The 283,555-nt window shown below is 48.9% G+C and overlaps 7 protein-coding genes across 28 annotated transcripts; 2 read left to right on the top strand and 5 right to left on the bottom strand.

Annotated features, from left to right (window-relative positions):
• Nucleotides 1-1,342: 1,342 nt before the first annotated feature.
• On the bottom strand, nt 1,343-22,057 carry LOC122448612 (guanine nucleotide-binding protein G(s) subunit alpha isoforms short). Of its 5 annotated transcripts, none has more exons than XM_043480052.1 (13): nt 21,996-22,057; nt 15,755-15,827; nt 12,771-12,815; nt 8,489-8,546; nt 8,283-8,402; nt 6,421-6,518; nt 3,246-3,300; nt 3,041-3,114; nt 2,858-2,916; nt 2,629-2,749; nt 2,343-2,473; nt 2,060-2,127; nt 1,343-1,837 (listed from the first exon to the last, which is right to left on the bottom strand). In XM_043480052.1, the coding sequence occupies exons 2-13, from the start codon at nt 15,787-15,789 to the stop codon at nt 1,691-1,693; spliced, it is 1,011 nt and encodes a 336-aa protein (XP_043335987.1). In that variant the 5' UTR covers nt 15,790-15,827; nt 21,996-22,057; the 3' UTR covers nt 1,343-1,690. The 5 variants fall into 5 exon arrangements, with proteins under 5 accessions (XP_043335987.1, XP_043335984.1, XP_043335983.1 ...); XM_043480049.1 differs by lacking the exon at nt 21,996-22,057 and adding an exon at nt 19,507-19,665 and having other exon boundaries at nt 8,489-8,543; XM_043480048.1 differs by lacking the exon at nt 21,996-22,057 and adding an exon at nt 19,507-19,665.
• On the bottom strand, nt 8,517-68,276 carry LOC122448614 (neuroendocrine secretory protein 55). Of its 2 annotated transcripts, none has more exons than XM_043480060.1 (3): nt 67,152-68,276; nt 15,755-15,827; nt 8,517-8,543 (listed from the first exon to the last, which is right to left on the bottom strand). In XM_043480060.1, exon 1 carries the CDS (start codon nt 67,917-67,919, stop codon nt 67,194-67,196), a length of 726 nt encoding a protein of 241 aa, XP_043335995.1. In that variant the 5' UTR covers nt 67,920-68,276; the 3' UTR covers nt 8,517-8,543; nt 15,755-15,827; nt 67,152-67,193. The 2 variants fall into 2 exon arrangements, with proteins under 2 accessions (XP_043335995.1, XP_043335994.1); XM_043480059.1 differs by having other exon boundaries at nt 8,517-8,546.
• On the bottom strand, nt 51,660-55,119 carry LOC122448611 (guanine nucleotide-binding protein G(s) subunit alpha isoforms XLas-like). The gene is made up of 2 exons (XM_043480047.1): nt 52,939-55,119; nt 51,660-52,674 (listed from the first exon to the last, which is right to left on the bottom strand). Exons 1-2 carry the CDS (start codon nt 54,890-54,892, stop codon nt 52,589-52,591), a joined length of 2,040 nt encoding a protein of 679 aa, XP_043335982.1. The 5' UTR covers nt 54,893-55,119; the 3' UTR covers nt 51,660-52,588.
• On the top strand, nt 57,019-86,794 carry LOC122448613. Of its 7 annotated transcripts, XM_043480058.1 has the most exons (6): nt 57,019-57,653; nt 59,221-59,405; nt 65,785-65,866; nt 66,196-66,375; nt 84,123-84,215; nt 84,736-86,794. In XM_043480058.1, the coding sequence occupies exons 2-6, from the start codon at nt 59,335-59,337 to the stop codon at nt 84,757-84,759; spliced, it is 450 nt and encodes a 149-aa protein (XP_043335993.1). In that variant the 5' UTR covers nt 57,019-57,653; nt 59,221-59,334; the 3' UTR covers nt 84,760-86,794. The 7 variants fall into 7 exon arrangements, 4 of the variants coding, with proteins under 4 accessions (XP_043335993.1, XP_043335989.1, XP_043335988.1 ...); XR_006271688.1 differs by having other exon boundaries at nt 59,221-66,375; nt 84,123-85,639; nt 85,804-86,794; XR_006271690.1 differs by lacking the exons at nt 65,785-65,866; nt 66,196-66,375.
• Nucleotides 86,795-110,080: 23,286 nt separating this feature from the next.
• On the top strand, nt 110,081-198,627 carry LOC122448912 (piezo-type mechanosensitive ion channel component 2-like). The gene is made up of 48 exons (XM_043480568.1): nt 110,081-110,174; nt 111,821-111,916; nt 112,992-113,093; nt 115,417-115,459; nt 115,835-116,024; nt 117,228-117,426; nt 117,827-118,040; nt 118,905-119,067; nt 120,907-121,008; nt 125,484-125,604; nt 127,079-127,185; nt 129,762-130,025; nt 130,486-130,591; nt 131,140-131,312; nt 132,581-132,729; nt 135,133-135,294; nt 137,396-137,505; nt 138,902-139,065; nt 139,949-140,080; nt 140,253-140,387; nt 142,892-143,092; nt 144,557-144,761; nt 146,129-146,230; nt 147,157-147,322; nt 151,332-151,575; nt 152,839-152,935; nt 154,207-154,369; nt 155,526-155,572; nt 158,667-158,782; nt 159,925-160,045; nt 161,889-162,036; nt 165,660-165,921; nt 169,081-169,269; nt 169,859-170,075; nt 170,495-170,621; nt 171,748-171,895; nt 172,889-173,100; nt 174,024-174,182; nt 174,654-174,801; nt 175,258-175,446; nt 175,840-175,932; nt 176,178-176,347; nt 193,701-193,767; nt 195,455-195,666; nt 195,944-196,060; nt 196,678-196,757; nt 197,648-197,885; nt 198,279-198,627. The coding sequence occupies exons 1-48, from the start codon at nt 110,081-110,083 to the stop codon at nt 198,625-198,627; spliced, it is 7,413 nt and encodes a 2,470-aa protein (XP_043336503.1).
• A 1,051-nt stretch (nt 198,628-199,678) lies between these two features.
• NPEPL1 (aminopeptidase like 1) lies at nt 199,679-216,409 on the bottom strand. The gene is made up of 12 exons (XM_043479906.1): nt 215,979-216,409; nt 215,129-215,314; nt 214,398-214,568; nt 211,328-211,417; nt 210,800-210,881; nt 209,011-209,153; nt 204,868-204,945; nt 202,232-202,332; nt 201,880-202,003; nt 201,468-201,644; nt 200,951-201,061; nt 199,679-200,413 (listed from the first exon to the last, which is right to left on the bottom strand). Exons 1-12 carry the CDS (start codon nt 216,126-216,128, stop codon nt 200,255-200,257), a joined length of 1,572 nt encoding a protein of 523 aa, XP_043335841.1. The 5' UTR covers nt 216,129-216,409; the 3' UTR covers nt 199,679-200,254.
• Nucleotides 216,410-227,784: 11,375 nt separating this feature from the next.
• Nucleotides 227,785-253,216, bottom strand: STX16 (syntaxin 16). Of its 11 annotated transcripts, none has more exons than XM_043479171.1 (11): nt 252,985-253,123; nt 248,766-248,932; nt 245,140-245,151; nt 238,742-238,859; nt 238,515-238,622; nt 237,731-237,871; nt 236,464-236,629; nt 235,351-235,442; nt 234,660-234,803; nt 233,178-233,258; nt 227,785-230,721 (listed from the first exon to the last, which is right to left on the bottom strand). In XM_043479171.1, coding segments are annotated over exons 2-11 (969 nt in total). In that variant the 5' UTR covers nt 248,768-248,932; nt 252,985-253,123; the 3' UTR covers nt 227,785-230,616. The 11 variants fall into 11 exon arrangements, with proteins under 11 accessions (XP_043335106.1, XP_043335108.1, XP_043335107.1 ...); XM_043479173.1 differs by having other exon boundaries at nt 248,766-248,876; nt 252,985-253,073; XM_043479172.1 differs by having other exon boundaries at nt 252,934-253,072.
• Nucleotides 253,217-283,555: the final 30,339 nt, after the last annotated feature.

Raw genomic sequence — 283,555 nt, forward strand, 5'->3', positions numbered from 1 at the left:
TTGCAGCTTTTTAAAAATTAAAATTGCTTGTTCATGTATCTTGCCCATTTTTGTGATGGCTTGCTTATTAATTCTTAAGAGCTCTTTGCTAATTAGGATAATTAATTCTTTCTTACATATTGTTACACAGTTTCCACCCCTACCCCCACCCTGATTCATATTTTATGTACAGTCCTCTCCCATCTCCCCACTCCTGCTTTATATTTCTTAACCTTAGGTCATGCTTAGAGAGGTCTTCTATAAACTAAGATTTTAATTGTAAAAATCACTATTTTTAAAGTACATTTTTATATTTAAACATGTGTTTGACCCACTGAGTTCATCTGTGTATGAGATGAGGTAGAGGTAATTAGTTATTTGTAACTTCTTAAAAAGTAAAATTGCTTGTTCATGTACCTTGCCCATTTTTGTGATGGGCTTACTTATTAATGCTTAAGAGCTCTTTGCCTATTAGGGAAATGAATCCTTTCTTTCATATTTTTACCAAGTTCCCACCCGTGCCCCCATTCATATTTGATTTTAATTTTTTTACAGTCTTCCCCCCATTTAAATTTTTTTAATCTTAGGTCATGCTTAGAGAGGCCTTCTATAAACCAAGATTTTAATTGTAAAGATAGCCATTTTTAAAGTAACTTTCTGTATTTAAACATACATGTTTGCTGCACATTGAGTTCATTTATATATGGAATGAGATAGGGATCCAACCTAATTTTTCCCCAAATCACTATACCATTTGTTTGTAACTATTTGATAGCTTTGTACCAGCTTTATTCCTCCCCGGCCCCCTACCTCCCACCCCCCTCCCCCCACCATTTTTACTGAGTTATAATTGACAAATTTTAATATATTTAGTGTGTGCTGTGTGATGATTTAATATACATTGTACACTATTTCTTGAGTAAATCCACTTGATTTGAAACTGCATTACTAAATTCCTCCCACCCAATTGAGATGTTGGACGGACAGAGAGCTGAAAAGCAGACACCTATTTTGGGGAGAGTAGGTAAGTAGGCACACCATGAGACAGTATATAAAGGTATAAGTTGGTAGAATACTTGGATAGGGCAGCAATGATCAAAGTATAGAATTTTTTGATGGACCTTAGTGGTTTTCTTCTGGGAATGGGTTTGGGAGGAGGACAGGGTGGACATTTGGTATTGTCTGAAAATTGTTTTCAGAAACCCAAGATTAGGTCAACAAAAAGTGTGGCAAGATTTTACACCCACTTACAACCTTGGAGCCTTGTCACCTAAACATAGGGGCCTCCCAACTTTTGATGTAGTCCAAACCCTGAACAGTGCGTGTTTGCTCGAAACTGCAAATAATTCACAGGAGTCACATCTTTGCTTACATTTAATTTTTATTGATTTTTTTAATGCTGCACAACACGATATTTATTTCATTTGCTGCATTTATTTATTTCTGTTTGCTGCTATTAGTTACTTAAAGAGAGAAGGGAACATTTGTGGCCTTTTTTTCTTAACCTTAATCTATAGGCCGCCTTAAGCTTTCTAAATTTAGAATATTTAAGCAAGCTGTAGGGTAAAGGGGGTTTCGCAAAATCACTTGAGGGAAAGGAAAGGTTGCTTTGTTAATCATGCCCTATGGTGGGTGATCAACTGCGTGTACATTATATCTTACTTTTAATTAACTGTGCTTAAGGCCTTAACTAAATTTTGAGGTTCCCTTCTTAGAGCAGCTCATACTGACGGAGGTGCATGCGCTGGATGATGTCACGGCAGTCGTTGAACACACGGCGGATGTTCTCGGTGTCCACAGCGCAGGTGAAGTGAGGGTAGCAGTAGTGGCGCCCATCTCCACTAGCAGTGCTGATTCTCTGTGGGGACAGAGGGAATGGTGGTTAGTGCCACCTCGCCAGTAACTCACCAGTAGATGTCACCTACCACGTTCTGCCCACCAGTTATTGACATTATGTTGAAACAATCCCCAACAGAAGGGCACAAAGTCTAAGAGTCACGCTGGCTATCGGTGAAATAACATGGAGGAACTGGATGGTTTGATCCTCAGATTTAGAATTAAGTAAACAGTCTCTACTCACCAGAAATTCATCTCGAATGAAGTACTTGGCCCGGGTCACGCGTGGGTCCTCTCCGGGCTCGGGAGTCGCTGCAAAGAATATAAATATTTTGTTACTTAAGTAATTAGAATGAGATTCTTTTGCTCCCCCTACAGGCCCCTTATAGTATGGTGGTGGCGGCTGGGGAAGTGGAGTTCCATTCTTAGAGATCATTCATTTTTAAAATCAAGAACAGAAATCTTTAACATATGCAAGACCCTATGGGACCAATGGGTACTAATCAACTGCAGAAGGCCATACATACCATCCTCAGGAGTAGTGTAGCGAGCAAATTCTGGAAAGTAGTCCTCAATCTTCGATTTTCCAGCAAGGACTTTCTCAGCCAGCAGATCTTGCTTGTTGAGGAACAGAATCACAGAGATGGTGCGCAGCCATCTAAGAAAGAGGGAAGCGGGTTTATTGCCCAGGAAAAGAGAGTATTCTTTTTGCAAGTGGTTTGAGATGCTTGCACAAGAACTTGTACAAGATTCTCTTCTATTGACCTTGACATCAGTAGGGAGGAGATGGGAGGGGGCCGTCACTGCACAAACCTGTTGTTCCAGATGCTCTTGAAGAGGTTCAGAGCCTCCTGCAGGCGGTTGGTCTGGTTGTCCTCCCGAATGACCATGTTGTAGCTGCTGCTGGCAACCACGAAGATGATGGCAGTCACATCTTCAGCACAAGAAAGCACACATAAGGCATGTCATCAGAGAAAGTGATCCTTAACAATTAGAAAAGCACAATGTCCTTAAAGAGCAGAGAAGAACATGGCTTCCGTACCATTGAAGCATTGGATCCATTTGCGGCGTTCATCGCGCTGGCCACCCACGTCAAACATGCTGCAGGAGAGAAATGATACCTGGTCACTCAAAGGGCCAACAATGGTCCACTGCTCTCCCTACCAGAGGGAACGATAAAAAAAGATATCTTTTTTTTTTTTTTTAAAGGGAACCATTTACTTACTGGAAGTTGACTTTGTCCACCTGGAACTTGGTCTCAAAGATTCCAGAAGTCAGGACACGGCAGCGAAGCAGATCCTAAAACAGAATCTCAGGTCAAGGGGTCTCAGTGACACCAACTAAAACCCGTTAATAACTGCCAACCTGGAGTTGCCAGTTAGTGGGGACAGAGGGCTCTGAGTCCTCTGCGTGTGAGAACGTGTGCGTACCTGGTCGCTGGGCACGTAGTCATCCTGCTTGATGACATCAATCTTGTCCAGGAAGCTGGGAGAAAAAGAGGCACCAGGGTGACCACATGCTCATGCCACTTCGTCCACCCACTATTCCTGCCTCTCTGCAAAGACCAACTAATGGAAATGATCACCCCACAGTTCCATGGCGTTAAGTCAGTGGGAATTTTGTGTGTGTTCATGAAGCTTATGATTCCAAGCTTATGCTTTAGAGAGGTTAGAGCAAAGATAATATAAGATAAATGTACCTGGCTGAGCAGTAGTAGGTCTAGGAATCAGGAACTCGGAGTCGGCTCTCCTGGCCTTGTTTTAATTTTAAAAGGCTAGTTCTGTGCAAATCAATCAGCTGATTGATTTTGTGCCATTTGATAATGACTGAGTTAAAGTCAAATTGTTTGGCTTTGATTAAAATGGCAAGTAGTCTGAAAATTGTACCCTTCCTGTCATGCAGTGTTTTAAAAAATGAAAGAAGAAAAAAATGGCACATTTAAAAGCAGCAAGGATTTTTTTTCCCTCCCAAGGGACTAATGAAAATGAGATTGTTTGAGTTACTCAGAAAGGGTATCCCTTCCTTCTACTTGTAAGAAGGGGCTGGGCCCTTACCACACTGAACAGGAAACAGACACAAAGTTCCCTTCCGTTCTACTTGGTCTATGAAATAGCACAGTCCAGATATTAAACTTTAGCGTTTTCAAAAACCCTCACAGCCACCCAGCTTAGGGGCCCTTATTCAGGCTGGGAGCACTGCACAGTGGAGGGGTGGAGGTCTTAGGGGCCATTCTTAATGATGAGAAAGCTTTATCGGGAAAAGCAGTGTTTTCTACCCCCCTCTCCACAGCTATACACTGTCCCCAAAGCAAAAAGTACCTCGCTTGTGTTGCCAGACTAGATAACACTGTTAGGAAAAATAACTTCTAAAACACGAATTACTGTGTTAATGTTAAAACCAGCTCCCCGCCCCCTTGGGGGGAGGGGTCTGGAATTATTTTAAAGTGGGCTAATCAGAGGAAGAAAATCACAAAGAAAGAAAAGTCTATTTAAAGAAATTCTGTACCTTTTTTTCTTCTTTCCTCCTTCCTTTTTACCAGTTTAAAGTTAGTCTGGCTTAGAGGATATACTAACTTGCCCAATCAGTCTTACATTACAGTACCAGTCCAGAAATAGCTCCCCAGCCGCCCTGGCCTCCAGCATGTTGCCATGGCAACAGAACCACAGTTCTAAAAATAGACCATCAGCACCAAATCTTGTGAGAGAGACATCTGGAGTGGGGCCAGCCAAACCCCTGCTCAACAAATAAAAACAGGCACCTTAAGAAATGGGCAAGGTAGCAGTAGATCAACTTTTTAACATAAAGGCAGTGAAACCAGAAACACACTGGTCACTGCAGGGGCAGAGCTGCTTTTTAATCATTGGTCTGGGGAAGACATTTTATAAAATTTGAGCTGTGTTCTCTTTTTCTTAGAGTTTCCTTAAAACTTTCCATAAACTGCAAATGTTGCCTTTTTCAGATAAAGTTGCAGGAGTAATTGAGTGTTGCTTTAAAAAAAAAAAAAACACAACTTTTAAATGGTGTGAGATTTAAAAAAAAAAAGCTGGCTAAACTGTTAATTAATGAAGTTGTTACACCCTGCCCCCTCCCAGAGCACTCCAAACCGGGATGGTTAAATCCTTCTAATCTTGTACCTGTACTTCTGACTTGGATCCAAACTACAAAAGGCAAACAATTCCAGGATTTCCATTTGTTTTGCATTACTATAATTAGCACTTCCAGCTTTAAGCTCAAACTTTTGAGAAAATCAGAGACTTTGTTGAAGAGGGGGTGGGGGTGGGGGGGGATGTCACAGAGACTGGCCAAGATGGACTTTTTTTTTTTCTTACTCGTTGAAAAAATATACAGATTTGCTTGTATATGAAATCACAAAATAGCTATAGGTGTGACAACTGAAAATAATCAAATGCACTTCCAATGGGAAAGCAGGGCCAGGGAGAGAGAAATTGATAGGCTTCACAGCCCCTAACATAAGCTCTTGTGATGTGTAGATAACAGGAATCTGGGGCACTTGCTTTGCGTTTGCAGCTGGAGCACTGTCACCTCTTCCTCCCTCCTGTTTATTCAAGTGGTTTTCATAAGTTCCTCAGGCGTGGGGCTCCTAAGTAATGCAATTTTAGCTTTTTGTGAGCCAGCCGGGTACCGTGTTCCTGGTTACTTAATATTTTCAATAGCAAAATTGTGTGTGTTTCAGTTACTTACATAAGAGAGGCTGAAACATCACAAATATCTCTTGCCCTTCCCCTAGTCATAAAAGACAATCCAACCTGAGAATATATGATAACTGAGACTGCTGAGTACATTTGTGCAACATCAGCAAACAAACGATACCTTTAAAATATCTTTTATGGCTCTGAACATCACATATTTGCTATATTATGTACAGGATAAGGAAGGTCGTAAACTATTTAAAAGGCAACTTTCCAGCTGTGTTTACCCCATCACTGGAAGAGAGCCCATGAAGGGACACAGCAAGGACCCCATAGGGGGAGCATCCTTGAATTAAGCCCGGTGTGAATGAATCAATAAGGATAGGAAATGGAATTCAACACAATACCCAACTCTAGATGAACTAGACATATTGGACTCTGGCAGCTACCACAGTCACTTACCTGATAGTAGAAACAGCAAGCAACGGAATGGCCACGAAGGAGGGGGGAGGCCTATTTTTGCCACACTGTTCCTCTTTGTCATGTTTTTAAATTACAGCAATAAAATATGATAGTTCTACCTTATCCAAAGTGTGAAAGCTGTCCTATCTCCCCACATGCTTTGAGGTCAATTCAATTAATTACTTCAAGGTAATTAATTATGAACATCACTTTACTGCAGGTAATTATCATTTTGCTCTACCAGGCATTACCTGTTTGTTTAAAAATAATGTCACTGCACTAAAAAGTGCAATTAAGGGCTTTATAAAACCAGTGAATTGGACTAGAACTTTCAAACTGCAGGTGGGAATAACTGGCTGGCTTCTCTGAAAAGTAACTTGAACAGTGCGAGTTGTGGTTTTTAGGATGTTCTCCATGCGTTCGTGTGTGTGTGTGTGTGTGTGTGTGTGTGTGTGCATGCGTGTGCGCACTGATGTGGAGACAGTGTACTTACTACTGGGCGCAGTCAATCAGCTGGTACTCGTTGGAGCGCTCATAGCAGGCACGCACCCCTTCATCCTCCCAGAGAGCCTTGGCATGCTCGTAGAATTCCTGGAAGTGAACAGAGAGGGAATGTTCAGACACGGGGGCTGCTCCCACTAAGTGAGACCAGAATCCACCCTGCCACCAACCCTGGGTGCGATTATTCCGTTTCGAGGCAAACTAAGGAGTGAGTGTTCATAAAGAACTTCGACGAGCTACACGTATTTGGAAATTGAGACCAGCTGATCTCTTATTGTGGATTACTGGTCTTGGGTAGTTTTCACCCTATACTTTTTGGGAGTGGGATGAAGGGCCAAACTAAACTAGTGAATAAGTTTCTTTCTTCACACAATTGCTTACCTAGAAGGAATATAAGCTACTTAGGACTTTGCCAATAAATGATTTGATGTCATGGAGATGAGACACCTCATTTATGAAGATGTGGTGAGACCGCAGTTTTCCTTCCAGGGAAGTGTGAATTTTAGCAAGAAATATTATGATTGGGAGTCATTGGCAAATCTGACCTTGTCAGTCAATGCCTATCAATCAAAGGAGCAAATGACCTCTGCCTGGTTTTAAACTGCAATAGGTCACAGTTCATATGTCATCTGATGAAAAAAAAATTAAAAAAAAAATTTAATTATATGGGGGCAATCTTCCCTTACAAGGGAAGAAAAGGTTTTTCTGCAATGTGAATGCAGCAAGAAAAGGGTCAAAAGCTCAATGGGAGGACTCGTAAGAGTCACCATCCTGGTGCATTTTAAATGGGCTGCCTTTTTTCTCCTATTAGAGCTATAGAATCACAGAAGAGTCTGTGTTGGGCATTATGTATGCTGTGTTTACTGCTTGACTCTTCTATTTTTTCTTATTTAAGAGAATTCACCTAGCCATACTTATTAATACTGCTTCCTGGATAGGAGACATTTGCAGCCAAACCCATTTAAAATATACAAATACAAATTCCCACGAAATCCTGACAAAAGGCAACAATAAGTCATTGTTTTTGCCATAGACAAGTCTTTTCCTTCTGGACCTTATAAACTGGCCCATCTTTCCATCTTGTTTCCTGTTCCCCTCTTATAAACTATTCTTCCCCCACTAAGGGTCAAAACATATATGCTTAGGGCATGGGCGGTTCTCTGTTCCCTAAAAATAGTTCTTTATGGAGCTGACAAATCTGTGCAAAAAGTGTCCTGCACGCCAGCCAGGGAACAGAGAAGACAATCCCTGTGTTATGACATTTAGGTGAGGGCCTTTTGTAATTATTTTTATTAATAATAATGAGAAAAGACTTCATTTGCCCCAAGGCAAGGACTGATTTTAGAAAAAAATTTAATAACAGCTAAATGGCAAATTGTCTAAAATGAGAATATCTCCCATTTATAAAATTCAGAGCTGGCACTTCATTTCTTTATATCAGAATAGTTTCAGTCAGCTAGACAATTAGCATTTCTGTGCCATACTCAGCATACAGTACTTCGTCACAAGACGTGTATAAGGGAATAATTAAGGCTGCCACAACTCATGACTTATTCTTCTGTGAAAATTTACTGTCCAATGCAGTGGGAACAGTAGTACTGAACTGGGATGTTTACTTGTGGAGAGGAGTGGGTCAAGACTGACAAGGGGTGACAGAACTTTGCTCAATCGTGTTGAAAAAAGCCCTAAAGATTATTACTAGTTGTTGCTGTCCTTTAAAGATTCTTAATGGGTTAACTGTTTCCTAACAGTGTCAAAGAACTGGGTTTTGCTGGCAGTGTGCAAACTGGGTTTTGTGGAAGAGTAGTGGGGGAGTCCCTGGTGGTGTGGGGAGGGGGTGCAGGCTTGGCTTACGGGAGGGAAATCAAAGTCCGGCACGTTCATCACGCTCAGAATGTAATCCACTCTGAACTGGTTCTCAGGGTTGGCCAGCTCCACAGGGGGCACCAGGTTGCTCATGGCGGCCACGATGGTCTGAAAATGATGGAGCAAAGGTCAGGGGGAGAGCACTGTCTGAAAGGGAGGCCAAAAGAAATGACAGAAAAGGACTAGGCACGTACTTCAATGGCCTCTTTCAGGTTGTTTTTGATGTCCTGCACTTTGGTGGCCTTCTCACTACAGTGGGATTGAAAAGGAAAAAAAAAAATCATATTGCATCACGTTGACTCACAGTGTCGTTTCAATCACGACTTTCCAACTAAAATAGTATTCTGTTCTCGAAGGAGTGGGGGGTTCAGATCTGTGCTGAGGTTGGAGGTTCCTGAATAATGGTGGTTTCAAATGATAACCACACATTGTGTCTTGAGGACACGCCCAAGTGGGGCAGAACCCCAAGCATCTAGACAAGGATTGTAGCTACTGTACCATAAGTGTGGACTGGTTATTTACCATTCAGAGGGGCTTCTACCCTCTTGTGGCCCCCACTGCATACTAGCACTTCCTAAAAGGTTCCTACTGGTCTTTATTAGCATCCCTATTGGGGGTTCAGTTGCTCAGTTGTGTCTGACTCTTTGCAACCCATGGACTGCAGCAGGCCAGGCATCCCTGTCCTGAAGCTTTTGGCGGGGGTGGGGGTGTTATTGTAGGGTTAGGAAGGTGGGGAAAGGCCATGGTGTGCCTTGGGGCTTCGTCAGTCACTGGATTAGCGTAGGGACCAGCAGTGAATGAAATGTAGGTGGTAGTGTTAATTATAGACTTAAGGGCCCTGTTTTTATTTATTGTAAGCATTGTGTGTCCCTCTATGCGGCCAGCAGCAGTGGACAATATTTCTAGTTGATGATGTTAATATACATTGATCCCTTGATGTGAATAGGGTAAAATGGAATTCTGCCACCCCTCCCTGGAAGTCTAAGATCTGGGACTTGTGGGGGGAAGGGGAGGGAGGCAGTGTGGCCTATGCCCCATGGTTAAGTAGATGTTAGTGGCTTCACTTTTTAATTCTGATTTTAACTTGCACACCTGGGAGGGCAGGTGTGGTTTGTGTGGAACCAGCTACTTTCAGGATCCCTGGGGCCACAGGTAAAGGCCCTTTGACTCTGGGGAACCCCGATGTTGTGCTTGTCCCCATGTCTTCAGACACTGTCCATCATCAAACACAGCCAAGAAAGGTTCTTTGGGGTTGTGTTTTTAGGGGTTAGGGACCTCTTGCTCAGAGTATAAATCTTGCCACAGTATTGCCCAGAGTGGGTCACCTGTGGGCTAGGGGGTTGGTCCACATGCACGACACACCTACTGTGTATCAGGTCCTGGGAGGTGACAGTGGTGTCACAAAGATGTCACAGTGCTGTCCTCAGGGGATGGGACGGGACGGAGGGTCCCAGTGACAGAGGCAGAAGGGGACAGGGCTTATCTTTTTCTTGCTGGGGATTTTTAAAAGAAATCTCTGGAATCCAGTTGTTGATGTATTCACGGGGTTAATTCACCTAGAGTACTGGGATGGAGGTAGAAATTATTAAACTCATAGCCCCCCAGAGGTCAAGACACGACAGGACATCAGCGTAGAGGACACGCGGAGAGGGGCTGTTAACAGCAAGAGCAGCCGAGCCGGGAGGTCAGTGTGACGTGGGAAGCAAGAGGCGGCTCCTGGGTCGGGGGTGTGGCTATGTGATCGCCTGCAAAGCCCCGCCCACCGGAGAACCTGGCCTTTCCTTTCAAAATAAGCCTTTTGCATATTCGTTTGAGCGGTGGGCTCTCGTTTTCTGAATGATCTCATTTCATCCCTGCCCCAGGGTGCAACTGGCCACTGAGACACTGCCCGTCTCGTATCTGAATGGGGGGAGCTAGTTTAGAGGTACTGCCCTCATCAGGGGCTTTAGAGGTGTATGCTTTGTGGGTGCAGGGCTACAGATGGTACCAGGAACCCCCTCATGGCTCTTTAATAAAAGTGCTGCAAGGTGGGAAAACTCCAGGAGAGCTGTGCTGCCAACCAGGAGTGGGGGATTTGTGCCCCAAACCCATGACTCTTAATGCAACCAGCCTAGATTTAAAGGGATCTCATTCTGACCCCCTCTGTGAGTTTCTGAAATTACTAATAGTGTCCCGACTTGGCGCTACATGTGTTTGTCCCCAACCTGCATACAGGAATTCAAAGTTAAAACCCCACAGGACAGTCCCATTCCCATTCATTAGAAAGAAGCTCCATTTCCATAGTAATGAGAGCCTTGGAGGTTTGGTTTTAAGGTCCCACGATAGTTAAAATTATGTATGTCTGGGTATTAATGCCCAAATGAGCCCAAAGCAAGAGAAAAGTTATTTCCAGAAACCTGGTTCTTTCATTCAGTTTGATATTTTGGTCTACGTAGTAGTATGGTAATTGGAAAACTTCCAGTCTTAAATACGGATATTCTGAGAACGTGTTCAGTATTCATCTACGTATGTGAATAGGTGTGGGAGTATATCAAGTATAAAACAGCTAAAATAGAAATCTGAAATCTAATTCGGGTGTGTAATACTAAAACAAAAATTCCTCCATTGAAGCAATTACTATGTAGATGGAGATATTATACTGGGGGTTGGCAGGTCTATCATAATTTTTACTATCGCTTAATGAATTTAACATTGATTGTGACATTCTCAGAGAAAGTTCTTCATAGGTCTTTGAAGTACTGAAAGCCAAAAGGTATATCAACTACATACAGAATTCTGATGGATGAAAAGTGGGGGCTGGAAGTACTGTTTGGATTTTGTAACACCCCCTCCCCCCAACATGTATAAAGCCTAAGATCAGGGCTGCTTTATATGCTGGGTTCAAATTTTAAGAGATGGTCACCCCCCCCTCCCCCGCCCCACCCCGCCAAGTAGGGGAAGGCTATGTTGTATACTGACTCCTATACCTTTTATCTTTATGCTTTTCTTTTTATGGGGGGTGGGCAGACAGACAAAAGAAGGAAGACAGAAGACAGACGCAAGATACAGGGATTGCTGAGACATGCAGAGAATTTTTATTTATCACATTTGTTAATACTTAAGTTTTACTTGTAGAACAGAGTCACAGATAGAAGAGCAGGCCATTAGTAGTTATTAGTAGGGTTCAGTCAGGGATCTAGCATAGCATCTAGGAAGTACACAGGAGGTGGTTCAATAGGGAGATGGTTCAATAGAGAGGGGTCATAGCTCTCAAATGCCAACTTTTGGTACAGTAAGCTGTCAATCACTGTTTATGTAGATGCTTTGGGTGGTTGATACACTACATATTTATCAATTAGGGATTACTTTTTTTGTTGATTTTTGTTTTTTTTTTAATTTTTTTTTTTTTTTTTTTTTAGTTATCTTTAGCAGTTAGGTGTTGGGGCCCCATCCCCCCACCCCCCCACAACAGAATAGTATTCTTATTAGAAGTTCCTAAGACGGGCAATTCCAGCATGCAAAGTGTGATAGGACATAGCCGGGAAGATGAGAAATTGAAGCCATCATCTAGGGGTTATATAGTCTAAAAAAAACAGATGAACAAACATGTGTCAGTTACTTGGTCCCGACCCCCCAGTCTCCTTTGCCCCTCCCCTCCCAAGTCACAAGCTATTTTTGAGGTGCCCTAGGCTAGGTCAGTTGGCTCTGAATGTTCTCAGGACAAAGAGCTGCTCCCTCACTGCATGCTGAATACGCAGAGCAGTGCTTGGAGAGAGTTACCTGGCATGCGTGTATGTGTGAGTGTGATGGGCAGTGTGGATGCAGGAAGTGAAGGAAAAAAAAAATAATTTGATAATGAGTGGAAAAAGATGGAGGCCATCATTAATTTCCTGTCCACTCGATAAAATGTCAATTTTAAAAAGACCAGAGACTTTTCGAGATCATTCTCAACAATGACCTCCCTCCTCCTCAAGGTGCCAAGCATTTATCTCCCCCCGCCCAATTAAGGACGGTGCGGCACCATGTATTTTCATAGAGGTAAAAAGTTTTTTTTTTTCCCCAAAGAGGTCTGAAATTTTAACATCAGACCAGCCACAGGGTAGATAGAATTTAGTAGTTTTAAAAACAAGTAGCCAGTTTTTAAAATAAGTAGCCAATTCAAATGGAGAGCTGGGGGTGGGGAATAGAAACTATCGATTTTTGAAATCCTAAACTGACCGTCTTAATGCTTAAGTCTATAGCTTTCCCCCAGCTGGATCTAATTATACTTTAAAGATGGCCAAAAAAACAAAACAAAACAAAAAAAACCTGTTTTGCACTTCATTTGCTCTGAAATGACAAGAAATTGTGTTGTTTGCAAATGTATATACCAAGATGGCTGATGGCCCTTAAATGATTTTGGTTTTCTTCCCGGGTCTCTGTGTCCTGTTTCCCCGTATGATCTTTGTGTATCAGGTGTGTGTGTGTGAAAGTTTTTCTGTTTTTCAATGTGCCTACCCATCGCTGTTGCTCCTTGCAGCCTGCGGGTCCTCTTCGCCGCCCCTTTTAAAGAGAGATTGAAAGCTCACCTAATCTGCAAGGCACCGCAATTTCACAAAAACCCCACACAGCCTCCCTACATTCCTAAACAAACGGCCGCCATCCTCCCGTTAATTCTTAGGTCGCCTTCATGGCTAAATTGGCACGTCTACTGAGACTGCAGGCCATGGAGGGAAGAATTCCACACCTTCACTGCAGCATTAGCAGAACCCTCTGGAGACTTCCGTCAGGTACAGGAGGGACGGATAATTATTTTCTTGTGCTTTCACTAAATGTACATGCATCAGGGAGCTAACGCAGTGATTTATCTCACAGTTCTTTGGAGAATATAGCAGCGCGTAAGGCCCCTGATGGTCCCAAGACCTCATTCGCCGTGTTGTACTGAACACACAAAGGTCCATGATTTTGGGCCCGTGTTTTCCTAGTGCATTATTAATTCCCTCCCTTCTTGGACCTGGGCAGCTACCTATGTTTTTATTTCTATACAATTGTTCCCCACAAATTGTCATCAATTAAAAGTGTGCCTGAACTGTGAGGCACACAGCAAAAAAAAAAAAAAAGAATAAAACCCACTACCACCAAGCCCCTCCCTCCCCAAACCCAATCTTCGTGATTGGCAGGAACTCCTTCTTAGAGGTGGGAGGGGCAGGATGGCTTAAGCTGTATACCAGGTGTTGTAATTGATTAGCTTATTAGCTCATCCAGTGTTAATGGCACTCCCCTCACCCCCAAATGTAAGGAAGACAGTTAGCTAGCGTTGAGTTAGGAAAATCCGCATTTGACCTCTGTGTTTGTGAAGGTCAGATTAATATGCAGAGGTACTCGGCACAGCAGTCTGCGGACAGTTAAGGCAAATATAATAGCTCAGCCCAGCCCTGACAAAGCGCACGTTTACGGAGCAAGGAGGCAGAGACCCCGAGCCACCACACAGAAACCCCTTGGGTGGACGGATGTCCTCACTTGGCAGGGAATTCCTAGTGGAGAAGGAAACCGCCTTTGTTGCAATACCGCAGCGAGGAAAAAGAAAAAAGGAGGCTCATTTGTATGAGATAAAAATAAGGTTTCTAGGCTCACATAAAGAATTCCCCTGTATGTCACTTTCACAGGCTAAATTTAACATCCTCAGAGATTACCTATGGCTTCCTCTACAAACAGGCAAACTGGAATGTCTCTTCCTCTTTCGGGAAAAAAAAAAAAAAAAAACTCAGAAAAGAGAAGTGCTGGTTTAAATGCCTCGTCTGCATTACAGACAGGCTCACTTAGGGGGGAGAAACTTTTCTCTAAAAATTAAACAATTTTAGGGCAATCCACAGAGTAATAAAACTTTAAGTGAATTATTTCAAGGATGTCCTATCTTCTATTGGACCTGAGCTAAGGTAAACAGTGGCTGCTGCATCCTTTTAAAAATGCAGGCCACATCCAGTTTTAATCAAAATATTTATCTAGAGGGTACATGGTCAAATTATTTTTGCTTAACAAGCCTCCTGAAGCAGCGCTCCCCGGAAAGTTGCTGGAGGGAAAATTATGCAAGGTTTTTCTTTAAATTACAAAATCACAGCAAAAAGCCTATTTCAGGCTTTTTGTTTTAATTGACAGGCAGCAATCTCTGGTGGCAGGGCTTTACCGAAAGGTGTGTCAAATTAAGAATTTCAGAATTGGTTTGTGACATGTGAACGTGACTTAATCAACATGTACTTGAATACCGGTAACTCATTGGGAGAGTCATTCATAAAACTGGTAAAAGAGCTCATCCCTCTAAATTTTAAACTTAAAAAGCATCCTAAACTAAATGTCCATTTGTATGGATGATGTCATCCTTTTCTCTACCTTACCCCTCGGTGATTATTTGGTCTGAGAAATTCTAGAATTTTCCATAAAGAGCTGCCTCCCGCAGTTCTTTTACTTCTAATAGGTGATAAAATTCATCCCTGTTTTCCCCTGTGTAAGTGCATAGTAGGAGACAGTAACTGGTCTTTATTAGTTTGCTGGAGGGAGGGGTTGGTGCATAACTGAATTAAAACTATGCCCCTCTGACTCAACCTCCCCTTTGGAAACTTAAGGGGAATGCAATTTTAAATTGAGCCCAGGTTTAAGAAAAGGAATAGGACTGCTAACCAACTAGTTAACTGCAAACCAGTGCCTGCAAGTGACTGTAAGGTTAACTACCCTTACCAGCCCTCGGAAAGTACAGGTGGGTCTGGGGAGACCTATGCCCCTTATTTGCATTCTTCTCTATAGTTTACATCTTCATATATGCACTCTCTCTTTTCACCTTTATTCTCACTGCGGTATTGTCACATTGTCCTAAAGCAAGATGCCTTGAAGGACTTTTCAAAGGCAAAAGTGCCCCTAGGTCTGGCCGGAAGTACCTAACTCCCAGCCTTTCCATTATTTAAATATCTTTTTGTTTTATTTAGGCAAGATCATCGATTTTTAAAAAGGGAAATGATGATTTGCCCGTAATAATTCCAAAGGGGGGGGCGGGGGAATGAAGAATTACTAACAAGGGCTGACTCTTCCCACTTTGTTTTATGTGAGAATATTATTGAAACAATGTTTCCCTAATAGTGTAAAACATCCTGCACTGGTGCATTGCGCTGCAATGTGCTGGGGGTGGGGACCAGCTCTGCAGTGGTCAGCGTGGCCAGGCAAACGGATGGCCAGGGCTGCTGTCAGCCACGTTGGAGACCCACTGCACCAAAACCTACCGCAGACCTGTCATGGGGCCAACACAGGGGCTTTATTACTATTACTGCTTGTTGCTGCACCAGAGAGTAAAAACGGAGGAAAAGAGCCCCGAAAGAGCTCTTTCCTGGTAATGTGGGCTGAAAAAATTAAGCGGACATTGGCTGCCCAGTCCCTAAAAGCTACCTAAACTTCCTAAAGGTTAGTATAAAATGTGGTACTCTGAACCTTGCCCTTGGTACAGATTTGACACTTACTCTCCATTAAACCCATTAACATGCAGGATCCTCATTTGCTTCACAATGGTGCTTTTACCAGATTCTCCAGCACCTAGAAAATGAAAGTAAGTCTCAGGTTAAGAAAGAGGCATTTTACACACTTTGGGCAAGGAGGAGAGAGAGGGAGAGAGAGAGAGAGAGACACTACTGCTGTTTTCTTCATAGAAGCAACACGCAAAACAGAAGCAAAATAAGAGACGTGCAAATTTCCTTGACATTTCGACGCAGAAAAAATGAAATAAACATCCAACTTTGTGTGTACCTGCAGTATTTCACCATCGGAACAACAAACAAGAATTAAAGGTTTTGGTTTGTTTAGGTGTTTTCTTTCTTTTAGTTGTTTTAAAATTTGTGGGGTGGGCACAGAAAGAATGATGCAATTTTGTCATGGTGGGGGGAGGTAAGAAAATTACAGTTATAACTATGAAACTGGATCTTTGAACTACGAGCGTTCACTGGTAAAAACGTACACCTTAATGTATATGGGCACATAATTCATTGTTTGTCAGCTGTTTCATGGTTAAAATACCCCAGGGTTCACAGACAATGCCCAGACCCCTATGGTGCCCCCAGATCTAAACTGACGCAGCAGCTCTCCAACATTTTCTCAAAGTAGCTGTTTTGTCTGCAGGGTTCTTGTCCCCTGGGCTACTTAAAAACCACCCCCTTAGCCCCACAATATTCCATTTGATCCACTTCTCCACACCCCTCCCCCCTTTTCACTGCAAACTTTATTTTTCTAAAGCTAAACCCTCTCTGGACATAACAACCATTTGGGGGTGGGGGGGAGATGAAAGACCATCGATTTGCTGTCTTCTTGAAAAATATTTAAATATAGTGCTTGAGAACAACCCTATTAATAACATGTTAAAAAGGACAAGACTTTAATCATAAGGGAAAATATTCCTGAAAACGACTGAATTTTCAATGATTCCAAGCCCTTCACGACTAACAGAGCTAGAAAAAGGGCGTATGCCCCCATTTGAAATCACCTTAAATTTGTAAAAACATGTATTTTATGGAAAAAACATAGTTCCACCAAGCTAGGAGGAGGATTGCTAGTTTCTCGGCCTCTGTAAATGGATACTCTCTCCAACAAATAATCCTGAGTGGGCAATTTTTGCCCCCCTCCCACACAAACCTATTTGGTTTTTTAGCCCCTTTTCACTTTTTATTGTTTTGTTTTACTGCCCAGAGAGCAAAGCATTCCTCCTTCTCTTGCCTTTTCACAAGGCTGTAATCAATATCTATAAAAAGTTAAAATTAGTTTCCACAGAAACATTGATTTCAAAGCAAACATTCTATCTTAATGAGCCTAACTCTCACAAATTAAAATATTAACGGTACTATTGAAGAGAATACATAATATTAATCAGAATCTCCAATATTGTTTCGTGTTAAAATTCGTAGCACCTCTTTTACATGCACAGAGGTCCGTGCCTCAGTTTCCACATTTAGGAAATCGGAGAAACTGAAAAACTACTGCAAGATCTTCTGTGGCCCTGTAATTGAAATTTTATTTCATAAATTAAAAAAAGAGGATCCTGGGCATCATTATGTTTCCTCCTTTTTTGGGTAGGGGGCATCATTTGGTGAGAATCACCATTTACAGATGTAAAATGCGTGGCACTGACCCAGGCTGCAAAGCCCCATGCCAGAGGTTTTTTATGATAATAGGATTAGGACACCTGGGGCAGGTTAGCCTAGTGATGCCCGGTGCATTCAGAGTTAACAGTCTCAAATTAAGGGGAGACTATGATCACTGTGCAAAGGTGTTATAAATTTAAGGTACCATTCGCATCACTTATTTAAAATAAGTATTCAGATAGCAAGAGTGTTCCTAGGAAAGATTCTAGACTTTTCTAGGCTTATACTTTGAAATCAAGTTATACGCAATTAATATTCACACACCATAATTCCACCTTTAGAAGTTTTGACAACAGCTCAACATAGGTACCATTTAATTACTGTAATTGCAAATGCATAAACACCAAAGAGACTTATTTTCACTTAATAATTTTCTGCTTTACATAAATCTGGACCCAGGAGAACAAAGACATGACCCGTCCCCCAAAAGCAAAGGAGACGCCACCACAAAGGAAAAACAGCCCTTTACATTTTATTCTTTATAATCAAGCTCTTTTGTTGATATGTGACCCTGAACTAGGTCTTAACCTAGCAAATTCACTCAGATAGCCAAATTACTAAGGAAGTGGAAAACTTCCATGCTAATTAATGCTTGTGTAATTCTTCTGGTCATTTCAACAATTTCTTTTATGCTTCTTTTATTTTTCCAAATCAGCACCTTTAAAAAAAACGGGGGAAAGGCCATCTCCTTAGAGTTAACAGCCCCCACCCCATGCCTTTATTTATTTTTTTTTGCCAAAGATGAAAAACCGCAATCAAAAGAGAAAACCCCAAACCGAACAACCAAATGTCACTTGACAAACTACTAATTAATGTATTCTCCTCTCCTTCCACCTGGAAAAAAAGTCTTCTCCTTCAAGTGCGCTGGATTCCCTCCCCCCCCCCCACCTTGAAAAGGACAAAAAAAAAAAAAAAAAAACCACGCCATTTCCAGACCAAGAAGCCATTTACAGACAAATGTCATTTTCCAGTTTTGATTTGTGCATGTCTTTTTTTTTTTTTTTCCTCCTTTTTTCACAAAGCGCTCTCAATGTGGCCGACTAACAGGAAAATGTGTGTGCGCTAATGGTTTATGGGGGGGGGGGGGGGGGGGGGGGTGGGCGGCAGCTGCTACAATTAATTCTCTTCTTTGCTTTTCAAAAAGCCTGCATATCTGGAAGGGGAAAAAAAGGTCATACTGTAAAATGACGTGTCATTTGGCTTCACTGGGCACTTCAGCGTACTAACTCCATTTTTTTTTTTTTTTTTCGGCCTTATTTTATTCGATTCTCCTTCGCTTCCTTCCACGGCCCGACCCGGCCCGGGACACGTCTGCTCCGCGCACACAGAGTGTCCTGCCCCAAACGCACCAAGTCGCGCCCAGCGGCCGCCGCGCAGCCTCCTCCCGCCCCCCGCCCCCCCCTCGGCTCCGGCGCCACGACTCGCCCGCGCCCCCTCCCCCTCGCTGCACCACCTTTACCACCCGGAGCCCTTCCGAGGGGCTGATGTCACCCGCCCCCCCCCAACTCTCTACGGCCACTTCCCTCGCCGAACCTCCCCTCGACGAGGCCCCCTCCGCCACCGCGGCGTGCCCCCCACCCGGCTGGCTGGCTTTCTCCCTGTCCCTCTCCCGACAAATCACACACCCCACGGAGGCGGGTCCCCCTCCCGTGGCCCGCCACCCCATTTCCTGTCCCCGAAACCCTCTTTTTGTCGCAGTCTCCCGAGCCCTGTGGGACTCCCCCTCCCCCTCCCCAACACGCACCCGAAGCCCCGGCGCCGTGTAGGCCTCGCGGAGAGAGAGAGAGAGAGAGAGGAGGGCGCGGGGAAGACGGGAGAGAGACCGGGAGCGGGCGGCCAGGGCAGGGAGCCCCGCGCCCGCGTCGCCACGGCCCCCCGCCCTATTTCAGGCCCCCGCCCGGCCGAATGGCGCCCCGGGGTCCCCCTTCCGGCCTCGCCCCCCAGAGGCTGAGCCCGCGGGCGGGCGGCGGGCTCGGGAGCGCGCGCCCGGGGCGAGGGGCGGGCTCGGCGCGCGCGGCCTGCGGGGCGCCCTGAGGGGCCCCCCCGGGCCGGGCCGGGGCCGGCGCCCCCCGCCCCGCCCTTACCCAGCAGCAGCAGACGGTGCGTGGCCCGGTAGACCTGCTTGTCCTTCTGCAGCTGCTTCTCGATCTTCTTGTTGGCCTCGCGCTGCGCCTTCTCCTCGTTGCGCTGGTCCTCGGTCTTGCTGTTTCCGAGACAGCCCATGGCGGCGGCGGCGGCGGCGGCGGGGCCGGGCGCGGGCGGCCTCACGCGGGCCGAGAGGGCCGGGGCAGCACCGGGCGGGCGGGCCGGGCGCGGACTCGGCTCCTCGGGGAGGAGCGCGCGGGGAGGGCGGTGTCGCTGTGTTCGAGCAGAGCGCGCGGCTCCCAACCCCTCGAGCTTGAGCCCAGGGGTCTGATGGCCGCCGCGGAGCGAGGCGGACCTGAGACGGAGCTGCGGGCGCTGCTGCCGCCGCTGCCGCCGCCGCCGCTCTTATTGCCTCGGCCGGAGCCCCGCCGCCGCCCCGACCCAGAGCTCCGCGGCGGGCGGGGGGAGGCGGGGGGAGGCGGAGGCGGCGGCGGCGAGGGGGGTGGAAGGAGGAGGAGGAGGGATGAGGAGCGGCCGCGGCGGCGGGGAGGGCGGGAGCTGGCGGAGGGAGGCGCCCCCCCCGGGTACCCGGGGAGGGGGGTCCCTCCGCCCGCGTCCGGCCCGGGACGGGACAGGCCCGGGAGACGCCCCCTCGCCCCCCCTGGCTTGGGCCCCAAGCGGGCCCGGCCTCCGGGGGGAGAGGGGGCGTCTCCGAGCCGGTGACGACCCCTCGCACGACGCCAACGCTCCACCCCCCGGGCCGCGTCGCCCTGCGGCCCCCGAGGCCGAGCGCCCCCCTCCCCTCCCGCGGGCGCCGCCGAGGGGCCGGGGTGGGCGGAAGGGGAGGGAGTGCGAGCCAGAGCCCGGACTTAGGAAAATTTTCGAAAAGAAGTGAGAGACACAGAGAGAGCCAGAGAGCAGGGAAGTGTGGAAAAAGCGAGGCGAGCACGAACCAAAGGACAGAGCAACCGAAAAAGAAAATGTGTCCAAACACACATACACAAATACTCAATAAAACTCCACACTACACAGCGATGGTGGTGTCTGGGGGCGGGGGCGGGGGGTCTGACTTAGATGAGCCGCTCCTCGCGCCCCCGGCGACGGGCGCCAGGGCCGGACCCGAAGGCACTCGAGGCCCCAGAGTGCCCTCGGCCTCTGCGCTTGGCCGGGCCGCCCACGAAGGAAAAGAAGGCGCAGCCCAGGAACATTCGGAAGCAGCAGGTCGCCCCGAAAAAGAAGCCGCAGCCGCTGCCCTCGTCCGGGTTCGGGTGCATTAGAAAGTCCAGCACCCACGCGGGGTTGCGCGCAGAGAAGACCAGGAAGGTCAGCAGTGGCAGGTGGGCGCTCAGCGCGCTCATCTCCAGCCGCCCAGACCCCCACATGGCGCTCCTGAATCCTCGCAGGGCGTCGAACAAGTCGTCGTAGTCGTCGTCGACCTCGTCGTCGTCGTAGTCGTCGTCCTCGTCACTTGAGTCCGTGTCCCACTCAATCCAGATCCTACTCGTGGCCCCGGCGCCGGCGCCCACGCCGACCCCGGCGGCGCCCTCCGCGGCGCCCTCGACGGCGGCGGCGGCGCCGGCCGCGGCGGCGACCTCCGGGCCTCGGGCCGCCTCCTGGGCTTCTAGCCCCTTCTTCTTCATCTTCTTCTGCATCTTCTCCAACTTCTTCCTCTCCTTCTCCTTCTTCTTCTCCTCTTTTTTTCTCTGCTCCAGCAGCTTCTTCTCCATCTTCCGCCGCTCTTTTTCGGTCAGCAACTTCTCGCCGGGCGCCTCTTGCTCCGACTTCTTCGGGGGCTTCTCGGCGACCCCTTTCTTCCGCGACGCGCGCTGCTCGGCCAGCGCTGCAGCCACCGCCGCAGCTTCGGCAGCCACCTCGGCCGCAGCCAACGCTGTCTTCCTCTCGCTCTCCAACGCTCGAGCTTTGAGTTTCATGGCCATCTTCAGCATGATGGCTTGGCCACCTCGGGGTGCCTGGCTCTCGCCTGGCCCGGGCGCCCTGTTTGCCCCCGGCCTCGGGCTGGCCGGACCCCGTGCGCCCCGTGTCGGGGGAGTCTGTTGCGATCCCCGCGGCTCTGTCCCGGGGGGCCGCGGAGCGCGGCTGCCGGGCTTCGTCCGGGCTGCTGGGCTGGCTGCCTAAGAGTTAGCGCCAAAACGGATGAGCAAACGAAAAGGGGGCGAGAACAAACCAAAAAGCACCCAACAATACGAGAAATCAAAAAGCACCAAGAAATGTCAAACAACTCAAAAAAGAAAAAGTGCAGAAGGCGCGATGGCACGAGTTTGCTGTTACCCTCAGACGCTCCTTGGTTAGGCTCTTGGGCACGCCAATGGAGAAAAGAGAAGAGAAGAAAGAGAATTGGGGGGTGCCCCGCAGGCTCGGGCAGGGCGGTAGCGCCGGGGCGCCCCTGCCCTGTCCCGGCCCCGGTGGCTGTTGCCCCGCGCCGGGCGACTCGCACTTCCGCGGGAGGCCACGGTGCCCCCGGACTTACATGTGAGTGAGGTGCACTCACACGCAAGGCAGTGCCTGCCTGCCTGCCTGCCGGCCGCCCGCCGCCGCCCCGTGCCGGGAGGCTTCGCTCCAGCCGCGGCGCCGCCGCCGGGAGCCGGAGAGCCAGCGAGCGAGCAGCGCGCCGGGCCGGCCACCTGACGCAGCCCGCTCCGCGGTGCCGACGCGACTGAGCGTGCCGCCGGAGAGCAGCGCTCCTAAGCGGCCCGATGACGCCCCAGCCTCTTCAGAGGACGGACCCACCGTGGTGGCCCCTATAAACCGAAGGGGAAGCCGAAAAATCGGCCCGCCGAGGACGTGCCTAAACGGGCTGCCATGCACCCCGAGGGTGCGGGCGGGTGCGGGGGGCTACGCGGGTGTGTGCACGGGGCGTGGGGGATGCGGCGCTGGGGGTCTCGGGGGCGCCCAAGTCGGTGGGCGCCGGACCCCGCCTCCCAGACCTGCCTCCCAATTTTCGGTGAGTGGTGTAGCCCTGAGCGGCGTGCAAAGTGTGCGACGGCGGCGCTCGCCCGGCCACGCGCCTCCTTACCTCCCGCTTCCCGGTTAGCGTGCGCGGGGCCGGCCACCCAGCCCTCCCTCCCAGCGGCGCGCGCCCGCGGAGGTAGGTGTCGGCACTAATTAATCGCGGCACTCGATAGGTGATGTGCGGTGTGATATGAGTGCGGGACCGGCATCATCGCCAGGGGAAGCCGGCGACGCAAGAGCCAAGCGCTGGTGGCCAGGTCGCGGGGTCGGCGCCCTTGGAGTCCTCCAGAGTTGGCGAGGTGGTGGGCCAGGGTGTCCCAGTTATCCGTGGCTGGGCCTGCGGGCTGTGGTGGCTGGGGGTGTTCTGGAACAGATGGAAAAGTAGTTTATTGATCATGAATTTGTTTCAGAATTGTTTAAAAACTTTGAAGTGTTTCCCCCACCCCACCACAGCACTGTCCCATTTAAGGATATGGCAGACTGAGCGCAGTGGGTTAAGGGCAGTGACACCGAGTCAGTCCTCAAAGGCTCGGAGGCAGCTCGCTTTTCCTGGGACCTTGGTTGAGTCGTTTGAAGTCAAGCGGGTGTCTGCTTGGGTACAATTCATTCATTCATTCAATAAAAGTTTGGTCCCAACAGCCCACTTTGTGCCCAGGTGAGTCAAGAGTAGCCAGGACGTCAGTCTAAGACCTTGGCAACTGCCTTTGGTGGTTGACAGGCCACCTGCCAGTCAACCCAAATTCACAAGTATTCACGACTACTACTCTCTCTGTTCTTTAAGTTTCTTTCACTTTGAAACAGTCATTAAAACTTTGGATAAAAGTTGGAGTGATAAAAAGAAAACAGCCTATTTGTAAATGGAAACACAGCTAACATACCTAGGGGGTGGGGTGATTGATTGGTTGGGTCAGAGGCCTTGAGTAAATTGTCCCTATAGTTTTTCTTTGAAAATAGAAAGGCACTGTTAATCATTCAACGGGACTGTTGAAATTCCCCCCTTCCCCTAGTTTGCTCAACTCAAAATAAGAAAAGGTGTGACAGATGAAGGTGTCACCTATTATTTGTTGTTGACCCCATCAGGTACACCTCTGCACCCCCCTTCCCCATTTCTACAAGGCCTCACTTCATGAGAGATGGTGAGGGCAATTCAAAGTCAGCAGAGAACACTCGGAATTAAGAACAGGAAGCGAAATCTTCACGCCAGACTCTCATGGTCTATATCTGCTACCTCTCCTGACAGCAGGGTCCAGACATTCTCGGACTCTGCAGAAAAGTTGCTGTGTTTGCCCTTCCACCCCCATTCCCAAATCAGCCAGGTTCTGATCACGCTCTGGATATGTCCTCTCTTTCCACACAAAAATACACCTTCTGTCGACAGAAACCTCAAAGGAACTGCCATCCACCAAAACAAAACCGGATAAAAATATTCACCCTATAGACCGGAGTGTTCTCATAAATAAATTCCACAGTAAGGCTGTCTGAAACTATGACTTAATCATTCGCCAGCTAGATTAGAAACTACCTAAAGATTGAGTTTTGTATCTTTACCTATTAAATAAAAACCTCTTGCTTGAATTTGATTAATTGATCTACTGTCGTTTTTAAAAATTGGTGAAGGCTTATGAGGAGGAGGAACAGGCCAGATTTTTGTTAAGCTTCATTTGTTCCAAAACATCTTCCTTCCTGCTTCTAATGTGGCGAAGAGCAAATACATTGTATTTAAGAGGAACAAGGTAAATAGTAACCAATACAACCTTGATACTTATGCCAGTAGCTACACATTACTACAAAGAATATAATGAAGAGTCTCCTTATTTGGAAATCCCTGAGTTGGGTTACCATCTCCCCCTTTTAGATAAATATGAAGCCTGAACTTTGAAAGGAGTGAAGCTGTCCCATGTCATATGCTGACACATATTCCAGGCAAGTACAATCAGGACTATTGTCCTAGAATGTATAAAGCAAGGTCAGGCTTCAGCCATTTCAACTTCTAACCTGGCAGGTCATTCTTGGAAAAAATTTTTTTTTCTTTAAGTGTAGGTTTCACCTATATTTTATTATGACCAACCACTGATGAACAAATAAAGCATTTACTTTGTAAATATATGACAGCAGGTGGAATCAATGGTTTACAGGTAAGCAAAGGCCACTAAGAGCTCTGAAACACAAGCTCGTTTGTGGTCTGTTCGGCTTTCTGTTTTCACTCGACACAAAGTGAAAGATGAGATTTTACTTAATTGGCGTGGTGAGCTGACACTGTCTACAGTTTTCAGTCTGGCAGTTGACCTACCCAGGGCCTTAAAAGTTTTAATTTAAAAAAAAATTTTAAAAAGGGCTTTCAAGTTCAGAGGCCACCATGCGTGACCTTTTCATATGAATTAGTGATTTATTTTAATAGGTTGTTACTGTTTTAAGGGCCTGGTTTATGCTCTGAGAGTGAGCAATCCATTAGCATAATTCTTGGAACAGCCCAGACTGGTGAGTTTTCCAGTGGAAGGGGCCTCTTGTTTGGCTCAGGGACAGATGGAAGTCGTGGAAATTTCAAGCTCTGAAGAGGGGCGAAGGGCCAGAATGTCCCGGGTGTAAAGTGGCTGGTTCAGGTGACCTGCTCCCTGCCAAAGCCAGCAAGTGGGGATAACAACACACCCGTAACCCGAACACTAAGTCACCTCCCGCTATGACTTTGTGAAACAGGGGGGTCTCATGCTATACACAGGGCTGACGGATCAGCAGCTCCCTCCAGCAAAGCATACTTTGCAACAATAGATGGGTTGGCAAGTCGGGGTTTGTTTTTTTTTTTTAGTGGTCTTGTAAGCTTCATATTTATGGGTGGATGTGTTCCTTGGCTCTTTTGCATCTTCCTGTCTGAGAAAGAATGCCTCGTCTGCTGTTAGAAGCAATATACTCGCTATAGCTCAGAATCTTGAAAACGTTTTTTACACTTAATGGTGTAATTAAGTTTTTGGACAAGCATGTGTTCTTCTTGGACTTTCATTAGATGGGTCATTGTGAGGTTCCAGAGAAAATAAAATTATGATATTATTTTAATAGCCTAGCAAACAAATAGGTTTCCAGCGAAACAGAAACCTTAGCTGTAAGTTTTTAATAATAATGCTTAGTACTTCAATGGTGCTTTCTGTCTTTAAAGCACATTTTGTACTTTATTTAACTAGAATGACTTGAGACCTGTACTATACACATGATGAAGCAGGTATTGTAAAATGCCTTCCTAGTTAATCCCTGATGAGAAGGTTTTATTACTTAGTCCCATAAAGTTCTTAAAAATCTAATGTACTGCTTACCTAGGGCATTTTTTTCCTTGTCACATTTACTAGTTAACAGTGACAACCACAGTTACCCTAAACTTTCATTCAAAACTAAACATGGTGTTCAAGTGAGTGAAACTTCCTTTCCAAAGCTGACCTCCAGGAACTAACTACAGGGCCACATGACATTTCTCAATTTGATTCCTATTAATTAATTCTAAAATAATTTATTTTTAACTCAGAATATACTCTAACCAAAACAAAATATGGAGGCATGTTGGCCAATGTGTTTGGACCCAATTTCTTGAGCCAGCGGCTTTGGGATACCAATCAAACATTTGAAAAGCACGGTTCACAAAATGAGGGAAACTGGGTCTTTGGTGCCGTGACTGGGTCTTTCCTGACTCTGCTGGACAGACGTCATCAAAGAGAGGAATGTCCTGGTCTTTGTGATGCCCAGTTCCCAAGACCCTTAGTGCCTTTCTTATGACATTCCCAGGAGTGGACTTTTAACAAAGTCACCAAACACTGTAAAAGTGGGACACAATAGAGTCTACGCTGTTCCTTTTAAAAGCGGAAACCTTAATAACGATACACATGATAGCCCTGAAAAGATTCAAGATAGATAACTTGGATGACGGGCTTACTGACATCAACCACAGATCAAAGGACCCACTTACTGGAGGTCCTAATTGAGGGATAAGGTATGTAAAACTGTTACCACTTTATAGCAGAAGAGTTAATTTTCCTAAACCAAACTAACTTCAACATCTTAGTAAACAAGTACCAACAGGAAAAAACAAAAAGCAAGTTGGTGCAATCAAGAGAGCCCTAAAGTCCTAATAAGATATGTGGAGATAAAAGAAATCCTTTAATTGTTCTGATTTTAAAGATTTTGGGTTTTTTTTTCCCATTGCATTCAATTCTTCAAATTTAGCCCCATATAATTGTTTCAATCGTTAAATACTCTGGATGAATCAGGTAATAAACTTTCTTTCATTAAGTACTGTTTTGTGTATAAAGGAAATAATTGCTAAATACAACTTTTACCATCTTGGAGTTTTTACTGTATTTACCTACCAACCAAGTGTAGATGACTGTTTTCAAACAGGCCTGCAATTAGTTACTAGCCTCAGTTTGGGACAAATAAGATTCTGATGGGGCTGTGGGTGTTACTTGCCTTCGACCCCACCCCCCCAAACCCACTTCTATCTGTTGTTGGTAAACCCAGAATTAAGCAATTAATGGGACATAATTAGTCACACATTTATCTAAAACTGGGTACATTTTCATCTTTCTGTGCCCATACATGTTGAAAATGAAATAGAAAAATGTGTAATTATAGTTTAGCTCCACCTCCTTCCCTGGGTTTTTATTTTGAGGGGCAAAAATACTCGGTTCCCAGAGAAGCCCCGGCTTTGCCCCCTCTCCCCTCCATTTCCATTTAGCCTCTGTTTGGTCAAAACTCAGGACTTGCCCAGAGAATGTGACCTCGACTCTATCAGCAGTCCATGGAGGACTGGGCGCCGTGTACAGCCCTCTGCCTTGATGAGCCAGGAGCTACTCAACTCAGCAAAGCCCAGATGCTACAGCGGCTTCCTCAGGTCTTTGCCGACCTCTGGAAGTTATGAGGAAGAGAGAACTAGCCAGCTGAAACAACGGGCATTTGCAATCAGTCTGCGATCAGATGGAAAGATGTTTTCATGAGCTACAGACCTCAGCTGTGCCCACAGCCGCGTCCCAGGGTCTCTGCCTGCCGCCCAGAACTGGGAAGGCGGCCTCTGCCTGCTTTCTCGAACATTCCTGTTTCTTGGTCGCTGAAGTCTCTACTACCTTCTCAGATTACGGCTCCTTTTGTGCTAATTACACCGAAAAAATTGAAAGAATGTCGCTGACTTTACAAAGAACACAAAGCAGACTTGCTTAAAAAACTAAATATAGCCAATTTCTTTCAGAAGGCGGACCACTCAGCCTTCAAAATGATTTGCACTGTGTGGATTAACTGCAGATGGACAATTCATTTATGAAGACCCAGGTGACAGAATGGAGGATACATTTAAAACGTGGGTCGCTTTGGGGGGCCGTTCACATGAAATCTGAAGATCTGATTAATGATGAACTGCCCCCCTACACACCCCCCCACACACACACCCAGCGCTTAACTGTAAAATAAGACTTGCCAGTGATAGTAGGCTAATATAAGCTACCATAAAAAGAGGAAAGAAATGGAATGCCGCTGTGTAGAAAGCTATATACTATACAGGTAAAAATATAAATGAGAGGAAAAGAAAGTCTAACTTCTCACCCTGGAAGGCTGCGCCTGCCACAAAACAAGAAGATGCTGTTTTTGCAACTCCCTGTTCTCCATTATATAAGGAATGGTCTTTTAAAAGAGAATTGGGAAGCACATGTTGCTGGCCAAGAAAATTATGGATGGCGTCCCCATGCTCCTTCTATGAAATCCTCTAAGGGTTAATAGGTGAACAGTAGCCGCTTGAAATGATTTATTTTTCTAAGGAACATTAAATACTGAATTGCTCATGCTGAAATAATGCCACAGCTGTGACCCTTAGGGCTGCATTTTGGACACCGGTTCAAGTGACAGGTGTACTTGGTGTATGCCCAGCTTGGCTGAAATTGTGAGGCCTAACTCAAGTTTTCCCCCTCAACTCGTTGGTGGCAACTCTGGAGCCAGCCAGGAAAGGGCCTTTTGCCATAGAAGACCATGTGTGCTCAGCTGTCAACGAAAACCGCCAGCCTTGGATTGGGGAGGGGGAGGATGGGGGCCCCTGCTCCCTGAATAGAAAACAAGAAAATCAAGACAGACAGAAGACAGGGGGAAGAGGAAGTCGGAGCTGAGAAGTCTGATTTGAAATCCTTCTAGGTTTTAAAGCAAACAGATCTGTCCTTGGAGGATTTTAGCAAATGAAGCAAGCCTGGGATTCTAGGAAATGTGTCACCAAAATTGGTATTACTAGAGGAAGTGGCACAAAGCTGGAAATTCAGAGTCTAATCTGTAACATACTAACTACACCTATTTTTATCCCAGGGTTGCAGTGACCTAACACCAAGAAATGAAAACTCTACAGAAAACTAGCCCTTCATCGATAAAAGACATGAATACCTTGAGAGCGGGGGTGGCAGGGCAAAGGTTTCACTAGGTCCCTTAATCTGACCAAGGGTTAGACATCAGCAGTCACTCATGAAGGCAGCTGATTTTTGAGGAAAGCCAGTGAAGGCTCCAGACCAAACCTTGGGAGCCCTGGTGTGAAGTGAGCAACTCTGCAATGTCAAAAGTCTGGCCAGAGCAAAATGTCTATACGGTGTCCTAGTGGTTTGCAGAGGGCAAGAAGGCTGGGTAAGTCAAGAAGGAGCCCAGATGGAGCTTCCCTTCATCTATGCTACCAGCCACAAAGGCATGGGGTCCCTGTCTTTTGGCAAGATGGTGCCAGGTGGCTGATGAACAGAGAACCAGCTCCAGAAGTTGACAAATGTCCCACTTTGGGGCCTGGTTCCAATAAGGATGCTTCTCATGAAGATGATGGTTGAAGCTATTGCTCCCTTATTCTGAAAAGGCAAACCTCTACCTCCTGAGTACAGGATGCTTTCATAATTGGAATCCCTGGGAGCTGCTTCAAAAAGCTAGTGAAAGAATCTTTCAGAGGAAGCTGATATAAAACTTAGTTGGGATGCAAAGACATCTAATCTTCAAGCTAAATGGATGCTCTGTTTACTCATAACCATTCAAAGCATCCTAAAGTCTGGAAAGACCTAACTCAGTTCAGTTCAGTTGCTCAGTGGTGTCCGACTCTTCGCGATCCCATGGACTGCAGCACGCCAGGCCTTCTTGTCCATCACCAACTCTCTGAGTTTACTCAAGAGCCTAGGCACAAAGACCTAACTAGTTAGCTGCAAATTCCTATCATGGTGTTATTATTAACCCGAGCCTCAGGGGGGCGCTCCAGAGCAGGGGAACGGAAAGTCTTCCTCAGCCTTCAATTTCTTAAATAGTTTTGAGTAAAAATCAGTAATCAGCCTAAATACATTTCAGTGATCTGCCACAAGTTAGTTGAATGCAAAAGGGAAAAAAAAACCCAAATTGTGAACTAACTAGGGTGATCCCCAAGGACACTTAATGTTTTCATCTCAGATATAAGATAACTATATTTCATTTGCCTTGCACATTCTTAAGTGTGCTAAATAGATATGTATTCCTCACCTTGGCATAACTATATATCCTCTAGATTTACTGAGGGTACAGAAGGCAGAGAAGGGAACTTTGTAAAAAAAGAAGAGGAAAACTAAAGAATAGAATTCTACAACAAAAATTTAGTTTCTGAAATGGATGCCAAAGTAGAAGAGACTGAGAGAAAAATATATGCGTTTTCAGTAAAACTACAAACACACCAAAAAAGGTACTAACAACATGAAAACCCCAGGGAAACAAACAAAATCACTCTAATTTATAGTAATTGAACCCTTGGTGTACCTTCCCCCCAACACCTGATAGTTCTGTGAAATCACCCAGCTGTCACTCTTTTTCTCTTAGCAATGTGACACTGATCTGTCATTATTAGAATTCAGAGGTCTGCTTAATGAACTCTTAATAAATGAAAGTCATCAATTCTTGACCTTTTCCCCCTGAAATTCTCGGTATGTGGTTAAACTGCTAAAAAAGTATCTTCAAGGTTCTGTGACTATAACATAAAAATAAAAGATCAAGGCTGGGTGGCTTGGGAAGCCTGAGCAGATTTGGGTTCTGCCCTGCCTGCACCCCAGAGGGAAAATGAGTAAGAACGATTGGAAACAGCATCTAGGGGTAGTAGCAATGCTCTGCTTTGGCTGAGCTGTCTGCAAATAGAACTACTCTGCCTGAGACTGAAGTCCAGGAGGGAGGGGTGCCAAGGAGCCCTTCCCCCTTCCTCTACCCCCAACTAGCATCCCCTTCCTACCCCACCTGCCTGGCTGTTGAAAGAAACTGGAGCCCAAAGAGTCTGAATTAGCTAGCCAAATGAGAAAGAAAGAGAAGAGATTGATGATTGAGTCCTAGTTTTAGTGACTCTGAGAATAAAGGATGGGGGAGGGGGGCACTTTTTCAAGAAACTGAATCATGACCATTTTTTTTTTTTCCTATGAAAGCAAGACTCCTCGTCCGTATTTTTCACTAACTGCCCTGAGCTGGTGGTAACCTAAGACAAGATGAGGGCAGGTGGCTTCAAGCCTCCTATTCCTGCTAAGGTGGCCGCAGGCACCAGATAAATCTTGACCCTGACAATGGTGCTGCCAAGAGCCTAATCACAAAGACTGCCCTCTGTGTGCCTGCCTATAAAGACCGGTGACCCTCTGCCCCTCTGCAGCAGACTCCAGGTGGCCACTGCAGAGAAAGCATGAGGGTCTCACGTCTTATTCATGCCCCTTCTAGTTCCTCATTCCTCAGAGAGCAGGCTGACTTTCTAGGTCTGTCTCCTCTGATCCCTAAAAATAAGTTTACTTGTCAGGGGGAATGTCAGGGGAGGGGGTCAGATAAGCTGATCCTCAAATATTCCACAAACTGGCTGTCTGGGGACAAAACATCCAGATGCTTTTTCACAACTGGACTTTTGACCAAATTGATTGGATGCTTCAGTGTCAAGAACACAAAAAGTCAGAAGGGTCACCAGAAGAGGAAGTTTGTGGGCGACAAGAAAAAACATACTATAGTAGGAAGCATTACATTTTTCGAGCAAGGAAAATCTGAGTTTTCAGGTTGTGCTAAATGACTCAAAGTTTGCCAGAGTGAAGATGAGGCAGAAAGAATGGATTTTGTAAAAGGTTATATTGGTCCTATTTATTTGGCTCTGGTGCCCGCCCCCCCCTTAAGCACTCTGTAAAATGCAAATGGTCTAAATTAAGAAACCATCTAATCTCAACCAATATTAATTCTGACATGAAAAATGAGACCAATTCTTCAGACAGGATTATGATCACGGTCGCCTGACATTAACCGATCACCCCCGTTTCTCAAAGAACAGGATATTTTCCTTTTCCAAAGTGCCTATTTATTTCTGAGAGAGACCCCCAGTCCTCTCAGATGATCCTTATTCTGACACTGAAAAGATACAATCTCCTAACATGGTCTGCTCTGATCCTGTAGACTCTGTATCTTATTTGTCTGTTTTATTTTTCCCCCCCTCCAAACTAAAATCCCTCTAAAATACCTACAGACCCCCAACACAGCGGGAGGTCAGGATGCTGTCCCTCTATCTTTCTCCATGCAGACCCAAGTGCCGGCCCCGAATATTGTTTCCCAAGCAGAAAAGAGAAAACTGAGAAAAAGATTTGTTTTTCTGTCGTGTTTTCTCAACCGGTCCATTGAAATCAGCAGGATCACGGTTCCTCCATCTCTGCAGCAGGCAGTCGCGGAGCATCTAGATAAAGAATCTGTCTTTCGGCGGGGCTCAGATGGGGACACTGCAGTTGTTCTAGAAAAATGAGGCGTCTCTGCACCCTGAGACCACTGCCACCTCCCGTGAGATCCTGTGGGTGTTGCACTTGGCTTGTGAATTCTCTCGGCGAAGTGCAAGAAATAAAGTGGCTTCACTGGGAAATGCCCATTATTCTCCTGCCATAGAGCCCTAAGTCCCTGCTGTCTCACTACCCTCTGCCTGGTAATTGTCATCACAACCGGAAGGGTCTGTACCAGCCTGATGATTCAGTGAGGGGCAGAAGGGACCCTGGAAAAGTCATGGACTGTTTGGAAGAACCTGCTGGCGTAGAGAACCCCACCCCCAAGGGCTGGGGGAACTACGCCCCTAGGTGTTTACCGCAGCCTGCAGGGTGCTCTGCCTGCGGTGTGTAACAAACATTGGGTAATTCAACAGCACAAAGTCAGGGTCACATCACGTCTCCTGCTTTGTGTAGTTCTGTCCTAGAGGCTCTCCGGCAGCCGGTACCCGGTGTCTGCATGGCATGAAAAGGTTCTAAAACGGAGGAGGGGGCTGAAATAATGCCCCACCACCTCCCTCCATTCCTGGGCCCCGTGGGCAGCCTGGATCCATGTTGCTCTCTTCCTCACATTTCCAAGCCCAGGAGCTAAGGCTCTTTTCAGCTGAGAGTGAGTCTAGAATTCACTTTTCTTTTTCTCTAAATACTGCCAGTCTGAATCCCAGGGCCACCTTCAGGGGCTGGGGGGGTTGGGGGGCGGGAGGAGGAGTTCCTGAGAGCTCAAGGTTGAAGGTCAAGGCAGGGTGGGTGGAAGGGGAAATGGGCCTTTTCCCTGATTCTCGCTAGAGCTGAAAGAAACTGATTAACATCTGCTTTCCACCTCTCTTCCCATTGCTACAACTCGGGCCTCAGCCCTCAGACCTGCAGGGTTCTCTCTGGCCTCCTCTGCAGCTCCCAGGCCCTAGAACCTGACTTGAAAAAAAAAAAACAAAACCCCACCATTTTCAACAACGAGACGTGTGACCACTGAAAACCCCTCAGCTGCTTTCAAAGCCAATGGAGCAGAACACTAGGAGACTCCCCCAGCTCGAGGTTAAAGTCACAGCTCACTCCACAGAGGGGAAGGGAGAAGCCGGCATTCAGGAGGCACTGGCTAAGGCCTGTCCTGTGGGCTCTTCCCAGGCCAGGCTCAGCCCTGGCTACAAACAGCCGGCCTGACCAGCACAACTGGGGCAAGGACCCGGGACCATGGGCAGGGGGCTTCCCTCCCTCCTTCGGAGTATCCATCACTGTGTAGTAACAGTCGGCTTGGCACTCCCCTCATCTCTCTTTCCGAGCCCCCCTCCCTTCCCCCCAGCACAAGCCTTCTTGGTTTAAAAAAAAAAAAAAAAAAAACAACAACCAAAAACCATCTTGTTCTTTCATCATAATTAAAGTGCTGTCAGGGAAAATGGCATGGCTGATTTTTGCCGCAGTTGAAATGACCCTTAGCTTTCCTCTCCTCTCATTTGCTAAAGTGGTCCTTTCTCTGCCTGAAATCAGGCCCCTTTGGTGATGGAAATTTTAGCAGGAAGCAGAGAGTTCTAAGCAGAACCCTAACCTTGGGAGTGTGGGGAGAAAAATCGATGTTTTTGGAGCCGGCCTCTCTGCGGCAGCAGCCAAGGTGCTGTGAGGCCATCTTCCCCGGCAGCGAGGGTGCCCTCGGCTCCATCATGCCGGCTCCCTCCCTCCCAGACGTTGTCAGGGGGTCGTAATTTAGCCACACTTGGAGGTCGATTCTCCCTGTTGACTTATCTAAGGGGCAGAAGGAAGCTGCTTGGAAGGAAGATAAAATCCGAGCGCCCTCCTCGCTCAGAGGGAAAGCGTGACTGCATATTTAATATCCTCGCTGGCCTGCATGTTTGTGTTTGAAATAAAGCTATAACTTCCCCGCGTAATGAAATGCGCCCCCCTCCTCCTGCCCGCCGAGGGCTACAGAGCTCGGTGACACTCCTGCCTGTCACAGCCACCGCAGTGCCCAGGGCCCTCTCCGGCAATCTCAGCTCTTCTCATTTTGTAAAGACGTCACCAGCCTGTGAGCTATCAGAGAACTTTCTGAAAAGGACATTTCAGGTGAGCAATGCAGTAACATTTAAGGGGGGGAAGAAAAAGGAAAGAAAGGAGATTAAAAAGAAAAGAAAACAAAAGAAGGCAAAGGAAGCCAGGACCCTGAGTACTTCTGAGCTGCACCTTTGGAAACCATGTGTGGAAGCCATGACATATATTCAAACACGTATCACGTGAGGAATTCATAATATTCAATCCTAGCCTTCAACTACCTAGATGTTAAGGAAACATGTCAGGCACTTTCACAATTAGCTTAATTTCCTTTTCCTAAATATCAGGCATCTTGGAAAGGCCCCTTCTGCGTTTCACTGGGGAGCTTAATTGGCAGGTTCCGGGTTTCTAGAAGGGTATGCTAATATGTGGCAAGTCAAAATGGCAATCCAGGCATCCCTCGATTGAATCATTAGTTGTTAATGCACCTCTGAGTAACTCCAAGCTCAGGTGTGAAACCAGCCCGTGTCACTAAAGCACCGCTTCTTCCCTGGGCTGCAGCAAAGGATGGTGGGGCTGTTTATGTAACACACCAGCAATAAGCTTGTTTTTGCGGCATGCATCATTATTTGCCGGCCTAGTCTCCTGCCTCCTTGCTCCTTTCTCCCTCCCCACCCCGACTCTTTTTTTTCTTTTTAAGAGAAAGCCAAACAGCTGTATAGTACTCGAATCTTTTATTTCCTGACTATTCTGTGTGTCAGAGAAGTGGACGCTGGAGAAAAACATGGGGCTTGTTATTACCGGCCTGAGCCGGAATGAGTCAGGCACCTGAAGCTTCGATGTGGACCTGACTCTGCCACTCGGATGAGGCCCCCTCCTACATCCGCTGAGCTGTACCTGGAGAACTGAGGCGGTGGGGGTGGGGGGAAGCAAGCCCTGGGGGTCATGGGGCAGTGGGGGCAGGGAGCCAATTTGCTGAATTCACTGCTTGGGGGTGCACAGAGCTGGGGGTGGGGGTTCCGGTGTCAACGGCCCAAATGTTCCCTCCCCAGTCTTCCTCCACCGCCTCTTGTTAGAATTCTATTTCACTATTAAAAACGTGACTCTTTCAGCTCTCTGGCCTCAGAGAGCTCTTTATTAAAATGCAAATGTCCCTTAAGGGTAGCCCCATAAGCCTTTGCTAGCTAATGGGATTAACTGAACAGAACACAGTCACCTGCAGGGAGGTAAGGAGACCTGGGGCCAGAAGCCCCCTTCTTCAATTTGCCACAGGCTCATCCCTGAGCAGGGAGGAAGCAAAATCCAGTCTTCCCAGTCTCAGATGTCCAGATTTCTTTGAAAGGGGACTCTGCAGCCGGGGCCCCGAGTCCCAGCAGTGGGACCATTTGCTCACTGCAGTTCTTGGCGCCTTGGTGGCCCCATCTCTTAACAATCAGTTCTCTCAGGATGGACAAGGTATCCTAGCAGAGTGGTCTGGATTCAAGAGAGCATCAGGCTGCGGTGGGGAAGTAATTGCACATAACTAATTCATTTACAGAGGCAGCCACTTGTAATAAAGGACGTTTTCAAAGTGACTTGGCAAACTGATTTTTTTTCCCCCCTGAGCTGGTAAACAAGCTTCACATTATGCCCTGAAAATGGGTTTTCACTCACATTGATTTCGAAGTGTGCCTCTCAGGTGAAGAGTATGAAAATGTCACAAACAAGGAGAAGCCCAAACTTATTAATTCTGTAAATCTGAATTTGACTCATGAAATAAAACCAGTCCCTGTTGTCTGGGGAGTTCCTTCAGTTCAATCGCCTTCACAAAAGCACTTTCCTCCTCTTATATCTAAAATAAGAATTCTCTATTTACCTATCTGTATATATACACACGTAATTTTATAAAACCGCATATCCTATGCTGAGTATTACAAGAGCCCTATAGATAAAACAACTCTTCCAAGGCTCTGAAGCGATGACTGAAAAGTATTTATGAGACAAAAGCTGGAAATTAAATTCTGCAATTAACTCTGCACTTTTCTTTCCGCAAAGACTGGGGGTTAATTATACTAACCTGAATAGTGAGTATCTCTATTTCCATTAGGAAAACAGGAAAAAGAGTCCCAGAGCCCAGAAGCTAAAATGGAAGACAGAACCTAAGATGGAGGGCAGGCCAGGATCTAAGATGGCGGACTGGAGCCAAAATGGAGGGCAGTTGAAGATCTAAAATGGAGGACTGACTAAAACAAAAATGGAGAGCAGCCCAGAAGCTAAGATGGAGGACCCAAGCTAAGATGAAAACACTTCACAGTACCTCAGGATTTCTGGATGCAAACTGTGAATGCTTTTTCACCCCAACCCTCAGAACACAAATCCTAGACATAAACAGAAGATTCTAAGCTTAGGTGGAAGAATTTAAGGCTATCCCCTAAGAGGATTTTCAGTCCCAGAAGATCCTGAAAGGCTTAGGCTCCAGACAAATCAGAGAAGAGAGAAGGAGCTGGCTAAAGGAGCTGGATGAAGAAGGAGCTTCACCATCCCAGGGTCAGGCCTCTGGAATCCCTTCTGAAAGCAAGTCCACCCCTCGGTTTGCTGGGCAAACCCCCAGCAACACCTCCTGAAGAAAGGCCAGGTTTGGTAGCTTCTCTGAGACCCACACTGGGCCTGGAGAAGGTCCCACCCTTGCTGTTTACCTATAACTCTTTAGCCCTGGACTGATGTGGAAATCTGAACCGTATGCCTGTTGAATATCTACACATGGACATCTGTTTTGATCCTTCTGGGTTTTCCACAGTCTCATTATCAGGACTCAACAATCATTTTATGTGACCATTGATTTGCTTTGCTCAACTAGGTTGGAGAAGGGTTGGAAGGCCACTGACATCTGTGTTTTTAAACAACCTTTCTATCTTTTCTTACCTGCCATGTCTATTTCCTATTTAATCACCCAGCAGCAATGGTTTACGGTTAACTTCCTGGGATTGTTTTGACTGTAAGACCAAAGAGAGCAGCAACGCCTTATACCTTTGTCTTCCCCGTGGGGAAGGGCACATTTTAAGTGTATATTGAGTGAATGAATGAATAGATAAACAAAAATGCCCAAATGAAGGCAAACTCACCGACCCAGCAAGGATTTCATGCTTCTGAGAGGCCTGGCAGACACACGCGTGGCTACTGCAACTTAAGAGATGCTACTAGAAAGGCAAAAAGGAAACAGCCATTTCGACATCTCATTGAACCCAATTCGGCAGTGACCTATCAGTGAGAGAAAATGGGAGCATTTGCACTGAGAACTGGGCAGTATTCCATGCCCTTTGCCAAGTTGGACACAGTCTACATATGAGGTAAACCTCAGATCTGCCAATGGTCAAAAATTAATTCGTGACAACTGTTTTCACTTGGAACCACGATTTCCTTCAATTAGGTGTGTCATTTTATGCTAAATTCCCATTAAACACTTCCCAACAAGCTTTTCTTTTTTTTTTGAAGAACAGCCATGATGACCCTTTTCCCCTCAAGGATTCTTTTCTCTCCGGGCACCCCCCCTCCCCCGACTCGGGCTCAAGGATTCTTAAAGGTCACAGAAGGCCCATTCGATAAGCATACTGGTGGTGAGGCTGCTTTCTGGGCTATTAGGCTAGCAATTACATTTCCCCCCTCTGGCCCCTTAATCAGCCATTCTGCTGGGTTTCAAAGCAATGCAAATTTAGCTCCAATCAATTAGTAACACGTTTCTAACTTGGGGGCTTGGGAAAGGGGTGAACTTTTCCTGGTAGAGGGAAGTTAAAACCTTGAGAACAAACGAATCCTGTTCAACATAGCAAAAGTCTTCTGCCTCTGTGGACTACGTTTTTTGTTGTTGTTTTTTGCTTTAGGCCCAACCTGGGGAGAATGGGGTTCTACTACAACAAATTAGGACAAGATTTTTATTTTTTTTTGGCTTGAGCTAATGAATCAAGCACAGGACACAGAGGCAGCTGACGGAATATTTTCCCCACTAATGCCAGGAAGCTAAAATCAGCTTTTGTGTTGTTGTTTTTTTTTTTTAAACAGCCTGAGAGATTTGCATCTGGGTGTGATATGCTTGAGGGCCCCCCCAGCTCAAAGCAATCAATCTTGTCTCCTCTTGCAGAAGCCCCCTCCCCCTTCCTTACGGAATAGAATTGTCCCCTCTCTCTAATGAACATACCCAGGAGAATAAAACTTGTTTTTCAAAAGTGTGGGGAAGGAAGAAAGGAAGGAAGGGAGGAAGGAAGGAAAAAAAAAGCACACAATGCCTATACTGGGTCTGGCAGGAGCCAAGTTCTGGAGGACACTAACCTATAAACTTCTGAGGATTTCCTCAACGTCTGAGAGGTATACGTAATATACAGGGTGTTCACTTTCAACTTGAAGATTTACTTTGCTTTGTTTTGAGTAACTATCAAATCAAAGAACTCATAAAGATTGGCTTTTTTTTTTTTTTTTAAAGGTCAAAAAGGTCCAATGGGTGCCAGATTTCTTAAAAATCAAACCACTCAGTGGGGTAAGGCTTGTGAAAACACTCAGAAAATCAGGCTGTGCCAGAAGGGGGCTTATTACTAATTAAGGAAAAAAAATTGAGGAATCATTTTAGGGTCAGGAGAATAATGTTCTGGCAAGTGAAAAGGGGCCAACTGTGGTAGAAAGAGTGGAGGTCACAGCTCAGGGGGTGGTGGGGAAGGGAGGTAGGGGCCTTGGTCTTGGCATTCAGCACCAGCCCCCAGTCCCTGTCCTACTGGGGTGGGGTCCTGAGGGGTGATGGAATGGGGAGGGAGCGAGGTGTTGTGTCGTTCTCCCGCCCCCCTTCAGATTCCTGGGCCTGCACCCCAGGCCTTCAGTCAAGGGCAGCCTGGCCCCTCAGCTGTGCTGGCCATTCAGCCGGAACTGACAGCGCTCCATCCTCTACCTAGTGCAGCTTCCAATCCTTGTAACCAGACCCCCCCCGCCCCCCTTCTCCCAGACTATAAGTTCCTAGAGGGCAGGGACTATGGCTCCTGTCTAGAGCTACATTTAGCAAGGGTACTTTTTCTTTCTCTCTCCCCTCTTCCCTCCTCTTTCAAACTTTTAATTTCATCTCTATATTGCTATATCTCTCTCTTTCCTTTTGTACCTTCTTTCTCTCTCTTTCCTCAAGAAAGAACTGGCTTGGAGGGGAGCTGGTTTTTCCACTTCTGAGTTCACAAAAGTTCAGAAAAGAAAGGAATTCAGATTCCTTCCCCCCTTGTCCCACCCCAGGGGAAAGCGCTGAGCAAGTAAAAGAACCCTGAAAAGACACAATGGAGAATGTGGGAAACGCGCTCAGGAAGTCAGCGAGTGTTGGGTGGGGGGGTGAGTTAAAGGTGAAGTTGTTTGCGCACCGCGATCCGTACCCTCTTTAGAAACATCCATATGTCTGGGTAGAGAACAGGAGGAGATAAGGAGATATAAAACCCTGACAGGATAAGGGCAGGGCGGGGGGTGGATTTCCTGTAATATTATAATGTCATTTTAACAATAAGTACAACTTCTGGAAGAAAAAGGGAAAGGGGTCAGGGAAAGTGTGGGGTGTGGATTCCCAGTCCTGTGGGCAGCGAAAGTGGGCAGCTTGGCCCGATGTAGGAGACTGGGTTCTAAGAGGACATGGCCCCCCAGAAGGTAAAGATGTGTGTGCTGTCCAGGGGGGAAAACTGGTAGAGAAACCCACCAAATGAAGGGACCTAAGCTCCCTGTCTCCCTAAAGTACAGAATGGCAGCACTGGTGTTAAAACTAAACTCCCAGGGACCCAGAACAGGATGAGACCCTAATCTGAGATACCCACCTCCCAAAACCTGGGGCTTTTTTCCGTAGGGCTTGCTACATTTCATCTAGAAAATTCTAAGTGATCCCACTTCCTGTGAGCATCCCAGTCATTCTGAGCTCTCTGCTGACCTCTGGTGGGGGAGAATTCTACTGGCCCGGAAAAGGTGTCTTTAAGAGGGCAGCCCACCTGCCCTGCTTTCCCAGGGACCCCACATCCAGAGGAACCCCCACCTGGGGGAAGGGGAGAGCTTTGTTAAGCTCCCTTGTCCAAGGTTCAGGGCTATGGGTTGGAAGGTGCAGGGAGGAAAAAGTTAAGAAAAACTTTAAAGGAGCCCCAGGAAATTAGGAGTTTAAGAGAAATCTGTTGGCATAAAGTCTATTTTATTCAGTTTCATTGATTTTTTTCAGCTATAAAAGAGGAAGGGGAGAGAGCATATTTAAGGATGCTGTGTGGGGGGTAGGTTTTGTTGGACAGGAATGAACTCCTGTGACAGGATTTGGTAGGTCCTGGCATGGGAGGAAGTTCACATGGCCCTTCTCAAATAGATGACCTCATGATTTTACAGCTGCTGCAGGGAGGGGAGAAGAGAAATGGAAGGGGTGCCTGTTCTCTTTGGAACCAAAGAACTTGGCCCCGGACACCATTGGATCTCACTGTCCCTCCACTGGACTTGGCTTCATCATGACAGATGTGACCTTCCTTTAAGCCCAGGGTTGGGCCTGAGATGGAGGTCCTCAGCTGGGGAAAACTCTTCTTAGTAAGAAGGGCCCTGAACGCTCAACAGGCTTGTAGCCCTGAGATGGAGAGAAAGGTCATAAAGGGGAGAAAAGAAAAATTAGCCCTGAAATCTCAGAGACCCTCAAAATCCCCAACCATTTTCTCATGAATGGAAAAAACTGTAAGGATTCACCCTCAGCCAGTATGTTTTCTGTAAGACAGCACTGAGTATCTACTCCAAAGTCTACCCCCTCATCTCCCAGCATCTTCCCATATTGTCTCAAATGCTAACTCCTCCAGGAAGCTTCCCAGGGTTTCTCTGTTGGACAAAAGGACCTCTGCCACCTCTGAATTTCTTTTCTAGCCCTTGATTGGGGTGAGAAAGAATCCCACCCTCTTGAGCATCCTGAAGAGGTTCTCCCAATGACGGGTACCCAGAAATTATTAATTATGTACCAAAGGGCAAAAGACAGGCCTAACATTTCCTGTACGAGCTGCTATTTTGTAAAGGATGCTTTAAGAGAAAAGAGAGAAAGACATTGTGTGTGTGTGTGTGTGTGTGTGTGTGTGTGTGTGTGTGTGTGTAAGTGTAGTGGGACAGGATGGTTGTTTGGCGTACCTGTCCTATTAAAACTTTTAAGAAGAGAGTTAAAGAAGTTTAAAGTGAAAGGACAGCCCTCTTCACTTTTCAGATGAGAAAAACTGGGACCCAGAAGATAAGCAATTTGCCCAAGGTCTCAGAACTGGTTTCCGGAAGACCCAGGGCATGCACAAGGGCTGGGAGGTTAGAGGTTACCGTGATAGTGTGTTTTTCTGCATGGGCCATGGTCTAACAGAACCACAAGTTAAAAGGGATATCTGTCCTTAGAGATCCATTGTTCCACTGGAAAACCTTAAAAAAAAAAGAAAATAATCCCTGGGCCTTGGGGGGCGGGGACTATGACCCCGGGAAAGAGGATTAGGGGAGGGGGCTGCGGAATTCTGTCTTGTTGGGAGCAAGCTCCCTGTGAATTCTGGAAAGCCAGGCTCTCAATTGTAAAAGCCGAGCGCCATCTGCCAGCCAGATCTGAACAGCCTTGCTTTATTTTATTGTCTCCACTTCCCAACCCTAAATGGTTGGTGTTTTGGTCCCTTTCCCTAAAAAATAAAGGTATTTCTTGCTCAGAAACCTCCCTAAAATAATAATCTTTTTTTTTTTTTTCCTAAAAATCTCAAAAGAGAGGAAGAGAAAACGAGAAAGCAAAGAAAAAATGAGGGAATCTCTTAAGCGGCTGATTTCTGACCCCACGTTTGAGCTCGGCAGACCTCCGGGGAGAATGGGACAGCTCCCCCCTCCCCTCGCCCTTCTCCAATGAAGCAGTCCTGGTGGCCTTTCCCCTGATCCTTTCTTCTTGGCAGAATGCAAGGTCAGCGCACAGCTTGGAGCCTGCCTTAATATGGGAAGTCAAACCCTATCTCTGGGGAATCAAGGTTTTAGGGTCAGAAAGAATAAAAAGCGAGACCTCTGCCACCTGTCAACTTAAATCTCAGGGTAAGACGTCTACAAGGGATTTGGCTTTGTCCCTTGGGTCTTTACCTCTTTCTGCATAAAGCTAAACACTGAGAGCCACACCTCCTGGCTCTCTAGGACCGCCCACCAAGTTTAAGCATCCCCCTTGACCATGGCCGAGTCTTCAGGACAAGAAGCCTTGTCGGTACCTTAAGAATCAAGTTTCAGCCTTTCCTGGCTATCACTTGGAAAATTCATGGAATCCTTGAATAGAGCAGTGGAATCAACCAAGGTTCTGGAAATGAGAGCCTGCTCATGTTCACCCAGTGCACTCTTTCCATGATCCTGGGACCCTCCAGAGAAGCCAGGCCTTCTCTGCCCACCCCCCTCCACAATCCGGGTAACTTGGGAGCATGGCAAAGGATGAACATCACAAGTCCACCCCGGACCAAACCTCCCAAGGATAAAGATCCCGAGAGCCCTCTGAAATCAGGAAACCCTCCAGCTGGAAAAGAGAACCCTCTGTCAAGTGTCCATCTTAAAACCAGCCATTTGTTTGCAAAACAAAATGATCTTACTGTGCTTCCCTTTTAGCAGCTAAAAAGGAAGAAATGAAATCACCTAACTGTGGAATTATAAACAGCTATTAGTTTTATGACAATCCAACTTTAAAAATTTTTCCCCTAACGTCTGGCATTTGTTTTGGGTTCTGCCCGGAGCCTTCTAAGCATTTCCTTGGAAAGATGTTGCACTTGGTCCCAGGCAAAAAGTCAAAATCAACATTCAGAAAAAAAAAAAACCATGCCTTGGGTAGTTTCGAGGATTCTGCAATAAGCAGATCTTAGTTAGAGGGCACTTTGCTTAACTAAACTTGGAACCTATTAAAAAAAAAAAAAATGCCCAGTAGGTAATTTATTAAACTACCAACCAGTTTTCACCCTTTATCCTAAAGTAATCTTAATAGTAAAAGCAAAAATCTAAGTTCTCATAGGTGTGTAGAATGGAGAGGAGGCTTTTTCTTTTTCCTTCTAGACTTTGCAATTAACTTAAGGGCCCCAAATTCCAAGTTTGCTAAGGAAAATGAAAAAAAAAATTCTTAAAAAATAATAAATCTCAAATAAATCTGTAATAGCTGTATTGGAAGACCAGAAGGGGGCAAACATCTAAGTGTTTTAGGCTCAAAATATAATAAAGAAGCAAAAAGTCTCCTTCTGTAAGGGTTACTTGGGCGGTTAGGTGCAAGCTGGGAGGTGCTAGACCACTATTTAAAAATAAAATGACTTACTCAACTATACTTGAGTAAAAAAATAATCTGTAAAAAATTTTAAAAATTACTTAGTCCTGTTATGACTATTCCAAGATATTGGTTATAGAATCTGCCCTAGCACTGGGGGTATGGACGGGTGGGTGCATCCACCATCTTACCAAAAACCAAGTGCAACTCTTGAACAGGAAACGTCCTTGGGTTCTCACTTCTGTTGGCACAAGTATGTCTTATTTCTAAAAGATCTTATTTTACCTTCATCAGTAACAGTCATTCAGAGGCATTTCTTCCATTGTCCCCTACCACCCCTACAACTTCCTGTCTTGAAATCTCAAGTCCTAACAGTTAGGGGTCACCCCCATGCAGTGGGCTGGTTCCCCATGGGGCTAGGACTACAATGACCCAGCTAGCAGGGTCTGCACCCTATGGTTGCAATGCACACATTACCAATCACAGGCTCCGTTTGTGTGTTTTTTTGTGGGACACACACAGGTGGGGCGCCAGCCACCTAGAGCTGTTGTGTGACCAGCAGCCATCTGAGTGCCAGTCCTTACTATCCTGACCATACTCCTCTCTGATGCAGAGTGAACCAATTTATGCACATCAGATAGGGAGAATCCCCTCCCCTGCCTGCTTCAGACAGAAGCCCCTAAAGAACCCCTAAGTGGTAGAAGAGATCACTGAAGGGTTAAAACCTATTTACGCCCTGATCTACTATTGATTAGTAATTACTAAGATTGTGTAATCAGCAATCTTAGACCAATTCATTATTTCCTTCCCTGGAATAATTTCCTTTTCTCTTCCATTTAGGGTCATCTAGTGAAACTCTGGAGGTCACCTTCTTCTCAGAGATTTTGGAAATCAGTTCTACCCAAGAATGTAGGATCACCAAGGCTGGAATTAACATTTCTGAGTGGTTACTAGTAACTGAAGTTAGCAACTTTTTCTCTGATGATAATAGTTTTCTTTTTAAGGTGGTCAGGTTATGATCTGTATGAGCCTGGCCTTTCCTAGGATTTGATGTTGCTGTGAGGGCAGTGGCTCTCAGCTGGGGGTGATTTCTGCTCCCCTCCTTCCAGGGGACACTTGGCAATGACTGGAGGCAGTTCTAGTTGTCAAACTGTGTGTATGTGGTGGTGGTGGTGGGTGGGGTGTGTGTGTGTGCATGTATGTGTCTGTGTATGTGTGTTTGTGTCTGTAAAAGTGTATATGTATGTATGTGTGCATGTTTGTGTATATGTGTGTATGCATGTATGTATGTTTGTGTGTATCTGTGTACACTTGTGTGCATGTATATTGTGTGTGTATATTTGTGTTTTGTGTATATGTATGCAAGTGTATGTGTACATGTTTGTATGTGTGCACGTTTGTGTATATGTGTTTGTGTGTATGTGTATATGCATGTTATGTATATGTTTGTGTGTATGTGTGTACATTTGTGTGTCTGTATGTGTATGTGTGCATGTGTATTGTGTGTGTGTACACGTATGTGTATTTTTGTGTATGTGTATTGTGTGTATGTGTGTGTTACTGGCATCCAGTAGGCAGAGGTTAGAGATGCTCCCACACATCCTACATTGCACAGGTTGGTCTCCATGGCAACATGTCAGTGGTCTGCCTATGGAGGAACCCTCTGTTATACGAAGCCCCCTGAGAATGCTAAAATCCCAGCAGAGAGACAGCAGGGAGAAGTCACAGTTTAAGAATAAGAGACTAGGTTTGACCAAAGCTCCAGGGCCTTACCAACCATAGGGGTTTTGACCAAAACCTGGGCTTGGTCCTGGAGTAGGGCTGCAGGGGAGAGGGACCCTCCTCTGTCTTGGCTGGCTCTCCCCTTCTCCTCTCACTGTCAGTACAGATGTGACACCTTTCTTTTGCCTGTACCGCCTCACCATCTAGTGGTCACCTGAAATATCAACTCACTCTCACCATCTCTTGGCCCTTTTAGATTCAGTCAGTAAAAAAATAATTCATACTTAGGGGTGGGCAGTGGGTGGAAGGACCCCTGAATGACATATATGATTTTATGAATAAGTTAATGAAGTAGACTGTGGGCCTCCTGGACCTCTCCAGAGAACAGTGATTGAGAATTAACACCGACACTTTCTATAACTTCAGAAACTACAAAGGCCAAAAAAACTTAGGAGCTTCCTTAAGGAACCACAGATAAACAAGCAGCATCTATTTAAAAGGGAGTGTCCATGTGCCCCAGCAATTTCAGTAGCCGTGTACCTCATAAGTGACACGGCCTATTTCAACAGGGTGGTTTGTTTTCTTTTTCAGATGGACCAGTTAGCTACTTGTATGGCTAAAGGGACTGAGGCCCAGGCCCGTGGTCCCCCAGGTCAGTGGGGCCTGGACGCAGACTTGCTCAGACGCAGGACCTGCTTCCTGTACCCTTCAGCAGAGCCCTGGCAAGCAGCCTTTCTTGGCCGTGGACTACATTACAGTGTCTGCTTTTAGTCTGTGTGCCTCATCACAGGAATTACTGTTTCTTTTAAAAACCCCCACAGCTATAACCTTACCTGAATGGAGGTTCCCTGTAAAAATATATATCTCATCACAGTCATTTGCAAATTAGCAGTTTGCGGCAAGGCAAAACAGCTCAGAGAGGAAAGAGAAGTGAGGTGCTCTGGTCTTTTGATCGAAGGAGGGAGGTGAGAGCTGGATAAATCGAGTTCTTTTTCCCTTGGAAGAACTGGCTCTGTGTGCTGATATGGAGGTTGGGAAAGCTTGTCTGTGCCACGCCTTCAAAAGTGGGTACAAGATTTCCCTTCCCATTATCAACTCATTAAGGGAAGTTTAAGGTACTCATTCTGTCCTACACACCGAGTGTGTGTGACAACTTCAGAAACATTGACTGACTCATAATAAATTTGGAATCCGATAACAATTTATGCCTTTATACCTCCCTCCTCGCCCCAATTTGAATCATTAAGAAACGTTCAGTAACATCTCATGTTCAAGTTCTGTGGGCAGAACTCCACGAGTCAAAAGGCTTGAGAATTCTCCTGAGGTTTAACAAATTACCCTGCAGCGCATTCTTCCTCTAAGGCAGGATGGCAGCACATGCTCCCTCAACATTCACTGCTCTGTCAGAGATCAATCACCTACTGTCCTCTGTTACAGCCCCCAGTTGCTGCCTGGGTGAAACTACTCCAGGAATTCTGATTGGAGGGGGCTGCACCTCTCAAGGGTTTGCTGTCTGTCAGAGACCAGAGCGTCTCATGTCTCAACTGAGCATGTCATCAACAACCAGGAAAAGTCAAATGTGTTGTTCCCTACCTCATTCTTGGAGGGTCTTCTCATCTTCCATTCCCAGTGGCTGGCCTTCTTCTCCATCTGGCTGTCGGAAGGAAAACTAGAGACAATCTTTTTTTTTTTGGTGTGTGTAATAAGCACAGAGCAATCAGTGCTCAGGACCCCGGGCTCAACCACAGTATTGATTTGATTTATAGATAAGGGCTAATAAAGAGGAGGAGGTGGCGGGTGGGGGGGCGGGCAGCGAGGGATCCGAGAGGGGGGTAGGTAACGCTTTTTCAGGACAGGTGAAAAACAAGCTCCCACCTCATCTTGTCACTCACCTACCAGTGACTCCACACCATCATAAATGTGGCAATGTGTCGGTCTACTGCTTGGGTTGACTCTTGTTTATAAAACCTGTATAAAGAGTGTATTCGGAAATGTTGAGATGGAAAGACAGGATGGGTGCCTAGGATTTTTAGAATTTGTAAGTCTCACAGGGAATACTGTAAACAAAGAAAACAACCAGTGACTTCCCTGGTGGTTCAGTGGTTAAGACTCTGGGTTGCCAATGCAAGGGGTGTGGATTCGATCCCTGGTAGGGGAACTAAGATCCCACATGCCAAGAAAATAGGAAACAAACAAGCAAATAAAAACCCTCACTTGGACCAAGGAGAGAAAAATCCAGGAAGACAAGTAGACTCCTAAAAATAATGGCTGCCATTTATTGGACACTTAATACGTGCCAAACCCTTAGTTAAAGGCTCCTCTCAGTTTTTAGTATCTGATGCCCATTTTAGACAATGAAGGAAAAGGACACATCCTTCTCTGATTCTTCTGGAAACACCCCTCCCCTCCCTTTTCAGAGGCTCCTTGGCCTATGCCAACAGTCAGTTTGTATCTGGGGCTTCCCGTTAGCCTTCCTCAGTTTTATAAAGACCACTTGGACTAGTTGACCCTTTAGAGGAATCCCAAAGAGAGAGACCCCGGCCCGACTTTCACCACCTTATGCCCCGTGTGACCAAGGGCCAGAACAGGAATCTGATGGAACAAAGACCCTTTCAGTGTAATTCAATGAAACCTGTTGAGGTTGGTGTTAACAGGGTCAGAGTCCGAGTCCCTCTTCCTGGGGGGCCACGAGGGCTGGAGAGTGTTAATTAGGCTGACCCGTGCTAGCAGTTTCCTCCTCAACTAACTTTTTTCATTGTTAGTGGGGACTCTGTCACATCAATTGGCCCTGCCCTTTCTATTTTGAAAATCCCTACACTTTCAGTGGAATCAGATTTTGAAATGGACAATGGGCATGTTAATTTCACATTCCATTAGGAACGCCAAGAGGCACAAGGTGAGCTGGGATGAACCCCACCTCTGACACAGGTTAAAGAACCCAAGAAGTGTAGAGAACAGATTGCCTTTGCAATCTATTCGTCTCCCCAAAATCACTTCATGGGGAGGGATTTGGAGGGTCACAGTTCTGCTGGGGGTGAGAGGTACGTTTCATATGGTAGGGAAATTGACTCTAAAAAGATGCATGGTTGATATGAAGAATTTAAAATCTAGTCAATTAGGCTACCTTCTCTAAAAAAGATTTCTAAAAAAAAAAAAAAAAAAGATTTTTTTTCTTTTTTGCTTTATATCAACCTTCCTCCATAAAATTCAAAGTTGATTTCTAAGATTATGCACTGACTCTCACTAAGAAGGAATTAACCCTGACTAAAAGGAAGGAATACTTTTTAAAAAATAATCACTATGAAGAATATTGAGCAAGAGTTATTTTAATAGGGTCATTAGATCCAGGCCAGGAGATTCTAAACAAGTCTATTACACTGGAACACTAAAAATGGAGGGGTCTAGGTATAAAAGCAACTATTTTTAAATGATGATGATGGTGTATTTTTTGGTGTGTGTTTTTTTTTTAGTAGAAACCTGAGTAAAGAGAAAAACTTTAGACCTCACTAACGAATACTTCTGGGGGATTTTTAAAAGACTTTAAGGAAAACCTGCTTTTAAAAAAAGAAGTCCAACAAACAAACTAAGGCTGTGGTGTTGGCAGATGGGTTACAACAAATGTGGAAACAAAATACCACCAGAACAGTGACAGGTATTCCAGAAATGGGGAGGCTCACGTTTCACGGACACACAGTGGACATTTATAAGCAGGGATCTGTCTGGTTCTGGCTATAATTCAGGAAGCAGAAGACTGTCGGACACCTGTCATCTGACAAGGGATTAGGGAACACACAGCACACTTACAAAATGATGCCTTATAGCCTATCACCGCATTTTGGGGACAAGCAGGGAATTAGAAACTTATGACTCCCTCACTTACCTTGCAGAGTTGAGCAAAAGTACCTGACATTTAATCACTAGGCTTTTGGTTTATTTGCCTGTGAAATGGGGTCCCATCACATTTTTATTGCCCAAGGCTGTTGCAAAGGACAAATGTGACTGGATTAAAGGCTTTTAAAAATACAGTAAGAATGTGCTATCATTATGTGTAATCATTACTATTACAGGTTACTAATAACTCTGAAGGCAGTGAGGCTGTTCCTTTCAAGCTGGGGGTGGGGAAGGTAAGGAGGTGGGAGGAATAAACAAAAAAGTGACAAACCTTATTTATTTTTTTTGCTTAATACCAGTTTTCCATGGTATTTGTAATGTAGGCAAATGATAAAAATTAACATAGCTATATGGAAAAACAGTTTTATTTGAAGGAAAATCTGTAGGAAATTGGATTTTAAAAGGCAAGGAAGAGATTTTTGGCTTGATAAGCCATGACTTTCCCACTGCAGCAAATGACTCAGTGGAAGCATTTTGAAAAAAGGAAAAAAGGGCTGAATTGAAAAAGAAAAAAGGAAAGGGGTACTGTAGCAGGATGAGATGAAGCCCTCACTGTTGTACTTGGTGGCATAAATGATCTTACAATTAATTGAGATGCACTGTATAAATAAAGTGTCATGGCAGAATAGTCATTATTATATATAGCATTTTCCTGCACAATTTTAATAAATGTAGCAGCTACTAAGAAATTCTAACCTAGCAGTCCCTTCAATTCTTAAAGGAAAATGAGGGAATCACCCAAATTAGGTTTCCAAAATACATGTTTAAGCCACTGAAATTACTCAGAAAGGCAACAGAAACATGGAAATAAATCTATCATTGGATAGTTTTGAGTAAGAAATGGGCTTCACTTTTTTAAGCTATTATAGAACTTCAGTCATGTTATCGATGATCTAACTATTCATCTATCTTTTTAAGATTCTCTGTGATGTGGTTAAGCTGTTTGGGCAATAAAAATGGAGAAGGTATATACACAGAAATGCACAAGTGTTGTTAAAGCAACAGTTGAATCTGTATGTCACAAATTATCAAAAGATGGTCATTTGGTCTGCATTTTCAGGGGTGGGCATGTATGGCTGTCTTGTTTTATGTGTTAGGATTTAAATGTTAGTGAAAATGTTTGTCCTAGATGTACATGGGTCTTCACCCTGCCTTCTTTCCCCCTCCCCAATCAGTCATTCAGATCTAGTGGGGTACCTCTCTTGTCACTTTGGTAAAAAACAAAACAAAAACAAAAACGAAATCTTATCAGATTGCAGCCTGGCTCAACGAGCCACACTGACACAGCAGGCAACCTGGCTTTTTGAATTCAGGTTTTCCTGAAAGACAGGGCCCAAGGCTCACTGGACTACACTGCATGCAAAGGTGCTTGACCTGGGTGCAGGACCAGGGTGATGCAGGGTGACCCCAGCTAATCTTCTTTATAAGGTGAATTTTCCCCCCTGCATCAAAACAAGGGTAAGCAAGGGAAACTTGTAATGTTCTTAAGGCTCAGCCCCAGACATGGACTGTTTGCTGCAGGGTAGATGTTTGTATAACCTATGGCAAAAGCCTCCAGTCTTGATTTAAGTGGATGGTGCTCCCCACCCTAAAGCCCTAGAATAGGGGATTCTGGGCATGGAGCAAAGGAGAATTTAGTAAAGATCTGCTTGCAAGATTTTTACAAATAAGGCAACTGAGGCTGCAGCATGTGAAGGACACTGCCAATTAGGTGTCAGATGCACACTGTACCTTGGCTCACCTGTCTGCCCCATCACAGGTGTGCCACCCAGTGGTATGTTTGGAATGTTGAAATGGAGCTGTTGTGGCAAAATCAGGTGTCCGCAGGAGAAGAACTCATTGTCATTTGAGGCTCTGGGCCTTTAGTGCAGTTGGGGCATCTGAAGTGTAAAACTACCTCCCTCCTGGATGTTTTTGAGGGCAATGATGCTGTCCTTATTTCCCTAGGTGGGCACGAATAAAATGACCATCACATTTAAAACTGTGACTCGTGAAAAGCACACATCACAATAGCACACAGTTATATGGCACATTACAAAATATTTCACAAATGTAGCACAGCCTGAAAAATTGTAATCTTGAAATTCCTCGAGAGGGCTTAGAGAATAAGCAAAAAAAAAAAAAAGAAATTAGGATTGTGGAGTTTCACTTTTGAAATCTTCCTTTAAGCCACACATTCAGATCTTTGCTAATTTGCTGCTCTGATTAACTGTGGCACAGGAATCAAGACCCAGATTTGAGGTAAGGAAAATCTAGGGGAGGGTGCAGGAGGGAGGGGGCCTGGGTGGGGCCAGGGAAGGACTGGGGAGATGCGGCAGAGGGTCTTGTTGTTGGGGGGAGGAATAGGCTGTTGGAAAGGGGAGGGACCCCTGAAGGTGGCATAGGTGAGGGGAGGAGGGGGGGGGAGGCCAGGGCCATCAACGGTATCCTCCCAATGGGATTATTAACAGATCTTTCAATGTTTTTGTATCCCAAGCCCATATGCAGAGGGTCTTACCTTTGAGCCTCTCTGCCCCCAGCTAAAGCTGCTTGAAAAAAATTCACATGTAAACATTTACATGTCTCACAGTTTTTTCACATTTTATCCATACACTTAAAATACACTGGAAGCATTTTTTAAAAAGTTTTATTTGAATTGCATTTCAAACACAAGATGGGCATTCCACTCCCAACGCATAACCCCTCTCTTAGAACCAAGCCCCTCCTACTGTATCCGGAAAAAGGGTAAAGGATTGGCTTACCTCAGGCTCTTCCCTAGATTAAAAAAAAAATGATTTCATAGTTTTTAAACATAGCCACGCCCAGCCCCTGGAACCAGCCCCGGTGTGGTTCGGGATCCGAACTCGCCTGCAGAAGGTTAAGTACGACTTTTTTGCCCCTCCTCCCTTCATCCCCCACCAGGTAAGCCGAATGTGTGCAGAATACCAAATTTTTGCGCACAGTCCCGGACGCCCCAGATACCTGCGTGTCTGGTTTTTCAACCGTAAAGGCGGGAGGGTTTGGCGAACGAATAAGAAGTGAGGAAACGCTTAGCGCAAAGGGGAAAAAAGAGAGAAAGACAGACAGAAAATAGGTTATGGAGGCCGCCCGGAGGCGGCCCCCGCCCCCAGCTCAGCTAGCGGCCCCATATCCCCCCGGGCATCTCCCGCTACTTTCTCAGGCTTTTCGCGCCGCCAGTTTCGCGCCGCCCGCTGCAGAGCGCCAGCGCCAGCACACAGGTACCGCCGGAGTGTGTGTACACGGAAAGTTTTTGCCCGCGCAATGGCTCAAAACACAAGACAGCCCATTCCCCACTACACAGTCGGCGGGTAATATGGGGGGTGTCAGGGATGGGGGTTGGAGAACACTTGAGGATACCATGCACAGGCGGACACAATGTGGACACCGATGCACACCCACAACAAGCTGTCCGACAAGGGAAAGCCGTGCCGGGCGAGGCAGGGACGCACGTTCTCCATCAACCCCCAACCCACCAACGGCCCCAGCCAGCTAGCATGAGCGACCCCCGAGCGCCCTCCCACCCCACCCCCCCGCCCCGCAGTTCCTGGCTCACCTGAAGCCCCCGCCTTTCTTGCCGTCCCCCACCCCACGACTCGGCGACGTGGTCTTACGATCGCTGGCGCTGGTTTGTCCAGCTGGAAACGACCCTCAAGTGTTGTATCGCGCCATGTTTATCCCCCAAAGGGCACATACTTCCCCACCCAAGCCCACCCAAGATCCCTCCCGCTCCCAGGGCAAAGTTAGGGCCCCATGCTGGAACTTTCTGGCAGGTTCTTCCCGCCTCGGCCGAGACACCCCCCTCCCGCCGCCAGGCCCGGAGGCCCATCGGGCAGCCCTGCCACCCGCTCCCGGGGTTCCTGGGTGGCCCTGCTCCCCACGGGCAAAGTCCGCCGCATTACCTAGAAACAGCATGCGGTGCGTATGCGAGTTGTCCATCTTCTTGTTCTGGAGTTGCTTGTTGGTGAGCTGGCTGTGTCTCTTCTCGGACCACTTCTGGCCACGCTTCCCCGCGTTTTCCTTGCGGTCTTGTCTGCGCTTCTCCGCCAAGGCAACCTTCTTGACCTTGGGGCTGAAGGAGCCTCTGAACTGGGGGCTCTCGGATCCAAAGACGCAGCCTCCGAAGACCCGGACGAGGAAGTTGTGGAGCAAGTTGCGCCGGGGCTTTCGGCGGCGGCGGTTTCGCTTGGACGAAAACCAGCGGCGGCATCCGAAGGTCCCATCGTCGGATTCGTCTCCGCTGTCGCTGCTGACCGATATCTGGTCGTTGTAGAGGTAACAGCAGCTGGGCTCTGACCTGCCCCGCCAGGCAGATGCGCGCGGAGGCTGCGGAACAGGCGGATCGGCAGCCTGGATCTCTGGGCTTGGGGGTCTAAGGAAACTGATCTCGGGTCGGGCTCCCGAGGCGGGGTTTGCCCAGGTGATAGGAATGGCCCGGGGAACGGAGGCTGCCCGGGGGACAGTGGCTGCCCGGGGGACAGTGGCTGCCCGGGGGACAGGAGCCGCTCGGCCAACAGGGGCTCCCCTGGTGACAAGAGCGGCCGGGGCTGCCCCAGCGACAGAAGCGGCTGGGGCGGCAGGAGCGGCTGGGGCGGCTGGGGCGGCAGGAGCGGCAGGGGCTGCTCCAGCGGCTGGGGGGTCTGGAGCAGCCGAGGCTGCCTCGGCGGCTGGAGCGGCCAGTGCTGCCTCGGTGGCGGCGGCAGGGGCTCCGTCCCCGGGATCGGGGACCTTGCCTCCCTCCGCGGCAGTGGTGGCTGAGCCTCCCTCCATCTCGGCTGCTTCTCCCTCAGCTGGGGGTCTCTCTCCCTCTGCTTGCTCTCTCTCAACGGGCGCTCTGGAGACCTCGATGCGCAGATCGTCAAGCGCGACTGGGGGGCTGTCCATGTCGCCGGGAGCGTCATCGACCCCAACGGGGGCGCTGCCAACCTCGCGCGGGGGTCTGGAGACCTCCATCGGGGGGCTGTCTCCCGCGAAGTGTGGAGGAGGTCTGACAGCCTCTCGAGATGGGCTGCCGATGATGCCGGGGACCCAGAGGGGGGGCTCGTTCGCGGCGGGAGCGAGGAGGATCGCACTCGAGACCGCGACTGTCGTGATCTGGCTGCCCCCACCGCCGTCGATCTGTGGGATAGCTCGGGGGAGCCCAGGGGGTGGGCTGTCGTCCCCCAAGGCTGCTCCATCAAACTCGAATGGCAGATCCTCCTCGTGGGGAGGGCTGCATCCTCCTCTGATGCCTGCGTTTGCAGGTCTGATGGCTCTGGGCTCCTCGGGAGGAGCCCTGAAGACCACCGAACCTGGGCCTCCTGGAGCAAGGTCTGAGACCTGCAAGGGAGGTTGGTTGTCTCCCTGGTCAGGCTGCTCAAACTCAAAAGGCATAGCTTCTTCTGGTGGAGGGCTGTAGCTTCCCAGGCTTGGAATGGCCTCATGGGAGGCTCCGGGCTCCATGACCGGTGGGCTGAAGGCCTCAAGGCCTGCACTGGTCCCAGTGGTGTCTCCAGGATGCTCCAGGGTAGGCCAGAAGCTTCCCAAGCTGGCCTGCTCGACCTCGAAGGGCATGGCTTCCTCGGGAGGTGGGCTGTACCCTCCATGGGCCCCGGCTTCCTTGATGGCCTGGCTGAGGTCCTGGAAGTTGGGTCTGGAGATCTCTGGGGGTCCACAGGCTTCGCCTTCAGTCTCGATGGGGATGGGCTCGCTGTGAGGCGGTGGGGTCTCCATCTCTTCGGCTGGGCCAGGCCCAGCACCGGGGGCAGCTGCCCCTGGGGCCTCCAAAGGTGGTTGCTCGGGCTGTTCCCCGAGTTCAAGGGGGTTATTGCGTTGTCCTGACATATTATTGCCGTCGAGGCAGTTGCGCACGCCCATAACACGGTGGCGGCTTCTTAAAATAAACTTGGGGCCCCGTGAGACGGAGCACCCAACCGAACTAGGGTGAAAAAAATTATTTTCAAAAAAAATAAATCAAAGTACCAGCTGGAAAGTTCTCCTACCTCACTTTCCAACCCTAGTGAGGTCTAGGGGTTCAAGGGTTCAAGGCCTCGAACCCCAGACCATGGCAAAAACAAGTCTACTTTTGCTTGTTGAGTCTTGGCTCCTTTCTGGTCACTTTTTATGCCCTCAGGCTGCCCCTGGCCCCCTCCCCTCCCTTTGGCCTTACTTGTCCCCTCCTCTCTCTTTTGCTCAGTCCCAGGCCAGCCCCGCCTGCTTGGATCAGAGGAGCGCGCCGATTCGGTCCGAAAATCGCTCGTAGTGCTCTTTTTCTGCCACCAGAGGACGCAGGTCCAGTGTAGAGATGGCTCCGGGAGCCGGCGCCAGGCTCCGGGAGCCCCAGACTTTGGGTAAGGGGGCTGATGCGCGCAGGCCTCGCAGGGATGTTTTGGCTCCTTCCAGTCCTCTCCCTGACTGATTTGGAGTGTTTCTCCTCTCTTCTCCCCTGGTCAGAGAGAGCGCTCTTCTGCGTTGCAGGACACGTGACGCAAGACGTGGGCCCCGGGCTGCGGGAGCGCAGGAGCTGAACCCCTCCCTCCCAGACCCAACAGACTCTCCTCGGGGGGAGGGGGGACTGCAGGAGTGTTTCGTAACCCCAAATTACCCCTGAACCCCTGAGCCGCAGCCCCCAGCCCTGAGCAGCCTCAGATCCTAAGTCCCGAGTCTGGAGAGCAAGGCTTCGGGCGCGTGCGAAGGGGGTGCAGGAGCGCGCGGGGATGCGACAGGTGGTCGTGAGCCCACCGGCGGAGCAGACAGGTGGTGAGGGGAAAGGGGCTGAGGAGTGTGAGCACGCAATTTGTTTTTAAAATGTGTTGGGGGTACTTTACATCGCTCCTGCGGCTTTTGTTTGCGGGTTGCCGAGGCTGGCTCCTATAAAGCACATCAGTGTCCCCCATCCCCACCACATTCTGGGGTCTCTGCAGTGGCCCAGGGTGACGCAGGCAGGGTTCTTCCCCGTTCATGGGGACGACGACAAATACAAGGGAGGCAAGAGGGTCTTGGGTATCTACTACCAAGACCCTCCAAGCGGTAGCTGCCGCGGCACGGAACTGGGGGTTGCGGGACGCACACAGGGACCCCACAGACTGAAAGCCCGAGTTCCTGCTGTTCTGGGAAAGGGCTAAATGGAATTTCAGTTGAGATTTATGGCCGGTTTAAGGTGGTCTCGGAGACGGAAAAACCCCGTGCGCACCGAATCCCAAAGATACACACCGTGCCGTGCGGGCATCTGCGACCGCGGTGCGCTGTTGCCCGCTTTGGGCACCGGCCGCGGGGTTGGTCAGTCAGCTCCTCTAGCCCCTCTCCAGCCCCCTTCAAGTTCTTCTCGTCTCGCTACGGGTCCCCCAGAGCAGCTGCTTTACTTTTCCAATGCCTGAGCCCGCTGAGGCGGCACTGAGTCCGGCCACAAAACCGGCAGTCGCCCGGCTTGAGCTCCCATCGCAATCGCTGTAGCGCGTGGTGGGCTCAGAGCTCGCAGGGATAAGTGCCAACACCACCTGGGTGGGCTTGACATGTGATTGCACACAGATCAAGATTTGGGGGGTTGCGTAGAGATTTGAGCCCCAGGAAAAATTTGCTGCGTGTGGATCACGTAAGACCCGGGACTCAGGCATCGTATCTGTCTCGCCAGTGGGTGACATGGACCCATAAGCCACTTTTAGGTGGAAGGTAGCTGGGCAAGAAGGAGGTGATCACTTGGCCTTAGGGCGTGGGGACGGATGGCTGGGTACGTGCAAGGTGGGCTGCGGCAAGTGGGGCGCATCACTTAGATCGCATCGCCTGGATCGCTGTATCTACGAGCCGCAGGCAGGCGAACCACGTACGCACACACACTCCCACCTCGTTAAACCTAACACATCCCTCTTAGAGCGAGGGGGTCAGAGCCACTGCGCATCACTACCCCCGTAAACCACCACTCATGCGGATGAGCTGCGCCGAGGAAAACGGACAAAGTCGGACCCCGGGTAACGTTTGGAGCCCCCCCAAGGGCGTATCATCTCAGCTCTTCGGGTCAACACACTTCCAAGTACCAACACCGAACTTTGGTTCAAACTTTGGACAACTACCCCCACGCGTAACGGCTCAACCTCTTGGGCATCCACGGAATGTGCCAACTGGGTCGCAACAGTCAACTCACTCCCCTCCGACCCCAGCGCTGGGTCAGCCATTGGGCTGGGGTCACGCCAATCAAGGCTGCCTAGCGAATGAACGGGGGGCGCCAGACCGGAAACCGGATATGAGTGGGAGGTCCAATAGGGGGCGCCGCGTTGGAACGCCCTAAGAGGTTGTGCCGCTGGGGTGGTTTGGAGCGCTTGGTGGGCGGGCGTATGGCGGTCAGGCCTGGGCCGCCACGAGGCCGGCTGGCACTGTGGGGTCACTTTCTGACGCCCCAGGTCACCGAAGCTGAAAGGGGAGGTGGGATCTCTCAGGGAGCAGCCCTCGTTCTCACTGATGGCGGTGGGTAAACCCCTAAGAGGGATCCGCTGCCAGGGCGAGGTGAGGAGGAGGCGAAAGGGCCTGCAGGTAGAGGGCCAAGACCCTGAGGAGAGAGGGGGCTCACTGCCCCGATGCAGAGGATCAGCCCCAGATGGATAAGGAGTTGAGGTCGCGGGGATGCTGAGCCCTGCCGAAGTGGAAGGTCAGTAGGCGTCGCGGTTTGGAGCCTCAAGGAGGCCGCGATGGGGCCCCTAAAGGGACGGTTTACACTCGCCAGGCCTCGCGCGCAGCCCACGTCACCGAGGCTCTTTTCCACAGCACCATTCAACAAGGAATGGGTGCAGAGAGTCTGTTCTACATCCCCAGGAGCGTCTAGCACCTGGATTATTTGCCAGGAGAGCACACGCACCGATGGGATGAAGATCGGGCCGACAGCATCCTCCCTCCTAGAGGCTAAGCAACATAAAAATTAAAGAAAAGACCCCTCAACTGGGGCAGGGTGGGGGACCTTGTTGGAGAAAATGGAGTTACAGATGGGCCTCCACGGAGGGATGGATGTCTAGGCTGTGAGCAAAAGTGGGGGGATGGGAGATGTCGGCCTACCACGAACAAAGATCGAATAGTAAGAAACATGGCACATGGCTGGGTAAAGAGATCAGGTGACACGGCTGGGCCTGGGGGGAGCAGTGGGAGAGAAAGGCAGGGAATACTGGATAGTGTTTCTCTGAGGATGCCATGGAATAGCAGGGCAAGCAGTTTGGAGGCTTCTTTGGTAGGAAATGGAACAGATATTGAACTTTTTAAAAAAAATCCTGCAAGTGAGGATTTGAGCCTAGTTTTAGGGCAGGATTGAGGCAGTGTGGAGGATGGCCCTGATGAAGAGAACAGAGGAGGACCTGGCTGGTCCTGACCTTTTAGGAAGAGAGAAACAGGCACAGTGAAGGAAGCAAGAAGGCTGGAGGGAGGGACTCAGAGGGATCCCAGAGGACCCTCCAGAAACTCCCTGGTGCAACATGCAAGGGGCAGGGGAGCCCAAGTCTGGCACCTAGGATGGAGAAGTCAGGGAGGACCTGGAGAAAAGCTGGCATGGTGCCTAGCCAGTCTGGTTTTGGACCTGACAGAGGGGGGAAGGAGGTACAGTCTGGGTGGAGATTTCTTTCAGCCTGTTATTTAGGAGGACAGGACCAAAGTCAAGACAAGACCCCAAGTTCAAAGTGACAGTAATCCTTATTAGGATATGAAATCACTCGATCAGATAAAATCTTCAAGGGGAGAAATAAATTTGATGATAGGCTCTCAAACACTTGGAGCACTGGAGAGAAAAAGGGGGGGACATTACAGGAAAGAGTGGTGGGCCTAGGAAGGGCTCCCGCGTGGGAGCACGGCAGAGGGAAGAATTTAAGAATTGGTTCGCATCGCTCATCTAGATGGTCGTTTCTCTGCCTCTGTGCTGGTTACCTTCTGGGGCCAGGGAGCTCTGTGCTGTGGGGACTGGCCTGGGCGCTGGAGGACATCTAGGAGCATCCCTGGCCTCAACCCACTAGATACCAGCAGCATCCCCTTTGTTGTAGCAACTAAAAATGTCTCTAAATGTTGCCAAGCCTCCTCTGGGAGGCAAAACCGCCCCCCTGCCATGGGCTGAGAAAGGACCCTCAGACTCAAGTAGCAGTTGCCTTAATTTAAAGATAAATGAGGATCAGGAAGAAGAGATTGCGGCATTTAACTCCAGTGTCCCCCCTTTTGTCCTCTCTTTGTTTATTTCACTGTAGTGACTGGCTACCAGGATCTGAAAACCCCAAATCTCTTGGATGAGTGGGGATCAGAGCTGAAGCTTCACCACAAATCAGAAGTGGGACTTGAGAGACTGGCAGAAGGGTAGCCAGATGTTGGAAGAGGTGGCTAACCTGAAAGGCAGCTGGGGAGCCTTGCCACAGGGGCCCAAGAAACCAGTATGGTAAGAGCTGGGGGTGATCAGCTGGGGGGCTAACTGGGGGCCACTCTGATTGGTGGGACTGTCGGGCGAGCCCATTCAGGGCTGGTGATCTTGTTGGCCAAGACAGAAACGTGGCCTTGACCTGGATGGAGGTGGCCAGAGGGCCCAGTTTTTTTTTTTGTTTTTTTTTTAGTTCTACCAGTTTATTGCTACCAGCCCATCTCCCTCCACCCTCGTGCACACATGCTCAGCCATGTAATCCCATGGACTTCAGCCCGCCTGACTCCTCTGTCCATGGATTTTTCCAGGCAAGAATACTGGAGTGGGTTGCCATTTCCTTCTCCAAGGGGGCCCAGTTTTTAAGATCTGCCATTATGATTTATAATCGCAAAGTATTACCTTAGGCATCGATTTCCAATTCTGGATGGATTTCTATCAGGGAAGAGGTAAATATTTTCTAGAAATGAGCACGAAGTGGGAAGGAACATTAGTTAATGGGTTCATGTGACCCAGAAGAGGAAGGCAGAGACTAGGCAGGGTGCCTGAAGAAAGACTGAGCTGGGGTGAAGCTGCAGGCTGGGGTTTGGTGCCCACCCAGCAGGGCTTGTCCTAGGGTCTGCAGTGAAATGGTACTCTGAGAGGAGAAAAGGCTGGGCTGTCAGAAGCCAGGTGGAGGTTTCTTGAAAATTGTGTATCCTCAACTACTTAAAAAGAACAGGGTTTCTACACTTCATGCATTGAGAAAGGATGGGAAATACTACGCATGTTTCAGTTAAACATTGCACTTCTAAGGAAGTCAGTGTGTTCAGACCTGACAGGCCAGGTGCCACAGGGAGTGATCAGCTGGCTTTTTGTAAAGAAATAACCCCAAATGGAAAGACAGTATTTTTTCACTGTTGACTCTAAACAGCACCAGTGTTACCTGCAGGGACGTGGCCCCCTTCCTTGGCGGCCCCACATGACTCCCTGCCAACCCCCCCACCCCCCGCCCCAACTCCGTCTTCTGCTCTATTGACGCCTCCATGGCAGCACACGTCATAATCAGTGAACGACTGTCAGTGTACTTACGTCTGGAGGTTCTTACTCATTGCTAAAGGCACATGGCCTATCCAGACTGTAAGTAGCTGCCTATCAGCTTTCTGTTTTAGTTCATCCCTGTATCCAATAAAGAGAAAGCAAAGTGGAAGAGGGTCCCTTGAGAGGGAGGGGAGGTAGGCAAAAGAGAAGAGAGCACAAACTAGGACAAAAAACGATCGCTTTTCCCCTGGTGGTTGCATTTCCTCCCGGAAGGTGGGGGGATGGTTGGCAGGGGGGCAGTTTGCAGAGCCTTCTCTGCAGCCCCCATGTGTCATTAGCTGGCAGTGGGTTACTGTCAGGTGAGGAAAAGGAGAATCTTTTCACCAGTTGTGAGGAAAAGGCAAAAGCAGAAATGAGAGGACAAAGGGAAGAGAATTCAGGCGACGATTACGTTTCTCAGCCTCCCAGTGACAAATGTTTTCTGAGTGCTGAGTGAGTAGCAATAAGACTTTGATGCTGTTCAATTAATTACTGTTCAATTAGGACTCACTGCGCCCATCCTTTTACCTCCCAGCATCTCCTCTGCCAGCCTCAGCCGGTGGAGGCAGCAGCAGCCTACTGCTGTCTGCAGAAGGGTCTGCGTGACCAGGCTATTTCAGCAAATGCCAAGTGCAGGGAAAATGCCTCCAATGGATGAGGCTTAGGAGCAGGTACAGAGCTGACATTACAGACAGTGGCAGCCATAGATGTGAAAAGACTTGATCTCAGATTAAAAAGCCCCAGGGGCCAAGGGTTCCCACCAAGAATCCAGACCTCTTCGTTCAGCTAGTCCCTTCGTTCAGCTCACTAGGTGTCCTTGGTGGCCCTCATCTTGGAATGGCCACCCCATTCTGCAGCCAGACACGAGGCTGGCACCTGACCACCTTGCACTTGTAGGGTGGGTCCAGACATTCTCTACAGCCACCTGGACGGAGCTGTGGATTCCTCCTCTAGGCTGGCTGATGGTGCAGCTGAGAATTCCAGGGGAGGAAGTGGCTATTCCAGATTAGAGGAACACCACCACCCTGGGAAGAGGACTAAGAGGGGGCAAAAGTTGGGGGCAGAGATGGTGGGAGGAAATCCCAGAAGAGAAATTTGGCTTTAGTGGAAGCTCTATTTGAAATTTCGGTAATTCTTGGTGGAAATTCCAGGCCCCCAGGGGCTTCTTGGCTGCATGACTTATTCCCCTTGACTTTGTAAGGGGAATGGTATATTTCACCTTTGTGCACAATCTCAATTACCCAGAGCAAAGTCTCCTAATGAAATCTAATTGAGACAGCAACATAAGCCAGGGCACTCAGAAGCCGGCTCTCGCCTGGGGGAGGAAAAATTTGTCTTCTTCAGCGTGGGGGTGGGTGGGGGCAGTCTTGGACTCTGTGATCCTCATACCCCTCAAGTTTGAGATTTGGGGACTCTCCCTGAACCAGAATCTAGGACTTAGGATTTAAACCATATAAAGCAAGGTTTCCTAGGTTGTAAATCTTCCCATTTGATTGAAGCAATTGAGGTATATATATATGACAGCTCGACTGCACCTATGAAATTGAAATTTCTGGGCCAGGCCTGTAAGAGACTCTCAGGGGGACAGTGACTGTAGGGTGACTAATCCACTGTCACCCTCATCTGTGAAAAATGCTCTTCCTGATACTAAACTGATGTTGAAGACTGCCATGGAGGCGCCTCTAAACCTTTTCCTCCCCAAATCTCTTGCTTCAGCCTGTTCTTTCCAGCCCTAACACAGGTTTTGTGACCCCCCATCTCCAAACCTTAGCCTCCTTTCTTCTCAGGTGTCTCATCTCCCTCCATCTTTCCTTTTTCCTGTGATTTCCCCCACACTTTCCTTTTGTAGTCCTCAAATCCCCCACTGAATTACAGCACTGCATGCCCTGGAATGGGGAGGTGGGGGTGCCGCAGTGCCAGCTCCTCTCAGATGTCCTGCCTTTACTGGCTGAGTGTTGTCAACAGGTGACAGTGGCCCCGCACTGCACACTCTTGGCCTTGGGAGAACTAAGTCACTAGGCTGCTTACTCGGGCTTCTCTGCCATGTGAATTCACTAGCACCAGTATCGGGGATCTTGGGGGGAAAAACACAAGATTTAAAGAAAACAAACATCAGTAAAATTCATCTTATATATAGCCTTGTAATATGTAGCCCCCCAAAGGTTAAAATACAGAACAAAAATGGGATGTTAAATCACTTAACTTGACACACATTAGTTTTTCTTAAACACTTAAAAAAAAAAAAATCTCATGCATTTGCAAGAGAGGTAAGATTGGTTTGGGGGGGAGTGCAAAAAAACCTTAGCTATTCCGAGAGCCCACAGTAGAGAGGCAGATACACGGTGTGTCTCTGAATCTGTGGTATTCACATTTCATGAGTCAGGACTAATTCAGAAAGAAATATCTGAAAAAGCTCCTGGGAGGAAGCGATAATGAAGGGGGGAAAAGGTTGAAAGAAAACTGGTTTATCCTAACTAGCTGCAGCCTCTGAGCCAGTTTTTCGGGTCAGTCCTCATCAGGGCACTTGTAAGTGTTACTAGAACATATACTCAGCACTTGAGGTCAGTTTGACGGTGGGAGCATTTGTCTGCTCTCTCCCCAAACGGCGGGCATCTCCAGGCTGCCTGCCCCCACCCTGAAGAGCCTATCTTCTGACCCTGTGATGAAGGAGGGCAGATGAGAAAACAGCACACCTAAAACAAACAGTAACTCTTAAGTGTAACAGCTGCTCTTCAGAAGGCCGTTCACCCCCCATCCTTGTTAGTAAGAGGTTGTGGTGGGGTTAGGAATTCCCTAACCTGTCTGCCTCAGTTCTCTAAATCCTGTGTATGAATTTTTTTTTTGACTTGCTTCTACACCATTTTTGCCCCCAACGCAAAACCAGATTTGAGAAAATCAAATTAGACAAACACAAAACAGAAAGATTTCTTCACAACTGGTGTTTTTATTTTATCAACCTTTCTTTCTTTTTTTTTTTTTTTGGCGGGGGAGGCTCTTTTAACATTAAAATCATTGATCTGAGTCAAATTGGGCAACTCTGGGCAACTCTGTAGGTACTGGGAGCAGAAAGGGATGCTAGGACCTGCTCTTCACCTCCCTCATGTTCCACATGAAGAAACTGAGGCAGACACCGCTGGGCCTGACCCCAGGCAGGGCTGGGTGATGAGCCTGAGGTCTTTGACCCAGCTGTCCAGCTCTGGGGCATCAGAATTTAGAAAACAGCGTCATTAATGGCAAACCCGAAGAACAGGATGAGGGATTCCAGCCCTCATTCTGAAACGGGATTATAGATGTAATTTGAGAATCTCATTGCCTCTTTGCTGGACAATTTTTAAGGGAAGGGCAGTCCTTGAGTTGGCATATGACATCACTCTGGAAGCTTGATTTGATTCTAATGATTTGTTTGTAATTGGTCACCTTTCTGTTAAGAGACATACTTTCCTAGCCACCAAGATTTTTGCTCAGTTTCCTCTCTGTAGCCTCCCTTTACATGAAGCGCAGTGATAATATAGAAAAACTGAGTAAAATCTATGCATTTTTTTAAAAACTTATTTCTTAACAACACTGAAGTTTCAGCTTTCTTCCTCATTAAACCTTCTATCACAGCTGCTAAAACTGAGGCTAAAGAGTAAAGGGGTGATAGCAGTTCCAGGGGAAAAGTTTCTAGTGCGTTAAACAGACATTATCTTAAAACAATTCCAAATTTTAAAATTCCCAATTCCCGAATTCTGAAATGTTTTGTTTGCCAAACCTTAGAAGTAAACCTACATCAGATTGTTGACACCACACAGTATTTGAACACTGATGCATAATTTCCCAACTCAAGTTCAGCTAAAAGAACGCTTTTGTCCAAGAAAAAGCACATTTTTATTAAGCAAATGATTAATGTAGCAAAAGAAAAAATCCTGAATATTGGAGAAGACCATTTAACCAGCTTTATTTGACTAGTTTTCCCCTCCTCTTCCTCTTTTCCTCTCCAATGGAAACCGTGTAACTGGCTGGTAATTCACCCCTGTGGTCAACTCTAAGGGCTGCTTTTGGGGAGCCAATTTCCTAAATTGCAAGGGCAAATAAGGCCATTCAAATGCTAATGCCTCGATGCAGCAGGGCAAGACAAAGGGCTAGTTGGGAGACTAGAGAGTGGGGAATGCTTGGAGAACTTGCCAGAAACGCTTCTAGGAGAGAAAGGCAGCTAAACACCAGTGCCTTAGGTAGAAAGAGGGCTTTTTAAATTGTGTGTATAGCAAAAGCCCCTCTCCGTGGGGTGGGGGTCCTCATCACAGGGCTTTGGTAAGTTCCTCAGGTGTTCCGATTGTTCCTAATGACTCTTCCACCCTGGAATCAGGATGGAAGGAGGGAGGGGGTGGGGGAAGGGAACTGAGTGGGGGAGGGTAACAGGTTTTCTCAATCAGGTAGTTCATGGAGGAGTGTCTGAAAGAGGTGCGTTCCTGGAAGGGGGGACCCTGCCTCCGCCCCCCAGCTAACCTGGCATAATGCCTACAATTAAGAAAGCCACCCTCTCCCGCACAGGCTTCTGTTTAAAAAACAGCCCGAGACTGGGGTGACAGGTGTGGGCGTTGCACTGAGGACTTTTTTTTCAACTTGTATATGCTAAAGCAACATGCTAGTTTCTCTAATGCAAAACCCAGCTCTGCAGGAAAACAGTCCCCCTAGACTCTCCAACCTGGGAGGGCAGCCCCCACACTGAAAAGCCACGGCATCCTGACCGCAGTCGCCTATTCACCAGAGACCTTTTACTGGGTGAGCTCAGGCTGCCAAGACATCACCAGAGAAAAAGCCAGCACTTTCAATGCTTCGGATAGGAACACTGCGCCGCCGTTTTTACACTAAGTAGAAATGTCAGCTTTGGGGAGCCCCATTTCACTTAGGCAGTTTAACGCTTTCAAGCCAAAGACAGGGCACGCGGGACCCGCCTCCAAGTCCTTGGCAGCCTCCAGACTTCTGGACACTTCCCCCGCTGCCCAGGGTAGCCCCCTCGCCGCTATTTACTAGTTAAGACCAGAACAGCATCCAAGAGCCATTAGTCAGCGCCGCAGCCCACCAGAGCTGTTTTGGTGCGGCGCGATGCCTTCCCCCGGGCGGAGACCTGGAAGGAAGACCCCTTAAAATATGTTCTGAATATAGACCGAAACCTTATTTTAGGAGTCTAAGAACCCGACCCGCCTTTTCAAGTCTCCAAGCTACTCACTTTCCCCCCAAATCCTTCTCATCAGAATAGCTCAAACCGGCACCAAACGAGACGCCCGCGCAACAAGAAAAGATCAGTTTCCAAATCGGGGGAGGTTTTGTAAATACATTTTCACTAACCAGTCTTTCCCCCCAGGATTGGCGAGAGAGGCACACTTTACGCACCGAAGATGCGTTACCGGATTGCGGCTGTTTCTGTGCTCCAGCTTTGCCTTCAGGTTACAGATTCCAAACTTAGCCCCATCCGAGCCAAAAATGGCCGGTGCGCGCCGCCTGCCCTCCCCTCCCCGAGGCTGCCGGAGCCTCAGGCCCCTTCCTTCTCTCAACTAATCGCCCGGGGATTTGCGGCGGCTCCTACACCTTTCCCCAGCTCGGCGGGTGCTGCGCTCTGTCGGAATGCGCTCTTTGGCTATGCGCTCTTTGGGGGTGCGTTGTGGGGTTCCCTGATGATAGGCGCGACTCCGTCTCCAGCCTGTTTCTTGTTCCGCTTTACCTTTTCGCTCGCGACCACCTCGCTGACCTTTTAGCTACTATCTAACATCCCCAGGCAGCTGCGCAAAAAGCCCGGGACCTCTCCAGCCAAGATGTACCCAGCGTCACCATCAGACCAGCTGCACCAAAAGGTTGGCGATGCCGCGACACGACCACGTCTGCGCCCCCAACCCTGGTAGTCCGTCGGGCACCTCCCGAAACTCCCGTACCTCCTCTGCCTGCCCTCCAAGCACAGGTGATTCGTGGGGAACCGCCGGCTGGCTCGGGGAGGTCGGCTACGAGGCGCGCAGGCAGGTGCGCACGCTCTTTGCAGCGGTCTCTGGCCCCGCGAGCGCCCGGGGACGGGCAGTGGCGGCCAGGACTGGCGCACAGCCGCGAGGGGCACTGGTGCCGAGGTCCCGCGGCTCCAAATTGGCAGCGACGGGTCCTGGGCTCCAGGCTCCAAGTGCCTTAAGGGCCGCGCGCGCGCGAGACTTTCTGGGAGCGGGCAAGTCTCCGGAGTTCTCACCCAATCCCAGCCTGGTTACTTTTCGCACATTGCAACAGTGTCGCTACAGCGCGGCGGCTCAGCTTTCCGAAAGTTGGCGCGAGCACTTCCGAACCACGTTTTTGGCACCCGCCAAGGCCAACTGGCTTGAGACTAGTTCCTTAGGAGGGAAAAAAGCACGTAAAATAAGTGACTTACCCGTGCCTTCTGGTTGTGCAGCTTGGAACCTGGGGTGCGCCCGGGATTCAGTCGCGCGTCCTGGACACCAACTTGGAGACCTCTGGCTGTTTCCAGAGGGGCGCAAAGACGCCCCACTGTCCAACAAGCGTTTGGCCACCTGGGCGCCCTGGGGGAGATCTGGGGAGCCCTTCCCAGTTGGACCCTGTGCCCTTGGCCCTCCCAGGCTGGCTCACCGAACCCGCTCTCTTCCCGCTTTCCCTCTAACCTGCCCCTCTCCTCCCTGCTTTCCTCCCGCCGGTCCTGCACCGACCCCAGACTCCCCAGTTTAGCGGTGGGCAACTAACCTGGGTCAAAGAACACAAGGAGAATCTGGGGCGCGTCTTCCATTAGTGACGCCGGATGGGGATGGGCCCCCTTTTGGAAGGGGACTCCGGGGATGGGTCGCGGCGGGTGGGCTTCTTCGGCTTGCAGCGGCGCTGCTGCTGCTTCTCCTCCTCCTTTGGCTCCTCAGACTCTTCGGGGTCCCTCGGATCCTTGTCCTCGGGCTCCTCCCCTTGTCGGGGGCTCTCAGACTCTTGAGTGCTGGGCGGCGCACGAGCCGGGGAGGCGTCGGGGCTCCGCAGCCTCAGGGCGCTGAGGCGCTCGGTGAGAGATTGGTGGAAGGTGGGGCGCCTGGGCACCACGGGGCCCGGCTCGTCCTCGGGCTCGGTCTCCGGCTCAGTGGTGGGGGCGGTGTCAGACTCGGTCTCGAATTCGGTCTCGGACTCGATTTCAGACTCGGACTCGGTCTCGGATTCGTAGTCGAACTCTTCTTCCTGGTACTCTGGGCACTCGGGGAGGGAGGGCTCGAGGTCTATGTCCTCGTGGTCAGATTCAGGGGGCTCGGGAAATACCTGGGCGGGAGTGCGGTGGTGGGCGTTTAGGAAGCTCCGGCGCTGGGCAGCCGCGCGCTGCTGGGCGCGGGTGCTGGAGGTGGCAAGGGCGCGGAGGAGCGCGATGGAGCAGGAGAGCCAGAGGAGCGCGGTGGCTGCCCGGCGGCCTATGGGTGGGCACAGATCGTTGTAATTGTGGCGAGCTCGGCGCCCTGGCTGAAGTCGGGATCTACGATCCATCCTCACGCACACTCGGCGAATCCGACCCACCCTCTGGCTCTGCAGAGAGCAGCTCCGAAGCGCATCAGCCGCTAGAGCCGAAAAAGGTGCTCCTTGCGAGGGAAGAAGCTGGGTCCAGTGGTCCCAGCCCCACCTCGACTCGAGGGGAAAAAGGGAAGCACCTACCTTCCTGACCACTCAACTTTCTAAAGCTCCGCGCCTCTGCTTGCCTCTCTGGGCAGAAAGAAGGGATGGGAAAAAAGAGTGGCAAAGTCCGTCTCCTCTGGGGCCCCTCTCTCTAAGTCTTAGACTCTGCAGCCTAAGACTCCGGAGAGGTGCCTCCGCTGGTCCTCTCGCCTGGGAGAGGAAAGAGGAGACTGAGGCGAAGACAGACGGGGCTGAGAGGTTCTGCAAAGTTGCGCGCCCGGACTTCTGCCGGGCATGTGCAGTAGGGAGGCGGGGGCGGCTCCTCGCGCGCTGCGCGGTGGCGCGGAGCCGAGGCTCAGACCCTAGTGGACCGGCAGGTGGCAGGAGGGAACCTTGTTTGAAAGGTTTTGGACGTCTCGAGCGGCTGGGGGACCAGGCGGGTGCCATGGAGCAAGCGAGCGAGCCAGCCAGCGAGCCACAGGTTAGAGTGTTTGCGCAGCGGGGCATGGGTTCTCCATGGGGTCCGGACCCCTCCCCAGCTTCTCTCGGGTTATTGATAAATTCAACAAAGCCTGAAGCAGCTAAAAAATTTGCAGGTATTCTGGAGGAATGAGCGTTTGTACGACACTATTAACTATCCAGGGCATTTTCCAAGGGCTTAATATTATAGTTGGAAAAGGGTAATCTCAGGCAATCATTAATCGTGAGACAACTTTGACAGATCTGGTCTAGAAACTGTAATTAGACGTTTCCAGTCCCCTCCCCAATGCGATCTGAAGCGACTAATTAATTACGGAATGGTTAGATAAGCATCTTCTCTAAGAAGGACGCTCACAGACAGACGAGGTGATGCTTTACACTTCCCCAAACCCATTGGTGGGCCACCCTGAGCTCTAGATGAGGTCGCGAGCTTAAAGTGTCTCTTTGCCCAGAACATCCCTCAGGGAAGATCTGTGCTGATGTTCAGTACGTGCAAACCAGTTCGCCGTCCCTGGAGGGCGCTGCAGGGCGTCCGGCTAGCAAGGAAACCGCCGGGTACCGTTCACAGCTCTTTTCACACGTTTTCAACAAAAAAGTGCGGTCATTCAACAAATATTGAATGCCTAGCTCTTGCCAGCCTCTGTTCTAGGTGCTGAGGGTGGTAGAGTAAGAAGAGGAGGAAAGGAAAGGCAATCTTATATTAAGGAGAGAATCTTTAGGACTAACCTTAGGTTAATTAGAGCATTAAACCACTCAGGACCCACTCCTTACCCATCAGCATTGTTTAATCCAGTGTGCATTCTATGTGAGAAAATTTATTAGGTCAACCAGAGTATTAAGGCTAGAGGACAGCTAGACCCCCTAGGCCATATCATTGAACCCCAAAGGAGATGAGACCATCTCTTGGCCCTGGAAAATCAAAAGAGCTCCATGTTCTCCTGGAGTGGTCCTTGCTCAGGAAAGGGTGGTACTTTGGAAGCTCGGGGGTTCCAGTTGCAACCTGACTGCTGCTTCTGCCCACCTTGTTCAAATATGGAGCATCCCTTTTGCCCTAGTGACAGGTCCACCAGCGGTACGACTCAGCAAAACCATCTTCCTCAAGTCTGTGCAAGTACCAACAAGCTTCCAGGTGGCACAGGTGGCTTTTCTTGTCTTTGAGTCAATGTGGCGGAGACTTGAAGAGTCCATGAGGTGATTCTTTTTCTTTCCTTTCTTTCTTTATGGCTCTGCTGGGTCTTTATTCCTGCACTTGGACTTTCTCTGGTTGTGGGAAGCAGGGGCTTCTCGTCGCGGTAGCTTCTATTGTTCAGTAGTTGTGGCACATGGGCTTAGTTCCTCCATGCCACGTGGGATCTTCCCGAACCAGGGACTGAACCCACATCCCCTACATTGGCAGGCGGATTCTTAACCATGGGACCCTCAGGTGAGGGTGATTCTGTGAGGTGATTCTGCTTTACCTTCTGCGGTAGTCCACAGTAGAGTGCCCTGCATCCACAGCGGTTCCTCAGCATGGTGGGGCACACCCTCACCCCTGTCCTTCCACGTTCGCCTTAGAGCTGTCAAGCCCAGAGTTAAGACCTTAGTGAGATCCTAGCCACTGTTTTAGTGAGATCCTAGCCACTGTTTTGGACATGTGGAGGTTTTATATCTGCGTCTTGGCTGTGAATGGTCTTGAATGTTCCTGACCTGGCTTCTCGGCAGTGCCTGTCTTGTGTCTTGAGTTCATTGAGTTCGTTTGTAGCATTAAAATACTGATTGGTCTAATAAAGTGGAATCGATTTGCAAAACCTCGTCAAAGGGCACATGTCTGCATTCTTGTTGGGCCCTCCTCCTCCTCAGTCCAGAGCGACCGAAAGGGTTTTACTGTCATAGATGTCTGGATGGCACCAATCACATATGGAGTTATTACAGGACAGGGGACAGGGTCCTTTGGAGCTCTAGATCTCAAATCCTGGTCTCTCAGCCCCGCCCGGAGACATTTCCAGAGGTTCTGCTCACACTGACCCGTCTGCTTGCTTGCTTTCAACCAGTGCAGCACCCCCTGACAGTGAGTGGGACATAAAGACATCATTTGAGTGGTTCTCAGGGCACACTGGAAAAAAATCAGGCAGATGTGGTGCTGCTGAATGCCCTTTCAATGGAGACAAATGCCAGCTGTCAGCAATGAGGGGGATTATGATTCTTTAGTGGACATAAGAAAGTACTTCATTTTGCAGAAGGAGTGCTTTCTGCCTGTAATGGAGATGGCAGCTCAGAGCTGATCCACTAATACAGATACACGAGATTGCCTGCATTATTAAAAAATGTGCATTACATAATAGGTAGTTTTGGACTACAGTCTGCATTAGAAATGCACTTTCTTTGCAAGATGCATTTTAATCAACAAACGAACATTTAACAAAGCACTGCCTTTAGAGCCCCAGTCATGTATAGCTACAGGTACATTTCTGGCGTTCATTTGACACGGGCTCCGAGAGCAGGGGGACCACACTAAAATACTGTTCCATCTCACGCTTAGTGCTGAGGCCAAGCAAATGGCTCCGTGCAGAAAACGCTCTTTAAAATGCATTACGTGTATGACTTTAAAAGTGCTTGCTGCAGAGTGAATTTCAAAAAGGAGCAAGTGGTGATGAACGACCTCGGGTTGTTACCAGGCTGAGGAGCGAGGGGCTGTCTGTCTGCGGTAAATAAAGTGCTGATGTATATCACCTGCAGGGCTCGGCCGGAGGGTGGCCCCTGAGCCCATAGGTTAGGGAAGTACAGTTCCCAGTTCATCGTGAAGAATATTGTCTCCAGCCCTTTACAGGATCATCCTGGGGAAGAGGCACTAAGATGTCTTTTATGTGGCTTGGGAGGGTAGAATTAGAACCTATGGGACACAGTTCCAACAGGCTGAGATGTCAGCTCAGCCCAAGGAAGAGTATTCGAACAGTTAGGACTGTGAAATGGAATGGCTTTCAGGAGGTGGTTGGCTCTTTGTCAGGAGCAGCATTAAATCAAAGGACAGAGGACCACATATTGGAGATGTTTTCCCCAGGACTTCTGAGCGGGGTGGAGTTAGAACCCCATGCTCACTGAGTTCTTTTCAAGTCAGAATCTGATTTCATGAAAGGGGCCTGGAGGCCCTGGGAGAGGAGCTGGGGGCTCTATCAATGGACGTGTTCTTCCAGCTCGGCTTCTATTTCAGAGGCATTTGAAAGTGCAAGTGGCTTAATGGCAGGAAGGAATGTCTGGGTGGCAGTTTCAGGACACAAGCAAACAGGTGTTAACTGGGGAGACTTGGCCAGTGGTGGGGGGTACCTTTGGGAATCAAGGTGGGACTCTCTGGCTCTCTGCTCCACAACTCACTGGCAGAGAAATCAGCCGTCTATCCATTCATTATATTGGGCCTCTTTGCCTCCCTGCCCTGAGCTGTCTCAGAAATTAAAAATGAAACTAGCTGTATAGCAGTTGCACATTGAGTCACTTCTGTGACCAGGACAGTCTTCCAGGCTTCGTGGGGAGATGAAGGTGATTGAGAGGGGACCATCCCTGCCATTCGACAACATGCACGTCAGTGGGAAATGCCCCCGATTAGAGAGTGGATTGCCAACAGGTGGCAAGTCCTCAATCCTTCCCAGATGGGCAAACCAGGGAGGGAGGCCAGCGGAAGGTGGTAATGTCAGGGAGTGTCCACCTGGTGGGTTTCTGCAGGAGGTGGGCTCTTTCCTTGTCCGACTTTGAGGCTTGCTTTTCTTTTCTCTTGTTTTGAAGCCCATTAGAAGGCTTTCAAGCCACGTGCCTACTGTGTGCAAAGCCCTGCTCTGGTCCCTCTGGGGAGACAGATGACTCACAGGAATTCTCAGAAGGCTTGCCGGGCCATTGTCACAGGTCCCCTCGACACCAGCTCATTTTCCAAGATGAGACAGAAGATAAAAGATTGGTTCTGCTCCTCCAGGCGAGTGGGTACAATCACTCTTGAACATATTTTTTGGACAATCATTCGAAAAGGTTATTTTTGAAGATGGAGAGCTTTTCAAACTTTCCTTTGGGTAGAAATGAATTCAGGGAGTTTGAAGTGCTCCCCACCCCTGACTGTGGCAATCAGCCAGACGGCTCAACCCCTCCAGCCCTGGAAATTTGGCTTCAGCCCTCTTGCCTGCCCCCTACAGAGGTCTGGGTTTGTCTCGCTTCTCTGGGCACCATGTCACTTACTCAAGTGGTGCTGGCATCGATTGGCTCTCATCAGTAGAAAGGGCCACAGGTCCGGGCCCCTGGTTTTGGGATTTGGGGAGCACTCCCATCCAGAGCAGAAGCAGAGAACAGGAGGAAATCATCATTTTTTTGACCTGGCTGGCTTCTGTTGTTGGGATTACGATTCTCTATTCTGTGTCCCCATGCAGCGCTGCTGGCGTTGTCCTCTCACGAGTGGCCTTCTTTCGCCTTGGCTTTGTGCTCTCTCGAGGTTCTTCCACCAACCCTACATCCACCTGCCTGCCCACCTGCTCCTGTCACAGGCAGAGCAATTTCTAGGCTCCTGATCCAACAGGAAGTGCCTAGAAGGCCCCTCCCCGAGGCAAGGTGTAAGCTTGGGTGGCCAGGGCCTCCTGGGGCGTGATGCCTCCCTTTCTCTGCCTTGACTCTGGCTCTCAGCTTTCATGTGATGTGGTCCCAGGTTCACATTGGACTCTGGCTCTCTGCCTGCTCTGTCCTAGAGAAATGAGGGCTGGGCTCGGTCATCTGCCCTGCCCCAGTCTGCCTGGTGCTTTTCCGTGGCCAGCACTGCCCACAGCCCAGGTGATGCAGTGTGAGCTGCACCCTCTGCCCTGCGTGCCAGCCCCTCATGGAGATGGTGGGCGGTGGGTGAAAGCACTGCTGATGGCAGAGAACACTCAGCCGTCAGGAGCGTCCTCAGCACGCTGTTTTGCTTTTTTGTTCAGCTCACCCTGACTCCCACCTTGTCCCCCGGCCACTGGCATTAACAGAGAGCCTCCAAGTTGTTTTTCTCTCCTCTGATGAGGATCTGACTCACCCCTCCAGACTTGGTCCTGGCTGGGGGGTGGGATGAGGCAGTGGCAGGCCGGAGGGAGAGAGTCTGCTGGTGTCATGGTTCAGGCTGGCGCTCGGAGCTGTCCTTTGAGCCCGAGCTCTTCAAGATGTGATTAGACCAATTTTACACGCCTAGTCACTGAGGCTCGGGTAGATTGGGACTGTTTCTATATGGGCAAAGTGAAGTGGAGAATTGAGGCAATTATCTTCAGGCAAATGATGCTGGGCTTTGTAATCAGTCTGTTCTGATAACTAGGGAATCAGCCTCATTCATGGTGGTGGTGCTTGAGTTGAGGAGGATTCTAAGGTATTTGTTTGTTATTTGCACTTGGCTTTGTTTTTCCCCAAGGCAGTCAGGGGAGGGCCATCCTACCCACACAGATGCGAGGGGCTGTAGGCTGTGGGACCTGTCAGCCAGGCAGGGGCGGGAGGTGCTCCAGACCAGCTCCCTGTGAGCAGGTCCATGGCCTGCTGGGGTCCGACCTCTGCTTCCTACTTCTGGCAGAGGCCTACCTCCCGTTCTTCTCTCGTGCATGCTCGTCCTGAGATGTTGGGCCAGAGGATGAACAAGGTCACTTCCGGGGCCAGGATTATACAGGTCTCAGCAGGCCCACAGTTAGACACAAACTGCTGGAGAGAATGAAAATGTCACAGAACTAGAAGAATGAGAGAACAGGTCCTCTTAGATCGGAAGTGAAAACTCACTCTTGGCTGGTGATGACTTCTGGACCCTCTCACTTCCATCTGTTTTTTGTTTGGGTTTTTTTTTTGAGGGGGAGGCCTAAAAGTCATTGTAAATTGGGAAGTTTTCCCTTTGCTGGTCTAGAAATTTCTTCCTGAAAGAGCCGACACTTCCCTCCCAGCTCTTCACTGGTGAGAGAAGGAAAAACAAGACTTGTTTTCCAAATGGCTGAGTCTGATTGGTTTGTGGCAATTGAGGACTTGGAGAATTCCTGATTGCTTTCTGGAACAATCTGTGTAGTTGGGAAGTCGAGGGCTGCGTGGGCCCTGCTAGATGCCAGGCAGGTGGGCCAGGGCCCCTGACTAAAGAACTCAGAAAATTCTCTGGTGCCCGCTGCCAGCACCTCCGCCACCCCATCCTCACACTCACAATTAGAGAACAAGATGAATCTAATGAATTTCAAATTGTGATTTGGACAGCCTAGGAATGAGGAGGTAGGGCTTGAGATGACCCCAGGGAAACACACAGGAATTCAAGAGGTTTTTTTTTAGATTGCCAAGAAATCTTCATCTTTGTCACTTTGAAATTTTCTGGTATTGCTTGGTTTGGTTTAGTCGTAAGTCGTGTCCGACTCTTGCGACCCCATGGACTGTAGCCTGCCAGGCTCCTCTGTCCATGGGATTCTCCAGGCAAGAATACTTAGAAACTCTAAAATGTCCTGTTCCAAATTGAGACAAGAAGGTTTTGAAAACTATCACTCTGTCTTCAGACTATGGGGACAGTAGTGGTGCCTGTGTATTTTTCTATTGGTAGCGAATTTGTTTCTGCTGTATTAAGTTGTGGTCTCTTTGCCTAGTGTTTTAGTTGGTTTATAGCCTTACGGATCATCATTTCATACTGTAGTTTAAGATCTGCTGGGGCAAGAATCTTCTGTGTGTTCTCAGAATCCTCTGATGGTTTTGCCCATTGATTTTTCTATAGAATTTAGGAATCATTCTTACCAAATTCTGTAATGACCTTGGTGATGCCTTGACTGGAATTTGAGTCAATCTATAAATTAAGTTGGGAAATAGCGTTGTTAAGCCTGCAGCCAGAAGTTTGGTCTCTTCTTCGTTTGAGTTTCTATTTCTCACGTTAAGGATTTATATTTTCTTTATATAATTCTAATATATCCTTTGTGGAGTTTGATACATGAATATGTATCAAGTATTTCCCAAGTGTTTGATGTTTGTTGTTATTGTGAGCAGAATCTGCTTTATTGTTATGTTCAGGCTGTTGATTATTGTTTATAGAAATGGTATTGATTTTTGTGCATCTTTCTCTTGTTTTGCTCCCTTTAGAATTGGTTGGTTTATGAGGCTTCCAGGAGCTGCTCCAGCAAGCGCTGAGAGATGGCTGTGGGAAGGTTTGTAGAGGAGAAAAAGAGTCCCACTAAGTCACTGGTTGCCAGATGCCAGTGCACAGTGGAGGGAGAGAAATAAAGACGATGTCGTGGGGTTTCCGTCAGGTTAAATGTATTCCGAGAAGGGACTGTCCTTGAGATGGAGGCTACAGAAGCTTCCTACCTTTTGGTATTTCAGTGTCATTTCTTTTTGGATGACAATTGATAGGGCTTTTTATTGGAAGATATTAGAGGACTTTTTAGAAGTTTATTTAAAATTTGGTTTTTATTTAGTTTTTTAAATGATAGCATATTAAAAAAAACATGTTGACAACCTAGGTTGGCATTCCATATTAATTTGAACATTTTAGCATTTTCTGAAATGTCAAAATCAGGAACTTCCAACTCATGTTCTTTTGGACTTCACAGTTCTGTGTTATTTGGTAATTCTGGGCTTTTTTTAAAATTATTAATTTGAAAGTAAGTTTTGGTTTATCCTTTTATCTTCTAGTTAGTCTTGTCATGTAGTTAGATTTGTGTTTTTATTTCTTCCTTCTTTTCCTGGCTTCTTCACCCTTCCTTTTTGTGTTGCCATGTTCCTGAGACTATGTGAAAGACAGGAGTCATTGCTCCTCTTCTAGAGGAGATGGGTGCAGTGGGGCATCCTCACTGTGCTTCTTTGTTTAAAGGGATTTTCTCAGTGTCTCTTCTCTGAAACTACTTAGGTGGGACTTCCCTGGTGGTCTAGCGGTTAAGACTGAGCTTCCAATGCATCCCTGTTCAGGGGATTAAGAGCCCACATGCCATGTGGCATGACCAAAAGTGTACAAAAATAATAATAAAATAAAAATAAAAGGAAATAAGATGGTATTCTGTGAGAGGAACTCAACAGAAAGGCTAGGATGAGAGACAAGAAGCCGGATTGGGAACAGCTGGGGCTGGAGATACATCTTGCCTCCTGCTTCATAGCTAACCAGTGGCACTACCTGTCCCGTCTTCTGCCTCCACAGTGGCAAAATAAGGTCCTTCTAGGGTCCAAAGTGCCTTCCAGGGTTGTGAAGGTGATCAAATGAGGAAAGGAATTAGCAAGCGAACTGGTATTGAGTATTGAGCTGCTGAATTGATAGCTTAATTGATGGTAGCAGTTGGTGGTGGTGGTGGTGGTAAAGGCCGAGAAGCAGGAAGGCAGTGGTGCTCCTCCCAGAGAGGCAGGAAGAACCTAATGGAAAGTTGGGGCAGCCAATCAAGTTGGGTCTGTGTCTTGGTGGCCTCTTACGTACCATATCTTTATCCATTCATCTCTTGAAGGAAACTTAGATTGCTTCCATGTCTTGGCTATTGGAAATAGTGGAATCTTTCCAAATTAGAGTTTTTGTCTTTTCCTGATATATGGCCAGGAGTGGGATGCTGGGTCATATGGTAACTCTGTTTTCAGTGTTTTGAGGACACTCCATACTGTTATCCATAGTGGCTGCACCAATGTACATTCCCACCAACAGTGCAGTGGGAGGGTTCCCTTTTCTCCACATCCTCTCCAGCATTTGTTATTTGTAGACTCTCTGGTGTGAGATGATACTTCATTGTAGTTTTGTTTTGCACTTTCCTAATAATTAGTGATGTTGGGTATCTTTTCATGTGCCTCAAGAGATGAAGTCTTAGCTCCTTGGCTATACAGGTGGAGAAACTTGAGGCTCAGAGGTGGGACCTGCTAGGAATGGCAAAGCCATCTCTTAGATGAGAACTTTTGTGATTCAGGTTCAGTGCCTTGTTCATTCCGACAAGTGAGGCATCTTCACTGAGGCGTAGACCGTGAGCTGAGGGCTCGGATGTCAGCCCCTTGTTATCAGATCTACTTTTTGTGAGCATCCAAATGGTCAGTTCCCAGCTTCACATTCTTTTCTTGATCACTTTAGAGCTGACATTCTGCCGGCTCCTTGTTAAAGAAAGAGCAGAGCTGGAACTGACCAGAAGTAGTTTGGAAGCTAGAAATAGAACTATACCTGCCCTTAGTAATCAAGCCTGGCAGAGTCCACCCAGCAGCCAGGAAAGGCTTGGGCAAGGTTAAAGCGAAGATGATTTGGTGACACTTATTTCTGCCGGTTGTTCAAAAATTCACCCAACTCCAAAAGCACCTGTTACTACTTAAAGCTTGTCCCCCAAACATGGAAGTTAGGTACAAGAAAGACAAGTCCGTTTTCTCAAGATGTCTGCTCCATGATACCTGTGACATAGCAGCAGCTTTTCCCTGGCATTACTTTAAAAAATTTGATGTTTAATTACATGTGGAATATATGAACTAGTACATTACATAAGAAGTTTCAAATACTAACTAGAGCTAAAGGCCAAAGTCTGTCTTAATAACCCTCAACTTGTGACGTCTCCATATGCTACCTCTCGAATGCCCCTGAGGTTACCAACTTCACATACTGGCCAGTTTCCACAGCAAAATTGCTTTGAAAAAAACAATAGAAGTAATGTCTGTGCCACTTTGTGGCTTTTCACTTGGCCCTGTATCTTGGAGACCCTTGGCTGGTTCACAGAAGCTGCCTGGCTCTTAGATTGTCAGTCATCGTCTCTGTCTGAATCGAAGATGCTGATAGTTCCCCCCACCCCCACCCCATGCGCTTGGTCCCTGTTAGAAGACCCCTGTCCTTTCACCTGCTTCTGTGTACGTATTCACAGGGGCTTCTCTAGGGTTGATCTCAGGCAGTGAGGCTGCTGAGGTAGATCTAACTGTCTCTCTGGGTCACAGGTAGACACGGGGCCTTGGCTCAGCTGCCCTTCAATACAAGGCCACCAGTTTGATCCCCAGCAGCACATGTGACTCCACTGTCCACACCACCCTGTTCTTCTGGCTTGGAGAGCCCAGACCGCCCCAGGGTGGGAGTGAGGGCTTGGGGCTGGGTCTGTGGGGTCATGACCTGGCCTTCATTATTCTTGTCTCTAATGGGTCAAGAAAAAACACTGAACTTCAGTGAAGTTTATTTCAGAGTCTGCCATGAAGACAAAGGGTGGGAAAACCTCAGTAAAAGATCTGAAAAAGAGAGAGGCCGTGTATGCTGGGGGCAGGGCCACTTTTAGTTCTTGAAAGTAACTGAACTCCTGTAGAAATAGCACTGTTCATACTGCTACCATGGGGCAGCTGATCATTTTGAACCCAAGAAGTAGACCTCTTTTCCTAGTCCTGGATCTGGACAGTTTAAATTCGGAATGGCCACAATTTAAAGAATGCTCTTCGGCCTTTTGAATCTCTGTCCTCCCCCTTCTCCTACCCGGCCACTCATTGCAGGCATAGACAAGTTCGTCATGGTGCACCACTAGGGTGACTGTGTCATCTGTCATCCAAGTGGGACATGCTTGAGTGTGAAAGGCAGTGCTAATGAGGAGGGTGCTAAGATGATAGGTAAACCCTGGCTTTCCCTTAATACTAGTATTAATAATGTGGCACTAAAATACATAAGTAAAGGAGGTAATACAATTAATAATATAATTATTTTTAATGATGTTTAAAAGAAGTCATTCCCATCTCAAAGTATTTTTCAAATAGGCTTGTGTGTGATGAGAGAGGGTCTGCGGTTGAGAGCACTTGTGGAGTTGGTGAACTGCCTGCATGGAGTAATGTGTTTGTTCGTTTTTTTCTGAAGTCACTATGGAAACTTGGGGCAAAGATCAAACTCAGGAGAGAAAAACAGGAACTTTTTGAGAGGTTCCTTGGGGTTCCTGACCAAGAGCTGAGCCCTGTTATTGGGGGCTTCCTTCAGCAGCAGCTTTGGGGGGCGGGCAGCTCTGGGCTGGCAGAGCTGTGGAAATGCTCCAAAGCACAGGACCTGGACCAGGGAGGCTCAGTCTAACCAGGGTGACTGCCTACTGTGTGCAATGGCCACTTCTAGGCAGAGAACATAGTCAGAACTTTCTGAGCTCAATAGCAGCTTAGAAATTAGAGAAGATTTTGCAGTCTCTTAGAAGTGTCAGGATCATTTGTGCTCAAACTCTTTGCTCTTGTAGGTGCACGATTTTGCCCTATTGCCATACTCTAGCCACGGAATGGTTTTCTTTAGGTTCACTTGCTTTCTTTACATAAATGAGTTTGGTTTTAAAGCACAGTTATACCACCATCACTTAGCTCCTGGCTGAGTGTTTCTTAAATACACGCCAAGATCAATGCATAGCTCTTAAAACAGATAGCGGTGGTCCTCGTCCCTGGAAATCGGCCCAGATACTGCCTACATCCAGTCCAGCACCCTCTTGTCCCTGATAGACACTCGTGTGGAACCCAGAGGGGTTGTGAAGACAGGTGGTCTTCCTGTATCCCTCCCCATCAAAGGGGACAGCTTAGATTTGACCCCAGGACCAGAGAAGGCCTCTCCTGGTGGACATGCGGAGAGAAGAGTTCTCTTCCCATGCTGCAGCGCCCTGTGGAGTCTCACCAGGACCCAGTGGCTGGGGCGGGTCTGCTTTCAACGACACTTGCCTCCTAATAATACATCGACAGACGCAGTTGTCTTGCTCTGCTTTTACCATGACATTTGCCATCACTTCACATACTTCAGTTCTGTTTGCAGACACAGCCAAGAACGAGGCTTAATGGGGGGCTTCACCCCATGCCCTTGGCCTCAGCAGAGCTGCCTCATAGGCAGCGCCCCCGGGCCCAGGAGGGCTGCAGCTGCCCTCCTCACTCAGGAGTTTGGTGGAGGAGGGGGTCTTCCATCGCACTCTCTGTTTTTGACTGACTGCCAGAAAATACCAGGAAAGAGAGCCTGTGCCTGAAAGGCCGTATTCAGACATAGTGAAGTTCAAAAGCAAGCGGTCTCTGCATGATGAAGGCCAAGTGCTGTTCATGAGCAGCACACGGTCAGCCCAGATCAACTCGTGTGACGTCTTTGCTGCCTCCATGAGAAGGTGGGCAGGGGAGCAGGGGGTCCAGTAGATCAGGTTACCTGTGCTTTCTTGGGTTGGCTGGAGGGTTTACAAGGCTCATTGTGGTATTTTTAAACACTGAATTTAAAAGGTATGCATCAGTGGAATGGGACATCTGACACCAATCTGGGGCACGCGAGGAGGGGACCCGATGTTCCGTCACCTGCCAGGCCCCACTCCCTTCTCTGCCAGAGAGTACCAGCGCACACTAGGCCCTCAGCAAACTTCTGCTGAATGCTTTTTTGAGATGTATATTTTTAAGCTTGTTATGGAAGTTGCCAAGCGCCCCGAGGCAGAGAGGGGGCCAGGGCCCCAGCACGTCTGCATGGCCATCAGCCCGGGTGCCCTGCTTCCCTCGGTTGCCTCTACCTTTTCTCTGGACGGACTTTAAAGGATCTCAATTCCAGAAATCATCTCATTTCACCCCTACTCTTTCTGAGTTCTTTTGGAGGCTGTTGAGGCCACCCTCTTCCTCCATTCCCCAGGGGTGAGCATGTCAGGTCAGGAACCTGCTTTCCCTTCTTCCCCACAAGATGTGTAATCACAGCACAGACCGAGGGGACCTGGCCTGGGAAGCAGACCTCACTCCCGCGAGCCCGAGTCTCCCAAAGCCACCACCCGACATCTGGGTTCCCTCTTAAGGGCCCCCAGTTGCTCATTGGAAATGTCTTCAGTTTCCCCAGCGAAGTGGACACATTTCCACTGAGCAGGCAGGTTGCAGCTGTGGTCTTTCCAAAAGAATGCACACATGGAGCCTATGGGGCCCAAGTCAGCGTGATGTCAGTTGTCACCGTCCGTGTGGAAAGATTTTGCCCCCGCCAGCTGCCGGGCCCCCTTGTGCTCTATTAATCCCAGGGCTGTGGGCCCGTCGGGGTCGGCAGCCAGGCAGAGGGACAGCTGTGGTGGATACCGCACCACGCTCCGGGCATGTGCTCTGTGTCCTGGACACACAGATGGCGCAGAGGCCCCAGCCCGCGCCTGTCTTCTCCTTGTAGGGTCGGGAATGGGCTGGGCTGACAATACCCTTGACACAGGAGCCAAGTTAAGAGCTCTGAGATGAGATGGAGGGCTTGGCCGCCGCGTTCCAGGTCAGCTGACGCGTTTTTTGGAAGCGGTGGCATGTGCCGGCCAGTGAGGCCCTATATTCCAACAGCTGGGGGCACTGGGCTTTTATGTGCCAAGGCTGCACAGATATTTTTAATTTCCCAGGACACATGGAAGCCCAGTCGTGGCAGGGTAGAGGGGCAGGGGGGTTTGGAGGCCGCCGCCTCGCCATGGCCAGATATGGTCAGGAGAGCGGGGCGGGATTAGGTCTGGGAAGCAGCCCAGCATGTGAAGAGGTAGCAGGAAGGTCATGTGAGTGAGCTAAAGGCCTTGGCAAGCAGGGGGGGGGCAGGTGAGGACTCTGAGCGGGTGCTGGGGACAGGGGACCCGCCGGTGAGGGACAGGTCTGGAGGTGGGAGGTCAGCAGGACCCAACCCCCAGCTCAGAGGGGAGGGGGGATACAGCTTTGGTTCAGGCCCTGGTTTTGGCTGTAGAACAGACCTGAGCACCCACCTTAGTGCCCACCCAGTGCCCCCTGGGCAACTGTTCCTCTGCCTAGGACCTTTCTCCCTTCCCGCACAGGCCCCTAAGTGCCACCGCTGTTAACAGCAGAAATTCATCTGTGCACGCCCGCCACCCCAGAGGGGAGCTAGACGCTGCCCCCAGGCCTGAACCCACGCAGGATGTGTTTCATCCCCACAGATTTTTTAAAGTCTGAGCTCTGTTAGCCGCGAACATTTCGATCATAGATTTTCCCAAAAGCTTTGGAGATTTGACTTTTCTGCGCTTAAGGGAGCCTTTGGGTATCTAGGGCCTGCTGTCCACAGGCCCCGAAGCTGAGGGGCGGCCGCCCCCTGTCGGCGAGCCATAGACCCGCCACCACCTGGCCCCGTCAGTCAAGGCTGAGCAGGCCTGGCCTCTGTAGGCATCTGCACTTGCCTCCTGCAGTAAAGTGGAGCTATTATTATCTCAGGAGGAATGAGGGCCATCAGAATTAGCCTCTGAGCAGCTGCCCAGGGCCTCCTTGACTTTGCCTTGACATTGGGCCGGGAGACCTGGGCTTATGGACCTGCCTGGGGTGGCCTGGTCTGGCGAGGAGGCAGTGGAGGAAGGGGGCTGTGACCCCTCCCTGGGCCTTCGCCGAGCCCACGGGGCCAGTGAGCTGGCCTGGTTTTCTCCGGCGGCTGCTTAGCAGTCTGAACAGACTCCACAAGGTCAGGGTAGTGACCACAGCTAGCCCAACATCTGTGCAGCTCTGGGCCTCTCAGCTGTGGTTAGGAAGGCACCAAGGAGGCTGGGGCAAGGCTGAAGCCTGGGTGTGGCTCAAGACTCAGGGGAGGGAGAGGAGGAGGGGGCTGCGCTGGGGGGGTCTCTTGGGACTTTCGGGGCCTTGGCTGTGGACAGCCCTCAAGTAATTCCAATTCCTGTACAGAATTTCCTCCTGGTCCTCTGTGGTTCTGACTTCACTATTGTTTGTCCCGGCTCCTGGGAGGAGCCGCGGCAGCTGTGACTACTGCTAGGCCTTCAGAGCCACCTTCCTGGGGGCTTGGGAGGTCCTCTTTCCTTGAGGAGCTTGGCCTAGAGAAGCTCTCCTCCTGCCTTGTTTGTTCCTCTTTATTTGATGAGTCTTTTCCCTGATGGCTCAGTGGGTATAAGAATCTGCCTGCAATGCAGGAGACGCAAGTTCAACCCCTGAGTCAGGAAGATTACCTGGAGGAGCAAATGGCTACCCACTCCAGTATTCTTACCTGAAAAATCCCATGGCCAGAGGAGCCTGGCAGGCTCCAGTCCATGGGGGTCACAGAGTTGGACACAAGTGAGCACACACAAGAAGTGGTGCCTGCTGTCTCCCAGAATACATTCACTCACTCAGTCTTGACAGTAATCTCACAGGGAAGCTGAGGCACAGAGGTCAAATAACTTGCCTGAGGCCACACAGCTGGAAAGTGGGGGAGCCCAGATTCGAACTCAGGTGGTGGGTCAGGCTGGAGCGGGGGTGGCTTCCAGAGGCCAGTGTCTGGGAGGCTTTCCCTCTGAGACCTTCTATGGACTGTGTAGTACAGGGTCTCTGCTGCTTCTGGGCCCTTCCTCTGCTCTTGGGGCTCAGTCTGTCCTCAGAGCTGGTTCCTTGGGGCCGGGAGCCCACGGGGTGGGGAGGGGGTCCCCACTGACCTTACAGACCCCAGCAGTGCCTCCCCTCCTCTGGCCCCCTTTGAGGAGGCCGCTCATCCTCACCTTCCAGACAGGGTGATACAGGTTTTCCCGGGTTTTCTGACCAGGGAGGAAAGTGATCCTAGAGAGAGGTCAGTACGAGAGCCACATCTCTAGTCCCGATGGGAACAGCAGGTACCTGGGGGTCAGCTGGGGCGGGGGGTGGGGGTGCCTGGTGCAATGTGTCCATTATGATGGGGGCTCCTGGACACCTCCATGATCTCGCTAGAGCCTCACCCATAGTACTGCTCTCTGGGTGATTGACCTTGCCGGGACTGGAGCCTTGGCACAAAGTGCCCCAGGCCCCCACCAACAGGTGGTGCCCCTTTCTTAGGAGACTCTCCAGGGTAGCTTCCTATGCCTACCCGCCCCCCCAACCCTGGACACTTCTTGGACCTGCTCTGGACCTGTGGCCCTGTGGTCTCAGGTAGGTGGTGTGACCCATGTGGGTTTCCTTGTCTTGCATGGTGGTTGGGTGAGGCATCACGGGTTCCACCAGCTTTTTTCCTCCCATCGTGAAGGAGGCCTTGCCATACAGCTCCCCACCCCACCCCTGCTCTCCAGCATCAGCAGGGCCTCGCGACTCCGACTCCTTCTTCTGGCCAAGTAGAAGGGCTAAGGCCCGCAGGAGTTAACTTCACACAGGTGATCTGTCTGAGATCATGTTGGAGGCCTGGGAGAGCGCCACTCGGCCCATTTCATTACAGCCTGCTCGCATTCACCTGAGAAGGGGCCCATTCTCAAAATCATGGCTACTTCTCTAAGTCAGCAGACAACAGCCTGAAGATCACCCGAAAATGTCCCCTGCACTGAGGGCTGTTTTAGCTAATGGAAGGACACCAAGTTGAAGATCCATCCGGGTGTGACCTTGGGGGTTGTGGGCATGTTGTGTGTGAGGGAGGTTTATCCTGTTATCCCTTTGCCCCCTTTTCTCTCTCTCCCCTAAGGCTTTCTTCTTTCAGTGTCCTTGAAGCCATCAGCAGTTGTGTCCCCCCCAAAGCCCTAACACTGTTCTGTGTGGTACCACTGAGCCTCCTTAATGTCCCTCCTTGCTGCAAAATCTTAGTGCTTCAGCCTCTTCTTGGTGGGCATCTCACCTTGCCCTTGAAGGAGAGCTTTGCTGGGAGGTAAGGTGTGGTCTTCACCCTCCAATAGAACCCACCTATCCTTAAGGGTCTCCGTGTTGCAGGGTCTGCAGATATCAGTTAGACTGGGGTCTTATCTGGCCCAGCGATGGGCCTTTTAGAAATACCTCATCACAGCTGACCTTAGGTTCACGACTGGGCTTCTCAGAGAGGCCTGATTAATTCATGGTGCCCCGCTCCCCGCCACCCATAGCCACCCGAGACAAGAGGATTTACTGTACCAGTTTATTGCCAAGCTGTATCGGTTGATAAGCAGGAAACTCCAGACCATCTGTTTAAAAATAAAAAATGAACAGCAGCACAGCCCTAGAGCTAACACTTTGTACTGCTGCATAGTAAACGAGCCCACTGGATGCAGTGACCTCGGCTGAGGTGGCGACGGGCTTGTCCTCCATCCCTCTCATCCGGGGCACCAGATTTGTGGAAGGCAGAGCACCACCACTCCCCCACCCCAACAGCCAGCATCACTCTCCTCCTAGCTGCTCCCAGGCCCCTCGTCCACGTCTGGCTGCATTCGAGGGTTTCTAACTCTTCTTTAGACCCCAAAGACTGTTCCCAGCAGGATGTCCATCCCATCAGCTGAGAGTCCTCGTGGTCAGCCTCATGGACCTGTTGTGGAGGCCAACCCGCAGGACAGGACACGGGAGCACGGGCTGAAGAGGCCTTCCTGTGGCCGCTAAGGACAAGCCTTTTGCTTGGCGCCTGGGTGAGCTGCCAGCCCCATTTTGATTTGCAGCTTTTGTTGGGTCCAGGGCAGGCTCTCCGTCCGTCACCATGGCCCTGGGTTGTTGGGTGGGGGTTGGGCATGGTCACGGCCCTCTCTCTGGGGCCCCTGTGCAGGACGACATCGTTAGCACCACCGTCTTTCAGATCAAGGCAGTGACAGAACCTTCCCAGAGAAGCCTTTGGAAGTGAAATGTTGAGGCCACGGCAGAGCAACGGTCAAGTTCTTCTGTTTCCCATGGTGCCCTGAGCCTGCTGCCAAGCCCACGTTCAAAGGCTGTTTCTTCAAAGTTAATGGTGCCGCCTTTGAGCTGGGAGGGGAAGCGGGCAGTTGGGAGGCCCGTTTCAATGTGCATGTTTGAAGGGGAGGCAGGGGTTCTTTGGTTTATGGTCGTGTGAGAACTTGGGGTGGGGAGAGGGGTCCATGTCCACCTGGGTGCTACCTGGGCCCCAGGTGGGCGGGGCTGGGAGGGGGCGTCAGGCATCGCCTTGTGGAAAGTGACCATGAAGGACCCTTCCGGAGGGCCCCCCCCAATCCTGTTGTGTTTGGTTCAGAGGGTTGGGCGGAGGCTTTCCTGAAGGGTCTGAGAGAGCAGCACCCACAGGCTGTGTACTCAGGAGCTAGGACGTGGGGGTTGGATGAGGAGAAGGCCAGCCCGGCCTGGCTGTGTGTCTGCCTGCCTCCCTGATGGAGGCCTGACCTGGTCAGCCGCCCTGTAGTGGCCAGTGAGCATCGAGATGAAAACCCAGGAGCACAGGCCCCCGACCCCAGCCTCAGCCTTGAGCACCTGGGGCTCCCCGTCGGCCCTCACACTCTTTAGCCCACAGCTGTCGGCCAGTCTGCACCTGCCTGTGTGCCCCCTTTTGGGGTCTTTCTCCCTCACCCCAGCTGCACACCTGGCCTGGCTAGCCCTCCCCACCCTTGGGAAGCCTCTCTGACCGTCCAGCCCTCCTTGGACATCACAGCCCTTTCGTCTGGTCTCTCTGCCGAAGCCTGTTTGCTGCCCATGGCTTCTAGTTCTTCTGGATGAGCACCCAGGGGATGGCCAGAGCTGCCGTGGCGACTGCATGGTCCTCCAGCTTCTTTCTCCACACGTGGCACTCAGTAGGTGCCTAATAAACCTGTTTAGAACGAGTAGATGGGTCTCTTTCCTCTTTGTTCGTTCTGCATGGAGTGTAGCTCCACACATGGCAGCCCTCCGAGCCCGTGTGCACACACATCCTTGTCTGCCCTCCCGCGGGCGCTCCTAACTCGTGAAGCCTAACTACACCCGAAAGCACACTCAGCGCGGAGTAGGCATTGAGGCGATGGTTGGATGAGGGGATGGGTGGGCAGACAAATGGATGCACAGACTCAGACCCTCGAGGATGTGCAAAAGGCAGTGAAGTTGAAGACCATGTCAAGTGCAGAGTGGCCTCCCGACAGTTGATGGGACGCTCTGGGCAGGGGCGGGAGGGGTGGGGGCGACAGGTGGCCCAGGATGTAGCGATCTGAGCAGAGGCAAGAAGAGGACACCCTGTTTCCAGTATAGCAGATTCATTCCTCTGAGAAACTGACCGCTCCCCCCTCACCCAATCACAGCAGCAATTGGAGTTGATGTACAATTCCTGGGGCCCTGATGCCCATTCACTAACCTTGCTGGGTGTGGCCTGGCTCCACAGGCTGGGAAGGGGAGCTGAGGGGGAACTGCAGGAACAGTGCCAGGCCTCCAGTCACCTCATGTTGGGGTTCGCCTGGGAGATGGCTGTCCCTCTTCTGCTCCAGGAGTTAACACCAACCAGGCTCAGGTGCCCCCACAGCAGGGTGCAAGGCAGAAAGGGCCTTGGGTGGACAGGACAGGGAGGCCGGGGGTTCTGGGGAAGGTCAAGAGTAAGACTGAAGGTAAGCCTCAGTAGAAACTGATAAATTCTGCAGAAAAGTGAAGCAGCCTAAGAGAAACAAGAAAACAAGGTATGCAGAAACAAAAGACAACCTACAGTCCAAGACCAAATATTTGCAAATGAGGCAACTGACAAGAGCTTAAATTCCAAATATACAGCTCAGGCAACTCAATATCATAAAAACAAACAACCCAATCAAAAAACGGGCAAAAGCCCTAAGTCAACATTTCTTCCAAATGTCTATATGGAGCACTTATTCCTTGCAGATGGTCAATAGGCACATGAAAAAATGCTCCACATTGCTAATTATTGGAGAAATGCAAATCACAACTACAATGAAGTAACACCTCTCACGGGTCAAAATGGCCACCATCGAAGTCTACAAACAATGAATGCTGGAGAGTGTGGAGGAAAGGGGAATGTTCTCCTGTTGGTGGGAATGTAGATTGGTGCAGCCACTATGGAGAATAGAATGGAAGTTCCTTAGAAAACCAGAAATAGAGCTACCATGTGACCCTGCGGTCCCACACGTGAGCGTGTATCCAGAGGAAAACATGATCCAAGAGGATACACGCACCCCAATGTTTGTAGCAGCACCACTTACAATAACCAAGACACGGGAGTTCCCTAAATGTCCACTAACAGATGAACAGATGAGGAAGATGTGGTACATGTGTATAATGGAGTATTAGCCATAAAAAGGAATGAAATCATACCATTTACAGCAACATGGATGGACCTAGCGATGATCATATTAAGTGAAGTCAGAAAAAGACAAATGTTATCACTTATATGTGGAATTAAAAAAAAAAATGATACAAATGGAGTTATTTACAAACCAGAAACAGACTCAAAGATGTAGAAAAAAACATTTATGGTTACCAAAGGGGATGGGTGGGGGGAGGGACAAAAGGAGGTTGGGATTAATATATACACTATTGGTAAAGAATCCACCCAAAATGCAGGAGCTGTAGGTTCGATCACTGGGTTGAGATCTCCAGGAGGAAGGCATGGCTACCCACTCCAGTATTGCCTGGAGAATCCCAGGGACAGGAGCCTGGTGGGCTACAGTTCACGGGGTCGCAAAGAGTTGGACATGACTGAAGTGACTTAGCACGCATGCATATATAAAACAGATAATCAACAAGGACCTACTGTATAGCACAGGGAACTCTACTCAACACTATGAAATCTATATGAGAAAAGAATCCGAAAAAAGGATATATGTATAACTGAATCACTTTGCTGTACCCATGAAACTAAAACAACATTTTAAATCAACTATACTACAATATAAAATGTCAGACATGACTGAAGTAACTTAGCATGCAGGTGTATATAAAATAGATAATCAACCAGGACCTATGGTATAGCACAGGGAGCTCTACTCTGAAATAACCTATATGAGAAAAGAATCTGAAAGAGAATGGGTATATGTATAACTGAATCACTCTGTTGTACACCTGAAACTAAAACAACACTGTAAATCAACTATGTTGTTGTGGTTCAGCTGCCCAGTCATGTCCAACTCTTCTGCAACCCCAGGAACTGTAGCCTTTCAGGCTCCTCTCTCCGTGGGATTTCCCAGGCAAGAATAGTGGAGTGGGTTACCATTTCCTGCTCCAAAATAAACTATGAAAGTGAAAGTGTTAGTCACTCAGTCATGTCTGGCTCTTTGCAACCCCATGGACTGTAGCCTGCCAGGCTCCTCTGTCCATGGGATTCTCCAGGCATGCATACTGAGTGGGTTGCCATGCCCTCCTCCAGAGGAACATTCTGATCCAGGGATCAAACCCGGGTCTCCTGCATTGCAGGCTGATTCTTTAGCATCTAAGCCATCAGGGAATTCCAAAATAAACTATACTACAATATAAATTTTTTTTAAGTAAAAAAAAAACACAAAAAACAAAAAACCCATGCACTCCAATGTTCATAGCAGCATAATTTACAATAGCTAAGACATGGAAGCAACCTAAATGTCCACTGACAGATGAATGGATATAGAAGAAATGTTACATATTTTTATATATATATATATATTATGAAACACTTTTTAACCATAAAAAATGAAATAATGTTACTTGCAGTAACATGGATGGACCTAGAGATTATCATATTAAATGAAAAAAGTCAGAAAGACGACTATCATATGATATCATACATGGAATCTAAAAAAATGATTGAAATGAAATCATTTACAGAGCAGAAATAGACTCACAGACATAGAAAACAAACTGACAGTTAACAAAGGGGATAGCAGGGCTGGAGGTGGCGGGTAAACAGGAGTTTAGAATTAACATATGCAAACTTTTGTTGTTCAGTTGCTCAGTAATGTCCCACTCTTTTCAAACCCATGGACGGCAGCATGCCGGGCTTCTCTGTCCTTCAACGTCACCCGGAGCTTGCTCAAACTCTGTCCGTCGAAATCAGTGATGCCATCCAACCATCTCATCCTCTGTCATCCCCTTCTCCTCCTGTCTTCAATCTTTCCCAGCATTAGGGTCTTTTCCAGTGACTTGACCCTTTGCATCAGGTAGCCAAAGTATTGGAGCTTCAGTTTCAGCGTCAATCCTTTCAATGAATATTCAGGGTTGATTTCCTTTAGGATTGACTGGTTTGATCTCCTTTCTGGCCAAGGAACTTTCAGGAGTCTTCTCCAGGACCACAATTCAAAAGCATCGATTCTTTGGCGGTCAGCCTTCTTTATGGTCCAACTCTCACATCCATACATGAATACTGGAAAAACCATAGCTTTGACTACACACACTACTATATAAAAATAGGTAAACAGCAAGAACCCACTGTGGACCATAGGGAACTATGTTCAATATCTTATAATAACCTATAAGGGAAAAGAGTCTGAAAAAATGTATATGTATAATTGATTTACAATATAGTGCTAGGTTCAAGTATATAGCAAAGTGATTTATATATATATATGAATTAAAAATTTTTTTTTAAGTTTTTTAAAATATAAAAAACAAGCCAATGAAAAAAATGGGCAGAAGGCCTAAAACATGAAAAGATGCTTCACATTGTTAATTATTAGAGAAATGCAAATCAAAACTACAATGAGGTATCACCTCACACTGGTCAGAAAGGCCATCATCAAAAAGTCTACGAACAATAAATGCTGGAGAGTGTGGAGAAAAGAGAAGCCTCTACACTGTTGGTAGGAATGTAAATTGGTGTAGCCGCTCTGGAAAACTGTATGGAGTTTGCTTAAGAAACTAAAAATGGAGCTACTGTATAATCCAGCATTCCCCCTCATGGGTATATATCCAAAAGGAGAAAACACTAGTTTGAAGAGATACATGCACCCCACTGTTCACAGCAGCATTGTTTACAATAGCCAAGAAAAGGAAGCAACCTAAGTGGCCATCACCAGATGAATGGATAAAGAAGACGTGGTATATATACATATATATGTGTATATGTAGGTAATGGAATATTAGTCATAAAACTGAATGAATTCTTGCCACTAGCTGCAACATGGGTGGACCGAAAGAAGTTAGAGAAAGAAAAATATTATGTATCACAAATATGTGGAATCTAAAAAAGTAATATAATCAACTTATTTACAAATCAGAAACTCACCTACAGACATAGAAAATGACTTTATGGGTGAAAAGGGGGAGAGAGATAAATTATGAGTTTAGGATGAACAGCTACACAGCACTATATATAAAACAGAGAGCTCTCGGCCTTAGCATCATCTTCTGAGAAACCTCCACACCAAGAGAGCGAAGTGGAGGAAGAAGAGGATGTGCAGGCTGAGTGCAAAAGAAGAAAGATGAGGCAGAGGTCCAAGTAAACTGATACACCCATGGAAGTCACAGAAGCAGAAACAAGGGAAGTCAGAGGCAAGAGACACGGTACAAACTGTTGGACTGCATGCCTACTACCTAGAACTTGTCTCAATGGGTCTGGAACATTTATGGCCATTCTGATCACCTCAACCACCTCTGAGAGATCCACCTGGCTTTGCCCTGGACCTGTGACAGTCTCGTTCTTGACTAGTTCTCTTCTCAGTTGTGGTTGAATGTATATATATTACATGTATATAATAAATCATCTCTCTTTGCTGTCTTAGTTAAAGAAAAAAATAGATAAACAATAAGGATTTACTGTATAGCACAGGGAACTATATTCAATATCTTGTATTAACCTATAATGGAAAAGAATCTGAAAAAGAATATATATGTATAATTAATTTACAATGTAGCATTATTTTCAAGTGTACAGCAAAATGATTCATGTATCTATGTGAATAAAAATTTTTTTAATGTTTTAAAAAATATCATAAAGACAGCCCAATCAAAAAATGGGCAGAAGACCTAAATAGACATTTCTCCAAAGAAGACATGCAGATGGCCAATAGGCACATGAAAAGATGCTCAGCATCACTAATTATTAGAGGCATGGAAATCAAAACTACAGTGAAGGGACTTCCCTAGTGGTCTAACAGTTAAGACAGTGCTCCAGTGCAGAGGGCCCAGGTTTGACCTGGGTCAGGGAACTAGGTCCTGCGTGCTGCAACTAAGACCTGGCGCAAATAAATAAATGAACAAAACAAAACTACAATGAGGTATCCCTGAACACTAGTCAGAATGCCCATTATTAAAAAGTACAAATAAAAAGTGCTGGAGAGGGTTTGGAGAAAAAAGAACCCTTCTACACTGTTGGTGGGAATGTAAACTTGTGCAACCACTGTGGAGAACAGTATGGAAGTTCCTTAAGAAACTAAAAATAGAACCACCCTATGATCCTACAGCCCCATTCCTGGGCATATATCTGGAGAACAACTAGCAGTATTATGTACAATTGCCAAGACATGGGAGTAACCTAAATGTCCACTAACAGATGAATAGATAAGGAAGATGTGGTGCATGTACACAATGAGGTATTAGTCATAAAAAGGAATGAAATAATACCATTTACAGCAACGTGGATGGACCTAGAGATGACCATTCTAAGTGAAGTCAGAGGAAGACAAATGATATCACTTACATCGGAATCTAAAAAGAAATGATACAAATGGATTTATTTACAAACCAGAAAAAGACTCACAGACTTAGAAAAGAAATTTATGGCTACCAAAGGGGATAGATATTTTTTGGGGGGGACAAATGAAGAGGTTGGGATTAGCATATTTGTTGTTGTTTAGTTGCTAAGTCACGTCAGACTCCTTTGCAACCCCATGCACTGTATTCGCAGGCAGATTCTTTACCACGGAACCATCAGGGAACCCCTGGGATTAACATATATGCACTATGACATGTAAATAGATAATCAATAAGGACCTATTGTATAGCCCAGGGGACTCTACTCAATACTCTGAAATAACCTATATGGGAAAAGACTCTGAAAAAAATGGATATATGTATATGTATAACTGAATCACTTTGCTGTACAGTTTGTATGTGCTCAGTCATGTCATCAACTCTTGCAACCTCATGGACTGTAGCCCAACAGGCTCCTGTAATCCACGGGATTCTCCAGGCAAGAATACTGGGGTGGGTTGCCATTTCCTTCTCCAGGGGATCTTCCCGACCCAGGGCTCTCGAGTCTGCTGCATTGGCAGTCAGGTTCTTTATCACGAGTGCCACCTGGGAAGCCTGTACTCCTGAAACTAAAACAACTTTGTGAACCAATTATACTATAATATAAAATAATTGTTTAAAAAAAGCAAAAACAAAAATGCACTTCAATGTTCATGGAAGTGAAAGTGCCATTCACTCAGTCATGTGTGACTCTTTGTCACCCCCATGGACTGTAACCTGCCAGGCTCTTCTGAATACGGAATTCTCCAGGCAAGAATACTGGAGTGGGTAGCCATTCCCTTCTCCAGGGGATCTTCTGGATCCAGGGATCGAACCCAGGTCTTCTGCATTACAAGCAGATTCTTTACCAATAGCAGCATAATTTACAATAGCTAAGACATGGAAGCAACCTAAATGTCAATTGACAGATGAAAGAAGAAAGAAGATGTGGTACATATATACAATGGAATATTTTCGAGCCATAAAAATTGAAATAATGCCATTTTCAATAACGTGGATGGACCTAGAGATTATTATATTAAGTGAAGAAAGTCAGAAAGACAACTATTACTATCATATCATATGTGGAATATAAAAAATGATTGAAATGAAATTATTAACAGAAATAGGCTCACAGACATAGAAAACAAACTTATGATTACCAAAGGGGATGGGATGGGGTGGGAGATAGATAGGACTTTGGAATTAACACAGACATGCTACTATATAAAAGTAGGTAAAGAGCAAGGGCCTACTACACTAGGTATCTTGTAATAACATACAAGGGAAAAGAACCTGAGAAATGTATGTGTATAAGTTATTTACAATGTTGGGCTAGTTTCAAGTGTATAGCAAAGTGATTCATACATATACATATTAAAATTTTTTTTAAGTTTAAAAAAATCATAAAAAACAAACAACCCAATTGAAAGATGGGCATAAGACCTAACTTGACATTTCTTCCAAATGTGGTTTGTATGGACCACATAGTTCATACAGATGGTCAATAGGCACATGAAAAGATGCTCCACATTGCTAATTACTGGAGAATGCAAATCACAACTACAATGAGGTTATCACCTCACACCGGTCAGAAGGGCCATCATCAAAAAGTCTACGAACAATAAATGCTGGAGAGTGTGGAGAAAAGGGAACTCTCCTACAGTGTTGGTGGGTATGTAAATTGGTACAGCCACTACAGAAAATAGTATGGAATTTCCTTAAGAAACTAAAAATAGAGCTACCATATGATCCAGCAGTCCCACTCCTGCTGCTGCTGCTGCTAAGTCGCTTCAGTCGTGTCTGACTCTGTGCAGCCCCATAGACGGCAGCCCACCAGGCTCCTCCGTCCCTGGGATTCTCCAGGCAAGAACACTGGAGTGGGTTGCCATTTCCTTCTCCAGTCCATGACAATGAAAACTGAAAGTGAAGTCACTCAGTCGTGTCCGACTCTTAGAGACGCCATGGACTGCAGCCTACCAGGCTCCTCTATCCATGGGATTTTCCAGGCAAGAGTACTAGAGTGGGTTGCCATTGCCTTCTCCATCCCACTCCTGGGTATATACCCAAAAGAAGAAAACATGAGTTTGAAAAGATACAGGCACTCCAATGTTCATCAGTTCAGTTGCTCAATCGTGTCCAATTCTTTGTGACCCCATGGACTGCAGCATGCCAGGCTTGCCTATCCATCACCAACTCCTGGAGTTTACTCAAACTCATGTCCATTGAGTCGGTGATACCATCCAACCATCTCATCCTCTGTTGTCCCCTTCCCCTCCCGCCTTCAATCTTCCCTAGCATCAGGGTCTTTTCCAATGACTCAGCTCTTCACACTGTTTACAATAGCCGAGACATGGAAACAACCCAAGTGTCCATCAACAGATGAACAGATAAAGAGGATGTGGGCTATTACTCAGTCGTAAAAAAGAATGAGTTCTTGCTAATTGCAGCAACACAGATGGACCTAGTGAAGTAAGTTAAAGACAAATATTATGTATTATGTATATGTGGAATCTTAAAAAAACAATACAATCAACTTATTCACAAATCAGAAACATACCTATAGACATAGAAAATGGACTTATGGGAGGGGGAATGGGAGAGGGATAAATTAGGAATTTGGAATAAACATATACACACCATCATATATAACTAAACAATAAGGATTTACTGTGTAGTACAGGGTAGTATATTCAATATCCTGTAATAACCTATAAAGAAATATAATCTGAAGCTGTAAACTTGAAGCTAATGTAATAAATTAACTGTAGTTGAATTTTTAAAAATTAAAATATAAAAATAAAAAGTATAATAGATGAGAAAATATAATGCATCACTTCTACAAATTTAAGTATTATTTCATGAGAAGACAGAAAACAGATTATGACTTTAAATGGGGGCCCCCCAAGTGTTCCTCCCCACTTGCCTCTTTGCGCCCTGAGGCTTCTCCACCTTCCACAGTATGGAGACTTGGGGCTGGATCATCCTCTATGGTGGGGGCTGAGCACGGTGGGATGTTAAGCAGCATTCCCAACCTGCATCCCTGGGATGCCACCCTCACCAGCTATCACAACCACAAATGTCTCCAGATACTGCCCCATGTCCTCCTGGGGGCTATTCATGCCTGGCTGAGAACTACTGGTGCACAAGCAGCTTGAACAAATTTTACCTTGTCCTGCTTGGCAGAGAAAAAAAATTTTTTTAGGACATCAGCTGTTTAAACCTGATCTGGCAACTGTAAGTTCGTTCTCTATGTCTGTGAGTCTCTTCTTGTTTTGTAGGTACATTCATTTGTATCATTCTTCTTAGATTCTACATATAAGGGATGTCATACAATATTTCTCCTTCTCTGTCTGACTTACTTCGCTCAGTATGACACTCTCTGGGTCCATCTATGTTGCTGTAAATGGCATTATTTCATTCTTTTTAATGCCTGAGTAATATTCCACTGTATATATGCACCACATCTTCTTTATCCATTCCTATCAATAGACATTTAGGTTGCTTCTAACCTGACCTAGCCTCTAATGCCCCAGGGCAGCTAAGTTGTAAAGAAAATGCCCTTCAAACCCTCCTACATTGTTGGTGGAAATGTAAATTGGTGCAGCCACTATGGAGAATCGTATGGAGGTTCCGTAAAAAACTAAAAATAGAGCCACCAAATGATCCTCCAATCCCATTTCTTGTCACATATCGAGATAAAAACATGATCTGAAAGGACACATGCACCTCATTGTTCATTGCAGCACTGTTTACAACAGCCAAGACACTGAAGCAACCTAAATGTCTATTGACAGGAATGGATAAAGAAAATGTGGTGCATATATACAGTGAAATATTACTTAGGCATTAAAAAGAATGAAATAATGCCATTTGCAGCAACATAGATGGACCCAGAGATTGTCATACCGAGTGAAGTAAGTCAGACAGAGGAGGAGAAATATTGTATGACATCCCTTATATGTAGAATCTAAAAAGAATGATACAAATGAATGTACTTACAAAACAAGAAGAGACTCACAGACATAGAGAACGAACTTATGGTTGCCTGGGGAAAGGAATAGTTATGGAGTCTGAGACGGACATGTACACACTGCTATATTTAAAATGGATAATGAACAAGGACCTAGGGTAGAGCACAGAGAACTCTGCTCAATGTTCTTTGGCAGCCTGGATGAGAGGGGAATTTGGGTGAGCACGGGTACATGTGTATGTATGGCTGAATCCCTTCACTGTCCACCTGAAACTACCACAACACTCTTAATTGGCTAATTAACCCCAATACAAAATAAAAAGTTGAAAAAAATGCCCTTCAAAGGTCCTGATGATTTGAGGATGTTTAGCTGAATGTAGCAGAGAAGGCAATGGCACCCCACTCCAGTCCTCTTGCCTGGAAAATCTCATGGACGGAGGAGCCTGGTGGGCTGCAGTCCATGGGGTCACTAAGAGTCAGACACGACTGAGCAACTTCACTTTCACTTTTCACTTTCACGCATTGGAGAAGGAAATGGCAACCCACTCCAGTGTTCTTGCCTGGAGAATCCCAGGGACGGGGGAGCCTGGTGGGCTGCCATCTAAGGGGTCGCACAGAGTCGGATACGACAGAAGTGACTTAGCAGCAGCAGCAGCAGCAGCAGCTGATGAATGTAGAGACTGATGGATGAAGAGATGGTCCCAGAGCAGTGTGTCTGCAGAGGCTGGTGTGTCAACACAAGCTAGTGTACAAACACAGGTTTCCTAGCTCTATCCAGGACTCTGAGAAGTAATGACACCAAGTAGCAACAACCACACCCTACGCTCAGATTTTGGTTTCTAATACCATTTTCCAATAAAAGAAACCAGGCTCCTTCCAAAAAAGAGCTTATTCCTGGGCTGGGACCAGGACTGCAGGACAAGTGTGGAACCCAGACTAGGACCATCTGACTAGCCAAGTAGTATTGAGTCATAACCCAGTGTATAAAACCAACATCTATAAGGCCACACAGATGTTAGTAACTCCAGAGAATTCATGCAGGTGCCCCTTCAACTCCCCAGCCCTGAAGTCTGGGCAGGATGAGGGGACTTGCTCCCAGAGTCCATTGTAGAAAGGAGGGGGAGGACTGTCACTATCCAAGCTGAGTCCCCTCATCAGTAGCAGGGTCGCATTGAGAGCCTGGAACTGAAGGGATATGATGAGAAGGCCTCCCCCAAACCCATGTCCCAAATGTCAGGGGTACCCTATAAAACACCTGCCAGCACCCCTGAAAAAGGTCATCAAGAACTAGGAAAATGTGAGACACTGTCTCAGTCACGAGGAACCTAAAGAGACGTGACAGCTGAGTGTCATGCAGGGTCCCCCAGGAGATTCTGGAGCAGCAAAGGGGAATGAGTGAAAAACCAGTGAGATCAGAATAATGGGTGGAGTTCAGTTAATAATAATGTACCAGTACTGGCTCATGGTGTGTGTGTGTCTGTGTGCTCACTCACTTCAGTTATGTCCGACTCTTCGTGACCCCACGGACTGTAGTCCTTCAGGCTCCTCTCTCCATAGGACTCTCCAGGGAAGAATACTGGAGTGGGATGCCGTGCCCTCCTCCAGGGGATCTTCTCGACCCAGGGATCGAACCTGCATCTTTCATGTCTCCTGCAATGGCAGGCGGGTTCTTTACCACTAGTGCCACTGGGGAAGCCCCACTGGCTCATTAGTTGTGATGAGTTACTAGTACCTTGGCAGGTGACAGTGGCGGAGCACGCGGCAGTTTCTCTTTGAGTCTAAAACTTCTAAAATACAAAGTTTACCTAAAATATAGGTGTACAGGGAGCTCCCTCGTGGTCTGGTGATTAGGATTCTGGCCTTTCACTGCCATGGTCCTGGGTCAATCTCTGGTCAGGGAACTGAGATTCTGCAAACTGCACAGTGCAGCCAAGTAAAATAAAATAACATAAAATACAAGTGTACAGAAAACTATTAAACATTGAATAGATAAATAATAAGGTCCTACCATATAGTACAGGGAACTATATCCAATATCCTGTGATAAACCATAAAGGAAAAGAACATGGAAAATAATATATATACACATACATTCTTTTTCATATTCTTTTCCATTATATATCTATATCTGAATAGCTTTGTCATATGACAGAAACTAACACAACATTGTATATCAACTATACGTCAATAAGAAAAAAAAGAAATATAGAGAGGCATGGATAAAGAAGACGTGGTGAATATATACAATATATACTATGCTATAGCCTTTGACTATGTGGACCACAACAAACTGTGGAAAACTCTTAAAGAGATGGGAATACCAGACCACCTTACCTGCCTCCTGAGAAACCTGTATGCAGTTCCAAGAAGCAACAGTTAGAACCGGACATGGAACAACAGACTGGTTCCAAATTGGGAAAGAAGACATCAAGGCTGTATATTTGTCACCATATTTGTTTACCTTATACGCAGAGTACATCATGCAAAATGCTGGGCTGGATGAATCACAAGCTGGAATCAAGACTGCAGGGAGAAATATCAGTAACCTCAGATATGCTGATGATACCATCCTAATGGCAGAAAGCAAAGAGGAACTAAACAGCCTCTTGATGAAAGTGAAAGAGGAGAGTGAAAAGAGTGAAAAAAGTTGGCTTAAAACTCAACATTCAAAAAACTAAGACCATGGTATCTGGTCCCACCACTTCATGGCAAGTAGATGAGGAAAAAGTGGAAAGAATGACAGATTTCATTTTCTTGGGCTCCAAAATCACTGTGGACAGTGACTGTGGCCATGAAATTAAAAGACACTTGTTCCTTGGAAGAAAAGCTATGACAAACCTAGATAGTATATTAAAAAGCAGAGACATCACTTTGCTAACAAAGGTCTGTAAAGTCAAAGCTATGGTTTTTCCAAGTCATGTACAGATGTAGATGAAGAAGGCTGAGCTCTGAAGAAGTGATGTTTTCAAATTATGGTGTTGGAGAAGACTCTTGAGAGTCCTTTTGACAGCAAGGAGATGAAACCAATCAATCATAAAGGAAATCAACCCTGAATATATTCATTGAAAGGACTGATGCTGAAGCTGAAGCTCCAACACTTTGGCCACCTGATACAAAGAGCTGACTTGCTAGAGAAGACCCTGATGTTGGGAAAGATTGGGGGCAGGAGGAGAAGTGGACAACAGAGGACAAGATGGTTGGATGGTGTAACGGACTCAATGGATATGAGTTTGAGCAGACTCCGGGAGCTGGTGATGGACAGGGAAGCCTGGCGTGCTGCAGTCCATGGGGTCACAAAGAGTCAGATATGACTTAGTGATTAAATAAACAGCAACAAATATATACACCGAGGAATACTACTTGGCCATAAAAAGAACGAAATAATGCCGTTTGCAGCAACATGAATGAACCTAGAGATGATCATATTAAGGGAAGTAAGCCAGACAGAGAAATGCAAATAGCATATGATATCACTCATATGTGGAATCTAATTTTTAAAAAATGATGCAAATGAACTTATTGACAAAGCTCAAACGGACTGATAGGTATCGAAAACAAACTTTCCCAAAGGCAGAGGGACAAATCAGGAGCTTGGGATGAACACACACACACATGCTACTATATATAAGGTAGAAAAGCAACAAGGACCTACTGTGGAGCACGGAGAACTCTACTTACTATTCTGTGATAACCTACATGAGAAAAGAATCTGCAAAAGAATGAATATATGTATACATCTAACTGAATCACTTTGCTATGCACCTGGAACTAACACAACGTTGTAAATCAGTTATACTGCAATAAACTTTTAAGAAAAGATAAAGGCACTTCAAAATGTAAAAAAAAAAAAGAAAGAAAAGCAATACAGAAATAAAGTTAGATGACACCATAATATACATACATACATATATATGTATATACATATGGAGATTAGCTTTGGGCCCAGCCTCATGAGAAAGAGTGACAAAGGACCAGCCCTTCCTGGACGGAGCCAGGCGCTGCCGAGAGAACCACCCGAGGCCCTCACCCCACCCCCACTCCAGTCGGCTCCTGCTGCTCTCTCTGCATCACACTTCAAAGTTCGCCCGTTTACAGGGCTTGGGGGTCCTTCGCCAGGATGCAGGCTGCACAGCGGGGCTCAGCCCTGCTCTGCCCAAGTCCCAGGCACTGGCACCCAGCAGGTGCATAGTCGACATCCAGGTAGAAGAGGTGAGGGAGACAGTCCTGTACGAGGGGGTTTCTGTGGGTGGGAGTGAGGAAGTCAGGGGACAGGAGGCACCCGGGGCTTCAGCACCAAAGACAGGCAGTGGGCAAATGAGGGGTGGTCGTTGGTTCTGTGTTTAAGGCACAGGACAGGTGTGCGGGATTTTGCACCCTGGAAGCTTCCAGGTGCCCCCAACATGCCCACCAGGACATCCTGGGGGAAAGGTCACAGCCTCCCTGGGCCAGAACCACTAGTTGCAGAGCCTTCCTGGTCAGCCTCCTGGCAAAGCCTTGCCCCACAGCTGAGGCCCCATCAGGCCAGGCTTCCTGGCAGCTGGTCGGAGTTTCCACAAGATGAACAAAACTCAGAGGCACACGCTTGGAGAAGGAAATTAGGGGAGGCCCTGCCTGCCTCCAATCTCCCCCCTCCCTGAAATTTCCCCTTTCTCAACAGGCAGGATGTTCTCATCACTGACAGGACTGATGGCATCCTGATAAAAAGAGGACGCGCCCCTGTCCTGGGCACTTGCACCCACCTGTGAAAGCAGTCATCTGTGACCCACTCCTTCACTTCTAAGTGGGAAGTAAGGAAGGCTGGGAGGAAGGGTGTGGTTTGCTGCCAGGTGGAGGGGCTGTGATGGCGGGGCAGGGGGTGTGAATGTGAGCAAAAGCACCCCTCCACTTTCCTGAGGACCAGCTCCCTTCTGGGCAGAAGAAGAGGAGTGGGGCTGCCCAGCTCCATCATCAGCTCTCTGTGGCCAGTCACTACCCACCTTTCCCTGCAGACAGTGTGAAAAGACATAGCACACCCACTGCAAGCCAGGCTCTGACTTGGGCCCCAGGGACACAGGGGAGGATAAGTTGGACACCAGCCTGTCCTCATGGAGTGTAGAGCCCAGGTCTGACACAGACCCTGGCCATGGGAATAGCAGGGTCTTGGCCAGGAGAAAGCAAGGAGGGCTTCTTGAAGGAGGTGGCATGTACCTGAGATAAGGAGGTAGCCAGATGACTAGGTAGAAGGGAGGTGTGCCCATGGGGGAGGGGGCAGGGAGTGGGAAGGCCTTGACCTTGCAAAGCCCCTCCCCCTCCAAGTTCTACCTCCAGCTTGGATTAGACTGAGGGGGCAGGGAAGAAAGAACTACTGAAGTGCTTCAGACAAGTGACAACCCATTTGCATTTTGGAAAGTTCCTTCTAGAAGGCCATTTCAGGCCAGAGGGGAAGCCGGGACACAAGTGGGGGGAGGAGCTGTTGGAGCTGCCCCTTGAGAGGTGGCAGCATTGAGCCAGGAGGAGGGGAGAGGAGGGCAGAGACAGCACTGGGTGCAGGCAGCCCTGGCGGTGGGCACTGCTGAGAGGGACCACCCAGGAGACAGCCGGGATGGGCGAGGCCGGGAAGGGTGTTTTGGGGCCAGACATCTGATGAGTCTGGGGTCTCCCTCTGGTCTTCGAGTCCTCACCTGTCAAATAGGGAGCTGGAAAGGCTACTGGCCACGTCCCCTCCGAGTCCAGGAGCCCGGGGATGATGCTGATGTGAGACTGTGGTCACCGAAAGGGGCTCGAGTCCCCACCCCCACCCTCCCCCCAAACTTTAGGTACCAGGCAGCACAGTCTCTCCTCCCTCTGATTAAACATCCAGCCGTCCTCACCCGCAGCCCACGTCCACAGCCGCCGGTGCCCTTTCTGCATGGGTGACTCACCAAAATTAATGTTCATTTGATTTTTACTATAAATTACGCCTCACATAATTTCTCCATTACTGGCTAGGACGGCTCCCCGGGAAGGCGGGCGGCGGCGTGGACACCCGAGCCGGGAAGCGCTGAGTCATCGCTCCGCCCACGCGCCGGCTGGCGGCCGCCGGCCCTCGCAGGTGGCTTAATGGATGCGGCTCCCCATCACTAATGGGAGATGCTCACCTCGGGCCCAGGCCCGGGAGCCCAGGGGGATGGTGAGAGCTTATGTTCCAAGTCCCACTTGAATGTGAAAGAGTGAGATGTTGAGGGTAAAAAAGAAAAATCTCTCTTTCAAAGATGCGAGGGTCACTTTCCCTCCTTCCAACTGTATTTACTCACTGTGCCCTGGATCGTGTGAAACGCTGGTGATGCCATAGAGAACAAAACTAGACGGGATTTCAGCACTCCCCACCCTCCCCGGGCGGGGGTGGTGCTTGTGTCCGAACCAGAGACAGACTGGTTGATGGCAGAAGCACCTGCCAAAATGCTGCACATGAGGGGGCATGCCAGGATGGTCCCCCAGACCTCTACCCCACAAGGTGATTCGAGGCTGAGAGCCGGGATGCTCTGCCTGCAGACCTGTGTGACAGCAGGTGCAAGGCCCCTTGAGGGAGAACCCGGGGGCAGGCAGGGCTCACGGAAAGCCAGGTGAGCTGGCAGAACAGCGGGCAGGGCTCCGAGTTCAGGGCCCTGGGACCCCTGGAGAGGATGAGCTTAGTGTTCTGAAGGTAGAGGGAGGGGGTGGGCCACAATCATGTCTGTCTGCAGGATCATTTTATGGACAAGGGAGGTAACAGAAGAACCTGCCTTGTCCATAAAATGATCCAATGCAGGAGACGTAAGAGATACAGGCTTGATCCCTGGGTCGGGAAGATCCCCTGGAGGAGGGCATGGCATCCCACTATAGTGTTCTTGCCTGGAGAATCTCATGGACAGTGGAGCCTAGTGAGCTATAGTCCTTAGGGTCGCAAGGAGTTGGACACGACTGAAGTGACTTAGCACAACCATAGACCAGAGCGAGCAGAGGCCCAGCCGAGACCACTTGGGGTCGTGAAAGGAGAGTCCCGAAGGGCCCATGGGCTCAGGGCCTGATTCCCCAACCCATAGGAGGCTGCAGGCCTCATCTTCCTCATCAGCATGTAAACCATGCACTTCTTGGTAGGAATCCGACAAGCCTAGGATAGTGACTCATCCAGCCCAATTCCCCCGGCAGTGAAATAAACCAATTTGCTTAAACCTCCACTGATCTAGTACATTTGTCTTTTTTTTTTTTTTTTAATATCTGAAGCTCAAAAGAAACCAAAGTTTACACGAAAAGAAAAAAACCTAGCCTACTAGATTGAAGCAGACGTGTGCTTATCTGTTTTCCAAAAGAATTGAATTAAAAAACAAAGCCCACAAACAGAACCTCACGACGCCGTCTGCACCAGGCCCCTCACTGCTCCCCTCGCCTAGGTGCCTGCAATAAATCACCCTTCAGCCTGCCTGCCCCTCCTGGCCAGGGGCCAGCCTCCTTCTGGTCCTGGGGTCCCTGCGGCAGGACGTGCAGGGAGAGGCATACACGGGACCAATATGGGCGAGGCCTGGATGGGCCCCTCGGGATCACTCCTGGCACAATGTCCTATCCCTGTCCCAGTCTGCAGACCGGAAACTGAGGCTCAGAGAAGCCAACTAATTTCCTAGAGCTCTTACCTCGTAAATACCAGAGCTGGACTTTGATGCCCAATTCTGACGCTAACGCCAAAGGACACGGAAGTCAAAAACCTCACCATTTTCTCTCTCCCAGCATTGTGTGTATGCGGAGCACTGGGCATAGTATTCCACTGATTTCCATGGTTTTCGACTCAGGGCAGTCTGGCTCCCTCTTGCCCCCTGGGACATTCAACAATGTCCAGGGACAGTTCTGAGCTTCCCTGGTGGCTCAGACGGTAGAAAATCTGCCTACAATGTGGAAGACCTCGGTTCCATTCCTGGATTGGGAAGAGCCCATGGAGAAGGGCATGGCAGCCCACTCTAGTATTCTTGCCTGGAGAATTCCATGGACAGAGGAGCCTGGCAGGCTACAGTCCATGGGGTGGAAAAGAATCAGACACAACTGAGTGACTAACACTTTCACTTTCAGGGACAGGTTTGGTTGTCACTGCTCAGGGGTGGGGAGATGCCACTAGCATCTGGTGGCCAGGGATGTTGTTAAACATCCTACGATGCACAGGACACCTCACTGCAGAGAGTTATCCAGCCCAGAATGTCAGCAGCATCCAGGTGGGGAAACCCTGATGTGGGTAAAACAGTAAAAATGTACGCATACGCTCAGGCTCAGAGAAAGAGCTGGAAAGATAAGCACTAGAATGTCTACATTTGTTTATCTCTTGGTGAACAGGTTTGGGTAATTTTTTATTTTCTTCCTCGTGTTTTTGGTACTGTCTGAATTTTGTAAGGAACAAGGTACATGTATCATTTTAATAATCCAAGAAGAAGAACTGTTTTCATTTTGTGAAAAAAAAAAAAAAAGGAAAAAGGGATCCAGGACTTATCGATTCTGATCCGGTTGCCTCACTAACTAGCTGTCAGGAACAGCTCTCTGGAAAATATGTCTATCTGGAAACTGAGAAGAACAATCCTTCCCGAGCGATATTGTAGGAATATAAAGTAACAGTGTCCTGGAAAGAGGCTCTCTGAGCCCAGAGGAGAAGAATTGTTGAGAGTGTTGAGTTATTGCTTTTCCCATGTATCCATCCTCCCTCTGATGTGATGTGTACATTTTTGCAGCCTAGAAATTCAGGAGACTGGCATTCAGGGAGGGTCTTCTATGTGCCCAGGACTGGGAAATAGAGCAGGGTCCACAATCTCTTATGCTCAGGGTGGGCAGAACTGGGACTCCCACCTTCTCAAGGTAGCATTTAGCACCCAGATCATTTTGATTTCATCTCAAGGCCAGGCTAAGAGCTGGGTTTCTCCACTGGGGCACTGTTGACATTCAGGTGGGATAACTCTCTGCTCTGAGGATGGAGGGGGGAGGCAGAGACACTGTGGGGTGTCTAGCAGCACCCGCAACCCCAGACTCCACCTACGATATACTAATAGCACCCACCCCTCCTTCCCCCAAGTCCATGACAACTAGAAATATCTCTGGCCAAGGCCAAATGGTGCAGTGGGGGAGGGTGACGATCACGCTGGTGCAGAGCCACTGGGCTGGCCAGGCATGCTTGGTGTTTTAACGAGAAGGCCTCAGAGCAGTGGTACAGGCTCCTGGCTCGGGAGGCTCATCTGCTGCATTTCTGAGTCACTGCTTGTGTTTTCCATCTTCAAAAGTCTTCCCTTTGTGGTTCTCCAATCTGAGACACAGCCCCTCACCCAAGCAGGGAACCCCCGGTGGTCTGCGAGCCCTGGAGTCCCCTGAATGAGCCTCACCAGGAGGTGGTGAGGCCTGGGGCTCTGGTTTCTCCAAATATAATGACAGGCGGGCAGGCTATACTCCAGCTGAGAGACCACAGGGCAACCGGTGTTTGCTGGCCCTGCACAAAGCCGGGACACACGCCTCTGTGGCCACTTGGCACGCCAGCACCTACACAAGAATCAGGAGATGAACTTTAAATTGAGTAAGATAAAACCAGTTTGGAAATTCAATATCTCACCTCCCTTTCTGTCTTTTTAAAAATCCATAATTCATGGAGAACCCAGTCAGGGGGTATGCAGCTCAAATTGAATTATCCTTTCTTTTTTTTTTCCTCCAAAGACCTTGGCTGGGAGAGACAATTTCTTGAAATGGAGAAAATAAAAAGCAACTCTTGGGCCCTCATGTCCCCTGGTCTTGACCTCCCTGGCCCAGGTCTCCGTCCTGCAGGGACGGAACATTACAAACACCTGCAAAACAGCGTTCTGAAACACATGCTAATTGCACTGCCAGGAATTTGTTCTGCCGCTGTCCTCTCGAGCGGGCTGGCGATGATGAATAAACAGGTTTATTCATTGAGGATCGGTTGGTAATAGCAACAGACTGGAAACCACGTAGATGCCCGCCATAGAGAACCAGTTAAATAATCCCATTCCTCCCCTGCCCATGGAATTACCATGTTGCGCTAAAAACAGACCCGGAGACGCATTGCACAGTGAGAGGAGATGCGTCATCACGGTCACATTGTTGAGGCCCGGTGGGGAACAATGTTTATAGTGTGCTACCATCTGTGTTTATAAAGAAAGGAAAAAATATGCACGTGTGCGTTGGCTTGTATACACCTAGTCTGTATAGACCAGTGAACCGGGCTGGCTGGGTCCCAGGAGGGGAAGGGGGAGGCCAGGAGGAGAGAGAGCCCACAGGACGTGCTACCCGCACACCCTTTTCTATGTTTTGATTTTTTTGAACCAGAAATAAGTGCTCAGAAATAAATACATAAAATTAAGTTTCCTTTAAAAAGAGAAAACAACCACACACCATGCTAATTTGTTCTGAAAAACATATCACGCGGAAAGGATGATGAATTCCTAGGAAACCAACTCCAGTGTATCGCCTTGGGCAAACCTGGGCCCCTCTCCGGATCTTGGAGTTTTTCATTTTGCAGTTGTTTTCTAAGACGCTTTGCTTTGCTAATACGCCGTGATCTTTGGATGTCTTCAAATTACAACGTGTTGATGACAGCCTCTAGTCGTGGGTGGTGACTTGTTCTAGAACTCTTAACCCCCTTAACCCGCCTCTGGCTGATACGTTATGGCTAGGTTATTAGGCTGATATCTGGCTAGGTTATTAGGCTGATAAGCATGGACTTGTTTTTATGGATATTTCCCATGTGTGGCAAGTGGTATAGATTTTTCCATCCACTGTGGGAGTGTCAAAGTTCCCTTTCAAATAATTTAAGTAACGCAAGAGCAGAACAATATTGAGTAAACAATAGCACAGCTAAGCCTGCAGATAAGCACAAACCACAGAGCTAGATCCCTGGGCACTGAAGTCGGGGACACACAGCTCTGTACAACACGGCCCCTTCTCCTCTGCAAATCTGTTTGACGTTTGATGACCTGGTCTCCTGGACTCTCATGCAATAGGATCGAGAAAAGAGGAAATAAACAGGCCTTTGTAGTGAGATTTTAATTACTGTGCTGAGGAGAATATCCAGGTGTCCTGTGCTTAGGTGGGTGGGGCAGGCTCCCCAGAGTACACTGTGCTCTTTGGCTGGGTCTGTCCACCTCTGTTCAGAGATGATGACCCTCACTTTCTATTCTGTTTTAGAAGGCACTTTCTGTTCTGTCCTAGAACGTATTGTCCGCTCTCTGATGTCTAAGTGCGGCAAATCTCCAGCTGATAAGGGAAGTCTATTGAACTCCAGCATTTGGCTGGATCAACACTTGCCTGCAGCTCATTCTCAGAGAGAGTGCAGACAGCTAGGGCCAGACATGGGTCCTGGGATAAAGCTCCCCTCAGAAGATCTAAAAACTGGTTAACCAGTGAGATGGCAATACTGTTTTATAAGATTCTTAAATGCAGGTGAGTTCTAAATCATACCGTGGAAACACATGGAGGGCTCCAGGGGAGAAGGTCCTGAGGGTTTTTCCCTATTGGAATTTCAACCGGGTGGACTGAGAGTGCCAAGTGGAGTCACTGCTACACAGAAGTCCTCTGTCTACCTTCAGAATACCTCAAGTGCCCACTCACTTGGAGTTTGGTTACAGCCTGGTCCTTGTGCATGAGCTCATGGTCATCTCCTCATTGGTTGGTTATTTTCTTCTATTTAAAGCCTAGTTAATCCAACTGTGGTGCCAGAGGACTCTTGAGAGTCCCTTGGACTGCAAGGAGATCAAACCAGTCCATCCTGAAGGAAATAAACCCTGAATATTCATTGGAAGGACTGATGCTGAAGCTGAAGCTCCAGTCCTTTGGCCACCTGATACGAAGAGTGGACTTATTGGAAGAGACTCTGGTGCTGGGAAAGATTGAGGGCCTAAGGAGAAGGGGGTAACGGAAGATGAGATGGTTGGATGGCATCACTGATTCAATGCACATAAGTTTGAGCAAGCTCTGAGAGATAGTGAAGGACAATGAAGCCTGGTGTGCTGCAGTCCATGGGGTCACAAAGAGCCAGACACAACTTAGAGACTGAATTACAAAGAAAACAACTTTGATTTAGGTTTGAATTTAGGAAAGTCAGGTTCCTGGGGAGCTAGATTATCTGGCTGGTTTGTGGAGAAGTTTCTGGTAGGTCTTTGAGGTTTTAGATAGTGTTGGAGGCTACTGGGCATAGACAGACACAAGTAGAGTGTGTCCAGGGGCCTCCAGCTCATCCCTGGAAACAGAGAATAAGCCCAGCTGGCACCATGGTGAGTGTGGACCACCGATGTGCACACATCACCCCACTGGATCTCACGAGGAAGGTGCGGGAATGATCCTCTTTCACAGACAGGCAGACAGAGGCTCAGAGAAGGTGGGCAGCTTGCTTCTGGCCACACAGACCAAGATCATGGGGACAGGACTCAAATCCAGGTCTGACTCCAGAGTCAGAGGAGCAGGGACCACCCCGAGAGGCAAGACAAGGGAAAGGGGCCAGGCCAGGCTCGGTTGTCCTGAGAGGGCTCCTGAGAAGAGCCAAGGCTGGGGACCAGTGGGCTGGTAGCTGGCCTCATGGGTCAAAAACTACTGAATACTGTAAGCCGCATATGTCATCACAGACTAGACAGGTTTCCTTGATTCCCTGCTGAAGTCCAGTCATTAGAACAGTGCCCACCACAAAGTAGGTGTTCAATAAATTCTGGTGAGTGAGTGTATACAGGTGGCTGTTTCAGCATCCAGAACACTGACCCCTGGGCTGTCGGCCCCAGAGGCAGACCCCTCCAGATTCTGAAGATGCTCTGGCTGCCTCTTGGGGCTGGGGGAGCAGCTGCCCGTAACTATGGAATGTTCCCACACCCGTTCCCAGGCCCAGGAACACAGCAGCTCTCAACCCAGCACAATGCCCAGGTCACGGGGCCCTTTCCGGGGGCATCAGAGGAGGCGTCCAGGGTGGGTGTGCAAGGCGCCTGGGGCCAGATGCCTGCCCTGTGTGGTGGGGGAGTGGGCATGAGGTGGAGGGTGGGCAGACAGAGCCATGCACCTAGGTGGTTGTGTTTGTGTCCAGAGATGACTGTTCTATGCCCCAGGATCTAGTGAAGGTTGCAGGTGAGTATGGGTAGAACTAATGAAAAAATAATTACCCAAGCCAGGAAGTCGCCCAGGCCCTGGAGGCTGTGACGCCAGTGCTAATGGAGACGGGGCCACTCTTGGACGTTTCTGAACTCAAGGCTTCTGGTTCCCGAAAGTTCTCCAGTGGGGAGAGGAGGGAGAGGCTGGCCGGGAGCATCTATCTTGGCCCGTCTCAGAACCAGGCCCCTCCTCCACTCTGAAGGAGGGCAGAGTGGAGGGCAGCGAGGCTGGGAGTCAACGTGGAGCCTTTAGACTCCGTGGGGGTTGGGGGCAGAGGGGAGAAGGCAGAAGGATCGATTCTTTCCACTGACTGAGCACTTTAGGGTCAGGGTGATCTCCACCCTTTCCCAGACTCCCCTCCTCTGGCTTAAAACGGGCTGGGTCGGGCAGGGTGCCGAGGAGAGGATGCGCAGGAAGCCCTGCAAAGATGCAGCCGTCGCAGGGCGGCCCGGAGCCCATGGCCTCAGAGGTGATGTCCAGGCTTCTCTTCCGGGTCCTGCTGCCGTGTTCCCTGCTCTCAGGTAAGATGGCTTGGTTGTTTCTGTGGCAGGAAGGGACATCCCACTGGCTAATGTCTGCCGCCCTGAGCTCCCGGTTGCTCAAGCCGCCTCGGTGGTCCTCCTCCCTTGATTCTCACAACCTGGCTGTTCATTTTGGCAAAGCTGCAGGGGGGAGATAAGGCTGAGCTTGACCCCCAAGGGGGCCTGGGCTGGGAACTCCACCACCATGTGCCACCAGCCCTCTCCCCATCTCCTGGAAGGCAGGACAATGATGGCGTACCGACCCAGTGTGGTTAGGGAGCCGCACAGGCTGCAGACATAAGTTGTTTCCACAGTCCACCCCCTCCCCCCTCCCATTTCTTGGAGATGTAAATTGCAACTGAGTTTGCACTGTGAGAGGGGAAAATCCATCTTCTCAGCCTTCAGCTTCAGCCTTGGGTCTACGGATTGCCCTTGGAAGGCAGCAGACAAGCGAGCTTGTCTAACTGAGCATTTTTTCTAGCTCTCGCTGTCTGTGTGACTGCAGAGGCAGGAAGGGGTTATCGACCACTCTGCCAGGTGGATCTTTAGAAATACATGTTTCCAGGCCCCACCCCAGACCTGCCAGTTCTGAGTTTCCAGGCATGGGGTTCAGCACCTGGATTCTGATTAACCTCCCCTCACTTCCCCACCAAGCCAGCCTTGGAAACCCTGATCTAAAGATAATTCCAAAATGGATTCTTCATTGCAGAAGGATTCAGGGGAGAGTTGAGATTGAGTGGTGAGCAACCAGCTTGATTTGCATGAGGGTAGGGAGGCCAGATAAGTTTCCCTCTACCTAGAGACTTGCTCTCTGAACAACTTGAGGCTGTAATTATACATGCAAAGTGAGGCTAAAATTTCAGAGAAGTATCTGGAGAATTCAAGTCAGAAAAAGCAGGTTCGTCTGAAATACCTAGATAATTAAAGAAAAAAATATATTCATTGTATAAATCACTCATTAATTCACCCCTCCATGGGGGCACACAGTTTAAAAGCTGGTGCTTTGATTAATCCAAGCTATATTAAATCCTCAAGATGTTTTTTTTCTCCTGGTGCCTGGATCTTCATATTTCCTTCCTCTGAAAAAAAAAAATCATAAATAAAGTTGTCCGTTTGCAAAAATGCATTTCAGATTTGGCTTGGCAGAAAAAGCACCATAGTTGGTAGAATCAATTTGGGTGCTCTTTTTCTTTTTTTTAAGCACACATTTTGAAATCAGATGCATTCTTTCCAGTTCACTGGAAATGCTAATTTTTTTTCCATCACATTTCAAAGTTACATTGTGTGTGGCTGAGCGAATCGCGCCTGGCACAATAGCACTTCAGAAAGACTGAGGGGGGACAAGATCCCAATCAGAAGGAGAGCCAGAGAAATGGTTAATTTCAAAGGCAGGCAACTGATTGGGGAGAAGAATCTATAGAATTATTTATTTTCTTAAAAAAAAAAACAAAAAAACAAAAAACCCAAGAATTCAAAAAACCACTTGGAAAGAACAAGCATCTAATCCTGACAGGTTGATTTTCAAGACCCTCTTAATGAGATTTCAGCACATCTGTTCCCTGCTCACTCTCCTGTTTGTCTTCATTTCCACTGCGGGGCTCTCAGGGTACCTTAGACCCAGCTCACTTTCCCCCCCTGTCCTTCAGCTGTTTTATCCAGGTACAATGTCTTCTCAGTGGTCTACCTGGTGTTTCTTCTGCTCAGCCCACTGCTGGGGGCACCTTCGGCTGGTTGCATGAGAGGTAGGCCGACTCCGACGGCAAGCAGGTGGATTGGGAAGGGGAGGTGAACAAAATCACATGCCATACTTGTGGACTCTGTCATCCAGCCTTTAAAAAAAATAGCCTTTTAATGTGTCTTGGCTGCAGCCAGAGAATTTCCTCAGTATCTTCCCAGGGATCAATATCAAACACTCTTCGATGCCTTGTTTTACAAAGCTGGCGGAGGGATCGAGGCATCTGTGTCAGAAAGGCCTTTGGAGCTGATGGGAGCAACGGATGAATACAGAATATTCCTAGGGCCCTAGGGATCCTCTTTCCCAGTAAACGAACACACTGGGAGCTTGTTCTTACTCTTCACTTAAAGCAACAATCCCCAGATTTTGGATTTTATAGTCCTGTTTAAAAAAAAAAATTTAGAGGGGAGAGTGCCATTTTTTTTATTTCATCAGGAGAGGCCATTAGGAAGCAGTTACCTTCTCAGGCCACTTCTCGTAAAAGAAAGAGCATTTGGGCTCCCTGAGGGCGACCTGAACAAGAAGGACTGAATCTCAGGCCTGATTAAATAATGTATTCTCTCGACCAGTGTTCTCCGGGTGCCTCCCAGGTGCTCAGGACGCAGGGCAAACCAGGTCCTGCTGCCTGCAAAGACCACCCTTTGAACCGAGGACAGCTAACCTCTGGAAAAGCTCACTGTTGCCGCTGGGCTCAATGTCCCCGAGGAGCGGGACTGACCTTGGGAGAGGCTTTGCTGTGCTCACCTTCCCCTCAACACCCGCACAGGGAAGTCACGTGTCTCTAGATGGTGATGTGCATGTCTCAAATCCAATATGGCCCCATGCTGGGGTCCAATGGGGTTGGGCTAGATGCAGAGCAGCCGTGAGTCCTACAGCTCAGGAGACGGGGTGATAGGAAAGAGGAGGGGTGGCCCACTTCGTTTCTCAACACCCCAGTTAAGCCACCACCTGGTTGGGGACGCATCACCAGGGATCCAGTGAGAGCTGAGGGCAGAGCCCGGCATCAGAAAGAGAGTTGCATGGGCCTTCCCAGGCTGCCTGGCACCCTCACCCTGTATTCCCCCACTCCTCTTCTCTTCCAGGGAGCACCAAGCTCTTCCTGCGAGCCGTGTGGGCCACCAGTGTCCTCTTCCTACTGCTGCAGGGTGCTCTACAGGTTGCCTTTGTCTCCCTGGGACCCGAAGGTAAAGACCACTTTCCCATTTGCTCCCCAGCAGCTTGGTTGCAAGGACCCCGAGGCTGTGGGCCCACGAGTGATTTAATCATTAGGAAGATCACACTGGTACCAACTCTTATTCCTTCCATGACAACTGTCTCTCTAAAAGCCCTCCCTGCAACTTCTGAAGACCTTGGGCTTCATGGGGGCACCACGCATGCCCTCTCCATTCAGGGGGCACCAGGGCTGCAGCAGGACATGGAGGGCATGGGAGATAAGGAGGGAGTCAGCTGGGGGCTCTAGACTCAGGGTGGGCAAACCATGGCCCCGGGGTCAAGTCCCAAGAATGATTTTTACATGTTTAAATGGTTGGGAAGAAAGCAAAAAAAGAAAATCCACATCAAAAGGAGAATATTTTTCTTGACCCATGGAAATTATTTACGGGAACTGAAATTTGAAATTCCCATAAAGTTTTATCGGTTCGTGGCCACACCCGGCAGGGTACACGTATTGTCCGTCGCTGCTTTTGTTGAAGATTTTTACTATCGGGTGCTTTTATAGAATAAGTTTCCTGAGTCCTGGTCCAAACCAATGGATGGGTTTGCACAGGGTTCTGTCAACTCCCTGGAATTGTTTGCAAAGTGGAGGCTGGGTATTTGTTGAGAGGAAGGCGCACAGTTTCCATCACGTCCTCCCAGAGCCCAGGTTCCCAAGTCACAGGGTCACCGGAGTTAGAACATGTAAACACAGGACACCCAGTTACATCAGAATTTCAGATAAACAAGAAAGACACTTTTATATGAGGATGTCCCAAATATTTCCTGGGACAGACACGTACTGAAACTTCTCCATTGTTCGTCTGAAATTCCAGCGTGATTCGGTGGGACATGTGGATCACCACCGGGATGGGAAGAGACAGGGGACCGGCCCCCTAAGCATCTGGTTCTCACAGCCCCTCCCTCCCCACCAAGCTGGTGCCTCCGTCTCTCCCGTTTCCTCCCACCCACCCACCCCCAGTGCTTCCTGAGGCACGTGGAGGTTTAGTCAAAATAAGACGTTACATTTATTTCCCCTGAGTTGATTTTTATAAATCTTTATGGCATAAACTCTGTTCTGATTCTACAGAAATGCACACTTACTGTAAAACATTTAAACCCTGGATGAAGTGGATAAGAAATGAAGGGAACGCGTCCATGATCTGGCCGCTCGGGTACCACCTGGTCCTCTTGAGCTGTGTGGGTCAGACCCTCCGTGTTTTCCCACGCTTGTGCCTAGGCGTGATGTCACCAAGTCCATCAGCCTCTGGGAAGTGAGGCACTGGGGACAACTTTTCAGTTCGGTAGATCCGATTTACCTCAGATAAAGAAAACCCACGTCAAAAGGAGAATATTTTTCTCAATCCACGGAAATTATTTACGAGAACTGAAATTTGAAATTCCCATAAAGTTTTATCGGTTCGTGGCCACACCCGGCAGGGTACACGTATTGTCCGTCGCTGCTTTTGTTGAAGATTTTTACTATCGGGTGCTTTTATAGAATAAGTTTCCTGAGTCCTGGTCCAAACCAATGGATGGGTTTGCACAGGATTCTGTCAATTCCCTGGAATTGACTGCCTATTACGCTCAACTGATGGTCTCACCAGCCTGTTAAGTAATGACCCTCAGATGTACTTGATTTGACTTGCTTGCATATCTCAGCATCTCAGAACCTCTTACTCCCATCACGTGAATCCAGGAAGTCTAGCACAGCTCTAGCTCTTTCTTTTTATCAAAGTAATGCACATGCATAATTGAAAAGCCGAAGAGTTCCATTCACTCCTGACGAAAGAGATGGTCCTTTATCCCACCCTTCAGTCCCTAATCTGTGCTTTTAGCCCCTTCTTCCTACATTTCTAACGAGCATGCTTCTGGGGCCATTTCTGACTTCCTGTCTGGGACAGCATCCATGGGGATGACACTTGGCTTCTGGGACCCCACCACTTCCCAGGTGATTCCCCACCCTTCTCCTCAGGATTTAGTCTGGAGGTGCCCCTGCCTGTCCCCACTTCAGACCCCTCCTGACTCGCCCTCCTGAGTCCCCTTCTGGCCCTGGGTGATGCCTGACTCTGTGCTTGACTGTCAGCAAGAACCAGCCAGTCGTGGGCAGAGATGAGGGCATGATGCTCCCCTACCTGCCTGTAGCGCCAAGAGGAAATGTGGACGAGGTGGTCCCCATCCTCCTGTGGAGGGCCGAGGTCCCTAAGTGTCCCGAGGTGGCCAGGGGAGAGGCCAGCTTTGCCTAGGCTGCCCAGTGTCCCTGCAGCCCCCAGAGCGCCTTGGAGGCTGGAGCCTGAGCCACTGTGTCTTCCACAGGTGCTGTTTGGGAGGAGGCCATCCAGCATCTGGGGGTTGTCAGGTGAGGTGGACTCGGGCACAAGGGTGGGCTGCAGGGGGAAAACTCAGACCCCTGACCCTTGTTGATTGAGAAGCGTCTAGATGCCCAGACCCAAGCAAGCATTTGGAGACAGACAGCAGAGCATGGCAGGTTTCTTCCCCAGAGGACCTGAGTCCTGGGGGGAAGTGGGCCCCATACCTGGGGAAGATAACCCAGTGACAGGGAGGTCCAGAAAGGGCTGGGGGTTGGTGAGAGGTGAAGGGAAGCCTCCTAGGATGGGTGGGACACAGTCACCCTTCTTGGAAGAGGGGCAAGACTGTGATGGGTGGGGGTTGGGGGTGGAAGAGGGCAGGGAACCAGGCTAGACACTCTCTCGGCCCCCCACCCCCAACTCAGGTTCAGCCGGGTGGATGCGATGGACATTGTGCGCCTCCTGGCCCCGGACATTGGGATGGCACTTGTGGGCCTGGTCACCGCCAGGCTGGGCCGTGAGCTGGCGAGGCCTCCTGGGACCACAGCACCTTCCCCTTTCGATACCACGGACCACGAGGAGGACGAGACGGCGGGAGAGAGAGACAGCATGGAGGTAGGTAGGAGAAGGGGTTGCCAGGAGGTGGCTGGGACCACGTGCCCCACAAGATGCTGAGTGGTCTTCACGACAGACAATGCTGAGTTCCTCAAAAAGGGTCAGCCCAGCAGGCCTTATCAGCACTTCCCACAAAAAAGGAGAAATGCAGAGTTCCTCAAAGTTAAAAACAGTCCACCCTGCAGGCCTCGTCAGCACTTCTGAGGCAGATAGGCACCCTGACCCTCCCGGGAGGATGTGGCCCCCCAGGCGGCAGCTTGTCCACTGAACTATGTCCCAGCACCTGGGCAAAGCAGGCCTGGACCAGCTGCCCAGTAAGTAGTGAAGGAGGAGCAGCATCCACTGGAAATGAGGCTAGAACTGGCAGCAGGGAACCGGCCTGGGGGGCTCCCTTGCCACCCGAAATGCTTGCTTTATGGGGCACGGTCCTTAGGGTGGGGGCTGTGAGGGACACCTCCTGAGCTGCTAAAGTTCCCTGACTCTCCCCACACCACTGAAGTTCCACTGTTAGGGATTCATTCTTTCAGCTGAAATATGTGTGCACACACACAGGCAATTTAAGGGTAGATATCCCTGGAAGTGGTGCTAGCGGTGAAGAACCTGCCTGCCAATGCTGGAGACACAAGAGATGTGGGTTCAATGCCTGGGTTGGGAAGATCCCCTGGAGAAGAAAAATGGCAACCCACTCCAGTATTCTTGCCTGGAAAATCCCATGGACTGAGGAGCCTGGTGGGCTGGGGTCACAGAGTTGGACATGACTGAGAGGCTGAGCACACATTTCTGGAAGGACCGGGAGACTTTTTGGCTTTTGTTCCTCACTTTGGGGTAGTAACAGAGGCCCAGGTGGAGGATGGACTTGGGTGAGGTCATGACACCTCTTGAGAGCCTCCAAGGCCACCCTCAGGTTTAGGAATTTGCTAGAAGTCCTCTCAGCAAGGCTTTGTCCTCACATCAGGTTATCACCATGAGAGGGCGAAGAGGAAGGCGAAGAGCAGAGTGCAGGCCGTGCTGAGACTGGCTCCCAGAAGCATGGCTTGCATCCCAGTGTGAACCTGCTGTGTGACCATCAGCAAGTCACTCCCCCTCTCTGGGCCCCTTGCACTGCAGATGCTTGATCCAAACCCTTCCAGGTCAGAGAGCCGCTCATCTGTCAGGCAGGGAAGGACCCATGGTTCTTTCTGGCTTCCCCTTTGACTTTTCCAGCATTATGAGAGCGATATTGAGGGCGATGTCCCTTGCTGGTGCTCTGAGCTCAGTGACGAGAAGGCTACGGAGGCCGAGGGGACAAGAGAGGAGTGGGTCCTAAAAGTTGCTGCCTTCACTTCAGGCTTGAAAGCTGTCTTGGAGCCCTTTTTCCCTGCTGCATGGAAGGTCCTGGTGACCCTTCTGCTGGGTGCAGCAGGTACCAGGAGGTCCCCGTGGTGGGGGGACAGACCCTGGGGAGGTTGGGGTGGGCTGGGGGCACTCAGGGAATGGGGCCACAGCTGTTGAGAGAAAGGGGACACAGAGGCCCAGCTGAGGACTGGACTGTGTGTCTCCAGGGCAGAAGAGAGACAGAGAGCCACAGCCCCAGGCTCCGTGGAATCTCCATGGGGGCGTGGCCTATCAACTCCCACTGCTGATCAGATACAAGAGCTTGGGCCACCCCAAAGAAACCCAAACTTGGGTGTCTACAGCATCCCCCCCTTCTCTCTGGGGCTTGCGGTTGTGGTGGCCAGTCTAGGCCTCGGTCGTGGATCACATAGTTGGTACTCCAGGCTAGGCGGGGCTGCCCATCATGTGGGTGGGGGTTGTCTCCCCAGGGATGATCTCCCCTTCCATGACCTCGGCCGTGTACTTTGGGGCCTTCCTGGGCCTGGGCTCCTGGTGGGCGTGCGGCCAGGCTCTGAGCACCGTGGCCTTCAGCACCCTGTGTGTCTTCATGGCCATCTTCACCACCGGCCACCTGGGGGGCCTGTACCTTTACCAGCTACCCTTCTTCCAGAACTGCGTGCCTCCCGACGACATTTACGCCAGGTACTGACCAGACTGTCCCCACCATGCATGCCAGAGGGTCCAGCCTCCCTTGGAGGGGTGGGTACTGCCCTTTTGATGGCCATGGTTGCATTTTCCTTTTCCTAAAAAGGGCTGGCTTTGGGTGAGCAAAACCTTCCCCCACTGGTATCTTCTTGACCACATGAGAGAGAGTGTGCACAGGAGGTGTCCGTTAGCTTCCTTGTCCTGAAGGCTGATGCTAAGACCGTGGCCAGCTCGGGAGGAAGCCACACCTGGGTGGGAATCTAAGGTCTGTGCCCACAATCGCCTCTGTTCAGAAGGAGAGCAGCCCCACCTACCTCCATTTTGGCTGCCTGCTGTCAATCATTCATTCCACAAGCCTCATCAAGTCCTATAGCATTCCAGGTGCCGGCCCGGGTGATATAGAGACAAACAAGGGAGATGTGGCCTTGCGGAGGTTTTTCACCTACAGACAGGCTTCTAGTGCCCTCCAGAAGGATGAAGACTGACAACTGGGGGGTTAGCGAAGCCCTAGGGCCAACAAGCAAGGCAGATGGCTCTCCCCATCTGATGGGGGAGGCAGATGAGCAGCTGACAACATGACAAGCCCCACAGCTGGGGAGGGGGCTGAGGGAACACACAGAGGGGACTCCTGGTTTGGCCCTGGGGGCACAGTGGGGAGGAAAGGCCATCTAAGCAGGTTTGCTGTAAGGCAGCCAGGGCCCCACGAATGCCCTATCTCACCCTCCACCCTGAGTCTGACCATCCCCCCACCCCCAGGGAAAGGGCTCCACAGGGCAGAGAAGGCTAAGGTGCAGGTGCTTCCCAGGAGGGGTGCCCAACCTGAGGGGTCCATGGCAGCACCTGGTGGCTCTGTGCATGCAGGCTGCTGGGGATGACCGCGCTCATCAGGACCAACCACACAGAGGTCTGGAAGCTGCACCTCCATCCCGGTCTCAGCTGGCCAGAAATGGTAAACCCCCTGATCCTCTTGCTGTCCTACTACACACTGGTTCTCCTGCTGCAACAGCAGGCCCTGCAGTCTGGGGTAAGTTATCCCCAGAGTACTGGGGCCATTTGTTCACCTACCAGACATACAGAGGGAAGCAATCAGATGAGCAAATTCTCACTAGAGTGTGAATGACTGATAGCTGCTCACGGGTTTCTCCTCCCTGGTCCTAAACAGACAAGCTGTGACAGCTTAAAGTTGGAGATGAGAAGATTAAGGAGATGTGATAGTTGCCTTAGAAGGTTTAAAGGGCTATTGTGCAGCTGAGACAACTTGGCTCCACTCAGCTCCAGGGAACAGAAGGAAGGTGGGAGGGTGTAAGCTATAAAGAGGCATCTTTCAGTTTAATGAGCAAAATGACTGCAAAAAGTTACAGCTGCTCATCAATGGAGGCACGGGTCCCTGAGAATCACCTGTACGAGCCCTGTCTTTCTTTCTGAAAAAATATTTATTTATTTGTCTGCACCAGGTCTTAGTTGCTACACTTGAGATTTTTGACTTTTGGGCAGAATGTGGGATCTTTCATTGTGGATGACTTCTCTAGTTGTAGCGCTAAAGTTAGTTGCTCTGCAGTATACGGGATAGTAGTTCCTTGACCAGGGATCAAACTCACGTCGTCTCCATTGTCTGACAGATTCTTAACCACAGGACCACCAGGGAGGTCCCAAGCCCTCCTATCTTATGACTTGTTCACAGAAATTCTTGGAGACCTTGCTGGCCCTGACTAGAAGGGGGCAGGAGCCCTGGGGAAGTAGGGGAGGGGTGGATGGCTTTACTAGGAGGCAGGGCTGGAGCAGGATGCATGGGTGTCCCACAAATATCACTACTCCGAGCCTGGCCTGTGAACCTGGCCAGGAGCTTGTCAGTGATGGGGACTCTCGGCACCCACCCCCCACCTGCCTGTCGGGGTCTGCATCTTCCCTGGGACCCCCAGGGCTTGATCTAGAGTAGGACTGTCCAGTAAACAGAGCTTTCTATGATGATGGAGAGAACTTTCTCCATCAGCACCGTCCAGCCCACCAGCTGCCACCAGCCACGTGTGGCTTCTGAGCACTTCAATCATGGCTCCTGCGACCGGGTAAGCAGATGTTTCATTTTGCTTAATTAAAATGAAAATTTAAAAACTAACACTCGACTCGGTTATTGGGAAACTTAAAATTTGTTTGGAACAACTTGAGTGCGTGGATCTGTGTTTCCCACTTTACATTTTATGAAATCTAAATACAGATCGAGTACTTCTGATGAAAATTTAACATCCAAATTGCAATATGCTGGAAGAGCAAAACATGCATCAGATTGGGAAAAAACTTGCTGTGGCAAAAAGAGTGTCAGCTCTCGCTCCTTACCACTCCCCTGTGGAGAGAGTAGTGTCTGCGTGTTTCAAACAGCACCTGGCTCATGCCCACCCCCCCATGGTGGAGAGCAGCCCCTGCCCCAAGCATTTAGTAGAGCGGGGGGGATCGTGGGAAGAGTTCTTTGGTGGCTCAGATGGTAAAGAATCTGCCTGCAATGTGGGAGACGTGGGTTCAATTCCTGGGTCGGGAAGATTCCCTGGAGAAGGGAATGGCAACCCACTCCAGTATTCTTGCCTGAAGAATTCCATGGACAGAGGAGCCTGATGGGCTACAGTCCATGGGGGTGGAAAGAGTCAGACATGATTGAGCAACCAACACTTCACTTCCTACCCAATGGTCTTAGAGACCTCAGGAAGAGGGAAAGTCTGGGGAAAGTCTCAGTTTTGAACAACCCCCGCACCTTCCCATCCGTGTCTAGTGAGACCTCTTCTTCCTGTGGGGGGAGGGCATCTTAGGTATTCAGCAGTCTCATAGATGGGATTTAGCTGATGGCTGGGGATTTGAAAGCTGTGTTTTCTTCCAGAAGCCAGAAGAGAGGGAGGCAGTCCCTACGAGGTCGCCAAGCCGAGGTGAGCACCAGGAGCTGCGCTCTGTACTGTGGACCTCAGGCAGTGAGGAGGAACAGGTAAGACCCTTCCCCACCCCATTCCGGGGCACCCACTGTGGCAGCCTCATCACATGGTGTCAAGATAACAGTAACAGCTACAGTAAGAAGGGACGTTATTAGGGTTTCCTCCGTGTCTAGTGCCATTTCTTTCTTTTTAAATGTAATTTTATTTTTTTGGCTGCACAGACTCTTTCTTGTAATGTGCTGGCTTCTCTAGAGGGCTTAGTTGTCCTGTGGCACATGAGTTCTTCGTTTCCTGACCAGGGATTGAACCCTCATCCCCTCCGTTGGAAGGCAAATTCTCAACTGCTGGGTCACCAGGGCCGTCCCTCTGGTGCCATTTCAAGTGCTTTGCATTGTCCTCATCCACATGCTATAGACAGGGAAACTGAGGCAGAGAGGGTGTCACTCCCTATGCCCATATTAGGTGGTAAAACTGGAATTCGAACCAGACAGTGCAACACCAGACCTTCTGTCTTAATGTAAAAAGGTGACAAAGTTGAGTTAAACTGCCAGGAAAATCCCAAGCTCAGCAAACCAAGATGGTGCCAGTGGGCAGCCCAGCCAGAAATCCTGCCTTGGCCTGCAAACACCGAGTGGTGAGTGTTACTTGCCCAGGGGAGCTGAGCAACGGGCTAGCCCATCTGCACCAGGCGAAGTCTGACACCCATGCGTCATTCGTCGCTTCCCGTAACAGACGTGGGTAGGAATACTGCAGTAGCAAGCGTCTCTCGTCTGCAGATAGGGTGCAGGGTGAGGGATCCCAGAAGCAAATAACTTGCCCACGGTCACCAACCCAGCCTCCTCATCCCCAGAAGCTGTCTGTCTTCGCAGAAGTACTCTGTATGAATAATTGCCCGCACCACTTGCTTCAGGGAGATTAGACTTGCGCTCACCTTGGCGGGATGGGCTCATCCTTTATCTCAGTTCTGTGTCTGTGTGCAGTCCCGTGACAACTCTGAGTTCCCTGGGGCCCAGGGGGACCCTGGGGACAGATTTGTAATTCAGGAAAAAAGAAACCTGCGAACAGCCAGCTGTAGTCCCTGAAGCGAGAGCAAATCTCCCGACTCTGCCTCGTCACTTGTGGACCGAGCTCCTTCCTGAGTTCATCTTCTCGGGTCGAGCCTGTCACTTTGGACTTGGGGCTGTGTAGCTTCATAGCAGCACATGTGTACAGACCCCCCGACACCCTTCCTCCTCTCCCCACCATGCCTAACCCAGTGTTCCAGATGCAGGGCGTGGTGGATAACAGATGCTCCTAGCTCGCACTGGTTTAGTCTCTCAGAGCTCCAGCAGGTGGGGAAACTGAAGGATGATATTAATATCCCATAGATGAACTCTTATTCCCCACTCCTGCACTAAGCTTGGCTAGGTTAAAACTAGCTTGAAGTGTGAAAGTGTTAGTCGGTCAGTCATGTCCGATTCTTTGTGACTCCCATGGACTGTAGCCCACCAGGCTCCTCTGTCCATGGGATTCTCCAGGCAAGCATACTGGGGTAGGTTGCCATCCCCTCCTCCAGAGGATCTTCCTGACCCAGGGATTGAACCCTGGTCTTCCCATAGTACAGGCAGATTCTTTATCATCTAAGCCACCAGGAAAGACCCATCTCATAACACTGTCTTGGATGGGAAAGTTCAAACACAGACTCTAGTCAAAAGGTAAAAAACCAAAAAGCAATCACAATCATTTGTCCATGCTTTGAGGCAGTCTCCCAGAAGTTCCTCTTTGCATAGGAGTCTGAAGCTGAGACCCTGCCTCCTCCCATGGTGGGTGAGGGGACCCCACCACCACCACTGCGACTCCTTTCATGATTCATCCAAAATGAGAGCCTCATTGTGTGATGCTCAGACGAACTAGGAACCTTGCTTCCATGTCCAACAGGCTCTCCCTCCACAGGGCTCCACAGGTGATATATGTACACACTTTATTTACCACAGACAGACAGAGCCCCTCGCTCCTTAACCTGGTAGCAAGCCAAGGCCATTCATCACCCACTTGCTCCTTTTTGAAATTCACCGAGCAACGGGCATCTCTTTAAACCCCTGCACGTAATGCATTTTAAAGAGTGTTTTCTACACGGAGGCATTTGCTCGACCTTGGCTCTGCACACAGGATGGAATGGCACCCTAGGAAGCACCTCCTGCAGCCTGTTTGGAACGCACTCCCTGAGATGGCTCTGTGACTGTCTTCCGCCAAGCCTGCAAGGGGAGGCTGGGGATAGCGCCAGGCTGGACCCCAGGCATGGGGGTGTGGAGGCGATGGAGACCACAAGGCTGGGTTTCTATCCTCCAGAACCTACCACCCAGGAAGGGTGCTGAGGCATGCATGTGACTAGCTGGAAAGCAGGGCGAGGAGAAGCAAGCTTGGAACCGTCTCTGGAGAGGGAGGTGATACTTGTTGGCCGTGGTCTTGGAAGATGGTAGCTGGGCCTCCCTGGGACTTCGACATAGCCTCAACCAGGGGCTGGGGTATGAGCCAGAAGAGCTTAGCTGGAAATGTGGGTCGGGTCTCTATAGAGGGAGGTGGTGATAAGTTCATTTCTGGTTAGGGGACTATCCCAGGTGAAGCCTATATATTTTGGTGGGAAAAAAGTATCAATTATGATGAAAAGATACTTGCTCCTTGGAAGAAAAGCTATGGCAAACCTAGACTGCATTTTAAAAAGCAGAGACATCACTTTGCTGACAAAGGTCCATATAGTCAAAGCTATGGTTTTTCCAGTAATCATGTATGCATGGGAGAGTTAGACCATAAAGAAGGCTGAGTGCCAAAGAATTGATGCTTTCAAACTGTGGTGTTGGAGAAGACTCTTGAGAATCCCTTGGACAGTAAGGAGGCTAAACCAGTCAATCCCAAAGGAATTCAACCCTGAATATCCATTGGAAGATCTGATGCTGAAGCTGAAGATCCAATATTTTGGTGACCTGATGCAGAGAGCCTACTTATTGGAAAAGACCCTGATGTTGGGAAGGATTGAAAGCGAGAGGAGAAGGGGGTGACAGAGGATGAGATGGTTTGATGGCATCACTGACTCAGTGGACATGAGTGAAGGACACTCATGTCCATTGAGTGTGACTTAGTGATGGTGAGGGACAGGGAAACCTGGCATATGCAATCCATGGGGTTGCAAAGAGTTGGACGCAACTGAGCAACTAAACACCAAAAGTATGACTAGCTCTCTGATTGAGAAGAGCTTGGGCTAAAAGGGAGGAGAATGTCCTCAAAGCCCTCAAACCTTGCCTGTCCCAAACAAGGCTCAGGTCACCACCTTGCCTGATCTGGTCTCCTTTGGGAACATCCTGCTTTGAAGAACAGTACTTCCATCCATCTAAATTTTGCAAGCAAGTCTTTTCCCTACTCTCAACCCATATTGAATGCATCAAAAAGATGCTTTTGCATTGTCCTAAGTTACTCCAAACTCATTCATTTCCTACTTCAGATCAGCTCACCGCACCAGTGCATTGTCCCCTGATCTCCCCAGACCCTGGCAGTGGCCCCCTGGGTCTGCCATGTGCGCCTGTCCCCTCTAGTCTGTTCACTGCATGGCAGCTGGAGATATTCTTTCCAGTGAATCTAATCTTCTGCCCTGCCAGCCCCTGTAGCCCTCAGTGTCTCCCCAGTGCTCTTGCAATAAACACCAAGGCATTTGGCCAGGCCTTGGGGATCCTGTGTGACCTCTCAGGTCTTCCAGCTTTCTGGGCTCCAGCCCCCCAGGATCCTTCTTCAAGACCACCCTCCTCTCCACACGGTTCATTTTGGCTCATTCATGAGCTCATGTTCAGGCTCATTTTGGCTGCCATCCCCCCAGATCAGTGGTCCCCTTGTTCCTTCCTTCCTCCGAAGCCATCCGGGCTGCTCTGACCTCTGTTCACCTCTGCTTTAACCAGACACAGCTGTCGTTTTACATGTGAGGGTCTCTGCTGTCTCTACCATCACACTGGACAAAGTGTGGGTGCAGGAATGGGGGAGTTTTGCTCACTGTGCCTGCGATGCATCACGGATTCTGGAAAGGATGGACGCATGAGGCCTGGCAGTGGCCCAGAGTTTAAACAGTGCCACGCAGACATGGGGTGGGGGGTGAGTGGTGGGCTGGGGGCCATTGGCGCCAAGGGTGGGCTTGCCAGGGAGTGTTGAAGTAAAGCAGACACTCGCAGGTGAGGCCAGAGACCAGGTCAGGGGCGTTGAGAGCAGTGAACAGGTCGCTGCCATTCTTCAGGTCAGATCAAGTTCAGGAGTCCGAGGGAAGGTGAGGAGAAGGTTCCGGGTCTGAAATGGGCTTTCAGAAACCCCGACTCTGACTCGAGTGCGATACCCACGTGCCTCGGAGTCTCACCTGGCTTTTATACAAGTCATTGCCAGAAAGTTAACTGAAAACTGGCCTTCACGCTGTCTCCTCTGGGCTCACCTGGGGCCTTCAGAGATTGCCGGGGTGCCTGTGACCTCCAGCCTTCCATCCAGGAATGCCCCCCAAGCAGCCCTCCCTCTTTGCCAGGTGACGCCCCTCCCAGGTGGGAGCTGGCAGGACCTCCCCCTTCTGCATGGAGCCCCAGGACAATGCCTGGACCTGGACCCACCAGCATCCTTTGTGTCGGAAAAGAGTCAGACAAGCTCAGGTAAGAGACCCACAGCCCGGACGAGGGCCTGCCGACACCCCCAGCACCCCAGTTCCTAGACACATCACAGCAAAGCCCATCATCTCCAAGACAGCATAGAAACAGGAGGCCTCCTCAGGGGGGCGGTCAGAGGGGAGCCTTCACCCTGGAGATGGATTGCTCACCCACCTGGGTTACAAACCATTGAGTTCAGACGAGATGCAGGAGACGCCACGTCACACCTCACACTTGCTTAGGGAATGTTCTTTGGGCAGAAAAAACTGGGCAGAATGGACCTAAAAACTGCTGGACTTGAACAGAAACAAGGTCCATCATCATGACGAGAACGGCAACTTTTTTGATGTGTGAGCCGTGCCCCGGGCCCTGGATGCTCAGCCCCTCTTTCCGTCCTTGCTGGATGGAAGGGGCCTCACAAACTGGTGTTACTGTCCAGCTCATTTTACCGAGAAGGAAACAGGGGATCATAGTGCTTAAGTCCCTGGCCCACAGGAAACCATGTCCGGCTGACTTAAAACGCCTGCTCTTAACCTAATCCTAACTTAATCCCGGCGAGAGCCGGTTCTCCACCTCAGCACCAGCAACATTTCGGGTGGGATTCTTCTTTGCAGAAGGCTGTTCTGTCCATGTGGGATGTTGAGCAGCCTCCCTGGCCTCCACCCACTAGACACCAGCATCACCCCCTCTCCCCACATGCCAGCATGTCTCTAGACCCTGCCAAGTGTCCCCTGGGGGGGACAGGGGCAAAGCCACCCTTGGTTGAGAACTCTAGAGTGTCCTTCACAAGGCCGTGATGACCTGAGTCATGAGTGCAGGTAGGTTCCCATCTCCTGTCCTCACCTCCTTTTGGAAAAGAGGTCCCCAGCAGCACAGACACACTCGCTACCAAGAGCCATCTCCCCTGGTCCTCCAGTGAGTTCCCAGGACCTTCTGTTCAACTAGATTTTAACTCCTTGGAGGATGGGGCTGATGCTGCTTAGCCTATGCTGGGCATACAGAAGGCACCTAATAATAGCTTCCTGAGTGATGGCATACCGTGGACCACTTAGAGAGACTCCTTAAACCTGCACTGGGCTGAACGAGACATCCATCTTGTTCACTTATTCTGGAAATATCCACTGAGAACCAACCGACTGCCAGGTCCTCAGGGGCTCTAGCAGTAGGAGCTCACGTCTGCCACGTTGGCTTCAGGGTGTTGGCAAAGATGCCACCGGGCTCATGGATAGGTTCAGACAGAACTCAAAGGGTGTGCTCTCCATTTGGAGGGAAGGTGTGGGTGGGTGGTGGGGCTGATGCTGGCCAGGCTGCTCTTGTGTGGGCACAGGAGCTGTGGGGTGATCTGACTCCTCCCTGTGCCGAGGACAGACCCTTTGACAGCTCCCCTGCAGATTACAGGCTTGGGTGTGTCTATCTTGCCACAGCCCCACCGCCCCCCCCTCCCCGCCACCTGAAGCCTATCGGTGCCCTTTGCTTACAGGACATGCTGCCTCCGCCACTCCTACAGAGTCGGGGCTCAGCTGCGCCTCGGTCTTGGGCTACCTCGCCATAAGGCATAGCCATGTCCCCGCACTGATCACCATGATGGTGAGTCCTGGGGAGGGAGGCTGAGCATGCATGCACACACCAACTGATAATTTATAATGTTGTGTTAGTTTCAGATGTATGGCAAAGGGATTCAGTGATACACATATATATTTCAGATTATTTTCCATTATAGGTTATTATAAGATATTGATTATTGTTCCTTGTGTTATATAGTATATCCTTGTTGCTTATCTGTTTTATATATAGTAGTTTGAATCTGTTAATCCCAAACTCCTAATGTATCCTTTTCCTGCTTCCCTTTCCTCTTTGGTAACCATATTTGTTTTCTATGTCTGTAAGTCTATTTCTGTCTTGTATATAGATTCACCTGTATCATTCTTTCTAGATTCCACATGTAAGTGATATCATATTATACTTGTTTTGCTTTGTCTGACTTACTTCACTTAGTATGATAATCTCTAGGTCTGTCCCTGTTGCTGCAAACAGCATTATTTCATTCTTTGCTATGGATGAGAAATATTCCATTATACATACATATATATATATATATAGAGAGAGAGAGAGAGAGAGACCTTCCCTGGTGGCTCAATGGCAGAGAATCCACCTGCAGTGCAGGAGCCGCAGGAGACGTGGGTTTGATCCCTAGGTTGGCAAGATCCCTGGAGGAGGGCATGGCAACCCACTCCGGTATTCTTGGGTGGAGAATCCCATGGACAGAGGAGTTTGGTGGGCTACAGTGCATGGGGTTGCAAAGTGTCAGACACAACTGAAGTGGCTAAGCGCATATATATATATACACACACACCACATATTCTTTATCCATTCATCTGTTGATGAACATTTAGGTTGCTCCCATGTCTTGGCTGTTGAAAATAGTGCTGCTGTGAGCATTGGGGTACATGCATGTTTCTGAATTAGGCTTTTCATCTTTTCCAGATATATGTCCATAAGTGGGGTGACAGGATCAAACGCTAGTTCTATTGTTAGTTATTTAGGGAACCTCCATATTGTTCTCCATAGTGACTGCACTAATTTACATTCCTACCAGTGTAGGAGGGTTACCTTTTCTCCACACCCTCTCTAGCATTTCTTATTTGTAGACATTTTGGTGATGGGCATTCTGACCACTGTGAAGTGATACCTCATTATAGTTTTGATTTGCATTCTCTAATAATTAGTGATGCTGAGCATCGTTTCATGTGCCTGTTGGCCATCTGTGTGTTCTTTGGAGAAATGTCTTCTGCCCTTTTTTTGATTGAGTTGTTTTTTTTGATATTGAGCTGCATGAGCTGTGTATTTTGGAAATTTAGCCCTTGTTGGCTGCGTCATTTGCAAATATTTTCTCCCGTTCTGTAGGTTGTTTTTGTTTTGTTGATGGTCTCCTTTGCTGTGCAAAAGCTTTTAAGTTTGATTAGGTCCCATTTGTTTGTCTTTGCTCTTATTTCTTTTGCCTTGGGAGACTGATCTAAGAAAATGTTGCTACGATTTATGTCTGAAAATGTTTTGCCTGTGTTTCTTCTGGGAGTTTTACGGTGTCGTGTTTTACATTTAGGTCTTTAAACCGTTTTGAGTTTTTGTATATGGTGTGAGGGAGTGTTCTAATTTCATTGATTTACATGAGGCTGTCCAGCTTTCCCAACACCATTTACTGAAGGGACTATCTTTTCTCCATCGTATATTTTTGGGTCCTGGCACTTGCAATGAAGCTCAGAGAGCTGGAAAGCACTTGGCATACTTGATGAAAGATCCCATGTGAGCTGGGGGTGTCCTGACCGGGGCCTGAGTGCAGGAGGAGTTGGGCTGGAGGCCCATGTGTCCTTCTCAGAGAGGCTTTTTTTTTGTGGTAAAATGCTTCTGCTTGTCCTTACCACTGGGATGGCCAAGCTTGCATCACCTTTACAAGGGAAGGAAAAACCTCTTGTAAGGGACAAGTCTCCTGGTTATAAGAGGATCTCTGGGGAGGGCTGGGCTGTACCAGCCATCCCCTCTTGCTAGGATGTAACTCCCCACAGTGGCTCTGAGATGGGGAGTAGGGCTGGAAACCCCGAGTCCCCCACTACCCTGCTCAAAAGGGAGCTTTGGCTGTTGATCAAATGCATTTATTCAAAGTTTTATATCCAAAGTGGATTTGAGAGAGGGACCATACTGCTTATCTGCCCAAATAATGGGGGCTCCTGCTGGGTGTAGGGGGAGTTGCTGGATTTGGAAACTAAGTTTTTTTTTTTTTTAAAGATTTATCTGTTTATTTAATTTTGGCTGTGGTTGTTGTTGTTGTTGTTGTTTTGCATCCAGGCTTTCTCTAGTTGCAGCACACAGGGTCTACTTTCCTGTGGAGAGCACGGGCTCTAGGTGACCAGGCTTCAGTGGTTGGAGCACGTGGGCTCAGTAGTTGCAGCTCTCCGGCTCTAGAGCACTGGCTCAGTAGTTATGGCACATGGGCTTAGCTGCTCCTCAGCATGTGGGGTCTTCCCAGACCAGGGATCGAACCTGTGGCCCTGGCATTGCAAGGCGGATTCTTAACCACTGGACCACCAGGGAAGACCTAGAAATGAAGTTTTAAGGCTCAGAGCCCCTGGTCCTTGAGACGTGCTCTGAGAGGGGCTGCCCCTCTGCAGGTGTGGAGCATCTGCTTCACAGGCTGGCCAGGCTGCTTGTTGCTGCTCTGGGCCTGTGTCATCTGGATGGCCCGGGATCCCTGCCGCCTGGCCCTGAGAAGTGCACCCTTCCTGGTCGGCTACGCCAACATCCTGATCGTCCTCAGTTTCGTGGCGGGCCTCCGTGTGTCCCGAGAGGAGCTGTTCCCCGGGGCCCCGGGCTGGCTCCTCGCTGACCTGGACCTGAAACCCTACCTGCAGCCATGTCTCCACCTGGGTGCCAAGGTGGGCTCTGCGGATGGGGATGGGGCCAGGGGATTTAACATTTCAGAAAAGTCCGCAGCTGAGGGCTGGAGACAGTGGGCCATGGGGGCAGAGGAGGAGGCAGGGCCGGGGGGGGTCCACCTTGGCTCAGCTCCCAGCTCTGGGAGACCCTCTGTGCCTTTGTCTTCACGCTGCAAGATGCAGGGGGAACATCATGAGCACCTCCAGTCTGACCCCCATTGTCTCCGAGGGGCATGGGTGATGTGAGCCCGGGGTGCACCAGGCTGTGGCGGGGACACGTTCCAGCCGGCCCCCGACGCCCCCTTCCACGGAGCTGCTGCGGCTCTTGCACCCTAGACGACAGGGCTCTGAGAGACAGAAGCCTGTTTCCAGCCCCAGCCCCTGTGGCGGGAGGGAGACCATGACTTGCTTTCCGGGAGGTCCAGGGTGAGCCGTAAAGGAAGCCATGTTTCCACTGCAGAGTCTCTGTGCGTCTGTGTTCTGGCTGCTGCTGCGGCTGCAGGTCTCCAAGAGTCGGAGGCCGGCGGAGGAGGAGGCCTGGAGGGGGGACCTCGGGGACGTGAGCGGTGAGGACCCTGGATGGACTGGCTCCTGCCCTTTCTCAGGCTATTTATGTGCATGTTTGAAGTTAACCATTTCCCCCAGGAATCCCAGAATCTTAGGGTCAAAGGAGCCTCCAGGCCCTTGTTTCTGGTCTGCCTTCAGCTGGTTCCCTGCTGGCTCTCAAAGGACACACAGCTAGTGGTCCCAGGCGACCTGGCTCATGCCCGGAAACTCAGAGCGGGATGCAAGGGCAGCCTATGGTCCGGGAGGTGCCCAGCAACAGGGCTTTGCTCTTCAAGAGTTCAGATCTAGAACTTTCTGGCCCCAGATGGGATATGAGCCACAAGCCCCTTCCTGAGCAGAGTGATGCCCCTGGATGGGAGGGGGCTTTGGGGGAGGCTCTCTGGGCCCTCATGGTTCAGAGTCCAGTGTCCCAGCCCTGGAGACACCACCTCTCCAACCTGTCTCTCAGTGGAGTTGGACCTGAAGGCTCCTGTCGGAAGGGGACAGGGAAACACTCTGGCTGGAGTCCCAGAAATCTGAGTACTCCCCTGCCTCTTCCCCTGCACAGGGCCTGGCAGCGTCCTGCTGAGCGTTCCTGCCACCATCCTCAAGAGTCTCCTAGTCGAGTACTGGGTCTGCCTTGGTGCCGCCCTGCTCTTTGCTGTCAGCTTTGCCGGCAAAGTGGTGGTGTACAGGGTTGTCTACATCCTCCTCTTCCTGTTCTGGGTGGCCTGGTACCAGGTGAACCCCGGTGGGACCCCGAGCCCCCAGCCCCTGCCCTGCTTCTCTGCCCCAGGCTGCTTCTGCCTTCTGCTTTCTGACTTCTGGCCCTGCCGTGCGGGATTGCCTCGGGGCTGGGACTCTCCTCGTGGAAGGGGGACCACGAAGCTCACAGGCTTCACACGCACAGCTGCTCGGCCAAGCCTCTGACCCGGGTGCCCATTCACACTTATCAATAAGGCCACACAGCCTGCTCCATGACCAGACGCACCAACCCTGCCTCCAGATACGTGAGCAGTTCCAACACATGGGTGGAGAGAGAGTGCGTGGAACACGGGAGCCACAGACAGAGGGAGAGATCAATTTCCAGTACCACCTGGACTGCTCAATATACAGATCTCCCAATGCCACAGCTTCCTGGCTGTCCAGGGGGTGGGTGGTGGGGCAGGGGGTTACACTTCCTAGTGCTGAGGCTTGCTTTTCTGCAGGAAACTTAACTGAAGGCCTGGACCCCTGACTTCACTGTGTGTGTCTCATTAAAATTTATCTAGACCCTCATACAAGAATAAGCTTGGGGACTTCCCTGGTGGTCCATTGTAAGACTCCACGGTCACAGTGCAGGGGGGCTGGGTTCGATCCCTGGTTAGGGAACTAAATCCTGCATGCCACAACTGAAGATCCCACACATCACAACCAGGACCCGATGCAGCCAAATAAATGTATATATATATGTGTGTGTGTGTGTGTATATATATTTGTGTGTGTGTGTGTATATATGTGTGTGCATATACATGTGTGTGTATATATACATACGTATATATATATATATATATATATGAAAGTGAAAATGTTAGTTGTGCAATCTTATCCAAATCTTTGCAACCCTATGGACTGCAGCCTGCCGGGCTCCTCTGTCCTTGGAATTCTCCAGGCAAGAATACTGGAGTGAGTAAATATTCCTTTCTCCAGGGGATCTTCCTGACCCAGGGATCAAACCTGGGTCTCCTGCATTGCAGGCAGATTCTTTACCATCTGAGTCACCAGGAAAGCCCATATATGTATGTGTATGTGTACGTGTACGTGTGTGTGTATGTGCATGTGCATGTGTATATATAAGGAATGAGCTTGGGCTCCAAGCAGCAAAGATTTCTGTTGGAAGGAACAGTTTTGCAGAGGGAGCTGGTCCCTGTACCCTCCTCCCCTGTGGCCCTTCTGGTCACGGCCGCCCCTGCCCTGTCCACCTCTCTAAACCCTGCCTGGCCTTTATCAGGACTATGTCTGAATTGCAGATACACACTAATTCCTGGAGAAGGAGCTCCAAGTGCTTCTGGATGCTCGTGGTCTCTTACTCCGTGGTGGTCCTTTTCGCTGTCTACACTTTCCAGTTTCAAGCTGTTTCTGGATTTTTCAATGAAACCCTAGGACTGTCTGAAGAGGGGTAAGAATGTCTTAGGCCCTGGGCTGATGTATGGGGAGGTGGCTTTTCTAGTTGGTTCTGTGCTCTCTGGGCATCTCTGTAAAGCTCCCGAGCTCCTCCGGAAGTAGGGAGATGCCTCTGGCAGCTCCAAATTTCAAGATCAGAGCCCAGGAAGAGGACCCCCTGGAGATTTTGCTGCCAGGTCCCTCCTGTTCTACTGGGGTCTCAGGACCCATGGACTTGAAACCCCAGGGTGTTCCCACCTTGGGATCTCACCAGACTCAGGCAAACCCCGTCCTCAGCTCGCAGTCTGGATTTTAGCTGCGAGTCTGTTTATGCCGAGAGCACATGTGCCAGAGGTTCCCGTGAGGTCGCTGGGCTTCCCCAGGTCATGTGAGCCCACCTGCCACAGAACTGTGGCCCAGAGCCGGATTCTAGGGCTAGCACCCTGTTTTCTCCCTACTGAATCCCCCCAGGGTGCATCTTGGAGTGGGGGTGGGGAGGGTGGCTGTTGTGACTGGAGCTTGATGACCCCAGCATCCTGTGTTTCCTGGCGTGGCAAGTGAGTTCTTTGTCTACAGCGCCTCCTCTCGGTCATAAATGCAACCAACGTCTGGGAGGCATTTCATGACCAATTTTGTCCCAGGTCCCTGGGAAGTCTCCTTCCTAGATCAGACAAAGATTCTGTGGATAGGCCACGCGATGTTTTCATTTTAGGATTCACAGGCCCTGCTGATAATCTAAAATTCTCTGGATCACCTGTCTTACAAGTCTATCATAATCCAGGAGAAGTTTTGTCCTATTGCTTCTCCCCATACTCAGAGTCGCACTATTACAATTATTCCATGTGGGGTTATACATATGGCCAACTGCCTCAGGACTTTAGCCATCATTAACTCTCCTGGGAGACAGTGAAGGACAGGGGAGCCTGGTGAGCTGCAGTCCATGGGGTCGCAAAGAGCTGGACACGACTTAGTGGACTGAACAACAACAGCAAGGCTCTCCAGGACCCTCACAAATATCACTTGCTTATCAAGACCCTGCTTCTTGAACTTATACACAGAGTACATCATGAGAAACGCTGGGCTGGATGAAGCACAAGCTGGAATCAAGATTGCCGGGAGAAATATCAATAACCTCAGATAGGCAGATGACACCACCCTTATGGCAGAAAGCGAAGAAGAACTAAAGAGCCTCTTGATGAAAGTGAAAGAGGAGAGTGAAAATGTTGGCTTAAAACTCAACATTCAGAAAACTAAGATCATGGCATCCAGTCCCATCACTTCATGTCAAATAGATGGTGAAACAATGGGAATGGTGAGAGACTATTTTTTTGGGCTCCAAAATCACTGCAGATGATGACTGAAGCCATGAAATTAAAAGATAATTGCTCTTTGGAAGAAAAACTATGACCAACCTAGACAGCATATTAAAAAGCAGACATTGCCAACAAAGTCTGTCTAGTCAAAGTTATGGTTTCTCCAGTGGTCATGTATGGATGTGAGACTTGGACCTTAAAGAAAGCTGAGTGCAGAAGAATTGATGCTTTTGAACTGTGGTGTTGGAGAAAACTCTTGAGAGTCCCTTGGACTGCAAGGAGATCAAACCAGTCAATCCTTTAGGAACTCAGTCCTGAATATTCCTTGAAGGACTGATGCTGAAGCTGAAGCTCCAATACTTTGGCCACCTGATGTGAAGAACTGACTCATTAGAAAAAATCCCGATGCTGGGAAAGATTGAAGGCAGGAGGTGAAGGGGATGACAGAGGATGAGATGGTTGGATGGCATGAGTTTGAGCAAGCTCTAGGAGTTGCTGATGGACAGGGAAGCCTGGTGTGCTTCAGTCCATGGGGTCACAAAGAGTTGGACACTACTGAGCAACTGAACTGAACTGATCAAGACAAAGAGCAGTGGAGGGACTTTGCTGGTGGTCCAGTGGCTAAGACTCCACGCTCCCTATGTAGGAACTCTGGGTTCGATCCCTGATCAGGGAACCATGTCCCACATGGCACAAATAAGATCCTGCATGCCACAGTTAAGACTCAGTGCAGCCAAGTAAATCAATAGAAAGAAGTAGAAAGAGTTAGTCTCTCAGTCATGTCTGACTCTTTGCAATCCCATGGACTGTATAGCTCACGAGGCTCCTCTGTCCATGGAATTCTCCAGGCAAGAATACAGGAGTGGGTAGCCATTTCCTTCTCCAGGGGATCTTCCCGACCTAGGGATGAAACCCAGGTCTATCGCATTGCAGGCAGATTCCTTACTGTCTGAGTCACTAGGGAAGCCCCCCCCCCCCGCCCCAAGTAAATAAATATGTCTTTTAAAAGAGAGAGAGAGAGAAAGGGCAGTTGGGCCCCTCAAGGAAGGCGTCTTTGTCAGGCAGGACCCAGGGAACAGCAGCCTCTCGACCTCGATCCGTTCCAGGCTCCGAGACCTGGGCCTGCAGCGGTTCCACGTGGCCATGCTGTTTGCTGAGCTCCTGTTGCCCGCCGCGCTGCTCCTGGCAGGCATCCTCCACTGTCGTTGTTGTAATGAAGACCTCAGGAAGACCACCGGCTCCGTTACCTGGGAGGGCTCATCTGACAGGTACCACTGTCCCCGGGGCAGCCTTTGGAGATTGTGCGAGTGGCAGGCTCAGCGTCAGGCGGTGCGCTGAGTCATCCATCTGTAGGTGTTCTGTAGACGTTGGTGGGGAAAGTTAGACCCTGTGTGTCTCTGGAGGGTCTACGGACCAGGCCAGGGGCTTCTGGGCTGGAATGTGCACTTGGCTTTCGCTGCGACTCTCTGGGTCAGCGCTGTCTGCCTGTCGGATGGTCTGCAGGCCTGAGGGTCTATTTTATTTTCGTTTTCACCGTTTTGACCTCTAACTAAATTAAGACATTGGCTGTGAAACTTGGCTTTTAGAGGTTTTCTAAAATTTGAGTCACTAATAGGATAGGATATTTTGCAGAATTCTTATTTTAGAAGGTGGTGCGTCGCCAGAGCAATTTGCTTTCTTACTCAAAAGTTAGGCGGGAGGCTGTGGCCTTCTCAAGGCCTCAAGGCCTGCATCTGTTTTTCGGATCAAACTCTGCCACACTCCTAACACGTTTTGTGAAAAAGTACACAAAATACCATGGCTTGATTCTTTTTCTCCCCGGGGGTTGTCAAATACTCTTTTCTGTCAACATCGTGCAGTTTGATTTTGGTTTTTACTCAGCTTTGTTCGTATCCAAGGTGGGATGTGAAAGCTTTATAGAAAAGGAAGGGTGCTGGGAGCCTGTTGGTCCCTGGGTGGGGTTGGGAGGCCCTGCCTGTGAGCAGGGCCCTCTTTCCTCCGTTGCACCCTGCCCTCCATCCCCGAAATTATGTGTAGTTCGAAAGGATGCCTGCTTTGGAGACAGGAGAACTTTCGGGGAGAAAGGTTCTCTTTTGAGGCCCCCAGGCCTCCCTGGGTCAACTGGGATGGTGTGAAGGGGTGAGGGTTTTCAGAGGTGGCTGATGATGTTTGCGGACTGGGTTGTCATGGCAACATAATACGCATTCGAGCCCCCCTGTACTTCCAACCTAAGCCCCCTGTGATCTGTCTCCCCCGGCAACAGGAAGGAAACCGACGTGCATCTCCTGCCAGACGTATGAGTGCCTCTCTTTAAAATTCCTCCTGCAAGGCATGCTCTCCCCAGGGAGCATGCCCTGCGTCGGGCGCACCAGACGTGCTGCTCCTGGCTCAGCTGCCCTGTTCACTGAGCATTCAGGTGTTGATCTCATTCTTTACAAAAATTCCAGCAGAGAATCAATGCCCATCCCTAGGGGACTGACTAAGCAAATGACGGTGTGTCTCAGAATCTAGGATGCTCTGAGAGGAGGAGGAGGAGGAGGCAGCCCCGTGTGTGCTGATCTGGAGTGAGGCTGAAGCTAGATGGGCAAGCGGCAAAAGCAAGGGGCAGAACACTGTGTATAGGATGTGACCCCATTAGTCCAAGGAAAAGATACCTGCACACACAGACCTATACTGAATGTATGAAGTATGTGTCTTTTGAAGAATGCACGAGAGATCTGTCATGGTGCTTGCCTTGGGGAGGGAGACAGAGGTGTGAAGGAGAGTTGCTTTTCACTGTGTACCCTTTGTGCCCTTTGAATTACTTTTTAAACTACTGACTCAATGAACATGAATCTGAGCAAACTCCAGGAGATAGTGAAGGACAGGGAATCCCTGCGTGCTTTGGTCCATGGGGTCTCAGAGTCAGACACAACTTAGCAACTAAACAACAGCAACAGTGCTTTGTCCAGTCAATATAACAAATGAGTAAACTCTTAAAGATTTGTTAGAGTTTGCTGTTTAAATAAATCCAATAAGAAAGGAATACTTTTATAAATAGAGCTCTGTGTGTGTGTCTCTTTCAGGCTTAAGGTTATACCTGGGAAACTTCAGAAGAGGTAAGAACTAAAGAGTCAGAGAAAATGCATTCTTTTCCAGAAATTGATTTCTGAAGTCAATTGTGCCCTGAGCAAAGCATAAATGTGATTCCTGATGGTGCAGGTCAAACACAACTTTCCTCCTATGGCCAAGTCCTTGATTCTGTCCCCTACGCGTGTCTGCTCATGGCATGGACCCATTGCGTTTATGGGCTTTGATAACACAGGCTAATGAGTTGGTACCCAGTCCCGCTGCTTGAAAGTCCCTCAGTTCCTTGCCTTTGGTTTTCAGATTAAGACGCAGCGGGGAAGAGGACGCCACTCAGAACTGTGCCGACAAAGCCAGCAGTTCCGAATGGAAGGCGGAGGAGTCTGGAAGGCTGGGGAGGAAGGTGCCAGCAGGTGGGAGACGCCGCTTTCCCTTCGAAGCCCTGCATGACGCAGCCCAGGGGCTCTTCTCCAGAGCTGCCAAGAATTCTGGGCACCCAGGCAAACAGTTGACTCATCAAAACAAAAAAATAATCCACCCAGATTGTTGACCTGGTTCCCTGATTCGACATGGTCTCAGCATACTGTCTTCACATTTTATTTTGGGGGCAGGCCAAGTGTCTCAGGTGTGAGGTGGGGCTGGGATGTTATGGCCTTGCGCCATCCGCCTGCCTCCTCCTGCCCATGTTCATTCCCATGCCCGATGGGGAGCCCATTCACATCAGTTGGACCTGCAGACTCTGACAGCAGCTGGGCAGACGGCTGACATTTTATTTTCAATTAAAACACAGTATTTGAGTTACAAGTGACTGAGGTTCCCAGGGTCTGTTTTGCTTACCTGGGGAGCCACTGCTTACAAGGGATTGGGGGCCATGCTTGTTGTTGATTCCGCTTGTGGTTTGGGCAGAAACAAGAAACGGGGTGGGAGGGAATTTAGCATGGCACCTGACATATTCTGAGCGCTCAACACATGCTACTGTCTTTCATGTTGTCAAAGTACATGCTTTAACACCCCTTGGGCAGTTTGTTTTTTATTCATTTATGCTCCATGGCATTTGGTAGGGGGATGGGGGGGTGCTTTGTGTACCAGGCAAGGTGCTGAGCATTGAAGAGACAGAGGGGACATAAATGGTGCCCCTCCCCTTAAGGAACTCTCAGCCTGAAGCCCGTCAGCAAACTGTGGCCCCAGGGCCAAATCTGCCCCTCCTGACTTTGCAGATAAGTCTACACCCATCTACATACGGCCTGTAGGTGCTCTAGCGCTGTAAGAGTGTGTGACCCAGACACTGTGACCTGAGTCTGGAATATTTACGATATGGGGTTTCCCAGGTAGCTCAGTGGTAAAGAATTCACTTGCCAACGCAGGAGCCACAGGAGAAGGAAATGGCAACCTATTCCACTCTTCTTGCCTGGGAAATTTCATGGACAGAGATGCCTGGCAGGCTACAGTCTATGGACTGCAAAGAGTCGGACATGACTGAGCACACGCGTGCACTAATGTTTATAGAAACAGCCCTGATGCAGAGGGGACACGAGTGTTCACCAGCGCCTGGGATGTGGACAGAGGGCCAAACAGACAGCTTCAGCAGCAGAGAGGGAAGCTAGTGTGGGGACGCAGGGCCTGGTCACAGGCACTCAGTATTATTGGAAAACAGCTTTCTTTAGAAAAAAAAAGCACTGTTTTCCTAGTTTTCTCTGCTTTGTTCTGGCTTCCTTTGAGATGCAGGCTTCTTCCCACCGTTTTCAACAACAAAGCCAGACCCCACGGCATCACCAGGGACATCTGGTCAAAGCCTTTCTCTTCCCCCAGAGGAGGAAACGAGTGATTGGGACTTGGCAGTTGACAAGCTGACTGCTGGCTTTCAGAAGTTTCTAGAAATGGTGACTGAAACTCAAGCATTCTTGAGGCGTGTGCTGGAAACACATAGCATTAAGCTTGTGGCCCCCGTGGTCGTCTGGCTCACCTTGCAAGAGGTCAGTGGTTTTCAGGAGGACCATTGCCTTCAGGTTCTAAGACCCTTCTCTTTCTTCTGCATGGTGTTGACCTCTTATGGAAGGTCAGTGGGTGTATTTTTAACTCCCATTTCCCCCTAACTTGAGCTGCTCTGATCACAGGCAGGGAATAAGAGCCAAGCCAAGGTACTCACAGACTTCAACACTTTCCTTGTAGGTTTCCTTGATGAACTCCGTGTTTTACATCCTCTGGGTGTTGTCCCTGCCCTATTCCACATTACGCCCCTTCGTGTCCCGTGTTTCCACAGTCTGGGCATGTGTGATAGTGGTCTGCAAAGTGATGTACCAACTGAAGTGGGTCGTACCCTCTGCCTATGCTTCAAACTGCACACAGGTGAGCTCCGTTGGAGCCGCAGCTTCTTCCTGGCCAGACAGGAGGGCTCCAGGCAAAGGCAGGGTCTGAATTCTCACCTCTCCAGTATCTGCCTTCCTCTCTCTAAGGAGAGTTGTCAGAGGAGCCATCAAAATACAATGCTGTTGTGTCTGGGAAAAGCCAGCTAGTGCAATCTCGGCCATCTCAAGAAGACAGTTGAGGCCCATTTGGGAAGGTTGTGAACGACTCACCTAAGAGCTGTACTATGTCCATTTAATCATTCAACACACACTGATGGCAAGCCTGCTCTGCACCTGGGCACTGTGCTTGGGGCGAGTGCTCGGAAGATGCTGCAGATGAGATTCCGAAGGGACAGACGAACACATGCAAGGACACAGACACCCTGGGGCTGGAGGTGGCGGGAGGAGGGTGGAAAGGACACTGCTAAGTCTGAGAAGGAAGGGTGGGGGTGGGGCAGACACGGAGGGGACGGGGCAGGTCGGAGAGCCCCCACCACCACCCCGTGCCCAGCCTGTGGACAATGTGTCAAGAGGTACGGTGAGAAACCACCTGCCTGGGGGCCAGGACCTCTGGGCCAAGAGGGAGCTGATGCCCAGCCACCCCGCTGTATTTGGGGAGTGTGAGGGGGAACGCCCACTGAAGGTGCCAGAAGGGCTGTCTGGTCCATCTGGCTCTTTTACAGATGGGGAAACTGAGGCACAGGGCCTTGCTTGGGGTCTTTCAGCTGAAGTCCTTCCCAGGCAACCCTGTAGCTGAGTTGCTCCTGGGGTCCACACCACCCAGTGCCCCGTCATCATTTCTGCATCCCCCCAAGGTGTGGCGAGCAAATGGAACGAGCCCACCAGCGCTGCTCGCCGGAGGACTGATGGTCTCACTGCAGCCCGTGGACCCGGCAGAGTGGCTCGGAGCATTAACGAAGTGTGATGGCAGAGCCCTGCCTTGTCTGAAGGTAGGGATGACATCACAGCCCGTGATTAGCAGGTGCAGACAAACAGGGATGTCAGAGCAGCGTGAACCTCCGGGGTCTGAGCACCAGGGTGGACGGGATGAGATGGAGAAGCTGGCCAGACCAGGCATGCAGTGGGCACCCTCTCCATAAACTCAGCGTCCCCTTCCTTCCCAGGGAACATTACATTAAGTAATTGCTTTGGTGGCCAAGTTATATATTACCGCGATGAACCTGGCTCCGACTTATCATTCTCTTTTACTGTTTTGCCTAGAGAGGTTTCCGTGGCAGCTCGGAAAGCCAGGAATGAATAAGGACAGAGGTGACATTAAAGGCAGGCTGTTAGCAGAAGTGAAAATTAAACAACTCAGCCAAAATCGAAGTCTGGTCGCGCCTTGCCTGTGTAGGTGGGGAGATTAATTGCTCCCCTTCTGGGGCCTCTTCCAACGTGCTGGGAGTTTGCAAGGGATTCGCTTGTGATCCTCACTCTTTCAGCTCAGCCTGTGACTTGAGGGTGGGGGGCCCTACTTCCAATGACTCTGAGGCTCAGAGAGGCTGAAGCACTTGTCTGAGGTCACAAAGAGCAGCAACAGTGGGGCAGAAATGAGAGCCAGCTCAGGGTCACCTGCTGGCCGGAACAGGCCATCCTACAGGGTCACATCTGAGAAGCAGGAAGTGGGGGTGTCTCCCCAAAGCAGTAGGAGACCAGGTAGCAACGGCAGGTGTGTGGAGGGAGGTGGGCACACACGCCCCCTCTCTTCGGCTGGTCAGGGGTTCCCAGACCTCAGTCTAGAACAAAGAGGACTCAGGTAGCGAATGAAAGGAGGTTGCTGTCCTAGCAGGTAGGGACCCAAAGTGCTGGAGTGTCTCTAGTGCAGAAGTTGGGGTGCTGACGGTAACCAGCTGAGCCCGGGGCCCTGTCCCTGGCACCCTCCCAGGACACCCTGTGTCTGCTTCTGGAATCTGCCCCTTGCCCTCCACCAAGGGCACTTCTCAGAGGAGGCCTGGAATCCAGAGGGCTCAGGTCACCCCTCCAGCCCTCCAGAAGGAGGAAGCCATGTTGGCCCAGCTTTAGAGCTTGTTCCCAGAAGGAGACCACAGGCGAGGGGCCCCGTGACCCGGCTGCACCCCACGCAGCAGGGGAGGCCGCCCTCGCTCCTCAAAGAGGAAGGCATGGCATTAAGTGCACACTGTTAGCAAGGCAGGGAAGAGCAGAACCGGTTTATTTTAACAAGTTACCCGAGAAGATTGACAACAAGGCTCTGCTGTCCTCCAAGTCACCGCAGGCAGCCCCCCTGCCCTCATCCATTTCCTGGGAACGCAGGGAGCAGAGGTTCATTGTCAGACACTTTATTTTAAGACGTGTCAGCCTCCGTTGGTTACCACGCAACTCCAGACATCACCCCCAGAAGCTCCTGGAAAAGGACCAGCCAGCCGTCCAAGCCGTCAAACAGAAGTCCTATTTAGTCCCCATCTCCTAATTTGCACTGGGGTCTCCGCATAGCCACAGGAGGCTGCTTGGAACAGAGAATCTCTATGAAGGGCATGAAAGGCGGCGAGGAGGCCGGCCACATCTGCATAGGAACCAGGACACACTTGGACCGTCTGGGGCGCCGAACAGACCTCTCTTCATTTGGAATAATTGGTCAGTCTCTCGCAAGTGGCCTCATGTTACAGCACACAGGGCATACTTATGGCTAAATATGATCTAATAAGGTAATCCTTTTCACTTCCGTGTCACATGATCGATAGGGAAAATACAGCATATTTATAACCAACAATTAGGCTTTCACTGCATCTTCCCCCCATCGCTCATCAACAAACACCCTCTTATAAACCCCGCATCTAAGTGGTTCTTCCTCCATCCATCAAGTCATCCTGGGTGCAGGAAAGATTCCTTAGAATGGCCATCGCATTGGAAAAAAAAAAAAAAAAGATGCAGCCAGCTAAGGAAGATCTTTAAATTCACACCTCATGCCACAAGATGAATTTCAACACAAACCAGCAACGTTGTGAAGCTACGAGAGGGAGTTGTCCTTGGAAGGGGGTGTTGGTGTACGCCTTGTGTTATAAAGTAATACAATCAACCAAAGTAAATGAACTCATTATGATCGGCTTTTTATTCCCAGCTTGTCAAGAGTCATAACTGTATGAAGCTTTCTCCACCTCGATCAATTGGAAAATCAATACCTCTGTATTTGCAGAGAGCATCTCTGATGGGGAAAAATGAGAGGAAATGCTTGGGAGACAGGGAGGGGATGTTATCTACTCCCTCTGACAGGTTGAGTGAAGAAGCAGGCCCCCCTCCCTTCATAAGAGTTGGTGCTGAAACTGTTTCCTGTTGGGAGGGGGCAGCCTGGTGGGCTGATCACCCAAACCACAATGCTTCTGGAGAGTGGCAGGTGGAGGATCTGGGTGTCCAGCAAAGTGGTCTGCCTAGTGGGCAGCCCCGGGAAACTGGGCTTCTGCCCCAGACGGCACTGATGTGGGTTTTCTGTGCTTGGCAGAACCAGCTGGCTGTCCTGGCCCTGACGACTCTGGAGGTGATAGTGAGCCAGCGCCAGAGCATCCACCGACTTCGGGAAGGACTGCCGGGGCCCCTTGCCAGCGCCACCTCGGACACCGTCACCCGGGCGCACCTGGACGATGGGCTGCTGAGTGCCTTGCAGTATTTCATCCACTTTGGATTTTACAAGTTTGGGCTTGAGGTGACCTCTCTGCTTTTGCTTCCGTTTGTCAATTCCTTGTTTTTTATTTCTTTAAACAAGAGAAACATCTGACATATACAAAAGTAGAGAGAGCCATATCATCAGCTGCCATGCATCCTTCAGCGTCTTTAGCAATGATCAACTCTCGGCTCACCTCGTACCCTTCTGTTCCCTCTCCGGGGTGTGTGTGTCTTAGTCACTCAGTTGTGTCCAGCTCCTTGCAACCCCATGGACTATAGCCCGCCAAGCTCCTTTGTCCATGGGATTTCTCAGGCTAGAATACTGGAGTGGGTAGTCATTTCCTTCTCCAGGGGATCTTGCTGACCTAGGGATCGATCCCAGGTCTCCTGCATTGCCGGTGGATTCTTTACCAGCTGAGCCACCAGGGAAGCCTCTCCCGGGACCCAGGCATTATTTTGAAGAAAAGGCCATGCTTCATGAATACTTCCGTCTTTATCTCTCAAAGATGCAAATTCTCCAAAATACAAAAACAAGACTGTTACCTGCCCGTGAAAAATGAAACATTTCTCAAAATTAAACATCGAATCTGTGTCCAGATTTTCCAGATTGGCTCATAACTTGAAAATTTGTCCCAGTCAGGATCCAAATATACCACACACAGTGTGACTGGTCACTTGGTTGATACATCCTTTGAGCTCTTCACCTAGAGATTCTCTTTCTATCCCTGCAATTTGTGTAATCAAGGAAATTGATCAAAGGCTGTGGGGTTTTTCAACGTCTGGACTTTGCTGATTGCGTCCCCATGGTTTCCTGTGAGACGGGGGTGTTTTGGGTCCATCATGAGCTCCTTGTTTCTTAACTAAAGACTTCTCTGAAGACAGACATTCTCTCCCCAGCGATTCGATTTTCCTGAGATACAGTTCTTTTTTTTTTTTTAAGTCAAGAACAATGCTAAAATTTTTCAAATGTGGGAGTTGGTTTTGTAGGACCCTTCCAAGAAGCCAATGAGTTTCCAGCATTTTAATCCATTGTTACTGTTGCCCCAGTAGTGCTCAGATTGCCCCATCTCTGGCCAGTGGGAATGTCCGGCTTTCGTGACTAGGGGTCTTTATAAGGGGCCCTGCCCTCTGCCTTGCTGTCTTGTTAAACCTCTGACCCACCAAGGGCCCTATGGAGCCACAGTGCTGACCACAGATTATCCCCCATTCTCCATAGCCTCTCACAGTTGAGACTCCGCTCTTTTTTCTTTCTGGACCATCTTGAACAAACTGATCTTGTAATTTGTCCAATTTGCTAACGCATCAAATGATTGTGATGAGTTTCTGGGCTGTGGGGGCACTTTGTAAAAGCAATAAAGCAAAAACAAGTAAATGAGCCCAGCTCCCCACCATCCCCAAATCTCAACCACCATCTCATCCTGGAGTGGTGGGGGGAGACAGCCCTTCCTGCCCCTGCTGTTAGCTTGTTCATGGCCTTATCTGCATCTCTCGCCCTGCATTCCAGCTGTGTTTCGTAGCAGCCCTCCACACCGTGGGGCAGCGCATGGATTTCTACGCCCTCATCCACATCATCTGGCTGGTTTATCTGCTGAACCTTCGGCGGAGAAAAGCCATCGCTGAGGTCTGGCCCAGATACTGTGGTTTCCTCGTCTGTCTGATCATCTTCCAGTATTTTCTGTGTCTGGGGCTGCCTCCTGCTCTCTGCAAAGGTAAACCAACCTGCCTGCCATGGGACTCTTCCATGGAAACACTGAGTCCTGGCAAATGCTGACTTTGCCCTGGACGTATCAGGTCCTCAGGTGGAGGAACTAGGGTTCTGTGCCTTTTGTGGGGAGATTGCTGTGCCGAGGAATCATGGGGCCTCAGAGATGGTTTGGGCCAATATCTGGGCCCTGTGGTTCTAGAGGATCAACAGCCACCATGGTGTGGTCCCAGCACAGTCAGACCCACCAAGCTAACCCAGAGTTGCCACAAGCGGAAGGGTTTGTCCAACTCTGCCCAAAAAAGCAAATTCAAATGAAAAGAGCAGGAAACGGGAGGAATGATGCCCTTCCATCTCGTACACCCTTCACTTTGCCCTGCTCTTCCCCACAGCAGTCCTGTCAGGTCATGCCAGCCAGACGTCCGCATCCCCACTGAACAGATGAGGGAGCTGGGCTGGATGAGAAGGGAGTACCAGCTGCTGTCACCTCTTCACTGGGGAAAATGGTTCTTGGGGGCCCAGGACCAAGGAGAATCCTGTTTGCAGACTTTGGTCTGGGTCATCTTTTCTATCTCCATACAGTAAAGAGTCAAAAACCTTGTCCTGAGTTGAATTGACAGTCTCTGCTCTCTTCTTGGGTACCGTTTTCTTGGCTCACACAAGTGTGGTCTGCTAGTGACCCTCTCTAAGGACATGTCCATCGTCTCCATCCTATTCTCCCTGCAGAGCTCCCTTCTCCCCTCTCCCTCTCCCCCTCCCCCTCTCCTCCTCCCCCGTCTCTTCCTGCTCCTCCTCGACTCTTCCCAACATGAGATTCTTCTTCCTTATGTCCTCTCTTCTCCTCCTGTCTCTTCTTCTTGCCCTCACTCTCTGCCCTCCCTCTCTTTTTCTCTGTCTCATTCCCCCCTACGCTCCCTGTTCCTTACCTTCCTATCTTCGCACAGTCTCATCACCCTCCCTCCTGCCTTTGCCCCCCTTTTCTCCCAGATCAAGGCTGAAGATTTTAGCCTGATCACACCTTCCCCTCACCCCATAGCCTTGCTCAGCCCCTGCCTCTCAATCCTCAGCAGGACTGGGGAGTCTGCCCGGGTCTGCCCCCTGCAGATGGAGCCTGAGTGGGCAGCTGTCTCCAGGAAGGACCCTCAGCACCACAAGGTAGACCCCTTCGGGGTCCCCAAGCAAGTCAGCCAATGGGAGTCAGAGGCTGAAGCAGTTTCTAGCACCCTCTGAACTTAAAGTCCTTCTCTTGACCCAAAATCACATCCGACACCTTAGTCATTCCACATAATTTGAAAGAAGCATTACTAGAACACAGACTTGATGATCTTTAGAAAAATAATGAAGATGAAAAGACAATTCCTCCTTCCTCTACAGATTACCCGTGGAGAACCACAAGTACAGAAATACATTCAAATCTCATTAAGTGGTTATATCTCCCCGATTATGCCAAGAAGCCAGATGCCAATCTGTTATTCCGTGAGTACTGAGGGGGTCTGAGTACCTGTACACTTGGACAGGTGCTGGAGAACTTGGGACAACCTTCCTTCCAATATTTCTCCATTTCATCTTCTTATAATCACCCAGACCGTACTCAGCGAATATATATAGTTACCAGGTTCCAAGGTCTCAATCTAATTAAAAAATGCTTGCATTGGAGAGAATTTTAATTCATAAGCATTATTCTGATGGGGCTGGGGGTGGGGTAGGACTTTTCAATAGATGATTTAAAATCCAGAGATTCAATTAGACCCTAAATACAAAGTGGATGGCTGATTTGCAAATCAGATTTCCAGGGGTTACCTCAAAGAAAGTCCTTCCAAAACATGGATGTTGTCAGCTCCTACTCATCCCCGAGTGAGCACTCCATGTTCTTTTCAGGATTTGTCCATCTCAGTCTAGAAAACAGCCATCTTCTTGAACATAGGCTGAGTCTTACAGAGAAGATGTAACTGGAAGCTGTGGAGATGGCCTATGTTTTTATTTTCTTCATCCACCTCTCACCTTTTTGTTGAATTCGATCCTGTGCAAAATTCATTTTTTCATTCACCATCCATCCATCAAATGCTGATAGACCCAGACTGTGTGCCCCTCCCCCACCTTGGAATCCGGTGGTCCCCTGGGGCCGTGGTTCTCTCTCTGCCTGTGGCTTGAATTCACACTTTGAGGGGAGTGAACTTTGAGGGCTCCTAGTGACCTCTGGAAACTCTCACAGTGTTCCTGTCCTATGTGCCCCACCAAAGGCGATGGGGGCAACGAAGCTCCCATGTGATGCTGGAGGAGGATCAGGCCACCCAAACACTCAGCCATCCTAGCCCCAGGTGGCTTGCTGTGCTGTGGACGTCCAGACCGTGGGCAGGGCAGCCCCTCCTGAGGACCACAACGCCTTCCTCCTGTCTTTGCAGTTGACTTCCTGCTCCTCCTTGCGGCCTCCCTGCAGTGGCAGGTGTTTGTGGATGAGAACACGGCATCCATGAGGCTGCGGGCGGGCGACAACGTGGAGATAAGCCGTGAGCTCAGGCCGGCCGACCTTGCCCAACTCAGCCCGGTTCTCAACTTCATCTTCTGCCGGTGAGAACTGGGTGCCTGGTGGGTGGGCAGTCTCCACTCCTGCCTAGCATCCTGGGCTCAAGAATTCCTTACTTTGGAGAGAAAGTTACTATGATTTTCTTTTTTAATTAAAAAAATTGAATTGATGTCTAATTTCCATACAGTGAAACATCCAGATCAGAACTGTAAGATTCACTCAGCTCTGGCAGGTGTGTATCAGGGCACAAACCCTCCATCCACCCAGAAACACCCCCTTCTCCTCTTCCTAGGGAGTTATTTCCTCAGACCACCACTGACTCGATTTTTGCATTGCAGCTTAATTTTACCTGTTGTAGGATTTCATCGGAATGGAATTGTGTGGGATGTGCTTTTTTGTGTCTGGCTACCTTTACTCATCGTAGTATATTTTAGATCCATCCATTTTTTAGCGTGTTTCAGTAAATCATTCCTTTTTATGGCTGAATAGCATTCCCTTGTATGAATATTCCACATTTTTATTACCCATGAGAACATCAGCTGGTTGTTTCCAGCTCAGAGCTAATATAAATAAATCTTCTGAGAACATTCCTGCACAGGATTTCTATGGACATATGTCTTATTTCTCTGGATAAATATTTAGGGGTCGGATAGCTGGATTACGGGGGAAATGCATATTATTGGTTTAAGAAACTGCTAAGTAGTTTTCCCTAGTAGTTGTATGACCTTCTATGAATTTCTGAGTGCCCCACTTCTAGAAACATACCATAAGTTGACTGGGCCCCTGGCCCTGTGCTATCCACTCATTCTCGCATTTGAAATTATTTATTGAACACCTATTATGTGCCAGGCACTGTTTAAAGCTCTAGGAATTCAGCAGGAAGAAAGATCCTTGCTTTTACCCAGCAGGCACTTTCTTTTTTTTTAAAAGAAATCAATAGGGACTTCCCTGGTTGTCCACTGGCCAAGACTCCATGCTCCCAATGCAGGACCCAGCATGTCACAACTAAGACCTGCTGCAGCCATAAATAAACAAATATACTTTTTTTAAAAAGAAATGGATAAATTTATATAGACAAGCAAAGGACCTAGGATATCCAAAACAATTACGAAAAAAGAACAAAGCTGGAATACTAATACCACTTGATTTGAAGACTTTAAAGTCCAGTCACCAAGACTGTACTATTGGTAAAAGTCTAGACACCTAGATCAATGGAGCAGATGGTTCAGAAGGGATAATCTTCTTATCGAAGGTCCTGGAACATTTTTGGATAAGTCCATACCCAGAGCCCCTCCCCAATGCACAAAGACACTCTTTATCTGTATTTTGCATCATATGCAAAAATCAACTTGAAATGGATTGTGGGCCCAAATATAGAACCCAAAACATTTACTTAAAAAAAATATGAGAACTTCCTTGTGACCTTGAGTTGAAGAAAGATTTCTTAAATAGGACACAAAATGCACAAGCCATCATAGGGAAAAATTGATAAATTGCACTACATCAAAATAAAAAATATTCTGCTCTTCAAAAGACACTGTTAAGATCATGAAAAGATAAGCCAATGACAGAGAGGAAAGATTTGTGAAACACATGTCTGATAAGGACTTGTATCCAGAACATATAAAGCATGTCTATAGCTCAATATGAAGGAAACAATGCAATTTTTAAAACAGGCAGAAGATTTGAACAGGCACTTAATCCAAACAGATAAGAGAATAAACATATTTTGAAATAATGCTCAACATCATTAGTCACTAGGGAAATTAAAATTCAAATTAAAGAGAGATTGTACTAACATACTTATCAGAATGACTAAGATTTTTAAAAACCCCAAACACAGAAAATCTGACAATACCAAGTTCTGGGAAGAATTTAGACAGCAGAAATGTTCATGCAAAGCTAGGGGGAAGGCGGCATGAAGAGCCACTTTGGAAGATAGTTGGGCAGTTAATTTTTTTTTTTTTAGCGATAACATTCAACTTTCATTCTGCTCTTACTTGCTTTAATTTGTAAAAGTAATGACACTTACTTGCTATAAGTTGTAAAAATAAGAAAATTATAAAGATTTCCTTCCCATTTGGGTCACTGCAGAGCACTAAGTAGAGTTTCCTGAGCTACAGTAGGTTCCCATTTGTTATCTATTCTATACACAGTATCAATAGTGTATACATGTTGATCCCATTCTCCCAATTCATCCCATCTCCCCTTTCCCCGCTTGGGGTCCCTATGTTTGTTCTCTACCTCTGTGCCTATTTCTGCTTTGGAAATAAGATAATCTATACCGTTTTTCTGGATTCCACATATACAAGTTACCATATGATATTTGTTTTTCTCTTTCTGACTTCACTCTGTGTGACAGTCTCTCTGTTCATCCACATCTTTACAAATGACCCAAGGAAATCCAAAAAAGTGGGGATGGTGTATACATATAGCTGATTCACTTGCTGTTCAGTAGAAACTAACATAACATTTTAAAGTAACTACAATAAAAGCCAATAAAATGATAAGCCAATAAAAATCTAAAAAAGAAAATCATAAAGAAACAGAAAAAAAGATGATTGTAATTTCAGACAGAATCTGTGAAAATCTTAGCATATTTCCTTTCAGTCTCTTAAAATAATTTTTCTACAGTAGAGTTCACGTCCTGTGAGCAATTTTGTATTCTAATTTTTTGCTAATAACAGCCACCACAGATAGATCATTTACCATTGACTTGTAAGCATTTACTCATGACTTCAAAATGCTTTGTAATCATAATTGTAAAGGCTACTTTATATTCCATCATTTGAATATGTCCTAATTTGCTTAATCAGAAATTACCTTGACATGTAATTATTTAGACTGTTTTGACTATTATAAAGTATGTGTGTATATATAAATATATATATAATACTATATATATATAATATATAGTTGAAGTATAGTTGATTTACAATGATGTGTTAGTTTCAGGTGTAAAACAAATGATTCAAATATATATACTGTATATATACACACATTTGTATATATATTCTTTTTCTATTGAAGTGTAGTTGATTTACAATGTTGTATTAATTACTGCTGTTTAGCAAAGTGATTCAGTTATACACATATATACCTTTTAAAAATATTCTTTTCCATTATGATTTATCAAAGGATATATAATTCTCTGTGCCCTACAGTAGGACCTTGTTTATCTATTCTATATATAAAAGCTTATATCTGCTAACCCCAACCTCTTACTCCATCTCTCCCCAAACCCTCCCCCTTGGCAACCAATAAATTCCTTTTTAGAAGTTATTAAATATAGTTCCCTGTGCTATTCACCAGGACCTTATTTTCTGGCAGGTTTCTTCTCATGTGAAATGTACGTTGGCTGTGTAACCCAGCCACTGCACTCACAGGTATTTACCCAAGTGAAATGGAAACTTAGTTCCACACAAAAACCTGCCCATGAATGTTTATAGCAGCTTTACTCATAATCACCGAAAACTGGAAACAACCCAAATGTCCATTAACTGGTGAGTGGCTAAATTGTGGCGCATCCATACCACGAACCACCACTCAGCAGTAAAAAGGGACAACTTACTGACACGCTTGGCAACCCAGTGGGACTCACGCACACAAAAGGTGACACGCTGCCTGGGGCTGTGTGCGTGCTGTTTTGGAAAAGACAAGACTACAGGGACAGAAAACATTGCTGGTTGCCTGGAGGTTGGGGGAGAGGATTGGCTACAACGGGCACAGGGAAATTCGAGGCTGATGGAAATATTCTGTATCTTGATCAGGATGGTGGTTACAAGACGGTATTCATTTGTCAAACCTCAAAGAACTATACCCTTGAATGCAGTCTGCACCTTGATAAGCCTGACACTGCCAAAGACCCTAGGCTCAAGGATGTTCCCATCTCATGGGTGTGGCCATGGGTCTCTGAGGGTCTCCTGCTCGCTGCATTTCTCTCTCTGTCTGTTTTCTGTGTTTCCTTCTATTTTAAGATGACCTGGGGGAGGTACCTTTGTGTCTGTTAAATGACATCATCTTTCCTTTTCACTGGCCTCTTCAATCTTCCAGCTCCTATCTGGACATGGTCAAGGTCGCTGTTTTTCGCTATCACTTCTGGTTTGTGCTTTGCCTGGTGTTTCTTGCGGGAATGACACGGATCCACATCCTGAATGTTGGGTACCTGGCGGCCTTTGGATATTTCATGCTGCAAGGGAGCCATCTCCTCCTGCAGCCGGCAAAGACCATCCTCCAGCCGTGGGACTGCCTGGTCGCCTACTCGGCGCTGGTGGTTGCTGTGAAGACTTTCCTTTCGGTATGGGATAGTCCCTCTCTCAAGGCTGCTCTTTGTTTTCCTAGCCTGACTGTCTTAATACCCTAAAAAAGGTACTGCCAAAACCAACAGTCATCTTAAAAGGCCTTTTTCAAAGATATGTTTACCAAAGGTGGAAAGAGGTAAAACGATCCGCCGTGTGTCACGCACGATGCTGCCGTGCTTTGGGGAGTAGCTTTTGATGTTGAAGAGCTCTGAACCCAAGGAAATCAAGAAGGGAAGGGGAGGACACGCAACAGAAAACATGCTTTATGGTCTAGCTAATCACCTTAGACGATGCTCCAGAGAACCTGTGTTCATTGCGCGGGACCGTGCTCACATTTCAAAGGGAGAAGTGCAATAACACAGAACGGCGAAGATTAATGCAGCAGTGTGAGGGCTAGGAAAGTCATAGGTCTGAAACTGGAAGGGGCCTCCCTCCCTGCCTCCATCTTGGGTTGGTAGAACTTAAGGCTTCCACACAAGAGATGCAGACAGAGAAGTACCAGAAGAGGCCAGTCCAGTACCACCCCCTGGTCTAGCAGACCCTGGGAGCCCTGTCTCCAGATCCCAGTGCTGGTTGTTTGTCTGACTGGCTGTGCCTCGGGCACAACTCGCAACCCAGGGACACATTAGGACTTTGCTCAGCAGAATGGAGTCATTCTTTGGAGGTCTACAAGCCTCAGGTCATCCTTAAGAATATTGGTCCTCATTGGCTTGAAAAGTTCCAAGTGATTGCCTATGAAACAAACCAGCTTTTACTGGAATGGTGATAATCATCACCTCAGTTTATCTTATTGCATCTCCATGGCCACAGTGGGGATACCACCGTGTCCTTTCCTGTCATACATCTTAGGACTTCATCCTCCTAATGGCTCGTAGGTCTTCCTTATAAAATCACAGGTTGTGAGAGTGGGAAGGAGTCTCCAGAGATGACATGGTGACTTTGCAGATGAGAACATGGGGAATCATGGGAGGGAAGGGCAGTGATCCACTCGGGGCCACGCCGTTGCTCATGGCCGCTGGACTGCTGTCGCTGGGTTCCTATTGACATGGAAGAAGCTTCCATGGCCTCTGGGCTAACCCCTCCTTGTGTTCTTGGGAAGAATCATGATTAGACCTCCCAGGCTGGATGGCCAAATGCTGCTCTTCTCGGGGACCAGCGCATTGGATGTTACAACTAGGGAGACAAATGGTAGATGACACTGAACAGCAAATCCACGCTGGGAATGGAGCAGGCAGCATGTCTTTCCTCCTCTCTCGCAGGTCGGCGCGTGCGTGTACCTGGAGGCCTTACTCAAATCACACTGCTGGCTGGTCCACACTTTTGGCCTATCCTGCACGGTCCCAGGTTACCAGTTAGGTAAGTGCCGCCAACCCCCTCCCACCCCCAGTCCAGCACAGCCCATGCAGAGCCCACGTGTGTCATCAGAACAGGAAGATGGAAGGCACAGAAGAGTGGAGAGAATTGCACAATGGCCACCCACCCCTGCCCGAGATCTAACAGTGCCTTCTGCCATCTTTGGCCTACCTGTGTGTGGGTGTATGTACATTTCTTTTGTGAAATTGCCAGAAGGAATGGGGGCATACACCAAGACGTTCTCCTGCAGAACCAGGTTCTCATCAGCTCATCCTGAGAAAACCAGCTCCTGTCCCCCAGTCACCTAATGCCCAGCCTACGTGCCAATGACCCCAGTCACTCCTTACTGGGTCCTGACAGCTATTTATTATTATTATTGTGTTATCTGGACTCCAGATCCAGTCCAGGTTCAGGGCTGTGATTGACTGCTTTGCCAGACCACTCTCTGATGGGAGATGGAGGAGACCCCAGTAGAAATTAGGAGACCTCCATTCTCTCGGAGAAAAGCCAGGCGCCAGATGAAAAGCAGGGAGAGAGAGCAGGGTGGTTCTGCCTTGCACCCTCAAGCTGAGTTAAGGGCACGGTGCCCTCCGGTCTGTGGCCCTGGGCTTTGGGGGCGATTCCAGGTCTGTGCCAACAGCACTTCCGTGGGGTTTGCGAAACCCCAGCCACGGTGCTGACTCCTGGGCTTCGGGCCTGTTTGGAGAGGGAGGAGACCTGGGTTCTGCCCGACTGGAGCTGTCACCGGTCTCCTTTTATGAATGGAGGGGAAGGAGAAATGTGTTTGTTTTAACTGTTGCCTCTGAGTGACATCCTGGCCTCGGCTCTCCCTCTGTCTCTCTCAGTTGGTCAAAAAAAAACATGTGAGATCACATTTCTCATCTTTCATGAACAAGCTTTGAGCTTCAGGTCTTAGTGCCATGGCCATGGGGAGTAGGTTTCTGGAGGTCCCAGCAAGGCTGAGATGGGGGCGCGGTTGGCTCTCAAGTCCTGTGGATTACCGGTCCCCCTCACTGTCAGCTCCGCTGCTCACCTTGGGCTCTGCCTGGGTCGCCTCAGGGAATAGGGAAAGGAGGGCCTGAGGCTCCAGGGAGGGGCTGGTGCAGATGGAGGGCCTCACCTCCTGGCTTCCTGAGAAAATCACCAGTGGGGGCAGGAAGGGGAGGAAAGGACAGAAGAAGTCACCGGGAAGCAGAGCAGGCTTTGCCCACAGGCTGATGCCCGGGCTCCTCCCCTGGCCATCAGACTCCTGGTTTCTCCTGTCTTCCATGCAGCCATCCCCGAGGACGAAGCCTGTGAACCCCCAGAAAAGGAGGCGGGGATCCTGTGGGACGCCGTGTGTCTCACCTTCCTGCTTATCCAGCGACGGATCTTCCTGAGTTATTACCACCTTTACGTGGTGGCTGATCTGGAAGCTGCTCAAGCCTTAGCATCCAGGTACCAGGAAAGCCAGGAGGAAGACCTCAGCTGTCAGGGGCTCAACCAGACACAAAGGAAGCTTTAGCTGAAGGATCGCCACCCTTTAGAACTCACAGAACCCTCAGACCATCTCATCTCACCCCTCCCCTCAGCAGAGGAAGAGCTGACACTCAGAGTGGGTCCCCTGCCTGGTGATGCAGTCCCTCCAACACATGCTCCTTCCTGCCAAGTCTGGGGTTCGATCCTGGTCAAATTATGCAGGGCCATGAGGTCTTAGGAGGTCTCTTACTGACTTGTAAACACAGAGGCGGGACAAGGGCAAAGGACCAGCTCTCTTTGCCAACAGTAACCCCAAGTCTGTAAGGGACCAAGTTCAGCTCAGGGTCGAAGGAGGAGGTTGGTGGACTTCTGTGAAGAACCAGCCCTGCCCTGCAGAGGTTCAGGGCTTCCAGAACTTCTCTGGGCAGCCCTGCCACCCCAGTCTCAGGCTCCTGCCCTGGTTTACATGTCTGTTTGGCCAGCTTGCCTGACAGCCCCTTCTAGTGTGGGTTCCTCATCTGATACAAACTGATCATCCACCAGCCCTAGGATGCTCGCCTGCAATGATGGGAGCCTTACCTGTGCCACTCCCAGGGAAGAGACAGACTCAATTCCAAGGGGTCCCCCACTGTTTCCAGGGTACAGGCCTGAATTCAGATGTACCTTGAGCACGCTCTCCTCTCAAACTCCACTTAGCCTCTCATCCTGAAATCCCGTTAGAGCATGGCCCATCCTCAGGCAAGTTGCAAGCATCCACTCCCATACAAAACCTCCATGGTTTGTTGGGGGTTCTGTCCTCAATCTGTTGAGCTGAATTTGGTCTTGATGCTCTGGAGGTTTATGCTCTTTGGGGAGAAAGGAGAAAAAAAAACCCTTTTGCACAGCTGGCTGGACACATCTTGTTTTATGAATTGACATATGGTTGACACATTTCACCTCGAATTTTAGTGCAAAACCTGACATTGATAGTGACGTTTTACCAACAGAATCTACAAAGATTCTCTATAAGACACTAATAAGATTATATCTATCTTATATATATATATATCCTTTATCTTATGTATCTTGGAAGATACATAAGATACTTAAAATACATACAAGATGATTTCTTAAATGTATTTCTTTGCCCACACAGGGGTGCTGAGCTCTTGGCACTGTCCTTGAGGGAGGCGTTGGAGCACAGTGAGGAAGACAAGAAAAAATGCCTATGGGTCATCACGAGGCAGTTATGCTGGCTTTTCTTTCTTCATCCTGGAAGCATGGCCCTTCCAAAGGAGATGCCATCTTATCGCTTATTTCTTTCTTTGTTACAGACTTCTTTCTCTTTCTTTCTTTCCCTTATTTTTGAATTTCTCCAAGAAAAAAAGCTTAAGACCTGAGATGCGCCATTGTTCAGCTTATGGGGCACTAACGAGCCGTGAATGTGGGTCAATCAGTGGATGGAGGTGGCAGAAATTGCAGGCTGATTCTTCCAACCTGAAAACAAAGGCAGGGCTCTTGAGTGTGATGAGAACATGAGTTTCTCTTGGAAAGATCCATCACTTAATGTAATTTTTAGATGAGGAAGAGACACTTTGAACTCTTGATAGCTCAGACTTTCTGCTTTGGCTAAAGTCATTGTTCCCCAAAAAGGTCATTTGCTTTCTTTGCTCTGAGCCTTGATTCAAACTGTCCCTGGCTAAGAGGGGCCACCTGCTACTCTGCTTAAGCCATCCATCTTCCAGTGCTCTACAATGCACACACCCCAGGTGGTACCCAGGAAGATTTTGGTGGTCATTCATGTATGTATTTTTCATTTAAAGGCTACATCATTTATTTTGATGCACTTTGGAAGCGGAGAGGGGAACATCTAGACCACTCGTTGAGTGACTTTAAGGATTGCTTAGGGTAATGTCAAGTTGTAAAAGTGACTTCACTATAATCAACTTTAAAAATTATATAATATTGGAGAAGTCATGACATGCGCATGATGAAGTTGGCAGAGTTCTTTCTGTTTTGTTGCCTGCTTAAGTCTGAATTCTCAGGCTATCTGAGTCCACCAAGACCCCCCAGCCCCAGTCCCTCAGCTGCCTAGCTGTTGTCTGGGGCTAGCAAACCCCGCTTGAGATGCTGCCCTGTTTTCTGGAGTGGAGAGCAGTCAGCCCCTGTGCATCCCACTGTGGATCCCAGGCAGCACTGGGAGCAGGATCCCATCCATCTGGGTGCCCAAGATGCTGGCTGTTGGGTGGGGCGGGGCTGTCGCCTCTTAAGTCGGGAAAGATGGGAGGGGACATCTAGGCAGTTCTTCCTCTGTCTCAGGCTTAGGGGCAAAGCCAAGCAAAATGGCAAAAATGTTTTGACCGCAGGAGAAGAAAACGGCCTTCTCTGTGTATCTTCAATTGCCAGGATTGAGAAGATCAAAGCAAAGCAAAGGAAAGTTGCTGCTTTGCAGCGAGGCAGCAGGAGGCCTGCTTCCCCGGTGGTTAGTGTGAGCTGTTTGCCCCGGGAGGTCGCTGCCACAGGGCTTAGCGCTCCAGGTGAGCTCCGGACATGACCTGCCTCCCCCCACCCCCAGCTTGAAACAGGGATGTTACACTGAGCCCTCTGCCATCAGCGCCACCAACTCTCCCGCCCCCTCCTGCTCCAAGCCAGCAAGAAAACGGGTCTTTCCCTTCGGACCTGAGGTGTTAGAGTTGCCTTTTTGTCTGATGCATCTGAAGAGTTTAGAATCAGAACGGTGCTCTGAGGTGAAATTCTGAACTCCGACTGAAGTCCCAGAAAGGATCCCTCTCTGTTTGCAGAGTGAAAACACATCTGACAGGCCCTGACTCCCTGGATATCCATGGATTACTTACTTAAACAGTATTTTCTTCTTTTCAGTTTTGAGATTTTTTTTTTTCCCCTTCAGAAAACGAGTTCCTCAAAGGGCCAGTGGCTAAAGACAAAAGTCGTTTCATTTTTTACTGGTCAGGAAATAAATAAAATATCCTTCAAAAAGTTGTTCTTTTTCAATTGGACTGGATTTGCTCTTCCTTTCAGCTGAACAAGTTGAAGGGAACAGTGTCATCGCCTGGCTACCAACCTCTGAGATGACTGGGTTTTATCTGGCAATTCATATGCAGGGTGTCATCTATGGGTCAACCTTCCTAATTGGGGGACACACTGTCTGAATTAGTGACAAAACTGAATTACAGTGCTTTTAAGAAAAGAGATTCCATTTTAGTGCTTTCGAGTTCCTGAAACCGTTAGAACTGGTCTCCTCAAGGACCTTCCAGCACAGACCTCCATGGGAATCTCCTTGAAGCAGAGGAAAGAAGAGGTTGTCAGCTTATGTGCTAGGCAATCTTGAAAACACGTATTACCTCCAGTCTCTTATATGTTTCCTTCTCAGATTTTATTTGCACCAAATGATTTGTTCATAGGAATCATTTTGTAAGGATGGGGGAGGGCAGTCAGCAAACACTCAGTAAGGTGATGTTGATTTCTTCCGTAGACATTTCAGCCCGGGACCTTTTTGGAATGACCACAATGTGTTCCAGGGTGGGAACGGCTGATGGATTTGGGTTTCTTTCATCTTTATTTAGATGGTCTTAGTACGACAGAAAATGAAGAGGAGAAAAAATGGTGGCAGCCTTGGACGAAGCATCCTTCCCGTAAGCTGGGACTGTTAACAGCTGCCTGGAGCATGACCCTTCAGGACTCTGAGAAGTGGGGATGGGGGGGCCACTAGGTTCGAGGGTTCCCTGAAACAGGTCCATTCCCTAGGACAAGTCTGTCATTTGAGGCAACAAGGTTGTGGCGAGGAGGCAGGCAGATGGCTCACGCCGTCTGCCCCATAAGGACACGAGAGGTCGTGTGCTTGTGTCTTTGGGGATAGTGGAGGAGCAGGGTCCTCTCCATCTACCAGGGTGGCAGGTGAGCTGGCCATGGATGATATGGGACAAGACTCATGGAGTGTGTGCAGCTGAGGAAGATGGGAGATTGCAGATTCCGTGGCTAACAAGGGAGATTGATGGTGAGGGGAGACAGAAATCCACAGGCGTCTAATGTGAAATGTCAATACTAATACATAATTTAAATTCAGTTAGGGAATGAGATATATCTGTTTTGACAGCCTTCCCTTCTGTGGTAGAATGTGCCAGAAGGGAGGAAACCCCACACGTAAAATAACCCGGTGCCCATCAGGTCATTGAGATGCCCAGCATGTCTCAGGCTGGGCCGGGCTTATAGTGAGGTCTGCGGGCAATGGGGCAGGAGGGCGTGTCTTCCAGAGTCTTTTTGTGGACATGCTTTGCAGTGCTCCAGGATGGCAGCTACACCTTCTTTGAGACTGACAGCGAGGAAGAGGAGCCGCAAGAAGGAAGCAAGGCAGAAATAACAGATCGTCAGCCAAAGCCCAGAACAGCTTTCCAGGTAAGTTTTCTTTGCCTTGGACTAAAGCTAATGCTGGTGAAGTAGACACATTCTGTGGGCTGAGTGGTCCTCACTGAGGATGCTCTTGCTTTAGAAGCCTCCATGGGTGCCCATGGCATGGCTGGACCTGCATGTGGTGGAGCAGACTATGCAGAACAACGACCTGAGCTTAGCTTGAGCCCAAGTTCATTTGGATCCCTCTGGGAGATGTCCCATTATAAAAAGAACAACAGGTACCTCAGAGGCCCATGGCTCTGGATGCTGGGTGCTTGTTTACATGTGATGAGGCAGTGACTCTGAGGGTCTCTATTTCCCTGTAGGGGCTCCCTGCTGACTACTGGGGAAAAGTGGTGGGCTCATGGGGAAGCCAGTCAACTAGTCCTTCTGTATCAAATTGCTGAACTAGTCCTCTTGGTATAAATTACTCCTGTTATGGGCACATGCAAAACCAAGTGAAGAACAGGGGTGCTCATTTGGAGATGTCAACCAATATTTGGGGGTATTTCAGGAAAAGGGATAAGTTATTTGAAGACATGTCTTAATTTTCTTTACCATGCCTACACATGTGTGTCTCTGTTGCAGCCTATTGTTTAGAGTTTTTCCTTAAGCGTGCATTTTAGTTGAAAGTTACTTGGAAAAACATTGAAGGGAGAGCAAAGAATTCCATATATTACTTACTCTTTGCTCCTGTCTTAAGGAATCCATTTTTCAATTTTTTTGTAAAACTAGAACTACTTAAAGCAGACACAAGAAAGGCTGTCACCCACTTTAGCCTTTATACCAAGCAGCACTGACTTTTCCAGGAACAAGGAAGGAGATCATCCAGCAAAATTCCGTTTGGGTTTGACTTTGATGTTCTGATGTCTAGATGCAACTTTAAACATCTTTTAAATTCACAAACTGCTCCTAAGAGCCTTTCCTCTTCTAAGAGGAAATTACTTGGAACAAATATGACATTGATTTTCCATCTCCCTTGATTAGTCTCATTTGGTCTGATTTTTATTATTTAAGGCTTACCGACAACGAGAATATACAGTTAGTGATGGTTCTAATTAGATTTTGTGACCTTTAAAGAAGAAAAGGAGGGTCTGGGCCTGGAACTGCTGGAGCACACAGCCAGGTTTACGACTGTCTCCCTGCAGCTCGCCTACAAAGCCTGGACTGACGGTGCCGTGTGCGCTCTCCGGATGAGGATGGAGGATGAATGGGGGATGGGAAACCCCGAGTGGGATGAAGAGGGGCTCCGGCGGCGCCACAGTGGAGGTACTACTGTCGACGGCAAAGCAGGGTTTGTGTGGTAACTTGGATCAACAGATGGTCGACTAGGAAACACTGGCGTCAAACAGTTCTGGCTGGTGACTGGGTCCATTGACAGCAAGTGGAGTGTGGAGGGAAGATGAGGTCATGGGTGCATATAGGAGCCTAGGGGAACTTTTATACATGCTGATGATGAAGCGAGTGCCTTATGGAGGTGTCCACACCGCTTGGACAATGGTATATTTGCTGACGGGCCAACTGGTTATTCTGAGATATGGGGGGGGGGCGGGGGTGGTGGTGGAGAATCTGCATTTTTCCAAGTGTGTTTTCCATAATGGCTTGAGATTTGGAACGCATCAATCAGACCCAGGGAGAGAGAAATATGTGGTCTGTCCGGTGTCCAATCTTTCCTAAGTGAGGCATTCACTGGCGGTAAGCCCTGGACCCTAACAAGTAGTGGTCAGCAGCCAATACAAATTTGAAAGGCCTTCCTCTCTAGGTGGACCTGCTTTGCTGAGCGTCTGCAAATGAAGACCAGCTGATTTGACATTAGGGCCTGTAGAGTCCCACTGACCCCAGTAAAGGGCCCACGAGTGATGCGTGTTTCAGGAGGACTATAATTTCCACACTCCCATCATCATGTCCACCTTAGACACACAGACACCCCCATGGGGATGTAACAAACATTTACAAAAAAACATCAATCGAAAACAGACAGGACAATCCAGGCTATTTTTTTTTTTTTTTTGGTGACTCAGGAGGTGAGAGACTGGCAACTCATGAGACTGAAGCTGAAGCCAGAGCAGAAAATTCAGATGAATCTGGTAGGTATGGTTGTCCTGCCGTATTCAAAACAGAAAGAAAAAAAAAACTATAGGAGGGGAAACCATGTCATGGATCAGGGTTGATATCAGACAGCCTCACTCAGAGATGAAAGGCCAGTTAAAGAGGGTGATGAAGTGCTTAAATGCCTTGCTCAAGGGCCCTGAGCTGGATCGGGGCTGGGACCACCTCAGCACAAAGCCAGCTCCTCCACCTCCCGTCAAGGGATGTTCTTGTCTTTCAGCTCATCCCATGGGCAGGACATCCTTTCCATTCCTCCCTATCCCTTGTCTCTAATGGCCATTCCTTCAAAGCAAGTCTGGGTGGCCTGCAATCAGACCCACTCCCACCCCATGCGCTCAGATTCCCTCCCACCCACCTCCCCTTCACTTCTCTGGTCCTCGGTTTCTCTGTGAAAGGAAGACAGTAAGAGACCATGAGCAAGAGGGATGCTGTAGGATTGAAGGGCTGAACCATAAGATCACATCAGTTCCTGGTACACAGTAAGTGCCTAACTCGTGCTAGCTATTCAGAATGCTGGGTAAAGACCCTGATGCTGGGAAAGATTGAGGGCAGGAGGAGATGGGGACAACAAAGGATGAGATGGCTGGATGGCATCACTGAATCAATGGACATAAGTCTGAGCAAACTCTGAGAGATAGGGAAGGACAGGGAAGTCTGGTGTGCTGCAGTCCATGACTCGCAAAGAGTCGGACATGACTTACTGACTGAACATTCAGAATGCAAACGATAACAGTGTGGTCCTGTCCTCTGAGGGTGCTCAGAGACAGTCACTCTCAGGCCCCCCCTGGTGCCCGTCTGCTTAACCCGGGGCCCCCACTTTGGACGAGAATCCATGACGTCTAGGGAAATTCTTCCCATGAGGCAGCCCCCTCAAGGTTTAGTTGATGGACTGGATGGAGTTTATTGTCTTGTCGCTCCGAGGCAAGTTGGCAAAAAGAAACATCGATGGTCTCCGTGGGGTTTCACGGGCAGTGTGTGTGTGATTCCTGCTCTCTCTCCACAGGAAGCCTGGCCCGGAGGCTCGTCACTGTGGCCCAGTTGTGCGGGGTCCTGGGACAGGTGTTGTTGGACGATGTCACCGAAGCCCTGCGTGCGCTGGGCGGGGACAGTGCCCGGGTGTCCGGGGCCCTGCGGGTGTTGCGTCACGGCTGGTGGCGAGCTGTCACTCAGGCAAGCTTGGCACCTCTCGCCGTATCAATTGCCTTTAATTATTCCTCGAGGACAAGCCCCTCCATCGCTGACTCATGATTTATGCCTCGCATTAGCTCCTGCCACCCACCCTCCCTGCTGGTTTGGACCGCTGTGGCGGCCGGTGGGGGGAGGGACGCGGTGCTCTGCAACCTGTGTTCAGAACTCCCAGAGGGGCTTTAGGGCCCCTTGGTGGTCCCGGCTCCAGTCCTGAGATGCAGACTGTGAGGAACTGTGTTCCATCCCTTTCCTGTCACGCAAAGTACACCCACTAGCTCCCTCCCGGACTTCCCCCTCCTTATCCACATCTGCTTCCCTCTCTTTTTTCCTTTTCTTTTTGGCTGCTTCTCACATCATGTAGAATCTTAGTTTTCCTGATGTAAGTCATGCCCCCTGTATTATAAGCAGGGAGTCTTAACCAGCGAACTGCCAGGGAAGTCCCTCTTTTTTTCCTTTGTATGACGAAACTCTGACATTTCTCTGTAGGGGAAGAAAGCCACCACAGAGGACATTCTGAGAGGCTGTCATGCCCACTTGCAAGAGTCCCTGTGCGCAGCCCCAGCCAGGAGGGAAGAGAGGCCGGAGGGGCATCCAGAAGGCAAAGGCTTATCTGAGTCTCGCCCGGAAGACGCCCGATCGCCTCGAGAAATGAAACAGGGCCCGGCCCCAGAGGATCCTCTCAGAAACACCTGCAGGTCCAGGCAAGACCCCCCCGAGGAGGCATTGGAAGACCCCCTGAGGCAGGGAGCAGGTTGCCCTCAGCCCCGAGGAGCTGCCCTGCCCCAGGACGACCCCAGGTGCCAGGGGCCCCCAGTGAAACCTCGGTCTCCCCAAAAGTCAAGACCTTGTGTTTGGAGGGCTATAAAGGGATCATTTTCGCTAATGCCACAAAATTATACTCTGTGTCCAAACTACAGAGGCCCATGGCAGGTAGAGAAGTAATTTTCCTCAAATGCGAAGTGTGGCTTTCAGAGGGGCCCAGTGGATGTGGACAGGCCGCCTTATTCTGGGCATGTTCAGTGGGCCATGTGGGAGCTGTGATCTTGTGGACGTGTCCCTTTAAAAATGTCACCTGGGAGGCCTGGGTGGAGCAGGTGCCACCTGCACATCTGACGGGAGGGGGCAGCGTTGGGGGGGATGCTCACCGAGGAACCTGAGGAAGCTCATCCCCTGACCATCTCAGCTGTGTCCCAGACACCAGGGGACAGACAAGGACAGAGGCATGGTGATGGCTGCGTGGGCGGGGACAATGGCCATTCCCTGCACTGACCCCTTTGCTGGGCTGGTCCTGAGTCATTTTGCTTCAGTTAACCCCCTTAGCCAAGAGCCCAGGGAGAAAGGTAAGAGTATTCTCCCCATTTGACACAAGGTGGAACTGAGGCTGGACAGAGCCCATGGCTCAAGATCACATGTGGCCGTGTTCTACCATCTCACCTGGACGTCCAGGTGCTGTGGATGCAGCCCTGACTGGCCCACCATCCCAGAAGGAACACCTCATCTTCCCTTCCCCCATCTTTCTCCACACACCCTCACCACTGTCCCAGGAGTCGGGGCTTCTCTCCCATCCTAGGCTCTCGCCCATCTGCTCCACTTTCTCCATGGGTTCTGTTCCCAGTTCCTTCCCCTCCACTCCCTTCAGCAACCCAGCAGCCTGCTGCAGGCTGCAGAAATCATACCCCTGCCCCTCGTCTCTTCACCACCAGACATCTTGAAAGGGCGGAGGGGCAGATGAGCCTTGTCCTTCCTCTCCGTCCCCTGTGTTTTTAACAGGACCCTCTGACTCCTGCAGCCTCCACTCTGTGGGCTTCTGCCCCACTGTCCCCTTCCTGTCCCTTCCTCAGCATGTGTCCTGAGCTCTAGTCCTGGGGTCCTACCTGCTTAGGAGCCATCTCTGACCTTGTAGAACTCAAGTTCATTACTTCCTTTCTCCACGGACTGGTGCCCCTCCAGCTCCCAGCAAAGTCTCTGTTGGCAAAAGCCCTACTTGAAATCTCTGGCAAAACCTTCACAATCATCCAGCCTCTAGTGAAGCGTCCCAGGAGGACATGCCAGCGTCATTCTTCTTCTTATTCATCATGTCCAGTAGGGGATGCGGCGCCCAAGGCTCTGTTTTGAAAATATCTCTCTGGATTCCACCTACAGCCCCTACTGTGTCCACTGTTCTGCTCTGACCATCATTGCTTCTAGCCTGCCCTACCAGCCTATCCTGCCCGCCACCAGCTCCTCCATCTGATGCACCCTTCACACCAACCTCAACTCCCCCTAGCCTGCCCTTGACACCTCCTTCTTCACCCTTCCAGGGCTTTCCTGTCTCCTGCAGAATGAAATCCAGACTCTCAGCCTGGTTTGCAAGGCCCCTCGTGATCTGATGGCTCTAGTCCCCGGGCTCTGTTTTCTGAATTGCAAAGGATCTAATGCGTACATGGAATGTCCATTCTCCCTGCCTCTCTGCCTGGAGGGTTTGCCTCTTGTCCTTCAAGAGCCATCCCAGCCACCCCTCTGGGAAGCCTCCTGGCTCCCTGTCCTCCTCTGGACTTCCTCAACTCGTCAGAAGTGGCTCTCACCCAGACCTCCGGCCCCAGACCCATGCCCCTGGCTACATGAGCCCCATGAGGATAGGGGTCTGCCTTGTCCATCTCTGTGCCCCTGTGGCCCAACTCAAGGTCTACAACAATGGCCTTCCAGGGCCTGCTTGTTCAACCAAGCAATGCAGCCTTCATAAAAGATGCAGGAATAAATCTCAGACCATCCCCAGTGATTGCAAATTCCAGATGAAAGGAGTCTGGAATCCAAATTCATGAGGCCTTTAAAAAATTTTAGAATGTCCTTTGAAGCAAAAGCCCGATCAATTAGTCATCAAAAGTTTTTTTAAAATGATGTCTTTAGGGCCTACAGAGGTCACAGAGATGGTAAGGCACAGTAGCTAGGGGTCAGTCGGGAGGGAGGAAGGGTTGAGCAGGACCTCACCACTGGCAGGATGTCCCTCAAAGACAGTGGGCTGGCAAGTCCAAGACCTGCCACGCCCCCCTCCCACCTGCCATCACCACCAACCATCCTGTTCTATCCCAGTCATTCAGAGACTCAAACAGACCAGCAGCTCCAGCAGAAAGTTCCTTTTAGGATGTTTCCAGCTAATGATCTGTAACTTAAAAGGCAAGAATTATCTGTAAATTGAGTCAGAGCCAAGCACATTTTTCTTGCTCAATGTGGCCGCCCAAATTGCTGTTCTTGGGTCAGAAGGTGTTGCCCTCCACAGGCTAGGAAGCAAAGCAAGTGGTTCTTTGAACTTGATTACTTGCTTGAAAAGACTACTCAATAGAGAAATTGTGAGCAATCGAGGTTTTTTGTTTTTTTTTTTTCCCCCAAATCACATATTTTCTTTAATGCATCTGGGGAGTGCGTGTTCAATAGAAAACTTTGTGGCTGAGCACTCTGGGAAAGTGGAAAATTGCTCCCAGTGTAGAGTTTGGGGAAACGCAGTTATCTTTTACCTACTGGATTTTCTCAAGACCCAGACATGCCTGCCCATCCAGGGCTGTGGGCCTATCTTTCCTGGACTTACAGCAAGGTACCTCCCTCCCTCTAGGCTGCCCCCGGAGGAGGACGAGCTAGAGCAGTCGGACAGGTTTTACCGGAGCCTGCCTCGCCTGGTGAAGCTAACGTTCGCCTTGCACCAGGCTGCTGTGGCCAAGTCTGAGACTCTGTGCTATCTCGTGATCATTCTCAACCACACGCTCTCGGCCTCCATCCTCTCCATGGTTCTCCCCATCCTGTCTTTCCTGTGGGCCATGATTTCTGTCCCCAGGCCCTCCAAACGATTCTGGATGGCAGCAATCTATTACACAGAGGTAGGTGCCAAGGGGGCCCCCTGGCAGACCCAGCCCCTGCCAACGGATGGACACCCCACCTGCTGCCATTGTCACCAACGCATGTGTCTTTTTTAAAAATTTGAGTGTATTTATTTGGCTGCTCTGAGCTTTAGTTGCACATGTGGGATCTAGTTCCCTGACCAGGGATCGAACCCAGGCTGCCTGCATTGGGAGCACAGAGTCTTAGCCATTGGATAACCAGGGAAGTCCCCATCTCACACACTTCTGATGCAGCCTTGGGGGCAACACATCGAGTGCCGGTGTCAAGTGAGTGAGGGGGCTGGGGGAACCCAGAGAACAAATGGAACCCCTAATGTTCTGCTCCGGCACTCACACCAGCCCCAAAGAGCACCATAGCTTTTGAGAGTCAGATGCGGCTATGAATAGTGTTTCCATGCGCCGTCCATGTAATAGGTACACAATAAGCACGTGTGGATTTATCCCATCAGGCTCCGGCAATGCATGTTTACATTATTTTAATTTCTTGACATCTTGGATATAATTTACCACCAGCCTTGCTCTCTGCTGCACTTTTTGACTCAGATGCAACATTTGTAAACTTGAACACTGCCTGTCTGTGAAATTAATTAGTGCAAAAGTTAAGTACCTGTCATTAGGTTGTTTCTCCCATCACATAATTTTTATCAGCCTAGGAGGGGTGTGAATGATGGCTCCCTTGCCTCCCAGAGTCCCGGACAGGGAGGGAAGAGAGCCTCCTGGCTCTGGGTTCCCCCTACAGAGTCACTGAAAACACCCCCAGGGGAGGCGGCCACCAGCCCAGGTTCTGTCTGCTAGGGACCCTTAAGCTCTGCCATCCTAACATTTCTGAGCTAGGCAGAAAGCTTTTGGTTTTTTTTTTTAAAAAAAAAAAAACCAATAAACACTCTTATAAAGAATATTTTAATCCCCTGGAAGGAATACGCTTTTAAAAGTCCATGGTACATTTTGTGTATATAAGAAGATCCTCCTAATTACAAATGAAGTTGATCTCTTTGGATTTACTGCTTGTAACTGAGTCCAATAAAATTTAATCTCCCTAAAAGTCTTCTGACAATTCTGACTTTCAGTTAATACCATCTTGCACTTGAAGGGCTTAGTCTGGATAATCTACATGTTCCACTGGGGCCTCTCAGTTGGGTGTTTGGAAGGCAAGCCAGGCCTCATCTCTGATTGTAGAGAGAGGAGCCTCCAGGCAGCGGATGACAGGCCTGAGGTCACTGACCGTCCCCCCTCCTGCCTTCACGCTCCTGGGCGTCTGCTCTCTAGCAGGAAAGGACCACACTCTTTAGTGTGCATGCGCCCTTTTCCTAATCCATCTGGGTAGGGCAATCTCCCCCGTGACTCCCTGTTACTGCCCCAGATTTACCTTTACCTCCTAGGAATCTGACGTGGTGCTCAGGGTGCAACCCACTCATTCGTGCCGTGGGTCTTTGAAGCACCAGCTCTTACCTGCAGGGCAGAGCCTCTGATGGCATTTCAACACAGGGTACTTGACAGAAAGATAGTCAATGGACACCAGCATCTGATCCTGACCCTACAATGAACTGTCCAAGGGTTTCATCAGCCTAGAATTGGCTGTGGATGCTACATGGGCGCCCTTACCCACAGGACTGATTCTGCCTCCCTCTTCAGATGGACTGACAAAAAAATGTGTTCCTACTTAAGGAACTACTGAGGGCCAAACTAGAAAGTGCCTAAAAGATGCTCTGAGTTAGCAGTTCAGTTCAGTCACTCAGTCGTGTCTGACTCTTTGCGACCCCATGAACCGCAGCATGCCAGGCCTCCCTGTCCATCACCAACTCCCGGAGTCCACCCAAACCCACGTCCATCCAGTCGATGACGCCATCCAGCCATCTCATCCTCTGTCATCCCCTTTTCCTCCTGCCCCCAATCTTTTCTACCATCAGGGTCTTTTCCAATGAGTCAGCTCTTTGCATCAGGTAGCCAAAGTATTGGAGTTTCAGCTTCAACACCAGTCCTTCCAATGAACACCCAGGACTGATCTCCTTTAGGATGGACTGGTTGGATCTCCTTGTAGTCCCCGGGACTCTCAAGAGTCTTCTCCAACACCACAGTTCAAAAGCATCAGTTCTTCGGCACTCAGTCTTCTTTATAGTCCAACTCTCACATCCATACATGTGATGCTCTAGACTGGCTCTTTAATTTTACAGATGAGGAAACCAAGAGGGCATTGGGTCCCAGGCAACATATTGGACCACCTTTTCTACACTGAGTGTGGTGGTGGGGGTCCTTCATCCATGGTTCTGCCACTGGCTGCCAGCAATCCTGGGACGGAAGAACAGCGGCCACCCCCTGCCCATCCCCTAGGGACAGAAGGTGCCTCTCCACTTCCTCCCATTTCCAAACAGAAACATCACCGCTCAACCCTTGAGGAGGCCCTTGGAGGCCCAAGACTGTTTCCCTGGCCGAAAAGACTGACTTTTAGAAGTTTGTGAAACAGAAGCATTGGAGAGATTCTGCATGCAAAGTGACCTTTGAGCACTTGCAGCATAAAAAGACAATCTCTTAAAATCCTCTGCTACTGGCCTGTGAGAAGAGGCAGGCTGGGAGAGCCATCTCAATCTGCCTGCATGCCTACGTGCTAAGTCGCTTAGTCATGTCCGACTCTTTGCAACCCCATGGACTGTAGCCCACCAGGCTCCTCTGGGAGCCAGGATTCTCCAGGCAAGAATACTGGAGAGGGTTATCATGCCCTTCTGCAGCGGATCTTCCTGACTGAGGGATCGACCCCGCATCTCCTGCACTGCAGGCGAATTCTTTACTTCTGAGCCACCAGGAAGCCCCTTACTCTGCCTACCATGCATCAGAATGGTTTAACAGTCAACAAATATCAGGAGAAATTAGAAAGGGAGTAATAACTCAAAGAAATTAAAAAAGGCTGACCAGGCTTCAGCAGGGGCACATGGGGCCACCTTATGTATTCGTGGCAGTTTCTGCTTTTTTATTTCCTTTTAATCTCAAGCCTCTGCTGATGACCAGCCAGTTCCTTACATTTGTGAAGCCTGGTAGCTTTCCTGGGTATTCACTGGTTTTATTGGTTGTTTGTGTGAATGGTGTGTGTGTCTGTGTGTGTTTTCAGGTCAGTCGCAATGACCTCTCTCTTCTTCCCTTCTTTAGGCTACTGTTGTGGTCAAATACTTTTCGCAGTTTGGACTCTTTCCATGGACCACAAAGCGCTACGCTGGCATCAACAGGGAAAAGCCGTTTTCTCTGCCCAACATCCTCGGGGTTGAGAAGCGAGACGGCTCTGAGTTGGGCGACCTCGTGCAGCTGCTGGCCCTGTTTTTCCATCGCTCTACCCTGCAGGTGCGTCCACCTCCTTCTCCCAGGGGCTGTGACCTTTGGCTCCACTCCCCACGAGTCTTCACTTGCTAGTCACGACCATGAGAGGTGGACTGGCTGAGATCAGGGTACCCATTCCCCTCTCCAGACCAAGAAAGGGAGCCCCCCTGGCCCGGACATCTCAGCTGCAGAGACTGATAATTAAATTTTGAATGCCCAGCTCAGCCTCCAGACGTACTGCTGCTCTGTTCCCCGCTGGAGGGTGTTTTCTTTTTCGTGACGTTTAAATCATTTGATTTGAGATTTTCCTGTTCGCAGTAACCCTCCCCCACCAGGAGCTGATTCTGCACCCTGGCTGCACCCTCAGGCCCTTCTCCCCTTGCCCCCACCCCCTGCACCCTCAGAGCCCCTTGCCCCTTCCCATTCTCTCCCCATCTGGCCCCACACTGCAGAGACTTTTCCCTGACACCTTCCTGGCCTTCCTTAGAAACCTCCTTCTGCACCCTTGTCATTCCCCTGGCCTCCCCCTGGTTTGGGTGTATGAGTGTGTGTGTGTGTGTGTAGCGGTGGTGGTGCGAACTCCTCATGCCCATGTCCTCCTCATGTCCTCCAGGGCTTGGGGCTGTGGGATCAGCCGCCATGTGACCAGGCTCATTGCAAGGGGGAGAGAAAGAGCAGGAGGCGGAGAAGAAATGCCAGTGGAGAGGCTCCAGGCGGTGGGCACCTCCGGAGACGGGCCGACCTGGACCTCTCCTCCCAGGAGCTGCCATTGTCCCCACCAGCCCCCAAATGGGCCTTCTGGAGGCGTTGGTGGGCCACGGGACACAGAGGTAGGCTGCACCCCACTTGCCCTGGGCCCCAAGCCCTCCAAGGTCTGGCCCAAGGAGGTACCCTCATTGGTCTCAACACAGCTGCAGAGCCTGGGAAAGTGTAGGCTACTGGGGTCCCCAAATCTGGGCCAGGAAAGGGTCTGGGGTTACTTCTTCCTCACCCAGTGCCCAGGCCGCCCTGCCAGCTTCCTCACCCCACCAGGGTTTCCTTTCTGCAGCCTGGGGTCCAGACCAAGTCCCCCAGGATCAGGGAGGCAACAGTGCAAGCCCACGCCCTGGACTCAAAGGCTGGCGGCAACCACGTGGCACCTGGTTCCTTCCCTCCCAGCCCTGGGGTGGTGGGGGGCAGGGTGGTCCCAGCCAAAGCAGCTTCTGGAGGAAAAGCTGAGGGGAAGGCCTATGTTTCTGTGTTTTGCCAGGGGGTCCCCAAGACCCAGGATCCAGGAAGACATGGAGCCTCCTTAGGAAGCAGTCACTCAGACAAAAGCAACTCAACAGAAGCTTGTTGGAGACGCTGGAGGAAACCAGGAAGCTGGGTGTTAGGAGGTGATCAGGGGAGCTCTTCTGGGAGCTGGGGGCCAGCTGAGTCCTAGGAGCTCCTGTCATCCCCCCCTCCCCACAATGAAAGCTTCCCTGCAGGCAGATCTGCCATGAAGACCTCATGGTTATTGTGGAGCCTGGTGCCTCTGGGTGAGGACCAGGGCCTGCATCTTCCCAGACCAGGAAAAACACCACGTGGGAGTCAGATCCCAGACTTGCATCTGGGAAAGTTGCAGCCTACTTTCCCACTTGCTGGTCTGTCTGTAGGACTACAGTGAAACTGTGACCATCCTTCCTTTTTGTCCAGGCATTTCTCAGTTCACACTTTGGTCTCTCCTTCTATCTGTCCCATTATCCATCAATTTACCCATCTTTCCACCTTTCTTCCTTCCATCGACCTATTGTCTCTGAATGCGAACATTCTTCCTTTCTCCTTTCCATTCATTCAACCATCTCTCCATTTGCCCATCTGTTGACCCATCCACCTGCCTCCCGCTTACCCATCCATCCCTCCATCCATCCACCTATCCATCCATCCACCCACTCATCCATCCACTCATTCATGTATCCATCTATCCTCTTACCCAGAGTCACCTGGCTGCCCTCCTTTTACTTGTCTGTAGGACCCCTGTAGGACCCCTGTACATGACAGGTAATCACACATGGACACTGTACTCTCTCTCATTTTCAGAACCATTTCACACCGACTCCAACATTTTCCCCCTACAGCCACCCCATGGCATAGTTGGGCCGGGGCTTGTCATCCCCACTTGGCTGGTAAGGAGCCTGGAACTCAGCAGCAGAGCCACTTGCCTCATGTCACAGAGGGAGGACTTGGCGGGGAGAGGGTCCACCACCCCAAGCTCTTCTCCAGGCTGCATCTGGCTGGATTCTGGGCGAGACCCCTCGAGAGCCTATGATTGGGTTAGTGATGAGGTTGGACCTCAAGCGACCAGACTTCATGGAATTGGAGGAATTGGAGATGAAGAGAATACAGGTGTTGGGAAAATGAACCCGTGCGTGGTCCCCACCTCTGCATCTCCCAGCCACAACTTCCTCCCAGAACTTTCCGGCCAGTCCTGAGTGCGGTCAACCAGGAAGGCAGGCTTCAGCATCACCCTGTCTCCTGCAGGTCCCTCCGGATCTATCACTCCATCCGCCGGTTCTTCTCCAACCTCCGCCAGCCCCCGGCAAGCCCTGTGCGCGACGTGTATACCCTGGCTTTCCTGGTGGAGGTGCTCAACTTGGTCATCGTCCTTTTTGGCTACTGGGCCTTTGGGGTGAGCCTGCGAGTCCCAGGCCCATACAGGCTTCCAGACTGCCCCACTGAGCACTTGGCTTTCCTGGGAGCCTCTGCCTAGACCCCTGGGTTCTTGGGGCTGCAGTGTCCCTCCACAGTTGTGGGGGAGGTGGGGTGGGGGGAGTGGGTGGCCATTAGTTCCTTAATAACCGGGCAGATGACTGGCTTTCTTAATAGCAGAGGTGGTCTGTCTCCCTCTCCGCGACTCTCTCCTTCTCCCCTCCCTCTATTTAGAATAGCAACTCTACCAACCCCATTACTGAAATCTCTTGTCTTCCGTGGCTTGTCCAGCTTGTTGTTGTTTTATTGCCTCTCTGAAAAGCTTGTACTAAGTAAGGGGGAAGCTGGATACTGATGGGGCAGGGGCTTCAGTGGGAACACAGGGCCTCCCCCATGTTGATGGCTCCCTTCTCTGGTCCAGAGCCTCTGTCCCCTTTGCCCATCCCCAGAATTCATCAAGGCCCAGACCTTCATGCCTGGAACTGGGGCCCCTTGCCAGTGGGAGCAGGGCTGGAGGGAGGCCTCACCTGCCCGGAGCTCCCTCAGCTCTGGCCTGTGCTCCACGGTCCAAGGGGAGAGGGGAGGTGATGTCCCATCCCCAAGCAGTGCACTTGGGGATGGGAAGGGAGGGGGGCGGAGCTCAGGAGGGTTTCTGGAGTTTGGAGGCATCGGAACGAGCCTCAAAGGGCATCAGGAGAAACAGAGAGAGAAGGGCATCAGAGTCCAGGGGTTTCCAGGGACCAAGGGAGGGACCCAAGAGCAAGGACTCCAGGAGAGTGAAGCCTCTACAAGAGAGGACTTGCAGGCTGGTCCCCAGGTTGAAAGGTGGAGAGGCCCCGAGATCCAGGCTCAGAAGGGAGATGCCTTCTGAAGCGTCTGAGGAGCAAGGCTGGTGGGGACACAACCAGGATGGGCTCTCTGCCACGCATCACCCCGCTGGCCGCTTCCTAAGACACCTTTCTGGCTCCCATAGAAACACTCGGCCGCTGACCTGGCGGAGTCGCTGTCGGAGGAGACGGTGCCCGGGGCCTTCCTGGTGATGGTGCTTGTCCAGTTCGGCACGATGCTGGTGGACCGCGCGCTGTACCTGAGGAAGGCCGTGCTGGGCAAGTGCGCCTTCCAGCTCCTTCTCGTCCTCGGCACTCACCTCTGGCTCTTCTTCATCCTGCCCGGCGTCACCACGAGGTATCTTGGCCACCTTGCTGGCTCTCCTTTCTCCCTGCCCTCCCCACCCTCCGCCCCACCCCCCTAAGAGAAAAAGGCAACAGACCACCTGCTGAGGGAGCATCTTGTGATTCCCGGGGAATGAGAAGCAGAGGGCTGAACCACCGAGGGAGCCCCCAAGCAGCTTTGTAAATAAGCCCGAGGAATGTTTATCAGGCCTTGTGAACCTCCCCCAGGGGCCTCCTTGGCTCCACCCAGTTTACATTCACTCCCCAAACCCCAACATAAAGGCCAACACTCGGCCTCCTGGGGAGACTTGGAGACTTGGTCCCAGCTGAGAAGTGGTGGGATGCAGGGTGGTTCTGGGCCTGGGGCTCCAAGCCCAGGTTTGGAGCAGCAGAGACCTGAAACCTCCCCGGGACCCCAGGGCCTGGCTCTAAACTTTTCTCTGAAAGAGACATTCGTGGCAGCCTTGCTGGGGCTCATTTCTCCCTGTTCTGCCAAGAAGCACATCAGGAACTTGCTGAGGCACCCTCTGATTAGATTGTCTCTGTTGGTCCCATGAGAGGATTTAAGGATTATCTTAATGATAAGCCAGCGGCAGCCATCCCGGGAAGGGCATGGCTCTGACAGGGCAGCTGAGGCCCCGGCTCTTCTGTCAAGAGGTGATGAAGGGGGAAATAGAAACTCACCTTTTCCAGGAAAAGTACGGGGAGCCCAAGTGTCCCCAGGGGCCACCTGCAAACCAAATTGTTGGAGGAAAAACAGTTTTCACTTTTTCTTCCTTTCTCCCCCAACTGACAATTATTCTTGAAATAATAGCCCCAGATCTCCTCTTGGCTTTGATGAGTCCAGGGCACAGTGTGGGTCCCTGAGGGTCCAAGGCTGCTGAGCAGAGAGGCCCATGCACAGCCAGGATAACCTGCTTTTCTGGACGTTTGCAGGCGGTTTAACCTCAACCACGTGGCTCAGACCTGGTACCTGGTGAAGTGCATCTACTTTGGCCTGTCTGCCTACCAGATCAGGCATGGCTACCCAAACTGGATCCTCGGCAACTGCCTGACCAAAAACTTCAGTCTCGTCAACCTCATCTTGTTCAAAGGGTGAGCGAGACATTTCAGATGCACCCGGCGGGGGCCCACAGGGGACTCTTAGGACCGACCCAGGACAAATTCTGGGCCCACATCTGGGAGGACCGGGTCTCTCCAATCTGGCCACGTGCCGAGGAGGGTCCCGGGACCCGCATGCGGCCTGAACCAGGGCAAGAGGGAACCGGCTGTGTTTATCTCTCTTGTTCACCCACATAACCTAGATACTTAGCGTGAGGCTGGGTAGCATGTAAGATTATTTGCTGAAGGGATGGAGAATACATGGGGTGGCTGGGATGGAGTGGGATGAGATGGGAGGACACAGGAAAGGATGGATGAGACGGTAGATGGCACTGAACGGATGGATGGGGTAGGGGAAAGGACAGGGATTAGACAGCATCACACAGACAAGTGTGATGGATGGATGGGCAGGACCGCTAGGTGGACCAGCACCCTCCAGCTTCCCGTGGTCTCCCCTGCTCCCAGGTTCCGTGTAGTACCTTTCCTCCTAGAGCTAAGGGCTGTCATAGACTGGATGTGGACTAACACTTCCCTCAGCCTGTCCAACTGGACTTGCCTGGAGGACCTGTACGCCAACATCTTCATCATGAAATGCCACCAGGAGTCTGAGAAGGTGGGCATGCAGCAAGTTTCCTGCTCTTAACCCTATCTCCCTGGAGGGTCCTGCTCTGCCCAGCAGGCAAGGTACTCACCTCACAGTATAGCCCTGGCCCAGCTTCACTTGGGACTCAGGAGTTTGTAGTTAAGTCCTCAAGGAAATGGCAGACCTTGTGCTAAGCTCTCCTACCATCACCTCATGAGTGCTCCATTCCTTGATGGAGCAGGTACCATTTTATTCCCATTTCACAGAGAGGCAGGCTGTTCAGAATGCCTTTTTGCTCAAGGTGATACAGCTGGGAAAATGTGGGGTCTGCACTTGGGTCCAACTCTCTCTGATCCCAGCACTGTGGACCACTGGACATTCCCTGAATTGACCACCTTCCCCCAGCTTTCAGGGGGATCATTCACCAACCTGCCTCCCTTGAGTCCGCATCTGCCTGCCCTGACCTGCCGCCCTCCACTTCTGCAGAAATACCCCCAGCCTCCTGGGCGGCCGCAGAAGAGGGCCGTGAAGTATGGGCTCGGAGGCATCGCCACATTTGCTTTGGTCTTCCTCATGTGGTTCCCCCTGGTTTTCATGTCCCTAGTGAAGACGGTGGGCGGCGTGACCAACCAGCCCCTGCAAGTGTCAGTCAAGATCGCCATCAATGGTTACGAGGTGTCTGGAGGGGAGGGAAGGTAGAGGGTGCCTGTCTTGGATGGAGGAATGGGCTGGCACCTGCTTTCTTGTTCTCCAAGCTGTGGTCCTGGGTGTGGGTTCAGAGCTCAGACCCCAGCTCCCGAGCCTTCGTCCTTGTTCTTTTCCCCCATGTGTACCCTTCCCGTCTCCTCCTCCTGCTGCTTTCACAAGAGAAGAGATCTGAATCTCTTCCCCAAGTCTGACCTCTTGGCACCTTAGCTCATTGCACCTCATGTGCTTAATTCCGACACCCATCTCCCCAGGGAGGACAGAGGTTCTTTGAGCACAGCTTGGCAGTTTTGCCCCTATTTCTGTCACTAGCACGGCCAGCTTTCTGAAGCCCACCTACTTCACCCTCCTCCTCTCTGCCAGACCCTGTTCTCCATGAGCGCTCAGCGGCACAACCTGGTCCCTTTCTCGGACACAGACTACGACAGGCTGACCCAGCAATACGCTCTCCATCCCGTGAGTGTCTCACGAGTCCAGAGGAGCCCCCAGCCCCCCAGGCCCCACCCGTGCATTTCCTTCTCTCACATCCCAACCAGATATGGATACTTCATGACGCTCCAGCTATTAAAATGGAACAGACCTGGTGGGGGAAAGAGGAGGCAAATCAGCTCAACAAGCACACAGAGATGAACCCAAATGACGGATGACCCTAGAGGCACGTTGCCTTCTGATGCACGCTTCCCTTCTCCCTCTGCCCCCAGTCTGCCATGCAGTTTTTAGCGGACTACAGACCCGAGGACATCGTTCTCGCCAAGATCAAAAGTCATGCCAGCCTGCTGTGGGGCGTCAGCCCCACTGACCGATCAGCCATGGTCCAGGAGCTTGCCAACACCACCGCCATCTGCATCACCACCTCCTGGGCTGTTCAGAGGTAACCTGGCACCACGCAGACCCAGGGCCCTGTCTTAATTCTCCTCCCCAGCTGTTTGTGAGATCTTGCAGATAAACCTTAGGAAAGTAATAGTCGTAACGACTGACATTGAATGAGGACCATCAAATGTCAGGCACGATGTCCATCCTTCTTTCCTGTCTCTCTTCTCTCTTTCAAAAAAAAAAAAACCAACTTCTACTTTGAATTTATTCATCATTGGCCAGTCTTTCACTATGGTTAACTTTTAAGGGTTAATTTATTTCTGTTTTTAATTTTATGCAAGTACAATTGAGAAACACTGAGAAAAGTGGATGTACATGAGCATATACGATAAGCACAAAGTTTCATGAATTGTTACACCATGAATACATATGTGTAATCAGCACCCAGATCAAGAAACAGAATCTCGCTACCCCTTAGGAAGCCCTCCTTGTGTTTTCCTCAGTTGTACCCTCTCCCAAGGGAAGCTACCATCCTGACTTCTAACAATACAGATTAGGTTTGCTTGGCAAAAAAAAAAAAAAAAAAATCAGTCACTGTATTTTGCTTTTATTTTGTGATACAGAACACCAGAATAAAACAAAAACTATTTGTTTTATTTTTAATTATATGGTTAGAAAGACATGTTTTTATTTTTTTTTAACATTGTGTTTCCTTTTCCTTTTAGCAAGTTAGCATCTCTTTATTTTATTTCTTTTGGCCGCATGGTATGGCTTGTGGAACCTTAGTTTCTCAATCAGAGAGGGAAGCAGTGCCCCTGCATTAGGAGCACAGAGTCTTAACCACTGGACCACCAGAACCCAAGAACGTGGTTTTAAAATGGACTTTCTAAGGGACAAACAATATGTTACTTGTCCCCTAAATATTTTGACATTGTGTTAATAGACTGTTTATTATTGTTTGGCTTTATGGTCTCTTTTGTGTTTCGTTGTAGGTTTTTTGAGGAAGGAATTTGGAAATTTTGGGGGTATAACAACATATGACAAGGCTGAACAACAATGTATATTCATGACAACTGTTTCACTGAGGCAAAAATTACATACAGTAAATTCACAGATAGGAGTACAATTTGATGAGTTTTGAGTAACCAAATGCCATGTCACCACCACCCCAGTCAGAAAATAGCATCTCTACTGGCCCCGAAAGTTCCCTCATGGCTCTTCTAGTCCATGCACACTGCAAACACTGCTCTAGTTTCTATCACTGTTAGATGAGTTTTCCCTGTTCATGAACTCCATATACACATAATCATAGAATATGTGCTCGTTTGTACAACAGAATGCTTTTGAGATTCATCTATTTCGCTGCATGTATCAGCTGTTTATTCTTCTTTCACATGCTGAGTAATGCCTCACTGTATGCATATATACAACAATCTAATTACTTATTCTTCTATTAGCAGACATTTGGGTTGTATCCACTTTTATAGACATATGTTCTCTTTTCTCCTGAATGAATACTCAGGGGAGGGGAGTTGTTTTATGATGGGATGGGCTTAACCTTTAAAAAACTTAGAACAGTTTCCAAAAAGAGTTAGACCGTCTTATACTCCCACCAGCAATGCAAGTGAGTTCTCACTGCTCCACATCCTTACCAACCACAGAGCGCATCAAGCTTTCGAATCTGACGGTTCTGACAAATGTAAGTGATAGCTCATTGTGCTTCCCATTTGTGTTTCCCTGATGACCAATGATATTGAGTAATTTTACATGCTCTTATTGTCCATTTGCGTACCTTCTTTGTGTTTACTCAGTCTTGTTCTTTTTGTTTGATTTTTGAATTGTAGAGAATTCTTTAAATATTCTGGATATAACCCCTTTGTCAGATACACGTATTTCAAATATTTTCTCTCCATCTGTGATTTGCCTTTCTGTATTCTCAGTGTGGAGTTTTGATAAACAGAGGTTTTCGGTTTTGAAGTCCAATTTGTCAATGTTTCCTTTTGTGGTTGTGCTTTTGTGAGTCCTTTCTAAGAAATCTTTGCTGGTCTCAAGTTCATGAAGATATTCTTATACTGTGTATTCTGCCAGGAACTTTATAGTTGTAGTTTCTTGTGTCTAGATCTCCTGTAAGTAAAGGATAAGGGTCATTTTTTTTTTTCCTGTACTTTTTCCTAGTTTTTCCAGCCCATTTGCTGAAAAGATGTTTCTTTCTCATTGAAGGTGCCATTGCCTTGATACCTTTGTAAAAAATCAATTGACTGAACATGGATAGATCTATCTCTGGATTTTTCATTATGATCCATTGATCTATTTCTCTGGGATACCATCTTGATTACTGTAGCTTTTGACACACTTTGAAATCAAGGTGTGTGAGTTCTCCCACTAGGCTGTTTATTTTGAAAACTGGCTATTTTAGCTACTCTGTATTTCTGTTTAAATCTTAGAAACAACTTGTCAGTTCTGAAAAAAAAAAAAAGTCTTGTTGATATTTGGGTTGGAATTGTGTTGAAACTATAAACATTCATAGTTCAATCTGGAGATAATTTGCTTTGTAACAATATTTAGTCTCCAAGCCATGAACATCATTTATTTATTCATTTAGCTCTTTAATTTCTCTTCACGTTACTTTCTACTTTCTATTCATTTATTTTTGGCAATGAGTGTTTAAAAACATTTAATTTCATATTGGGTTATAACCAATTAACAAACAATCTTGTGGTAGTTTCAGGTGACCAGTGAAGGGATTCAGCCATACATAGACATGTACCCATTCTCCCCCAAACTCCCCTCCCATCCAGGCTGCCACATAACATCAAGCAGAGCTCCATGTGCTAGGCAGCAGGTCCTTGTTGGTTACGCATTTTAAATATATCCGTGAACTTACTTGCAAAAACAGACTCACAGACTTAGAGAACAAACTTATGGTTGCCAGGGGGAAGGATGAGGGAAAGGGATAGTTAGGAAGTTTGGGATGAACACGTACATTCTACTTTTTAACATACAGGTCTTGCACACCTTTAGTTATCTTTAAATATTTTATGTCTTTTATACTATTACAATGAAATTATTTAGAAATTAATTTCCAACTACTTGCCGCCAGAATTGATTTTACATATTGACTTTGTGTCTTATGATCTTATTAAAGGTATTTATGAGTCCCAGTAGTTATTTTCATATATTATTTAAAAATCTTCACATAAATAATCATCGACTCTTTGAGATCCCATGAACTATACAGTCCATGGAATTCTCCAGGCCAGAATACTGGAGTGGTAGCCCTTCCCTCTCCATGGGATCTTCCCAACCCAGGGATCGAACCCAGGTGTCCCACATTGCAGGCGGATTCTTTACCAGCTGAGCTGCAAGGGAAGCCCTTACATAAATAATCATGGCATCTGTAAGTTTAGGGAGTCTCATTCTTCCTTTCCAATCTATGCAACTTTTTCTTTTCCTTGCTATACTATACTAGCCAGGAATTTTAGTACAATAGTGAGGAAGAAAGGTGAAAGCAGACATTCTTGCCTAGTTCGCAGTCTCAGGAGAAAAACCTTCAATGTTTCAGCAATAAATATGATGTTAACTAGCATTTTCACTTTTCTCTTCTCAGATTAAAAAGGTGCTCTTCTCATTCAAGTTTGCTGGCAGTTTTGGTCACAAATGGGCACTGAGTTTTGTCAGATCTTTTGAGATGATCATATTATTTTACCCATTTATTTTGTCAATATGGTCAATTATATTGGCTGATTCTTAAATGTTATACCATCTTTTCATTCCTTGGGAAAACTCTACTTAATTATGATGTATTATCATTTTATATATCACTGGATTTCATTTGTTAGTATTATATTAGGGATTTTTGCATCTGTTTCATGAGGAATATTGGTCTGTACTTTTTTTTTTTTACAATGTTTCTGTCAGGTTTTGGTATCAGGATTATGCTGACTTCCTAAGATGATTTGAGAAACATTTTCTTCTCAGTTTTTGGAAAGAGTTTGTGTAAGAGTTGTATTATTTCTTCTTCATGTGTTTAATAAAACCTCCCCCCTGCAGAAAAGCACTCTGGGCCTGGAAATTCTTTTCATGGAAACAATAACCAACTCAGTTGTGTTAATAGATATTGGACCATTCAGAGCATCTATTTCAAGCTGTATCAGTTTTGATAAGTTTCTTTTTCAAGGAATTTGTTCACCTCATGTATGTAGCTGAGTTTATTGGTGTAGAGTCTCATAAAATTTCCTTGTTTTTTGGTGTCTGTAGGATCTGTAACAATATCCTCTCTTTTATTTCTGATCCTGGTTATCTGTGAGTTTCCTCTTTTCTCTCACTAAGCTCTGCTAGGGATTTTACAAGGTTTATTGAGGTATAATGGACATAATAAAATGAACAAATTTAAAGTATATGATTGGATGAGTGCTGACATTCATGTACATCTGTGAAATGAAAAGCACAATCAAGGGTGGGAGGAATAGGGAGACCGGGATTGACACATATACACTATTGATACTATGTATAAAATGGGTAACTAATGAGAACCTACTGTATAGTACAGAGAACTCTGCGTAGTGAAATATGGTGACCTGAATAGGAAGGAAGTCCAAAAGGGGAGGACACATGTTTATGTAAAGTTGATTCATTTTGCCGTACAGTAGAAACCAGCACAATATTGTAGAGCAACTATTCTCCAATAAAAATCAACTTAAAAGACTCTCCCAATCAAGATAATGAGCACTTCCATTGCCCACAAAAGTCTACTCATGACTCAGCGCAACTCCTCTCTCCCTCCACTCCCATCTCCAGGCAACCATTGATTTGCTGTCTGTAACTAGGGATTAGTTTGCATTTTCTAGGAGTATCTATGTTTTCATACACGAGCTTTAAGAGTTCCTTCTGCATTTTGGAGAACAATCCTTCATCAAATATGCCTTTTGCATATATTTTCTCTCAGTCTGTGGCTTGACTTTTTAATTCTCTTGACGGTGTCTTTCACAGAACAAAAATTTTTTAATTTTAATGACATACAGCCTGTCAGTTCTTTCTAGTAGATTGTGCCTTCAGCGAGCTTTGCACATGCTCTGAGTTCCCCCTGACTCCTTAAGGGGGCCAGGATGGCTGTTGTGGACTGGGGTTGGATATTTCTTGTCTCCCAGGTCAGTTAGGCTCTGGTAAAAGCCCAGCAGGTTAAGCTCTGATTAACTAGTTTCTTCGGAGGTTGTTGTTGTTAGTTACTAGGTCCAGTCCTACTCTTCTGTGACCCCATGGACTGTAGCCATCTAGGCTGCTCCATCCATGGGATCTCCCAGGCAAGAATACTGGAGTGGGTTGCCATTTCCTCCTCCAGGGGATCTCCCAATCCAGGGATCAAACCCGCGTCTCCTGCATTGACAGATGGATTCTTTGCCATCTGAGCCACCTGGGAAGCCCCAGCAAACTGACCCCTCTCTTACAAGCAGCATGCTCTTTCATATTTCAGCACAATTCCTCTTCCCCTCTTCCTGCCAAGAGTACAAGATGGGGTTTTGCCCATTTGCTGTGAGGACCTGGTCGACCTCGAGGAGGCAAAAGCCACAGAAGTGTGGATCCCCTTGGCATTTCTATCCCTGAGATTTGTCCCCACTGAGCCTTCCATGGTTCGTCATTTACAGCCCAGCTTTCCTTGCCTTATCACTGGTTCCTACCAGGTTTATGCTTGTGGGTTTCGACTCTAGTAAGCTGCAGTTCTCTGTATTTGCCTCTTCGTCTTTGCAGTTTGGGGGGCCATAGTTTGCCCTGTGACCTTACCTCTCTGACAGGTCTAAGATGACTTATTGGTTTTTCAGTATGTTCATCTTTGTACTTGTTTAAGTACAAAGAGCAGCCAGTTCCAGCTTCTCACATGCTAGACTGGAAACTGGAAATCCACATTGTGTTTCAAATGTTGGTTCCCTATGTTCATTGCTGGCATATACAGATGTGGTCAAAGTTTGCATGCCGATCTTGCAACATTGCTAAATTCATTTATGACCACTAAGAGGGTTACTTGAAGATGCCTTTGGATTTTATATGTAGACAATCATGTCATGTGAAAACGCAGTTTTATTTCATTTGTTTCATTCTTTCTAATCCCAGTGCTTTTTCTTTTCCTTCTTGATTTTTATGTTTTTGCCTTGCTTTTCGTTTTTGGCTTGTAGGATCTTAGTTCCCCAACCATGGACTGAACTTGGGCCCTTGGCAGTGAAAGAGCAAAGTCCTAACCACTGGGCCACCAGGGAATTCCCTTTTTCTTGTCTTATTAAAGTAGCTAGAACTTTCAGTTCTATGGTAACGGTGGTGAGTTGAACATTCTTGCTTTGCTCTCAGTCTTAAAAAGAAAGCATCCCTTCCCATGAATTATGTTAGCTAACGATTTTTTGAAACGTTTATTAAAGGTTTAATATCTCTTCTATTCCTAGTTTGCTGAGAGTTTTTATTGCGAATGGATATTGAATTTTGTTAAAGGCCTCTCCTACACCTGGTGAGACGATCCTGTTTCTTCTCTTCTATGGTCTGCAGACAGGAATTACATTGATTTATTTTCCAATGTTAAACCAGTCTTAGTTCCAGGATAAACCCCCACTTCATTATGAGTATTAGTATTATATATATGCATATATATCATTGGATGCAACTGGGAAGTGTTCTGTCAAGGAATTTTGGTTTTGTGCTTATGAGGGACACTGTGCCATAGCTTTCCGTTCCTACGTTAATCTGGTTTTAGTCTCAAAGTAATGCTGGTTTCATAAAATGAGGTTGGAAGTGCACCCTCCGGTTTTCTGGAATTTTGCATAGAATTGGTATTATTTCTTCCTTAAATATTTCGTAGAAGTCACCAGCACAGCCATTTTGGCCTGGAGTTGTCTTTGCAAGTTTTATCTCACTTGAATTTATTGACAAATCGTTATATTCACTTAATATCCTTTTCTTGCCTATAGGCTCTTTAATGATGTCTCTAATTCTGCTGTGGTAATTTATATCTTCTTTCTATTCCCCCCTGATAAATCTGACCAGGAGTTTATAAATTTTATTGACATTTTTAATAAGTTTTTGCTTTTATTGATTTTACTATATTGTTTTTCAGTTTTCTCTTATACTTTGGGCTTATTTTACCTTCATTTATTTATTTTTGATTTTTATGGTGGAACTTTAGATCTTTTGAGTTTTTCCCTACTTTTCTAATACAAGCATTTAATGCTTGAGATTTCCCTTAAAGCATTAACTGCATCCCACAAATTTTAAGTCATGTTCTAATTTTGATTCAATTCAAATATTTTGTTATTTCTATTTGGATTTCTCCTTTAACCCATGGGTTATTTAAAAGTATGCACCTTAGTTTCAAAATCTATAATTTTTCAGATATTCCGATACTGATTTCTAACTTAATTCCATTGTGGTGAAAGAATATTATTTGAATTTTTAATCTTTTTAAATTTATTGAGTTATTTTAGGGTCCATAATATGACCTATCTTAATGAATGTTTCATGTGTCCTTGGTAAGAATTGTGTTCTGCCACTGTTCTTGATAGTATTGTTAATTCTTCTCTATCTTTACTGATTTTCCATCTACCTATTTTATCAATTATTAAGAGAAGGCCATCAAAAACTGTAATTAACTCTGGATTTGTCTGTTTCTCCTTTGAAATCTGTCCGTTTTTGCTTCATGTATTTTGAAGTTCTATTACTTGGTGAATAAATACTTAGTACGACTAGGTCATTTTGATGAACTGTCCCCTTTATTGTTATGAAATGATTCTCTTTATTTTTTAAAAAAACTTTCAATTCTGTATTGTTAAAAAAGTGAAAGTGTTAGTTGCTCAGTCGTGTCCAACACTTTGCAGCCCCACGGACTCCTCCGTCCATGGGATTCTCCAGGCAAGCATACTGGAGTGGGTTGCCATGCCCTCCTCCAGGGGATCTTTCCAACCCAGGAATTGAACCCAAGTCTCCTGCATTGCAGGCAGATTCTTTACCATCTGAGCCACCAGGGAAGTCCAAGGAGTATAGCCAATTAACAGACTTCACACATACACATAGCCAATGAACAATTTTGTGATAGTTTCAGGTGGATAGCAAAGGGATTCAGACATATATATACATGTATCCATTCTCCTCCCAATCTCCCCTCCCGTCCAGGCTGCCCATAACTTTGAGCAGAGTTGCCTGTGCTATACAATAGGTCCTTGTTGGATATGAAATGGTCCTCTTTAACCTTGTAATTGTCATTGTTCTTAAATCCACTTTGACCTAGTCAATATAGCAGCTCCAGCTGCTTTCTTCTGGTTAGTGTTAGTAATGTATCTTTTCCCATCCTTGTATAAGTTTAGAAGTGGGTTTACAGACAGCACAGAGTTGGTTATTGTTTTTATATCCAATGTTACAGTCACTTCCTTGGTGCATCTAGACTATTTGCAGTTAGTGTGATCATTGACATGGTTGAGTTTGAATTTTCTTGTTGCATTTGTTAATATGTGCCATTTGTTTTCCATTTCCCTTTCCCTCTTTTTCTTTGTGGTTGGAAAGAGTTTCAAGGCCACAGCACAGGAAGTGGAACTGCAAATAAAGTCTAATGGTCCCCATGAGTTGAGCAAAGTTTGGGGTCTCTGGAGGCCATGATGGTGAGAGTTTGCAAGTCAGAGTAGGGAGGAGAGAATCCTGAAGACAGAAAAAATATTGGACATCTGTGGAGGGTTCCTCTGAGTCTGTAGCTGAGTGTGGATTAAGGAAGCCATCAAGGTAGTAAGCAAAAAACACTGGAAAGCAACGGGGAGAATAATATCTGGAGCTCCAAATGGCCAGAAATAATTTATAATCCTGTGACCCATAGTGGAAAGATTTCATAGAACATGGGTATAGAGTATGGCCCCTGAGCAGGGACCACTGTCTAAGGTGTTGCTTGTTCTTTATTAAATTTCTTATTTCCTTTATTCTCTTACTTGGGCTTAATTTGCTCTTCTTTTTCCAGCTTTTTAAATGGTAAATTATATCATTGATTTTAAACCTTTGTCTCTTTTCCAAAATGAATTAAAATCTATAAATATCTCTCTAAGCACTGCTTCAACTGCGTCTGACAGTTCTTGTTGAATTTTCATTGTCATTCAGTTGAACTATTTAAAAATGTTTCTTTGTGATTCCATCTCTGGGTCATGGGTTATTTAAACATGTGTTGCTTAATTTACAAATATTTGGGAGCTTTCCTATATGTCTTTTTTGATTTCTAATTTAATTCTATTCTGTTTGTGCATGCTCAGTCACTTCAGTTGTGTCTGATTCTTTGTGACCCAGTGATCTGTAGCTGGTCTGGCTCTTCTGTTCGTTGGATTTTTCAGGCAAGAATACTGGAGTGGGTTGCCATGCCCTCCTTCAGGGGATCTTCCTGACCCAGGGATCAAACCTGCATCTCCTGCATTGAAGGCGGATTCTTTACTGCTGAGCCACTATTCTGTTCTTAGGGGAAAAGAAACCTCTGTAATTTTCAGTCTTTTGAAGTGTATTGAGACATTTTATGACCCAGCACATGGTCTATCTGGGTACGTATTACATGTTTACATGAAAGAATCTATATTCTGTAGCTGCTGGGTATGGTGTACTGGCTATGTCATAAGGAAAAATAGTCGATAATGTTGAAATCTTTCGTATGTTTAATTTTGAGGGTCCCCAGTTTTACTATCGATTTCAGAGAGTGTTAAAATCCATCTATGATTATGGAATTTTCTATCCCTTTGATTCTATCAAGTTTTTATGTCATGCATTTTGAAACTTCAGCTTTAAGATACATATACATTTATGGTTGTCATGTTTTCTTGATGGACTGTGAAATATTTTCATTGTTGTTATGAAATGTTTTATCATTATGAAATCTTCCTTTTTATATCTGGTAATATGTTTCTTGTAGGTAAGAAACCTTTACCTTGTCATTTTGCTATTTGTTTTTAATCTTTTTTTCTTCTGTTTTTTGCCTTCTCTTGGATTAACAGAAATTCTTTTTTGTATTTTTAATATTCCATTTTAATTCCTTATTTTCTCTTCAAATATGCATCTTTATGCTTCTTTTTTAATGTCTGTTCCAGGGATTATAATAGGCATTACTCTTCCCCTAACTTTTTAATTTTGGTAAAACAGGCCTAAAATTTACCATCTAATCACTTCAGCTATTTTCAGTGGTCTTAACTACATTCATTACCCACTGCCATCACCAGCATTGATCTCTCGGACTCTTTCTATCTTGTAAACCTGAAACTCTATCCCCGCTAAACATTAACTCCGCATTCTTCCCTTTTCCCAGCATCTATCAATTAGCATTATTTCTGTCTCTGTGACTTTGACTACTCTAAAAACCTCATATGTAGGTGGGATCATACAGTATTTTTATAACTATTTTATTTAGCATAATGTTCTCAAGATTCTTTCATGTTGTAGCAGGTGTCAGAATTTCCTGCCTTTTTAAAACTGAATAAGTCTAGTATATGTGTAAACCAAATCTTGCTTATCTGTTCATCCATTGATGGACACGTGGGTTGCCTCCACGTTTTGTGAATAATGCTGCTAGGGACACGATTATACCAATCTCTCTGAGACACTGTTTTCAATTTCTTTGGGTGTAAACCTAAAAGAGGAATTGCTGGGTCACAGGGTGATTCTATTTTTAAATTTTTTAGGAATCACCATAATGCTATATACAGAGGTTGTATCCTTTTACATTCCCACCAACAGTGCACTAGAGTTCCAATGTCTCTACATTCACACCAACAGTATTACTTTCTGATTTTTTTTTATGCTAGTCACCCTAATAGGAGGCTTCCCTGGTAGTTCAGCTGGTAAAGAGTCCTCCTGCAAAGTGGGAGACCCGGGTCGATCCCTGGGTTGGGAAGATCCCCTGGAGGAGGGCATGGCAGCCCACTGCAGTATTCTTGCATGAAGAATCCACACAGACTGAGGAGCCTGGTGGGCTATAGTCCAAGGGGTTGCAAAGGGTCGGACACCTTTAAGCACAGCACCCTAATGGGTTTTAGGGTAGTTAGTTCATTGTAGTTTTGATAGCATTTTCCAAATAATTATTGAGATTGAGAATCTTTTCATGTGCTTATTGGTCATTCATAGATCTTCTTTTGAGAAATATCTGTTCAGATCCTTTGCCCATTTTTTAAAAATCGAATTGTTTGGGGTTTTTTTTGGTAAGTTTTATAAATTCTCTGTTTTCTGGATATTAATTCCTTATCGGTAATACAATTTGCAAATGTTTTCTCCCATTCTATGAGTTGCTTTTTTATTCTGTAGATAGTGTCAGCTGAGGTACATGTTTTTAAAGTTTTAATGAAATCTTTTTGTTGCATGTGTCTTTGGTGCCATGCCCAAGGAATTATCGCCACATCTAATATCATGAAGATTTTGCCCAGTGTTTTCCACTAAGAATATTATAATTTGAAGTCTTGCTTTAGGTCTTTTATACATTTTGAGTTAGTTTGTGGACATGTTTTTAGATTAAGGTCCAACTTCATTCTTTTTCATGTGAGTGTCCAGTTTTCCCAGAATCATTTGTTTCCCCATTGAATAGTCTTGACATCTTCATCAAAAGTCATTTGACCATATATGCATGAGTTTGTGTTGTTCTTGTTCAGTCACTAAACCATGTCTGACTCTTTGCAATCCCATGGACTGCAGCACACCAGGCTTCCCTGTCCTTCACTATCTCCCAGAATTGTCTCAAACTCATGTCCATTGAGTCCATGATGTCATCCAATCCATTGGTCTATATGTCTGTTTTTATGCCAATACCACATTGTTTAGATTACTATAGTTTTGTAGTAAGTGTTGAATCAAGAAGTATGAGTCTTCTGTTTTTTTCTCCTTTTTCAAGATTGTTTTGGCTATTTGGGGGGCCTGTGAGATTCCATATGACTTTTAGAATGGGTTATTCCATTTCTGCAAAAAATGATATTGGGGTTTTGACAGTGATTCCATTGACTCTATAGGTTGCTTAAGGTGGCATTGACATTGTAACAGTATTCAGTCTTCCAGCCTGTGAACATGGGATGTGCTTCCATTTACTTATGTCTTCCTTAATTCCTTTCATTTTGTGACTTTCATTATACCATCCTTCTCTTTGGATAATTAAACTCCAAAATATTTTATCCTTTTTGGCACTGTTATAAATGAAATGGTTTTTCTTAATTTCTTTTTTGTTCACTGTTAGTGTATCGGATGCAACTGCTTTTTGTGTATTGACTCTAAACCCCACCACTCTGTGGAGTTCACTCATTAGTTCTAATAATTGTTTTGTGGACTCTTTAGAATATTTTACATATGAGATGATATCATCTGTGAATAGATATAAGTTCACTTCTTCCTTTCCAATTTGGAAGTCTTTTCTTTCTCTTTCCTAATTGCTTGGGCTAGAACTTTCTGTACTATGTTGAATAGAAGTGGTGAAAATGGCTTGTCCTTTCCTTGTTTCTGATCTCAGAGGGAGATCTTGTAGTCTTTTACTATTGAATATGATGCTGTTTATCAAGTCATCTGTGATGGACACTTGCTCTGCGTTCACCTTTGGCTATTGTGAATAATGCTGCTATGAACATGGGTATGGCATGTCATCCAGTGTCTTTAGGTTTGACATCAGGAGAATGCTGGCCTCATAAAGTGAGTTCAAAAGTGTGCTCACTTCACCTATTTTCTGGAAGAGTCTGGGCATTATTGGTATTATTATCTCATAAAATGTTTGGTAGAACTTGCCTTGGAAACAATCTGGGCCAAGTTTTCTTTGTTGGAAGATTTTAAGCTAAGAATTCAATTTCTTTAGTAAATTTAGGCATATTTATGTTATCTCTTGCTTGAGTTTTGGTGTTTTGTGTCTTCCAGTAATTTGTCCATTTCATCGAAATTGTTGAATTTATGTCATAGAGAGATCATCTCAGCATCCTCGTGTGTGCGTGTGTCTGTGTGTGTGTGTGGTCTTAGTTGCAGCACGTGGGATCTAATTACCTGACCGGGGATCAACCCAGGCCTCCTGCATTGGGAGCACAGCGTCTTAGCCACTGGACTATCAGGGAAGTCTCATCATAACATCCTTCTAATTTTTGTAGCTTCTGTCATGATAGTCCATTTTCCATTTCTGATATTTATAATTTGTGTCTTTTCTCTGTTTATTTTGGTCAGTCTGCCTAGAGTTTTGTCAAGTATATTGATTTTTCAAATAACTAACTTTTAAAAATTAATTTATTTTCTCAATTTTCCATTATACTAATTTCTGCTCTTTATTGTTTCATTCCTTCTGCTTTCTTTGGGTTTAATTCACTCTTTGTTTCTAAAGTGGAATTCTAGATTGTTTATTTGATACTTCCTCTCTGACCTCTCTATGATTTAGAGATGGGTTGCTTAATTTAAAAATATCTGTGGATTTTCCAGATATCTGTTATTGATTTCTAGTTTAAGTCCATCATGGTCTGAGAAAATACACTGTATAATTTTAATTCCTTTAAGGTTGTTAACTTTTTAATGGAATGTACTTCATTTTGGTGAATGTTCCACTTACACTTGTAAAGAACCAGTGTTCTGTTACCATTGGCTGAAGAGGTCTATAAATGTCAACTAAGTCAAACTGATGGTGTTGTTCAGCTCTTCCATATCTTTGCTGATTTTCTGTCTGCTTATTCTGTTGATTGCTGAGAAAGTAGTGATGAGGTTTCCAAATATAATTGTGGGTTTGTCTATTTCTTCTTCAATCAGGTTTTATCTTGTAGAGTTTGGTCCCTGGCCATTGGGGCACCCATGTTTGGGATTGTTATATCTTTTTGGTAAATTCTTCTCCTTATGTAATGGCCCTATTTATGCCTGGTAGTTTCTTTCTACTGAAGTCTTCTTTGTCTTATGTTAATATAGCCACTTCTGCTTTTTTTTGTTTCTTAAGATATGTTGTCTTGTGGATCATTTTTAAAGTCTGTATTGAGTTTGTTGCAACACTGCTTGTTTTATTTTTTGGTTTTCTGACTGTGGGACGTGCGGGGTCTGAGCTCCCCAACCAGGGATTGAACCTGTACCCCCGCCCCCACCGCACTAGAAGGAGAAGTCTTAACCCCTGGACTGCCAGGGTACTCCTTTTCAGCTTTGATTTGTGTTAACTGTGTATTTTATTTTATTTTTTTCCCATCCTTTTACTTTCAATCTGTCAGTGTGAGCAGCCAGCAAACTTTTTCTGTAAAGGGCTAGTAAGTGAGTATCTTAGCTTTGTGACCACGTGTGGCCTCTCTCTCCTTTTCTTCCTCCTCTGCTTCACAATCCTGAGCAATTGTAAAAACCATTCTCTAAAATAGGTCATTCGCGGGATTTGTCCTGTGAGCAAGTTTTTTGGTTAAATTTAAGATGCATTTCTTAGAGACAATGTCTAATTGGATCATTTCTTCACCCAATCCAGTTTCTGTTTTTAATTACTGTATTTGAACCATTCAGGTTTAATGCAATTATTGCTACAGTTGAATTTAGGTGTACCATTTTATTATTTCTCTATCTTTCTCATTTTTTCCCCCTCTGTTCCCTTTTCTGACTTCTTTTGAATTACTTGAAGTCCTTTAATTTTAGCATTCCATTTATTTTGTCTATTTGAGTTTTGGCTGTATCTCTATGTTACTTTTTAGTTGTTGCTTTAGATAATATTTATCTCTCCAACTTTTCACCATCTGTTTAGTGTTCATATGTTACTACCGTATGTAAAATATAGAAATCTTATAATCATCTTTACCATCTCGATTCTATACTTCACCTTCTAATTATTACATATCTTACATCTACATACATTGAATCTCCTGGATAATGTCACCAAGATTGCTTTGTAAAGTCATACATTTTTAAAAGTACTCAAGAGAAGAAAAGTGTCCGTTATATTTACCCAGATATTTATCTGTTCTGTTGCGCTTCCTTCATTCCTGATGTTCTGAGTTTTCCTCTGATATCATTTCCCCTTTGCCTGGACAACATTCTTTCAGATTTCTTTTTGAGCAAGTCTGCTGGTGATGAATTCTTTCCGTTTTTGTTTTTTTTTTCTTCTTCTGACTAGGTCTCTATTTTGCCTTCACTCTTAAGAAAAATATTTTTGCTGGATTTAGAATTCTGAGTTGACAGTTCCTTTGTTGTGAATTTTCAAGGATGCTATATTATTTCCTTGTCTTCTGACCACCATTGTTTCTGCTGAATGGTCTCCAGGCGTTACTCACCTTCAGGGAAGGCATCATTTTTCTCTGTCTGCTTTCAATCTTTATCTGTGGCTTTCAATCCCTTGATTCTGATGTGTCTGGGTGTGGTTTTCTTGGAGTTTATCCTGTTTGGAGGTCTTAAAGCCTTTTGAACCTGTAAAATTTATGTCTTCTGACATATTTGGGAAAGTTTAGCCATTATTCTTTGAAAAAATTGTTTTGCTTGGATTCTGGTGGAAATAGCGAATGTTTGGCCACTTAAAATACATAAGTTCTGGAGATCTACTGTAAAACGCAGGGCCTAAGCTTAGCAATACTGTATTGTATACTTTACTTTTTTGGCCATGCCACGTGGCATGTGGGATCTTAGGTCCCCATCCAGGGATTGAAACTGTATCCCCTGCGCTGGAAGCATAGAGTTAACCACTGGACTTCAAGGGAAGTCATTGTATACTTTTAAAAAAATTGTGAAGAGGGTAGATCTTATGTTAAAAGTTCTTACCACAAAAGGAAAAAAAAAACACCAGAAGCTGGAGGATTTTTTTGCAGGGTGATGGGTAAGGTTACGGTATTGATAGGGATCTGATAGTGACAATGGTGTCCCAGGGCATGTTGTTAGCCCCAGACACAATTATCTATAATTTGTAATGTAAATTACAATTAAATCTATAATTTACTGTGTTAGCTATCTCTAAAGTTTTATGTCGGTCATATTTTCCTAAAGTAGTTGAAAAAATTTTTTTCTGACCCTGTCTCTTCCTCTATTAGGAATTTCAATGACGCATTAGGTCTTACAATATTGACTAACAAGTCCCTGAGGCCCTCATTTTTAAAAATCCTGTCTTTCAGTTCTAAGATTAGATCATTTCCATCGATCTGTTTTCAAGTTTACTGACTCTGTCCTCTGTCATCTTCATTCTTCTCTTAGCCTATTCAGTGAAATGTTTATATCTTCTACTTTGCTTCTCAGATCTAAAAGTTTTATTTCTTTTTAAATAAATGTTTTCTTTAATAAAATTTTACATTTACAGGAGGCTGTGAAGATAACAGAGAGTGTTTACAAATACCCCTCACCTAGTTTTCTATCATTTTTGAGACTGCACCCAAGTACTGCATTTCAGATTCTTTTGTCAACTATAAGGGCTACTCTATTTCTTCTAAGGGACATGGTGAAGGACAGGAAAAACCTAGCATGCTGCAGTCCATGGGGTCGCAAAGAGTTGGACACAACTGAGCAATTGAGCAACAACAATTTTCCCTAATGTTAACATCTTTGTTTGCCACCGTGGCATGTTTGTCAAAACTAAGATGCCAGCGTGGGTACATTATTATGCTAAACTCCAGACTGTACTCAGATTTCACCAGTTTTTACATGAATGTCATTTTTTTTTGCTGGGGACTGGGGAGTGGATTTCCAAAATTCAATCCAGGATACAAAACCACATCACATTTAGTGATTCTTCGTTATAGTTTGTCTCTCTTTGCCAAAACTTCTGTTTTTTCCATTCATTTCAAGCCTGTCCGGCTTTACCTCACAGAGGATAACCAGCACAGCCGCTTCTCAGACCTCGTCTGATAATCCCAGCAACTGGGTTATCTCAGGGTTGTCATCTTTTGATGCTCTTTCCCTCGAGATTTGATCGATGGTCCTGATTCTTGGCGTGCTGAGTAACACGGGATTTTTATTCTGGACATCTTGTTTGTTTGTGTTATGTGAGAAGACTGGATCCTGTTAAAAACGCCCTGGAGAATGCAGGCTTCCTTCTTCTTTTTCCATTTCCCCCTCCCCTATCCTTTTTCTGGGCTTCCCTTGTGGCTCAGCTGGTAAAGAATCCGCCTGCAATGCGGGAGACCTTTAGCCGCAAGTTCTCTCTCTTTTTGTGGGTGCGGGCTCCTGCCCATTCAGCCTGCCAAGCTCCAGTGGCGCTGTTTTCCAATGCCCACATGCATCCCACTTGGAGATCAGCATGGACTTGAGTGCTGGTGTCTCAGGCCTCAGCTCTCAGGACCTCCCGAAGCCCCTGGCCCTGGGACGGGGGCATGTGCACCTGTGCTCCCCCGGGCACCCCTGTCCCTCCAGCCATGGGCCCTGCAGGACTCAGCTGCTGCCTCGGGGAACCTCTGCTGGACTCAGCAGTTCTCTCTCTGTGGGCACTTCTCTGCTTTCCAGGTGTCAACACGGCACCCCTGGCCACCTCAGCCTACCTGAATCCCCAGCTCTGTCCCCCTGCTGCTCAGGGGGTCCCCTCTGACTGGGGTCCTGCGGGATGTGATGCAGCTGGGGGTGAGGGGTGTTCTGGGCCATCAGCTGGGGCATCTGCACAGCTCGTAGCATTTGCCCACCCCCCACCCCCCACTGGGGATAGTCCTCTCATATGCCTGTTTTCTAGTGTTGGAAAAGTGTTGCTTTTGGCACATTTGTCTGCTTTTCTTACTTGCTTAGGGCAGGAGGGTGAATCCAGTTCCCCTCCTTCATGGTGGTTGGAAACGTGTATCAGACCCACTCAGGGAGGCTGATTTAAACATGGGCTTTTTGCTTCTTTCCAGGCAGAACACCCAGCCCTCCCTCCCCCCGCAGCTCCATCACCATGACCCCAAGCCCCTCTCGTGAACCCCTGCCCACAAGACAGTGGCTTTCTGGTGGAATTCCTGCCACCCCCAGGCTCGAGGGACTTCTCACTGTTTGTCGTCCTCCAGTATTTTCAAATAGCTGTCTTTCCTCTTTGTTAAGAGTTTAGACTTGCCCACCATGGGTCTTTCATGACACCATTTGACCCTCTCAAGATGAATGTTAGACCCTGTTCTGTTTTTCACCAATGGAGGGACTCAAGTGTGGCCCATTAGGACACTGGGGTCAGGTCACATGACCAGGAAATGGCAGGGCCACTGAGCCTGTCCCACTCGTGCCGTGCGCGGGACTGGAACAGGCGTCCATGACTGCAGAGGCAGTGAATAGCTCTTAGGACCGTAGGCTCTGTGATGTGGGCTTTCTCCGGCCATCCTAAAACAGTGAGCTTCACTGCACTCTGGTTGACCCCAGCCAACCCTGGGTGTTGAAGTGGGTTCCCTCTGCACGTGGGAGGCAGGGGGCAGGTATCTGGTAATGTGCAGCAGAGGACTGTCCCAAAGGTGTCAATTCAACCTGCATCTCATCTGCATGAAACTCATCCACAGCTCCCCTTGGGCTTAGAATAAAAACTTGGCTCCCGCCTGTGGCCCACAAGGCTGTGCTGCTCACACCCCGGCCCCATCCTCATCCCCATACCCCTCTCTCCTTTCCAGCCTCACTGGCCTCCTTCCTGCTCCTCTGGTTTGTCATGGCCTCGGCCACCCCGGGACCTTTGCACAGGCCGTTCCCTCTGCCTGAAATTGGTTTCCTCCACTGTCTGCATCGTCTTACACTCACTCATTCTTGCAATCTCAGCTCAGACAGCACTTCCTCTGGGCAAGCCTTCCCACCTGGCCCTCTCCTCAGACCCTTCTCAGAGCTGGACCATCCTCTCTGCCATGACTCTCTTTTGTGGGCTGATTATTTATAGCACGTTTCCTTGCCAGAGCTGGGGAGGAAGCGGGGCTGCCTTGTCTTCCATCCACAGGAGGAAATGACTCCTTCCTTGGGGCCCAGCAGGCCTGCAGGACTGTGCTCACCAGGTCCAACCCTAGGCGTGTTTGCTTGCTTGCTGAAAACTCCCTCACGAGCCCCCAAGAGCCGAGGCTGGAGGGCCCTGCACTCTGAACCTTCTCCCCAAGGCTCCCAGGATGGCTGGCTAGAGGGAGGGATGCAGGGCGTCTGAGTTCTGTGCTGTCTCTTGCCATGGGCCCGGAGGATAGCAGCTCCCACAGGTGATGGGGTCCCTCTGCTGAGGATGTTCGCGTCTCGTGAAATGTGGCCAGGCCACCTCCTGTGGTCTAAATACCAGGAAACCCTCATTTCAGAGCACCTGCTCTGCTTCTGTCTCCCCCGCCTTCAGACAAGGTGGAAACCGAGGCTCGGGGGCCAGCGAGGGGCCGAGGCAGGCAGCCTGGCTTTTCCACTGTCCTTCTGTGTCGAGCACCCACCTGGCGTCTTCCCAGCAGCCCCTGGGCCGAGGGAGCAGGAGGACACCTGCCGGCCTCCTGGGCCTTCCGTGATGCTCAGCCGTGCAGAGCCACGGCGCCTACCCAGGTGCAAGTCCAGGGCTGGGTGAGGCCCGGATGGAAGATGGATGTGCAGAGGGCAGGGGGTGGGTGCTGCCTGATGAAGACCCCAGTCTCCCCAACGGCAGGGCCCTTTGTCGCCCTCTCCTCTGGCTTCAGGGCCGAAGATGAACACGGTGGTCACTCAATGCATCTTAGTGGTGGGAGAGGGGTCACTCAGCGCATCTTAATGGGGAGCGCAGGCAGCCGGACCAGAGGGAAGCTGCCCCACGTGCCCACCAGTTTGTTTCTCAGCCTCCTCTCTCCTTTCCCTCCACCCTCAGGAATGTGTCTCTGGTCAAGAATGTGGAAGCATCTGGCAAACACATGGTGTGTTACACAGACGCGGATATACGGGACCAACTGGTGTACACACTCAGCCTCATCCGGAAAGAGCCTGTGTAGGTGTCCCCTCCGTGCATACACACACACACACGTGTGCGCACACACACACTAGCTTCTGCACCCCTGGGTGGGAACAAGATAATTTGCCCTGCACAAGGCAAGTTGCTTACAAAATGCTCGTCTATTAGTCGCTAATGACATCTCCATGCATGGTACAAGGAAGCAGAGTGTTTGGGGGTTGGCCTGGAGGCCTCTTCTTGCCTCATGCAGCCCAGCCCCCTCCCACAGGCTGGCTCTGGCTTGTCAGTCGGGAAGAGACTGAGCTTCTCAGGGGTGCACACAGGTGGCACTTAATAAATACTTTTGGAAGAGGAAGCTGGCTTCCTGAGGTCCCCGCACTAGACCAACTTTGTGGACGCCACAGAAACTCACCCAAACCGTTAGTAAAGCGGGGGAGTCAGGCATGATAAGAAGTCCAAGGTCATAGAGTTGGGGGAACTAAGTGGACTTGGGGGAGGGGGAGGAGGAGGTGTCTGAGCCACGGAGTTTCCCATGCAGCCACTAGGAAGACCCGCTTTCAGACAGCGGCCCCCCCACCATGTTTGAATTGCACTAAATGTCGGTGAATGTAAACCAGAACTCAGTTTTTTTGACTTTGTTTTCCTGCCTGAAGAATGCTCCCTGGCCTTATTCCCAAAGCCCTGAGGACCACAGAGGGGACTGAAGTGAAAATGGCCCACCGGTTAGAAGTTGGTAAGGACCCACCCCCACCTTGCATCCCTGCCCCCAGATGGTGCAGCCAGGGAAGGCGGGGGAGGGCAGCTTACCCCTCCCCCCCAATCCTGAGCCCTGTAGGTGGGCCTAAGCAGGGCCCCCCGTGAGCCTGCCTGGCTGGGGTGCAGGGCTGAGCCAGCCACTGGCAGGTTGACACTGTCTCCAATGTGCGTGGGACCTGGTACTTTTCCAAGGGCTTTTAAATGCATTATCTCGCTGGAGGCTCATTTGAGGCGAGGCCTCGAAGCCGACTGGAAAACAGCTAATTTACTGAATCCTGAATGGAGAGGAAGCAGAAGGCAGCGTGTGTTTTTGCTGAATCTCAAACCAAAACAACCTTTTGTTAAAGAACAAACAAATAAACAAAACCGTTGAAATCAATTCACCCGGGAACAGTACGAACAGGGGTTCTGGGCAGAGCATCTCAGCAGCAAATTCCAGCTCAACCAGTGTGGACTGGAGGAGGGGCTGCTGGGGTGACGGATGTGCTCATGGGGTGGGGGGAAGTTGGGGGGAGGGCAGAACCCCTTGAGGGAGGGGCATCGGTATGCACCAGGGGACCAGGCTGACCCTCCCAGGGAGACCTTGAACACTGGCTCCTCGGGAGGTGCTGCTGGGGAGGGGGCCTCCAGATGGGGGCCCCTGAATAAGGCAGGAAGAAGGAGTGCATTAGGGGCAAGGGGCCAGGCTGCGTCTAAGCAGAGGTTGCTTTGCCTGCAGGGAGGGCGGGGGAGTGTCAGAGGTTTTGCTCAGTCAGCATCTATCCCAGCCCCTTGGAGGCAAGTCCCCTGACGTGGTCGTCACGGGTGACATGGGGTCTTCCCAGCCTGCAGGCGTCCCCAGGGCCTTACGCTGCCTCTCCTACACAGCCCACTCCCACAGGCCACGGGACGTGGACCGCCTGGCCTTCTTCCGCAACGCCACCATCCAGCTGCAGCAGCTGAGGCCGGTGGAGGCCCCCGTGGCCAGCCCAGCAGCTGAGTGGTGGATGGTCCAGGAGTGGCGGCCAGGCTGTGACCAGAGCCGGGGCTGCAGTCAGGACCTGGAGCTCGTCATCTTTAATGACAAAGTCAGCCCCCAGAGCCTGGGCTTCCTGGCAGGATATGGGTAAGGCTCCCCCGGCCCCAAGAACCTGCCTTGTGGCCCGGAGGCTTCAGAACTTTCTGCCCCTTCTCACCCCTGCTCACCAGAACTGCCTGGGACAGGAGGCACAAGTCCCTGTTCCCTTGGCCCCAGAAATACACCAGGATGGTAACTTACTGTCACACAAGCTGCTAGCAGAAACGGGCATTCCCACTGTCCCACCCCTCATTCCTGTCTGTAGGGTCATGTGTCATCCAGCCCTCCAACCCCAGGTCGGGGCTGGAACCCCAGCCCCACCCACAAGAGGTCGTGGGGGCTGCGAGTGGTCAGCATTCGCACTTCTATCCCACCAGGCTGAGTAGGGGCTGTGCCCTCCTCTCCTGGGACAGCAGTGCTGACGCCCCCTCATCCCCCCAGCATTGTCGGGCTCTATGTGTCGGTGGTGATGGTTGCAGCCAAGTTCATCCGAGACCACTTCCTCGGCATTGCCCGCTCCATCATGTATGACCAGCTACCTGATGTGGACCGTGTGCTAGGGCTCTGCACAGACATCTTCCTGGCCCGTGAGCTGGGTGAGCTGCAGCTGGAGCAGGAGCTGTTCGCCAGACTCACCTTCCTATACCGCTCGCCCGAGACCATGATCAAGTGGACGCGCCAGCGCCCACCCACTCCCTGCCTGCCCCCCACCAACCCTGTTGCTGGGGCTCCAGTGGAGCGGCTGGAAGCAGCCATCGTGTCCTCAAGCCCTTTGGCCTCAGAGAAGTAGGGTCTTTGCCGCAGCCTTGCGTCCCCCCAGTGCCAGGCCCTTGGCCTGCAGCTGCTGCCCAGCTGGGTCCCCAGGGCCTGAGGCCCCCTTTGTGCCCGCACAAGGGACACTCAGTCCCCGGCTCCCTGTAGCCCCTGCAGGGGGTGTGGACAGTGCCAGCTGCCAGGAGAAGGAGCTGGGCCACCTCAGTGACCTCTGGCTCCTTCAGGGCTTCTCAGGGAGAAGCTGGATTGAGCTGCCAACACCAAGGCCATTAAGCACGCTAATGACCCATGAAGGCTCCTGGCCCCTCCGGTCCCCGTGCCTCTCTGAGCCCACTGACCGCCTCGTGACCATGATTACTGCAATTTAACACGTCGGGCCAGGGCTTTCCCAGACAGGGTGGGGGCCCTGGGACTGCCGCTTGCCTCTTCCAGGCCCAGCCTGGGGCTGTGCACACAGCAGGCAGTTAATAAATACATGCTTGGGACCATGCCCAGAAAGAGTCACCTTGATTTCAGGGCAGGGGAAGGGACTTGAAGTTTAGGGAGCCTTGGGCAGGGGTGCAAGGTCAAGGAGCCCAGACACAGCCAGGAGACGTGTGGCCTGCAGCCATGTTCTCGTCCTCCCGTCGCCTGCAGAGGAGGTGCCGGCTCCATGCCAGGCGGAGCCAGAGTCCTGGATCTCCTCTGCGGGGCCCAGGCTGGGGGCTCCCTGACACCTGGCCAGGCTGTGTCCTTCAGCTCCTAGGATCCTGCCCAGGGGCCTTTTGGTTGACCCCGTGTAACACTTGTCTTGTGCCGTGCTCGGGGGTCAGAACACCTTCCCTGCAGACTGCGGGTTGTGGGAAAGTCCGAGGTGCCCGCCCTCCAGAGCCTGCACTCTGAACCTCAGCGCCCAGCTGGCCCCGAGGGCCCCGGGCTCTCATCTGCAGGAATGAGATTGGCAAATTCACCTCAAAGGCAGGTGCTGGTTTAGGAGGAGAGGGTGGCACCCGGAGCCTCAGACCCATGGGCAGGTTGTTGGGCTGCTTTCTAAAATGGGCTGGACAAAGGAGACAGAGGCAGAGGTGTGATGTGGTTTAGCCATGTTTAATTCAACCTGCAGTGAACTCAAAGGGGCCCGAGTAGACATTCCTCTTGCTCCTTAAAACCTGAACCAAGTCGCCCCATCCTTTCAAAGGGGTGGTCTGTTGGAGGCAGGGGCTGCCCCAGCTGGAGTGGGGCCTGGGTGCTCTGCAATGTGGGTGCCGTGTGCGGGGCCTGGGGCTGCAGACGGGGCCACCAGCACCCACCGTGGGCCCCAGGCAGGGGCGGGAGTCTTGAGGGCCACCCCGCCAAGAGCATCAGGGCCGCGCATGCATCCTGGGGCCCTGGGGTCGTGCAGGGGTCCCAGGGAGGGGCATGGTCTGCAGAGGCTGGAGGGGAATCAAACATAAAACAAGCCCAGTGCTGCCCACTCACCCCTCCCTGGGCCCCCCGAACCCTGAGCTGTCTCCTAAGACATAAGAAGGAGCTGTTTCCGTCACCATGACAACTAAAAACAAAACAAACCGCAGCTCATCTTAAGGTATAATCTTCCAATTGCTTAGAATTAATCAGTGCAAAGTGAGGTAAAGCACCCAGTGTCACCGGGCAGGGCGGCTGCGTCACACGAGCCTGCGCCTCTTGGAGTCCCTCTCCGCGTCCCCCTCCTGGGCATCCGCCTCACAGCCAAGTGGGGACACCAGGTTCAGTAGAGGGTCCTCGGAGGCCTGGCCGAAGAGCGCCAGCAGGAGGGCCACACCGAAGCCTGTGGCGCGCTCGCCCTGTGGGTAAAGACAGCAGAAAGCTGTGCGGCAGAGCCCCCGTACTCCAGCAAACCCGCCACCATGGGAGGGCTCTCGGACCAGGGCGCCTGACCCCCTGTGTACCCCCCAGCCCCCTTCCCTGTCCTCTTCTACTTAGAGCCGGTGGAGGACGAGCTGGTGGACACAGCCCTGGTTTCCCTCCCCTCCCCCCTCCTCCCCCCTGGCTCCTCGGGAGGGAAAGGGTGAGACCAGGGCCCCTGGGCCTCCTGCCGAGGACAGGCGGGTTGGGAAGGACTGCACACAGCAGTCACACTGTTCCCAGGGACAAGGAGACCAGAGGTCAGGGGGGACCACAGCTGGCCGTGTGACCCTCACACAGAATGTTTCCGATGAGCTCAGCCCGTGCTCTGGAGCCAGAGAGGGGCTCTGGATGCAGGAGAGAGTGGGAGCAGCCAGACCCGCGGGGAGGGGCCGGCAAGGGAAGCAGAGTGGCTGGCCGGCCAAGGAAGGCCTAAGGGTGGGGTGGGCAGGGGCACCCCTGTGCCCTGGACTCACGGCGTGCACAGGCGCGGCGATATCCAGGTGGACCCAGACCCCAGGCCAGTCGAAGCCAATGTGTGAGGCGATGAAGAGGCCAGCGCAAGAGCTGGGGCTGTTGTCCCTGTCCTGGGGTAGAAGGCAGTCGTGATCTTCCACCCCAGCCATGGCGGGGGTGGCCACGATGGACACCCTGCGCCCTCCTGACCCCCATCCTCAGTGACCACCTCTCCCGGTGTCTGCAAGAAGGGGCCTGGGGTGGAGGGCCCAGCGTGGAGAGCAGCAGAGAGGGTCCCCAAGGGCCTGGCAGCTGGGCTAAGGGGTCTGCTTTCACCCTGGGGGCAAAGGGGAAGCCAGTCATAGACCTGATGGGGGACTTCAGAGTGGGGAGGATGCCCCAGTGCCTGCTGAATGGACATGCTGCAGGGAGACCAGTGAGAGGGCCATCCCCTCCCCTGATTTCTCCCCTCCCCTGCTCAGAGCCCAGATCTGGGGCCTCACAGGGGGACCTAGGTCCACCCTGCTTCACACCTACCGCCACTGAGTTCTTCATGTCGGCCACAGCCGAGGTGAACTCGCTGAAGTGCAGCTCTGGGCAGTAGACCAGCGGGTGCACCAGGTCCCCGCACTGCCGCCCGGCCTTCACGCAGGCCGCCTCCCACTCGGCGCTGTTGGTGAGCACAGCCGCGTGGTACTTGCCTGTGGCAATGCCCTGGGGATGCGGGAGAGATGTAGAGAGCATCACGTGATGGGTTGGGGGACACCGAGGACAGAAGAGAGGCCAACAGAAAGCAAGTCAGAGAGAGAGGCCGAGAAAGAGGGCCTGAGCACCGCCCCATGGGGGCCCTGTGCTAACGTTCCCTCCAGAGTCCATGGGCCCTGTGCGCCTGCACCCTCACAGACAAGCTCTGACCTGGTGACGAAGCAGAAGGGACAGTGGGGCCCACCTGAGCTCCGGTCAGCGTGGCCATGTCCAGGATGATGTCGGCGCCCAGGTCCTTGCAGGCGTAGGACACGCCATCTGCCAGCACCAGCCTGCCCTCGGCATCCGTGTTGTTAATTTCCACAGTCCTGGGGACAGCAGACACCCCACTTAGAGCCCCTCCTCCCTGTCCTCAGCTGCAGTGCAGTGTCTAAAGGCTGGGAAGGGCTTGGCCCCCTGAGCAGGGGGTGGGTCCCCAGACTCCGTGGGCCCCCGAAACCTCGAAGAGGGACCCAGCCCCCATCGCAGGCACCCGGGGCTCCGGGACAGCATGATGGGGTGGGTGCTGTGAGGTGGGCAGGCGGGGTTGGCCTCACTTTCCAGAGTACAGCAGGTGGATGTCGTCTGGCCTTGTGGCGTTGGGCCCCACGGAGTTCTCGGCCAAGCAGAACACCGCATGGAGGGTGTCTTTGAAACCCTGGAGGCAGCAGAAGAATGGATAAGAAAGCTGTGGTACATATACACAATGGAATATTACTCAGCTATTAAAAAGAATGCATTTGAATCAGTTCTAATGAGGTGGATGAAACTGGAGCCTATTATACAGAGCAAAGTAAGTCAGAAAGAAAAACACAAATACAGTATATTAACGCATATATATGGAATTTAGAAAGATGGTAACAATGCAAGATAGCAAAAGAGACATAGATGTAAAGAACAGACTTTGGGACTCTGTGGGAGAAGGCAAGGGTGGGATGATTTGAGAGACTAGCATTGAAACATGTATACTATTGTATGTGAAATGGATCACCAGTCCAGGTTCAACACCTGAGACAGGGTGCTCAGGGCTGGTGCACTGGATGACCCTGAGGGACGGGATGGGGAGGGAGGTGGGAGGGAGGGTCAGGATGAGGAACACATGTACACCCATGGCTGATTCATGTCAATGTATGGCAAAACCCACCACAATATTGTAAAGTAATTAGACTCCAATTAAAATAATTAAAAAAAAAAAACAAAACCCTGGAAGGACCAGGGCAGAGGCTCCAGTTATAGGCTGGGAGCATCAGGGGCAAGAAGGATGGTGACCGACTGGAGCTCTCTGACCCACAACAGACAGACAGACAGACGGGTCCAAGGAGCAGGGATCACAGCCCCCTGCACTCCCCACCATCCTGGTGGTGGGCCCTAGGGCAGGGTCCCAACAGAGACCAGGAGATGCAGCATGCACCCCAGAAGCGGAGCTGCCTGCTGGGTTCGAGTCCGGGCCCGGCAGCTCCCCAAGGGCCGTGCTAAGCTCCCGCCTCCTATCTATACAATGCGGTCAACGGTCACAGTCCCTAACCATACAAACCTGCTGACCTTTAGCTTTTGAGGTTGGGCTTTTGACTTTGACGACCTTGACCCTTTGCTGTCGCCCTGTACCTACACTGAGGTTGAGTGCACTAAATCCATGGAGGCACAGTGACCCCCCACCCCTCAGGGTCCCTCAGGGCAGCCACAGAAACAGCTGTGTGGGTGCACTCCTCACTCCTACGCCCACCACACTCAACTCTGACGTTACCATCTGTTGATCATGCTCACCTAAGACAATTACTATGCTGTTGTTTGCCAAAAGGTGGTTTCCCACCTCTCTGCCTCGCTGTTAGCAACAGCACCAGGAGGCCTGCCTCTGGGAGGCCACTGTGAGGAGATGACCTGTTCCTATTGGTGTGGACTCTTATTTCATTCTGTGAGTGATGACCCTCATCATGAACTTTGGGGCTCAAATTGAGGCACATTCCTTTTCTTAAAAAATGAGCTACAAGCAGGAGGAATCCGAGGACCACTTCCAACCACCAGCTGATGAACCAGACTTAATTGCCAACCAGACTTAACTGCCTCGCCCATAGCAAGGGCCTACCTGCTGGGGCACCACCCAGCCGCCTGTCCAGATGCCAGGACGGACCCTACATGGGCGCAGTCACCCCAAACCCATAGCTGAGACACCATGCAGTGCAGCCACTCGGGCCCCCGGACACTTCCCCCTGAGCCCTTCCCAGAGCGCTCCCCGGCCCCTGAGGCCAGGTGTGTCCCTTGCATACTTGATGAGCTCATTAACGGAGGAGGTAGAATCCCGGCAGGTGGGCTGGGTGCTGCTGAACGACGGCTGCATGACGCCCCCCAGCACAATTGAGACACCCCCGCCCACCAGCACCCCTTAGGCCGAGCCCCTCCTCCCCTCCAGCCTTTCTGCTCCCCTCTTGGGCGTGGCTGGGCAGAAATCATTTGCCAAGATCCTTTTGCTTTTCTTTTCTCTGGAAGTCTCCCCCTGGGGGCATGCTGCTCAGGGGATGCCTGTGAGGAAGAAGGGCTTATGCTTGGTGACCGGAAGGGCTGGGCTTTTCAGAGGTGCCTGAAGCAGCTGTGCCGAGAGGTGAGCGGACCTAGACGGCCAGGGCGCCCAGCGCCTCTGCTGCATAAACATGCTCTGCAGTGTCAAAGGGCAAACGTGGGGAACAGCCACCACACTGTTATTGACCAGGCCCCCAGTTCAGGAATTTGGTTCCCATTGTTGGGCTCTCTGAGGCCTGTGTGTCCTGGGTGGGGAGCGTGGGGGCCTCTGGCTGCCCTGGTGTTTGGGCTCTGTGTGGCTGCTCCTGGTATTCCAGGACAGACCCCAGACCTCTTCCACCAAACAGTAGCCAGCCCCTCCCCAGACCCCCGCCCTGAGCGTCAGAGCCCAGGGGCGAGCGGGCAGGCAGCCTGCTGCACAGTGCCCTTCCCATTTTGGTCGGGACGGGCGAGGCTCTTAGGACTTAGCGGGGGGCCCATGATGCCAGTGGGCATCAGGCAGAGAGGTGACATGCCTGGGTGGGGTGACGCTCTTGGCGGGAGGAGCCCTGACTGAAGCAAGGAGCCCCAGGGGCCCCAGGGACCCGGCGCGGGAGTGTGGAGGGGGATAGTGCCAACCACACAGACTTGGGGGGCTCTGGAGAGGAGGACCAGGGAGGAAGACAGGGCCCCCCCTCACCTGCTTGACGGCGGCTCTGAACGCCCCCAGGACAGCTGCGGCGCCCCCACAGTCCCTCTTCATCCCCGGCATGGTGGTCTGTGGGGGCAGGAAGGGGCAAGAGAGAGGTGATGGGTGCTGACCCCACAGCAACAGTGCTCCCCACCCCACTCCCCACATCAGGGTCCCAGAGGCACAGGAGCTGGTGCCAAGTCACCTGAGTGCCTACAGAACCCAGGAAATGCCACTAGTCACCTGAGGATCCTCCAAAAGCAATGAGAAGCCAAAGTCAAATGTACCAGGTTGGGGGGGGGGCACGTCCAGCTTGAGCAGAGCTTTGGGGGTTACTGAACAGAATTGTGTGAGATTCAGTGGGGGCTTCCAGAGCGGCCTGGCTCAGAGGCTGAGCTGTGCCCAAGTCAGCCTGGGGGTCTGTCTGCAGCTCCTCCATGTCACGACCTTGACCACCCATCTAGGTTAATGTGAGCTCCTCCTAAATGTCACTGGTCACTGTGACCCCATCAATCCCACTCCTGCCCTGAGGGCGCCTGACACCTGCTCGCATTCGCGTTTCCTGGGTGACGGGGTCTAGGGAGGGAGGCGCTGGAGACTGAAGTGTCCTCCTGCCACAGAAGTAAACACCATTTCCGATACACTAGTTGAGGGCAGCTAGGCACTTTTACGGTTTATAGGCTCTCGATGCTAATTGACAGGCTCATATTTTAAATTAACAACAGGTCATCGGATGTAAGGATTTGGGACCGAAATGTACCGATTTTTCTGAGCCCTTTTTGGATTACACGAGCTGAGAGTTTTAATGGAAAGTATTTTTAGATATAAACTGAGCTGTTTTTACAATTAAGTGGAGCAAAAATGACTCAGCTAGCACTATTGGAAATAAGCTGTTTTGACCTAACCTGCGAGAAACCATGGGATTGTTTAAACGGAATAACGGGGCCTCAAACCGAGAATCAACCCCCCTGCAGAAAGGTCACATGGAAGATGGCTGAAGATGGCCACTGAATCCCCGTGTCCCTGGACACAGACAGAACAAACGTCCCACCACAAACGCAGCTCCATAGACTGAGTCAGCCTCATGGACCCCACCTGGCATTCCTGTTTTTATCAAAGAAACTATTTCCACGGGAGCGCCTTTGTCACTGTTGGGTTGCTGTTTATACCGATGGGGCAGTGGTGACCTGGTGCCTGTGGGAACTGGTGGTCACTGGACTCATTTCCAGGCCTTTAGGAAATAAGGTGCTGCCAATTTCACCCGAGTCTCCTTGCAGTAAAGCAGTGAAATGATTAACTTTTTGGAAACCTCAACCGTAGAGAAGAGTCATTCCCAGCACCGTCTTGATGGCATGGAAAGGGTGGGAGAGGTCCTGCACTTGCTCCCTGATGCCCGGTGCTCGGCTGTGCTCAGTCGGCTGGAGCCCAGGCAAGAGTGGGCGCCAAGTCCCGAGCTCAGCAAGCCTCTGCTCTCCCAACAACACTGTCCTGGAGGTGGGGTGGGGGGAACCACTGACAGATTCCGGGGGTCAGATGCAGGTATATGCTGACATTGTCTCGAAAATGGCCAGAGTGAGCCTCTCACCTCCAGGAGGACAGCTGGCCTCACTTGGTAAAACTGGAGCTTTCAAGCAAAAAAAAAAAATCAGGATTTTGGAAAACTTGTATCTGCTTCCATGATGGTTTCCTAATATTCAACTTTCTACATGAGATAGATGCTGATATTAATGAATGTGACTTTTTAAAATATTGTATGCTGGAAAGATGTCAAAATCTGGAGGTTCGGCATAACTCTGTGAACAGTATTTTCCAAATGGCACATACGTGATATCATAAAACCATGCATTCAGACTTCAGGATGGACCCACAGATTTCAATGCAGCAGAGCTCACAGGCGTGGCTTCAGATCCCCCATCATAACCAACCTTTCAGAAACTCCCACTTGTCGAGGTTTGGTGTAACAGCAAAGAAGAAGGCCCTCAGTTACCCGAAGAGGGTATTAAAATGCTTCTCCTTTTTCTAACTGCTGAAGGACTGGGGCCAGATTTTCTTTTTTATATTTCAACTAAAACGTATTGCAAAAGACTAAATGCAGAAGCAGATATGTGATCACAGCTGTCTTCCACTAAGGCAGACAGTAAAGAGAGCTGCAGAAATGTAAAACGGTGCCACTCTTCTGGTTAATTTCTTCTTTTCATTTTGGAAAATACAGTTCTATTCATAAGACTGCATTATTTACAGTGGCATGCAATGGGGTCATATTGGTCTTTTTAATGAATTAATAACTATCTTTAAATTTTCCCAGTTTTAATTTCTAGTAGACAGCTAGCAGACATCACCCTCATAAATAAAATCTCTTTCAAGATCAGTATTTTTCAGAGTGGAAGAAGTCCTGAGATGAACATATCTGAGGCCCCTTAATACACACTGATCCTGATTTGCCTTGAAAATCTTTGAAAATAGCCAGGACTATTCCTGCAAAATTGGGAGAGGGTGCCACCAGCAAAATGACTAACCCTCAGGAAGCCCTGCTTTTCACTCCACCCTCCAACAAGCCAATGTCCGAATGAGCCCACAAATCCATCCCCCCAAAACGCAACTGCTAAAGGGGCAAGAGCCCCTATCAAGGGTGTGGGGTGAGGGTCAACACCAGGTGTTATGAATTTAAGAACAATAATAAACCAGACTAAAAGCTGAGTTGGATCAGAAAGAATGCTGATCACTGAAGAACTGATGCTTTCAAATGGTGGGGCTGGAGAAAACTCTTGGGTGTCCGTTGGACTACAAGGAGATTTAACCAGTCAATCCTGAAGGAAACCAACCCTGAATATTCATTGGAAGGACTAATGCTGATACTCCAATACTTTGGCCATTTTATGCGAAGAGCCGGCTCATTGGAAAAGACTCTGATGCTAGGAAAGATTGAATGTAGTAGGAGAAGGGGACGACAGAGGATGAGATGGTTGGAAGGCATCACCAACTCAATGGACATGAATATGAGCAAACTCCAGGAGATAGTGGAGAACGAAGGTGCCTGGCGTGCTGCAATCCCTGGGGTCACAAAGAGTTGGACACGACTTAGCAGCTGAACAACAACAAAAGCTTGTTTGCTTGTTGTCATCAGTGGTAAAAGTATTCCTCCAGAAGAAACCCTGTTGTTGGTTGAAGTGAGTCCTTACCATATAAATAAAAGCTTCAGACCTGCCTGTCTTAACTCTTCCTCCTTCCAGAAACATTATCCTATGTGGACACTAATCACTGCCAGGGGCACAGACTCCTCAAAGCACTCTGCTTCTGAGTCAGGCAGGCTCTGGTGGTGGCCGGTGTCCACGGCACTTCTGACAGTGAGTTCCTGCCTTTGGATGGTGGGTTCGGCATAAATCCCAGGAGCAGTGAGCCATGCTGCTGCCCAGTCTAGGGGAACCACCAGGGCTGTGCTGTATAAGACATTTTTACTCCACAGATGTTTGAAAGCTGCTGGAGTCCATCTCAAAGAACAGGAAACATGGACACTGACGACTGGGGATTTTCTTGGCAAGTGGGGTCTTTTTTGGTCTCTGCCGAGGGACCCTTCTGTTACAGAGTTTCCCTGAGTATTCGTGTATCAGTTGCTTCATGTGACAGAAAGTCTTCAAAATTAAAGTTAATTGTGCTCTTTTGGATCAACTTTGAGTGCAGAGACTGACAAACCTGGCACCTCCATCTAGCGAACATAAACATGTGAAGAAGAGCAATGTGACAGAGTCACTGACAAATCGGCAGAAGTGAAGGCTGGATGGCAGGGCTGTGACCCTGGCGTACATCACCACGAGAGAACAACATGGAGGCGTCAGCTTTTTCTGTCAGAAATTACTTAATGCTATTTACAAGTGTTAACCGATGACTGTTTTCTTTATCCGTCCTATAATACTCATAATATTTTACTGCAGATGGTCACAAAGACAGTGGGCATCACCCTAGGACCTTTTCTTCTTCTTCTCCAGATTTTCTGTGTCCTGACTCACTGCAGGCACGAACTGTCTGCCCCTTGGAGGGGATGGGGCCCCAGGGCCTCCCTCCTGGATGCCCCAACAACTTGCTCTTTCCTCTGACACCTGAGAAGGGGCTGCCCTTCCCCTGCCATGTCCCCCCAGCCCTGGTCCTGCACCTCACCTTCCCCTTCATGCTGAGACCCCCGGTATCGTAGACGATGCCCTTGCCCACCCAAGCGATGGTCTGGGTGGCTCCGTCTGGGGTGTGGCTGAGGACGGCCAGGGCCGGGGGATGGATGGCGGCTTTGCCAACACCGTAGATTCCTAGGGAAAGCACAGGACTCGTCAGTGAGGCTCAGGCCGGGCCGAGTGGAGGACTCCTGGGAGTCCCTCAGAAACATTGCTCTCCCCACAAACAGCTGCTGGCCTGTGGGCGTTCCTCTGGGCCTCAGAGCCTGGCCATGTGAACCAAGTTCCCCGCCCTCTCCTGCTCCTGGCCACTGTGGAATTGGGGGATGCAATTGAGTTCTATGTGAAGTAGTGTTAGGCAAGAAGACTCGCTCAGGAAAAAAAAAAATATTGTATCATTCCCAGAAAGCAGCAAACAGGACTGCAGAATGAAGGGATTTTGGACAATGCTTCAAGGCTGTTCCAGCCCTGCTCACCCTCCCATCACTGACCCCTCCATGCACTCAGCGGGCACCTCCCTTTCCCAGCTCACTCCTGCTGCTGCCTTGCTGTCAGTTTACACGCCCCAGCTTCTTGAGAAAACCATGGCTTGCTGTGGGCAGAGCCCACGCCTCAAGGTCCCCCTGATAATCTAACCGAACAATCTTAGCAACCAGCGCAAGAGCCAGCAATGGCGGCCTGACAAACTCCTAGTCATCCTGCAAGACCTACTGCAAATGTCACCTCTGCGATGTGTTCCCTGACAGGACTGCCTCCAGCTGCAGCTGGCTTACGTGACTGTGATAGGCAGCTCGAACAAGCCCCCACGGATCCCCTCTGGGCACTCATGGTCTTGTGGATCCTCTCCCCTCCCCCATGAGGCGGGACTGCGTGTCTCAGTTTCTCGGGATGTGGCAGGAATTGTCCAAGAGGAGGTTACAGAAACAGAACTGGCCTCTGTGTTGTGTGCTTTCTTCTCTCTTGCTCAGAGACCTCTCTGAGAGAAGCTGCTGCCACGTTGCAAGCTGTTCAAGGACAGGCCCACATGATAAGGAACAGCCAGCTAGGCCCCTGATGGCAGGGCCATGAGTGAGCCTTGCTGGGAGCCTGTCTTGGGCCCTGGTTGAGGCTTCAAATGACTGCAGCCCCAGTTAACACAGGTATCAAGGCCTGGAGAGACCCTGGGCCAGACCCAGCTAAGCCACACCCAGTTCCCCACCCACAGACCTGTGCGGGAAGGATGGTGTTGCTTTCAGCTGCTGCCTTCTAGGGTAACTGGTTTTGCAGCCACAGATAACAACCACAGTGACATTCCCAACCCTGTTCTAGTTGTCACTGCACCTTGGTGCCTGGGAGGTGGGAAGAATGGGCCTGGCAGTCAGGGAGGGCTCTCTGAAGAAGTGGTCTGTGAGATCATATTGGGGGAGAGTATCACAGGGAGGAAGAGCCGCGAGAGCACGTCTTGATGGGGATGTGAGCTTGCGTATTCGAGGAACAGAAAGGCCCTGCTGGGCTGGCCTGGGGAGCAGGGGAGCAGCGCGGGGGAGGCTGCTGAGGGGGCGGATGGGGAAGGACTTGGACCCTGCGGCTTCCAGGATCTGAATCAGGATCTGAATCGCTGCCTCCTCTTTCCCCCGGGGATGGGCTGCTTCCCAGGATCTGGCCTGGGGGCTGGACACATGCGGGTTTCCTGTGGGGTGAAGCTCGGGACAGCACGACATGTGGCCTGGCAACCCCCCAACCCCCCAGGTACCCCGGGCCTCTGCTGAGGCCAGGACCCAGGAGGACCGGCCCCCACCCACCTCCAAATCCTCTCGCCTTCAGCTCCTCATCCCGGATAACGGTTGGGACGATCCCCAGTTCTTTTCCAACTTTCTTAATCTCCTGGATGCGTTCATGGAAAAAACAACAACACACAACACGTGAAGATGGCTTAAAATGAGGGTGAGGCCAGGGACAGGGGTGAGCAGATGCCTTGTGGTGGGAGAGGGGTGGGCCGGGAATCTGAGGCCCTGACTCTCGGCTCTAAGCATGATTAAACCCAGGAGAGGAGATTTAATCACCTCCAAACTCTGCGATTTCCTGTGGCTCATGGCTCGAGTCCTGCATGGGGGCCTCAAGGAGGAGGTTGTGTCCTCCCTCCACCCCCGGCTGAGGCCTGGGGGCCCCTCAGCTCCGGGTGGATAGCAGGACTCTGTCTGCAGCGGCCCGTGGCTTCCCCAGATGAGGTGCAGAGACTGTGGACCATCCCCTGGCAGCCCTGGGATTCCTGACTGTCCCTGGGGTTGATCAACACCATCCCACCCCAGCTGGACCCCAGGGCCACAAACCTCAAGGAAGGTGTCTGTGTTCATCTCATTGCAGGGTGTGTCCACAATTCGGGCTGCCAGCCGCACGCCTTCCGTGGCACTCGTTAAACACTAGGAGAAAGAAAAGGCTGTCACTGGGGCCCTGGGACAGGTGGAAGGTGTCCCTCATTGCCAACAGCCAGAACCCACAAGTGTCAGAGGCACACGTCTCCCGGGGGAGGCTGGGCAACAGGGGCAGGTGGAAGGGAAGCAAGAGTTGTACCCATGACCCCAGCTGTCTACAGAAAGACCCCTATGGCTGCAGAGCCACAAAGGAGCCCTTTGGTCTAGTATCCTCTCCTGGTCTGCATGGGGCCCTTCTTGCTTTCTGAGCCTCGTCTCCTGTTCTGCCCCTTACTCTGGTGGCAGGTGATCTCCTGCCTGGCCCTGAGTGCACACCTCGTCCAGCCTCTGCCAACTGGATCCCCCGCTCCCAGGAGGAGGTGATACCCTCTGTTATGGGAGTCTGAAGCCCTGACCACCAGAGAAGGGTATCAGTAGGGTTTGGGAAGGTGCTTAGGCTTTAGTGAGGTTAGGAGGATGGGACCCCATGATGGGATTAGTGCCCTTGTAAGAAGAGGACGCAGCTTGTGGAAGCCACCCTGATCCGGGATGGCTAGGCTCCAGGATGGCCAGCCTCTGGGAGTTTGAGAAACAAGCATCTAAACCCCTGTTGAGGGGCTGGTGTCATGGTTACCCAGGCAGACCAAACACCCCCGCTTCTCTAGCCAGGGTCCCAGCCACCCTTTGAGGTACTTCTCAAAGGCCACATGCTCCAGGAGTCTCTCGGAGCCTCGCAATGGAGAAAAGGCTCCTGGACCCGCTGGGGAGGCGTTTTTCTCCTGTGGGCCCCATGGGAGTGTCCCAGACCCTCACCCTTCTTCCTGGGCACCTGATGCAACACTGCTCTGGCCACAGGGCAAGAAGGGAAGGACACAGACAGCTGGGCCTTGTGCAGAGGGCATGCTCATGTCTCTCTCCCCTCAAAGCTTCTGCCAAGAGCTCCCATGCACCTGACTCAGCCCTGATGCTCAGCTCTGCCTCCCTGCTCTGTCCCACCTGGCCCCCCAGCACCCGCCCCAGGGCCTGGCTGCCTTAAGAGAGAAATGCAGTGTGGGTTTGGTGGGGATGTGGACAGCATCCAGTTTCTTGTTGCCTCTTCCAGGCCCACAGGAGTGGGGAGGGCAGTGCTCAGTCCCTAATGCCAGCCCAGCCCCCTCCCAGGTCCCTGCCTGTTCCCAGGTAATTAACCACTAAACCTCAGAGGCAGAGACTTGACAGCTCAGATCTGAGACGTGCCATGTGGTCCCCACAGCCTGGCAGCAAGCCCTCCCCAGGGAGGGTGAGGGCCCCCACCTGTGGACATCAGAGACCCTTGGCTGCTGTCTGGGGAGTGCATCAGCACCCTGAAGGTTGTCTCAAGGGAGGCAGGGTGCCGGCCTCATGACCTTGTGAGTGCAGGGTTCCTCCAGGCGCACAGCCCTGGCTCAGGAGAGAGGGCGCACCTGCAGAGAGGGGCCCGCACCTCACTGTGCCTTGATCTCCTCATCAGAAAGCAGCATCATTCACTCAACTCATCCATTCATCCACGTCTGCGTGAGCACCTGTCATGCGCTGGGCTCCACACGACTCTGAATCCATAGATGTCCAAGGATGTGAGTCCAATAGAGACTCACAACATTGTTCCATTAAATGCTATGGAGGAGGAGGGTATGAGAGGCCACAGGGACCCGGGCGGGAGGGAAAGCCCACACGCGATGTCAGAACCTCACACTTACGATCCCAGACGGGAGGGAAAGAGGGCTGATGGATGGCAGCTGTGGTTAAGGCCCGGGTCTACCCCTTGCTGGTTGGCTGCACTCAATCACTTAGTGTCTCTGAGCCTCAGTCTGCTCAGCTCTCAAGCGGGGAGAATAACAGGACCCACCTCACGGGGCAGTTGTGGAAATCAGATGTGTGTGCACATGTGTACTTGGAGCAGAGCCTGACATCTGACAAGCACCCGGGAAGCACTGGCCCTCCCCTGGTCATGAGGTTGGGGGAAGCGGGAACCAGAGAGGGGCATCTTGAGGCAGCCAAGCCATTAGGAGGCTGCTGCCTGGTCCCAGGCAGGCACCGTAGGATGGGTGGGGTGTCGGGGCCAGGGAGACCCACCAGCCCACTGGCTCCATCACACACAAGAGGACTATTATGCATGGGACCAAGTCCCCGCCCTCTGAAGGTGGGCATGGGGCTCCCACACCAGTGGGAGGCTAAACTCAGATGTACAATCTCAAGTGAGGATGGCTCTCAGCTGGCAGGTGGAAAGAGTGTGGGGAGGAGAGAGGGCTCCAGGTAGGCGGGGGCTCTTCAAGGAAGGATGACAAATGCTTGAGTCTGGCAGGTTTGGCCCCTAGAGGACAGTGTCAGGAAGGGGATGGGCAAACTCCATACTGGCGGGCTGAGTGAGGAAGGGAGTTAAGACAGGCCAAGCAATCAGACCATGTTATTAAAAGTTTGTAGAGCAAGGTGGTGAGATACTGGACAAGGGGGTGCTAACAGGGCCTGAGACAGAGTGAAGGGTGAGGGAGCAGCAAGGACCACCTGAGTCTGGCATTTGGAAAGGGGGCTGCAGGTGGGAGGGCGAAATCACAGCCACAGGTCTGGGAGGTCACCTGGCAGCCAGCCCACACACGGACTGAAAGCTGGAAATTACCTCCAGCCTTGCCTCGCTTCAAAAGGATTATTTGAAGGACCAAATGAAATAACATATGTAAAAGCGCACCATAAAGGGTAATGTGATATATACACGGGCGGGATTATTAGTATTAAAACATGAAAGTGCCTGGTGCGAGGTAGGTGCTCATAAACACTGGCTGAAGGGAACTGAATCCTGAGAACAAGACCACCCTGAGGGAGGGAGCCTGCAGCCTGGCTTTGGAAAGGCCCGGGGGGCCGGCTCTCTCCAGCAGCAGCAGCAGCCCTATCCTGTCCTCCCAGGGAGTGTGGGGGAGAGAGCACTGCCCAAGCTGGGGGGGCGGAGGGGGCACGGTCTGAGCTTCCAGACACCCACTTGCAAAGTGGACACTTCCACTGGCCCGTTGTCTTGTCCAACCAGGAAAAACTCCACCGTAACGGTCTTCTTCTCTGGGCGCCGAGATGCCCCTGAGCGGTGGGTGAAGAGGGGGAACGCGCGGGCCAGGGCGCAGGCGGAGGCGAAGGCGTCAGACCGCTCACAGACCATCTGCAGCACCAGAAAGCAGAGCTGTGGTGAGGGGAGCGCAGCGGGGGAGGGGACCCCGGGGTCGCCCCATGGGAGCCCCTGTCAGGAAGTGCTTGGGCCCCACAGCTGGGTCAGAGGCCACTGTGGAAACAATCTGGCCAGAGATACCTCAGCAGGGCCTTCATCCCAGGGGCCTTCCCCGGAACCACGGTCCCATGATGGGAGAAAGAAAATGTCAGCCGCCAGATGTGGTCCACCGCCTCCCGAGACCCGACAGCCGGACGCGCAGGGCCACACGGTGGACGTGGGCTCAGGAGGTCTGGGTCGGAGGCTCAGATCTGCCACCCACACTGGGCTGGGGTGCTTATGTCTCTGGGACCTCAGTTTCCCTGTCTGTAAAGCAGGGGTTGCAATCTCCAGCCGTGGAGCAATATCCACCTCTGAAGATACTGTGGCCAGAGTGCTCAGGGGTCCCGAGGGCTGAGCTGTGGGAGACACAGGTCACGGCCAGCACGGCCAGCACACTGTGACCTGCAGCCCGGGAGGGGGTTGTGCGGGGCCAGCCTCTCAGGAGCACTCACCAGAATGCACCGATGGGTCCCCGGCGGCAGGCAGGTCCGCACCAGGCGGGTGATGAAGTGGGCGGCCGAGGGGCTGTTGTGGCGGCTCACCCGGGAGGGCAGGGCGGCCACGGTGGCATAGTTCAGGTAGAGGGGACAGCTGTCCGTGGGGTTGGGGTTGAGCGTGCTTAGCGCAGCCTGCCAGAGCTGGATCAGAAGGGGAGACACAAGACAGACACCAGATTTCAAACGGCTGCCTGCCAGGAGCACTGCGTGCGGACGCCGGCATCGCTCGCTAAATGGGCACTTTTGCAGCTTCCCTGGCACCCTGGATCCCTAATTAAGACGTGTCACATCTCACTAGATAAGCGCGTGTGCGTCTGCTGGCACACGTCCACCCTTGTGGGATTAAGCACTGGGGACTTAAACGGCCAGTTTGGGGGCTGCTTTGCCACAAAGGCACTGGGGTGAGACCAGTCAGGGGTCCTGGAAAGGGGTGGGCGTCACCGCCACGAGGGTTCCGGAAGGAGGGTTCGGAAGGCGGCGTCAGGGCCCCTCGAGGGCACTTCCTTCGCGCCTAGTGGGCTCTGCCAGCTCTGCCCACGAGCCTGCGGCCCGGGTGGGTGCGGGGCACAAGTGGCCGCCGGGCGGGGCTGCTGGACGGGAGCCCACGCCTCGGGTTCTCGGGAGGCGGGCGGCCCCGGGCCTCGCCGGCAGGCCTAGTCCACCAGGCGCACCCGGCCGGCGGGAGGGCGGGCTGGGGGCGCCGGGCGGCCGAGGCGGGGCCTCCGCGGCCTCCCCGCCGGCCCAGCCCCGCCCGGGCTCCGCTGGCCGGCGGGGCGGCGCATGGCGGCCGGCGCGGCCCGCTCACCTCCTCGGTGACCCGGGGCTGCAGCTTCCCGCGGACGTGGCTCCAGGGCACGCGGTGCAGGTGGTGCAGCTGGCCCAGTAGCAGCAGCGGCCGGCTCTGCGGGTCCGCGTCCCCGGCGCTGGCCTGGAACTGCAGCCCCACGTTCGCCATCTTCGCCGACCCGCGCCCCCCGCCCCGGCCGCCGCGCCTGCCGCGCTCGGGCTCCCGCTCCGGCCGGGCCTCGGCGCCGCCCCGGCCCTGCCCGGCCGCCGGCCCCGCCTCCCCCGCCGCTCCGGGCCGCTCGCGAGACGTGCAGGGCCCGCCCGGGGCGCGAGGGGGCGCCGGGCCGGCGGGGCGGAGGGCAGGCCCCGGCCCGGAGCTGGCCCCGAGTTCCGCCAGGCCCCGGACCGCACGGGACAGGCCCGGCCTGACCAGGCCCCGTCCCCGGCAGGCCCCAGGCCCGGCTAGGCCTCAGACGCTATAGGCCGGCCGCCCCGGCCCTGACCCCCTGGTCCTCCCGCTGCCAGGGAGGAAGCACTGCACTTCCGGGATGGGGCCCCGGCCTTGGCAGGCTGCCAGTGGACCCTGGTAGCCCAGACCTCCAGTGGGTCCTGAGCAGATGCGGGCCCAACATCAAGTCTGCCCCAGCCCTGTCCACCAGACCAGAGTCTCGGTGAGGCCTGAGCCAGCCGAGCCTCAAGGAGAGGCACGCCCCGCCCCCGGGTCTCTGAGCAGCGGTGGTGGTCCAGGGGAAACCGCCCCACACCTCTCCCCACCACACGCCGTCAGTTTGGACTGGCTTGGGGATTCTTGGACTCCACGGTTCCCTCTCCTCACTCAGGGAGTTCTCAGACCCCCACTGTTTGCTGGGCACCGACCTTCATGTGAGAGGGCATAGGGTACTGGGTTTCCATCCAGGTCACTGCTTCTGGGATGGCCAGTTACAAAGCCAGGCGTCACCTGTGGGTGGGTGCGGGGGGCCTGTCCAGCCCACCGTGGGCTGAAAGCTGTCCCTGCAGCCTCCCACTCACTTAGGGAGAGAGGAAGGTTACCTGATGGCTTACGAGACCCCTAAGCCCACCTCTCACTGAGGATCTAAGGCTAGTGGAGGGCCCCTGGACCGGGCTGTAGGACCTGGATGAAGCTAGCAGGCGTCTGGTGGATGGTGGGTATGCCCAGCTCCTGGCTTAGATACAAGGGTCGGCGGGTGAGGACGCTGTTGAGGAAGCTCCTCCACTAGGAGTCATTTAAAAAAACCTGTTGCCCCATGGTGTCCACATCCTCATTGCTCAAGGGCCCCTCGTTGGCACCCCTCTCTGTAACTTCAGCTAGTTCCATGCACCCATCCTCATATTTAGAATTTCGTCTTCATAATCAACTTTAAAGAACAGCAAAGCCAATTCTCTAGTGTGGCAGCCAAGGCCACTGACCTCCCAGCGTGTCCCTGACTCTGTGAACTGCCACCCACCTCCAAGCCACACTCTCATCTTCCCTGTCTGCTCCCTCCACGTCTGTCCCTGGGCTTTGAGCTATAGCCCCAAGCATTGCCCTGGACTAGAGCTCCGGCCTTCTGAAGGTAGGCCTTTGTGTCTGCCTTTTTCTCAGGGCCTTGGCACTCAGTTTCTGACCGAGTGTAAGGAATTCCTTCGAAACCCTCAGCTTTCCTGACACACAAGTCGGTGCTAATTGGATCCTATTTTCCTCAAAAGATTTTACAGCAGCTGAATGTTTTCACACATTTGTAAAGGGTATGAAGAGCATGTATGAAGATCTATCACTCTTTCTTTTGTTTGCAAATACACTGCAGACAGGCAGTCGGTGCTCTGCAGGGGAGTTGATTTCCTAGAAGGTGAGGGACATAAGCCCTGCCCAAATGGGTGAAACAGGACTTGCAGGCTAACAAGACAGACCCAGTGTCCACAGGGCTCTGAAACCAGAGCTCAGAGACTAGGGAACAGGAAGAGCATGGGGGGGGGTGGGATGGGGAGGGAACACGGGGAGTCTGATTCAATCCACAGACTTTTGCAAACTGAGGGAGGATCCAAGCCACATTTTAGAAAGCCGGATCTGGCAGTTTTTGTGTACAGGGAGTTGGAGGGAGAGAGAAACTGTTGGTAGAGAGATCACCTTTCCCTTTAGAATTCTTTTATATTTAAGAATACACTGAATAACCCCCATGGCCCCAAGAAAGGGTGAACAAGATGATTCAATCCAACCAACATTTATTGAACACTTATGTACACAATGCAAGAGAAAATGGGAGACGCTTGTTAGAAGCAGATATTCCTGATTCTGGTTTTAAGCCACCCCTGAATTGAAGAAATCCAAACTAAACAGACACTGAGGAATGACTCCATTTCACATGCCTGCCAATTTCCTCAAGATGCTGCTTGTGACAGATGTAACTATATTCCAGGAAAGTACTTTCCCCCCTTTTCACTGTGGACTTTGCAGACTTCAACATAAATAAGGCAGGCCCCACTTTGTTTAGATAAGTTTTTATGAAGGTATTAATCCATGGCTTAGTATATACTTCACTGTCAATGAAAAATTCACCTAAATTTAATTTTCTTAAAAAAAATGAAAATTTAAAACAACTTACCAGGCTCTTTAATGCAACCCAAGAAGTAACTCATGTTTCTGACGACTTGAAACTCATTCCAAACTCAACTGCGTCTTCAGACTTAATTTAGGAATTGATGAAAAGACTAAAAACTTCTGGAAGAAATCAGAATAAAGTTCCCAGGACATATTAGGAAGATTTTGGTACAGGTCACATTCTAAAACCTTTTTTTTGTTGTTTTTCTCATTAGTTATGTATTTTTTATACATTTGTGGTTGTTCAGTTGCTAAGTCATGTCCGACTTTCTGCAACCCCTGACTACAGAAACCCCAGGCTTCACTGTCCTTCACTATCTGAGTTTGCTTAAACTCATGTCCATTGAGTCAGTGAAGCCATCCAACCATCTCATCCTCTGTCACCCTCTTCTCTTAACCTTAATCTTTCCTAGCATCACAGTCTTTTCCAATGTACGGCATATATGTCAATCCCAACCTCCCAATCCATCCCAACCCTCCTCTCCACCTTGATATCCATACCTTTGTTCTCTATGTCTATGTCTCTATTTCCCTTTGCAAATAAGTTCATCTAGACCATAGAACATATTTCTTAAGTCATATCATCATATTAGATGGCTCTCGGTGTATGACATGTGCATTTCTGTGTTAATTTCATGCCAGAGTATCTATATAAAATCAAAATATGTAAGTATCAGTTCTGAAGAGCTTCAGGCCAGATCAGGCTTTGGGGATGGGGTGTGTGTGTGTGTGTGTGTGTGCGTGTGTGTGTGTGTGTCTTGAAGGCAGATGTGGGCCATTCTGGAACCACCGTGGCTTCCATGGCTGCATATACAGTGTGCCTTGAGATGTATGCTAAGCCCTGGCCTTTGGACTTGACCTTGTGGCCACTGAAAGCCAGTGAACATGCCTCAGTCAGGATCAACCTGAAATCAGAGGGCTTGTTCCTGGTTGAGAATGACCTGCTACTTCCTACGCCCAGAGGACATGGAGGAAGGCTTAGCTCCAGCTACTCTCCATGGGGCAGGTGGCCTGAAAGTGACCCCCATCCAAGAAAGGCGGTGGGAGACCTGTTCATGACCTCCCCAAAGGCTGCCTGTATCCAGTGTGTGCCCTTCATCACCACGCCTGGAGCTCCGGGAGCCTCCCTGTAACATTTAGTAAATACTGCATCTGACTTGCCAGCTGGAAGATTTGCAATCCTCAGAGGATTAAAAATTAACTAATTGCCATTAAACATCACATTTCCCTAAACACTTTTTTGAAAAATGCATGAACTTATGGGAAAGTTGAGAAACCAGTACAATAAACTTGTATACCCTTTACCTAGGTTCATATATATATGTGTGTGTGTATGTGTATTTGTGTACATATAGGTATTTTTCTCTGCATCATTTAAAGTTAGCTGCGTACGCTTAACTCTAAATGCCTGTGTATCTCTTAGAAACAGGGGACTCTAGTCCTCCTGATGACAAGAGCCATGGAAATTTAACATTGAGGCCATTCTAAATGTTATCTAATATATAGTCCACATTGAAATTTCTTTAATTGTCCCCAAAATGTCCTTCATGGCCTTTTCTTTTTAAATCCAGGATCCAAATAAGGATCAGGCGTTCTGCTGGGTTGTCAAGTCTCTTTGGTCTCCTTTAATCCAGAACAATCCCTGCCTTTGTCTTTTCTGACATTGACTCGACTCCCAGAAGGTCCCACAGCCTGGATTCGCCCGATTGCTTCCTTATGATTAGATTCGGGTTAAACGTTTTTGGCAACTATGCCCACCGCGGTTCCCACGGCACCCCATCAGGAGTCACATAACCTAGGCGTCTCGCCTTACTGGCTAAGGCTGTTTACTTGGCTTAAGTGGGGTCAGCCAGATCTCTTCACGGTAAAGGTAAACGTGCCCCTTTATAACTGATAGAATGGAAATCAGCTTCCTCTTTATAATGCATGGAGTGACACTCTGAGACTATTAGAATGTTCTGTTTCCTGACAACCTCTCCCCCACGGCTTTCAAATCCAATAATGATCTCTGCCTGAATCAAGGATTGGTTGCAATGTGGTTATTTTCCAGCTATCTCATCCCTTCTACACTTACTGCCTGGTGTTCTTGAGTAAAGAACACCATCATTTGTGGGGACCAGGGCAAAAATAAAAAAGCAGAGCCTCTTTTTCAAAAATGAGTTTCAAGATGGTGACAGAGCACTGAATCCAAAATGGGGTCTGTGTGACTACAGGGACTGCAAACCCAGGACACCGGCCTTGCCCCCCACCATGAAAAGAGGAAGTGTTATTTGCTCAGTTGTGTCTCACTCTTTTGCGACCCCATGGAGTGTATCCCACCAGGCTCCTCTGTCTATGTGATTTCCCAGGCAAGAATACTGGAGTGGGTTGCCATTCCCTTCTCCAGGGGATCTTCCTGAACTAGGGATAGGGATTGAGGCTGGGTCCCTGGCACAGTCGGCAGATTTTCTACTGTTTGAGGCACCAGGTAAGCCCAATGGACGCAGTTAAGTGTATCTCTCAGTGTCTCTGCTCAAGCATCTCCATTTAGGCAAGTGATCGCCTATCAGGCAGGCTCCTATGTCTTTTTCACATGTTCCTATCGGGCGTTGTGTACTTCTTCCCTTTTGGGAACAGTAAGATGGTCCCCGGACTCATATTATCCCTTCTGTGCCCCGTTTAGAGTCAGTCATTTCTCCAAAGAACCCTGTTACCTTTTGGTTGGGATAACTGCTGTTAAGAAAGTAACAGTTTCTATTTAGAAACCCAGAACTGCATACCAGAGGTGCTCACAGTTCCCTGGGTGTCACTGCTTCTGATCCTCTTAGAGGAGGGCAGTAGGATTTGCTTTATAGGGATTATCGGTTGTTCATTTCTACAACTCTCACCAAATAGCCTCCACTCTGACGATAAAGCCACCACATCAAGTTCAAGATTTTTGCCTTCTTTCCTTCCTCCTCTCTCCCTTCCTTGTCCTTAGAATGCATCCCATGGATATATCCAAATTTCCTTTGTGTGTGTCGTCTATCTGATGTACATCAAGATTCCTGTTTCTGTCTGTTCAACATAAGGGTCTGCTGGGTCAACTGAAAGAATGCACCACATGAGAGCCATGAGTTGGGTTCTACCTGGGGACTCACTGAGGACTCCAGCCCAGGACACAGTCTCTCAGCTCTGAGAAGTGCTCCCTACAGGTGGGGGGGAGGTCAGTACACATGGCATTTTAGAGAAGGGGTAGGTGCAATCAAGCATACTTATTGGTGGTAGGTTACTGTTAGTCACGAGGCACAGATATCTCATTCAAGATTGTAGTGCTTTTTAAAGTATGCAAGAATCTATGCTTGTGAAATTTTCTCCTGACAGTATCTGACTATCTGAAGGCCAGTTCTGCTTGCTTTCTCAGTACACAGACAGCCTCATTCCTGATCTCCACCCTGAATTCCTCTCAGGCTGTATGGTAGCTAGAATTGGATGGTGGGCAACATTCTTGTTTTACAGCTGTTTTATGTATGTGTGGTTTTTTACATTTTCAGTTTTTCAATATGTAAAGCATTTGTGTGGTTCCAGAGATGAAGCTGTGAAAAGGAATGCTCAAAGAAGTCCATCCCTTTTCACATTCTCCCACAGTAACCATTTTTATTACTTTTTAGTTTATAAAAAAACTGTTTCTTCTTGAAAAATAAAAACAACAAGATTATGTATATTCATGGATCTTACGCAAAAGACAGCATATTACACAAAATCTTTTGCACTTTGCTTTAAAAGCACATTTTGTAATCTCATCTAAACTGTTTTTTACCTTTCAGGATCAGTTAGATGACAGAATGTGTTAATAAAAATGTTACTAGTGGAATCATTTATTAACAACCAAAAGCATTCTTTCTAACATCAGTTTTTAGGGCTTCTCCATAAAATGAGGGGCTGAATGAGTTGCTCTGAGGTCCCCTGCTGTGCTAGCAGCCGAAATTATTCTCCCAGGAAGGGCAGAGTGTCAGATAGTAATAACCCTCATGTCTTGGGAACTAAATTTCTATTTACTTCTCAATGCCGGCAAAATTATTTTCATGGTTGCAAAAGTTTTCAAGGGCATACTGAAGACCTGGAGCCTGAGACAAGGGGGCTGAAGGAAGTAAGAGAGAAATCATTAACAGACCAAACTTGGTTCTACATTCCTTGAAGCAAACTCAGCATATAAAATGGAGACGTATAGGAAAGCAAAATGAGGGGTCTGTGTTTATTTTTGATCAAGAAATCTTCAGAATGAGACCCACAGAGAGTGAACTTATGGTTGCGGGGGGGCGGGGGAGCTAGGGATAGTTAGGCAGTTTGGGATAGACATGTACTCACTGCTGTGTTTAAAATGGATAATCAACAAGGACCTGTTGCAGAACACAGGCCACTCTGTGTTATGGGGCAGCCTGGATGGGAGGGGAGTTTGGGGGAGAATGGGTACATATATATGTATGGCTGAGTCCCTTGACTGTTCACCCGAGACTACCACAACATTGTTAATTGGCTATACCCCAATACAAAATAAAAAGTTACAAAACCAAACCAAATGAAAACAAATGTTTCTTTAAGAAAATCTTCATTTATTGGATCCTTTGAGATAGTAGGCTTCGCAAGTACCTTGAAAATGACTCAATCTTCAAAAACCTGAGTCATATTTTTCCCAGAAACGCTCTTGTGGAAAGCAGCACATCTATCTTAGTAACTAAATGTGGATCTCTTAAGAAGTGAAAAAGAATCCTGAATCTGCTGCTGATGATTTTGGCAGCTGAGCAGGGTGGAGGTAAGGGTGGGGGAAGGGAAAACTAACCAGAAATTGTTGGTTTTTTGGGTTTTTTTAAAGGCTCATGAGAAGGAAATTCAGTATTTTTTTTTTTCTCACTGAATCTGGAAGGCTGCCTATTTTGGGCCAATTCCTAGTTGTGGATGGGACATACGAAGATGGAGCAACTTTGCCTGTATCACCATGCAGGTTAAAATGCTAGGTTTAAAATAAGCTCACTTATTCCTTCTTGGTGATTTATGAAACTTGAGTGACATTAGAACCCAAACAGAGTAAAAAGCATTCCAATCAGGTCTGTGGTTCTCTTTAACATCTTCATAAATTCAGTAACACTTAAATATCACCTACGAGGACCATAAAAGACATTTTCAAGTCTTTTTCTTAACACGTTAGGGAACGCGGAGTAAATATGTACTATAAAGTGCTATTTTTAAAACATGATTGATTTGTTACGTTATAAATTCAGCAGCACATGAAACCAAGGAGCATATATACCAAGAGCTGCTCTCCTTTTTTTTTTTTTCAACGAGTGGCTACTTCTCATCTTTCAGTACTCTTGGAGGCAGACTAGGGAGAGGGGAGGTGGGTGGGGAGCAGTGTCTGGTGTTGGGGGACTTGGCAGTTGGAAGGGAAGGAGTGACAAGGGCTGGATGGCAACCAGCTCTGGAACTTACCAAGTCAGGTACCATGATCTGCCCTGTGTCTGCACCCCCATTGAGGAATTTTTCCTGGCATTATTGTGCAGAAACATACAACATGGGCCTCCACAAGGCACTGTGTAAGTGCTGAAGTCCTGTGTAAATTTAATTATTAGCATGAACTGAAGGTACTGTCATCGTTTAACTCAGCCGACCTTTTAAATGGATAACCAACCTTGAGGCTTAATTGGATTTAAAAAAATCAATTTCTAGCCACTGCCTAGCGTGGAAATGAAGCGCTACATTCTCAGGCAATTGTAAAATCAGTTCTGCTCGGGACTATTTTTTATTATTTACAACATGAACATGACACGATCCATCTCAGCAAGCATTTTGTGTAGACGCACACCTTTTATATAAACAAGCACAGACGGACACATATGCACACCGAGGCAGGTCACCAAAGCAGCGTTGCTGTCTGCCCAGCGGCAGCCTGAGTCATCGGCAGCAATCTCTCTGCACCAATTATACGAAAAACTGAACTTGGGGTAATGACATACCACTGTTTGCAAATCTTTTAGCCTTAGTCTGCTCTAATCTCTGTAACAAGAAAAAAAAATCCTTGAAGCTTTTACCAAATCACATCTTGACCATTAAGTCTTTCTGGAAGAAGGTCATTTAATTTTATGGAAAGAGATGAACAATTAAAAGGGCATAAACAAAAACAGTGCTGATCTGAAAATTACAAAGTTGAAGATGTGAGTTCCCGCTGTGGGTTTCACTGGCCATGTGACCTTGGCGAGCCCTCGGTGGGCTCTGTTTCCCCATCTGGGAAAGGGGTAAGTTTCTGGGGGAGAGGGGGAGTTGCTCTATTTCCCTGATAGCTGATGAAAATGGAGGTCTATTATGGTGCCCTGAGTCAGAACACCAAGTTAAAAAACACACACAAAAAAACACATTTGATTCCCTCAGCACTTCCTGTGAGAAAAAGAGATGAAACGATGCTAACCAGAGCCCTTTTGCCTCCACCTCCATTACGACATCTACAAAATGAGAGAAACCATCATTACCGATGGTGGAATTTGGACAATTAGCTAAAAGCAGTTGTAGACTAACAGTTGACAAACAGAAACTGCTAAGCCCAGTAGTCTATGTTAACTAAGCCCTATTTAAATGTGCATTGTGTTGAATGCCATCTCACTTAAGGGATTCATTTTAGGCAGATTATGGAGCTGAGATAGGGACCTGTGTGTGCAGTTATCCTTAACATTCAGGACAGGCCAGAAAGCTCATTTGGACAACTGGATAAACGATTATTTTCTTTTGCCTCAATTGACCAGATAATTGTTCACAAGTCCTTGCCATCTGATGCTGTGGAATGTCCTTTTGTGCTGTAAGAAGACAGGTAGACTACCGACAGTGGCATGGAATGGGGAGGGGTCTGCATACAGCTGATGCCCACTGTCCAACTCCAGGTCCTGAGTTGGAGGCACTTTCAGACGTTATCTTCTTTGGAAATGATCTATCATTCCCCATCATTCCACTTAGCCAAACTCTACGGTTTCAAGGGACCCAAAAGATCTAGAGAAACTGTTTTTAAGTGACATACCCTAAAATGTCACCTTTCTTAAAGAGTTCCCCCACCTAGAGCTCTCTAAACCTCTTGTTCCCAACCAGGAGGATGAGAGGACCTGTGAAAACTTCCTGAGACTTCAGAGGAAGTCAGCTATCACCCACCCCCAAACTTTTTTTGCTGAGGAATCTGGCCACTGAGATCACGTCCATGAACTTATAGGATTGGGGTGGGGGTGGTCAGTGTAGGACTCAGGAAAGTTTGACATCGACACGTGGAGGTTCCACATGCCCACCCAGCACCCTCATTAATTTCATTACCCATCTCTTTGAAAGGGGGGTGTTTCCCCTCAATTTGAAAACAAAACTAAACAAAAACATCAGGCAGCAAGGTGAGAGGTATTGTTTGGGTGCTCAAGGGAATTTGGAGAGAGGAAATTAGGTATTTTAGGCTCACACACACAGGAATCTACAACTTGGGCCCACATGTCCATAGGGCTGAGTTTCAAAGTGTGACTGACATTAAACATACCAAGTCCTCTAAGTCTGAGAAGAGGACACTTAGGAAAACTAGTTAATGGATCAGAGTACCAAAGGGCTGTCCCATCCTCCCTATACCCAACTAATGAATGTTTCCTCTGTGGAGACAGGGAGCAAGTTTCTCGAGATGGTGCCCACATTTTGACTAGAATAGGGGATCCTGGTGATCAAAATTAAGCAGGTAGAGTAACATGCTGATAAAATGAGAAACAAATGATGCCAGCCCAGGTGAGTCATTCTGTTGGTGCTACACGACTAAGACAGACAAACCAAGAGTTCTAGGCTCCAACTCTGGGTTAGGCTCAGAGTCCTGAAAGGATGTTCAGGACATCAACAGGGTCAACTACATGCGGCCTGTCCTACCACCAATGTGGATCCTCGGGAGGAACCACCCAACAGCACGTCATGCCTGAGGGCCAGCACCCAGGGAGCTCGCTGCCCAGCAGGCAACGTTTCCAATCACCGTATCTGCAGATGCCTGGAGGTTCACCTCAAGAGAAAGCCACCCAAACCTCAGTGGGAACACAACCCACAAGGTCATCTCTTCAGAACATGAGCCCAGCAGGGAACACATGTGTGGCTACTTCTCCCGCAGCCCATCAGGATGGAGGGTTTCTTTAACGTCTCATGTTCGTTGCTCAGACGTGTCCGACTCTTTTCAACCCCATGGACTGTAGCCCGCCAGACTCCACTGTCCACGGGATTTTCCGGGCAAGAATACTGGAGTGGGTTGTTATTCCCTTCTCCAGGGGATCTTCCTGACCCACAGATTGAACCCGGGTCTCCTGCGTTGCAGGCAGATTCTTTACGGTTTGAGCCACCAGGGAAGCCCTTGGAGAGTAGAACTGACAGTGGACAGAGCCGACGGCTGACAAACAAGCTGGGGGCTGGAGTTCTAGTCCAGAAACAAGGTGAGCGCACAGGAAGAGGTGGTTGTTTCTTTCACATCATTCAATGGGCTCTGAAGATACGGCACTGCTCCGAGCAGGGGGCAACCTCCAAGGCCTGAAAGCCTAGTTGGCCCAGGGGACCCACCTGCAATCAGCTCACACGTTCGTGTGGACAGACCCTGGGGTGTACCCAAAGACAGATGCCTGGTGCACCCCATCCCCCAGGGGCACCTCCCACCAGGCACACATGGGTGAGAGTTAGCACTGAGTTAACACAGAACCATCCTGGCCTTTGAGAAGAAATACAGTCCTGGCTTTGAGTACTACTGGCAAACACTATCCCTGAAATTTTCAGATTAGCAGGGCAGGAGAATGTCAAAGAAGTTCAAGCCTCTGGGAGCCCGTGTGTAAGAATCACTTCTCAACAAGGCACACGTAACTACAGTTTTCCTTAAAGACCTCCAGTGCTTCTTGGTGTGTGCCTAAAGCATACATTTTCTAAGAAATGTAATTATCTGCCGTTTTTGTATGAAAGTCGAAGTGTTAAGTCACTCAATCATGTCTGACGCTTTGTGACCCCATGGACTGCAGCCCACCAGGCTCCTCTGTCCATGGGACAGTGGGGAGCATATTGATGGATCCCCTTGAAAGCATTCATCAGACAGACAGACTCCCCAACACTGAGGCAAAGGCCTCAGCACACAACAGTTAGTCATCGGTCCCCAACAGTCACATAGCAGGCCAGGCTCCCCCGAAACACAGACGCACTTGAGGAAAACAGGCAGCCCATCATTAAAATTACTACTAGGATAACAGAGTGTTCTTGAATCTGCATGATTGCTTTATTGTACAAAAAGTTTCCAGTAACAGTAAATTAGTTTTCTAAAAAGGACAAAAAAAAAAGTTGTTTTGGATAGAAGCGCTTCACTAATTGCTTTATTTAAGCGCACACACACACAAGTCTTATCTGACCAATTAGGTTGGAAGGTTTTTATTACCTTTAAGAAGCCATTAGCTAGGATAAAACACTGAAAGTACTTGTGTCAAAACAAATAAATAATGCTCTCTCAATTAGCAGAGACTGCGGTAAATTCGTTAGAGATGAACATGGCTTCACGCCCAGGGTCGGCAAGTCAGCACCTCCCCCCACCCCAAATTAATAGAACAAGAGACAGTAGTGCTCAGTTCCCATCTCGGGAAAGATCAGGAGCTCCAGGGACCTGACAGGCAACGTCTACGGGTCCCCCCTCCAGCCCCGGTCAACAGAGCCGCACAGGCCACATCACTGTGGGCAGGGGTCCAAGCTGAGCCTGGAGGCGCCCTCCCGGCAGTGAGGGCAGAGCCAGGAGGAGCCACCTTTGCCACCAGAGCCATAGGCGAGACGAGGAGAGAGAGGAGGACCCTCAGTGCCAGGACACTAATCACTAACTTCCCCTTCCAGCCTGCAGTGCTGCTGACCTGTCCCCAAGAGGAGGCTCAACAGAACAAGACAGTGTTTGGTGGAGCCTGGCAAGTTGGAGCACGTGCTCCAGCTGCTGCTGGCCTGGGGACACGGTGATGGCAGCAGATGGCTGGGCTTCAGCTGGTGCTGCCGGGGATCCAGTCAGAGGGGGCAGCCGTTGGGATCCCACACAGGATCCTTCAAGCCATCCCTAGTCAGATTCATTATTTTACCCAAAGGAATTGAGTAAAAAATCCAACTAATCACCCTGTTCACTAAAAATAAATACAAATAAATAGTGATCCTTTCTTAAAGGATTACGTTCCTTAGAGGGTCAGTGAGCCTGAGCACTGGAAAAGCTCCCACAATAACCCTTAACACCACTCCAGGCTGTCTAGGAGGGGAGCCCCTCATCTGGACAGACCCCATCCTGGGAGCAGCTTGACTCCCTGAGCTCAAAACCACTGAGGCTAAAGAGCCTACAGCTGCTCTCAAGGACCAAGGAAGCCCCCATTTCAAGGGCAACTGAGGAGGGGCTGGACCTCATTCCCAGCCTTCCTCCCTAGTAAGTAGCTGTCAGGGAATGCCACGCTACTTCCCGATATGCCAGGGACGCCTTTAGATCACCCCATGCCCACGTCAGGAACAGGGAACCAGGGACTGTCCAGCTTCATGAACCACTTGGGACAGGAAGGCTGGGCAGTGTCTGAGTTTTAAGCACATGACCTATTCGGACAACTTGAATCTCAGGGTTTGAGTTTAAATTTCTGGAAATAACTTCAAAGTCAATTCTAGAGAGACAGGTTATGTGACTGGTCCAAATAAAACGTAGCACACTTAATGAGGTCATGCTCTTTTAAAACATTTTACAAGAGGTAAAAACAATGGAAAGCCATCAAAAATGACACAAAGACCATTAAAAAAAACTATACTGGTGTCTCAAGACCCATTAAAACATGAACAACTTCAGGTTTCAAAGTTATCATCACTTTCCACATTACTCCACAGGTCCAGGAATATGTTTGAGCACCATATTGATAATAGGTAAGTGAACAAAGTCCTGCTTTGGAGACCAGATTCATGCTCACACAAATGAGGGGTTTTCTGAGCCAAGATTTTCACAAACGGCAGGAATATGCCTACCTTCTGGGCATGTTCAATGGCAATGGAAGGGCCAATAAATCAAACCACTGGGGGAATATTTTACTTTGAAATGGAGTCATGTTTGGTTAATAATTTGAGACCCACTAATCCTAAATGGGGTGACCCATTTAAAATGGCCTCTGTGTAAATTCACAGTCCATTAAGTGGTGTCTGGCTTGAACAGGTCTTTATGTAGTTATTATATAAGTAATGGATTGAGCAAGGATGGTTGGGGACGGGCATGGGGACACACCGACCAGCTCTGGCGACTTTTCCGACACTGCCGAGTGCCCTTTTAATGTGAGGTTCTTTCAAATCATCAACTTTTGCATTTGGGTGGTTCTGCTTAGTAACCCCTTTCAGTTTATAGGAGAAAATGCAGTGCACAAATCTGAGATGAGGAATACTCCATTTACAATTAATTTAAACTTATGAAGCTGTTTTAACTGGCCCATCTAAATGTGTTAATTAACATCGATGATGGTTTCTTATTTTTCACACTTTGTTACTCTGATCATTAACAGTGATGGAAAAGTTAAATTAAGTTAATGGGGAACGGATTATAAATTCTTAAAGGATTTCTCAGTTTGTTTTCAACTGGAAAATATATAGACAAAGATGAAGAGGCATTTTTGCCTCTACGCATAAATTTCTGGTACCAAATTTCTTAAAAACCAGATGGTTTAAAAAAAATTTTCCAAAAATTCTTTTAACATGCTGCTCAAATATGATTGCTTAGAAAAAAAAAAGAGCATATACAGGTATGATACATCAAACAGCGTGACGAGGCCTGTAAACATTCAACTGATATTTTCTTTCTTAAAAAAAAAAAAAAAAATCACTGAAGTGAGAACTCATCTCTATTCCGCAGCAGTATCCAAGGTCCTTCACGTCTTGACAATGAAGGAGAACAGATGCCCCTTCCCCTCGCGTGAGCACGACCGGGCCGAGGAGTCCATGGGGCCGCCGCCGCCCCGGCTAGGCCGGGGCCGTACCTCTGCCAGAGCCCACGGGCGCCGGGCCTTGTACCTGGGGCCACGTGCCGCACACACCGACCCGACGCTGCTCAGTGAGACTTCACGCCGACGAGGACAACAATGAGGACAATGATGACGACAAGTAATATTAAAATCACAAGCATCTTCCGATTCTTCTTTTGATACTGCTCTGCCTACAGAAAGAGGAGGGAGAAAAGGTCGTCATTCTCTCCAAAATCAAGTCTGGCTTGTTTCTAGTCCTAGCTTCTGGCTGTACCCGCACACCCGACATCTCTGCCACCGGCTCCACCATCACAATTGCTGCCATTAACTCCTAGGGTCCAGTCGACTCCCATGGCCCCCGAGTTCTCTACCTACAGGCTTCACGAAGCACCTGCTGGGAATCCACCATCACCTGAGGGCCGCGGGAGAAGTCCAAGGCTCTGCCTTCAGCTCCACACAGCCCACCTCTCCTCACATCCCCCTCCACCAACCACAAGGACCCAGTCTTTCTATGGAAGCCCCTCACTTCCAGACACGGTTCTCTGAAGGAACGCACAGCTCCTTCATTGAGAAGTCAAACTTCTGGCTCCAGTGACCCCAGCCAGAAGGGAGAGAATTGAGGGCCCCAGAAAAGCTCTTCTACCTCCTCTGAGTCTGCAAACAAGAAGAAATTCATCCTTGGAAGTATTGAGTTGGACAAAAAAGTTAATTTAGGTTTTTCCGTAAGATGCCATAGGAAAACCCAGACCGACTTTTTGACCAACCCAACAGAAACGGGAAAGTTGCCCCACGGGGTCAGGTGCAGAAAGAAACCACCCGAGTTGAGTCATCCTGTGTGTCTAGTGACACACGCTTATCACGCCGGAATATGACCCAGAGAAAGGAGAGGGGAGGAGACAGTAGCGAAGGTATCCCTGAGCACATGGGGAGAGCACATTCCCCACACTCCTGTAGGCGCACCACCTCATGGCAAAGGTGAGGGCAAAGATGAAAGTGAAAGCAAGGAGGAGACAGCTTGAGGGCAGCGCGTGCTAGGAAGACCCAGCCTCCCGTGCCCACTTCCCCATCCCCACCAACCTTCTGACCAGCAGTTCTGTGTCCTAAGTGAGCCCGCCCACCCTCCAGGAGCCACTCATCCACAGGAGGAAACCTCAGGACACGTTCACCTGTCTGGAGAGCCTGGCCCGGAAGAAGTGACTCCAAGGCTCCCCCCCCAGCCTCAGATGAGCCGACCGCCAAGGCAACGGCCAGCCAAGCCCGAGAGAGGACAGTACGTGCTCACTCTTGTAGTCAGTAACCACCACTGAAGCCGACACCAGGTGATATACTTTAAAACCTCTCAAAATGATTTATAAAGTCGAACCTTAAACAAATTTTTTAGTTCCCACTAGATATGTACACCCCCGCAGAGAAAGCTTTTCCCCTTTATCTCTGTTGTATTACAAAACATGTTTTGCTAGTTTTTATTTAAGAAACTTCAAAAGTGACGCATAATTCAACAGCATATGAAGGCCCAGACATTACCGAGTGAGAAACTAAAGTTAGCTTTCACATTTTTAACACATAAAATGCGGCAACCAAATGAACCGAATGCTTAAAAAATTAAAAAGCCTCCTGTGTCCACAAGGCAGACCTCCTCTTTCTCAGTGTCTGCTGACGTCCCACCCACTCCCACCCTGCACATGGTAACAAGCATACAGAAGAGGAAGGTGAGGATTTCTGGTCAGACCTGTGTGAGGCCTCACCTTCCGTAAACCTGACACCATGGTCAGGTGTGGTCACCTCTACCACAGGAAATGACTGGTCTCAGAGAAATGATAGAGAAGTACATTAGTGAATCGAGAAAATGACCATTACACATGGCTAAGAGTACCGCTGTCCATGAGGGGATGGACAGAATTTACTTCATCTGTGAAGTATTTCATTCCTTCTAAAGAAAACATGCACCCAATTATATATAAGAGTCACTCAGCAGTGTACATATGTGTTTCTCATGGTTGAGTACAAGATTTTTAAAGATGTTTTCCATTTATTTTTAACAAACATCATGAAAAACATTCCGGAGACAGCCATCAGATTATTAGCAAAGAATGAGAAAGCTAATACTCTCACTTCAACAGACTACTCTCTCCTCAAGGTGGTACACAGATATACTGTGGTAATTAAAAGAGAAAATTAGATTTTTATCTTCTCCAGAATGAATCCCCACCAGCAATTCATCAGAAAAGTATCACAACAAGGGAGGTCTGAGTCAGCAGCAACCAGCAGACAGAATGCGCAACACGGATTTTAACAAATACCCACTCGATCGATTCCCTAAAACAAGAGGCCCTAGCCAAGGAATAAAATATTTTCTAAAAGGAAGAAAACCCTGACTCTTTCAGAGTTTGCTGTCACAGAAGGGGGTTCTCAGCAACTTCAACTCTGCATGTGGGGTGCACCGGGATTCACTAACTTCAGGCAAATGGCCACAGCCCACATGGTGGGCTCTGAATAACATGACAGGCTGCATTTTCACAGCCCCATCTAGAGCTGATGAGAGAGGAAAGTGCCGGGGACAGTTAAGACAAAAGACAAGCCTCGTATGAATTCTTGATATGGGAAAACAATTCTTCAAATTCTCAGCCACTGAAAAATATGCCATTACCTTGTGGAGCTGTTTCAAGCCGTCTTCAGTTTTGATACAGGACTGTTCAACATTATAGTCGATTCTATCAAGGACGGTACCCTGGGTGATAAATGACAGTCACAGACAATCAACAAGCGCAACTGGGAAAATGGAGCTTCAGAAATGAGAGATGCAGATTGCAGGCATCGTCATCCATGGGATTATCTGTTCTACTTGACTGTGGGGAAAGGGACACCCTGTCAGCTCTGGAGTCCATCACCAAGCAGAGTGAGGTGCTCGGTGGCAGAGTGCCGCCGTCAGCTGCAGGAAAGCCCAGCTCATAAGAAGAAAATACTGACAAATTGAGGTTTCTTTCTTGGATTTAGCCACTACAGGATACTCCATATTCAGGCTTACTGGGGCTTTAAGAAATATATGGTTCAGTGGAAACAGGCTCTGAGTGGCGAAGGGCTTGCTTCTGTGCCCATCTGTGGCTTAAACTCACAGGTTCAAGGAAGCAGAGAAGGCGAGTTAAGTCAGGCCTGATTAGAACGAGGTCTGGAAACTGACTATCATGTCTGAACATCTCCATGTGCCTCCATGGGTCAGAGCAAACACAATTAGCTCCAACACACCATGTAAAATCACACATTCGCCTCCAGGAGTTTTGCTTGTAATTTTTTAATTGCTGAGTTCAAACAGGAAGAAGGGAACACCAGGCTCCATGGAAGGAGGGGGCTCTGAACAGAAGTGTGCTGCGTCGGGAGGGACGACAGCACGAGCAGTTCCGTGAGAGCCCCGGGAGTAATTAACCTAACTAGATCTTCCACAGCCTCGTCCGCTCCAGTCTGCAGCTGGTTTCGGGGGATCAGGACCCAAATCCCCACTGGCAAGATAATAAAACACCCTAATCAGATTGTAACAGTGAACAAACAATCTAATTCTACTTGAGGGCTAGTGGTTCCAGTTGCTGTTACACAATAACCTGCCAAAATTAGATGGGAAAACTTATCCATCGTCAGAATCACCGCTGAGCGTGGACAGAGTCAGCCAGGCCCCCGGCATCAGGTGCTCTGGGAGCAGCCCTGGGATGGAGGCAGAGAATGTGAGCACTGTCACGGACACCTGTTTCTCATCTAAGAAATAGTTTATTAGTGTTTTTATGGGGCATGACAGCAGTCTGTATATAATTTGTACACATATATACATACACACATACATAGTGAGTTGGGAAAGTTCCCTGGAGTAGGAAACGGCAACCCACTCCAGTATTCTTGCCTGGGAGAATCCCATGGACAGAGGAGCCTGGAGGGCTACAGTCCATGGGGTCACCAAGAGTCGGACACGATTTAGCACACACACTGTATACACACAGAAGGAATGGGTTCCAACTGTTTTCCTGACAAAAGTGCAGAATTGAAAAGCCTGGGGGAAAAAAAAAAAAAAAAAAAAGAAAAGCCTGGGGAAGAATGAGGTATCAGGGCAGGAGAGCCCACTGACGAAGCGGGTAGACACACACACCTGTTCTACGATCATGGCTCCCAGGTCCCTGAATATCTCGTTCAGGTCGGAGATGGACTGCACGATCTGGCGGATCTCCCGCTCCCGCTCCTCCACCAGCAGCGTGTTCTGCTCCACCAGCACTAGCTGCTCGTCTGTGAAACCCTAGCCAGACAAAGAGGACGAAATGTGCACATTAGAATTCTTCCCAAGAAAGTGATGGTGTACCATTTTAGATATAACTTAAAGAAAATAAAATCTGAAACTATTTCTATAGAGCATATAACACACAAGCACTTATTTTTCTCTAACAAGAAAGATCTGATCTCCCTGAATCAGTGGGCTCTAAAGCATCACCGGCCAAAGCGGGGGACACAGAGAACCTCTTGTCTGCAGCTGCCCCAGGGCCAAGTGGCAAGAGCACCAGGGAGAAGCCCGCACGTCTCAGGGTTCTTTCCAGGAGTGGGGTGTGCAGACTGCTTTCCAAAAGGTTCTGGAAGGCAGCTGACAGGGTCTCCCTGCAGTCTTTGGAAAGGAAGAAACAATATGGCCCCCATGACTGTTCTCCCACCAGCTGCAAAGCACTTGATGGATGTGCACACCACGCAGTGCCGATCCATCTGCATCTCAGGGAAGTTAAAAGTCAGCTAAGAGAAGGGAACAGAGTGGAGCACACATGCGCAGCAGGCGGGTCTGGGGCCCCGACACATACCCGGTCATACAGAGTATTATCCTCTCCATCGTCCATCAGCGGTACTGATGTAGCAAAAAAATGCTGGGATCTTTCCTCTCGATTCTTCATGCCTATCGTGGACAGGAATTCACTTTACTTGAATACGTAAACCATCCTGGTTACTGTTCCACCATTAAAAGGGGGCATCTAGAGTAAAACTCAACAGTCAAAATGGAGACATTCTTAGCCACTTTAGAAGCAGCCCTGCTCACCTCCAGCAGAGGTGGGGGACAGTAAACGACCACAACCATGCAATAGCAGGCAAGCATTCGGGGTTACTTAGGACAGAAATCACACTGCAAATGTGAACAATTCACTGGATGCCAGGTAAATGACAATGCGACATAATCATCTGAGACTCTCTAAGTGAAGCAGAAACATTTAACTGCTGTTAAAAAGCATTTAAAAAATTAAGTATTTCTCTCTAAAAGTATCTCTGGTAAGAATTCCAAGTGGCCCTAATCAAATTTTAGAAGTAGTAAACTGAAAGCACAAATACAAATATGCCAGCTGTCAGGACGGAGAACCAGCTTTTGGGGGAGCCCATGGGGATATCATTGATTACAATGGCAATAGAGAAAAAGCCAGTTTATGGGTGCTCTGAATGAGGATGTAGCTGAAACCTGACTTCACACTATTTGGGACGGAAGGGAGGCTGGGAGAGAATGTGTCTGCTTTAACTATTCCCAGGTAAGGTGTTCAGACAGATAGGCAAATATGAAGCTTCAACATGATTCCAACTATTTTTATCCATTTATCAGCAGCTCCCACAAGCCTAACACCTAGAAAACGATAAGCTTTTAAAATATGCTAGATTGATTTTCAAATACTTTAAACTTGACAAAAGGGTAAGTTTCTCTTTTGTTTTTTTATAGGAGGACTGTCAATGCCCCATGGGGTGGCCTCAATCTGGATGTGGCTCCCACCGGGAGCAGAAGGAGCTACTTTCTCCCCTGTGCGGTAGGAGGATATGCCAAGGCAAAGGACAAAACAGAGAACTAGCAGAAGAGGAGGACAGAGACACAGAGCTGCCCCGTGACCCGAGCGCTGGGACGCTCGTCACTCAAGAGCCTGGTGCGGGTGGACACTCACGTCGGAGGTAGCCGGACTGTGCGTGCCGGAAGCTGGTGGACAGCTCCTGCAGGGCCTGGGCCAGCGAGGCCACCACGTTTCGGAGGAGCCGCTCCTCCTGCTCCGAGCAGGCCCGGCGGGCCCGGCTGGGCAGCGCCTGCACCGCACGCTGACACCTATGGAAGAGCTGGGAGGACAGGGGGCGCTCACAGTGGGCCGGGGGCCCCAAGATGCCTGCATGCCGGAGTGAGACACACAGCGGCTCTGGCCGCACAGGTTGGCGCTGAGGATGGCCAGGAAATAGGAGCTGAGCCAGACCCAAAGAGATGCTATGTGGGCACATGCCGTGTGCATTGCTCCTCACAGCCTTCTCATTTAATCCTGACAGCCACCCTAACTAGGTATTATTATTATCATTTCCACTTTACAGATAAGAACACCGGGGTCTGAGGAGTTAAATGAGAATCATACTACTGTTAATTGCTAAAAGCCAGGACCCAAATGCTCTTAACACCCCAGGGCTTCCCCACCCACCATGCCCCATCTCTGTGCAGCAGCAACCCAGGAGGTGTAAACAAATGAAAAATAACTGCTTGTTTACACACTAGTCACACTGCTTTTTAAGATTTTTAAAGTATCTTTTTAAAAAAGTCTTTATTGAATCTGTTACAATACTCTTCCTGCTTTATGTTTTGTGTTTTTTTTGGCAAGGGGGCATGTGGGATCTTAGCTCCCCCAAACAGGGATGGAACCCATGTCCCCTGCGTTGCAAGGCGGATTTTTAACCATTGAACCATCAGGGAAGTCCTGAGTCTCATTATTTCAAAATTACTCAAGTTTAACATTTTACAAGAGACACTTCCAGGAGGCTGAGTTTCTCTGGGATATTAAGAGATTCAGTCTGGGCAACGGCTCCTCATCTGTTCAATTACAACTACCCTTCTAAAAAAAAAAAAAACAAACAAGAAAAAAATTTGCACACTAGTATACAATAGAAGTTACACATCTTAAAATCAAATGATTGAACTCAATAATGCTCTGAATTTAATTTTCAGATCAATCCACAGTAGTACAATGAACAATCGAAAAACAGTCCCCACTCCCACAGGAAAAGGAGTGCAGATGCTGAAACCTGGAGGAGGCTCAGGGCCTCCTGGATCCCTCTGTGAACTTCAACCTGGGAAGCGAAACTCTAGGAGTCATTTAGCACTGTACCGTGGCCCGGCTCTTGAGAGGGTGAGGAGGGCGGGAGACCAAGTTCCCACCTGAGGACCCCTTCCCCCCTCACCTGCGTGATCTCCTGTGTGGTTATCTCGATGGCATGCTCCTGCTCACTGCTGTCATCCAGAGTAGGTCGATTTAAGTGCTGGTCATGAAGGCTGGCTAACTCCTTCATCTTCTGTTTAATCCGCCCAACATCATACTGTATCTAAACAAATGAAATCCCAGAGCTCCACTCTCCCTCCAGGTGTCTGTCTGCCTCTGAGACAACCAGCTACACTCAAGAGTACGGAGCTCAGTCTTCAGTCAACTCATTGTTGACTGAGCAACCTTTAATTCAAACCATCAGACATTCAAATACCACTCTTCCTGGTTACACAGTTCTTCAGTTTCTTTCTGTAATTCAGCTGTTGTTTAGTCACTAAGACATGTCCAACTCTTATGCGACCTCATGGACTGTAGCGTGTCAGGCTCCACTGTCCATGGGATTTTCCAAGAAAGAACACTGGAGTGGGTATCCATTTCCTTCTCCAGGGTATCTTCCCGACCCAGGGATCAAACCCAAGTCTCCTGCATTGGCAGGTAGATTCTTTACCACTGAGCCACCAGTTACTACTAAAACCAAAGTCACAAGCATCCCACAGACACACACACCTTTCTTGTGGTGTGTGACCTGAATAATTCTAAATAATAATTCTAAATAACACACTTAAAAGGACATGCATTCAAGTGTAGCCAAATCAATCTTTATGGCAGATATCTTTTTTTTCTTTTTATGGCAGATATCTTAAAACATGTTAATGTTATAATTACCTCAAGAAATAAGAGTGTGAAACAAACACTCCACTTACTTCATCCACTCCATCCACCCATTTAGGAGGGGACCGCTTTGTCACACCAATTGCGGCTTCTGGGTCCAAGCTAATGCCTGACACCAGAGCCATGCGATCATCAGCGAGCTACAAAGAAATAAAGGGACATGAAAAAATTATTCAAATTCAGTCCAGACAAGCACACTCTTACTCCATTTTAAACGTCGCTCACTAAGACACAGAAATAGAGGAGCAAATGCACTTGCCTGGATTACAAACTTGCTTTTGATACTGCTAGGATATGGAACTGTTTTCCTATCTCTCCACGTACCACGTCTTAATTTCCTTGGACATACTTGTGAATATGAATTTGACTTGATCTGGCTTTGGAAATGTAATGAAAAAGTCAACAAGAGACCCTTAAAAGAAAAACCTTAGTACTGTACTATGATGGGATGGCATGAAACTCAGCAATTCATTTGATCAGACGCTTTAAAAAAGAAAACACTCTAGGCTGTAAATGGAACGAACAAAAACATTTCAAGGTTTACTTACAGACACTTAGCTTATTTCGTAAATAGGGCTGATCCAGGTATCTTAGTCACAAGATCATTAACTAGGTGTTAAAATGTGTGAAAGAACTGCCTAAAACAGCCAGCAAGTTATCTACCATTTGGCAAAAGCAATCCTTAACATCTCAAGGCAATCTTACACTCATTCCCTTTCTTTGGTTAAATATCCACAGGCAGCATTTCCCCTTATTTTCAAATGATCTCCATAGTACTTGTTTATTTTACCTATGTAATACACTGCCTTAGAAAGCTTTTAAGAATGGGAGGGAAATCACAGGTTTGGTGTGGTTAAACTGTTCTACTGCCTGGAGGCAGTGAACAGCTGAAAGGATCTTGAGGTACCCCTCCAGAGTTCAGAATTTATAAATGCCAGTTTCAAAAGATGCAAATGATGATCAGAAAATAATGGAAAACAGCATATAAAAGTCTGCTACAGGTAGGACTTTGTACATTTTCTAAATCGCACTGCAGAACTAGGTAGAGAATGTATATTGCTTTTCTTCACCCCTCCCTGCATTTATCTAAATTTATTTTTTCACTCATTCAGCAAATACTGTTTTTTTTTTTTTCTAACAATAAAGGAACAAGGCAAAATTTTTAACATCCTCGGATGAAGGGGGTAAAAAAAAAAATCACGTAAGGAAAAGCCTAAATCAAAAGAATTCTTCAAGCAACAAGCCCCAAACCCGGAACAGGGAGATTACAGCAAAATTCCTAAAAGCACATTGGAGTCTTGCGTCCGGCTCTGTCACAGCGGGGGAGGCACTGCCCCCGCTGGCTCAGGGGGCGCGTCTGACGCAATGCCCACGCTGAAGGGACCAGCCGCCCCAGCAGTGCTCCCCCGGCATCTGAGTCGTGATCAGGCCAGGCGCCTTCCGCAGCGGCGTGGGCCCTGCAGGGCCAGTGTCGTCTCAGGTCCTGAACAAACGGTGCGTCACCCCACCTGCGCTATCGGGGCTCTGCGTCTGTGCTGTGTAATTCTCAACCACAGCCACCTTGTTTGTTTTTAAGAGTTCACTAATAGGAATTTTACCTTCCTTTTATTATTTTAACCCTCACACAAGCTAGGTGAGCTAGGGGCTATTATTCCAATCTATAAATGAGGAAATTGAAACCCAGAAAAGTTAACTAGTTTGCCCAAGGTCACAAAGCTATTATGTGACAGATTAAAACCTGGGTTGGCTGACTCCGGAAGCCCCAATCACCCCACCAGCTGCCAATCACTTTGGCAGGCCCATGAAATACAACTGCAATTTGCTAAGAAAATGTTATCAGGATAACAAGCCCTCACCTTCAAACAACAACAACACAAAACACAGTCCTCGGATCCATTTCCCACCAGTGACAACAGGGACCACAGGATAGGCTCGGCTGAGCACAGAGGCATGGACAAACTGGCCTCTCTCAAGTTCTGCAGATCCAGCCCCTCACCCCACGCACAGCTGTGTATTCCTCAAAACTCCCCCCAAAGCCACCGAGAGCCGTGCAACCTTGTAGTGGGCACAATGACCAAACCAAAAGTGACCAGCCACAGACCACCACCCAGCACCTGCTGGCTGGACGGCAGGCACGGGACACAGAGCTGCTGCCTAACTGGAGCAGAACCTAAACCTCCGGCTGTTCACACAAAGCGACCCCTGTGGGTCACAGAATTTTCACTGTGCCAGTTTATCATCTAACACACTGCATGTTACTATTACACCAAATCTCAGTAAAATAATAGTAGTAACTTGTTATATTAAGAGATTGTAAACTCACAATTTTGTACTGTTGTGACTATTAACCAAAATACACTAAACCAAAAAAGATACAGAGGCAGTGTTTACCTAAGTTTATCTGCAAGGTAGTAACTAGTATCAATTTCTCTGAAACAAGTGAGAAATTTTTATAATTCACATATGAAGTCAGTTGAAGTGGATTCAACTCTTTCTTAAGCAGTACTTCGTTTTACATAATAGACATGTGTCTCCCAAAAATGCACATAAAAGAGTGTGCACACACACACCCTCTTCGGGCGTCCCAAGGAAGCTTGCTGGGGACCAAGGGGAGAGAGAACTCCCCAGCTAGCCAACCCCAGCTTTCCCACAGGTTGTATCAGGATTGTGCCAATGAGACAGAACAGCTGATTCTCTGAGACTAAAAACTTTAAACAGGGAATAATTTGTCCCCTTTATGATATCGTCTATAGCAAGAGTTTATCATGATAAAGAAAGGCAGCCTTAAAAGACAAGTGTCGTTTATGTGATCAGAATTGGCTTGTAATATGTATCACAGTATGTACCATTTTTTAATAAAGACTGTTTTAGGAAGGGAAGATCTAATGGAAGGTAGCTGTCAATTAAAACTGGGACTATGAACATTAAAAAAACACATTTTAAATGCAAAACAATCACCCTTTCAACTTCAGAAACCTTACTTCCCATTTCAATGTTTTCTCATTTTTAAGATCCAAAATATGTCCGTTTCCAAGCTATCCAAGTCAACTCAGGCCTTAAAAAGCTATCATGTTTTCACTCACTTTACTTGCTGCTGCTCCATTCCATGTCCCCCCAGTGAAGAGACGATGATGGTCACTAAAGCTTTTCTTAACGAACTTATGCTTCTGAAGTTAAAAAAAAAAAATCTTTCCATGTTTTTTAAATAAGAAAAAATATATAAATAAAATTGTACTCATGAGAATTAAGAATTTAAGAATCCTTATCTTTGTGATTTGTAACTCATGTCCTCTAAGAACTATAGGGCGTGTGACCCCACTCCAGAGCTACCCAGCTCTACTGCATCCGTGCAGGAAAATTTCAACGGTTGCTCACAATGGCACGCCGACAGGCTGCTTGTTCAGTTCATCAGAGTTATCGGTGCCCTTGGTCCACTTTAGACGTTGACAACTGTCCCTTTAAAGAACACCTGACAGCATGGACAAGTGCTTGATCTATGGATAGAAAACACACATACACACACACACACACACACACACGAACACAGCCTTATAAATCTTGCTGTTCCAACTATACAGCCTTCCTCCTCTTATAAAACCCGACCTTTACGAGAAGGCTGATTTAGTGTTCCATAAGATTAAGGATATGCAAAGCCTCTGGAGAGATTAGAAAAGTCAAATATATCCACACACACACACACACACACTCATCTAAAAAAAAAATAATAAACTAAGTTCAGTCATAATGCACTGGTAATAAGAACCAATACTGACAATTCTGGATCGTTTGCGGCAACACACATTTAGAAAGTCCAGAAGGGACGTTGACCAACACCGCCTGGTGGCTCTGGTTTCCACCTGAGACAAGGTGGGCATGTACGTGGTGCAGTCAACTCACTGTGCTGGGATGGCTAACAGACATTTAAGGCTGAAGAAACTTCCTTCCTTTGAGGGAGTGAAGAAGCACGTTGTATAAAAGAGTTGGGGGCCATCAGCACCACAGTTTTTCCCTTCTAATCTGTGATCGTTTTAAAGTAGTGTGTACCTTTTCTGATTATGAAAGAATAAATGTTCAAGACAGCCATTATTTTACCTGTGCAAAAAATACAGAATTAAAACCTCTGACAACCACACCACCCAGATAAAATGTTGCTAGGTTCACTAACCTTCCTTTTACCCCCTCAACTTTCATATACAAACTTAAAAAAAAAAAGTAGGAAACAACTTGTCTGAACCCCGACTTTCAGCCCAACAACAGACCTGCAGAGAAGACGGCTCCCTGTTCCTCAAACACGGATACCAAGGGGCTGAGACTCCCCTTCTCAATGCTGCCCCCAGCAGGGGGACCAGGGAGCCCGCCCGTGCTGGCTGGCCAGCGCTCCGGCCACTTCACCCTGACCTTCCCAGGCTATGTGGCTTGGGAACCTGATGCTTACATCTTGTAATTTTAAAAATCATTCCTCCTACAAATTAAAAAAGCCAACATTTTGGGAGACCACTCTGTCTAGGTGGGGAGTAGATGAGAGCAAGGCCAGACACTGGGCAGGGGAGTGACGGGGGTGGGGTTCTCCTGGAGCACCTCTTACTTGTTTCTGGAGAAGAGCAGAGCCTGGCATCCCCAGGGTGCAGCTGATTTTCAAGGTGACTTGAGAAGGCCACCCATGTGGCCACCATGACACGGTCAGGACAGTGTGCTTGGGCCTCACCGACACAGGGATGGCCTCCATCGGACCCACGTTGGGGGCAACTGGAAGCCCGACTGCGCCCTGGCAAAGTTGGGACTCTGGATGCTGTTCCCAACACACGGCCCCGCTTCTTGCTCGGCACCGGGCACACAGTTGTAATAAACACACACTCATAATTAGGGTGTGAGTCAACAATAAATGCAATGAATGAATGAAGCAAACATAAGACATGTCATGTACAATTCACTCCATAACTGACATGCTGATTCTGGACAAAGGACAAGAAGGGGAAGTGAGCGGGTGGCGGGCTGAGGGGCCACGCGGCCCCAGAGTGGACAGGCTGGGCCTCCGGGCATGTGGCCGGAAAGGTGGCTCTCCACTCTGGGTCTCCGCTTCAGAATGTGGCAAAGAGAACTTGGGGTGGGGCGGGGGGAGCCAGTGTCTGGAACTTGCTGCCTGAAGAGGAAGTAGGAGAGCCTGGAAATAGGTTCAGCCGGCAGAGCCCTCAGGAAAGATGACCCCGAAGAGCCGAGTGGGAGAAGTGTTCAAACTTAGGCCACTGTGGCTGTTTCCCCAGCACTGCCCACCGCCCCACGCCAACCAGGGCACACTTCTTTTTGGGGGCCACAGGTCCTATGTTTCCAAACCATTCAGTAAGGGCAGCACCCATTCCTAGATGGATGGGTTTGGTTTTCAATACTAATTGGTTCTTAATGACTCAAGCAATAGACATGCATGGTTTAAAACTATTTGCCCGACCTAAGAAAACGGTCGGCAGTTTCCCTTCCACGCCAGGCTTCCTGGAAATTACCCACTGTCAACAGCTTCTTGTGTCTCTTTTCAAAAATCTCTTAAGTGCTCACAAGCCTGAATGTGAGTTATTTTTCTTAAAACATAAATAATTCTTTTTAAAAGAGTGGGAATTGCAGTATCCATCATTATACATCAGGCTTCTTCCCACGTGGCCCTGCATCTGGGAGCTCATTGCCCTGCAGGCCTGAGACAGGCTGGACCCTTTAACAGGCAGAGCAGTGGGAGCAAGCAAGGCTATACACTTCATGTAACCAGCTCCCTGAGAAGGATCTTCAGGCTGTTTCCCATCTGCAGTTATTATCAACAAGTAAGGGACCCCACTGGTTTTGAAGACAGTGGGCCTAACCCCACCTCACAGTTCATACTTCCAAATTAAAACAAAAACCAGGGACACCCTCCCACCCTCAATTTTAAAAGGGCCCTTTTAAAAATGTATATCCTGAGGAAGAGTATTTCCAACCCCTTCCTGGCTGAAACAGATAATAGAAAACACAAAACCAACCATCACAGTTCAATCTCTTTTTTCCTCCACGCTTTATTAGCACGACTGGAATAAAGTGCTGTGAACACGTACCCTCTCCATCTTCCGGGAGAATTGCTAATAAGTAATGAAAAGGCCAAAATCGTGCTGCTAGGAAGGGGGCCACGTAACCATTAGTCAGTCAGCACGACCCGAGGGTCACTCGCTCCGTACCGGTGACACCTCAGCAGACAGCTCAACAGGTCTGGTGGCTCTGGGGCCGGCTTCCTGAGGGCTTCTGCCAGACATCACGTCCTCCTGCACCACCACCACCCCGCCCCCACGACCCCCCTGCACAGCCTGGGGAGGCAAGGGAGCTTCGTGCATCATCTGAAAACTATCTGGCTGATTTTAAGTGGGAGAACGCGTTCAACCTTTACTGCCTCCAGAGTTGAGACACTTTCCCAGGAGTAGCAGATACTGTTACCAAGCCCTTCTCTAAATCATCAATTTCACCTGGTGTGAAAACACAGTAAATGAATCCTAAGGATTAAATTGTAAAACACGACAAGGAGAAGTAATCATGACAAATGCTAAAATATGTGTAAACTCTGTTAGCATTTTACATATGACCAAAGATTTCAGAGAAACAGGCATTAATTGTATACACTGACATTCAAAAATATTGAAAACACAATACCTCATCCAGCTCCTGAAGAGATATGTTGTTGCCATCAGCCCATCCAGTTAGGGACAGCAGGGGGGAAAAAACCAAACAAACAAAGGATGGGGACAAACAGACAGACAGATAAGGGATGGTCAGTCGAGAAAACACTGAGATTTCAAGCAACTCTAAAGTTGACTAAAAATACAGATCTACTAATCAAAGATTTAAAAAAAATCTCCCCCTTCTAATTCTTCCTTTAAAAAAACTATATCAATATTTAATTTACTGTGTTTTTTACTTTTATTTACTGTGCTTGTTTTGGCAAAAGAGGTAGGAATCAAACAATAAACAGTTGTAAAAATTAAAATAGAAATAAAACATACTTGTTTTAAATGCAATAAAATATAATGGTATTTCTATTTCACAAATGTCAAATAGCATATACAATATTCTAAATTTCCCTCAGGAAGACAAGAGAGCAAAGCTAAAACATAATTTCATTGTGTCAAATAAAAGTAAATTTTAGTATGTAAATCAGCACTGCAAATGCAGCAAAATCAGAACATGAACAGCCCACAAGAATTGTCCATGGCCGTATTCAGATGATATTTGAGTGACCACATATGTAAGGGCTCTGCAAATTAAATCCCGCAGACACGGCTTCCTCCGTGGCAATAAGCAAGCCGAGAAACCACTTGTCCCCGGAGAGAGACACAGGTGGTACAAGAAAAGGAAAACTCTCCCCATTTGCTTGGCATGTATTATTATAAGTCTAGGAGGCACACTGTTACTATAAGGCTATCATTAAAAAAAGTAAAACAAAACCAAAAGGAGAGGTTTTTTGTTTTTTTTAAAAGGAGCAGGAAGGAAGAAGCATCGGCAGGCAGAAGATTAAGTTTCAATTTAAAAGGAAAGGATCTTTTTACGATCAACATGGAACTTTATTTTCTGAACAGATCTTTACTAATGATAGATAATCTGAACAAATAGGTCCTTTTTTTCTTTAACAGTATTGATCACTGAAATACTTAGTGGTGAATTTCAATAATCAACTGTGTTGATTTTTTTTTTATCCTGAGCAGTAAATTTAGAAAATAAAAAAAAAATAACTTCCTTATTTAAAAATTAATAGTGCAAATGAAACTGGTCTATCAGGGCCAAAATACTATTAAACAGTGACAGTAATAACAGTGTAACCACACAACATTCCTCCGTGTAAAAATTCAATTAGCTGACATTATAGGAAGCTGAAAGGCCCCTTCATTCCTTCTACAATTTGCCGTGAGAGCAAGAGAACCGTATTTCTGTGTATACCCTGCCATGACAGCAGTACTGCAAGATGCTAATAGAGGAGACAGTGTCAAATGGAAATCTGATTTAATTACCTTTTACTTTAATAAAAGAAAAACCTTTAAAAAAAAAAAAAAGCTAACATTTTCAGCACGAAAGCACTGAGGTGTTTTTATTAATAATACAAGACACAGGCAAAACCCCTAATTTGGTATCTCAACCTGCACATCTACCCATTTTGCAGGGGTTCCTTGGCGTCTAATCTTCGGAAAAGTATTACTGCAAACCCTGGTTAAGATCTCTGCTGCACAGGAGCCTGGCCTCTTGGATTATTAATGAAGCACACAGCCTGATCTCTCAGTCTCTGCAATTATTAGTTAACAAGAGGTGAAATCAGAATCTTGGGTATATTTTTATTTTTTTTTTACAAATAAGAAAATCAAGTTTTAGAATATATAAATTCATTTCCCCAAAGTCACAGGGCTGAGATTCAGACAGACCCAGGTGTTCAGGCCTCTTTCTACCCCACCTTCCAGTCTCTCTACTTTTACCAGCACTTCAGGGAGTCACTAGTGATAGGCAGCTACTACCACATCACGAACTAGATTCAGGAGATTATCTTTTTGAAGCACATCAATCCCTCCGACTTTGCTACTTAAAATTAGCAGGTTTCGAAACTACCCCTGCCACCAATTCACCAGGAAACTTTGTCAAGACCTGAATTAAAACATTTAGAATTACCATCAGGAAAAACCAAAACAGAGCCAAAGAAAAACACGATACTACACATCATCACCTTCTAAATCTTTATAATGTCTAAATCTAGGCTTCTGACCTGCCAATGGCGTGCAATCAAGCAAATACTGAAAACTCCAAGCAGCATGTGGAATTTATAGTCTAAAGAACTTTCTACATAAAACTGAAAAATAAGTGGAAACCCATCTGTGTTTACTCAGGAAGTCTGGAAAAGTTGAGCAAAATGAGTTGGAAATACAGGTCTATGCTATAGTGATATTTACTTTATTTCCATTACTGCCAAAATAAAAGTTTGCTTCACTTTCATCCAACAAAGTACCCTTATTCTCAAGTAAGCCTCTCTGCTCAAATGGAATCTTTAGAAACAGAAAAGCAAATAGATCTAAAGAGAAATATACAATGATTTCATACTTGGATTCTAAAGACAGGGGACTAATTTTCCAACTGACTCGGCATGGACTAAAACTTAGAATCTTCAATGTGCAAGTTAAAATGGACTGGCGTGATTGTAAAGTGAGGTAAAGAAAGATGTTATAGTAAAAAATATATATATATGTATATATATATTCTTTTAAATGGGTTCCTCCTTTCTCCGGGACCTGCAGCACATGTCCGGGAAAAGCTGCCAGTACTCCTGTGGCCCATTGGGTAGCAAGGGCTCGGGGCCAGGCCTGCCTGTGTTCCTACCCCAGCTCCCTGGCTAGCCCTGTGGGCACCACTGAGCAAGTTTCCTAACTCCTTGAAACCTGTTTCCTGATCTGTATCAAGAGAAAAAAACAGCAGCACCTGTATGATAGAGCTCTGTGAGGACTAAGTGAGGCTACACGTGCAGGACAAGCCCCAAGCCAGGCACATAGTCAGCGCTCAATAAATCTTGGGCTAGTATCACTGTCAAGACTGAAGAAGGACTTCAGATTTCTTATAACCATATTTAACCTTCAGCCTCCCCCCCCAAAACACACCATGTGTTTTATTAAAAATAATATGCTACTTTCAAACTAATCTAAGACCAATGAACTTCAGCTTCCATTTATAGATTGTGTATTATTTTAAAGCAGAGAATAGATTAGGCAGTAAACACTAACAAAGTAGCTCAAGTCCCCTCATAAGATCTTTTTCAGGAGATGAAAGGCAATCACACAGGTCACACAACACCTCATCAGATCGGAACAGCAACCCAGCATCTACCTGTCATTCGTTTAAGACTTTACAGTTTTTTTTTTTTTGGAGTGATTATTTAACACTATAAATTCTTAGCTTCCTAAAGGTAAGCTGCCTGTAACTTTTTGAATGAGGTGTTGCCTTAAAACCTGCACTTGGCAGATGGAATGTCAAAGCTACTTCTCCACAGTACTGGAGCCACTTTTGAGGATTTTTGCGGTAACATCTGGCTGGTGGACAGGGCAATGCTGTTGACTATGATTTCCTCCTTTTCAAATTAAAGCTAAGACTGCAAGGCTTGGTTAGGAGAAACAATGCATTAAAAGAGAATTTGAGAAAGCATTGCTGAATCCACAGGACTACTTACTAGAAATCTCCCCTAACTCAAACCCTCAATTTACAAATCAGGCAAAAGATGTCAGAAGAGATTAAAAGCTTGCCCAGAGACCTACATTCTGAGTCAGCCAGAGTGTGACTTGGCCCTAAGTTCCCAGGTTTGGAGTCCAGTGCGCTTCCCTGTATTTCATGCTGCCCTGAGGCACAACCGTGATGGGCATCTGAAACTGAGGCCAAAGCAGAATGAATGGGAAATGGCCAACAGCTGCACTTTGCTGGGAGTCTAAAAAAAAAAAAAAAAAAAAAAAAAATCAAACCGCTGGCCTTTCACAATTAGTTTTACTAATATCAACACAATGGGGAACACAGTTAAGTAGAATTTTGTTCAGTTCTGGGCGCTGAACTTTAAAATGCCCACGGGGAAAAAAACAAAACAAAGCAGAAAACTAGACTTCTTGCATAGGCAAGAAACTTAACCTCCCTGCCTGAGCCAGGACTGCTGAGTTAGAGAAAGGTCCGGGGCACAAGCAAGCTGCAGGGTTATCTGTCCTGCAGGAGAAGGAAGGGGCTTCCTGTGTCAGAGACCCTAGGGGCCGGGGCCACGGCTGGGATGATCACAGGATGCAGGATGCTGACAGATGGGGTCCATGGAGGCAAGGGCTCTTTGGTAGTAAGAGAGGTGGGGGTGATGCCTGCTGGAATTTCCTATCCCCATCGCAGAAGGCAGTCAAGGCAAGCAGGCAGAGGGGTTACCACAGAGGGGATGTTGGGTCAAATGAACTTTAGGTCCCCCCCGGCCCTTCGGACTTTGTTTTGTCACTGCATATCCTCCTTCAATTCCTGCTTAGCTATGACATATTTGCCTGAAGGATGCAAAAACCTGTTTTAGTGTGCATTTATAGGTGCACACGATGAACCGCACCATCCTCAGCCACCAACTTCCAGTTTTCTCCTCCAAGGATGTAAAAAAAAAAAAAAAAAAGCCTGTTTAAATTTTCTAAAGAATATACAGTTTTATGTGAGCTTTGTTTTGAGGTGTGTCATACGCACAGTCATGCACAAACACCACTTTACAATCAATCTCCACAGCTTTCACCCAAAATGAAGTGAAAATTCAGGCTTAAAATTTAAAAAAAAAAAAAAAAAATTAGATGCAATTTATTTCTAATTGTGAGATAATCTGCCCACCCCAAAATCAACTTCTACAGCCTTTTCTTCTAACTACGTAGAAATCTCAGTTTATGATTTTTTTAATTAAGTTACACACTAGAGCTCTGTTGCTTCTTTTTTAATTACATGAGTTTTAGTAAATATATACAAATTGTATTTTGTCTTACTTGTGTTTTCAACATGACAGGTATTTATTTTTTAAGTTTTTATTTATGCTTTTTCAAACACCCAGAAAAGTATGTAAAATGGCACAGCCTCTCCTGAAATACTCATCAGGAGACTTGACAATTAGTAAGTAACACTCTGCCTTATTTGTTTCCTTTATTGTGTGTGTGCGGCGGTGGTGATTAACTATATAAGGTAAGTGATATTTGGACATTTCAATAGTAAACATTTCAGTAGATCTCACTAATAAGTCTAACACATTTATTGAATTTAAATTAATTTCTTAATATCACCTAAAACCAGTCAAATTTGACAGCATTAATTTTCTTTGATTTGCTACAAGATTTTGAAATTTACAACTCAGAAGCGAGGTTTTTAAAATTTGTATGAGCTAGATATGCAGTGAAAAATATTAGTTATTTAATAAAGTTTTTAAAAATTGTGTTAAACATGGCTTTTTCCCCAAAATGTTTACAACATTTTTTCAACTTGCAGAAAAGCTGAAAATATTGTACCCTCTATGCAGTCATGCTGTCTTGCCATATTTGTTTCTGTGTGTAAATGTAGAAATGGTTTCTGTAGAATCAACTGCAAGCAAGCTGAAAATATAATAATTCACCCCTAAACACTTCAGAAATCTATGACATGCCATGTGTTTTATAATGCACGCAAAAATATATATAAACATGTGACTTATTTAATTCTAAGCTAGGCAAACCATGTTTGTTTAATTGCAAAATCTATTTTTAGATAATCTGAACTGACTACAAGGATTTTTTTTTTAAGGACATTTTAAAAGATCTTATTCTTATAAGGATCTGAGAAAGATTTTAAAAAGTCAAACCAATATACATAACATTTTCAATGGTACATTATGTAGAAAATATTTTTTAGTGTTCTGAATTAGGCATGTATTTTCAGTTTGACTTAGAAATCTATTTTCAAGAAAATGTCTGAGTTAGCTAAATATACGTGTACATTTTCTGACATATCTATTTTTCCAACCTGTACACACAAGCTATATATTTTAATTATATGGTTTAGTTATATATATATATATATTTAAAATTGCCTAAGAAATCCATTTAAAAAATAGGTTTTACTTAGAGATGCACCTTTAAAAAGCTGCCGGCTCAGACATCAGGTTTTTAAACTGTCTGACCAAATGGTTAACAACAACAAAAAAGCCTCACGTTATCTATCCTATTGTTTAGTGTATTCTGAACCTTATATGATTAAAAATTTTAAAGCAAACATGTTTTAAAATCAGTTAAAACCTAATATTTTAGAAATATTAACATGAGTTTTAGTTCTGGTTTTTTTTACTTTCTACAAGGTAGCATAAAATCAAGCCATTTGAGGAACATTTTTTACATCTTAGCAAAACTAAGGGTCATTGAGGATTTTTTTCCCCCACTGAATTTCTACTCTCTATTTCTTAGTTTATTTCAGGACATTCTTTTCAAAATTGGTGCTGGAATTAGTCTGTTTTCAATTTTGCACTTACTTCAGTATAATACCATTTTTTTTTTTTTTTCAGTTTACAAATGTAAAAAATCTTCAAATTCTCAAGTAACTGAAAACCTACACACACTCGGTCAGTCCCTGTTTTCTATGCTTTTTGATTTAAGTTTACCATGATTTTATTCCTAAAGCTGCTCACACAGTGTACAATAGCTTTTCTACATAAGCAAGATGGACAAATACATTTTCCTTTTGTGATTAACAAAAAGGAAAAACTGTCTTTGTAGGTGCTCTGTCAATAATCAAGACAGATGGCCAATTTTTTTGTGAAGCATTTAGATCAAGTCATAAAAAATTTAAAAGGAATATAGTCTGTAACAGGTGAAGTAAGTGTCAGAGCCCCAAAACTGCTTATGTCAAGCATAATCCCCAAGAATCCAGTCTTGGGGTGATTTTACTCTCCCCCCAATGCTGCTTCTATTCAAACCCAACCTGTCTACAGCCAGGAGCCCCCCTTACAAATTAGTTTCATATCTTTTCAATTTAGGCTACCCAGGGCTCATCATCACCCTCTTGTTTAGACCATCTGCACCCACTTCCCTGTTCAACAGAGCAGGAGACTGAGGTTTGGACTGGGAAAGTAGCCCTTTATCATAAATAAACAGGAAAACAACAGTCATCCTTCCAGGTCCTCCCTCTAAGAGATTCTACAGCTGGGCTAAAGAAAGGTTCAGGTTAATTAAATTAAAACGGTGGGCTATTTGGGGGGTTAATTTTCACATAAACACCACGTTCGTTTTAAAAAGTTCCTATGGAAGAAAAAGCTTAATTTCCTGTCTGGGAAATAGAAAACGAAGAAGCAAGCACCTTACAGCCTCACAAACAAGAACCCCCATGAAAAACAGCAAAGCAATTATTCACAGGGAACACGGGCACACAGAGGGCTGCGAGACCATTAAAAAAAAGAACAACGAAAAACACCCCCCCCCCCCCAAAAAAAAAACCCAACTCCTTCCTCTCTAGGGAGGAGGGCATCGTTCATTTTCAAGGATTTGGATCTGCCAGCCTGCAAACCGACCATCAGAACCAAAGTGAGGCTGTCTGCGGGGGCGGACGGGGGAAGGAGGGGGGCGCTTAAAACAAAACGGAACAAAAAGGCTTCAGGAAAAAAAGCCTCCAAATCTCAGTGCTAAAACATATGTAAATTGGAGGCGCCGGTCGCGCGGGGACAGCCGGGGGGGTGGAAGGGGGAGGACGGAGAGGGATGCGGAAGTGAGGAGAGCGTGCAAGGCAGAGGTGGAGCAGGATCTAGATGCTTCTTCCCCAGCCAGGGTTATCGAAGCTCGCGGACCCCAGCCAACAGACCCCGCATTTCCATGCTAGTCCTATCTTCTTTTTAAAACAGAGAGACAGACACAGACAGACAGACAGGCAGAGCCGCAGTGCACACAGGGCGTGTGTCGGAGAGGCCGCCTGGAGACTCACCGCAGCAATGCTACGTGAATGCAGAGGGCTGGAGGTGGTGTGACTACTCACTTGCTCGGCTAACAGCTGCCGGTTTTGGATGGAATTATTCCGCAACAACAAGAAAGCGTCGGTTAAACGCCTCGTAGCCATGTCTCCCCCTTTGTGACCCCCAGCTCAGGGTCCCCCTGCCCACTTAAGAGTCCAGGTTTATTCACTTCTTTCTCTTGGCCTGGCCTGGTCCCCTTCGCAGGCCTGCAGCCAAGCAGGTGCTGCTCTGTGCTTCCTCTGAGCGCAAAGACCCCTCCCCAGATAACACCTCGGCTTTCCAATTGTCTGACTCCCCCTACCCAGGGCCTGCCTTCGATCTCTAAGCACTTAAATCCCCCCAATCCTTGCGTTGCTAGCCAACTTCCCAGAGACCCCCTCCCCAATCCAACCTTGGATCTACAAGCGTCTAACTGGCCAATCCGGCTTTGGACTGGGAGACTCGGAAGCCCCCTACCACATCAGTCTCTCACACCCCCTAGGGCCCGAACCTCCTATGTCTAACTTGGCTCACACGCGTCTGGGCCGTGCTTTCAGGCCTGCCTCTGGCTCAGTTTGCCCTCCAGAGGCCTGAGAGGCCTGCTTGAGGGCCCCCTTTGGACAACCGAGCCAGGCCTGGGCCCTGAAGGCCTGCAGCTTCCTGCTGGGGCCTGGTCTGAGCCCTCTAAGGCGGGGGCCCCGACCTCCTGACCCCTTCCCTTTATGGGTGGCCTGGTCCTCCACTGCCACAGCAGGCTGCCGGCCTCCAGGAGGGCAGCAGAGCCTGCCTCCACGGCCTCCTCACTCCTCTTCTCCGGCTCCCTCCATCCCCGGATCAGACTGCTGCTCAGCCCCGGGGCCGTTTCCGTGCTGTGGGTCCCGGGTTCTGGCGTTCCCCCCTGGCCCTCTTCCTGTCCGTCTCTCGAGAGTGCCCCCCTGCGACGTTCACAAGGCTTGCTCGCAACGTTCCGGGCGCGGGAGATCCCTACCCCCCTGCCCCGGGGCACAGGAGCGCTCCGCCCTCTCCCGGGGTGCAGCCGGGACGCTGGGTTCCCCCTTGCCAACTGGGCCCAGGCGCTGAGAGCGTGCCTTTGGGCAGGCCTGGGCCTCGAGAACGTGGGCCCCACGTTGCAAACAACTGCCAGGGGCCTTGGCGCGCTTGTCAGAGTGGAGTCGAGCGGCAGGCAGATTTGGGCTCCAGCATAGCCGAAGTTTGAGGCGCGCGGAGTTGGGGCGGGAGAGGAAAAGTTGGAGACGACTGCCTCTTGGAGGCCGAGCACGCTCCACTGCAGGCGGCGGCTCGCGCTCGCTTTGTTGTTTTTTTTTCCAATTCTGAAAAAAAAAAAAAAAAAAAAAAAAAAAAGTATCAGGAAAACAAGCGGGGGGGGGGGGCGGTGCGGGGGAAGCAAAAGCTCCAGCTAGAGCTGCAAGCCGCCTGGGCCGTGCCGCCGCCCGCAGTTGGGGGGTCGTGGGGACCTGCCCGGCTGCCGCGTTCTGTAGGGGGCACTGCAGGGTTGTACAATCTCAAGTGGAAAAGTTCCCCGAAACTTTGACAGCCCCCCGCCCCCATCCACTTCTCCCTGCCTAGTGGGCCCGCGCGCCCGTGTGCCAAGCCGGGCCCCGCGCCCCCCGCACCCGCAGCCCGCTTTCCCGCCCTGGAATTGGGTCGGGGAGCCCCCCGCCACCCAAGCACTTGGTTGCGGACTCGGGTTGGCGGGATTTGGGCAGAGCTGCGCTGGGGCGCGTTGGAATCGAGTCGCCCGAGCCCGAACGCGGCAAGCAGGGGCCAGGTGATCGCCCCTCGAGCGAGGCCCGAGTCCTGCGGGGTGTCCTGCCCGGGGCCACACCACGGGCCGTAGGAGGCCTCCCTACTGGCCGCACGAGGTCACCCCCGCAGCGCCCAGAGGCCGAAGCCCTAGCCAGACAGCCTGGGCCGGGCGCGCGGGCCCGAATGGGTCGGGGTCGTGGAGCTGGGCAGCCGCGCCTCCCCAGGGGCTCGGAGCTGGGGCGGCACCGGGTTCCCCTTCCCGGGGCGAGTCAGGGTGGCCCCTGACCACCGTGGGGCCGCCGGGCCGCACTCGAGAGTGTAGTCTTAACAAAGGAAAATCGCCCCAGCACCCGGGAACGGCCCCGATCCCCGCAATTGTTTCCGCATGAAACAAACTTTACACACACACGTGCATTTTCCGAGCGTCTTCCCCGTGCTAAGCGCCGAGTTTGCAAAGGAAAGATAGCAAACAAGGGAAACACAAAGCCGGTATCGGCGCTCACAAAGGGCGGCAGCCGGGCCGGCGCGGAGACCAGCGCGCGGCTGTCAGCAGCACCCGCGGGGCGCGGGGCGAGGGTCCCGCCGGGTTTCGCCGCGTCGCTGGAGGCACCCTATACATACATATATACACACATGCATACATATAATTTTGTTTTCTAAAGGAGAACGTTTCTGTGCATCTGTTGTGTAACTAAAAATTACTGTGAAACCTATCTTCGGGAGGGAAATGTCCAAATGCATAAAAAGAACCCGGGGAGCCAGAAAGCAGGGCTGGCGCGTTGTTTTGGAGGAAGGGGCTGTGGTTTCCGGAGCCGGGCTGTGGGCGAGGGGGATGCGCAGGGAAGGGGCGCTCGTTCGCGGGCTTTCGCGGACGTTGGACGATGCCCCGGCGAGACAAAACCTCGCCGCCCGGTGTCACCGCGGACAGCGAGCTGCCTGCCTCTCCGAGCCGGCGGCTGCGGCGGGAGAAAGCCGCTGCTCCAGAGACAGGGACCCCGGTTATCTCGGGGAGGGAAATCAGGGAGCCTGTGTGCGGACCCCCGGCAAGCTCGGCACCCCGGGACATATGTGCCTGTTTGCCGAAAGAGGGACAGTCCTGTCCCCACCCACAACGCGTGCGATCCCCGCAGTGAGACCTGACCCAAGGCGCACGGCTAAGCCCCCTACTCCCGCTTCGGAGAACAGACAATGTAAATAACAACCGAGCCGGTGTTAGGCAAGACATCAGATAGAAACGTGGTCGGCATCGTGTTCCTTTCGCTGGAGCTCTCATCACCTTGCAAAGCAGGGACATGTTTACTTGTGGCTTTCTCCCCCAGGCTAGAACGCGATCTTCTTGCCTGGCGCCGTGTTTTAGTGTTTTATTCATCTTTGTACCCTCGGCCATTGCATTTACTTGGTACTAGGCTCCGGATAAATGTTTTTTAAATATGTGCATGAGTGAATTGGAGACCTGAGATATCCTCCACAAACTCTCTGACCGCCCTGGAGTGACTTTAAGCCTTTAGAGCCATTAACGGTTAGGAAGGGGGAAAATGTGGGGTTTTAATAATCCATGTAATGTGCTCCCTGTCTTCCTCTCCGGGGCTATTGTGAAGATCCAATGAGCTAAGTGAAAACCTTTGTCAACTATAAGGTGCTGAGCAAATATTATATAGGATAGCTGTTCATTCATTCCCTTTGCTGGGAAAGCTTTACAGACTCCTGGGCTTGTGTTTCAGTAGATGGTGGTCGCCCTTCCTGGTCAATCTTAAATGTTTTTTGCAGGACAATCTTGTTCTTACGTTTAGGAAATCAATCAAACTTCCATTTCTTTGTGAGAAATGAACAGGCACTTGCTCACATAAATAATGGAAGAAAAATCCTCGTATTCCCAGAACAGCCACCTCAAGCAACCCAAGAGCCCAAGAGCATGGAAACCATGAAGCATCCATGAGATTGGCATAGCAACCCGAAGGCAGCACCGTGCAGTAAGAATCCGGCTGCATCCAGGCATGGGATCGTGGGTGTGAAATAGTGTTAAGTGAAATGGAAGCCCTGGCTGGGACACGCACCCTGGTATAGACCATGTCCAGTCTGTGTACACCCTGACCCATACTGGGAGTGAGGTGGGTTGGTGGGGGGAGGATATAAATCATTATATTTGAATGTTCCTTGGCTGTTTTATTTTCCTGTCAAGTGGCTTAAGCCTGACTTTTTTTTTTTTCAAGCATTCCCTCATGGCCAAGTATGTGTTTCCTTGGAATTGAAATCTAGGTTGATGGTTTTATATTTTAAAAGCTTTCTTTGTGACTCATTCTTGGCCTGCTATAGGATTCTGTAATACTCCCCAAGCTCACAGAGCCTGGGTGTCCTGTTTCTTGGGCTTTGTACCCACTTTCTAACATTTTGTCAGTGGATCCAAGAAGTCACTTTGGGAGACAAGTGTTTCATTGTCTTCTTCTTGTCATCGTCATCAGTGCGGAAGGGAACCATAAGCATGCACTTTCCCAGCTGAAGACAGACAATTGCAGGGGCAGGAGGAGGTTTTCAAGTGCTGACAGGTTAGTGGTTAGACAAAATGGGTCAGCAGGGCGAGATCCACACCCTTCAGGGAAGACGTTTAGATGAGATAGGGCTCACGGAGCCCTCAGTCCGTGGGCCAGCACGTAGTAAGTGCTCCTTATATGGCCATGTGGTTGATTTCAGCAGCACAAAGGTCACACAGGCTACACTCCCTGCTGGAAAGCTTCACAGCAAACTCCAAAGAGTTTGGAGTATGGGGGTGGGTCCTGAATACTTTTTAAGATTCAGATTCTATGGTTTAGGAATCCAGATATGTCTAAACAGGTGGAAAAAGGGTTGAAACAGTCTCAAACGGACACCTCTTAACTTGGGCCTTCCTAGCTCCTCTTGGAAGACAGATGGTCATTTTTTTTTTTTTTTTTCCTAAATCAGGATGAGCAACAGAAGCCCCCGAGTCTAATGAATGTCTCATTTGCACAGATCTGACATAACAGGCAGATTCTGGCCAGATTCAGGAAACAGGAGCTTTGTGTTCTGTCACCCCAAATAGCTCCTCAAAACCCTGAGCATTTCCAACCACTGGAAACTCCCTAGCTCTGTCTGCCTCTAGCCACGACACCTCTCATGAGCAGAGAGATGCCGCAGAGAGGCAAGTTTTGTTTTGTCCAGACTCCATTAGGTTTTTATAGCAGACAATTCAATTCAGGAAGCATTTCTAAAAAATCTTCCAGTGGCTCTGCCTAGCTCTTGCCAGGCACTGCGAAAAGGGCTGAAACAGAGCAAAACTCTTGCCTTCAAGGAATGCAGCCTCCATTAATTCTGCCCAAATGCTGGTTCTCATCGTGTGTGTTTCTCCAGCAGCCTAACACATGCTCTGTCTTCCCCTCCATCCATCCTCTACCCTGCAGCCATGGTGACCTTTCCAAAGCACAAATCTCATCATGTCACCGCCTGATTGAGGCTCTGAAACAGCTCCCTCTGGCCCATACCAGTGACGTTCAGCAGAAAACAGGTGTTGTCCAAGCCAGGCCATCGCTAATAGTAACTAATGATGGTCTTTGCTTGGTTGGCAGAAAAAAATTAAGCTAATTGATGGAATAGTCTTCCATGTTAAGTGTTTCTCCCCCTCACTTTTTCTTAACCTTTTGGTCCCTGCTACCCCTTGGCTGTTTAGAATATAGTATAAGACTATATCTGATTTATTCCAGAATCATAAACTTTACTGAAACTGTCTTTTCACATCTCAGTATTTCCTGGGAACTTCCCTGGTGGTGCAATGGATAAGGAACCGGGTCTGGGAAGATTCCACATGCCTTGGAGCAACTAAACCCATGTGCTGCAACTACTGAGCCCTCGCTCTAGGGCCTGTGCTCCACAACAAGAGAAACCACCACAATGAGAAGACTGTGCATTGAAATGAAGAATAGCCCTGGCTCGCCAAAACTGGAGAAAGCCCTTGCAAAGCACCAAAGACCTAGCACACCCAAAAATAAATAAATAAAAAAATTTTTAAAAATGTCCTGTTGTTCTGCATGTATGTGTTCTAATGGTGGGGGGTGCCCTGGGAGGGAGGCCAGGCATTCAAGACCCTTCCCAACAGCCCCTAACCTTCAAACAGTGTGCTTGTCCCTCTCCAGGCCTTGGCTCATGTAGTTTTCTCTGCCTAGATCGTGGGTCTTTCCCCTTTTGCTTTGTGAACATTTCCTTCATGTCTTAGCATCATCCATTGTCTAAATGCCACAAATGTTTATGGAATAGATGAGTGGATGGATTGACAGATGGAAAGATGAGAGGAAATATACTCGGGACCAGCATATACCAGAAGGTCAAGTCGCCCGCCTCTGTCCCCACCCCTCACTCACCTTACTCCAGCCACATTAGCCTTCCTCCTGGTTCTCAAACCACCTTAGAAGTTGCTGTTCCTGCCTACTTAGTCTATTCACACAACTGGCTCCTTCTCAGGACCCAGGTCTCAGACCACCTCATATAAAGTGATCCCCCAACCTTGTCGGTGCAGTCAGAAAATGAATGTCCTCTCCCGGGGCCCTGGGCCATCATGCCATGGGACTGTGCTGGATCAACTTCAAGACGCAAAGAACATCTAACCTCATGGCTTTTGGTCTTGGAGGTCCACAAAGAAACCTCTTAGGTAACAGCTCACACCAGCAAAGCATACCTTTGGTTTTCTTCTGTAGAATGATGTTGACACGTGTATCCTCGAATAAATCAGCCTTCCTGTCTTCACCATCTTCCTTGGCAAGAACAATTAGTTGAAGTGCCAAGCTGGGGCTGACCGGGATGACTCAACCCTTGAAAAATATAAAGGAAATCATTGTATTTTCTCACTAACAGGTACTGAGACTCAGCCAGCTCCTCCATTTCTAGTTTGTTCTCACCCCCAACCCCATGGCAGTAACCACTGGCCTGACATGGTATTCTGAGTGATGTCAAGTACAGAGCTGGACCCAGTCTTCTCCAGATGCCACTCTGGTAACCAGCAGCCTCTCATTAACCATGTGGCTTTGTAAGAGTCAAAACTCCTTGGGCTGCAAGGGACAGACCCAGAGCAAATTGGTTTAAGCTTAAAGGCAAATGTATTGGCCCAAATAACAAAAGAAAGAAAGAAAAGGAAAAAGAAAAAAGAAAAGAAATATCTAGGCATAGCTGGATCCAGAGGGTAAATGGTATCCATAAGAGTCTATTTCTCAGCTCTTCCTTGCTCCGCAGGGTTTTCATGTTCAGGCTAGTTCTCCCCAGGAGGTGGTAAATTGACGTCTGGAAGCCCAGCTCTGGTGTCTCACACCATAGCAACCCCAGTAGAAAGTACACTTCTCTTTCTTAATAATTTCAACAAAAGTCTAGAATTGATTCTCATTGGCCTGTCTTGAGTCCCATCCTCATCCCTGGACCCTAAAATGCCAAGCTAATGGCCAGAAAGTAGTGATCATCTGATTGTTTGGGCTTGGGTCATGTGACCACTTCTGGACTCAGGAAGGTGAGGGTGGCCAGGTCTGCGTCACTCAAACAAGATGCGCTGTGAGCTTCCCTTTTTTGAAGTCACTGTGTTGAGGTTCCCAGGGCTTCCAAGGTGCCACAGTGGTAAAGAATCTGCCTTCCTGTACAAGAGATGCAAGAGAAAAGGGTTCAGTCCTTGGGTTAGGAAGATCTCCTGGAGAAGAGAATGGCAACCCACTCCAGTATTCTTGCCTGGAGGATTCCATGGACAGAGGAGCCTGGTGGGCTACAGTCCATGGGGTCACAAAAAGTCAGATATGACTGAGCACACACACATACAACAATAACACATGTGTTGGGCCCAAGAAAAAGAATGCTGGGTACTATATGCAGCAAATTTCTGCCTCGGGCCAGTTTTCAATCCTTACTCTGTGCCCTTCACACATGACCATCTGCCTCTCCTTAAAACTCACTCCCTCGTTTTCAGTCTGTCTGTAGGCTGGTCCCCAGATGTTCTGTTCTTGCTGTCGTGTCTTAGCCTTTACCTGCCCGTGGTTTCAGATACCAGACTCCATCGTGTCCACCCGCACAGAGCCTCCTGGATGTCCTGCCTACCCTTCAGTGAACCGCTGGCTTCCTGCCTAGGTATGCTCCCCCTCCTCCTGGATCCCTTATCTATGGCACCGAGTCAGTCTTCCCCCGAAACAGAGCCTTTGGCCTCATCTGCCATTCTGGCTCCTCTTTACCTGAATAAACATACCATCCACGATCAGAGTGCAGAAGATTCTGCCTCCTACCTACCGACGGTCCTTCCTCCCCTCCCTGCCCACAGCCGCTCCACTGGTCATTCTCTTCTTGCCTCGAAAATCACAACAGAAGCCTCTCTGCCTTGTCTCCATGCCTCTGATGCTGGTCCCTGATGCAGGATGTTATCTAAACCATCACCTTTCCAAAAAGATTAATCTGGTCGTGCTCCTCTCCTGATTAGACGCCTGCTCTGTCATCTCACTGCCTACGGGGGGAGAATGAACTCCTTAACTGTGCTTCTAAACACCTGTAGTGCCCATGCCTCTCAAGCCAGACCTGCCGGGAATCCTTCGCCTTGTGGAACATTCTCGGCACCCTCCGTGGTTACCATTTCTGTGCCTTTTGACATTTGATAGCTTCTGCTTTGAATTCTTTCCTCCACTCGCACCCCCTTCTCCTGGAAAACTCACTCACCTTCGAAGATGAAGTTCCCTGTCACCAGTGAGCCCTTCCCCAGCCCCGCAGGCAACATCAGTCACTTTCATTTCTTGGAGCACAAAGCTCCATGTTCATTCATGACGTGGAGGACGTGCCACCCTGTCTTGCGTTGATCTGTTTCCACATCTGCCTCCTCCACTCAATGTGGACCGTGGGGAGGGCAGGCACTGCCAGAGGAAGCACTTGCTCATGGAGTGTGACCAGATGAGTGACATTTGGGCATTGCTGTTGGGGGATGGGGAGGGAAGTCGGCTACAGAATATCACAGTGTGAAGGTGGATTGTTGTTTAACCACCAAATCCCAGGGTTTGGGATGTGAGGTTTGTGAGCCAGGCTGGGCAAAGAAAATCCCGGTAGATGTCTTGAGGGCCAGCTCTTTCTGATCAGGCGTCATCCATAAGCTCAAATGGCTCGACGTATTTTGGCTAATGAGAAGGTAGTGTAAAGCGAGGATGGGGTTGGGGGGGTGGAGATGAAGAAAGATCCAGCTGAATTTTGCATCTCCAGTTGGCAGATCTCCTATCTACCAAAGGCCAGCTTGTCCTTAGCCTCAGTCCCAATCAATTTGAGCCTCAAAGTTGGATTGTCGGTGGTAAACACATGACTCTGTTACCCTCTTTCCCTTTTGTTGCTTTCAAAGTCCAGTTGCAAACCTGGTTAAATGTTTCCTTTGTCTCTATGAGATGTAGCTGCACTCTTCTCCCCTGATGGGATGGATGGTGTGCTTCATGTCTCTTTGATGGAAATGGAGGCTGAGCCAGTTGGACTGGAGTCAAATTACCTCTGGAAATATGACTGGACATGGGTCTGGGTGAAATTCATTTGATTCTCTCTGGGTGCTCTATGTCTCCTGTGGATCCTGGGAAGCAGGGCATGTGCTATGTGCAACATGCAATGGACAGATATGTTCAGGCCCATGGGGACTGCCGAGTGACAGGACTCCCTGGAGGCCCAGTCTGAGCAGGCTAAGGAAGAGCCAAGCTCCCACAGGCTGTTCTATGTGGGCCACATCTCCCACTTCAAAGGTTACCAGGATGGAGATGTTTAGCACCTCCTGGGTGCCCCAAGGGCCTTTTCCAGCCCTTGGTATTTAGATCTGACTCAATCGATGGAGGTCCCCATTGCTTTACCAATACAGAAGTATTGAACAGCTACCATGGGCATGGCATTGTAGAGCTGCTGGATTTTCGAAATATGCTCTGCTCTCAAAGAACTCACAGTCTAGCTGGGGACACAAAACCAACAGACGGGAAACAATTAGTGAGCACTGGAGCTTGAAAAAATATGCCGAAGTGACTATGAAGGCAGCCGCAGTTCAGAAAAGGGAGAGATTGATATTTCAGCGAAAGCTCCCTTCATGAAGGAGGCAGGGGAGGACCCGTTCCTTGAAGGAGGGGCCAGGGCGTCAGAAAGGGGAAGGCAGCCCACAGAGGGGGAAACAGCACATGGGAAGCTGGAGAAGCAGGAGAAGAAGAAGAAGATGGGTGAGGGACCAGGAGAAAGCTCCCCAGAACCCAGTACACACTGGGGAGGTGACAATGCAGAAATTAGTCAGGGTGGAGCCAGACTTGGAGTTCTCTGGATGTCAGGGCTTTAAAGGTGACATTCAGGGACTTCTCTACTGGTCCAGTGGCTAAGGCTTGGTGGTCCCAATGCAAGGATCCTGGGTTCAATCCTTTATCAGGGAACTAGATCCCACGTGGCACAGTCAAATCAAATAAAATTTTTAAATATTTAAAAAATATCATAAAACAAATGTGACATTCATGCAATTTATAAGCACTTATCTCGTGTGTAACAGGCACTGTGAATCATGCTGGAGGCTCAGAAATTAAGAAGATACAAGGAAAGTCAGACACTTTAATAAATATCCTTCAGTAAGTGTTACAGGGGAGGTACCCCCAGGAGCTGGGAAGCCAGAGATGGGCAGCCAGCCTCACTTAGCAACGATTAACATGGGCTTCATGGAGGGAAACTTGGAGGGCATTGGAAATCATCCAGGTGTAGAAGAGGCAGAAGAATGACCTGGCCATGTACAAAGATGTTCAGAGCAATGAGAGGGTGGACCATCTGAATTCTCAACAAAAAGCCACTGATGAAATAGATGATGGTCCATCCATATGGTATCCCTGTAGAGCAGTTAAAAAGGATAAAGCTGTTCAGTATATATTGATTTGGAAAGGTCTCTAAGATGTAGTATTAAGAGAAGGAAAAAAAAAAAAAAGCAAGATCCAGAATAAAATATATTGTATGCTCTCTTGCTCTCTTTCGTGTGGAGAAAAATGATGTATGTGTTTTGCTGGTAAATGACTAGACATCTCTGGAAAGAGATGCAAGAAACACGGACTGATGGTGGTTTCCAGGGAGAGGAGCCAGCCGGGGAGCCCAAAGGAGGACTGTGACTCAGCCTTGGTGTGAAATGACTCCAAAGGGAGACATCACTTGAAGTTTAAAACGTGCTGAAGAGCAGCCAGTGGATGGGTGAGGAGCTGTGTTCTGGGGGAGGGGACGCCCAAAGGAGCCTACGGTGTTCCAAGACCCTTAAAGATGCTTGGGAGGAAGACACGCAGGCAGAAGATGCACCTTAATGAGAATGATGTTCCAGGCTAAGGAGTTCACACCTGTCTCGGTTGCAGGGTTAAATCCAACAGGCTGCTGAAACGAAATGTCGCAGACTGGTTGTTGTTCAGTTGCTCGGTCATGTCTGACTCTTCGCAGTCCCATGGACTGCAGCACACCAGGCTTCCCTGTCCTTCATTATCTCATGGAGCTTGCTCAAATTCATATCTGTTGAGTTAGTGATGCCATCTCATACTCTGTTGCCCCTTTCTCCTCCTGCCCTCAATCTTTCCCAGTATCAGGGTCTCCTCCAATGAGTCAACCCTTCACATCAGGTGGCCAAAGTATTGGAGCTTCAGCTTCACATCAGTCCTTCCAATAAATATTCAGGATTGATTTCCTTTAGGATTGACTGGTTTGATCTCCTTGCAATCCAAGGAACTCTCAAGCATTTTCTCTAGCATCATAGTTCAAAAGCTCCAGTTCTTTTGCGTTCAACCTTCTTTATGGTCTGAGTCTCACGTTTTACATGACTACTGGAAAAACCATAGCTTTGACTAGATGGACCTTTGTCGGCAAAGTGATGTCTCTGCTTATAAACATTAGAAATTTACTTCTCACAGTCCTGGAGGTTAGGAAGTGCAAGATCAAGGTGTCAGCAGTGTTGACCATTGGTGAGGGCCCTCTACCTGGTTAATTTCTCAGGCGGGGGTGGGGAGCTCGGGGGGTCTCCCTTTGTAAGGAGACCCCATTCATGAGGCTTCCACCCTCAGAACCTCATTACCTCCCAAAACCCCATCTCCTGATGCCATCACCTTGGGGGTTGGGATTTCAACATGGAAATTCCAGGGAGTTGGGGGTGGGCACACAGATATTCAGATCATAGCACTTGGCCAGGATGAACTACATTTCCTGGAACCCCTTTCTTCTTTGTCTGTAGTCAGGATGGGCCACAAGGAGGTCCTTGCAAGTTTCTGGAGGCCCTGTTCCCAACTAGGCATCCAGGATGGGCAAACCAGTGTGCTGCCTCCCTCCTATAGTTCCCTTTCGAGAAGGAAGAATCAGAAAGTAAACAACAAATAAGGGGACTTCCCTGGTGGTCCAGTGGTTAAGACTCTGCACTCCCAGTGAAGGGGGCCTGGGTTCGATCCCTGGTCAGATAGATCCCACATGCTGCAACTAACAGTTCTCATGCCCCAACTAAAGAGTCTGAGTGCCTCAACTAAGACCTGGAGCAGCCAAACAAAAAAATTTTTTAAGTTTATATAAAAAGAAAACAGCAAAAATAAATAATGAGATCTCAGAAAGTAAGGTCATGCCAGCAAAAAACTAAAACTGAGTAGCCTGCTTTAGGCCAAGAATGTTTCAGGGAGGTCTCTCAGAACAAGTGACCTTGACCTGAAGGGCAGCGGGGACGGCCCATCAGCCAGCCGTAGAGGCTCAGACTGTGGGTCAAGGGCTCCGAGGTAAGTCGCGCTGGAGTCTTTGAGGAACAGGAAGGAGCCGGACAGGCTGGTGGATTTTGAAGGAGCGGAGAGCGTGAAGGGTGGGGTTGTGGAGCTGAGGGGCTCGATGGCCTTGCAAGTCAGTGTCTGGATTTTATTCTAGAAACGTCCTGCAGTCAAGGCATCTTTCAGAGTTGGCCATGAGAAAGCCCACGCAGAGCTCTTCCTTTGAAAAGTGGGGATAAACCATGGTCTTGTTCTGTGTGTGTGTGTGTGTGTGTGTGTGAGGGACGGAAAGAAATTTCATGTCTTGGTCTTTGCCTCGGACTGACTTGCAGATCCTTCCACCCTGTGTCCTGGCTCCCTGCTGGTCTCACCAGAATTCCACCTTTCCAAGGAAATCAAACTTCCTTCTGCTAAGAAGATCTTTCCAGGCCCTGGATAAAAGAATCACGCAAAGCTGAATAACTCACGCGGTTTTACGTTTCATTTCCCTGGGATGCCATTAGCAACACTGAGCCCTTCTGCCTGTATTCAACAGAATTTCTTACCTGTTCTGCCTGGAACAGAAGGGAAACGAAAGGGGAGGAAGGGTCTCGGGGAGCCAGGCCGGGGAAGGGGGTGGTGCAGCGCCCACCTTTCAGCATAGGGAGGACCCCTCGAACATGACAGATGTTAGTCACCTTCCCCAGGGTTCGTAGGTCAGCTCCATGTACCCTTGCTCCTGCTCCAGACCTCCTGGCTGCAGCGTTTCTATCTAATTGATTTAGAAATAATGGATTTATTGGATAGATGCTTACAGACCATGGAGGCCAGAGAAGGGAAGCCATTTGGCCAAGGTCGCACGCTGCCCAGTGGCAGGATTTGGCCGTAAACCCAACTTGACTCCCAGAGTGGCCCTCCAGTACACAGTAGAGTCCCTCTGAGAAGAACTGGTCCTTCCCCGGAGTCCCTGGCAAAGGACGGCACATCCTCCGTGTGGTTTTCACAGAGGGTTGGTCCTGTTTCTCACTAAATCACTTAGATCGTGGCCTGTTCATGAGCAGGAAGTGGGTCAGAAAGAACAAAAGCAGAGGACCACTTACAAATAGGGGATGGACTCAGACCCTTCAGCCAAGCTACACACGGGCTTAAAACACAGCCAGCTTCTCTGGGAGCTGCCCCGTACTTTGTATGTCTTCAACCAATTTGGGGTGGATGGGTCAAAAAGTGGCTGATCACTGTGTGAGAGCTCTTGCTGCTCACCTCTCCCTTCACTTAAGACCCAAAGTGGTGCCTCCAAGAAGCTTCCTGGATGGATGGACGATGAAGGGATTCTTTTGCCTCGACCAGCGTTTCTGGACTCATGGGTCATTCCAGTTAAATTTCCAGAATTGAGTCTCATTGGCCAGATATAGGTCACCTGCCTCCCTCATCTGGAAACCTATCCGTCATTCCTACTGGGGGTGGTGGTGGTGGTGGTGGTGGTGTGTGTGTGTGTGTCTGTCTGTCCTGGCCTGGTTCATCTACCAGGGCTGAGGCAGGCTGGGGGAGACCTTCACGAGGAACATCAGGGCTTTGTCACTAGAATCAGAGAAAGTGGAGGCTGGGCCGGCAAAAGGACCAGCAAGCCCCAAAGACTGAAACACAAATTTCCTCACCTCCTTTCAGATCTGCAGAGAGCTGCAGGACCACGTGTTCATCTCTATAATATGCTCGGGCAGGGCAGGGGCTTTGTCAACATTTGTGGAGTGAATGAAAGAATAAATGAATTGTTCAGTGAATTGTGGACCTCCTGGAAGTGAGAGGCAGTCCCCACGGTGGGAACAGAGCAGGGACTCTGACAGTTGTAGGGGACGGCCCTGGACCCCGCGTCTGGCTCATGGAGAGCACACAGGGCCCCAGCAGGCTGACCACCCCCTGCCAAGGGCACTTGAGCTTGACACTAAGCTGGAGGCCGTGTGAGCTGGCACGCTGGCGGCAGGGCCATGGGCTCAGGGTGCAGTTCCCTGTGAAATGAGGGCTGTTCTTCCCCCGTGTCAGCCTTGGCCCACGGCCCTGGGCCTGGAGAAATTTTCATGACAACAGATGGATCCAGAGTGATAGGAGGGGGCCCTGGGAAATGATGGCTTCCTTGCTGGTGGGAAGCCGAGCCATCACCACCCCAGAATGGAGAAATGTAGGTAGGCTTATCTCCTGAGTTGAGGGGGTATGGGTTTCCAGGGGCCTGAACAACATCCAGGAGAGATGGCGGGGAAGCATCCCTTCCTTGCGGGTTGGCCTGGCCGGAGTGGGGCTCCCTGGGCCCTGGGGAACAATGCCGGGCATAGGTAACAGTGACTGAACAAACAGCTCTGTTGTTTCCAGTGTGGGAAGCTCCGATGGGCTGTCTTTAACATCTGGAAAGGGAGGTGGGAAGGGGCCAGGCATGTCTGAACGCTAAACAAGGCTGCTTTGGGATGCTTTTCATGCAAATCCCATGATTGAGTTTCCCATGTGTGGGAGCAGTTTTTTCACAGCTCCTTGGTCTTTTAAAATGAGAGGCGAATGAAGGCTGGAATGATTTGGTAGCCCCCAAAGGACCTGCTGGGGAAAAAAAAATCCCCAGGCTCTTGGCTCACAAAGAAAAAGCATCCCATTTTTCAACAAACTCTGCCTAACCATGCTTCCCTTGCGGGGAGGGGTGCGGAGGCTCAACTGCTCCTGATAGCAGTCATCCCAAATAACCCTCCTGATAGTTGTAGGGGCCAGGGTTTCTGAAGTCATGGAGAGGCAGAGCCAAGATGGAACTCAGGTCCGGCTGGCTCCAGGACACATGCCCAGCTCCTCAATCATGTTGTGGATTTTGAAGGAATCTACTATTGCCACCCACGATGATCTTGGTTAAGCCCACTCAGCCAAGAGCACCTTGTAAGCAAGTCCTCCAAGGACAAATGTGTCAGGAGGTGATGTTGGAGCAGAGAATGGCTGGGAAAGAGTGTCTCGGGGCAAGGGAATGGTGGCATCTGTGATGTTGCCAGAAGGACTTGGGGTTTGGCTGAACTGAATCAGGTTCCCTCTCCAGTTGTGAAACCTTCACTCCCCTAAGGGCTGCGGTCTGAGATCAGCAATTCCCCCCAATCTGGAAGCATCCATCCATTCCCTCAAAGCTATAGCCACAGAGGAGGATCTGAGTCGGCCTTTCCTTTCAACATTGGGTCTGGCGGGCTCCCACTGGCTGGGTGGTCTCATTCCCCATCCCTGTGGCTGCCTGCCCTTGCCATCACCTGGAATGGAAGGATTCCGAGGCCCTTCTCCAGAAACTTCTATGGAACATCTCCGTGTGACACGAGGGCTGGCCAGCACTTTCCACTCTCCTCCAGGGAGCTTCACTGTGAAGAACATTTTCTTTCTGATTTGTTTTTGTCTCTCAACAACCACGGGTCTCCAGCTGGCTTCACGTTCTTTCCTCTGGTGGAAAAGGTTTGCAGGACTGTTTCTGGCACTCTCTCTCTCTTTCATTTGATTTTAAAGGTGCAACAGGCCAACATCGAAGAACAGAGTAGGAGAGCGGGAAGAAGGAAGGAACGGGGGTGGGGGTGGGAACAGCCATCCGGGGACTGTCCCTGACCTTTGAGGAGGTCACTTCCCCATTGGATTCCTCAGTTTGTCCACTCCTCAAATGGGCATCCCACAGGAGAGTCTTGAGAGACAGAAGCTGGGGTGTTGTCCATGTGGCTTCAAGGGCTAGAAAGAAGGGAAGCAGGAGAGAAATCTCTCTAGTTCCCCAACGTGTGGGCTGGATGCTTCTGAGGGGAAGCTGGGCTGTGCATTGTGGGGTATTTATCAGCATCTCTGGTCTGCATCCAGGAGATGCCAGTGGAAAACCTGAATTGTAACAACCAGTAATGTCTCCAGACGCTGCCAGACATCCCATGTTGAGATCCACTGCTCAGCACGTCCCAAGGCCCCGGATGGTGTCCCCTCATAACTGTCTGGACTTGGCACCCTTCAAGGTCTCCTGGTGATTCAAGTGCTAGGGAACGCTGATGCCATGGGAAATGGGAGAGACTTAGGTCCCAAGCTGGTACAAGGCAGCCCTTCACTTCACCTGGACACCTCCTTGCCCAGGAGGACCCTCTCTTGGGAGGCGGTGCTGCCTTCTCTGAAGGGTCAGTAAAGCCCCCAGGACACACAGCATCCCCCCAAAGCCCCAGAGGTCCTGCCGCTCTGTGACCTGCAGGAGCAACAGCCCTTACGGTGCGTGGTGTCCCCCCAGGCGCTTGATGCAGGGGGGACAGGTCTTCGGATCTCTAGCACACCTGATCCCGGCAGGGCATGAGGCCCCAAGGAAGACGAGGGGGCCTGAAGGCTCTCTGACACCACCCCCCACATACATGGCTCCCCAAACTGGGGTGCCTGTGGTCTGAGCTCTACTTTTCTTACACTTTCATTTTGCCTTTTTTTTTTTTTTTTCCTGGTTCTTGGCTCTGGAAAAAGTGGAAAAACATATACACTGACCATACTGTTGATGTCTTGTTCAGAGAGAAGGAAAGATTTCACAGTTACTCAGAGAAAACACTGGTTGACGTGTGGTTAATAAATCACGCCCACATTTATGCATTTGCAGGTGTGGGTCTCGATGGCATTTTTCCTTTCTTGAGAAGAAAATTTAAGCTCCAGACTCTGACAAGACCCCATAAAATAGGGCCTTTCTCTCCTGCTGAGGACTGCTTTCATGTGAGTGTTTGTCAGACAGCCCAGATCCCCTCTACCCCTCCAGAGGCAGCACAGAGACCCTCGCACCAAGGCTGGCATCTCCACCCCAAAGACCCAGGCTTAAGGGAAGCAAGAGGGTTTCCTGGCATCAGATTCATGAAACTAGAGACAGGAAGGTGCCTTCCCGATCAGGGACCACAGGGCCTCCAGCGTTCAGGATCCATATCATCAGTACTTAGTAGGCAGAGACAGATGACTTCTGTACCCAGATGGGCAAGGTCTTTGTCTCTAGCACATTGCCCCATCTCCTCTCTGGCAAACAGATCCTCCTGCCCACCCTACCACCCCCCATGCTCTTCTCCCCCTCACTTCATCTAGCCTGTAGTCACCGGGCTAGAAAATGACTGTTGAATAAACTATCGATCAAATAACAAATATTTTTAGCATCTATCATGTATATGCCACTGGGTTAAGACCTGGAAAATGTATGGGGCTTTGGGGAAGCGGGGGGAATGAGGCTCTCAGGGATGAAGAATGGCAAATACATGGTACGCCTGCCCCCGCTCTTCCCGCCTGTGCTCCTAGCAGACATTGCTAATCAATCACTGGACATGGAGCTCAAGAATTCGGTTTGATGTACAGTTCCAGGCTGCTCCTCCTTGGAAAGGTCTTTCAGTATGTAACTCTGTGAGAGAAGGGGTCACCCACGTTACCAGCCAAATGTGTCTTATCTGTCCTGGTGATCAGTAGAGCAACAGATATCTTATCGCCCTGAATAGTCTGGGAATCTTGGCAAGATGAGACATGCACTTCTCATAAAACAAAGGCCCTAGAGCATCAGAGCCATGAATGTTGATCGTCAGATGAGGCCATGGCAGGAGGTCTATACTTTCTGAGGGGCTGCTGCCTGCCTCCACCATGGCCAGCCTGAAAGACTTCCTGGGGGAGGTGGCTTGCCAATGTGTTGGCTATCTCACTAGTGCATTGGCCTTTGATCACATGGCAATCTTGCATCCCTGCCCTTCAGGGAGACCCACTGCTATCCAGCCATGGGAAACTTGCATACATTCCTGGAACTGGCCAAACATTCCCCTCCCCAGGGGCTTTGCACTGCTGTTCCCTCTGCCTAAGATGCCTTTGTCCTAGCTCCTACCATGGCTGGCTCCTTCTGGGCCTCCAAATCCCAGCTCCAAGTCCCCTCCTCAGAGAAGTGCCCTGGCTGCACCCTGCTGCCAGGTCTTCCCATAAATCTGTACATGGGATCCTTGTGTTGTCTTCTAGATGTGATCTGGCCTGCAAGATATGGAAGCCACCCGGCTGTCCATCAGTAGATGAATGAAGATGTGGGGTGTGTGTGTGTGTGTGTGTGCGCTCTTTACAACCCTATGGACTGTAGCCCACCAGCCTCCTCTGTCCTTGGGAAACTCAGTATGCTGCAGTCCATAGGGTCTCAAAGAGTTGGACATGACTTAGCAACTGAACAGCAACAATATAATTGTACATCAGCTACACTTCAATAAAAAAGGAATATGAATGACTACATTTAATGTATATACGAATGAAATTTTAAAATGTTTCAATGGTAAAAAATAAATAAAAATAAACACTATGAAAATGGGGAAAAAAAAGAAAGGCGGGGGGTGGGTGGGTAAGAGTCAGCCTGGCCTGCTCATGACTCTGGCCCTGACACCAATGGTCAGGTATACTGTAGGTGCTCAATAAATATTTGCCCAAAGAAGAAAGAAGGAACAAATTTCTAATGGCTGCGTGGGAGGCGACAAGGAAAACTTTGCAAAGCCTGTCCAGAAAACAGCTACACAGTCCAGTGTGCCCTCTTTCGTGCATCTTTCCATCCAGGCATCTTCAATTTCTATAGCTGTCTCCCCACCCGGGATCCAGGTTAGTCTGTGGATCACATCAGTTGCCTGGGGCTACTGCAATAAAGGACCACAAATTAGGGGGCTTAAAAAAATAGGACTCTAATTTCTCCCAGTTCTGGAGGCAAGGTGTCTGAAGTTCAGGTTTGGGCAGGGCCAACCTCCTTCTGCAGGTTCTAGGGGAGGGTCCTTCCTCGGCCTCTTCCAACTATTGCTGGTCCAGGGTGTCCTTGAACTGCAGCCATATCCCTCCAACCTCTGCCCCCATCTTTGAATCACCACCTTCTCTCTGCCTCTGTCCTCTCCTCTTCTTATAAGGGCACCAGTCATCAGATTTAAGGCCCACTGATAACTTTAATAACTTCATCACAAGATCCTTAATTGGGTATATCTGCAGAGATCTTTGTTGTTGTTCAGTCACTAAGTTGCATCTGACTCTCTGTAACACCATGGACTGCAGCAAGCCAGGCCTCCCTGTCCTTCACTATCTCCCAAGGTTTGCTCAAACTCATGTCCATTGAGTCAGTGATGCCATCCAACTATCTCATCCTCTGTTGCCCCCTTCTCTCCTGCCCTCAATCTTTCCTGGCATCAGGATCTTTTCTAATGAGTCAGCTCTTTGCATCAGGTAGTATTGTGTTGGAGCTACAGCTTCAGCATCAATCCTTCCAATGAATATTCAGGGTTGATTTCCTTTATGATTGACTGGTTTGATCTCCTTGTTGTCCAAGGGACTCTCAAGAGTCTTCTCCAACCCCAGAGTGTGAAAGCATCAATTCTTCGGCACTCAGCCTTCTTTATGATCCAGTTCTCATATCCATACATGGTTACTGGATATATCTGCAAAGATCTTACTTCCAAATAAGCTCACTGAAGTTCCGGGTGATGTGAAATGTGGAGAGTAGACACTCTTCAGTTCACTCCAGGGAAGATCAGGACAGAAGTTTCTGGATATCCAGGGCTGTCCTCAGGTCCAGACTCCCCAGAGCTGAAGGTGACATTCACGGAGAACTCTCAGCTGGCTCGGTACCCACTCCTGATGGGGACCACCCTGTCTCTTGCCCCTCCTCAACGCTGAGCTCTCTCCCAGTAGGGTCTGTGTAGCCCTGCCTTTTGGGAATGACCTGCATTGCCTTCTTTCTTTAGGGGGTGGATGGAGGTCAGGTCACCTTGGATTCCATCACCATCATCATCATTGACTGCACTGGTTTTCTGGAGCTGTGTATGTGTTTAACTTATTCTGCTTCTTTAAAGGCACACCAGAGCGGCAAAAGAGTCTGGAGGTCCTTGTAACATCAGCACAGGATGATGGAGGGCCCGCTGTCCCCAGGGCCAGGGGCCCTCTGGGGAGATATAGGTCTCTCTTCTCCTGGGCCCACAGCAGGTATGAGCTGTCCCTGAATCCTGCTTTTGCAGGAGAGCGGGCAGCAGAATGGACCCCAGGAGAGTCATAAACCCCAGGCAGGAATGAAGCATGGCTGAAAATGCTGGGCTTTGAATGGAATAATATATGGCCCAGGAGATAAGCCTCCTCTTATTTCAGGGCTTGCGTTGCTGTAGCAAAGCCCCAGATGGATTCCTGGGAAGAGCTGAACTAGGAAAGAGACATAAGGACCAGCCTGCCTGCCCTCCTGCCAGCCAGTGTTCAGAGGCAGTCAAGCCAGAGTGTCTGTCCTCAGGGAGCCCCTTACTCATGGGAAAGATGAGCACATAAGCAGGGGCTTGCAGGGAGGAGTGTGGAAGAAGGCAGGGAACCCAGTTGCGGGGGGTGGGGTGGGGGGTCGGGAAGGTGGGCTTTGGAACACACCCACTTCTCTCCAGCTGGTCCCCTTGCAGCTTCCCTGGTCCCTGACACCATAACAGCCCCCCTCACTGGGCTCCCAAGTTTCCCCCAGCAACCCCAAACACTCTCCACACAGGAACCAGATGGACTTTAGAAATCAGATGAGAGAGCCGGCGTAGGTAGAGCTCTTTAGGATGGTCCAGTGATAACCATTTTATTGAGAATGACAAAGATGTAGTTTCTTACCCTCACACACTTTTTCACCCTGTACCAAGGCCAGGAAGGACTGTTGCCAGGACATAGGACGTGGATGAATATCTCCAGCCACAGTGAGCACTGGCCTCTCTGATCCCCCAAGACCAGCAATGCCCCATATGGAGCACTTCCTCCTTCCAGCTGCTTCCTAACTTTCCTGGGGAAGAAGTAGGTGAGGAACTTTGCCTATAAATCCTCCATTCTTTGAAAAATCAAACATAGCTCTTAGAGACCAAACAACTGACTTCGCCCAGACTTGAAGGGTTCTTAACACAGAGCGAGGGCCTTGGAGGAAAGACAAGTTCTCACCCAGGAGATAAAGGCATCCTCTCAGTAAAGAAGAGCACCTAGAGTTTCCATTTGGATTTTGAAGGCCTTGGGGAAATCCTGGGGACCGTTTCCAGGTGGTTTCAGAAGTACCTGGCATATGGTAGGTACTGGATGAATATTTGAGTAAACTGAAGAGCAATGGTATTAATAATTACATTTAAAACTAGAGGCTCTTTATTGGGCACTTATGAGGAACCAGTCTGCGCTGAGTGCTTGACTCTTAACGGGAGATGCAGCCTGTCCCCTGATGGTGACAAAACTGGGCACATTCTGGCTGCAGGCAAGGGTTGATGCCTGCCGGGCTCTCCGGAAGCCCACGTCTGGTTAGAAGGACAAGATATCGAAAACTTCACCACTGATAAGGGTTAAACAGCCGTTCAATACAACAATAGAAGAGATGTTCAAGGCACTACATGATTAATTGCCCCAGGAGTCATAGGGATGATAAATGTTTTAGGGACTCAGGGGAGGGAGCCATTTGTCCAAGGCTGGCGGAAGAGACAGACATGGGTGGGGGGAAGTCAGTGTCCTTTCGAAGAGGGACCATGGAGCTGCTGTGGGATCCACAGCGGTGGGATTTGAGGGGACTGTCTTTTTTTTAAGGAGTAAGTCTGATACTTAGTTATTCACTTGCTCTAGTCTCCCCATGCTAGTGTCCTTAGAAAACCAGCTAGTTCAAGAAAATTGGGAGCCAGTGAAAGCTTGATATTTATTTCCCTTCCAGCTGTTTAAGAAAAGTCTACTGTGGCTCAGATGGTAAAAAAAAATCTGCCTGCAATGCAGGAGAGCCAGGTTCGATCCCTGGGTTGAGAAGATTCCCCTGGAGGAGGAAATGGCAACCCACTCTAGTATTCTTGCCTCGAGAATCCCATGGACAGATGAGCTTTGTGGGCTACAGTCCACAGGTTGCAAAGATTTGGACTCGCCTGAGCGATACCACTTTCACTTTCCAGCTGTTTAAAATTCTCCAGGACAAGCCAGACATCTCAGATCTTTCCTCTAGAAAGTGGGATGGGAATTCGGTGCTTGCCTCCTATGAAATAGGGTGAACATGCTGGCTTTGAACCCCAAAAGTAGTTGGGGCATCTCTTCCTTGGCAAACGGGCTCCACAGCATATTAGACAAACACATTTTTTTGTGGCAGTGGTAATACTGACAAGTGTTTGGATTTTGCCCCAAATTTCAAGAGGTTGAAGCTGAGGGGTTTTTCTGAAGCTATCAAAGGTCTGGATGATGTTCAGTCTGGGAATCTATTAAGAAAACAGTCATTTCATCACAGCTCATACCAGAAATTGGTTCGTGGACGCCCAAGGCTTTATCTCATTAAATTGTGTTGCTATCTATAAATGGCGTTCAGGCTGTTTCTCTGGGAGCGAGGTCATCTGGCTGTTTAGAAAGTCCCACCCGGGTCGGGGAGGGGCTGCTATCTGCAGACTTGGGGGAGACCATGCCTCTCCCTGCATCTCCCAAGACACAAATCATCCAGGGGCTGCATCGGATCAAGGTACAGCTGTCTGTCTCCCAACCCAGTGGGTGCCACTCTGGGCCCCGGCAGTGAGAAAGCAGGAGGCTGACAATGAATCACATGCTGCCATCTGCAGGGGCTGGCTGGTGACATCACAGCTGGGGAGGGGGGCTCCTGGAGCCAGGAGAGGCCCAGAGGGCTCCGAAGATAGTGACAATGACCGCACCTTTCTCTGTCTCTCTGCTTCTCTCTCCATCCACCTCCGCCCCAAGCCTAACTGATTAAAATCCCCCACGAAAAAATGAAGATCTGCAAAAACAAATCTTTGTGACTGATGTTAAGCCATCCAAGGGGCACCTCTCCCAGCTGGGTCTTAAAAGGCGGCCATGATGGACTCGAGACAGGAGGTGGTCCAAGGAGGAGTCAGGAGGCCCCAGCTTTGGGCTCAGAGTCGGGGTCCAGTCCCCATTCTCTTTTAAGCAGTCCACTTGGCTGTGCTGAGTCTTGGCTTTTTCACCTAAAAAACGGGCTTTCCATGAGGACGGTAGCAAAGAATGCATTTCAGCAGTAAGAAGGTGGCCGGCATGGCAGCACCAGGACTTTCTGCGGAGGGCCCACCCCTGCAGGTCCAAGTCCCCTTGGATTTTTCATCGGAAATGTCCCAAGGCTCTGTTTTCCTTCTCAGCTACTCTTCCGAGGGTAGGGAGAGGAGATGCCCAGGGAGGAAGAATGTGGTTTTCTCACCCAGAAGTCAGGGGGTGAAGGGGAGGGAGGAAGGGTCAAGGGTGTCTCTGGGGCTTTCCTGAACTAGGGCTCCTCTTCTCCACTCTACCACTGACCTTGCCACCCTCTGCCTCACAATCAGGCCAGCTGGGACCGTGCCTGGCTTCCTCTCAAGAAAGTGAGCCCTTGACTTGCTGTTAGCATCCAACTATAGGGGACTTGGGAATCGAATGAGCCTTTTAACCTTCCAGGGCACCACCACACAGTCGTGCATGTATACCCCACAGACTTTTCTCGAAAGGCGACTTCAGCAGATAGAGCCGAAGGAACACAGTTCTCAGTTTGATATTGGTCATCAAGGCAAGTGACCCTCACAGACACACTCTCATCCTATCCTTAGAGTTCCTTGGATTCCACAAAGAGAGAAAGGACAAGAGGAACAGGGAAGCTGTAAGAGAGAGGAGAGAGAGAGAAAGAAAGGAAGGAGAAAATGAAAAAGAAGGTGGGAGGGGAGAGATCAAAGGCCTAGACACAGGAAGAGAAAACCAGAGTCAGAAGGAAAAGTTTGAGACACAGACATGGAACCACCTTCACCAGTTTGAGTTCCAGTGTCCTGCTGGTCACCCAAGAGACCCCAAACCCCGCATGTAAGCCATCCCTGAGCTAGGCCCTCAGAAGGCCTTGGACCGGCTGCAGAGGAGAAAACTGCCAAGGAGCCCGGTCAAGGGAGACGCTGGGCAAAGGGCAGCGTGCATGGCAGGAAGGCCTGAGGCTCTGCTTTCAGTCCCCCAGACTGCACTATCAGAAGAAAGAGCCAAAACCTAAGCCTTCAAAGTTCCTGCCACTATAGCCTGATTTCTTTCTCAGGCCTCAGAGGTAAAAACTAACCTCTAAATGGTTTAGAAAGGGCTACACATGACCCTCCAGTTCCCAAAGGCAAGGTCATGGGGGAAAGTCAAGCTGATTGCATTGCTGTCCACAAGTCTGGGTGTTTGGATGTGGTTTGTAGACTGAGCTCACCCTGGCAGCACCCAGAGCTGGGAGGGCACCTCCAGGAGCAGGACGCATGGAGAGCGCTTGGGGGCTGCCTCCTCCCCATCTGGGTAGGCAACGCTGGTGCAGGCACAGGGTCTAGCCCTGGCTGAGGAGCCTGTGCTCAGGACACAGATAAACACAGACTGCATCTCAGGTGGTCCTAACACCTCCGAAGGAACAGAGAGCAGCCCTCTCGCCTTCTGGTCTGTTCCTTGTTATCAGTTTATCTGTCTGTCTGTTTGCATCCATCTCTCCCACTGGGCAGGGGCTGCCCTGACCTCAGCGTTGCCCCCCCGCCCGCACATGGCAGGCACCCGTGGGGTTGCGGAGTGGGCGGTGTGGACGGCGCATCTGCCTGCCCTCTGCCCTCTGTCTGGCTGGGAAGAGCAACCGTGGTCTCTAGGGCTGTCACCTCCTATCCCTGCTCACGGAGGGGCATTTCAAGACAATGAGGGCCAGAGGCACAGCGTGGGCGGGCGGCGGGGCTCAGGCTGAGAACAGGCGGCCAGCGGGGACTCGGCCCCCACTCCTGCGGCTCCGCTGGGGAGTGACTCACCCGGCGAGCGGCTGGCGTGAGTCAGCTCGGCCGTGATGTGCTCTGCACACTGATGAAGCCAGCATCAAAATGCACATGGTAACAGGCAGCCGCCGAAAGCAGGGGGCTCACCGCATGCTTGCAAGCGCGTGCGCGCGCGCACACACGCACACACACACACACACACAGAGCCCCTTCTTTCTCTCCCCACTCCTACCTTCTCTCTTTTCCCCACCTCCCCGCTTCTTTTGTGTTAAGACAAGAGCATTAACTTTGAATCAGAGACTTCCTACCCCGACCCACCACATACTAGTCACATGCAGCCACCGACGGGTTACCTTGCAGCCCTGGCCCCCGGGTTCTCATCTACTAGACGTGGAGACAATGAACTCCACGTTGCAGGAATCCAAGTCCACGGGACGGGCTGAGGATGAGGCCTGGCATGTCACAGGTGCTCTGTGTTCATCCGGGCCCCCGAGGCTGGCGTCGGTCACTGATTTGTGCATCTGACAAGCACCCAGCCAGCAGACCATCCCCGGCTCTGCAGCCGAAGGTCTGGCAGTGAGACGGCAGGCAAACGAGTCAGATGTGCCCTTCTGCATCCTCACAGCCACACACAAAGCAGCAAGTGAGTTACAGAGCTGGGAACCAAGTGGAGTGGGAGGAGGGTGGCAGGCCTGGGTTTTTAGGAAGAAAAGCATAGCAGTAATGAGGAGGGAGGACTGAAATCAGGAAGAGAGCTCCCAGTTCAGGGTAGCTCGTTTTCAGTTACTTCTGCAAACAGTCAGGGGAAAGGGTCAGTGGGGACTTAAGAGCCAGCGAAGTGGCCACTGGTCAGAGGAACCCGCAGATGATCAGGACTGTGAGAGAAGAAAATGCTCTCTCTGGGCCCCTCATTTTTGTTCATCCCTGGGTGAAGTACAGGATGTTTTCTTGTGTCGGCCATACTCTTCTGGTTGACAAGAGCAGAAACTCAGTTCGGTGTGGCTCAAGGTAAAACATGGGGCTTCGTTGTCTCATGCAAGTGCTTCTCTGGAGGGATGGGGTGGACTGCAAGCATGGTGAGATCCAGGGGCATTAAAAGTGCTGTAAGCATCTTGCTCTGCTTTGAGTTCTGGTTTCCTTCATGTCAGTTTCATTCCAAGGCAGCTTCTCCCCACATGATGGCTCACGGTGGATCCCAGTTTATAATGTCTCATATCAGCCATACCATAGGGAAGCCTTGATTCTCTATAGCCTCCTCCCAAAGCCCCGTGATTGCACTGTCTTGACCTACCAGTCATGTGCGCAACTCTAAGTGAGCCATAGTAGACAGAGAGTGGACTGCTCTGATTAACTCACTCTGGGTCATGAGCCCCACAAAGACCTCGTGGGTTGAAAATAGAGAAAGGGTGTGTGCCTGCATGCTAAGTTGCTTCAGTCTTGTCCGACTCTTTGCGACCCCATGGACTGTAGCCCTCCAGGCTCCTCTGTCTTTGGAATTCTCCAGGCAAGAATACTTGTTCAAGATGCCATTCCCTTCTCCAGGGGATCTTCCCGACCCAGGGATCGAACCCAGGTCTCCCACATTGCAGGCAGATTCTTTACTGTCTGAGCCACCAGGGAAGAAGCCCTAGAGGAAGGGTGGCCCTCCAGAAAAGAGAGCCAAAGTTTTCCAACTTCTATGCCGGAAGAAAGAGGAATAGATGTCCAGCCTTCAGAAGAGACTGAATGCATCTTTTCTAGCAGCAGAGCAAGGAGGTCTGCTCTTTAAAGAACCACAGAGGGGTAGAGAGACAGTGTTGGAAGGGCAAGAGGTGGACTGGATTCATGAGTGGGGGGCACTGGGGAGGAAAGGACAGGCCACATCTCCAGCTAGAGACCAGATTTTTTTTTTTAATTAATTAATTAATTAATTTTTTCAGTGGGTTTTGTCATACATTGACATGAATCAGCAATAGATTTACACGTATTCCCCATCCCGATCCCCCCTCCCACCTCCCTCTCCACCTGATTCCTCTGGGTCTTCCCAGTGCACCAGGCCCGAGCACTTGTCTCATGCATCCCACCTGGGCTGGTGACCTGTTTCACCATAGATAATATACATGCTGTTCTTTCACAACATCCCACCCTCACCTTCTCCCACAGAGTTCAAAAGTCTGTTCTGTACTTCTGTGTAGAGACCAGATTTTAAGGTAGAGGAGAGGCTGGGCTCTATGGTGGGTTGATGGAGCTCCTTGGGACGGGTTAAAGCATCCAGTAAGAGGGTGCATTGGTTTCCTAGGGCTGCCATAAACCACCCCAAGCTTTCAAACAACAGAAATGTTGGCAGGTTTGGAAGGTTTCCAACAACAGAAATGTTCTGGAGACCACAAGGTTCAAAGTCAAGGTGTCATTGGCAGCCCGGTTCCCTTTGAAGGTTGTGGAGAAGGATCTCTCCCAGCTGCTGATGGCTTCCGGCAATCCTTGGCTTGTAGGCGTGTCATTCCCATCCCTGCCTCCATCTACACATGGCCTTCTCCTCTATGCCTACGTCTCCTTCTCTTTTGTCTCTTATGAGGACAACTGTCATTAGATTTAGGGTCCTCCCTATTCAGGATGACCTCACCTCCAGATTATACCTCAGTTACACATGCCAAACCCTTATGCCAAATGAAGTCATATTCTGAGGTCCAGGATGAGTTTCTCTTTGGCGGGGTGGGTAGCGGGGTCGGGGGACCCAATGCAACCATGTGCAGTGGAAAGAGGGCTTGATTTGGAGGGAGGAAATTTACAGAATTCTGGAAGAGACTGGAGTTCTTTGGTCAAGTCAGAGGAATGCATTTGTTCCTCTGCTGATCTATCCAGATGTTGTCAGGCACTCACCCAGTGCACCCATGTGCTGATGCTGAGCCAGCGCTGATGTGAACTTGACAAGCTCTGCCTCCCAGTGCTGCCCACTGGCTAGGGGCTGATGAGGAGACCGCAACAGAGCCAATGTCATGCACTCACACACTTCCCCTGATGAGGCCAGCAAAGTTCCGGAGGATGTGGTATGGCCAGGTTCAGCTGTGGAGAGAGGGAGATGGGAGTGAGGGCTGGTGTGAGGGTTTTAACTTGGGTGACCAGGACAGGGGACGGCGGTTGTGCTTTCCCTGAGAACAGGGTTGGGGGAGGGTGGGCATGAGCAGGTCTGCAGGAGACAGTGATTCCCTCCACAGGTAGAAGGGTGTGTGCCAACGGGGACCCCAGACTCAGATACTGATGGGTGGGCTTCTGGAGGAGAGGGAGGGACAGCCAGGGTGGGGAGGCTGGCGTCTGGGGATGTGATTTCCATTGCAGCCATAAACACTGCGCTTAGTTCCAGGCCATGGCAGGAGCCCCCGGAGTTTCAGAAAGTGTTTATCATGGTGCATCTGAGCCAACAGAATGAAATTCTATATGGAGGTCTGACCCTCTGGGGGGCCCATTCTTCATTTTCTTGGGCTCCAATCTGGTGGGTCTAGTCTCCATCCAAGACCACCTCGTGAAACCAGAAGGCGTGACGGAGGCTTCCTGCAGGGTTCTCGGAAGCCCAGGGCCTCTGCCCCAAGCACCACCCATCTGGCTTGCACAGGATGAGGGAGGGAGGCGGGAAGGGGACCCCAACCAGGATGAGTGGCCCCCAGCAAGGAGGGCTCAGAGCCCCAGAGCCCCACCCTCCCCGAGAGACCGGTTCTCAAAGCAGATTCGTGTTGTCAGATTGTTCTCACATGCGTGAATACTCTGGGGCTTGGAGGGGATGGTCTCCAGACCACCCAGGAGCAGTCCAGGTTTAGATGCTAGATTTATTAAATAGCACAGTTCCTACTCATGGAAGAAAGATAGTAAGTAAGAAAGGCAGAGAAGGAGGAAGAGAGAAGTGGTGGGAAGGAGTGGAGAAGTTGCCAAATCTTCAAGGTCACAAGGAGCCTGCCACGCCTGCCAGCTGAAGCCTCCTGCGTGGGCTTCCTGCTGTTTCCTGGATCCCACTGGCCCAGCTCAGTCCTCCCCACTCTCCCTGACAGGGAGCAGACTGCTTCGAGAGTCCTGGAGCACATGGGTTCATCCACCTCCAACAGACAGAGCATCTGGGTGCCCCAGAGACACCTCGGTCTCCCCACTCCAGGCTCAAGAGTCCACGGAACACCCTCTGCCTCCCCTAACCCCTCCACAGCAAGACCAAAGGAGCAATTCCCCCCAGGGCCCGCCCCGGCCAGGACCAGGGTCCAGGTTATACCATAGGCCAGGCTCCTCCTCCATGTCCAATAGAGGACATGGAAGTGCCCTCACGTGGTTGGTGCTCAAGAAATAGGATGTGAGTGGATAAACTGCCTTAGGTAGATACACAGTCTACCAACAAGGAAATCAAGGTGAGAGCGAGCTACTCTGCAGGGGGCACGCAGATCCGCAGAGCTGGAGTGAAGTTCTGAAGAACTCCAGAGAGAGTGGCATGAGATTCCTGTTGCTGCTGTGAAAAAAATCTACCACTGACTTGGTCACTTGTTGTGCAGTCACTAAGTCGTGTCTGACTCTTTGTGACCCCAGGGACTACAGCATGCCAGGCTCCTCTGTCCTTCACTATCTCCTGGAGTTTGCTCAAATTCATGTCTGTTGAGTTGGTGATTCCACCCAACCATCTCATCCTCTGTTGCCCCCTTCTCTTCCTGCCCTCAATCTTTCCCAGCATCAGGTTCCTTTCCAATGAGTCAGCTCTTAGCATCAGGTGTCCAAAGTATTGGAGCATCAGCATCAGTCCTTCCAATGAATATTCAGGGTTGACTTCCATTAGGATTGACTGGTTTGATCTTGCTGGCCAAGGGACTCTCAAGAGTCTTCTCCAGTACCACAATTTGAAAGCATCACTTCTTTGGTGCTCAGGACTTGGCCACTGAAACAACAAATCCACAGCCTCATAGTCCTGGAGTCAGAAGTCCAATGCAGGCCTCACGGGGCAAAAGTCAGGGTGCTGGCAGAGCTGGCTCCAGTGGACAATCCATTTCCTGGTCTTTCCGGATTCTAGCCACCTCCTCCCGTTCCTTGGTTCATGGCTCCCTTTCCCAGCTTCAAAGCGTCCATGTGCCTCTCTGACCTTGCTTCTGTTGTCACATTGCTGTCTGACTCCAGCCTGGAAAAGTCCCATATTTAAGGCCCCATGTGATTAGATTGGACGTAACCTGATCATCCAGAAAACTCTCCCCATCTCGAGGTCCATAACTTGATCACCTCCGCAAAGTCCCTTTCCACAATTTCCAGGAATTAGGACATGGCTTCTTAGCATCGCCCCAGTACTCAGAGCTGCTCCCCAACCAGCCAGGGCCTCTAGGAAGCTCCTGGCAGAGTCCAGCTCTGTTTGCGGATCCCTTTGCCTAAAGATCCAGGTGGAATTGACATGAGGGGACCCAACTGTGCCATTAACACCCTCCCAGCAAGGGCCTGGGGGCAGGCAGGCAGGATGCACCAGAATGAAGCTGGAAAGAGGC

Source organism: Cervus canadensis, chromosome 10, assembly GCF_019320065.1.
Source record: "Cervus canadensis isolate Bull #8, Minnesota chromosome 10, ASM1932006v1, whole genome shotgun sequence".
In the NCBI taxonomy this organism is placed as follows: Eukaryota; Metazoa; Chordata; class Mammalia; order Artiodactyla; family Cervidae; genus Cervus; species Cervus canadensis.

Bases quoted from the DNA above. Each gene is read 5' to 3' on its own strand.
- LOC122448613 (XM_043480053.1), top strand. From the start codon at position 66,279: ATGCCGCGACACGACCACGTCTGCGCCCCCAACCCTGGTAGTCCGTCG.
- LOC122448614 (XM_043480060.1), bottom strand. From the start codon at position 67,919: ATGGATCGTAGATCCCGACTTCAGCCAGGGCGCCGAGCTCGCCACAAT.
- LOC122448912 (XM_043480568.1), top strand. From the start codon at position 110,081: ATGCAGCCGTCGCAGGGCGGCCCGGAGCCCATGGCCTCAGAGGTGATG. The intron at 155,573-158,666 runs GTGAGGAAGACA...CATGCTTTGCAG, and splicing joins GAGGGAGGCGTTGGAGCACA to TGCTCCAGGATGGCAGCTAC. The intron at 193,768-195,454 runs GTGAGGGGTGTT...CCCCGCCTTCAG, and splicing joins GGGATGTGATGCAGCTGGGG to ACAAGGTGGAAACCGAGGCT.
- STX16 (XM_043479167.1), bottom strand. From the start codon at position 253,065: ATGGCTACGAGGCGTTTAACCGACGCTTTCTTGTTGTTGCGGAATAAT. The intron at 236,630-237,730 runs GTGAGGGGGGAA...CTGTCCTCCCAG, and splicing joins CCACACAGGAGATCACGCAG to CTCTTCCATAGGTGTCAGCG. The intron at 235,443-236,463 runs GTGAGTGTCCAC...TGTCCACGATAG, and splicing joins ACAGTCCGGCTACCTCCGAC to GCATGAAGAATCGAGAGGAA.
- LOC122448611 (XM_043480047.1), bottom strand. From the start codon at position 54,892: ATGGGCGTGCGCAACTGCCTCGACGGCAATAATATGTCAGGACAACGC. The intron at 52,675-52,938 runs GTAATGCGGCGG...GGTCGTTTCCAG, and splicing joins GCACCGCATGCTGTTTCTAG to CTGGACAAACCAGCGCCAGC.
- LOC122448612 (XM_043480048.1), bottom strand. From the start codon at position 19,645: ATGGGCTGTCTCGGAAACAGCAAGACCGAGGACCAGCGCAACGAGGAG. The intron at 8,547-12,770 runs GTAGGCACATTG...TCAATCCCACTG, and splicing joins GCAAGGAGCAACAGCGATGG to TAGTGAGAAGGCCACCAAAG. The intron at 1,838-2,059 runs GTGAGTAGAGAC...CTGTCCCCACAG, and splicing joins TCATTCGAGATGAATTTCTG to AGAATCAGCACTGCTAGTGG.
- NPEPL1 (XM_043479906.1), bottom strand. From the start codon at position 216,128: ATGGCGAACGTGGGGCTGCAGTTCCAGGCCAGCGCCGGGGACGCGGAC. The intron at 211,418-214,397 runs GTGGGTGTCTGG...TCTTTCTCCTAG, and splicing joins TGGAAGTGTCCACTTTGCAA to TGTTTAACGAGTGCCACGGA. The intron at 200,414-200,950 runs GTGAGTCCAGGG...CTTTACCCACAG, and splicing joins TCGCCGCGCCTGTGCACGCC to GGCGAGCGCGCCACAGGCTT.